The sequence below is a fragment of the Miniopterus schreibersii genome, assembly GCF_964146895.1.
Source record: "Miniopterus schreibersii genome assembly, chromosome: 5".
Classification (NCBI taxonomy): Eukaryota; Metazoa; Chordata; class Mammalia; order Chiroptera; family Miniopteridae; genus Miniopterus; species Miniopterus schreibersii.
In genome coordinates, this window is record NC_138106.1 from 37786631 (window position 1) to 38074988 (window position 288358).

Sequence of the window (288358 nt, forward strand, 5' to 3'; positions counted from 1 at the left end):
ATTAACAAACTTTGTGAACATTGAAAAGTGGCAAGGTCATACTCACAAAGAAAATGACTTCAGAAAATTTGTTCTCTGTCATTTTCTACTAACCGGAAGATACCGGTGCAGTGTGGAAGGGGCAGAAAATGTTAAATTCTACCTACTACTTCTCTGCTAATCCAGCCTTGTACTCTCATTCCTCTGCCCCACTCTGTTCTCCTCACTCACCCTTATCCTAATAGTACCAACAGGAACTGCTCAGTTCAGCTGGTATGTGGTAATTACCAGCAACAGGCATAATTGAGGTGTTGCATCCTGAAGAACAAAACCCTCACTCCTGTCTCTAATGCACTACAATCAGGGTTAACTGGCAATTGTTTCTTCTCCGTGCTCATAGCTGAGCTTCCACCAAAAGAAAATGTGCTAGAGCTGCAGCCCTCGGTGAGAATGGGTCATGCAATCAAGTTCTGGTTGTTAGTTTGGCAGATGTTACCACACTGAGGTATTAGAAGGGACACATGCTTTGGGTGATATAGTCACCAAATGGGAATGAAGATACCTCCCAACAAGGTATCTCATGAGGATTAGTGTAAGGACCTGGCACTCGGCAGTGCTGGCACACAGTAGGCTCTCAGGGGTGCTGCTTCCCCTCCCATCTTTGGTCAGTGTATGTACTGGTTAGAGTATAATTTAGCAATAAATCCACCCATTGGGAATGAAGCCCATGAGAACCAGTACCTCTGGCTGAAGGAAGCCATCTACTGGGAGGCCACACCCTCCGAGTTGGCTTCTTAAGGTATTGGTGAGGTCACTGGGGAAATGTCCAGATCTGGTCGACGTGCTGGATGGCTCTTCAGAAAGAGACTGTCACTAACTAAAGTTAACCTTCTGCCTAGGACCCCACCTATAAAGCAGGAACCAGGATGTGTTAGTGGCAGTGGAAGCCACTAATGAAGGTTGTGGCTCTGCCAAGCGCATTGTTGCCTGGTGCTCTGAAGTGATCATGCAACCTGGCTGCAGGATATAAAAGGGTGATCAGAGAGGAAGAACTTGTCAGTCTTTGTCCAGCCTGGCTCTGGAGACGCTGGAGAGGCATCCCTCCCCAGTGTAAACGAACCACCAAGGCTTCTGGTTTAGACAGCAGTTGCTTGTGCATACGGTCAGTCTGAGTCAGCCCCCAGGCCTGAGTGACCCTGGGTTCTCAGGAAAGCCTGCAAAGCTCAGGCAATCCTTGACATCTCTTCATAAACTGACACTGCTGCCTCCAACCTCCTTCGCGACTGTGAGTATGAGACGTGGGTTTGGAGATCCTACCTGCCTTCCCTTCTTATCTTTTAGATTCTCTTTGGTGAGGTGCTGACAGCAAACCGTGTGCAGGTACTTCTGTGTGATCGCACCTTATCCTCACATCCATCCATCCTATGGATACACTGTGGCCTCAATGTATCAGTGAGGAAGCTGAGATGCAGACTGAGAAGACCTTGTCACACAGCTGATGAGAGGTAGAGCTGGGATTCCAACCCAGGCTTGTTTGAGCCCACAGTCTGTGCTTTAGGCCACAACACCATAGGGATTCTTGGAGAAAATCCCACTTTTGATGTTGTAAGGCCAATTTGTCCCAAGAATATATAATCCTCACTGAGGATATGTTTTTATTGATTTTTATATAGAGAGGAAGTGGGAGAGAGAGACATCCATGTGAGATAGAAACATTGATGGATTGCCTCCTGCACATGCCCTGACTAGGAATCAAACCCACACTTTGGTGTACAGGACAATGCTCCCACCAACTGAGCCACCCAGCTAGGGTGCTCCAAGAATATCTTTGCTACTGAAAAATGAGCTCTAAACGTTCTGAGTTTTTTCATACATTGCCTAAATAGGATTGATAAGACAGGAAGAGAGGTTCCAGATGCAGGGTACTTTAGGAGACAGACTGCCAAAAGGTGGCCTGAAACTACTGAGTGGATTGGCAGTGACCAATACCATCCAGTTTATAGAGGAGACAGTGGAAAGGGTTGAAAGGACAGAAGGTAAACTATGTAATTCACATTTATTGCTTTTATTGTTCCTGCTCGCACTTCCTTGGACACCCTCCTTTTCTTACCCATCAGGCAAACTCCTATTCGTCCTTCAAGCCTCAGACAGAATGTAACCTCCTCTGAGTAGTGACTTCCCCAGCAGAGCTAGTTTCTCCCCCTGTTGCTTTCTTGGCACCCACTCACTGAGGGCAAGAACTATGCTTCTTCTTGAAAGCCATATAGGCTAGACAAAAACCCTGGCTATAAGACTTTGGGCAAGCTACTTCATCTTGCTGGTCCTCAGTTTTTCTCATCTGTAAAATGGGAATAACACTGGCACCTACAGCACAGCCCTGGTTTGGTTGTGGACCTTAAATGAGAGAAGGAACACAAAGTGCTTAGCACAGGGTTGGTCACACACTGAGAACTCATCATTGTTATTTATCACATATTTGTAACACTGGGCCTTTGCAGCGTATGGAGAAGATATTCATTCAGGGTTTGTGGAAGGAAGAAAAGATTAAGGAGAAAGGGAAAGAGAGAAACAAACAAACCAGTTGCAGAGATCACTTCTAACCAGGTCAAAGCCAGCCTGATATTTTGGACCTGTGGCTGCTGCACAACTTTCCTAAATACATAGCCCACCGTCTCAGGTCAAGACATGTTACCTATATTTCTAACTCCCAGAGACCTAATCCCATGCACCACACCTCACCCCGCTCTGTAGAAAACAATGCCTCACCTGCCTGACCTGTGTTCTGAAACCTGTCCTAAATCGCTGCCCTGAATCACACCTGTCAGCAGGAGGGGATCCAGGAGGCCTGGTACCACTCCCTCCTGGATCAAGAAAAATCAAGTCCCTTTTTCTCCTAACCTGGCTCACCTAGTGGTGACTCCATTCAGGTAGACTGGGGAAAAGCGGCCAGGGGAGTCTTGGGATCTGCACTGTGTGAGACAAGGTAAGGACACAAGGAGCAGTCATAGTACTGACAGCAGACGTAGTCCCTAGGTGTTCTGTGTGCCAGGGCTGTGCCAAACACCTGGCATGCATTTTCCCGTAACCAGTCCTTACTGCATCCTCAGGAGAGGGGCTCCTGGTGCCTTCCTCTGACAGGGAGGAGCCTGTGCAGTCTAATCAGGTGGCCACATGTGACTATGGAACACCCTAAATGAGTATGAACTGAGGCATGTGGTAGTGTTAAACAAAGAATGCAAACTACCTCATTCATATTTTTATATTAATTACAGATGGCAATGATAATATTTTTAATATATCGGGTTAAGCAAAATATTAAAATTCATTTCATCTGTTGCTTTTTACTTGTTTAATGTGGCTACTAGAAAATGTAAAATTAAACATATGACTTGCACTATGCTTCTATTGGAAAGCACTGGATTAGAGGATTATCCTAAACCTGAACCCAGACTCAAACCCTGGGTGACCTGTGTCCACGGCCTTGCTCTTCACTCTGCCCTGAAACTTCACTTCTTCACTGGTACTGGAATTGTCCCCACACGTGCTGGGGACCAAGCATAGGTGTTCCTGGAGTGGAGCTCCCAGGAAAAGAGAAAATATGTCCCCTTCTTTCTACAAGTGAGTGCAACTGGCGTGTGTGTGTGTGTGTGTGTGTGTGTGTGTGTGTGTGTGTGTGTGTGTGCTGGGAGTGCTGCTGTTTTATGGACAGAAAACTAAATGTTGTGGTATACCCAGTGTCTCAGACCCCCTACCAAGCAAATGGCAGAGATGAAATTTAAACCAGGCCTGTCTGACCCCAAAGACTGGCCTGTTCCCCCTGCCACCTCACCCAGGGCTCCCATACTTCACAACCTAGAAAGGGGCTGGGCTCAGGTTGTTTGAGACTGGGTTGAAAGCTGATCCTGGGCGGTGGTGAACAAGTTCCATTGTATTCAGGGAGTGATATCTCCTGGAAATGGAATGAAGTCAGGTAAAGAGAAAGGCAGGGATGCCCTCGCATCAGGATCGAAAGGGCTCTCAGCAGTTGTGTGGTTCTACACCTGACTTCACAGGTGAGGAAACTGGGCTTCAAAAAGGCTTACGCCACTTGCCTTTGGTCACACAGTTAAGGGCCGAATCAGGACGTTGGGACAAATCTGATTTATTCTCCCATCAGTGTTTAATCTCCCTTTAAAAAAATTTTTTTTAATTTTTAAATTGAATGTATTGGGGTGACATTGGTTAATAAAATTTTATATGTTTCAGGTGTACAATTCAATGAGACATCATCTGCATATTGCATTGTGTGTTGTGTGTTCACCACACAAAGTCAAGGCCCCTTCCACCCCCATTTATCCCCCCTATACCGTCTTCTGCCTTCCCCCACCCCTTCCCCTCAGCCCACCTTTCATTTCAATTGCAGTAAAGGCCTTCACAGATGCACATTCGATGCACCTCCTTAGGCCTCAGACTGTTTCCTCCTGTTGGGCCCCTCTCCATTCTTGTTTCCCAGTCCTTCCCAACCTCTTTCACCTACATCACTCCAGCCCTGAGAACGTTTGTTCACTCACTGGCTGCAAATCTTTGTTGTACCCCAGAATTTGAATGTCTAGTTTCCATGCCCATTTCTGGTTTTTATACCCATTTTCCTAGTGTTGCTCCTGTTTGAAAACAATGTTTAACATCCATCTCTAAGGAGCTGGGATCATTAAATTTGGGTTTGTAAATCAAGCCTGGAAACTGTTGATTGGCTTGTAGAAATTAGTTAAGAACTGTATCTTATTCATCTAATTACCTTTATTAACCCTTGATTCCAGAGAGCCTGACACAGTTCCTGGCATTGTGGAGGTGCTCAATAAGTGCTTGTGGAATTTTAAGTAACTACCGTAATTATAACAAAGCTGCCACTGTATGCCACATGTGGGTCTAGCCCTCCATGCACATAATCTCCTATGAAGCCGGTGCTATGATGAGCCCATTTTACAGATCTGGCTACTGAGGGTTATAGTAGTTTAGTGGCTTTCAAGGTTTATTCAGTTGATAATTAAAAGGGTTACAGTTAGGCTACTGCTATAATGCTTGGTTTGTTAAAAAGAATTCTAAACTAGAAGCTTTCTGTACTGGTTCTGCCGCTAATTCAGTTATGATTTTGGTTTAGGCACACTCCACCTTCCTACACCTCAGTTTTTTTGCCTGAGATACATGCTGGTTAAATTCACTAAATTCCCATTAAGGGGACTTTTCAGTGATTCTATCTATATACTGCCACCAAATGACCTACAATGCCATAACTTGGTTATCAAATGAGAAGAAACTATTTTCCACTCAACTTTTTAATAAAAATTTAAATTGTATCACAGCAGCTAATTACAGTAATCCTAACTAGCAACACAAATCATTATATTTAAGTTCAGTGTGAAAGTAAATTTTTAGATAAACATAGATAACATTAAATGCCTTGCTTATGTTTAGTTCACTGTTATCAGTCATGGCTTAACACACCTTGAATTTTGGTTTAGGCCAGAGTGAACTTTTTATTTTTAATCCATTTGAAATATCTTTACTTCCAGTCTAAATCTTCATAATGCTGAACAGTTTCTTATCAAAAACCCTCACAGATAGCCATCTTTATCTACTAGTGCAATATATCCCAGACTGTATTTTGTGGGTTAATAAGTATTACGAAGACCTCTCTTCTAGTCAAATAATGTAGGACATTGTGGTATAAATAGGTTTCTTTACCTCAAAGCTTTGGAGAGCTGTTAATATCTAACGTGTGTTGAGAAGGTGTGAGACTGTACACCTATGATAAGTTCCCAAACTTATCTGAGCACAGAACACTGAGGATGGGGTGGGAGGTGGGGGTGAGGCTGGGGAAGGCGTGGAGTGGGGAACACATCTCATAGACTAGGGTTTTATGGAATAACTTCTGTGTTATTCTAATCTAGAAGCTTCCCCCCAGTTTTGGCTCTTTCCTTTTATGACAAACTACCTCTGTGTGTGTGTGTGTGTTTGGTTTTTTGTTGTTTTTTAATCCTCACTGGAGGATACTTTTTCCATTGGGGGGAGGAGAAACATTGATATGAGAAAGACGCATAGATTGGTTGCCTCCTGCATGTGCCCCAACCAGGGCAGGGGATTGAACCTGCAACTTAGATATGTGCCCCTGACCAGGAATCAAACCCGCGACCTTTAGGTGCACAGGACAATGCCGTAACCACTGAGCCACATGGGCCAGGGCTGTGTGGGGTTTTTTTTAATAGCAAGTTTTTAAAGATATTTGTGTTTTGTACAGTTTGAATTAGTAGAAATTTCCTGAACCCCAAGTAGAAGCTGAAAGAGAAAAACAGGAGTCCCAACCTTGTGGGACTTACTGGTATTCCAGCCTACCTGCCAGTCATTATCTATCTCTGAACAATACTATTAGGTTTTAGTTCCCTTATGAGTTTGTTTCCATACAGCTTCATAGAAGAAGAATAGATTTGGTGTATGACGAGTGAACTATTTATATACCATTCTTTTTTTCTTTTTTTTAACTTAAATGAAGTCTTTGTTTTTAAAAAAACCCAAAGGAGACTACATAGACCACTTCCTAGCCAGATCCCAAAGGGCTTTAGGAATCTCACCAGTCTTTCATGTAGGTGATGTGGGTTAGAGCCTTTTTTCCTGATCTAACAAGAATGGTGAATGTGGTAGGTCAGGCAGGAAGTGTGAATTCACTGAGCACCATTGGCCAATGACCCTAGGGTCCAAGCCTGGAATAACTGTTAATGTGGCCAAAGACATCAACTGGAGGGAAGGTGCTAGGGGAAATGGGAGAATGGGACAGTCTGCATATTCTGATTCAGTTGGAGACCTGAAGGAAAACCAGAATCCAGTCATGACCTACTAGGGGCCTTGACCCAAGTGTTTGTTATGATTTCTTAGGAAAAGGTTAAGATACATAAGTTTGCTTACATGTACACGTGAATATGAGATTACTCAGGAGCGTAAGGTTAGAAACATTGGCAAATCCCATCCAAAGCGCTGGCTCAGGGAAATTCACATTTAAAGTTTAACGAGATAAAATGGGACCTTATGTTTTAAATTCTGGTCCAAGGTTCAGATTGTGATTACAGAACTGCTCAAATTGGCCTTACAGAGCCCTATAAGTATCCCATCCTTGTAGCTCCACATATTGAACCATCTGTGTCTTGTTTCCCACAGAATGGGTCTGCTCCTACCCCTGGTGCTCTGCGCCGTGGCCGTGTGCTGCTCTACTAGATCTGTGCCCGTGCAGGTGCCCAGCCGATTCCTTCTCCTCCCCCATGGCTGCAATGACTCAGATGTGCTGGCTATAGCGGAACTTGCCCTGCAGAACATCAACAGCGACCAAAAGAAAGGCTATGTGCTGAGCCTCAACCGAGTGAGCAATGTCCAAGAACACAGACAGGCAAGTGACAGTCCCCTATCTGAGGCAGGTGTCTGCATAAGCTTCAGTGGCTGGCCAGGGGGTGGAAACCCAGAGACACAAGTTGGCAGGTGCTTTCCAAATTGGAAAACTGCTGAGAACTCTGCTCCCCTCTGCTATGTTGTGCTACATGCTCTTACTGTTACTAGGAACAAGTGCTAATAGTATCCTGCTCTGACGTTTGTCCAGTGTCCCACAGTTTATAAGAAATCATCACAAATAAAATAGTCTCTGGTCCTGCCATAAACCAGAAACATTTTTAGCCAATCTTTATGGGGTTCTGCTTCATGTGGACTGTGGTACATTTTTTTTCACCCCTTCCCATAGGATGGTTTGGGATCTCTGTTCTATCTCACACTGGACGTGTTAGAGACTGACTGCCATGTGCTAAGCAAGAAGTCGTGGAAGGACTGTGAACAGAGGCCCCTTCATGAATCGGTAAGTGCTTGAGTCCCGGGAGCTCTAGGGGAGAAACTAGTTGTCCTCTGTCTACAGGGTGAAGATTGTTCAATGTGTGCCATCTTTTAAATGTCCTTCTTTATAATCTCTTGGGCATGGCACCCATGTGGTTATTACAATTCTATTTGACAAAACAGAGTTTAATCAGAGGTATTTCTGAGCATCCCATTGGGTTATGACCCCCAAATTGTTTCCTACTTCCAAGACCCTTTTGTAGGCTCCAAGCCTGTGTTTAAATTGTGAGAAAAAGATCTGAGCTGTAGTGCTCTGGATGTGTGTTTAAGGAAGACTGTGGAAGCAGTAAAGGGCAAGCTCTTTTATTGGTTTTATTTTGCTTTATTTTGTTTTAATGAACACTAATATGAAGTCTGAGGCTGGAGAACGGAAGGGCTTACAGTATAGGAGCTCTCAGAGGTGCTGTGGAAGGATTTTCTGGAATCATAGAACCTAAAGGGCCTGAGAATTGATCCATTGAAGAGGCTTGAAAATAATCAATTTTTATCTGTTAACAATTATCCTGAGTTATTTCCATTAATTGATATGACACTTTTGAGTACATGACAGTGTTTAGAAGTAAACTACTTGATCAAGATATCTTTTCTAATCATTTAACTAAATTTGTCAAACTGTACCTATCTGATTTTGAAGAGGTGTTTCTGAGATTCCCATTTACTCTGTTGTGAATCATATTTGTTAAGGTGACGCTAGTTACTGTAACACATATCCAAAAAAAGTACATACTGATTCCAATATGATAGAAGTTTACTTCTTTCTCATATAAAGTTCCAAATAGAAATTCCTGCTCAAGAGGAGGCTTTCCTCTAGGAGTGACCTGGAGACCTAGGTTCCTTCCACATCGTGGTTCTAGACTCTGCCACCTTCAACTCATGGCTTCTGTGGTCACCATGCTCATCGGCACCAAGCTATAGAAAGAGAAAAGGCAGGGAGGGGAGATCGCACATGGGAGATCTTCATGGGCCAGGCCTGGAAGTGATTACAGCCACTTCTGCTGACCTTCATGTGGTTAGGACTTAGTTATACACAGTGACATCTACTCAGGAGGGAGGCTGGGAAATGTAGTCTAGCTGTGTCCCAGGAGAAGGTTAAATTTTTTGATGATCAGCTGGCAGTTTTTCACACCCAAAGCCACCAAAATTGACCTTAAGTTTTTTGTTATTTAAAAATAAAATGTCCAATTTCATTTTGGGGGGGGGGTATTTGACAAAGTTAGAGTTTGTACCATGATGTCATAAAATGTGTTTGTTGGTTCCAGGTTTATGGTCAATGCAAAGCATTATTTTACGTTAACAAGCCAAGAAGAGTTCTTTATTTACCTGCTTATAACTGTACTCTTCGCCCAGGTAAGAGAGCACTCTGATTTTGGTTATTTTAATGAAAGACGAAAAAAGAGAATTAAGCAGGGCTATTCCCAGAGTGAATAAGGTTCTCCTATTCTTACTTCCTATTCATGCCAAGGCCAGGTTCTTAATATATCCAATACTTGTCTCCCCTGTGAAATTCAATTTGTACTGCTCTTCTTCCCATAATTTGTCTTCCTAAATCACCTGCAATACTTTATTCATGAGTATTGAATTAAATCCTAAATTTTTAATCTGACATAAATGGGATCATCTCTACACTGGTCCCTAGGCTCCCTTTCTAGCTATCTCTGCCACTACTTCCCTAACTATACCAACTCTGTACTTCATTCAACTGAAAACGTCACTATTTTCTGAACACACATTGCACTCTTTGCCCAATTTCTCTCCAATTTCTGCATCTCGCTTGTACCTTTCCCTTTGCTGAGGATGCCCTCCCCTGGTACCCTTGCCCTTGGAACCCATATCTATTCTTTAAAGACCACTTTCAATGCTGCTTCTTCCATAATGTTCTTTATTCAGGAAAGGAACAAGCTCTCCTGTTCTCATTCCTATGAAACTTAATGTAACCACTCATGGAACACAGGCCATGCACTGCCTTGATTTGAAGTCTTCCATCTTATTTAATGCAGAATATTTTATGCCTTCTTTCTCCTGCTAAAACCTTCCTCCAGTTCCTACCGAGTGTAAGGAATCCATAATATTGTTGAATAAATGAGTAAATGAACTAAGAATGAGGCTGGAACTAATGACATTTCAAATATGCACATGCATTCACTCTGGATCCTTCTTTGGAAAGCAAGCATCCAAGACACGGGAAAATCGGATATGGCTGCTTGTCAAACTATTATGTGCATGTGACTCCCCTCGTGGATCTTGTTCAAGTACAGACTCTGATTCCACAGTTCTGTAGTGGGGCCTGGGAGTCTGCATTTCTAACAAGCTCCAGGTCATAACAATGCTGCCGGTTCCTTTGAGGGACATGGCAACAAAGCAAATATTTTATTAGCTGCAGTCTAAGCTTCCTGGTTGTGAAGACAAGACTTACTTAAATTATAGAGCAACAACTAGTAAAACAGATCAGGACTCAGAAGTCACAGGTACCAGAGGTATGGGAGGTCAGAAAGTGACAAGGGGGGTAGAGCCACAAGTGACAAGCTGTGGATGTAACTCCCCCATAGTACATCCAAATACATTCAAATAAACCCACAATTGATTCATTGTTTTGCTCTGTAAAAACAACTTGCAGACAAGTTCCCAGCTTGATTTTCATACTATTTTGTAACTCCCAGCTCCTCCCAGTCAGAATTCTGGCTGTATCATTAGAATGATTATTCTAACCAATCATACAGTGACTTGGCCAATTTTTGTTTTCTGGCTCATTTGCATTTTCTAACCAGAGAAAGTGTGCTTCCACCTTTCACGTGTCACTCATTCATTCATTCATTCAATAAGCATTTACTAAGCACTTAAATTATCTTAGGTGTTGGAGACTAAAAGGTGAATAAGACATACCAATAATGAAATCCCAACCTTTTAAGACACTCAGCTGCTTTAGAGAGGCAATAATGATAGAAGATATGGAACTATTAATAGGGGAGAAAGTTTTTATATCAATATGAACACGTGTTTTTGAACAAAATTTCTAGCATAAATAAATGTGTGTGAGGTGGAAAAATCTTGCTTTGATTTTTAAATAAATTATGAAAGGAATACATGCTCATTGCAGAAAACTCACTGCTGACAGCTAACTTTCATTCCAGATAATGTCTTTTTCACTTCATCCTTGCTGAAATCATCTCTTTTTTCCCCCAGTCTCTGCTTCTGTTGTGGTCATATGGTTTATAGGATTAAAAATCATTAAGGAGTTTTATTTTTAAACTACTCTCTTTGGCATCAACAGTTTCTCGAAGTAAGATTCAGCGTATGTGTCCTGACTGCCCCGGCCCCGTTGACGTGTCAGATCCCAAAGTTCTGGAAGCTGTCACTGAGACTCTTGCAAAATTCAACAAGGAGAGCACCTCAAAGCAATATTCTCTCTTCAAAGTCGTTAGAGCTTCCAGCCAGGTGAGGAGGAAATGCCCAGTTATACCAACAATGTATCTCATGACTGTTGCTATCAATTTCTAAACTGAAAGGAGACTATTAAGTCACTTCTTTTGATTAGAATCCAAAAGCCTTCCTTCACTCCCTACTTTGGTAGACCTGATGCACATTCAGTCATATTTCAGCTTCTACGTTATTCCATGGAATTTCCACAAGAGTTGTGGGATTTGATTTTACCTCTACCTCATTGCCCTTAAGGCACAAGTGGAAATGAACTCATAATCTCCTTGGTTTATTCCACCTAGGTTCACTATTTACTGCTACATTTTCATATCTGATTGACCATAGATCTCATTTAGCAAGTGAACTTCTGCTCCATGTTAAGATCCAGAGTGGATGCTGAGTTTTGTGAGTTAAGGGAAGTGGAGGCTCATATGTATTTGGATTACATTGACATCTACCATATAACAAAAAATTAATCTATAAGTAAATCTACTTGAAGAAAAATAAGCTCACCCAAGGGTAGGTTTTTAGAGTTCATTCAAATTGTTAAGAAGGGAAGAAAGGTATGCTGATTATGTTTTCTAAATAACAAAATCATAATAAATGGTTTGATAATGGTGGGAATTATAGGGACAACAGGAGACCTGTGTTGACAATGACTCTGGGAATGTATGGTTTCTGTAAATATAATGCTGCCAAACTACATGGAGAAGTTTGATTTTTGTTTCTCAACTCTTGTCTCATACCAGTAGGTGTTTGGCCCCTCCTACTTTGTGAAATATTTGATCAAAGAGTCACCGTGCACCAAATCCCAGGCCAGCAGTTGTGCAATTCAGTCTGGTGACCCTGTGGTGAGTATTCTTGATGTTTTCATAATTAAAGATTTGTGTTCCCAGATCATCTATATGTACATATTGAGCATAAATTACATATGAGCTGTAGTGATGCATAAGACACTTTTCTTCCCCTCAAGGAATGACTGACTAGTTAGAGACTGTGGTGGCCCAGATGCAATAATATTTTATTGTAGCTGCAATTTCCATCAGCAATGTTATGCCTTTGCAGAAAATGATCATAGAGGCTGTCAAATATAGAGAAATCTCCTCAATGTTTGGTGGTTGTCCTAGTTACCTGAACAAATCCAGTTACATTTGGAATACAACATGTTTTATTCCTAGGACCACTCTTTAAGAAGGACAAAGTCAAACAGGATGTCTTAGAAAGAATGCATCCAAGATGGAGAGGGTGCCTTGAAACCATCTGACCTACCTGGTGGGAATGCCAGTTGGCACAATGTGCTGTAACACAATTGGGCAAAATGCATCAAAAGTCTTTTCTCCCTTTATTTACTTATAATAACAGCTTTATTAAGACATAATTCACACACCATAAAATTCACCCTTTTATAGTATACAATTTGGTGGCTTTTTTGTCTGTTCTCAGAGTTGTGCCACGCCCATTAGTATCTAATTTTAGAATACTTTCATCAGCCTCCAAAGAAACTCCATACTCATTAGCAATCATTCTCTTTGCCTCATTACCCAAGCCCATGGAAATCACTAATTGATTTGCTATCTCTATGACTTTAACTTTATCTGAACATTTCATATAATGGAATCATACTGTATGTGGCCTTTGGAATCTGTCTTCTTTCACTTAGCATAATGTTTTAAGGTTTATCCATGTTGTAGAATGTACTAGTGCTTCATTTCTTTTAATTATCAAATAATATAAATTAATTGTATGGATATACCATGTATCGTTTATTCATCACTTGATGGATATTTGGGTTTCCTCATTTGAGGAATTATGTTGCTATGAACATTTGTGTACAAGTTTTTATGGATGCATATGTTTTCATTTCTCTTCGGTATATACCTTGGACTGGGATTGCTGGGTCATGTGAGAACTCTCTGCTTAGCCTTTTGACTAACTGAGAAAAGTGGCTGCACCAGTTTAATAAACCCATCAGCAATTTAGGAGGGTTTCAATTTCTCCACACACATGCCAATATTTATTATTATTATCTGTCTTTTTATTATAACCATCTTACTAGGTATGAAGTAATATCTTATTTTGGTTGTTATTTGCATTTTCCTCATGGCTAATGATGTTGAGCATCTTTTAATGTGCTTACTGACCAGCTGTATAAGTTCTTCAGAGAAATCTCTATTTAAATCCTTTGCCCATTTTAAAATTGGCCTATTTATCTTTTTATTGTTGAATTGTAAGAGTTCTGTACATATTCTGGATACAATCCCCCTTATCAGATATATGGTTTTGAAATATTTTTTCCATTGTCTGGATTGCCCATTCATTTTCTTGATGTTCTTTGAAGTACAAAGCTTTTAATTTTTATGAAGTCCTACTTCATATTTTTTCTTTTGTTGAATGTGCTTTTGGTGTCATCTAAAAAACCATTGCCTAATCCAAGGTCACTAAGATTTACTCCTATGTATTCCTCTAAGAGTTTTATAGTTTTAGCTCTTATGTTTAGGTCTATGACCCATTTTGAGTTAATTTTTGTATATGACAAGAGGTAGGAGATTCAACTTTATTCTTCTGCATATGGATATCCAAGTGTTCCAGCACTATTTGTTGAAAAGACCATATCTTCCTTCATTTAATTGCCTTGGCATACTTCTTGAAGATCAATTAACCATAAATTTAAGGGTTTATTTCTATATCCTCAATTTGATTCCACTGATCTATATATCTATTCTTACACCACTACCACTCTATCTTGAATATTATAGCTTTGCGGTAAGTTTTGAAATTGGGAAGTATGAGTCCTCTTTGTTCTCATTCAGGATTGTTTTGGGTATTCTGGATTCCTTGCATTTTCATAATAATTTTAGGATCAGCTTGTCAGTTTCTATTTTTTAAATGGCCACTGGAGCCCTGGCCTGTGTGGCTCAGTTGGTTGGAGCATCATCCCGAGCAGCAAAAAATTGCAGGTTCAATTCCCAGTTAGGTCACATACCTAGGTTGCAGGTTTGATCCCTGGTCAGGGCACATACAAGAGGCAACCGATTGATGTTTTTCTCTCACATCAATGTTTCTCTCTCTCTCCCTTTCTCTCTCTCTCAAATTAATAAAAACATGTCCTTGGGTGAGGATTAAGAAAAAAAAGGTGGTTGGAAATTTGAGAGGGGTTGCATTGAATCTCTAGATCAATGTGGGAGGTATTGTCATCTTAACAATATTAAGTGTTCCAATCCATGAATATGGGATGTCTTTCCATTTGTGTAGAACTTAATTTCTTTCAACAGTGTTTTTTAGTTTTCAGTGTACAAGACTTTCATTTATTTGTACACATAAATATTTTATTCTCTTTGATGCTACCATCATGTATTGGTCTTCTTAATTTTATTTTTGGATTATTCATAGAAAGTTTATAGAAATACAATTGATTTTTATATATTGACCTGTATCTTGTAACCTTGCTGAACTCATTTATTAGTTCTAATAGTTTTCCAGTAGATTTCTTAGTACTTTCTATATACATACAAGATCATGTCATCTGCAAACAGAGATAGTTTATTTCTCCCTTTCCAATCTGCCTAATATTTAAGCAAATTTATTCATTTATTTGCCTAATATTCCTGGCTAGAACTTCCAATGCAATGTTAAATAGAGGTGGGAAGAACCTGTTTTTAGGCAGAAAACATTCAATATTTCATCATTTAATATGATGTTAACTGTAGGGTTGTTGTTGTTTTTTAATATATCTATTGATTTCAGGGAGAGGAAAGGAGGGGGAGAGAGAGAGATAAAAACATCAATGATGAGAGAGTCAGCCCGCAACCCAGGCATGTGCCCTGACCAGGAATCGAACCCTGATCACCTGGATCCTAGGTCGATGCTCAACCGCTGAGCCACGTCCCGCTGGGCAACTGTAGGTTTTTAATAGATGCCCTTTATCAAGTTGAGAAAGTTTTCTTCTATTGTTAGTTTGTTGTATGTTTTTATCAAGAAAGAGTGTTAGAGTTTGTCAAGTGCTTTTTCTGTGTTAATGAGATAATCATGTGATTTTCCCTTCCCTTAATCTATTAGTATTATATATAACAATGATTGATTTTTGTATGTTAAAACAATCTTGCACTTTGCGAATAAATCCCAATTGATCATGGTGTATAATCCTTTTTACATGTTGCTGAATACCATTTGTCAGTATTTTTTAAAAGATTTTTCATCTATATTCATAAGGGGTATTGATCTGTCATTTTCTTGTGTTATCTGTGCCTGATTTTATTTATTTATTTATTTATTTATTTATTTATTTTATTTTATTTTATTTTATTTTTTAAAAATATATCTTTATTGATTTCAGAGAGAGGAAAGGAGAGGGAGAGAGAGACAGAAACATCAATGATGAGAGTCATTGATCAAGCCCACAACCTGGGCGTGTGCCCTGACCGGGAATCGAACCCCGATCTCCTGGATCCCAGGTCGACGCTCAACCGCTGAGCCACGCCCGGCCGAGCTGTGCCTGATTTTAATATGAGTTTAATACCGGCCTCATAGAATGAGTTAAAAAATTTCTCCTCCTCTTCTATTTTATTTTGGAAGAAATTTTTGGTATTCATTCTTCTTTAAATGTTTGGTAGAATTCACCAATAAAGCCATCTGAGCTTGGGCTTTTCTTTGGGAGAAGTTTTTTTGATTAATAATTCAATCTCTTGTAATAAGTCTATTCAGATTTTTGGTAGCTTGTGTCTTCCTAAGAATTTGTTCATTTCATCTAAGTTATCTAATTTGCCAGCATACAGTTGTTCATAGTATTTTCTTTTTATTTCTGAAAGATTAGAAGTAACGTACCCTCTTTAATTCTAATTTTAGTTTTTGAGTAATTTTATTCTTGGTCAGTCTAACTAGAGCTTTGTCAATTTATTGATATTTTCAAGGAATCAACTTTCAGTTTTGTTTATTTTCTTTTTTTTTTATCATCTAGTTTATTTCCTCTCTATTCTTTTTTTTTTTTCCTTTGTGCTTGCTTTAAGCTTAGTTTACTCTTCTTTTTCTAGTTTTCTAAGGTAGAGGTTAGGTTATTAATTTGTAATCTTTTTTCTTTTTTTTTTAAAATATTTTTATCAGTTTTAGAGAGAGTAAGGGAGAGAGAGAAACATCGATTAGCTGCCTCCCATATGTACCCCAACTGGGACTCAAACTCACAACCTGGGTATGTGCTATGGCCTGGAATTGAAGTAGCGACCTTTGGATGGTGGGATGGCACTCACCAACTGAGCCACACTGGCCAGGGCTCTTTTTCTATTTTTAACATAAACGTCTATAAATTTACATCTATAAATTTTTAAAAAATATATCTTTATTGATTTCAGAGAGAGGAAGGGAGAAGGAGAGAGAGAGAGAAACATCAAGGATGAGAGAGAGTCATTGATCGGCTGCCTCCTGCATGCCCCTTACTGGGGATCGAGCCTGCAACCTGGGCATGTGCCCTGACCAGGAATCAAACCGTTACCTCCTGGTTCATAGGTCGACACTCAACCATTGAGCAACACTGGCCAGGCTATAAATTTTTTCCTAAGGAATTCTTTAGCTTTATCTCAGTAAGTTGTGCAGATTGTGTTTTTGTTTCCATCCATCTCAAAGTATTTTCTAATTTTCTTTGCAATAACTTCTTTGACTAATTGGTTATTTAGGAGTATGTTACTTAATTTCCACATATTTATGAAATTCCCAATTTTCTTCTGTTATTTTATTTCTAAAATCATCTCATTGTGGTTAGTGAATGCACTTTGAATGACCTCACTTGTTAAATTTAAGGTATATCCTGGAGAATGTTCCATGTACACTTGAGAAGAATGTGTATTTGCTGTTGTTAGATGCAGCATTCGGTGATTGTCAGGGGTACCTGGTTTATAACGTGGTGTAAGATTTCTGCTTCTTTTTGAATGTTCTGCATAGCTATCCTATCCATTACTGAAAATGAGGTTTCCAACTATTATTGTTGAATTGTCTACATCTCCCTTGAATTCTGTCAGTTTTGACTAAAGCACTTTGGAGCTCTGTTGCGGGTCATATATATGTATAGTTGTCATGTCTTTCTAATAAATTGACCTTTTTATCATTATAAATGTTTTTTCTTCTCTCTAGTAATAATTTTTGTCTTAAAGTCAATTTCACCTAATATTTGTATAGCCATTCCAGCTGTCTTTTTGTTACTGTTTACATTGTAATTTTTCCCCATCTTTTTACTTTCAACCTATATATGTCTTTGAATGTAAAGTGTATCTCTCAAAAGCCCTTTGTAACCAGTCAATTGAATATTCTCAATTTTCTCAAGGCATAACTGAGAAAACATCTTCACCCTATTCTGTGGAATCTCTTTCTTGCTTGTCAATGACATCTTGGGCAGATCCTATAGCTGTCTGGTTATTTTCAGAAAGAGAAACAATTTCACTTAGGTAATTAAGATTCACTTTCAGGTATTGAGTGTTCAGTGAATTCTGAATCAACATTTCTATCTCACATTCAATACAAAGCTTTTCCCTTTCTGTAGCTCAAACCTGACCTAGAGCTTAAGACCTGATATGAAGAAGGGATTAAGTTCTGTTCTTTCATTTTTTCTTCCTCTCTTGCAATCTTTTACTTAATTCTGGATCTTCCAAGTTTTAAGAAGGATGAGAGAGGAGTAGAGAAAAGAGTACAAAGTCTTTTTGCATAACTAAATCTGCAGTTGTAGTGTTCTCTTGGTCTACACTGGCTCTCTGTGAAACAAGCTCCAGTGCTGGTTCTCTCAGGTGGTACTGGTGATAGTTCATCCAGGGGTCTTTTCCTAGTAAGATGATGTATTCTCTAGCTGACTCCTTGGAACCACCTCTTCTCAGATTTAGCCCCCACATATTTTTTACTATTAAATGCCCTGTATCTGGAAGTCCCTCCAGGTGGGCCCATTCAAAAGAATACTACATATGACATTTGCTTGTCCCATGTAAACCTTACATATTTTTATGCCAGACATAAAAATTACTTATGCCAGACAGTGGAAATAGGTTTCCCCTGCTGCCCTTTCTCCTTACCATAGTAGACTGCCTTATCCAAGATCCTGCTCTTAAAATGCTCTGAAAGAGAAGCAGACCCCAATCTCCAAAGCCCGTATGTCCCTCTAGGATTCACATACCAAGCATGCTCTCAAACTCCCTTTTTGTGGTCCACTCTAGTTTCAGCACCAGGTAGGCCTATGAACTATGGTAGCTCAACAAATCCTAGGCTGAGTGGGAGGGGCCAGGCTTTACTTGATTCTGATACCTGCAGTCTCTCCAGAAGGTTCTCTTAGAGCCCTTTCCCTATGTGATTTGGTGATGAAGAGGAGAAGGGAAAGACTGAACCACCATTCCCCAAGAACTTTCTACCTTAGTGGATTTTTGCCACTCTAAAGAATTTCTAATCTTTTCTTCATATAATCTGGAGATGATAGAGTAATATTCAGGCAATCTTTTTAGACATATATTAGTAAATTCAATGTGAATACTGTGTTCTTAAAATTCTTTAGAAATTGAAGCAATGCTTTATTATAACATTCTATTTACACTTGAAAATGTGTATACTTTGTGACTCTAAAATTTCTCTTCCAGTAACTTACCCTAAGGAGTTAACTAGGGATATATGAAAAGATATAGCTTCAATGTTTAAACAAAACAAATGAGATACAATGTGGTGTCTAACAAAAGGGAACTTGTTAAATAACACAGAGGAATATTAGGTAGCCATTATAAAGATCCTAGAAGACTAATTCAATGCCATGAAAGGATTTTCACAATATATTATTAAGTGACAAAAGAGAGTTATAAATAATATATATAGTATAATTCTATTTTCTAGAAAATATATGCATAGAAAAAAGATTACAAAAAAAGAAATCAAATCATTGCAGGAAACAGATACCTTTGCTGCAATTACAGGTCTTTATATTTTCTTTCTGTTAATTCATATTCTAAATAACTACTACATGTGTAATAAGAAAACAAAATTATCTTATTTTTAAAGAAAGAGAAGTTGAAAGAGCTGAGAGTGGTTTTGTCTGAGAAGAGTTAACTCAGGTGGAAAGCACATAAAGGGCTGTTCTATATGAAAGTTGAGAACAACTTCTTTAATTGACCAACGGTAGAAATAAGGCCAAGAGGTACACAGTCTATAGACACAGATTTCCATTCAATTTAAAGAATTTTCTAATAAAGTTCGTTTCTCAATAAGTTTTTAATTTCCTGTCATTGGAGGCAATTTAGCCTTGTTTGGGCAATTTAGCCTTGTTTGGGTAGTTACTTGGAGGGATAATCAAGAGAGAATTGGCTCAGAGCCTGCTTATTGCATTGTAGTAGCATAAATATGCTACTTGGCTGTTTGTCCACACAAGCAGAAAGCAAGTTAATTTCTGTTTATGATCACTGATAATTGTAAAATTCAAATAACATTGTATCTTCTCTCTTTTTTTTAGCCTGTTGCTGTTTGCGAAGGTTCTCTGAGTAAAAGACACACAGAAACGTTTGTCTCCGTGACTTGTAACTTCTTTGAATCACAGGTATGTTCCATTCTAATTGTTTGTCTTCCTGTGAAGAAAAAAGCAGATTATTGATATTTTAGCTGTCCCTACCCCATCCTCTCCTTTTATTTTCCTGAGATCCATGATCACCACTTTATTCAGGCTGCCCTGAGGCCACACCCACAGGATAGCTAATTAAAGACCCGTCACTCTTTGTTTTAGTCAATATACTCCTACAGAATAATTAAGACTCATTCAGAAATAGGGACCTTAGAGCTTGGATGGCTCAGGCCTCTGAGACATTAAATTCAGTGTCCCAAAGACCCTTATGCTGAACTGAAGGGAGAAGTTGTTTCCATGGAAATATTCAGTCCCTTTCCAGAAGTATTTATTGAGCACTTACTATGAGACAGCCTGGTATAGTTGAAAGAGTCGTTGAACATGGGTTCCAGTCCTGCTCTGAAACCTGTGAGCTATGTGACCATGGGCAAATTCTTACCTCTCTGAGTCATAGTTGCCTCATTTTGAATGGGGTTGCAACAACTACCTCATTCAGTTCCCTGTGAAACAAGTGAGAAGACCTAGATAAAGGGTGCTATACTGGGCCTGGCAGAGAATAAATCATTAGTAAAGGTGACCATTGCTGCCACTCCTAGAAGCAAGAAGACAACTCACTGGGGACTTTGATAAGTCATTTAACTTCTCTGGATCATTGTTCCATTCTAGATTTGTGAGTCTTGCAATCAAGCTTCTACTAGTTTTGGTTCCCCCTGGCCCTTAATTGTTTTGCTTTATAACCCTTTAACCAGAGGCCCTTCCCTCTAGCTGGGCTCCCTTTGAAACATTCCACTAGAAAGGCACAGAACCAGCTTAGCCTGGTACCAGGCACAGCAGAGATTTCCTTGGGGAACATTCCCTTATTGAAAGAGTTTTTATTTCAGGAAAATTCTACTACCCAGCAAAACACAGAACCCACCCACTCATCCTCCAGAGCTGTGCCAAGAGGATCTGTCCAGTACCTTCCTGAATTGGATGATGAGAATCCTGGAGAATCCCAGGAAAATGGGCCTGTTGAGGCCTTCCCTGTGCAGCTGGATCTAACCACAAAACCCTGGGGAGAAACCCTCGATGTTTCCTTCCTCTTCCTGGGGCCTAATAGTGAGCAGCTGGTTGTCCTACCTTTCCCCAAGGAAGAACACCGCTCTGCTAAGTGCCCAGGACCAGCCCAGAATGGCAACCCTCTTGTTCTCCCACCATGAGGACCACACAGAGGATTCCAAGGGAACCCTGTGCCCTGCAGGAGACGGGAGGTAGTGGAGAAGGGCGACAGAGGGAGAGGGTTTGAATGTAGAGAGTGGCTAATAAAATGTGTCTTTTGACTCTTCTTGGTCTCATCATTTTGGCTGGAAGTGGAAACCCTCCACTTGTACCACTGAGCTGCATGCCTCCTAAACCATCCAAGATACCATTCCATGGATAGATAGACTCCTCTTATGTCTTCCACCTTTCCCGTAGTAATGATCACTGATTTGTAGCTGAGTGTCTCTGATGTCGGACCTGCCATACTTAGGAGGGAATGCCCTCCTCTATCTGAGCAGGTGCATACTGTGATTCTTTTGATCACAATGAGATAAAAATTGAAGGATACCAAGAGACTGAGATTCATCACAGAGTTTCACGCTCCTTCTACTCCATAATTATTTCAGCACTAAGTATCGGTCAGATATTGTCTGCACAGCCTTCAACCTGAAGGTGGAATTTCTTTTTCTTACTTGTCTGAATAGTCTCCAAGACCAGAACTTGATAAAGTCACTTAGCAATGAGGGTAGATGGAAGAGACAGTTGCCTGCGGCCTGTGGTTAAGCCTGGGGAGAATCAGATATTGTTCCAAGTTTGGGAGTTTTCTGGCTTATTTAATAGTTTTGCTCAGAGAACAAATTGAGAGTCTAGATAACATTCATTCCCAATTTTTCCACCTAAAAAATATACATATGGAAACAGCCCAAGTGCCTATCAGTAGATGAGTGGATCAAAAAGCTGTGGGACATTTACACTATGGAATACTATGCAGCTGTAAAAAAGAAGGATCTCGCACCCTTTGGGACAGTATGGATGGACCTAGAGAATATTATGCTAAGCGAAATAAGCCAGGCAGAGAAAAACAAACATCACGTGATCTCACTTATATGTGGAATTTAAAGAACATAATAAACTGATGAACAAAATAGATTCAGTGACATGGAAGCATAGATCATACTGATGAATCTGAGAGGGAAGGAGAGGGGGGAGGAGAGGTTAACCAAAGAATTTATATGCATATGTGCATAACCCAAGGACACAGAAAATGCTGTGGCAAGGGTGAGGGACTGGGGAGGTGGGTGGGGCAGGGTGGAAGGGGTCAATGGGGAGAAAAAGAGACATCTATAATATCTTGGAAAAAATATATATGTGTATATATAGATATATACAATGTATAATATTATATACATTCATATATATTGTGTTTATATAATGTATACACATAAATATATGTATTACATACAGATACACACACATACATATCTTTTGAAATATGAGAAGTGTCATGGGCTGAATTGTGACTCCTACAATTTATATATTGAAGTCCTAACACCCAGTACCTCAAAATGTGACTATATTTGGATATGAGGTCTTTAAAGAGGTAATTAAGTAAAATGAAGTCGAGAGGGATCTAATCCAATATGACTGGTGACCTTGTAAGAAGAGGTGATTAGGACACAGATATGAGCACAGAAGGAAGACCATGTAGGGACCATACTGGCAAGCTAATTCAATAGTCTTGTCAATAGTCTCAAAATGCTATAATCATTAGTTATTTCAGGCCCTTGTATTCAAATAATAGTGCTTTGCAAATTGCTAATGTTAATCTTCTATGCTGGAACTTCTAGATTTGGGCATTTCTAGTTATGTGGTATCAAGAATTCTCTCTGATGAATCTTTAAAAGTAACTTTTTTAACAATAAGAAAATGAATGACCCAATTTAAAATGAGCAAAATATTTGAACAGCCCTGGCTGGTGTGGTTCAATGGTTAGAGCATCAGCCCATGCGCCGAAGGGTTGTGGGTTTGATTCCCAGTCAAGGGCACATACCTAGGTTACAGGTTCGATCCCCCGCCCCAGTCTGGAAGTGTGCGAGAGGCAGCCAATCGATATATCTCTCTCACATCAATATTTTCCCCTCCCTCCCTCCTTCCCTCCTTCCTTCCCTCTCCCTCTCTCTCTCTTTCTCTTCCCTCTGTGTTTCTCCCCCTTCCTACCCCCTTTCCACTGTTTCTGAAAAGCAATGGAAAAAAATATCCTCAGGTGAAGATTAACAACAACAACAAAAAAGATGTGAACAGACACCTCATCAAAAAGAAAAAAAGATGTGTAATGGCAAATAAGCATATGAACAGATGCTCCATATCATATGTCATTAGAGAGTTGAAAATTAAAACAGTGACGAGATACCATTATTCCTCTATTAGAATGGCCAAAATCCAGAACACTGACAATACCAAATGCTGACAAGAATGTGGAGCAACAAAAACTCTCATTCATTGTTGTTGGGAATGCAAAATGGTACAGCCACTTCGAAAGACAATTTGGCAGTTCTTACAAAACTAAACATATTCTTACCATGCAATCCAGCAATTGTGCTCCTTAATATTTACCCATATGAGTTTAAAACTTCTGTCCACGTACAAAGTTGCACATGGCTGTTTATAGCAGCTCTACTCATAATTGACAAAACTTGGAAACAACCTGAATATCTTTCAGTAGTTGAATGGACAAACTGTGGTACATACAATGGAATATTATTCAGTACTAAAGAGAAACAAGCTATTAAGCCATGAAAAGATATGAAGGAACCTTAAAGCATATCACTAAGTGAAAGAATCAAATCTGAAAAGGTGACAGATTCTATGATTTTAACTACATGATATTCTGGAAAAGGCAAAACTACAGAAACAGTAAAAAGATCAGTGGGTGGGGGGTAAGGAGGGATAAATAGGCAGAGCAGAGAGTAATGTAGGGCAGTGAAACTATTCTGTACAACACTATAATGGTGGATACAGGATATTACACATTTGTATGAACCCATAGAATGTACAACACCAAGAGTAAACCCTAACATGATCTATGAATTTTGGGTGATAGTAATGTTTCAATGTAGGTTTATTGATAATAACAAATGTACCACTCTGGCGAGAATATTGATAGTGAAGGAGGCTGTATGGGGAGAGTGAGCAGGGAGTATATGGATGTCGTTTTTTTTAAAGTGCCTTGTATTACATAAAGCTGGATGTTATACAATGCTGTCAACTGATCCAGTGATCGCCAAAGAAATCAGAAAAAACACAAGGATGTCCATATTAACATTATTTATAAGGACAAGTAATTGGAAACAACACACCTGGCCAAATATAGGGGGATATTGATATATTTTAAACATATATAACATACAATACCACTTGATCTTTGAAAATAATCTTTCTGAATAATATTTAATGATTTGGTAAAGTCCTCCTGGTATAACAAAAATTTGTTAAAAACATTTTCCTTGGGAAAAGTTTTGAAGAATGAGAGACAGGATAAGCCCTGGCTGGATAGCTCAGTTGGTTAGAGCACTGTCCCAGTGCACCAAGGTTGTGGGTTCAATCCCTGGTCAGGGCACAAAGAAGCAACTAGTGAATGCATAAATAAGTGAAACAACAAATTAATGTTTCTCTCTCTCTCTAAAATGAATAAAAAATTTTTTAAAAAATGAATAAGGAATAGGAAAGGAAGATTTAATTTTTATTTTACACATTCTGTAATATTTGGTATTCTTTTAACTTTGTGTAAGGATTATATTTATAACTAAAAATTGTATAATTAAAATAACTCAAATTTCAAAATAAAACCTTATTTTAAAAAAAACACCAAAAAACCCCTAACCTTTAGAAGGCTTATATGGCTTCCAGTACTACCCCTCCAAACTAGAAGCTGTAAGTAAACACTCACTCCAGTGGAGGGAAAAAATACCTGTATGTAAAGAATAATCCCAACTATGTAAAAGCACATATATTACAGATATTCAAATAGAAATAGTCTATGAAGAAATATATAATTGTTCATGATTTTTCTCATTTTAGTAGAATCAGAGGTGAGTTTTTCTTAGAGTTTTTATATTTTCCACATTTATAAAGCTCATATGGCTTCTAGTAGTACCCTTCAAAAACAGAGGTTGTAAGTAAACACTCAACCACACTGGGGCCATTCTCCCCCTCAGGACTGTCAGGAAGCTTGCCCAAAGCCAGTAAGAAGCTTCACCAAAGCTAAATGTCACTTCCTAGATCAGACAGTTCCCCAGGACAGACTCTCTCCTACTCAACCATCATTCTATCTCCTCCTGACCGTTGCCGCCCTAGCACCCCCCATCGGCTCCCTGAGATGTCTCATCTGAAGCTGCCCCAGCAGCTGGAATGGCATCACTAGCATTTTCAATAAAGCAGGAGGGAGAGAAGGCATGGCTCTTGGGAGTACCCCTGGGCCTTAGCCAAACAGAAACGCAGGAAAAGCTTATTCTCATCCTTGGTGACTTTTCCCTTTCTCATCCCTTCCCTTCACCAGCATTTGGTTTGCCCAGGACATGGCCAATATAGCAGTAATTGAAAGGCTTAATTAAGGATCTCAACTCATTGAAACATAAAACAATTTTCATTTTAATCAATGGCATGCCCCCTACCCACCTTTGTGAGAGCCCCTTAATAACACTGTGGCCAGATTTCATAATATTCCTGTCATTCTAAGTTACATTGGAGTTTGGTTATTTAAAAGCTAGTGTTTCCCAGCCAGTGTGGCTCAGTGGTTGAGCATCGACCTAGGATCCAGGAGACTGCAGTTCAATTCCTAGTCAGGGCACATGCCTGGGTTGTAGGCTCGATCCCCAGTGCAGGGCGTGCAGGAGGCAGACAATCAGTGACTCTCTCATCATTGATGTTTCTGTCCCTCTCTCCCTCTCCCTTCCTCTCTCCGAAATCAACAAAGATATATTTTAAAAAATAATAAAATAAAAATAATAAAAATAAAAGCTAGTTTTGTTGCCCCGCCTGCTAAGCTCAGTGGTTAGAGCACTGGCCTGGGCACCGAAGGGTCATGGGTTCCATTCCCAGTCAAGGGCATGTACCTGGGCCTGGTGGGGGCCAGTGCAGGAGGCAACCAATCAATGTGTCTCTCTGACATCTATGTTTCTCTCTCTTTCTCTCCTCCCCTCCCTCCCTCCCTCCTTCCCTCCCTCCTTCCCTCCCTTCCTTCCACTTTCTCTGAAAAAATCAATGGGGAAAAAAATAGCCTTGGGCAAGGATTAACTAACAAAACCCCCCCAAAAGTAAGTGTTGTTAATATTAAAAGTTTAATCTCAAACACAATTCAAAACATTTTTCTTCTACTTTTAGCACTCACTAAAACAATCTGTGACTGGAAAGTGAGGTCTGCTCTTCATATACCTTCACCTTCCCTCTCTCTTCAAACTCCCTCCAGGTTCTGTCTAGAGCCCCAGTGGTTCTCAACCTTGACTGCACATTGGAATCATCTGGGAGTTTTAAAATGACCAATACTTGGGTCCACCCCCAGAGATCCTGGTTTAATTGCTCTGGGAGGAGGCTTGGATATAAGGATTTTCAAAACTCCTCAGGTGATTCTAGTATAAAGCCAAGCCTGAGAACCATTGCTGTGGACACTTAGACACTGGTGGCAGAGAAGAGAGCAGGGAGGGAGATGCTGTTTAAGTGATGTAGTGGGAAGGAAACCTGGGCTGATTCTCTCTGGTCCTTTCTGATGCTACTGGTTCTCCTGGTATGAAGGGTCCATACAAATATATTGGATTCGTTGGAAGAACAGGGCTGAGGGGTCAGCTTAATTCCAGCTCTGTCCCCCAATGCTGAGCCCCCCCCCAATGGTGTATTCCCTCTAAGCCCTTCTCTGGGGTGGGTGGGCAGCAAATGGCTTGACTTCTACCCTCACCAAGGTTCTTTTCCACAGGAACCAATTTTTTTTTGGCATGCTTTAAAGGCCATGGAGAACTGGAATGATAGGTGTTGTCCTCAACTTCTTCTCAGGCACAATAATAATAATAATAATAATAATAACAAAAATAATAATCAATAGCATCACTTATTCAGCACTTAAATTCATGCCAAGAATTATATTGGTTACATTATATGTTTTCTTATTTAATTATCATACAGTCCTGCCACAAGGTGTTAATCCCCATTTTATATATGAGGAAACTAAGACTCAGAGAAGTTTCATAGCTTATTCAGCATCACATAGTAAGAGGGTCACAACACAGACTTGAAATTCAGATCTGACTCCAAAGCAACAGCCTCTTAATCATTCTATTCTACCCGCACTCAGGTCCTTTTATGGTCTTAGCCATTTAACGCCTCCCTTAAATAATATAGCTGCTTTCTACTAAAGACTTCTAGTGCCATAATCCAAAGAGGGGAACCATGGTGGCAATCTCTGGCTGAGACAGGAAAGCAGATGGAGGAAAATTACTTTACTGCTAACCCTACCCCCCACACCAATGAATGAGGCAGTGCCTATGGTCAAAAACACCTTGGACCTAGTACCTACTAGAAATATCCAGATTTGTGCAAATCACAGTTTAACTCCCTCACCAGAGGCATTTCTCAACTTTCTGTCCCCAGGACTCATTAATAATTTACAGCTTGTTGACAGGTATTTTAACTAGGGGTCAAGGTGAACATCTTGGTTACACAACAAAACTGTATAAAAACTGTTTAATCAATAGTGTGTGGGTGTGTATGTGCATGTGTGTGTGTATGCATTTAAAGAGTCCATATAAAGTCCTCTGCTGTGGTATACCATAGCAAGGGATGGTTTCACATTTTAACAAAATGAGGGCATTCACGGCAGCTCTGCTTTCCATCCTTTCAATCACGCTGCAATATTCCTGTGCTGTGAGCCCCATAAACTGCAGTGCTACTGAGCCCCTGGCTGGGAAAACTCTAGACCTGGTCAATAAAGGACGTTCGAATGGCTACCTTTTTCAGTTGCTGCGGGTTGCTGATGCCCACTTGGACAAAGCGGTAAGGAACTGCCAATGGCACACCTGTGTTGGAAAACCATGCACCAGGGGCAAGTGTGACTCTAGCCACTAAGCCTACTGCTTTGCACAATGGAATGGCTTTGGTTAGGGTTTTCTGTTTAGTTTCTGCTGCTGCTCTAGACTGTTCTTATTTTTTTCAAACTAACATTTGTTATTAGTATATCCTTAACTATGAATCAATCTATGAATACTTATAAGCACAGATGCTGAGTCCAATCAATAGCTTAGTACTATTCCTTGCCCTCAAGGAAATAAGAATCAGCTCACACACACACAGGGAGACAAACTGTAAGTTCGGTAGGATATGTTTAAGTGACTGAGTGAGTAGTATAGATGTTGGACAATCTAATGAAAGGAGATCTATTACCATTGAATGGGAGAAGGCTTCATTTGGGTCCCAAAAAAATAAGCATGTTTTAAACAGGAAGATAGCCTGGCTTAAAGGCATTCCAAGGGGATTCCAGGAATACCACCTCTATGTGAGTAAAAAATCAGGAAGGAGAGTATTAGGGAGTAATTAAACATAAGCAGGGTTATCCCAGAAGTTCTATGTGAGACTTGGCACAGCCAGCAGGGTGGGAGAAAGAATGTAGGCTTATCTTGATGCAAAGCAAGCCTACTACCTTCACTTAGAGCAGCAATTTTCAGCCAGTGTGCCGCAGGAATTTTTAAAACATGCAATACATGACTATTCAGTCAGGGGCACTGACCTCTTGGTTCCTTAGATAATCAAATTAGAAAAGGACAACAGCCAGCACAACAATAGCTGTCCCATGTGAATGAATAAAAATTATACCTTTTTTTTGTCAGATTGGCAAAAGAATGTATTTTTTTGGTTTGCCACAAAATTAGTTTATGTGTGCCATGAGATGAAAAAAGATGAAAATCACTCACTTAGATCATATGCTTATTTGCAATAGGTTTCAGGACTTTATAGAGATTATGGAGGGAGGCCTTCCTCCCCAAAACCCCAAAATAACTTACCCTTTGAGGGAACCACTAAAATCAGGGAAGTCAGACAACAGAACACCACAGAGGACAAGAGATAACTTTATGCTTGTTAAAGCACTAGATGTGGAGGCAGTACTGGAGCCAGAGAATGAGTGTAGGGACTGAGTGTAGGTATTTAGGATTCAACCAGCAATTCAATGATGACTAGTCCCATCCCAGGTTCTCTGCCACATTATAGGACACAGGATGAATTGGCCAGTGCTACCTCTGAATGGTAGTGTTAAGGGTGAGGGTGGGAGGCATGGTGTGCTTGGGAGGTGGATGCAGGTGACATGGGCTTGAACTAGAAAGCTATTTTATATGTCCAGGAATGAGGAAATGAAGACCAGACACAGGCAGTGGGATTTGGGGCATTGAGAATGAAGAAAAGATATGAGACATTTCAAAGAAAGACCATTCAAGGCCTGGTAACTGGCTAGCAAAAGCAAAGGAAGAAATCAAAGTTGATGTCACATTTTTTTGTTTGTTTTTTTAAATATGTCTTTATTGATTTCAGAGAGGAAGGGAGAGGAAGAGAGAGAGAGACAGAAACATCAATGACAAAAGAAAGTCATTGATTGGCTGCCTCCTACACGCCCCCTGCTGGGGATCCAGCCAACAACCTGGGCATGTGCCCTGACCAGGAATCGAAACTCAACCTCCTGGATCCTGAAATCTCCTGGATCCTAGGTCAATGCTCAACCACTGAGCCATGCCCGGCCAGGCTGATGTCATGTTTTTTAAGCCAAAGACTAAGGTAAGAAATAATTAATGGTGTCACTGACAAAAGACAAGATAAGTTGAGACAGGTAGCTGGTTTATAAGAGAAGAGAGTGGTTTTAGCTTTGGGCAAGTTGAAATTACGGCAAGAAGTCCAAGTTCAGGAATAGAGCTGAGTGAAGGGACACAATTGCACATACAGATTGGAGCTCGTGATGTGGCTAATCATCACTTATAAATCAAGGTTTACACCTTCAACATCTTCACCCAAACCAATGCCGCCATTTAGTGACTGCTTTATAAGTTCATGTGCAGAAGCAGCATCATGACCAATTTAAAAGGACATTGGAAGTAACTTTTTCAAGCTACTTATTCAAAATAAATAGATCAAATGACACAAAGGTAGACATCTGCAATGATTTGGAAAGGAATAGGAATTCTGTTTAAGAAATCAAGAGATTGCTTCTATTGAAAACATACTGGGCTCCCACATGCTACTCACCTGTTGCTTTCTTGGAATTTCTCAGGGATCCACAGATGTCTATTATTTAGTCTTAGATGTGAAAGAATCTGACTGTCCAGTCCTGTCCAGGAAACACTGGGATGACTGTGAGCCACCTTCTAGACGTCCATCTGAAATAGTAAGTAAACATGGCATCATTCTCCTCTTCTTACCATTCTTGACTTCTGTCTACTCTGCTTATTCAGGGTAGCTGTATTCCTAGGCTAACACAGCAAAAGACTATGAATAGTTTCTGCCTTTTGACTCATGGAGATTATGTTGACCTTGGGTAATATTCTCTTGAGGGCCATACCTGGGAGCCCAGTGGGGCTTGTGGTCCCTCGTTGCCGCATGGCCAGCTATGAGACCTTGTGCAAATCACCAATGTCACTAAACGTCCATCTCCTCAGCTGTAAAATAAGAGGAGTGGTTTGGAATACATAGACTCTAAGATCCTATCTGGCCCTGACAGTCTATGGGTCTAGAACCTATGAATTTGTAATTGTGTCCTATGAAGATTGGTCCCATTAGCAGCAAGGGCCAAAGGGCTTAGTTGCAATTACCATGAAGAAGAGGGTCTTATGCTGCACTTTGCACATGGGCACTCAGATCCCAGGCTCTCTGCCGCAGGAGAAGAACACAAAGATGAAAAAGCACAGATCTAAGATTTGAGTTCCAGAAAATAAGATATTCACATACCTAGAAATTTTAGCATTTTTTTCCTCTTAAAAATGTTTGAGATATGGCCATGATCTGTTTAAACAGTTTCTCTTTGGTTCTCATGAGGATTTTGGATGCCTATAGCATCAAACTCACAGAAACAGATTAAGAAAATACAGGTTTTGAAAGAGGACTTGTTGAGAGAAACCACAAATAAATTTTAAATGGATAATAAGGTATGTTGCATCATGTTTTCATTTCTTCATATTCAACCTGAAGAAAGCAGTACACAATGACAAATTCCTCTTTCTTACAGGTGATTGGACAATGTAAGGTAATAGCTACAACACATTTGAGTGAATTTCAGGATCTTAAAGTGAGTGACTTCAACTGCACCACAAGCTCTGGTATGGTAATCTGTTAAAATACTACCTAATTCTATATTGATATACAATTCAATCATAAAGTGGTATTTAACATATAATATTATGATGCACATATAAAAAATGTCCCCTACCTATGCTCATGGACTTAATTATTACTTACTTTCTTGAGAAGAGAAGCAAGAGGGGTTTCCCCTGTTACTGATGCACTTTTATTTAAAGAAATTCAACATATAAAAATAGAAGTCTACATAAGGCAGTATAGCATCGTTGTAGGGAACAGGGGCTCTGGGGTCAGATTTGCTTGAATTTGAATTCCAACATCATTGTTTACTAGTTGCGTGGTCTAGAGGGCAAGTTACTTAACCTCTTTAAGCATTCCTCATTTGTAAAATAAAACTAGTAATAGTACTAGCTCTCCGGGGCTTTGTGAGAATTAAATAAGATGCTCTGTGTAGTACACTTCCAAAGTACTTAGCATTCGGTAAATATTGACTTCAACATCTAAATGTTATGCCCATGCACCTAAAGGTTGCTGGGTTTGATTCTGGGTTGCAGGTTCAATCCCCAGCCTCTGCTTGGGCACAGGTGGGACACAGCCAATCAGTGTGTCTCTCTTGCATCAATGTCTCTCTCCCCCCATCCCTCCCTTCCACTCTCTCTAAAAATCAATGAAAAAAATATCTTCGGGTGAGAATAACTAAATAAATGAATAAATAAATGTTAATATTAATACTACAGTCTACAAAGCAGTTATACATATGTCATCTCATTTAATCTCACAACAAGACTATGAAGATTATGATACTTTCTATTTTAGAGTTAAAATAACTGAGGTTCAAAGAGGTTCAATGACTTGGCTTCAGGAATACAGCCAAAATGTGGTGAACGTAAGTCCACCCCACCAGTGTTGACTCTAAAGACCATGTTCTTTTTATTTACTTTTTCCAAAAGGATTATCACAGAATTCCTTTAAAAATAGCAAATCTCAACATGATTCAATGTACAAAACTTCAACAGCCAAGCAGCTCCTTCAAGAGGTTTCCTTAAAGAAGATTGAGCTTACCTTCTCTCTCTGGGCAAAACTTCAGGTTAATAATGCTCTCCCTCCTTGGCAGAGATAGGAAGAGCTCCTTAAAATATTAACACTTTATGAATGATGAGGGCGGGACATCATGAAAAGGGTCACAACAGAGACTTGAGCATCAGAAGGATCTGGGTTTAAGTTTAGCTCTGCTGCTGATTGGCTGATTGGCTGGAACAAGTTTCTTAGCTTCTCTACCTCTCAATTTGCCCATCTGTAAGACAGAAGCTACTGTATTGTTATGGTTGCCACCATGCTTATATGTATTAAGTCACAGCATTGACATTGCTGTTTCCAACCCAGTAGCCACAAAGCTGCCATTTTCTTTCTCCAGTTTCTTCTGCACTGGTCAATACTAAAGACAGCCCTGTACTCTTCGATTTCTTTGAGGATACTGTGCCTTACAGAAAAGAAGCAGAGAAAGTCCTTGAGAAGTACAAAAAGGAGAATGATGACTTTGCCTCTTTCAGAGTGGACCGGGTGGAAAGAGTTACGAGAGTGGTGAGTTTCCACTAATGTCCAGCTACAGTCTGAGGGCCTACACTGCAACCTCACAGGAGCAAATTCAGTAGCATTGACCCTCTCCAGTGGCCTTATTGGCCCAGATGCTTTTCATTATTATAATTTTAAAATTTTTTCAATTAGAATTAATATTCAATATTATATTGGTTTCAGCTGTACACAAATTCAAAAAGATATATGCATCCTTATGTTCATTGCAGCATATATATACATATGTATATATATTTATATACATATATATAATGAAATATTACTAAGCCATAAAAAAGAATTAAATCTTACCATTTATGACAACATGGATGTACCTAGAGAGCACTATGCTAAGTGAAATAAACCAGACAGAGAAAGACAAATACCAGTTGCTTTTTAAATTGAGACTCCTGTTGCAGCCTCAAGAGACAGGCAGCAGATACCACAGAAGTGCCCTCCTGCACCTTTTTTTTTTTTTTTGGAGCTGTGGAGAGTGTGATATCTAACAGAGAGGAGGTGAAACCCAAATAAAATGAGCAAAAGACAGAAAAGCATACTAGGATTATGTGAGTCATTAAAATCACCTTATCCTAATCTCCATGTATTATGATGGAAAACTGAGGCACAGAGCAACTACCTCACCGCACCTCGTGGAATGGCTGGAGCTACTCAGTTCTTCCCAGTCCAGGGACCCAAGTGCCTTCCACCCACAGTGGTCTTGTAGAACAGCTAGTTGATGTTGCCTTGTATTTTGAAAACACAGAATGAAATAGATTATAGTGCATACAAGCAATCTAATAAATACAACGCAATTGCTAAAAAAAATGTTTTAGACCTATATGCATTAGAAAGAGTTTAAAGATACATTGCTAAGGAAAAAAAGCAGGTTACAGAACAATACTTAGACTATGACCCCCTTTATATTAAACAATTAGATATGTGTGTATATACACAACATATTTAGGAAAAGGCTAGGAAGAAAGACACATCAAATAGTGGTACCTCTGAGAAGAAGAGGTTGGAGTGCAGGAAGGATGGCTTTTCACACTATGCTTGATTATGTCTGTATTATCTGAACCTTTTTAATGAGATAATATTCACCTTATCACTTGATAACTTTTTAAAAGGCTGAGACAATAAGAAAAATGGCACATATTGGTGATTTTGAATCCTCATAGTGCTTTTACAGAATATTGGATAATAGGTATCTACTGCCTTTTTAAAAAAATGTTCCTGAAACTGCTTTGATCTGATTTGTTCTAGAGAGGAGGGAAAAGAACCAATTACTATGTGGATTTCTCTGTGAGGAACTGCTCCAGTCACCATTTTCACAGGCACCATAATGTGAGTATAAGAGATGACTGTGCAATACTAGTAACATTTAGAGACTACTTACTATGTGCCAGAAACCCTTGTAAGGGCTTTACACATATGTTAACCTATTCCTCCCCCCCCCCCCACACACACACCTTATGAACTAGGTGCTATTTTTATACATGATTTACATACAGGGAAGCTGAGGCATGGAGAATTAAGTGAATCATAAGAATATTGTTTTACAAATATACATCATAGCCCGGCCGGGTGTGGCTCAGCGGTTGAGCGTCGACCTAGGATCCAGGCGATCGGGGTTCGATTCCCAGTCAGGGCACATGCCCGGGTCGTGGGCTCGATCAATGACTATCTCATCATTGATGTTTCTATCTCTCTCTCTCCCTCTCCTTTCCTCTCTCTGAAATCAATAAAGATATATTTTTTTAATAAATAAATACATAAATATACATGATATATACCTAAACTTAGCACTGAGGTGTTCTTTAACTCATTAGAATAAAGACTTAGCTAAAACTAGTAACTAGAATGCATTAAGAACCTACACTCATGGGTGCTTTCATTCACTTCATCTCATTTGCTCCTCGAAGTGACCATATTTGACAAATGGGAAGGTAACGGGCTCAGTGAAGTAAGGGTCTTGCCCAATGTTCACAACCAAGCTGAGATGAAAATTCATTTATATACTTAGTCCAGTGGGATTTTCCCCCTAATCATTTATAAATTGATGCTCATGTGCCTGCAGGAAGATGTTATGAAAGATATGCAGCATTTATATAGTGACTTATAGTTTACAAAACACTTTCACATATGTTATTGCCTTGTTGGAGCCCCGTGACAACCCCATTGAAGGGAAACAAATGTCTGCTTCCATTTCCCTGGGACAGAAGGGCCTAGAAAAGTAAACACTTACCCAAGGGCACTTAGCTAGAAAGTGATAGGATACAGGATTTTAATTTTGATCTTCTGATTTCAAGTCGAGGATTTTTCTGGAGTTTAAGAACTTGTCCTCCAGGCCCTAGCCAGTTTGGCTCAGTGGTTAGAACATTGGCTCAGGGACAGAAGAGTCCTGTGTTCGATTCCAGCCAAGGGCAAGTGCCTCTGTTGCAGGCTCAATCCCTGGCCCCAGTCGGTTCGAGAGCAGGGGGCAACCAATCAATGTGTCTCTCTCACATTGATGTTCCTCTCTCTCTCTCTCTCTCTCTCTCTCTTCCACTCTCTTTGAAAAGCAATGGAAAAAATATCCTTGGGTAAGAGTAAAACAAACAAGAAAAAGAACATGTCTTCCAGGGCAGAATAAAGAAGGCATTCATTAATTCCTTTTCTGGCTGTTCAACTTTTCAACCTGAAGTAGTTCTAGAATCCTGCTTAGTGACCACCAGAAAAGACACCTACCTCCCTTACTCCCATCCCCATCAAACCCTTAATGATCTTGGTGTGGGTAATGCAAACCCAGTGCAGAAACATGGAGGCTGGAGAAGAGGAGCTCAGTGTAAGTGTTTTACAGCATTATCTCATTTAATTAAGCCCTCCCACAATCTGTGGGTAGATATTATTGTACCCATTTTATTAAAAAAGACTAAGTTTCAGAAATTTTATACAACTTACCTAAACTTCACACAACTAGTAAATGATGAAGCCAGGATTAACATAGGTCTGTCTGACTCCAAAACTGTACTCAGAACCTCAATGCTCAACAGTCTCTTCTAAAAAAGAGTTTTCTTCTTAGAACTTTGACAGCTGTGTTTAGAGATCTCTGGGGCAGAGGGGTGCCAGTCAGGTGTAGCCTCTGAACTTAAGGTAGGGCCAGCAGGCAGTCACTTTGACATGGTCTGTGCAAACCCATTTTTATACTGGCTCCCTGCTTTCCAAGACTTTCCTCCAAAGTACCAGTTAAAGTTGTACAAATCTCTCATCTACACCACTCTCCTTTCTTTCTAGGCACAGGCAACTCAGGTCTTCAGTGCAGAAGGGTTGGTCAAGGCATCAGTGACATAACATTCCCTACTACCACCTATGGGGAGGCCCAGACTTTCATGACTAGTGACCAGTCATGGAAAAGAACCATAGCAACTTGTAATGAAAATCTTTGGAACCTGTACTTTTCCCAAAGTGTTGACTAGGAAATAATTGTTCAATAGCTGATTGAGAAATTTGATGATATCGCTTTGATTTTTCTAGAGCTCTCCTTCCTTTCCAGAATGTCTGGAGGTTCACAACTCTAACTGGGCACCTTCACACCACCTGCACACATACACACAAATACACAGACACTAACAGGCTTTTCTCTTATTTATAGGTCTTTGGATTCTGCAGATCAACTTTGTCCTATGATGTAGGAACCTCTGACATGGAAACTCCAAAAGACGTTGACATAGACTGTGAAGTCTTCAACCTTAAGGTGCGTTGCCTAAGCAGCATTTGTCATGAGCAGTGCTAGACTATGTGATATTTTCACACACATAGTGTATTTTGTTCTTATGGCTCTGTGTGTGTGTGTGTGTATGTGTGTGTGTGTGTGTGCGCGCGCGCACGCGTGTATGAACAGAAGGAGGGAGAGATGAGATGTGATTGGAGATGGGGGAGTTGAGAGAAAAACAGATAGAATAGCCCCTGGGGAAAGGAGTGCAATTTCTGGTATGACACCGAAAGTGTGATTTTTTTTTTCAAGAATTGGGAAGGTGTGAGATTTGTCATAAAAGTAAAATCATGACCAATTTAATCAACCTTTAATGAATTTGAAAATGGTCCCTGTAGTTCAGGCTCCAGTGCTGTCTTAGTAATCCTAGTTTTATTATTAGGCACATAATGTAAGGGGGATGAATTAACTTCAAATTTATTATATAAAGATATATAAAATAAGATGCAAAACAATATTTTATGAGAATATCTGTGTATAGAAACCTTTGTTCTACACACAAATATTCTTCACAATATTTTTTTACATCATCAAAAAAACTGAAAATAATTCAAACATCCATGCACCAAATCAAAAAAGGGGGCAGGTTTGTCACCATGAACATGGCTGCACAGACTTTTTAAAAATATTAAAACCTGAATAAGGAGAGTGAAGAGGTGAAGTGCTCACCCTTTAGGAGGAAGAGGTGCTGACACCTTAGAGTCTCAGAACTCTGTTGAGAGCCTAAATTATAAGGCACTAGTTTTCCAAATGTTGATCTACAGATGAGTACCATTCTGTAATATAATTTTACCACTTTATGTTGAAATGAGAAAAATAAAGATAATAAGAAAAGCTTTTTGTGGTATAACATATTTCATTTAAAGAGCCATCCTTTACTCTGAGATTATCATTCTGTTATCAAATATTATTCCTATTGTGAAATGATAGTGGTAGATGATTGGTTTTTGTTTGTATTTTAAATGCCAACTTGGCTAGATAAAAATTTGAGAACTCTTTTTTGGTATGCTACTTTAAAATTTATTTGTGGAATACAAACTATGGAAGCCATTGGTCTAAATCAAGTTAAACACCTAATTTCTCCTTTACATGATGATATTCACTTTTCTGTGTCCTTTACCAGGAACATAGAAACATCAGTAATGTACATCCCCATCTGGGCCATCCCCTCAACTCTGGTGAGCATGGGCATTCCTCTGCTGGCAAGCCTCCATTGAAGCACAGTGGATCCAGAGATTACCACCATCCCCACAAATCACATAAATTTAGATGCCCACCTCCTCTAGAAGACACAAATCGCTCAGACAGACCACCACATCAAGCAGGAGCTCCTTCAAGGTATCATCACCTCTGTTTTGGCACCAATAGAACACACGCACCCTCTCATAATAACAGTTCCAGTGAGCACCATCCTCATGGACACCATCCTCATGAGCATCATCCCCATGGACACCATCCTCATGAGCATCATCCCCATGGACACCATCCCCATGGACATCATCCTCATGGACACCATCCCTATGACCATGATTTTCATGACCATGGACCCTGTGACCCACCACCCCATAGTAAAGGTGTCCAAGATCACCATCACTGGGGCCATGGCCCACAACCTAGGCACTCAGGAGAAAGAGGTCCAGGTAAAGGACAATTTCCCTTCAAATGGAGACAAATTGGATATGTTTACAGACTCCCTCCATTAAAAAAAGGTGAAGTTCTTCCTCTTCCTGAAGCCAATTTTCCCAGCTTCTCATTGCCAGAAATTCAGCCCTTCCCTCAATCAGCCTCTGAATTATGTCCAGGGATGTTCAAGAGTGAGTTTCCACAACTCTCAAACTTTTTTTTGCATATACATTTCCAAAAGAAAACCTGAGTTCCTTGAAAAATGAGTCATGTTCAGAATTAGAACCATAAATAAAGTGTAACCACTAATAAATGCAAAACTACAAGTTATTTTGTCCTTACTTTCATAATTAGGATAGGACATAATGTGGGTAGGGAAGGAGATGACATGAGAAGAGCAAGATAAATGGAGAGGAGAGGAAAAAGCTCCGTGTCACGAGTCAGAAGCCTCACACTGGTTACTACGCCACTCCAGACAAATCTCTGATCCTCAATATTTCTTTATTTCCTGGACTCAACTCCTTTCATTCTAGCATCATTCCCCTATTAGTACTTATGCTGTAGCTGGGCATACCAAGAAAGTGTGTATTGTCATGTAAATGATTATTCCTATAAAAGTGACCCAAATTCTTTCCTACTTCTTATTTCTAGTCCTCTAAATTTCCTTTTGGAAAAATAAGTTCTAAATTTCATTATAAAGCAAACAAAGCTCAGGCTATAATTTGCAAGGACGTTCATAGGCATGAATCATGACCATAAATTCAAGTGCACCAGAACTATCACTTTATTTTCTTTCTTCTTTTTTTTAAAAAAATATGTTTTTACTGATTTCAGATAGAGGAAGGGAGAGAGAGAGAGAGATAAAAACATGAATGATGAGAGAGAGTCATTGACCAGCTGCCTCCTGCACACCCCCTCCTGCATAGCCCGAAAACTGGGCATATGCCCTGACCTGGAATTGATCCATGACCTCCTGGTTTCTGGGTCAACAGTCAACCACAGCCATGCCAGCTGGGCCACTTTATTTTCAAAACACATTAATTTCTATTTCAAGTTGCCATCCTACTGGGATAATAGAAAACTTAACCTCAGTCCTTCTTGGATTTCCCCCCACTCTGGTGCTTCCCACACAAAGTTATACCACAGCTCGAGAATCTTACGTAGTCCAAGGTGTTTGGGGGTGGGCATGAAAGATCTGACTCTTCATCATTGGTCCACCAGGTCCCCCTGCTAAGGGATGCTTACTACCCTGTTCACATCACTCTTTGGGTCTAGTTTATCTGCTACTTCTGTATCAAACTGGGGGCACAGGAGTCTCTGTGAGGTTACTGATGAACATGACTGCCAAGAATACCTTGTGACTCTTCTCTCCCTGGGATCTTGTTGCCTTTCTGGCTACATGTCCAGAAAGCAGGGCAGAGGTGTCCTCTGCTTCCAGAACCCCAAGACTCCTCTGTTCTTCTCATACCTTCTCCCCATGCTAGGGGCTTTTCTAGTCTCAGAAAGTTTTCTTTATTCATTTTTGGTGCCAGGGGACTCTTTTTTTCACATTTGAATTGTCTTTCTTTTTCTTTTTTCCCAAACCAGTCTCAAGCAGTTAGACACAAGCTAATAAGACTTTAGATTCTATCTGTCTTACTGAAGCAGTTTCAGGTGTGTGGTGATGGCAGAAGGTAGATTCTAGTGGGGGAAAGGAGGGGAAAGAAAAAAACTAAGGGTGAAAGAGACTTGGGTAAGTTCTTAGTCTGGGAAGAAGGAGGGGTCCAAAAAGATGGAGAAGTAAAGTGGGAGAGCGAGGGGACAACTGATGGGCATCGTCCAGGAGGAGTTGGAAAGGAGCACCACGCTGATTATGGTGGGTGTTCCAAGTGAAGACTCAGAGAAACACGACTTGGAGGAACAAGAGAACTTTCACCCTGGCCAGTTTTGCTCAGTGGTTAGAGCGTCGGCCTGCGGAGCGAAGGGTCCCAACTTTGATTCTGGTTCAGGGCACATACCTCGGTTGCAGACTCCATCCCCAGCCCCGGTGGAGGCAACCAATCAATGTGTCTCTCTACACTGATGTTTCTATCTGTCTCTCCCCTTCCCTTCCACTCTCTCTAAAGAAATCAATGGGAATTTTTTTTTTAAAAAAAGATGCAAACTTCCAGTTTTAAGAGAAGTAAGGACTAGGAATGTAATTTACAGCATGGTGACTATAGTTAACACTGCTGCATAATATATAAGAAAGATGTTAAGAGAGCAGATCCCAAGAGTTCTCATCACAAGAAGAAAATTTTTCCTTTTATTATATCTATATGAGATAATTAATGTTAACTAAACCTATTTGGTAATCATTTCAAAAGATATGTAAATAGAAGCATCATGCTGAACACCTTAAATTTATACAGTGATGTATGTCCATTATTTCTTAATAAAACTGGAAAGAAAACAGAACTTGGCAGTGGGTTCAGGCAGTATAATAAACAGAAAAAAATTGACTTTGGAGAAGGCCCATGCAGATTCTAACCCCCGTCCTACAATTTACTGACTATAGGATCCTAAGAAAGTTATTAAACCTCTCTGGGCCTCATCTTCCTTCTCTAAAAATGGCGATGGTGGCAGCCCATCTCCTTTTCCTCCTTAGAGTACAGCTAGACTCCATTTCCTGGAGCCACATGACCATACCAAAAATATTTAATAACCAATGTGACACCAGCACTGACCTACAGAGCAGATACAGCCAGTCAGAGACCTTATCAGCAACAACAAAGAAGTCAAACATCTTTTGGGGGAGAAGAGGGAAAGACTTGAAAGCAAACAGCTCCTAAAGGCTGGTCCATATCTTTAACCTACCTTTAGACCTCCTCTCCCTGAATAGTATAACTTTATCGAAAGGTCACTTAGGCTTGGTGAATGAAAGACCCCCATAATGTCCACCAAACAGAAACAAGAAGAATGGACAGGGTAAGCAGGCTTCACTCAACCCTTCTCTCCTTAAGTTTCTCTTCTGTCTCCTCCACCCTGGGGAGCGTTTTCTTCTACAACTAATCCAATTGAGTGGAGAGAGGCTGGCTTGGCCAGAGACCAGATAGGATGCCCATGTTTTATTTTTAGTTGTGCCAATGTCTTGGTGTGAGACTCCCTGCACTCGCTATGTCCCTCTGCATGGGCTTTCCAGGTGTGCAAAGAAATTTTATTGAAAGGTGTCTGCACTTGGTTGCATTGTAGTGACCTTCATAAATGGATTTGGGAAAGGGAATAACAAGTGGTTGATGTTTTTTCTCCTCCTTTATTAGATTGTACCCTGATTTGCTATGCAAAGTTGTGCAATTACCTGGAAATGTGCTCTGTGCTCCCACATGCCTCCCAAATGCAAACAAGCAAGTCAATGACCCCAGTGTTGTAATGTACCAGCCTGAGATCTGCGTGGATAGGCCACCAGAGCCAGTTGTCCTTTTATGATAGGGCAAATAGTGGTTGGCAGCAGGTATTCAAGCAGAGCCCTGAAGTGCTAAGGCAGAGAGAGGAGAGACAGAGAGATAAGAGGCTGAAGAGAGTTAATATCAGCATCCAAGTTAGCTCCCAGTTCTTGGTGAAATTCCCAGAGTGAGACTGTTAAATGATGAAGTTAATTACCATTCTTTTCCTTTGTTCCAAGTTGCTAACAAGTTTAACCCAGGAGTACCAATCACAAGACGTTGACTGCAATGATGAGGATGTATTTAAGGCTGTCGACAAAGCTCTGAAGAACTATAACAGTAAAATCCAAAGTGGCAACCAGTTTGTATTGTACCGCATAACTGAAGTCAACAAGACGGTGAGTAAGCTGTGTTTAACCTTGAGGTCATTTGGGATTTGTGCTATTACTTGAACCCAGGACACACACACCATCAAAATCTGATGATTAAAGGTGGAGGCTTACAGCTCTTAGAAAAGACCAACCCTACTCTCTGGGCTGGGGGTTGTAGGGCAGGGTATGACTAGTCCTCAGACCACCAAGGTTGGCTTCCTGGGTGATCAGAGGAGAGGTACCCTAGGGTGAAATTAGAGAAAGGTAGATGGAGTCATTTGAAAGGGACTGTGCAGAGTGGGAAAACCCAGGAACTCAGGCCACAGCAAGAGGATTTACTGGGTGACCAACCTTAAACTAAAATATAAAGACCTCCAAACCTCAGATGGGGAGGGGGTGCTTACGGGGGTACATCTAACAAATACTGTATAATCTCACATGTAAGTGTAATCTAAACAAGTCAAACTCAACAGAAGCAGAAAGTAGAATGGTGGTTGCCAGGGGCTGTGGGGTGGGGGTAGGGAGGTGTTGGTCAAGGGTACAAACTTTCAGTTATAAGATGAATAGGTCCTGGGGATCTAATGTACAGCATGGTGATTAGAGTTAATAATACTGTATTGTATACTCAAAATTTGCTAAAAGGCTAGACCTTAAGTGTTCTCACCACACACACAAAACAAGTCATTATGTGAGGTTTCAATATGTTATTTAGCTTATTTGTGGTAATCATTTCACAATGTATACATATATCAAATCACTTTATTGTATATCTTAAATATGTACAATTTTTATTTGTCAATTATACCTCAATAAAGCTAGGTTAAACGAGGGGTGGTGTGGTAGTCTAAAAGGAGTAAAAAATAAGATTAACATATTTCTACTATATTATACAAAATATCTATCAAGAAGTCCCTATGGTTGAATGCATCAAAGGTACCAGTAGTGTTCTAGTTGGTTTTGAATATTTTTTTTTTTATCATCTATGGAAACACTCAGGTTGAAGATAAATCCTGATAGGATGTGTGATTCCAAGAAATACAAACTTTCAGACAGGGAAGGGGTGGTCTCTGTGGGGGAGAGACTCAGGTAGGGTGGGAATGCTTGGCAGCTGTCTCTTCAGCCCTCTACCTGGGGCCCCACGGCCAGTCTCTTCCTGCATGGCTTTGGTCTACTCTAGGCCGCCTTCCCTCTGCTGGAGCACAGGTCTGTACAACCCAGTCCTGCCAGTTCCAGCTCCAGCTCCAGCTCCAGCTCCAGCTCCAGCTTCACACAGTCCCAGACTAGGCAACAAGGTCCTTTAAGATTTATAATAAAAGGTCTGCATTCAGATGACAATTTGGACTAATCAGATGAGGCAGAGAATGACAATGACTCCAAAATGGAGAGACCTGTAAATAGAGGAGGCCCCTGAAGTCTCGAGCTACTGGCAGCAACAGTGAAAGCAGTTCTCCTTCTTCCCCCTACATCACGAACCCCTGCCACCCATATTAAAAATCAATAGCAACCGGATTCTTGAAGTGAAAAGCCTAATAAAGCAAAGTAAAGCAGATAAGGATGGTGAGTGTGACAAGGCATACTCAAAGGAACTTGTAGAGCTTCACAGCCGGTGAAGGACGTTAAAGGAAACACATTCTGCAGCAGACCCTGAACCTTATCAAAGAAACTGGACCTTTTCATATGATAAACACAGCATTGGATTTTGACCTTTACTCACTGGACAAAACCACAGTCCATAAACTAGTTACCTGGAACCATCTGGAACATCCTGGGGACACAACAGCTGGATGCATAAAAACTATTGGGTTGTGGTTTTTTGTTTGTGATTTTTTGGTTGTGATTTTTTTGTTGTTTATATGAAAATACTCAGAATTATGCAACTGAAAGGGAAAAAATCAAACAACTGCTAGCTTTTATTTTCCTTTAAATCCAATCATCATCTCTTGATAAAGGAAATATTAAGCAAACCAGGCTCAGTGGACCACTCTTCTCTCCAAGGAGGTCCCTGGGAAGAGTTTGCCTGGGTAGCCTTGAAAACAAACAAATCCAACGCAACACAAGAAAACTTAAAGAATGTGTACGGTGTCCTGCACCTCTCTCTGCAGTGGTTCATTCCATAGGACGAATGCATATTCAACACACTGCCTTATTGCATGACTGACCTATTTATTATTGCATGCAGATATTCTAATGTTGTTGAGGGAGTGACACCATAGGACATAATTAGTATAGTACTTGGTCCTGTGGATGCTCTTTTTTGCAGCGCCCTTGCCATCCCAAGCCCAATGACCTTAATCTTATACTGTGCCACTCTCCACCAAATTTTCCCAACTCCTTTAACTCGTTGCAGTCTGTATTTTTCACCTTTTATTTTTCCAGTTCAAATGATCATCTAGGGGAACTAAATCGTCACCTTGATTTTCTTCTTTGTGGTCTTTTTCCTGAAAGTTGGGGCCCAGTCCTTAGCTGTATCCACATAGTGATCATGGACCATGGTAGAAAAAGTAACAAATAAGATCATATGACTTGCTGTCTATCCTTAGTCAACAAACCTGTAGGACTTTTAAACAAAAGTGCACATGTAAATGTCCTGCATCTGGCATTGTTGAGCTGTCAACATTTTGTGTCTGTTTCACTGTTATAAAATATTATATAAACACGGAAGTAAAGGCATTCTACAGGATCATCATTTTTAAAGAAGGAATTCTGGTTCTGTTTTCTAAAGAAATGTAGAAAGTCTTAATTTGGATCTATTTACAGTAAGAGTTTTAGCTTCTTTGGCTGCCAGTGTGTTATCTACCCTAAAACCTGGAATAAGAGATTTTTGGGAAAATTAAAATGTTTCTTTGGGGGAAATTCTTGATTATTCTGCCATAACAGATTATGTGTTAACTTGTAGATTCAGTTGTTCAATACTTGCTTATGTTCCAGAAGGTTTTCTTGTATTGGTGAAAATAAAGATGGTATGCAGGGGGAATATTTTTGTTCTTGATGTACCCTGTTTTGAAACTAGAAATCTGTCCTGTGGAACACAAAAGAAAGCAAATTATTTGTAAAGAAAAAATAAAACCAAAGTAAACAAAAATACAAACTTTCAATAGTTTGTTCAAATGAATTTCACTATGTCTCTGTGATAGTTTACTTCAGTGGAAGAAAAAAACCAGCCATTTGATATGAGGAGATTAAAGAAAAAGCCCGAAAGTAAAATTGAGCCACTCTGTTTTACAAACTAGTGTAGTCATGTGAGTCCCGGTGCCCTCAGCAACATTTTATTGGCCTTATCTTCATTGGCTGACATCCGTGGCAAATGTGTTTTTTTGTTCTAAAATGTCCATAGAATCGCTTTCTACTTTGCTATGTATACCACTACCACCTACTGCTTTATCAAGATCTGAGGCCTGAAAGAAACCTCAGAGACCACCATGTTTGGCTCCAGCATCTCTCAGATATAAATATTCTGATGTGTGCAGGCTCTGAGAGAGCACTGCCCCTGGGCTCTGGAGACCTGGGGTCTGGGCTGGTAAAAGTAATATATGTTTGCTTTTCCAAGGTTGGAGGCTGCCTAAGCTCAGCCCTACCTACTCAGGCCTCCTTTCTCTCACCTGCAAAGTGAGGGACTGGGCAACATCACCTCTCATATCTCTTGTTGCTCCAACATGCCAGGATTTTGCATCTAAAAGCTCATCTAACTCAGAACCTTTGAGTTTTAAAAGTTATTATTTTTATGACATGCTAGAAAAAATAGAAAATAAAACAAAGCAAATAAAAATGCTAAAATTACCCATAATTTAATCCCACCATCCAGAGATAACTATTAACAATTTTTTCAAAAATGAAAAAGTCCTCTTGTTTTATGGTTTGTTTTCTAATTGTAAAAGTAATATATGTTTGTTTTCCAAAAAATACTCAGACAATTTAGGAATGTTTATTTAAAGAAGAGAGTGAAAGACAACCATATACCCACCACTGAGACACAAACATTTTAACAGCTTTGCTGCATAACTTTCAGACTTTTAAAATCATATCTGTAGCCTGTCGGGGCGTGGCCCAGCAGTTGAGCGTCGACCTAGGATCCAGGAGATCGTGGTTCGATTCCCAGTCAGGGTACATGCCCGGGCTGCGGGCTCGATCTGCAGTCGGGGGCATGCGGGAGGTGGTTGATCAATGACGACTATCTCATCATTGATGTTTCTCTCTCTCTCTCCCTCTGCCTTTCTCTCTCTGAAATCAATAAAGATATATGTGTATATATATATATATATATTTAAAATCATATATGTACATATAAACTGGTCTCTACAAAAATAGGCTAATACTATGAATACTACTTAGTAAATTAAAAATCCATATGTTTACAAATATATTATGAATATTCTTTCAAGTATTTATAACTTTCAGTATTTTTAATAAATGTTTTGCTCCTGTTGAATTAAATCAATATCAAATATTCATAACTGCACCAGATCCCACTCAAATGGTTTGCTGTTGCATCAGCTGAATGAACCTTATGTATCTTTGGTTGCTTTTTTTCAGGAAGACCAGAACATATTTTTTTTGGTCAAGTACGAAATCAAGGAAGGCAACTGTTCTGTTGAAAGTGGCAAAAACTGGCAGGATTGTGACTACAAAGAACCTGAGCAAGCTGTAAGTGTGATGATCTGGAGCCTCCAGGTTTTTTTTATCTTATTTTACTAGTGCTGGGGATGATGCTTATTGTTGAGCCTCTTTGTGAGGGGTGCACATAAACCCTCAAATGTGTAGAAAAGTCAAATGCTTGATGTCTATGTTCTTGCAGAGACAGAAAGGGCATAGAGGCCAACCATGAGATGTGGAGAAAGCCCTACCGTGGAGAGGGGATTCTTATGACCAATTGGGGCATATAGACCATGTCCCAGAGAGTCAACAGATTGAAATTTGGGCTAAGATCGAAGGCTGGTAGAGGAGACCATGGGAGCTTTATTTGTACAGACCTGAGTTCAAATTCTGCTCTGCCTCTAGCTGGTTGATCACTCTTAACCCAGGAGTTCCCTGGTAAAAGGGAAATAAAATTGACCTCATCTGGTTGTTGGAGGATGGAAGGAGGTACATTATGAAAAGACCTTGTTTTAATGACAATGTATCTTAACCAAATGCCTAGCACCTGTGTGTCAGACCACACCTGGTGATTTGGCCTTAACTGAGGGAGATTACAGCTGGTATCTGCCAGGAGCAAGCCACTCTTTCCACAGCCATGGACGTACCTCTTTAATGTCAAAATGTTATCGGTGGAAATGGGGTGTCCACTAGTGGAAGTGGGGGATCTCTTTCCCCACTGAGCGTTGGGGGTCAGATCCTTACGATATCTTGAGAAAAATAATTTTCTAGGACTTGAATGGGAGGATGAGTGATCTTTATTTGGTGTAATTATATCCTTGTGTTTCTAAAGTCCCAGTTCCCTTAAACCAGTCCTGGAAGAGGTGCAGCTGGGGATTCAGCAGAGCTAAAAGCAGAGCCAGTGTCCCAAGTTTTCGTTTCATGGTGGAGCTGGGTCCCACACAGCATCAGGCTAATTCCAGCCCATTAGTCCATCGTGTGGGGTCTACAGGGCTGTGAGCCATGTGGGCGATAGCAGGGAAGCATGCCCCCTGCAACAAGAGAACCAGGAGCCCAGCGCACAAGAGAGCGAGAGGCAAGAGAGGGAACTCCTTTAGGAGTTTAAACATCTGAAATCTCCCAGGCTTACAGTGGCCACGCCTACTATGGCCACTGACCCCTTTCCAGGTGTGACTGACAGACAAGTGCCTTCCCTAAGTCTCCCAGACTTTACTGGGCACGTGTCTATTTGGCCTTCCCTTTGCTCCTTTTCAGCTAATTAATAACTGGGTTTATTATGATGGTATCAAAAACACCACATCCAGTGTGCAGTTGAGTCCTGAAGTTGAACTGTAAGAGGAGAGTTTAGCATGCTGGTTCTAGGGCACTGTGCTCATCTTGGTGAAAAAGAAATATCTCCAGTGCCCCAAACATAAAACTACTTTAAAACCTCACCATCTCAATGTTTCATGAATATCGATGGCTTGTAAATAATGATGATTAGGCTACAGAAACATTCATTCTTGTGTTTCAAAACCCTGTTAGAAAAAAATCTTAAGTTTTAAATAAAAGAAAAGTCATATTTAGTACTAGGTGCTCTTCTCCATCTGAAAGATTAAGATAAATGGTCTCCTTTTTTCTTTCTTTCCTTTTAGGCCACAGGAGAATGCACTGCGAATGTGGGGAAGAGAAACAATGGGAAATTCTCCGTGGCTACCCAGACCTGCCACATTACTCCAGGTAGCTGATATATTCAGCGGCTCTGTCCTGGGGGATATGAACCATTTTCTTGTGAGGCCAGGAACATAACTTAGACAAAGCTCCTTCCTGGAGGGCAGCAGGTGGCTATAGCAATGCCGCTTGCAGCCTTGGTAAGGGTTAGGGTCAGGGGTAGCAGAGTACTGAGGCTGGGGCCAGGTCCTGCCAGTCATCCCCTTAGCACTACCCTGACACTCTCCCTGAAGAGCAGCGCTGTATTAGGTGTGTGCAAGGGCCTTGGGAAAGGGCTAGAAAGCATACCACATACCTTCAGTTGTGAGAGTGTCCTTGGGCCAGAAAAACACAGGCTTTGAGGTCAGACCTGGCCTGGAATCTTTCCAAAACTCTTTACATTTTTGGTTTCCCTTTTCCTTGTCTATGAAAGGGGCCAAAGTAATTCTCACCGCAGAGGATTATTGTAGTCTGAAGCTAGATGAGAGGACTGAAGTTACAGTCATAATAAAGTATTAATAACAATCAGAATAAAAGTAATAATAGCTGGCATTTATTGAGCACTTATTGCCAGCCACAGTTCTAATTGATTTACCTACGTCAACTTATTTAATCCTCACAACAATTTTATGAGGCAAGTGTTAATATTCTCATTTTACAGATGAGGAAACCGAGGCTCACCACAGTTAAGTATCTTGCCCAAGGTCCCACAGCTAACAATTAACAGAGTTAGTATAGTAGACCCTGTAAGTATAGAGCAACTTATGAACAGATATAACCACTATTAGCTCCTTCCCTCTGGTGGCACAGCGGCTGGGTGCAGAAGAGTGGGCATATCTAGGTAATGTCAATCACAAAAGCCAACCCAGAACTGGCTTTCTGCAAGGTAAGGTTTTAGTAGCTGAGGCTCCAGAACAGCATCCACAGCCACACTCTTGAACATCAGTGGAGGGGCCACTGTTCTCTCCTGGCCTTAGTCATCCACATGGAACGCACAAAAACTATACCCCTTGAGTTTCAGCCCTAGCAAGAAGTGGCATTCAAAGAAAAACAGTCCAAAACAGAAAAGAAATCACAAGTAATTTAAAAAAAAATTTTTTGGAGTAGCTTTTTATTGTTCAGTTTAAGAACTTTAGCTCATAAGCAAATTTCACATTATCCAGACTACAGCACTTATATGCCATGAGAGAAAAAGCTCTTTGCCACACCTTCTAGGTCCACAATCACTACTAGGTCCCCAATCCCTTATATGAAACCTTTTTGGCCACATATGTTTCAGAATTCAAAATTTAAAATCATTATTTTAGTTTTTAAAAATCTCCCTAGAAATGTTGGGGCAGGGTGAAAAATCATTCCTTCACCAGGAAAACCTGAATTTGCATCTTTCCCACTCCTCTCACCCTCAAAAGGCTGCTCCATCTCTTCTCTTACCCCAGTCGGAGCTGCCCTTGAGGTCAGCAAAAAGTAGCTGCTGGCCTCTTCTCCATCTCCCCTTTCACCCCCTGTGTTGATCAATCTTTTGTCTTCCCATCAGTAATTCTCTCACCTTTCCCATGTAATTCCCCTCCAATTTTTTAACTTTGTCTACTACCCTGATGCTGCATAACCTCTGCAAGAGGAACAGTGAGGAAAGCTACGAACATTCACCCAGTAAATTTTTTTTCTGACACACATACTTATGGAGTGAAAGCCAAGAAACAGTTGCAAGGGGAGTTGTGTTGACTTGCTAACAACTGAGGGACACTGCTGTAGAACACTGTTGGCCTCCTGATTCTGTCTGGATTTTCCATACTCCGGCAGTGAGAGCCCTGGGGGAAGGGGCCTAGGACTCCTTCATGACTCTCCCCTCTACAGCGTGTGCCTCTACTAACAGCGGGTTAAAACCATCTGTTATAAACATTACTTGGTAACTTAATACAAACTCACTCCTGTTTTAGTATTTTACATTATTTTATCAAAACCCCTTCAGTGGCACCCCATTGTTACCGCAGACTATTCTTAATTCACTTCAGTGGATCTATGAACACCCTGAAATTATGTGGGGAACATTGTGAGTACCCGCATTTTCCTGGAAAGGGCGCCATAGCTTTCATCAGGTCCACCAAGGAGCCCATGACCCTTGGAATATAGTCTGTAACTCCTGGCCTCCAGAGAGTGGCCCAGGCTCAACAGCAGTGGACTCTCTCTACCAACTGTTCAGACCTCAATCACCAGTTCCTGCCTTGTGCTTCAAGTCCTGGTAAAATGAATATACACCACATCCCACACGGCTGCCCCTGACTCCTGCTTTCTTGGGAGCCATTTGTTCTTTCTTAGGCTTCGCACCTTGTGTTGCCCAGTTGATATTGACTGCTTTTCACCCTTCTTAGCTCAGACCTCTTCTCTTCAGGAAAGTCTTTCTTGAGCTCACTCTGGGCTCCTGCCTTTCTAAGCTCTTGCCAAATTATTTTGAAATACCATCTACAGTTCTCTCCCCCACTTGACTTTGCCCAGCTCCTTCACCACAGTGACCATTACTAACACACATTAACTTATCCACATAGTCTAGCTCAGCACCTGACATATTACAGCAGGTGCAAAATATGTACAAGTTTGTTGAATTGAATTGATACAAAACATATTATACCCTGAACCAGGCTTCAAGGAGCTTTAATTAGCACTGAGAAATAAATAATAATATACCTGTAATGTTTTGCTTTAAAAAAATATTTTATTTAATTTTTTAGGGGGGAAAGAAGGAGGGAGAGGGAGAGAGAGAGAGAGAAACATCAATGTGAAAGTGATTGGCTGCCTTCTGCACAACCCCTACAGGGTAGAGCCTGCTACCCATGCATGTGCCATCACCAGGAATCGAACCAGCAACCTTTCGGTGCATGGGGACAATGCCTAACCAACTGAGCCACACCAGCCAGAGAACATTTTAATTTTTTATAAGTGGATAAATCCATGTATTATTTCTATAATTTATTATGATTTTAAAATAATTATGCACAATAGTATGCATGTAAGATGTTCTTAAGTCAATGGTAGGTTTTTTTTCCCTCTGATTGACTAAAAAGCAGTCTTGTGTTCTCTTTTTCTAATACATACTAGAATTTACTAGAAAGTTTGTATACCACGGCCTTTGAAATTATCTTTCTTATTTAGGGCAATGTATCTGAATACGGGTTTTCCTCATTAATGCTGCCCTTTTGCCTACTCTTTCTTTGTCAAGCCAAGGGCCCTGTGATGACATCCACGTATGAATGCGCAGGCTGTGTGCACCCCATATCACCTGCCAGCCCTGACTTGGAACCTGTTCTGAAACATGCCATTCAACATTTTAACAACCACACAAATCATTCCCACCTCTTCACTCTTAAAGAAGTAAAAAAGGCACAGAGGCAGGTTTGTTCTTTAGTTTTCATTTCCCACAGTATTGTTAAAATGTTTTGGATCTTTATGTTTAGGGTTTCATTACCTAAAATAAACCATTGGTCAAAAGAAAATATATGATTCCACGTGCAGAGGGAGCTCTTTTATGTCTTCATGTGACTATCATAGAAGGTAAAGAGCTTTCTCTTTAGTCAAAGTGATTCGGATACTACAACATGTAATGGGCAAGGGAGTTTCTAATCAGACCCCTTGCTCTGAGGTTGGTTTTAATGACTGGGTCACGTTCTTCTTAGAGATGGTGAAATGTAAAGGTCATTCTGGCCTTAAGGTTTGAAGAAAACTACATTATCACCTAGCTATCATGAGTCAAACATGGCTCCAAAATATTAAGTGGTACCCAAAAAGGTGGGCACAGCTTTCTGAATACCCTCTAAATTATAGTTTTCATATCATCAAAAAAAAAGTAAATACTTGTAAATCTGGTCTTTTTATTGACTTGGTTCACTAAGCCTTTACTGAGAGTTGACTGGGTCCCTTGTATTTCAGTGTCTAATTATGAAGGACTCACTTTGGTCAATAACATTCCCTGCTTTTAATAGACTGTCCATCTTGCTTTCATGCAAGATGCATGTTCTACTCAACTACATTCAGATCCAGCTGTCAGGTTGGGACTAGCCCAAGATAAAGCAGAAGAAAACTTACTGCCTGACAGTCTGAGAACCTGAGAATCTATCAGTAATGACCATTCTAGCTCCAAAGTTTTCTTTAACCATCTAAAAGAGCATTACTTCCCCAGCCGGGCGTGGCTCATCGGTTGAGCGTCGACCTAGGATCCAGGTGATTGGGGTTCAATTCCCAGTCAGGGCACATGCCCGGGTTGTGGGCTCGATCAATGATTCTCTCATCATTGATGTTTCTATCTCTCCCTCTCCTTTCTCTCTCTGAAATCAATAAAGATATATTTAAAAGAGCATTACTAATATTTCACAAAATTCAGGAGGACATTATTTTTTTGCTGCCTGGCAGGGGAAATATTGCTAGGTCTTTCTTAAGAAAATACAGTAACTCCACTTACTTTTTATATTTAAATGTGTAGGAGTGTGTGCATGTGTGTGCACGTGTGGATGTGTGTGTGTTGAGGAGTATGAGAGTCATAAAGTGCTCAATATTTATTCAGTCATGACTTTTGCCTAGTAATAATAGTTTCTATTTTTGAGTACTTGCAATATGCCAGGCAGTATTCTCAGCTCCTCATAACACAGTGAATAATGTTTAAACTGCCCTTTAACTATTCAATTCAAAATTGTTTCAGGTGGTAGCTGGATGGAACTATGAAGTTACTTACGTAATTGAGCAAACTAATTGTTTGAAGGAGAATTTTCTATTCTTAACTCCAGACTGCAAGTCCCTTCCAAATGGTGTAAGTAGAAAAAAATCTAATTATGAAGTCACTAGCATTTGGTGTCTGGTATTTACAGGTGTGGGAATACTCAGCTATATAGGAAGACTTGGTGACTGAAATTTTAGGTGACATTCATGAATTCATAGTCACATTCACCATGTCACTAGTGCTGCCTTACCCATCTGGTCAAAAAAAATCTGTACATCTAGCAATAAGCATTTACACATATAACCAGGGCCTGAAATAAAATGATGCCATGTCAAGTTTGTCAGCTCATGTCTTTACACTTTCCTCTCTCCTTTTCTTCCCCATTGTGCTTAACATCCTTCCAGTGTTCCTGAGCTCTAATGCAGGATAGTCCCTAACTTTAAACTTGGCTCTGCTTGTTTTCCTCCCCTCCTTTCCCCTTCCTTTATCTTGAATAAACACATCCTGAGCCTCTATCACTTTCTAGGATTACATCTTGTTATCAGAACCAAATTTATGTTAAAGGAGAGTATCGCTAAGTGGCATTCGTTAATGCATGTTGAGATGACTAAGGCACCATGACCTTCCCAGAATACTGGATTTGCATTTTAGCAGAAGACTGTGCTTTGAGCAAAGGATTATTGCAAGCCCTTTAGTCTATTATTCTATGTCTAAAAGTCTCTGATATGGGAAGAAAATGAGAAATCCAGACAGTAAGATGTTAATTTCAGCATTATTATTACTAGAAAAAAAATGGAAATAACTTATATTTTCAACATTAGGGTATGTTTAAATAAATTATAGCATACCTATGCAGTAGAATATATGCAGCCATAAAATTATACTTACATATTTTTTAATGACTTATTAAAATGGTTATAATATGGTAAGTAAAAATATAGACTATGAAACTATACATACATATTCATTCAAATATATAAAGTAAATGTGAATATTAAAAGTGATGGAGGGGAGCATTTGAGGTCTTGCTCCCTGTCATATGTTGTTAGTTTGCCTCAAATGAACTCTTATAAAAAAATGTTTAAGTGATGAAAAAAATATGCAAAAGTATAAAACATAATTAACTTTCGGTTGGGACTATGGGTGCCTTTTTTTGATTCTTTATACTTTTTGAAACTCTTTAATACTTCCCAATGTTTCTAATCAAGCATATATTTATTTCATAATTGGGAGAAAAGTTAAAAGGATACTATTAAGAGAGTGAAAAGACAACCGACAGAATGGGATAAATTATTTACATTATATATCTGATAAGGATTTAACATGCAAAATTTATAAAGAACCCCTACAATACAACAACAAAAAGACAATCAGCCTAATTTTTAAATGGGCAAAGGACTTTAAAATAAACATTTCTCTAAAGAAGCTATACAAATGGCCATTAAAGCACTGCAAAAAGATGCTCAACATAATTAGCTATCAGTGGAGTGTAAATACCAACCACAATGAGTTGCCATTTCACCCCTAAAAATGGCTATAATTTTTTAAAAATTGGAAAATAGTATTGGGAGGATGTGGAAAAATTGAAACATTTGTTCATTGCTGATGGGAATATAAAATGGTACAGTCACTGTGAAAAACAGTTTGGTAGTTCCTCAAAAAGTTATAAATACAATTATCGCATGACTCAGCAATTGCACTCCTAGATATATACCCAAAAGAATTAAAAACAGGGACTCGAACAGATACTTATGTCAGTTTTCATCACAAAATTATTTACAGTAGCCAAAAAGTGGAAACAACCCAAATGTCCATTAACAGATGAATGGAAAAGCACAATTCACTGTATATATAAAACAATGGGATGTTCTTTTATTTAGAAAGAAATAAAATTCTGACATGAGCTACAACATAGATGAACCTTGAAAACATTATGCTAAGTGAAATAAGCCAGACACAAAAAGATAAATATTGTATGATTCCACTTATATGAAATATATAACATATGCAAATGCATAGAAACAAAAGTAGATGAGAGTCTACCAAGGGCTGGGAGGAGGGAGATGGGAGTTTATTGCTTAATGGGCACAGAATTTGTGTTTGGGGTGATGAAAACTATTGAGAGTAGATAGTGGTGATGGCTGCGTAACACTCTGAATGTAACTAACATCACTGAATTATGCACTTAAAAATGGTTAAAGTGGCAAATTTTATGTTACATATATTTTACCATAATAAAAAATAGTAAAAAAGGAGAGAGAGAAACCCTCTAAAAATGTATGCCTTAGCTACTAGTTAGCTTTGTTATTTTTAGTCAAGTTTGGCCTTTTAACACCTGTTTTTTACATTTTTTAGTTAGTCATTTGAGATTATATAGATGTTATCTAGCTTTAATCTTCCTGCATTTGTTTTAAGGCCTCAAGTTAGTCTTTTCTTTGCAACACAGAAAAATGCAAGGGCTAGTTGGAGTCACAAAGCCAATCAGATTCTTGGTGTAACTCCTCTGAGCTTCCATTTCCTCATTTGTCAAATAGTGATGAGTAATAACACCTATCTCACAGTGTTGTTTCAATAATTAAAGGACTTAAAATATAAAGGAACTATTTTGCCTACAGCTGGTGAGACTGAAGGCCTTGCTATTGAGTTTGATCCCTGAACCAGCAGCATCAGCACCACTAGGGAGCTTGTTAGAAAAGCAGAATCTTGAATTCCACCCCACACCTACTGCATCTGCATGTTAACAAGGTTCTCAGCTGATTCACTTGCACTCTAAGTTTGAGAAAGCACTGAGTTAAGAGGTTTCATAAGTAGTTCTCATGCCATACTGCATATTAGAATCATTTCGCCAGCTTGAAAAATAACTCTTCCTAGGCCATTCCCCCAGACGTCAGATTTCATTGGTCTGGGGGGGGTCCCTGGAGTCAGAATAATCTAAAAGCTTCTAGGTGAATCAAATATGCTGATAGAATTGAGAACCTCAGGGCTACTTCAGGAATCCTTCTCCCCATCCAAAATTAAGGTATTGTAAATGTAGCAATCCTTGTATCTTTAACAACTATAACATTTATTACATAGATGTCTCCTTATTGGAAATAAACATTTGTAGAAAACGTCAAGGCAATGCAGAAACATAGAAAAAAAAAAATTGACCCATATCCCCAAATACCCAAAGTATATTTCCCTCTGATCTTTTTTTTTTGTGGGGGGGGGGAGATATTGACAATTTTGGGTGATTTCTTTGTCTGTTAATCATTGTGATTATTTTACATGCTGCATTTTTTTCACCTTAGAATTTTCCTATGTCATTAAAACTCTTGATAAACTTTTTTTTAAATAACTATAAAATCCTATTTAAGATATGATAGATAGTTTTTCAATTACTTTTCTATTGTTCGACATTTGGGTTGTTTTCATTTTTTATTATAGTTAGTAACTCATCAAACATTATTGAGAATAAAGCTATTTCTGTATTTGGTATATTTTCTTATTTTCATACATTTGTTAGAAATTTATGGGTTGAATTTATGAATTATTTCCTATATCCTTTGTCCATTTCTCTTTGGAATAAATCTTAATGATTTGGAAAAGAGCATTTGTATACTAAAGGTATCAGTGCTTCGTCATATTTTCTTAGTTGTTCATTGTTTAGTTTTCATTATGGTATTTCTGACTTATAAGTAGATTTTGTTTATAGGTGATCAAACCTAATAATATTTTCCGTTAGAATTCTTCCACAATTTGCTCAGCAGTCACCTTTTTCCCCTAGTTTGTCTATAGTCAGTGTTTTTAAATAAAGCTTTTGAACCTGTTTGGAATTAACTTTAATGTATCTTGTGAGGTCTCTGAATTGAGTCTTTTTCAAGAAGATAACCAGATATCTCAACATTCTCCCCTTATACATAAATTTATGACAGCCTTTATTCCATAATAGTTTCTTATGAAAAACCTGTTGTCTATATTTTTGTATCACCATGTTTTAACGGTAGGTTTAAATTTGTGATTTATTATTCCAGTGTTTATATCCTCAAAACCAACTTAGAATAAGTTTGTCAGAAAAACTTATATTGTCGTATAGATTGGAACTGCATTACATTTCTAAATTAATTTAAGGAGAATTGGCATATGTACTATATTTAGTCTTTTCAGTCAATAACTTGGTATATATCTCTACTTAGGCAAGTGTTATTTTAAATTTCTAAAAGTTGTATGATTTTATTTATATATATCCAGAACACTGTTCACTAAAGCTATTTCTATGTAATTTTATTAACCAATATCATCCCAATACATTTTTTTAAAATTTAAGATATTGGTGTTATAATTTAGCAAATGCTTGAAATATATATTGAAATATCATGTTATATATTTCTAATTTAATGTGTTATGTTTTTTTGACAACATTCCTAATAGTAATCTCTAGATTCTTAAACTCTGTTTGCTTAGTGTTAATGATTCTTTAAATATGCATTTGGGTTTTATTTCTAGTTTAAGAACTCTACATCTATATTTAAAGGTGAAAATGGTTTGACAGTTTTCTGGGTATGTTTGTGTGTGCATTCTATTTTTTCAGGTTTTGGTATCCAGATTATAGTTTTGTAGAATGAATTGGGTGTGTGTGACATGCAGTTGAGTCAGCTTTGACTCTGGTGACCCTATGAATGAGTGATGACCATACTGTCTTGACTTCAACAGCTCTGCTGAGTGCCTGTAGACTCATTTCTATGACTTCTTTTATGGAGTCAGTCCAAGTCATATTTGGCCTTCCTCTTTTCCTGCTACTTTCTATTTTTGAGTTAGGTGGTTAGCCACTATTTTTTGAGTTGGGTAGTTTATGACTATTTTCTATATTCAGAAACAGTTTATATAGCATGGAACTATATGTTTCTTTAATTTTAAAAATTATTCATCTATAAAACATCTATGTTGTTTAGAGGAGAGAAATGGAATGGGAGTTGAGAGTAATGATAGCATCCCCTAGTACTTGGGTTATTGGTCCACTCGAGTTTTGTTCTTTGGGTTAAGTTAGTGTTGGTTATTTAGAGTTTTCCAGAAAAGTATCCATTTCTTTGGGATTTAAATTAGCATACACTTGTTCATAATTATCCTCTTATATTTTTATACTTCTCTCTTTCCTTTGCTATGTTGCCTTTTTTTGCATTTTGACTTTTTCCCTTACCCCAAGAACGATCATTTGGATTTATTTATTAACGCTAGTGCTTTCTGTTTCCTAGTTCCTCAGTTCTTGCTTTATTGTTTCCTCCTGTTTTGTTTTGCAGGAGGCTATTTATGATTCTTTTCCTTTCTCTAACTTCTTGAGAGAAACACCTAGATTTGAGGTTGTTTTGTTTGTTTCTTGCCTCTCTCTTTTTAAATTATGAAAGTAGATAAAGCCATGAGTTTAACTCTAAATGCTGCGCTGGCAACATTATGTAAAATTCTCATTTTTCTTGTTTTGCTTTTTCTATTTTTTCTTATCCAAGGAAGACCCTGACTATTTAGGCAAGCTTGTTTAGATTTCCAAGTAGTTAGTTTCTTTTTTATTTGTTTAAACTTATTAATTTTTAGGAATTTTTTTCTTTTTGGTGCTGAGGTCAAAGGACATGGCCTATATTGTTTTGATTTGAAATCAAATCATGGCTCAGCGGTTGAGTGTCGACCTAGGATCCAGGCGATCAGGGCACGTGAGCAGGTTGCAGGCTGCAGCCAATCAATGACTCTCATCATTGATGTTTCTATCTCTCTCTCTCCATCTCCTTTCCTCTCTCTGAAATCAATAAAGATATATATTTTTTAAAATATCTGTATCATACTTTAAAAATATCATTTAAGTCATATGTATCATATGAAAGCACCATCTAAATACATTTTTATTATGTTACTCTTTTTCTATGACCTTATTTATTTTCTATCCCTTTGGTCTGTCTTAGATTTATAGTTGTATATTAAATTTCCCCACCTACCACCATTATTTTAATCTATTTCTATTCATATATCTAATTTCTGCTTTATGTATTTTGACTCCATGCTTCTAGACTATATCTGTTATAAAAATAAAATTATCTTCTTTACTACCATCATGAGTTTTTTGTTACTTGAATTTTACTTTGTCCAATATAAATAGTACTATAGTTCCTTTTTTGTTTACATTTGCCTCATATAGCTTTGCTCATCCGTTATGATTAATCTTCCTTTATCTTTTGTATTACAAGATATTCTTGAAAATATAATACATTAATTTTGTTTTTAACTTCATCTGGAAGTCTTTGTTTGCCTTTCTAAAAGAAATTTTACCCACTCAATTATATAATTATTTTTCCTGCCCTAGGTATTCCTGTCATCTTACTTCGCGTCTTTGCGTTCATGTATGTGCATTTATTGTTGTTGGTGCTAATACCTAACTATTTCTTATTCTCTCTTTTGCAACTGGACTATGTTTTGTTTTGTTTTCTATGTAAAGCTGACATCTTATATTTAATTTTACTAAATGTTTAAAGGTTCTTAAAATGTTTTGAACTTAAATGCACTTATTTACTTTTTAAAAACTAGGAAACCGGCAAGTGTACAGATCATGCGTACATGGATCCTCAGCTAAATATTGCTTCCTTCTCACAGAAGTGTGAGTTTTTACCAGGTATGCGATAATACATGTTTGTTCTCTAATAGTACACGCTGATCCCAGGCAACTGGCTAGGTCTTTTCATAGGAACTTTGCTTTGGGTCCCATGATATGATCGACAGGCCTTACTGAGAACGCTGCACCCCATTTCTGCACAGCTGTGCTGTAGCGGGTGCAGTTGAGACTGCTCTGCCAAGTGGCAGAGGGAACATGTGACAGAAGAAAAGATTTATGTTCTTTGGGCAAAGCTTGCCTCCAGATACAATGTGTCTAAGATGTCCCTACATAAGGTGTTATAAATTGGGGAAGCTGTATCTCATTTTTAATCACTCAGAATAAAATCCTTTTAATTAAAGACTTTTTTCTCCTGCATGATATAATGGGGGGGGGGGGGATAGTGTGAGTTTGTAGTCAAGCCAGTATTTCTTATACCAAGGGCTGGATTTTCTCATACTTGGAAGATATTTGCATACATTCCATGGTGAGGAGCAGCACTGAAGCTGCTTGCTCACCAGAATCACAAGACTTAAAATTTTCCCACTAGAGCATCATTCCTTTAAGTTAAGCATTGCTTTTTACACTTTCTATCAAAAATGCAAATACTTAGGAAAAGTGCAGCATATTGATTGAGTCACTAACACCTTCTGAATGAAGGTTTCCCTAAATACACTTGACTCTGAGGAGAGGAAGAGAGCAGAGGCAGTAAGGTGAAGGTCAGACAGACAGCCTCCACCTACACACCGCTGGGCTTTAGGCTGGCACGTGGCCCTCCGCACGTGGATGCTGGACCATGCGCAGGAGAGGTACTAGGCCAGACTGTTTCCTGAGTGCATATGCTGACTTAAAACCTGATTCTTCCAGGGGACGATTTTGTACTACCACCTCACATGTGTATTGGCTGCCCTGCAGAGTTACCTGTCGACAGCCCAAGGCTGAAGGAGCCTCTGCGTCATGCCATCACAAAGCTAAATGCAGAGAATAATGCAACTTTCTATTTCAAGGTTGACACTGTGCTTAGAGCCACATCACAGGTTTGTAACTTATGCTACAAAAATAGTGATATTATAGTAATTTTGCCACTGATCTTGGCTCTGGGTTGGGAAATAGTATACCTGGTGAAAGGAATTTGAATGTCAAGTCTCAGCCTTACTATGTGCTTGCCATGTGATCTTGGACAAGTCATTTAGGACTTGTTATAGGACATTCTCTTCATTTTGTGTCTGTGAAGGACTCAAGTGAGGACCAAATGAGATAATACACGTCAAGTCCTGGCCGGGTAGCTCATTTGGTTAGAGCATCGTCCTGATACACCAAGGTTATGGGTTTGATTCCTGGTCAGGACACATACAAGAGGCAACCAATGGTCAGGCCGGTGTGGCTCAGTGGTTGAACATCTGACCCATGCACCAGGAGGCCCCTGTTCAATTCTGGCCAGGGTTTCAGGCTCAATCCCCAGCAGGGGGCATGCAGGAGGCAGCCAATTGATCCATGTTTCTCTCTCATTGATGTTTCTGTCTCTCTCCCTCTACTTTCCTCTCTCTCTAAAAATCAATTAAAAAGTAGTTTTTAAAAAATAAAAAGAGTTAAGACCTCAGAAAATTTAAAAAAGAAGCAACCACTGAATGCATAAATAAATGGAACCAAAAAAAAGAGATAATATATGTCAATACATTATCTTTTCAAACTCTAAAGTGTTACATAAATTCTAGCAACTATTATATAATTAATAAAATGTAGGGCTAGGAAAAGCAAGACTTATTCTCTGCCCTTCTAGACTCATTTCTTATTGTAGCATCACTTAGTGCTTTGGTCTCAGCCCCATCACTCAGTGTATCATCACCCAGACTCTCTTCACAATCTCACCTCCATGTCATCCCTGCCCTCGTCCTTCCAGGCCACAAATGTACCCTCTAGGAATTTGTCTCTCCTTCCATGCCCTGTGAATAGATAAGGAGCATCTTAGTCTGGGGGTCAGGAGACCAGTTTCAGCACAGCATCAGCCACTCATGTCCTGGGTGTCATTCAGACTTACTCAGTCATTGTGGCCCCATCTGTAAAATGAGTGGCTGGGTGAAAAGAGCCCAAATTCCCTCCATCTCCAACAGCATATGACTAAACTATTCATGGACAGATTCGTGTTATAAATCTCAAAACTGGGCTCCCTAAATATAAGCTAAAGAAAAGTAATCAAAATAGAACCAAACTGTTATAGCAAACTACCATGATCTTTATCATCTGATGAAAAAAACACACACTTCACTTAAAGCAGTTCATACTTTTGGCTCAGTAACTGAATTTCTAGAAATCTAAAATAGAGTCTTTATAGACAATGATATTCATTGCAGCTTTAACTATAAAAGAAAAAATGGTAAACTGTCAAAAGGATCAGTAATATAGAAATGATCAAATAATATCTGGCATATCCTTAAAACGGAGTATCAAGAAGCAATTTTAAAGCGTCTTTGTGAGGAGTTCTTGATGTGGGAAATGCCTTGTGTTAATATATGCAGTGAAAAAAAAGGAGGCCATAAAATTGAATATACACTCTGTTGTCAGTTGTGATATTTTAAAAGTACAGAAAACAATACCGAAAAGAAACCAATGCCTCCAACTATTCACAGCGGTGGCTTTAGGTGATGGTACGATGGGCTGTCTATTTTCATCTTCTAACTTCCTGTATTAGTTTCACTACTGGGGGAAACAACCAAGCAAATGGTATTAAAATAAGTCAAAGCTGACCCTTTGACTTCTCTCCTATTCAGGCATTATTCCTGCCCCGGACACCACAATCTTTCTTCCTCTTTTCAAGGGCACATGACCCATGTTATGCTTACGCACAGGGTACACCTATCCATGCTACTCTTGTGTTTGTCAGCTTTTCTTCTCACTTCATATGTCTGCTTTCTTGTAAAATTCCCATATTCTTGGTGCAGGAATACTGTACTACTCTGCCGAATATTGCATGTCAGAGGTTTGCTGTCAGGAGAGAACCACATGCATTCTCATACATGACTATCTAGTCCTCTTAGTACTTGTGGGTCTCTGTAGATTAATCAGCATTATAGTGCGGGTCTGTGTGTGTGTGTGTGTGTGTGTGTTTATGCTAAGGATGCCAGGGGAACAACAGGTAATGCTGTGATTGAAGGGAACTGACATTCCTTCACTTGCCAAATCAATCTGAAATATGGTAAGATTCTCAAACTTACTTACAAAAGATGAATTTTACTGATTTTTGTGCTTAGAGAGAACCAATTTGGCTGTTCTGACATGGTCATTTATGAAAGCCCTGGTGGAAGCAGCCAAGTTACTGGAAATCCATTTACAGTATGATGAATTTGCCAAAAACCAATCTCCAAATGACCAATTTGCCAAATTGCTAAAAATTTATTTTACGTATTTGGTCTTGGCATATTTAGTCCTATTTGGATGTATGTCCATTTCAAGTTTGTTTCATATTTCAGACACCAAATATTTCTTAAATCCTCCCTTTGCACATGTGAACGACTGCAGTTTCTGTCACAGGCTGTTTGTTTTGCCTGGCACCGACTGCTGCTGTGCCCACTGTTGTCTAGATTTCTCCCTGTCTTTGCTCAGGTGAATATACTTCAAGGATCTGTGTGTGCACTTTCAGGAATTTTTTCCTTTAACAAAGTACTAGAAATGTCAAGGCATATATATGTGTCTAAGACTTCTGATGCAAATTGCCAAACAATTTACAATTATGCCAATTTACATTCATACCACCTGGGTATAGGACATTGGTCATCTTGATTTGAGCTATATTTCTACCAACAGGGATTGAGGCTTCATGCTTCCCACACGTGGCCAGTGCCAGGTATCAACGCTGTTTTTCATCTTTGCCAACATACAGGTTAAAAATGCTATTGCATTGGTTTTTTAGTGGGCACACCTTTGGTTATTAATAAAAGTAAACATTCTTTTCAGTCTTAATGACCATTTTAACTTCTTTTCTGAAATACCTGTTCATGTCTTTTGTTCATTTTTTAGTGTTGTGCTTTATATGCATAAAAATATTAATCCTATACCGTATTTTTCCCAGGTTGTTTTTTTTTTAAACTTTGCTTGCTGTGATTCTTGAGAATCAGTTTTCATTTTTGTCTGGACAAATTTAGGCAATTTTCCTTCCCTTAGGTTTCCTTCCTCTGCTTTTCACCTAAGAAAGGCCTTCCTTATCCTGAGATCTGATGGATATTTACTTATATCTTTTGAGTTTATTTCTTTAATTTAAATTTTTAATGCACTTGGAATTTATTTTGCTATGTGGTATTCTCTACTTTAAAAACAAAACTTGAGCAGGATGGGTTTGAGCAGGGAAGACTTCTGATTAGAACGACACCTGATAATAATAGCCAAATAGATTGAATTTGAGGCCCTCAAATGGAAGATTTACATCTACTTAATTCCTTCTTCTGGACCCTGAATAGAGCAGAGCCATCAGTTGTGGTTTGTTTTACATATTGTCAAGTTTCTTAGGCAACATTACCTTGATCAGCATTATTGTTAAAAACTGGATTAAGATATATTCTGAAAAGAGCAAGAAAACTTATGATCACCAAAATATAGACCCTAGAGGAAGGTTAGAACCTTCCCCCCCACTTACACATACACCTGGATTTTTAAAGGCTAAGTAGCAAATTTTACTTAAAAATTTAACCATGCTTCCACAGCAGAACAACGCCAGAAAAGGTGGAGAGGGAGTTTAGTCCTTCCTATGACTCCCTTCTCCCACTCTTCTTCCGCCCCCCCACACTTCCTCCAGGCTTTTAAAAAACACAGAGATAGGGAAGACTGTTGTGCTTTACTTTTACAAATGAGATTATTCTGTCAGCCTGTAACTTCATTTTTTTAAATAATGGTCATCTCTCCAGGTCAACAGATATATTGATGTATTCTTTTTGATAGGTATATATAACATTACACACTCGCACACACATTTAAACCCTAGAATTAAGTACTGAATAACTTGGTCTAGAAATTGGGCCATATCAATTAACACTTTAACACATAATTTAAAGTCATTTTTACCAAGTATATTTTTCAAGTGTAAGAGATGTAAGATATGGCATCTTAAAATGACCTTTAAAAAGCTACATTTGCAATTTTACTGATGTCAGAGTATTTTAAAAAGCGTGAGTTTAATTTTTTAAATAAATAAAATGTGCCTCTTCTATATAAAAAAATAAATAAATTGGGCTTCAAAGTGTTCATTGTGCAGACAGTATTATATGATGATTTAAACTGTTGCTAGAGCCCTGGCTGGTGTGGCTCAGTTGGTTGGTTGTCATTCTATGCACCAAAAGGTTGCCAGTTCAGTTCCCGGTCAGGGCATGTGCCCAGGTTGCAGGCCCAATCCTCAGAAGGGGCCGTGCAGAAGGCAACTGATCAATGACTCTCTCTCATCATTGATGTTTCTCTCTTCCTCTCTCTGAAATCAATAAAAACATATTTTTAAAAAATAAAGTAGTTAATTAAAACCTGTTGCTAGAGATTGCAATGGTTTCTTAATATTAAAAATTAAGAGAGGCAAACTAGAAAATCCAAATAATATTCCTAATCACATAATTTAAGTCACATAATTGCTATAGTGGCACTAACTCAGTATTTCTCTGATTCAAGACTTGGCAGGACAATAATGCATACTTAAAGAAAACGTTTAAGTTTTTCCTCCTACTCTTCTTTGATTCTATTACAACTTGAGCACTTGAATGACTAATGAATTTTGCAGCTCTTGAACCATAAAACTCAGAAAAGTATAAAAATAAAAATTATAGCCTGCTTTTCTTTTCCTATGGAGAAAAGGAGACGAGACCAACCAACAGCCAAACATTTTACTAAAAGTTTAGTTGTCAAATATTTGTACTTTTTTGTGTGTAGCTCTCATTTGGTCAGTGTATAATTAAAATTTTAATATTCTCCCCTAAGATCCCTTAGGGTAAAAACTCATGATTTATTATACAATATTAATTAAGCTTCTACTTTGTGCTAATTAATTTTCCAGGTGGTGGCTGGAGCAAAGTTTTTTATTGAGTTCACCGCCAGGGAAACCACATGTTCCAAGGAAAGTAATACAGAGTTGACCGAAAATTGCGAGACCAATAAACTTGGAGTGAGTAGTCATGCAACACTCTACTTATTCCCTGGAAATCTACTTGATGTTTTATACTTGTTTGAGTATTTCATTAATAACACTGTTCTCTCTTTTGCTTTTGTTTTCATGGGTAGAAAATTCTCACCTGCACTGCTGACATTTATGTAATACATTGGGAGGATAAAGTTTTCCCTACTGTCAACTGTCAATCACAAGGACAGGTATGATTCTAATTAGTCAGCTTGGGTAAATTTTGCTCATTCTGAAAAGTCCTATTTGGGGGTTGAAAGCGAACCATTATTTATATGAGTTAGGAGACTATCTTTTTAAAATGGGGAGAACTCTCACATTTCCATGCTAATCTTTCTTTTCTATGTCTAGAAAGGAAAACAACAGTCCCCTTAATCACTTCTCACATTCTGTCAGTGTCCTATCCTTCAGCAGGCTCTTTCTCAGTGAAGTGCAGGCCCTGGTGTGCAGAGCCAACACTAGCTCTGTGGCTTCAGAGTGTCTCTGAGATGCTTCAGTGGCATCCGCTTACATCCAAGGATCTTGGAAGAAATGCAGATCTCAGACCCCACTCCACATCTACTGAATCCAAATCTGCATTTTAACGTGATCCGCAGGGGGTTCATACCCACGCAAGTCTGAGAACATTAGTTTGTATCATTCTTTCTAATGCTTAAGAGAACCTTGGGAGGTAAGTAATACTTTCCTACTGTCAAGGATGAGACACTAGAAATTACAAAGATTCTGAGATCCTGGAGTGATTATTAACATTATCAAGTGCTCCCTGTGTCCCAGGCTGTACTGAGACTTCACACAACCCTATGAGGAAGGTGCTGCTGTTATTCTTACTTTAGAGATGAGAAAAGTGAAACTAATGGTGTGGAGATTCAATCATAGGTCAAATCAGAGCCCTCCATATCCACATGATGCTGACAACTAGGGTCTGGCTTGTTCGATTCCAAAGACCATTCTCTTCCCACCACTGAACACTGCCCCAGCCATCATGTTCTCACAGGTAGTGAAAGTGTAGGTAGAAATAATCCATGTCTTCTATGCAAGTTGCCTCTTCTCCCTTTTTTCTGATTTAGGTTTTTGCCCTGTGTAGGTATGTATGTAGTCTAACACAAACATTATGCAAAGGCTGCGTTTCAAGCTTGTGAATATGTCCTAATGTGTTTCAGGCCAACAAAGTAATCGTGGATATATGTTTCATATACATTCAGTCCATAAAGCCACTGAGGGCCTTTTAGAATGAAAGCAGTAATTGTGCTAATAGAAATAGTATCAATTAATAAATAATGCACCATGGTTTTACATAATCATAGGCTTAGAAGGTACCCTAGAAACTATGTAGTTCAACCTCCCAATTTTTCCAGATGAAGAAAAAACTCTCCAACTTAGAGGAGTATTATTAAGAACAATAATAAACATCCACAAATTACAAAATCAGTCAAAAGAGGAAAAGATAATCATTCTCATCCTTTCTACAATATTAATATAGTATTTAAAATCTGGCAAAGACTTGCTCCATTGTAAACCAAGATAGCATTGCCAGGTCTCAGTCCCTTCTTTCTTCCTTGATAGTGTGGTTTTCACAGTAATGCATTCATCTTAATATTTCCTGTTTAGACCTCATTGATGAAAAGGCCTCCAGGTTTTTCACCTTTCCGATCAGTACTTGTGCCGGAAACAAAAGAAGGAACAACTGTAAGTCCACCCCACACTTCCATGGCACCTGTACAAGATGAAGAGCAGGATTCAGAAAAAGAACAAGGACGCACTCGTGAACATGGCTGGGGCCATGAAAAGCAAATAAAACATGGCCTTGGCCATGGCCATACACATGAGCATGACCAAGGCCATGGGCACCAACAGGGACATGGTCTCGGCCATGGACATCAACGAAAACTTGACTATGATCTTGAACACCAAGGGAGGCATGGACTTGGCCATGGACATCAAAGGGAACATGGCCTAGCCCATAGACATAACCATGAACATAGTCATGGCCATGGAAAACATAAAGATAAAGGAAAAGAGAATGAAAAGCACAATGATTGGAGAACAAAGCATTTGGCAAGTTCTTCTGAAGATAGTACTACATCTGCACAGACACAAGAGAAGACAGAAGGGCCAACATCCCTTCCCTCCCTACCCCACCCAGGTGTAGCATTTACCTTTCCTGACTTTCAGGACTTAGATCTCACTGCAGCTCTGATGACTAATATACCACCAGCTCCCACAGAGAATGATGATGTTTGGATCCCTGAAATCCAGATAGAGCCAAATAGTCTTTCATTTAACCCGATACCTGATTTTCCAGAAACAACCTCCCCCAAATGTCCTGGACGCCCCTGGAAGCCAGTAAATGGAATGAATCCAACCGTGGAAATGAAAGAGTTTTCTGATTTTGATCTCTCTGATGCTTTTTATTAACGTATGCAGCCATGGGTGTTTCTTTAACACTTCATCGTCCCCTTTCCCCACTGTCCAAATATCCTGATATAATGCACCAAAAACCATGAAGCTTCAGAACAGACTAGAGAGAAGCGGGGAGATTCCCAGTGGGGACACCGTCAATTTCTATGGACAACATAAAACTGTGTGCAGAATTCTGAATCCTTTTTGAGTTGCTCACAAGTTTTCTTAACTAGCACAGAAAATGGACAAACAGATGTACCTTGTGACCCTACTGCAGTTTGCTTTTCTAATAACAAATGTGTACCTTAGAATGGATGTCATCGATTTTCATACAAAGATTCTTACCATCTGAATAAACTGTGGCATCTGGTCCCTGAACACATGAAAATAAGGAAAGTCAAGAGACTGAATGCTGAACTTCTTAATGGGGGAAAAATAGTAATAATAACACCAGAGGTGAAAGAGGGACAACAAGAAAGACAGACTAATGGAAGGGAGGATAGAGGAAAGTAAACTAATTGACTTTGTTTCCAAAATGGGCTAGTTATATATCAACTAGTTACTCCCACTTAACAAAGCTATTCTGATTATTCTCTTTATGAGTGAGAGTGTTTCTCACAAGTCAGTAATTTCTGTTTACTCATTAACTACTTTTGCATCAAGGCTTTCAAATAGGAGTTTTCTGTTAATTTGTGGCTGAGGCTAGAATGAGTAATCCTTAGTTTTCTGCAGCTCTGAGTTGAATGAGAACAGTGGAAAGCAGAAGTAGTAATGAAGAGGCAGCCTTGTGAAGGAAATCTTTTTTCATAATTGTTAGAAATTTTATGAGGAAATGCCTCTCTAGCCACACTTTATTATCACGTCATCTTTCTGCTACGGTATTGAAGAGCGCTGATTTTTGCAAAAAAGAACAATATGATTGTCTTCAATTGCTTCTAATGTGAGGAAGGCACACATTTCATAATCCTTGCTGTGTTTTGCCTAGGGAAACAAGATAGGGCTTTAAACAGCTGCAGTGGCCTGTGGATGCCTGTATCACTGCTCCTTCATTATTGGGTGCATTTGAGCCTCTGAGCTTTTATTTCGTTTCAAATATTATCTGTACTTTTCAATGAAAAACCAATGATGTCAGGAAAGTCTCATTTTGTCAACTGGTTGCTTCACTCTTCTCTTCTTAAATGATAACATCAGATTAACAGGATTTTACTATACTTACAGAAGCGACTAAAGCCCTGCAAGTACAAGGGCCGACCTCAGGAGGCAAGGGCAGAACCAACATCTGAGAGTGAGGTCGCATGACCGGTGGGCAGAATCTCCACGCCTAGCACAAAAGCCCCAACAACCTATCTGCAGCCCTGAATGGAAAGACAAGACGATGGGATAGAATGTAGAGAAGAATGCCGTTTTATCACTCTGTTTCTGGGTGAAATAAAGTTTGATCTTGACATTGTCACTCCTGGTTAATTCACAGTAGTCTTCTTTCAGCCACATCCATCCTGCAGCAAAGTCCAATTGATCACAGAGCACTCTGCCAATGGAGACTTGCAATGCAATTCTGGAGCACTCTTGCTACCTGAGGCAGGAATCCCTTAAGTGGGCCTTCCTACCACCAAGACCTCATCACAGGCTCTAAATTAAGGGTTGGCAGTTCATGTTTCCACCAGCAAGCTAAGGAGTCTCTCTACCTTCCCTTCCTCCTCCTTCTCCTGATTCTCAGCTCCAAGTTGAGTGGTTTGTCTTGTTTTATTATTTTTTATGATCTAGGTAATTACCAAAAAAAGAAAACAAAAAAGCCTTCTTTGTTAATATCATATTTACCAACTTTTCATTAGCAAAATATATCTACCCCCAAAAGAAGTTTAGGCATGGGGTGGGGAGTGGGTGGGGGTAGAAGGGACTAATGAGGGGGAAAAGGGACATCTGTAATATTTTCAACAATAAAGATAAATTAAAATTTAAAAAAATAAAAGATACATTAAAAAACACAAACAAAAGTTTAAAGAGAATTTAAAGTCTTTCTGGTTAGAATAAAGGTGAAAATAGAAATCTAATAGAATAAAAAGTGATATGAGATTTTTAATTTTCTGTAATAAAACACATTTACTGAGTGCCTATTATAGACATTTACCATGCTAGACAATTTCTGTTCTGTTTGGTGGGTGACTTAATCTTCATAGCCACTCTGAGGTCCCTGTGGTCACTTCTCTTTTACGATGAGGAAATTGTAGCTCACAGTGCCCTGCTCAGGGTCACAGGGTTAATATGTGACAGAGTTGGTGTTCACACTCATACCTTTTGAACTTCATTACACCACGTTGCCATGAGGCATTATTATCAATGTTGTCATTACAAAAAAAAAGCAACACATTTCTGAACCTCAGATGATCATTACAAAACCCTTATTAATTATCTCATCGTGGCTGAGGCTCTTCTGAGTACTGCTCAGGGTGAACTATAACTGAGTAAAGCACTGGCATCAGCTTTTTGCCATATGCTTAGCACTAGGTGCTGAGGAGAAGAGAAACAAATGTTAAAAGACATAAATCCTTTCCTTCAAGGAACAGTCACATGGGGAAGTCAGGACTAAAGCATGTGGAGCATAGTTAATCGAGCCGTGATCAATGTGGAGCAGTAAGCAGACCTGACAGATGTGCTAGACAGACGTGGAAAGAGAAAATGAAGCCCGTTGAGAGTTTAGCTCTGAAGTAGGCAGTAAGGAGCCTCTTCCAGTCCTTGAGCTAAGATGCCCTGAAGGAGTGTATAAAACACGTTATTCGGAAGATTCTGGAAAGCATTGATTAGAGTGAGAAGAGATTGGACTCAAGGCAGTAGTTCAGGTACTTTAACAGAAGACGGGTATATAAGGCCTATGGTTCTCAGGTTACTCAACAACATGAAGTATTTCCACTTTAGACCTTTGTTAGATAAAATAATCATGGGTTTTCCTTCTCTTCAGGGCAGGAATTTCGTCTTCTTCAGCCCAACCCATTTCCCTCACATTGTCTAGGCCTACCACCTCAAGCAGGATGCCCTTACTGGTTTTTTACCACTTCTTCCATTTCCTGCTAAGCCTCATCCCAGTCTGTCCAGTGCTCACCCCCGCCCCCGCTTCCCCCCAAGACCCTGCTGGTGCTCTGTGGGAGAGGCCAGACCTCCCCAAGCCTCCTATGAGAAGACTTGAAAGAGTCCAGTAGATATAACAACCCAGTCTTCCAGAAGTTGCAGTGTCTCTACCTATAAGTTAGATGCTCAGCAAGGAAAATATTATCTAAACACCTTGCAAAAAATGCTCTTGTTAAATTATTTACCTCTGGCCTTCATTTTACAAGAATCTCCATTTAACCACCACACTCTGTGTTTTGCAAAACTTTGCCTGGAGGTATTGCCCAGTATTCACATTAGAGGCAGTGTAGTAAAATGGTTAAGAACCAGGGTTCTGCAGTTAGCCTGAATCCCCAAACTGGAAATTTATTTAAGTTATCAAGGTCCCAGTTTCCTCATCTAAAATATTAGGTTAATAATATGTTCACATCATAGGTGTGTTGTGAGACTTAAAAGAGAGAATTCCTTTAACTGGCATAATGCTTAGCACACGGCAAGCACTCAGTAAGCGGTACCTATTGTTGCATTACTGAGGCATAAATATATTGTTTTTAGAATTTAACTCTGGGAAAATAATATTTTGTCAGGCAAGATGTGTTTAACACATATTCCTTTTTTCCTTTTCAGCCATACACAGGTTTCAAAGGTTGTAATCAGCTCATATCAAGTGGCTGGTAACATCTACTCCCTCATTTTCAGTTTCACAGTTCTCAACCTTGGCTGCACATTTGAACCACTTAGGGAGCTCTAGACCATATGAATCCAAATCTCTGCAAGTTGTTCTGAGTATCAGTATTTTTCAAAAGTTCCTCATTGATTCTAATGCATCTGAAGGTGAAAACAACTGATTTAGGCCTAATCTATTTCCTTTTCATCTTAGTTATCCAGTTTTACAGTGTTGCACTTTATTTTTATTCTCTTTCAAATCTTTTTGAAAATAGGAGAGTTATGAAATGTATAAGGCATGAATGGATGGATGGATAGATGAAATGATGGACAGATGGACAGACAGATAACTAAGTATTATTTGCACTAGGATTGTTGCAATAAGAATGGAGAGTACAAGAGGGGCATAAGTGGCCTTTCAAAGACTTATAAACAAATTATTTACTGAGTATGAGGAATGAAGGACAGGAATAAGTCACAGATGACAAAAAGTTTTCTAGTCTAGGTGCCCAAGGGAATGGTAATGTCACTGACACAAATAAGGAAACTGGGAGCTGGTCTGTGCTTTCTAGTAACTCGTATAAAATCAGACTGACCCAAAATGCACATAATTTAAGATATTTCAACAGCTGAATAAACATATGAAATCATTGTGCAAATGAGTGTAAAACACTACTATGACCCACCTCAAATTATTTCATTTACTGCGATACCTGTGGCATCTGCCATATTAACAGGGAAGCATCAGCTACTCATGGACTACGCCTGTGGAAAACGTTGGGAAAACTACAATTACAGGACTCCTCATATCAAAAAGAACAGAAAGGAAAGAAATTATTTTCTGAAAGTAATCTTAACTTCTATGTGACTGATGAACTAGAAACCTGAACCTAGCAAAAGATCTTTGTTATGACAGCTTTTCTATCTCCTATCTTCTCTGTATGGCATTTGGAGATGGTACCATTCTGACTGTGTGGAAATGCTGCTATTCTATCATGGCCATTAAAAGTGGACGGAATCATCCCTCTTGATAAAAATAGAAGTATCAGCTATTTACGTACCAGCTGGTGATTTAGTACTGTGTCAACTGGCTCAATGGGAATTGTTTCCAAGAAGCCCCTTTTCCTGTGTGGTTCTAGGTTAGAGTTTTTCAAAGAATTTGGAATGAAGCAGAGCCACTACCCCGGGAAGTCACGGGGTAAGACGCAGTGAGCGCCGATGCCGAGGTGCTGAGGGCTCCAGCCTGGCCTCACCCTCCCTTAGTTTGCGTGCAGCACTCCCCACCGCTGGCCGTGTTGACTGCAGCCCCACGAGGAGCACTAGGCACACTCCTGCAGGTTGCTTCACTAGCTCCCTCCACAGATCCTCTGGCAGCTGGACGTGCTTGCTCAGATTTTCCTAAAATCTCTGACTGGCCCTATAGCACCCATGCCTGGGGAGGCTGACTAGTAACTTTTCTCTGATCCCCCAACTTCTTACTTTCCTAGCTCCTCCCACAACGGTGTAAGGTCTAATTCCTAAGATAAATCCTTTATACCCTAAGACTCAGTGTGGTTCTGCTTCCCTGATTGAACTTGACTGACACTTTTCCCCCTATCATTTTACATCAGGAAAACTCGTTCCATTGCTTTCAAACACAGAACCAGGCCAAGCAATTCAACTGCATTAGAGAATCTCCTAAGAAAATGAGTAAAGGCTGTTTCTGCCCTAAGGAAATCAATTTAGTGGGGGACAGAGACATATAAAAGTATATATAAGGATCACAACGGGAGGTAGAGGTGTGCTTGTGGGGCAGTGAGAGCAAGAAGAAACAGTCAAGTCTGAGAGGCAGTAAGCAAGTTGAGAGGGCAAAGACCTGTCTCCTACAGCACCATGTTCCCAGGGTCCAGGCACGGTGATTTAACAGAAAATTGAATTGAATTGAGGTAAACTGAATTTGCATATGGCACAGTGGTAAGCCCTAGGAATAGGGCACTGAACAAGACAAACAGCTAGTTCACGCCTACACTTAGCTAACAGTCCAGTGCAGTGGTTCGCAAACTTGAGCATGCATTAACATCTCCTGGAAGGCTTGTTAAAACCTGGGTTGCTGGGGCCACTTCCAGAATTTCTCATTCAGTACATCTGTGGTGGGTACCTGGAATTTGAGCTTCTAACAAGTTCCCAGGAGGGGCTGATGCTGCTGGCCCAAGGACCATACTTTAGAACTGCTAGTTTAACAATTCTCAACCTATCTGCTAGAATCACTGGCGCAACTTTAAAAAAATACATTGCTAGGAGCATCACCACAGGCCCATTAAGTCATGTTTTCTAAGTTCTGCAGGTGATTTTAATGTGTAGGTCAGGGTCAAAACCAATGAAGTGATGAATAGTAGCAGTTGCAGGGTGGAGGGGATCATTGGGGAAATTAAAGGGTACATCTGTAACACTTTCAACAATAAAGATACATTTTTAAATAAATTAATTAATTAATTAATTAATTAATTAATTAATAGCCAGGCCGGGCGTGGCTCAGCGGTTGAGCATCGACCTAGGATCCAGGAGATCGGGGTTCGATTCCCAGTCAGGGCATATGCGGGTTTCGGGCTTGATTCCCAGTCGGGGGCGTGCAGGAGGCAGCCGGTCAATGACTCTCTCATCATTGATGTTTCTCTCTCTCTCTCCCTTCCTCTCTCCGAAATCAATAAAGATATATTTTTAAAAAGAAAAAGAGAGAGAGAAAATAAATAAATAAATAAATAAATAAATAAATAAATAAATAAATAAATAAATAAATAAATAAAAATAGCCGGGCCAGCATGGTTCAGCAGTTGAGCATCCATCTATGATCCAGGAGACCACTGTTCGATTCCTGGTCAGGGCACAAGGCTGGGTTGTGGGAGCTTGATCCCCAGTAGGGGGGGTGCAGGAGGCAGCCAATCAATGACTCTCTCACCATTGATATTTCTTTCTCTCCTTTCCTCTCTCTGGAATCCATAAAGACATATTTTAATAAATAAATAAATAAATAAATAAATAAATAAATAAATAATAAAAATTATTGTTACTTGCTGTGTGCTGGATACCATAGGAAGGTCCTTTAACATTATCACAGTGGTGAACCCCATTTTACAGGTAAGAAAACTGAGGCTCAGAGAAATGAGATCAGCTGGCCAAGATCACATAGCAAATATCAGTAGGAGAGGAAGGATGGAACCCAGGTGTCTCTAACCAGAGTTTACACTTATAACCAAAGATGCCTGTGTCACATGGGACTCACAGAAGCAGCACACCTGATTAGATATTGAATGAGTAGAAGTTCTCTAGGCAGACAAAGAGGGGGAAGTTTTTCAGGCAAAAGTACAGGCACAGTGTTTTATTGGACTTGGCTTTATTGCACTTCACGGATGTGTTTTATACAAATTGAACGCAAGACCCTCCACCACCAAAAAGATTGGGGCACTCCCTTTATTGTGGCACTTGCTTCACTGCTGTAGCCTGGAACCAAACCTGCAATGTCTCTGAGGTTCGCCAAAACTGAGCTCCGCGTCTCTGGAGGCGCCGACGTAGAGGCTGGAGTCAGAGGTGTTCTGGGGCGGATTACCTAGCTAGGTGGGTGGGCAGGGCAAGGTGAGAGCTATGGCCCACCCTCTGCCAAGAGTCCAGAATTCTGTAATGAGGCACTCGGGAGAAGGAGCTGGACCAAGAGAAGGAGAAAGATACAGGCAGTGACTTGCTCAGAGTTTCCCACAAGGTTAATGAGACAGATGCCTCTTTCCTGCATTTAGTCTCTCTGTTTTGAACATCTACTAATGCTTGATTCTGAAACCTTGTCCTCCCCAAAACAACTTTATGCTGGTTATATGTGCCAGATAAATATTAGTCAATGAAAGATAGAACACAGGGGAGGCAACCATAGAACTAAGATTGAGGCTGTTCATTTTTAAATATTAATTTAAATGTTGACATTCACTATTAGTTGTTCTTTCTTTTTATATATTCTTTCTGAATACATACTTAAATGTAAAGGGTGGAAAATTTAGAAAATACAAAATAACATAAAGCAGAAATTAAGAAATTAAAAACTATTGAAATCTCACAAGCCAAAGGAAACTACTGTTGAAATTTGGTTATAACTTTTCAGAAATGTTTTTTTCTTTCAAATGTCTGTAGGTACGTGTACTCAAAAAAAGAATTATAAATATAATACATAATCTCTATTTTTTTATGCAACATATACCATGACCACTTTTAATGTCCTTAGATTTAGATTTAACTCCCATAAATCCTTTCATAATTATAATAAATATATGAATACCTTTTAATAATGATATGCTGCTGAAAAACCAGTGGGTAAGAAAAGTCTGTAAGTATAGTATTTGTTGTTGCTGTTACTGTGTCTGATGTTATCAAAGGTGGATCCATAAAATAGGTGGGGACCCGTCTTTGAGTAGCTGACTCAGAGGGCAGCCAACAGTTCTTTCTTTCTAAATATGTTACTATATTTGAGAAATGACTCAGCTTAAATATTTAATCTTATTCATCTGTGTGAGGATTCTTAATGAGATTCCAGCCCCAACGAGAAGCAAGATTTTCCTTAGTGCTAATAAAATGAGAAATACAACGAATGACTGCAAAGAGCCCAAACTCTTTTCCCGAAGGTTATCTCTCCTCCTTTACAGGGAGATGCTGCCCCCTAGGGGTGAAGGTCTTCACAGGTAGCAAGGCTCCTGGGAGAAAGTGATTTCTTAATGAACACATTTCCATCTTTCTTTTTCCTGTTCCAGCTACTGTATAATTTCAGTTTGCCTAAGAGTTTACGAATTCCTTTTGTTATGTAGCTGTGATTTCTTTTCTCTATGTGAAAGCTCATATGCCCAGGAGGATGCAGGATCCCAAAAAGGACTCTAACCTTTCTGAAGCCTTTGACAGTAAAAGCTTTCTGTCCCTGGGGCCTGGTGTAGATATGCCACAAATGACAGAGGACAGGACCCTCCCTTGGAGAGACCTTTGAATTGTATAGGATAACTCACCACCGGAGGAAATTAGAAAATAAAGTCAAACAGAGTATCTCAAATTCAATAGGGCTCCTATAATTGGTTTCAAACGACCACTAAGACTTGATATGAATCTGAGAGAAAGAATCATGAAGAGTCTCAAGACAAATGTGACGTTAAGCCTGAAGAAAAACCCTCCAGGCTGGGAGAGAAGATCAGTGCTCTGCTGTTGCCGTGTCTATAAGGGCCCAGGAGCTAAACTGCAGCATGTTGCTGGGCCGGGTGTGGCTCAGCGGCCGAGCATCCACCTAGAATCCAGGAGATCGCAGTTTGATTCCGGTCAGGGCACGTGCCGGGTTGTGCGCTCCAATCCGGAGCGTGTGGGAGGCAGCTGATCAACGGCAACTCTCTCATCATTGATATTTCGACTCTCTCTCCCTCTCTCTGAAATAAATATTTATTTTTTAAAAAAAATACAAAGAAACCCTGCACTCTGTTGCTTCAAAGAAATGCATCAAGTAGCTTAAAGTTAGTTTTCAGAAGACTGAAATTTAAAAAGGGCTTTTCCTAGGGAAAAGTGAGATATAAATGTAACTAAATTATTAATAACAATTTAAACTGTATGCCTATTGTTTTTAATAGAAACACTCTCAAAAACATTTTATGAGAGAAATAAAAATTTAACTTTTATTGAATGACCAGGTATCCCTCTTAATTATAAAATTAAAAATAGGAGAGGCAAATTGACAGCAAGCCAACAATTAGTAGTTATAAAAAGAGAAAGAAAAGACCAAAAAAAAGACCCCTTTTATTTGTAAAATGATTCATTATAAAGATGCAACTTCCAACTGAAAAGGCTTTAAGAAATCCTGTTAACCAACATTTATAAGGTTCTCATATTACTTTTAAAAGACATGAATAAGAAGTAAAATATAAGCAAAGTTTATTACACAAAAACTCCATATAAACAAAGTTTAATACTACACAAACTCTTGATAAATTATTTTTTATATTCTGGATGTGAAATATAGCTGTATATCTTCTGGTTTTGCCATGTGAGAAATAAAAATGCTAAATTAAAGTTGCAAAATTTGAAGCACTTGCCTTAGAAATTATTATTGCTTGTACTAATATTTTAAAGTATGTAAACACATGTGGGCATATAACTAATTGAGTTTTTATTTTAATGACTGGTGTCATTAGAAACTGGTCTCAAAAACCTCAGACAGTATTATAATTTATGAGAAACTGTAGAGTTCCTCCACCTACTCTTCATATACAAACTTATAAGATGTGATCTCTCTCTGATAAAAGTTTTAAAACAGTATTATATTGAACTTTAATGCCAACTTATTATATTTTTCTAAAATCCCAAATTGTCTTTGTAATTTTGAACTAATAGATTATTGAGATACTTAGTTAATAATCAATATTTACCTGAAGACTTTTAAAAACCTTAAAATTGTGCCAAGAACATTGAAGAATCTAAGATTTTACTCCAGTTTCAAGTAACAAGTTAGTCTTCCACAGTTTCATGGGCACTGGCAGAAGACACAAGACTCCTGAGTCAGAGACAATATTACAGCAAACCCAGCATTTTACAGTTCCCCAAGTCCCAATGCCCACAAGGTGACACAAAGAAAGTCAGATGATATCTGTATTGCACACACAGTGGACTGCAGTACAGGAGAGGAACCCCGAGTTTAAAGAACACAAATACTTTGTAATGAGCAGTAAGACAGCCTGACCCTTGTGCTGGAAGGAGGCATTATTATAATAGACAGTAAGAAAACTGCCCTTTGCTCCGGAGGGAGTCATAGTCTCTATCTCCCAGGGCTGTTCTTTGTACAAACAGCTTTGAAAGATAGTCCAGAACAGAGTTAGTCATTGTCTTTACTCTTAAGACATGCAGAATAATGCGGAAACTAAGGAAGAATTGTCTCCCAATACAGAGAGAAATAAAAAATAAAATACATAGTTCCTACACATCTACGCATGTTTTTATGTATATATCTTTATTTATGCATGAACACTTTTTCCTTCAGAATACTCAAATTAAGATGAAATAAATATAAACATCAAATTATGACATACAGGGTGGGGCAAAAAGTAGACTTACAGTTATTTGTATGGAAACCAATACAATAATTAATAAACAATAATACAAGAATAAACTCTCTTTCACATACTCACAACTGTAAACCTACATTTGCCCCACCCTGTGCTTGATAAAGTTCTTTTAAAGCTTAGCACTTTAAAACTTTCAGTATAGTTATTCAAACTTATAGGACTATATAAGTATATATGTACATATCAAAGCTATATTAAGGGATGTAAATTTTTTTAAATGATATGGAATAGGGGAGAGATGACTCGTAGTTTGAAAAAAGAAAAGTGGTCTCTGGCTATGTCATCTGTTGTCAGCATGTAAAAGTTCTTTGCCTAAATTATGTTCTGACATGGTAGCAGAACTTGCTGTTATGCTTCTGGGTGTTTACACTCACTTTGCACAAGTGCACCATCTCTGTACGTGATGCTTTTGAGTCCCTCATGATTGACCACAAGCGTGAAAACAATGCAGTTTCCAGCTGCTGAGAGAATGACAACTTGCCCTTATGAAATATCCATCTTTATTTTCAGCCACCTTTGTTACTATTTTTATCAACTGTCCAGTCTCTTAGGTCTACTTTTTCATGTTATTCATTTCTACAATTTGACTGCAAATTCAGAAGCTTTGGACACTTACAGGTTGTTATTTTCACTCCAACCGTCTTCTCTGCTTCCCAGAGGGGTGGAGGCTGGCTCCCCCACCTTGTGCAGGTCAGCACTGGCCAACGAGGGGGGAGTCCCGGAGTGAACAGGCATGATCTGTATGCTGTAGTTTTTTCCCCCAGAACTGTTGTACTGTCTCATACAAGCTGCCCTTTCTTGTGAGGCCCTTAACGTTGAAAATAATGTTAAGACTAAGAGGCAGCCCTCCTCCCCTCCTTGGGAGCCTAGTGAGAGGTTGTTCACATGCGCACACTCTCACGGTTGTGAGCACCTGTTTAGAATGGGTGGAAACAGGCCCGTGGAGAAAGGTGGGCACAATGACCACACAGAAGACTTCTAAATGACAGTTTATTCCCAGGTTTGGAATACTCTTGTCTGCTAACAAGAGTTGGGCTACACGTTACAGGATAGATTGTAAAGGAATTTTGTGTGAAGGCCCTGCATATATATCAATGCCTTCATCCGTTCTTTCAGCTTAAATCAATCAGGAGTAATGAAATGTCAAAGTGGAAATTTTAAAGAAGAGAAAGGAGGAGGAGGGGAGGAGAGAAGGAATAAGGCAGGGAGGAGGGAGTTAAGAGGAAGGAAGGAAAAACCCACTGGCCAAGGATTTTTTTAAAATTGGATAAAAGTGGCCAGAAATAGTGCTCACAGCAAAGAAGCAAGTGGAAGTGGTCACCTCTGGGGAGAGGAGCTGGAGGGAAGGGGGTATGAGACAGACTTCTTTTCACCAGCGACTGGGCAGCCCAAATGCCAGGCCAAGAGGGGACTGGCCCGCTTTCCAGTACCACTTCGGGTGACAGGCCTTGCATTTGAACAGAGCGGCCAGTTCCCCCAGCCACTGTCGCATTGGAGGCCCAGCGGCCCAGAGGCAGGCAGGGAGGGCAGGGTGTCCAGCCACATTCACTTTTGACAACCGCGTCTGAGGCTCAGGAAAGGGACGGGTGCTGCTGGACAGAGCTGATGGGATGGAAAAAGGGGGGTGTCTATAATTTCAACAATAAAGAGAAATTTTAAAAACATATCTTCGGGTGAGGATTTAAAAATAATTGTTTTGATGACTAAAGGGAGAGGGGCTGAGGAATGAAGGACTAATAAAGGGAAATTCCCAATAGGACATTCAAACTGCCTGCTTGTTAAGACAAAAATCTTCTTTCAGACTCCTTATTTGTTTCTTAGAAATTAGATTGTACTTTGTTTCTCCTAAGTACAGACTTACTTTTGCATATATCAAAATTCGGCCTTGGCCACCTTTGGCCTTAGTGAATTGGTTCCAAAGACTACGAAATGATTACGGTAGAACTTCTATGTGGCTAACCTCTCGGCTGGAAACCAACCAGGAAATGAGTATAGGCAATCCTGGCTTTGCACAGTTCTGATAGGCCTAAATTTCAGTCTTGTTAAACTAAGACCAGTCTCTCAACAACACCGTGCCAATTTTATTTTATTTATTATTATTATTTTTTAATCTTCACCCATGGACATGCTTAGAGGGAGGAAGGAAGAAAGAGACACAGAGAGAGAGAGAGAGAGAGAGGCTGATATGAGAGAGAAACATTGATCAGTTACCTCCCATACATGCCCCAACCAGGGGTCAAACTCGCAACATTTTGGTGGATGGGATGAAGCTCCAACCAACTGAGCCACTGGCCCGGGCCAACACCGTGCAAATTTTAGTTACCATAGTATATTACCTGTGGGTAATTACATTGTACAAACTTCACTGTCTTCAAAGCACCAGAGAAATAACAGCTGTGTGTCATGGGCAGTGGCCAATCACATGAATTCTGTCAAAGTCTCTGTGCATCTGTTACTCAGTTTCCACAGTCTAGCAAAGTATGTAGTTGCTTCTTTGTCTCCAGTGATAAACTCATATGACATTTTACAAAAACGGATGATTGAAAGAGGGAATTGTCCAATAAAGGTGAAAGTGCAGCAAAGAAAGGTAAAGTGATATTGCTAGGAGTGAAATTGGATGTGATGGGATGTTGATAAAGCTGCAATTCTAGAGGCTCTAGGTACGCAGCCAGAGGAATTTTGTGAAGGTGAACTTAACAACATAAATGAGGAAAATGGTTGTGACACAAAAGGTGAAGCTGTCCTAGGGAAAGTGCTACCTGCAAAAACCTTCACATTAAAGGACCCCTCAGAGATATATCACAACATTAAATCACAAAGGATAAAATCTTGTAAGCAAAAATAAGTTGTCAAATTGTACCCCCCTGGGAGCTGGGGCCTATTAGGCGAGTGGATTGTTACACTTTCAGGAAATTAGGGACTGAAAAATTGTACAATGAGTTTGAAGCATTAGTTAGGAGATTGTAGTTGTGTCTTCTTCTATAAGTTTAATATCGTGCTGGTTGTCATGCTTAGTAAATTACTGGTCTGGTAATAATATTTAAATTATTGTCTTTTCTTTTCTGGAAGATATAAATACTTGTGCATTTTCTTTATTAAGTTAGAAAATGATTTTTGGCTCTTCTCCCAGGTTGATCGTGATTAAAAGGAAGGAAGGGGAGGAGAAAGAGAAGAGCACAGGGGAAAGGAGAAGAGGGGGGATACAAAGAGAAAAGACTGGAGAAGAGGAGGAGCTCTGCTCCCCCCTCCCCTCTTCCCCCTCCAAGTTGTTCTTTGTATAGTGTCCTATTTTTTTCTTAGGAATTCTATTATCTGAATCTCATGGCCACTGAATCCTGCCTCTTGTTTTAAGTACTGACTCTCATGCATGGTGAGTTGTTTCCATGTATGTTTTGGTTATGAGCTCATCTGTAGCAGGGCCCGCTTTTTCCTAAGAGAACCCACTGCGCCCTGTGTGAGAAAGAGTCCTCCTGGTAGATCTCTGCTGACTTCTGCCAAGAGTCTTGGAGTGTCACTTTGCTTGGACACATTTTTATGTGAAGTTCTCAGCTTGGGGTTCAGGGGACTTTATTGTAAAATAAATTCAAACTCCAAACCTGTTGAGGAACTGGACTCTAAGATGTTAACAATGGGGAAACCTGGGGGGGGGGGGGAGGGCGTATACAGGAATTCTGTGTGCTATGCAACTTTTCTGCAAACCTAAAATTATTCCAAAATAAAAAATTGATTTTCAAAAACTGAAGCCCCGCCCGGCCGGGCGTGGCTCAGAGGTTGAGTGTCGACCTAGGATCCAGGCGATCAGGGTTCGATTCCCGGTCAGGGCACATGCCTGGGTTGTGGGCTCGGTCAATGACTCCCTCATCATTGATGTTTCTGTCTCTCTCTCTTCCTCTCTCTGAAATCAATAAAGATATATTATAAAAAAAAAAAAAAAATGAAGCCCCTGCCTGGCTGGGCGTGGCTCAGCAGTTGAGTGTCGACCTAGGATCCAGGAGATCGGGGTTTGATTACTGGGCAGGGCACATGCCCGGGTTGTGAGCTTGATCAATGACTCATCATTGATGTTTCTCTCTCTCTCTCCCTCTTCTTTCCTCTCTCTGAAATCAATAAAAATATATTTAAAATAAAATAAAATAATAAAAAATGAAGCCCCTAGATTACTAAAACCAGTTAAGGCCTTGGGTAGCCATAGAGTCTGCTTGTATGCTTACTGGTCTTATTTTCATTTCCCTCTTCATTTTGGGTATCTGCAATACCCCTTTTAAAAGTTCAGCTATAAATTGAAAATAATTCTTGTTGTGATTTACCCAGCACTCCTGGGAGTTACTACAGGTGGATTTCCAAATCGTATCAGTTCACTACCCGTGGAAACTTAATTCCCCATTTTCTCTTTCATCCACACAAATAAAGCTTTCATCTCTGCCACTGAAACTGCTCCAACCAACCTTACCAATAACATTCATCTCACAAACCCAGTGGTCAGTTCTTGGTAGTCATGTACTCAGTTTTTCATCAGCACTTGAACAGATGAGCACACCTTCCTTGAAACCCTCCATTCTCTTGGTCTGGCACACGCTTCTCTTTCTGCTCAGGCTTCTTCGTGGACTTACTCCTGAACTTACTTTACTGAACTTTAAATGTTAAACACCTCTGGACTCCGTCTGCCACCAAGCTCCTATAATTCTACACATACTCCCTAGGTGATACTATCCAGTTCAACGATTTTCAATGTCTACATATACCAGTGACTCCTAAATTGAGATCTTACTGATTTCTTTGGCCCACCCCCAGGACCACAGACTCATATATACAACTGCCTCCTCAACATCTCTACTTGAATGTCAGACTTAATATGACCCAAACAGAACTCTCCATTTGGTGCCAACAGTAACGGAATAGATTGTCCAGTAGATGCCTGTGGTAGGCCTTTGCCAGGCCTGGTGACGTAGCTGCAACTAGAACAGAAAAGTAAATCATTATGGCACAGCAAAACCCTCTCTCTGGGGTAGTAGGTAGACCTTTGAGTATGAACGTGGCCCTTCCCCAAGTCTAATAGTACCAGACGGCAAAACCTTAGTTCTCTATGTTGACCACCAAATTTTAAGTACAGTTTCATAAGGGGCCTCAGTTCAGAGATCTACTATTTTACTATCTTTGCAGAAAAAAATCTTGAGACTAGCCAGATTGAATGAGGAAACAATGCCTAATACATGGAGAAAGGAATTCCTGAAGCCTGCTTTTTCTTTTTTCTCATTTAATTTCACATTTATTCCCATTACATTGGGAAGGGAAATAAGAGTCATGGGTGTTTAGAATTGTACTTTTACCCTGGCTGGTTTCGCTCAGTGGTTAGAGCATCGACTGTCAGACCGAAGGGTTTGATTCCAGCCAAGGGCACGTGCCTCGGCTGCAGGCTGATCCCAGGAGCGGGAGCCAACCAGTCCGTGTGTCTCTTTCACATTGATGTTTTTCTCTCTCTCTTTCCCTTCCATTCTCTCTCAAAAGCAATGGGGGGGGGGGGAATACCTTCAGGTGAGGATTAAAAAAAAAAGAATTGCAGTATTTTTATTTCTATTGCCTTTCAGACAGATTTGGGATCCAGATTCTAATTTTCTTTAAGTTGAGGATCTGAATCAGAATCAGAGGAGGTCAACTGCTGCTGGAGCTGGAGGCTGCCTGGAGAAAGGCAGGAAACAGGAATGTACTTCACCTTAGAGGGTTCATATTCCAGGGTTCCCATCCAGGTACCTGAGGATTCTCCAGGTAGATTACATATGTGTGTGGCAGGGGGAAGGGCACAGCAGCTTCCCAAAGGGAATGTGATTGGCACAGGCCTGGGACTGGTACTTAGGAGGTGGGGGGTTGGCCACATGTGCAGGGGGAGGACCTGAGAAGATACTGTCCTCTCATCTATATCCGAGGATGCTGTGAAGGGCCTCTCCATAAGGACAGGGCCAGGGTTTGCTCCTTGGCCTCTGGTTGGCCTCTTTAATAGTAGGGTATAAACCCTACAAATTTATATGCATTTGTGACATTGTTGCCACTCTTCTTTATTCCTCTGTGCTTGAGACCCTGGACAATTACTTTTAACCATACACGATTCTGAGACAGATTAGCAAGAAGCTAGGAAAATTCCTTGACAAGTGGAATGGGGAAACTGAGACAGATAGCTTAACAATTTACAGCCAGATGATAAATCACAAGGTCTTACCCTCCCCAACCAAAAACACTTAAGAACAAGTGGTTTACACATTCCAGACCGTGCCAGGGCAGTTTCTGGCACAATAATTTTCAAATAAATAAATAAATGGGTAAAAAAATACATGTGGTATTTAGAACCAAGTAGCCTGTCAAATGTGATATACAATTATAGACAAGAGTCAGTTTTTCCAGTTCTCAGACTTTAGCTTGGTCTTCTGAATTGAGAAAATGTTTTCCTGAGTATTCACGATAACTTGCAGCATGAGAAGGATTGTATTTAAAAGTTAAATGAGCAAATACATTGTATTTTGTTTTTTCCAATGGGCCTCGGTTAAGACTTGTTAACGTAAGAAACATTCAAACCTGTTGTGAGTTTATCTGAGCCAAACTGTCAATACATGCCAGGGAGCAAGAATCTCAATGGATTGAGATAATGCTCTGGAGAATGACAGTTTTGCACCTTATTTTACATATTACAATACAAAGAGGAGAGATAAGTGGGTTACATGAAATACATTGATGATAGATTAGGGAGGCAAGAAAAAGCAAAGTAGGGAAACCTCGGAGGTTGGATAAACAGTAAAATGATTGAAACACTTCTTTTACTTAGGTGGGTGCAGGACAGTTAACAGTCAACAACTAACTCTATAACAATGAGGGGATTTGTGGTCTCTCCAGAGCAGTGCCTGTGCTTTGACGGGGTCTGGAAAGAGGAAAGTTACTTTGACATTCCAACAATATGTTATCGTAGATGCGGAAAGACAATAGACAGACTCAATTAAGGTAAAGATTGACCTTTGTCAGGGAAGATACCGGCCTAGGACATGACTACCCACCATAAACTGCTTTTTAGTTAAAAAGTTTTAATTTCGGACCAGCCTTTGTGGTTACTTTAGGTCTCTGAGTTTGCAAGGCCGCCAGGCAGGCATTGCCTGAGCTAGTCAGGTCAGCATGTGGCCCTTTTTCCTCCACAGACTACAGCTGGAAACCTCTAGAGCTTAAAGAATCACGCAGTTTATTCAAACAGCCAGTGTTGTATTGATCTCAATTTCAATAAATCAACATTAGTATAAGGAATTAAAACTGTCTTTAAAAAAAAAGACCAACATAGACCAGAACCAAAACCTATGGTTCCAAAACAGCATGGAGTTGTATCTGTCAGAAGCATCCATTTAACTCTCCTTCCTTGTAAGGAAAATCACTCCTCCTTTGCTATTTTACATTTACAGAAGTTTACAAGGATTTTACCAGGCGTTCCTCGCGCCTGTGAAAATTATTAGCATTATTGTAAAGAGAGGTAGATTCCAGAGGCAACCAGGGAAGAAGAGAGTTGGCTGCTCCAAAGACATTTGCAAATGTCACCGCACGTTTTCACTCGCCCGGCCCCATGCCCGGCGAGCCGCTTCTCTGGGAAGCACCGGGTGCCCACATTTTCCCCAGCGGGACTTTCACACTTTTAATATCCAAATGGATGTTAAACGCTTGGGCCAAAGACCCGGCGGCTCTTTATTGTCAAAATAAGAGCCTTTTCCCAGCGCTATTTGCTCGGGCGGAATAACCCGAGCCGCGTCCAGCGCAGAACGCGAGGCGCCTGCCCTCCGGCGGCGAGCGCCCCCCGCGAGCGCCCCGCGCAGCCCACTGACCCGGCCGCCCGCGCGCCCGCAGCGCGCCGGGGCTTCCGCCTCCCTGTCCGGCCGGGCTCCTCTGCGTCGGGGACGCGGAAACCCCGTAGGAGCAGGGTGGGAGGGGACCTCTGTGTGGACACCGTTTGCTGCAATATTCTTCCGCCTCCAAGCAAAGAGTCCCATCCTCCCCCCAGGGTCCTGGGATTTCCAGCGACCCTATAGCATCTTCAAATACCCAACCTGGATTTTCCCACCAACTTGCTTAGGCTATTTTCTAAGGTAAGGACCCCAGGACCACAATTTTGTAGCTAACGAAGAGCGACGAGAAAATTCCTCCGCAGAAAACGGGTTCCGGCCGCGAGGCTATAAAAAACGGGTGGCACGGTCCCGCTGTCTTTTCAGTCGGGCGCTGAGTGGTTTTTCGGAACATGTCTGGTGGCTCCGCGGATTATAACAGGTACGGCACTTTTTCCGCGGTGCTCGTTGGTGAAGGTCATGTGGCGCCATTGGAGATTGTAGTACGTGGCGTGGAGGCAGGGAACTCGGGTTCGTAGGCGTTTCCTTGGGGTACGGTACCCCTGTGTCCTTCGAGAAGCTTCCATGATGGGTAGGGCCCCGGGCTGCAGGGAGACCGGCAAGGGTAGGAAGACGGATTGGTGTGGTGTCTTCTCCCGAAGACGCTTTGTCGTCCCGGCCGCTTCCCGTGCCCATACGGAGCTGACATTTGGTTAAAGCCGTGGCGCAGTCCGTATTCGGTCCAGTGTAACCAGCCCTAACCTTTATTTGCGGCCAACGGCGCGAGTTGGAGTGCTAATGTTTAAGTGGGGCGGGGGGAGGGCGACAGCGCCCATTAGACGCGGCCCGAAGGTGCGCCGAGAACGGACCGGCGACGGGGTCCGGGTGAACCGTTGGCATAGCCCTCGCCAGGCCTTTGCCCGCGTCAATCACTCGGCTTGCGCATTGTAAGGGGCGGAGCTGGGCGTGTGGAGCTCTCGCGAGACGGCCCGCCGCCGAGACGGGAGCGCCGGCGTCCACGGAGCTTTTCCGCCGGTTCCCAGTTCTTAATCTTTGGGCTGGCGTGCAGTAAATGAATTGTGTGCTCTGCTCCCGCAGCTTCCTTTGCTCTCTTAGTCGGAAGGGAACACGTGCAGGAGAGGGTAGCCTGACCTGACAGGTTGTAAAGGGCTGTCCCCCTAACGTGCAGTTGGGTGGCTTGGGAAAGGGATGTTGTCTAACTGCGGTCTTTTTTGTCTGCAGAGAACATGGCGGCCCAGAGGGAATGGACCCCGATGGTGTCATCGAGGTAAGAAATGTGTGTGGATTTTGAAACTCTGGAAAGGTGAGTTTGTTCATCCTATTTATTCCCTTTTCGATTTTTATTTTTTTATAGAGCAACTGGAATGAGATTGTTGATAACTTTGACGATATGAATTTAAAGGAGTCTCTTCTTCGGGGCATCTATGCTTATGGTTTTGAGAAGCCTTCAGCTATTCAGCAGAGAGCTATTATTCCTTGCATTAAAGGTAAAAGGACTCATTGGCATTTTTAAAAACGAAATCATTGTTTTACATAGACCTGGACCATAAAAGGGAAAATAACTTCTGGGGGACTAGTACCTACTTGTATTCCTTAAAGTGAAATGATGGCAATCATCTTTCGGGACTGACCTGAAATGAAGAGAATACTCATGCTGATCACTTGATTATTTGGGCGTAATTCATGTTCCAAATGGAATACATAGTGTAAACTAGAAGTGACGGTTTGATGTGGGATCGGTAAATATGTATCCTACTTTTTTTAGGGTATGATGTGATTGCTCAAGCTCAGTCAGGTACTGGCAAGACAGCCACATTTGCTATTTCCATCCTGCAACAGTTGGAGATTGAGTTCAAGGAGACCCAAGCACTAGTATTGGCCCCCACCAGAGAACTGGCACAACAGGTATTGATAGTGTAGTTCAAAAAACTGCTTGCGTGTTGCATAGGTTTCAGGTTTCACAACTGAAGAATTTAAAACTTAGTGTAAATTGGTCCTATCAGAGCCCTCCTTTTAACTGTCCATGCATGCAGGGAGTTTTTATTAAGAATTAAATAGGAACTGGGTGTGCAAATAGTGTTTGCAGGGTTATATAATAGATGGAGAAACTAAAGCTTTCTATTCAGGGTGGACTAGATCTGTTCTCATTTTAAGTTTGAATGCAGTTGTGCAACATGAAAACTGCAGTGACATGTTACTAGTTTGTGATGCATCATCTTTTGCATGATATGTTTTAAAGACTCACTGCTAATGTAGGCTTTGAAGTGTACATTGCTAATAAAACTGTAGGCTTTATTGAGGTCAAGATTATATATGTCACTGCCCTGTGGGAAAAATTAAAGTATCAACAATTTGTCTTAGCTGTATTTGCCGAGCTTGATCCAGTACTTACATCTCTCTACACAACGAAGAATATAAAGGACATGTTTTTAGTTCTTAATTAATCTAGCTGGTACCTGGGGCAGTAGGATCCCAAGTGTGACAAGGCACAAGAGGACATTTCAAGGGAATTTTATCTTGAAGCAGATCAGTCTGCATTCTGAGCTTGGAAGTAGTTAAGTGCTATGCATGCATAAAAGCTGTTTGTAGACCAGATATTTGCCATTATGCTTTGCAAGTTTAGTCAAAGTCTGTAATTCTGTTGGGTAATTGAGGCTTTTGCCTTTTAGATCCAAAAGGTAATTCTGGCACTTGGAGACTACATGGGAGCAACTTGTCATGCCTGCATTGGTGGAACCAATGTTCGCAATGAAATGCAAAAACTGCAGGCTGAAGCACCACATATTGTTGTTGGTACACCAGGGAGAGTGTTTGATATGTTAAACAGAAGATATCTTTGTAAGTATTGCTGTCAATTGTGTGTACTTTTTTTTTTTTTTAACTATAATAGTATCTCTGAGAATCTATAGTATCTCTAGAGATGATAGTATGATTTTTCTTTTTAACAGCTCCAAAATGGATCAAAATGTTTGTTTTGGATGAAGCAGATGAAATGTTGAGCCGGGGATTTAAGGATCAAATCTATGAGATTTTCCAAAAATTAAATACAAGTATTCAGGTGAGCTTTATTTCACCTCCTCCCCCATAGCTGGAGGTTAGGTTTAATGCAGGAACTGTTACAATACAACTGAAGTGTTTTATTGTCGTTCCCCCTGCTTAAAGCAATTGATGCATAACTATCTCTGTCTAGCACAATTCCATAGCTAGACAGAGACGCTTGGTCTCAAACATGGTTTTTTTGAGTACCGTAGAAGTTCTGCTAACTACTTGTGTGACAACATCACTGTCTTTTTTTTAAGGTTGTGTTGCTTTCTGCCACGATGCCAACTGATGTGTTGGAAGTGACTAAAAAATTCATGAGAGATCCAATTCGAATTCTGGTGAAAAAGGAAGAATTGACCCTTGAAGGAATCAAACAGTTTTATATTAACGTTGAAAGAGAGGTAATTTGTCTAATTTATTACACATAAAAAATGTAGCCAGGTTTTTTACCTTCTTGTATAAGCACTGTGCTAAAATTGCAGAAGCTAGGATCACATCTTGGTTTTTGTAATAATGCTAGCAGAGTACACACAAGAAGAACAGTAACAGCACTAGATGATAAAGACTGGGGTGGACCTCTTTCTTAATGTCCAATGTCCTTTGTCTTAAAATTTGGTGCAACATGTGTTCAAACAGCCTAGCCTAACAGTGACTTTCTACTGATTGTAAGTTGAAAACAAAATTGTTTTAATGACTTCTTTCTTTGAAATACTGTAGGAATGGAAGTTGGATACACTTTGTGACTTGTACGAGACATTGACGATTACACAGGCTGTTATTTTTCTCAATACAAGGCGCAAGGTGGACTGGCTCACTGAGAAAATGCATGCCAGGGACTTCACAGTTTCTGCTCTGGTAAGAGGTGTTCTGCTTTAGTAATGGTAATTACAATGTCTTTTCATTAAAGCAGGATTCAGACTACAATATAGCTGCTAAGTGCTGTGTTGTCGTTCCCCCTGCTCAAAATAAAGTTGTTTCTTAACTATACCTGTCTGCTAGACTCCTGTAGCAGCCAGGGACGCTTGGTCTCATACATGTTGTTAAAATTAGATAATTGATTTGACTGGTGATTCTTGAATGAAGGTTTTTTAAATTGCAGCATGGTGACATGGACCAGAAGGAAAGAGATGTTATCATGAGGGAATTCCGATCAGGGTCAAGCCGTGTTCTGATCACTACTGACTTGTTGGTAAGTAAGTCTTACTACTCATTTTAATCTACCAAAAGGTATTTTTGGGGGAAGGTTTTTTAATAACCTTTACCAGCTTGGGCTATTTGGGAGAGTAAAGAAGACCACACTCCACAGTGGGCTATATCACTAAACATTATAGTTCACTACTATTCTGTGGCCTACATTACATAGGTGTCTAGTTTATCAATTAGAATTTGAACATCATACATTATGTTTCAGGCTCGTGGGATTGATGTGCAACAAGTTTCATTGGTTATAAACTATGATCTACCTACCAATCGTGAAAACTATATTCACAGGTGAGTAGATGGCACCTTGACTATTACTGTATTGGTAAAATGAGTTCATGTATTGCTTTCCTTCTGACCGATTTGTGTGAAAGGTAACCTCAAATCAGGGAATTGGCTCAGCCTATAGACACAGTAACTTGGTAAGATGAAATTAAAAATTGTACTTGGGAAGACTGGTCATGCACAGTGGGAAAACAGTTGTAAATGTTGCCCAAATTGTGGGCTTTCATACATAGGGATTAGATTGTTTTAGATCTGTTGGTCTTAGCTTATTTTTGAGCTTTATTTTTAGTGATGCTCTTGTGTGTCCATGTGCTTTCTTGGTGATTACTCTATAGTTGGGATTTTTCTTGGTGTCGTCTGGTAGCAATTTGAGCAGTCCCTGGTTTAGTTATAGTGGCTTTATCCCTAAATAAATTGAATTGTACTTTGTTATATGATGTAAAAAAAGACTTTTTAAAAAATACAGGAGTCGATAGCAGCAGTTGATGACGAGATGGCACTCAGAAACGGCGTTGACGTAATTTAGGACGTGGAATCATAAGCGAAACAGCACACTGTTTGAATAAAGAGCGAGTCGGTATTTATATTTGTTTTTCTTTTGTCATGATTATTTGATATTTTTAAGTTGTTCCAGCCAAGGCATTTTTGTATATTAGCCTATTAGGTGGTTTGTATTGTCTGGTTTCTATCAGGAAGGTAGAAAGTTGTTCTGGAGGTAAACACGTTTGAGTAATTTGAGTTACAACGTGTGAAACTGAGCAAAAAAGCAGTGATGAGTTTGGGTTACCATACCAAATACTTGTTTTCCCACTGGAAAAAGTTGTAAGTTTAGGCAATAGTTAACCTTGCAGCATTTGTATTTACAGTTTACAGTTCCAGAAGTTCGCGGATATGGATTACATAACTGTTCTTTTTTGTTTTATCCCTGGTGTGTTTACATCTGTCCCAGGCTGACTTCTGCTCTTGGCTGGCCCACTTTGGTATGGGCTTTTTAATTTCACTACCCCAAACACAATACTGTCATCTGCTTTAAAAATAATAATGCTCAAGACACCTGATAAAATCTCATTTTGCAGCCAGACAAGACAAGCTTTGAATCCTTTTGGCACTAACTGCAAAGGAAGATTTTTTTTCTCTAGATATTGATTAGCAGATAGTGCTCCAATTAGAAGCACGAACTATAACCTTGATAAGTAAACAGCAGCTGATGGTTAACAAGTGGATCATCATGTTCAGTAGTTCATGCATTCTGTTAGAAGTAACATTCTAATTGCTGGTTTCTTTTCTTACACAGAATTGGCAGAGGGGGTCGATTTGGGAGGAAAGGTGTGGCTATAAACTTTGTTACTGAAGAAGACAAGAGGATTCTTCGGGACATTGAGACTTTCTACAATACTACAGTGGAGGAAATGCCAATGAATGTGGCTGACCTTATTTAATTCCTGGGATGAGATAGTTTTGAATGCAGTGCTCGCTGTTGCTGAATAGGCGATCACAACGTGCATTGTGCTTCTTTCTTTGGGAATATTTGAATCTTGTCTCAATGCTCATAACGGATCAGAAATACAGATTTTGATAGCAAAGCGACTTTAGTCGTGAGCTCTTGTGAGGAAAGTCACTGGCTTTATCCTCTTTAGAGTTAGACTGTTGGGGTTGGGTATAAAAGATGGGGTCTGTAAAATCTTTCTTTCTTAGAAATTTATTTCCTAGTTCTGTAGAAATGGTTGTATTAGATGTTCTCTATCATTTAATAATATACTTGTGGACTAAAAGATATAAGTGCTGTATAAAATCAGCCAATTATGTTAAACTAGCTTATCTGCCTTTATTGTGTTTGTCATTAGCCTGAATAGAAGGCCTTTAAAATTGATTTTTTTTTTTTTAATTTTTATTTTTTTAGAAAGCATTTGAATGCATTTTGTTTGGTATTGTATTTATTCAATAAAGTATTTAATTAGTGCTAAGTGTGAACTGGACCCTGTTGCTAAGCCCCAGCAAGCAATCATATCCTAGGTAGGGTTAAACCCCCAGTAAAATTGCCATATTGCACATGTCTTAATGAAGTTTGAATGTTAAATAAATTGTATATTCACTTTAAAGGTGCTTTGGTTATTTTTTTTATTAAAAGCCCCGATGTGAACTGAATATAGTTTTAACAATTCTGGGTTAACTGCTGCATCACAATAGCACAGAGGCTAATCAATTGTAGATGTTCATCAGCACCATCTGCTAAGCATTTATCTACTTCCTACAAAATAAAGAAAAGGTGTTTAGTAAATTTCTCTTTCAAGTATATTTTGCTGAAATGTACAACAGTGCCTACTTACAGCAAGTTTTTCTGTAATAATGGACTTCTGTTTATCAGAAAGGTCATCATTTTCTACAACAACATCATGAAGTTGATTTACAAGCTGAGTTGCTGCATGACCCTCATTTATTAAGTCCTATAACAAAATGAAATGGTGTCAGCATTTAATTTTCTCTTCCCCAAAATAGTAAAGTAACTTGAACTTTACCTTTACCACAGCTTCTAGTTTGTCAAAAGAGCCACTCTGACATGCAGCAAATACTCCATCAATTGTCTTGGCTGGTATTACCTAAGAGGATATTTTTGTAAAAGCATTTTGTACGTTACTCTGCCAAGCCTAGGCCCACTCCCTTCTGTTCTATGCTTGGTTGGTCCACTGTGTAAAAAGACATTTCCTTACATAGGACATAATCTGCTATCCTGGTACTGTGAATCCAGAGTTGAGAATGCAAGGAACTAGAAAAGGGCCATCTCTAAGCCTTAAGCTGAATTCTGGGCTCCTGAGGTGATCCAGAAAGCTACTGGACTTGAAATAATCCTCTCCAGATAGCTCTGCCAGTACATGAATCCAGTCACTATTATGCAATAAAGGTGATGCATTTTTGGCTTTTAAAATCCTTGAATGGCTCTTGTGAAGTACACAAAATTTCTTTTGCTTCTAAACATTCTCAAGTTTGGGCCCACTGGCTTTAACTGGCCAATATCCTAGAGGCTATGATTCTTCAGAGCAGTGGTTAAAATCAAAGTAATTTTAAGGGAAAGTACCTTTTTTCCTAAGTCAAGATGCCACTGAAGAGATTGATTTAAAAAAATCTCTTAATACCCAGAAAAAGGGGACTAATGCTGTTTCATTATGGTATAAAAATGCAATATGGCCTGAGAGGAGTATTCAAAGATACGTGTGGCCCTTCCATTTTCTATAATAAAAGATTTCTCTAGGTTGAATATGCATGTGCCTAATGACCCTTTATCAGAATAGATTCCATTTGTAAGAAAAGGGGTATCAAGCCTAACTGCCACATTCCTGAAACATTCTGATACTAAGTATACTGTTCCTAGCTCAGTACTTGGCACATGCTCTAGACTAAATGTAACCCCCTCCCCCAATTTTTGTTAAAATATCTAAAGTGATGGCATCTGGACGTGGGCCTTTGGGAGGCGATTCGGTCTTGGGGGTGGAACCCTCATGAATGGGATTAGTGTCATAAAACAGCCCAGAGAGTGCTCTTCTGCCACAGAAGATATAGGCCATCGATCAACTCATGAACTAGAACTGAATCTGTGGGCACCCTGACCTTGGACTTCCCAGCCTCCAGAACTAGTAAATGAATTTGTTGTTTGTAAGCCACTCAACCTATGGTATTTTGTTATAGCAACCTGAATGGACTAAGCACATAAGAAGCTTTCTGTATATACTTGGATGAAAATTTTCGAAAAGCCATGTAATCTAAAAGAATTTCAGAGTAACTAGTGCTCTTACCCCAGCAATGTCTGTGATCACCTTCTCTGTGACCTCCTTCCCACCTGTTAATCGAGTAGCACTTTGAAGAAATGTAATGGCCTTTCTTAAGTCTCCTTCTGATACTTTAACAAGACAAGACAGTCCCTGAAAAGAAAAAGGTTTTGTATGTGTATGAGTGTGCGTTTTTTAATCTATGATGACCAATTAAGGCTTTTTGATTTTAATAAAGTGAAAAGCACTACATTTTAGCCTAGAGTTAGTGGGGGGAAATAAAATCTCTCCGTTTTTGAGGGAATATTATCAGTCCTATAGTGGCAGAATTCATGTAGACAGCCTCAGTCCAATGGGAGGATACAGATCTCTTTCCTTTGAAAGAAATTTGCAGAGATGTTCTATACTTACCCTACTTCCTTGATTAAATAAACCAAAGAAAATTGAAATTATGGTTAAATTCTGTTATAATGAATAAGAGACCTTTATATTCCATCACTACCAGAATTTTATCATACCAAATCTGTTTATTTTTATTTTTTTAATATATCTTTATTGACTTCAGAGAGTAGAAGGCAGAGAATGAGATAGAAAACATCAATGATGAGAGAGTCATTGATCAGCTGCCTCCTGCATGCCTCCTGCATGCCTCCTGCTGGGAGTTGACATGCAACCCAGGCATACGCCCTGACCAAGAATCGAACCTCGATTTCCTGGATCATAGGTCGATGCTCAACTGCTGAGCCACGCTGGCAGGGCCCAAATCAGTTTTTGAAGTGGAGTTATTAGCTAGGAGACTAGAATCTTGTCATTATACAGAGATCTGTTGTTGCAGAATTTGCATTATATGTATGAAATCTGCCCCAGTTTTGGGTCACTAAAATACTGATAATAAACTTATAATAGTAAGAGAAAAATTGAAGTTGTAATTCCTAGACATTTCAATTGTTGTTCATTTAGCTTAACTGCCTGAAGAATTGGCATCAGAAATTGAAGCAACACACATATGACTCCTTTCGGGGCCTCTTCATATGCATTCATCAAAGGAATTAGTAATCAAATAACTAATAATAGTAATTAGTAATTACCTCATTGCTAATTTTGACATCTTCTTTATCAGCAATGTCTAGTAATCGCTGCTGTTGAATTTTATCTGACAGAGGTTTGAAGCGGAATTTAGAACATCTAGAGGTCAGAGGTTCAATTATTCTGTAAAATATTGGAAAAAACAAGTCAGTGTCTAAAGGATTTCTCCCAAAGAACTCATTTTTTATCAAGATTTGATGGAGTTGATATTAATGTAGCCTTGAAATATTTTTTTTCTCTCCCTAACTGGAGGTTATCAAAATAAGGCTGCACAGCATCTATCTTTAGGGCAATATACATACCGACTGACATAGTTACAGATGAGACAGAATCGGGTGGTTTTAGACTCTTTTTCCATGGTACGTCTTAAAGCTGCCTGAGCTGCTGAGGTCATAGAATCTGCTTCATCCAGAATCACAATTTTAAAAGGAGGACATGGCTTCCCACTGATTCAGAAAAACACATAGAAGTGCTAATTTACATATCACCACAATCTAATTTTAGAACATACTCATCATCCCAAGAAGAAACCCCATGCCCATTAGGAATCTCCTCTTCTCTTCCAACTCTCTGAGCCAGAGGCAGTCATCATCTCTACTTTCTGCCTCCAGATTTGTCTATTCTGGACAGTTATATAAATGGAATCATATGACATCCATCTAACACATTGTCTTTTGTGATTGACTTCTTTCACTTAGCATAGTATTTTCAAGGTTCATCCCTGTACTTCATTCCTTTTTAATCCCAAATAATATGGCAAATAGATATACTGCATTTTATTTGTCCATTCATTTGTTGATGGATATTTGGGTTGTTCCCATGTTTTGACCATTATGAATAATGTTATGAACATTTGTGTACATGTTTTGAATAGACATGTTTTCATTTCTTGTGGGTATACTTAGGGCTAGAATTACTGGGTCATGTGGCAACTCTATGTTTAACTTCTTAGCCAAACTTTTCAAAGTGGCTGCATCATTTTACATTACAATCAGCAAGGTATAAGGGTTCCAATTTCTCCACATCCTTGCAAATACTTACTATATTCTGTATTTTTTATTATAGCCATCCTAGTGAGTGTAAAGTGGCATCTCATCATGGTTTTGCATGGCATTTCTCCAATGGCTAATGATGTTGATAAGTATGTTTACATGTGGATCTTCTCTGGAGTAATGTCTATTCTTTGCCCATTTTAAAACTGGGTTGTCTTTTTATTATTGAGTTGTAAGAGATCTTTATATATTCCTGATTTAAGTGCCTTATCAGATATATGATTTATATACATTGTCAGTTCAAGGTAGATATAAAAAATTAGTCATACACTTTCTACAAATTCTTAATGTGTGCTCTGATATAAATTCAAATACCAGATACCAAAAATTTAATCTTGAAACTTTGCCACCTAAGGAGTATTAGCAGTTGACTAAACATCCCGGTTTAACTCAGGGCAGTCCTATTTAATTATTAATAATACCACCTTTCACTCTAAAAGCATCCCAGTTTAGACAAGAACTTATCTGATCACCCTAACTGAAATATACACTGAAGCTTAAGATAGCTTATTTTTTTTTAATAACACAATAGCAAGAGTTAGGATTTTTGTTACATATATACCAGCACACTATCACATTTGATTAATAAATACTCTTCAGACAAAATATCAATGGAAAACCCTTGACAGCTAAACAAAATTAGTTATAATGGAAAGGTCATTTCTCGCTTTAAATAATTTAGATAAAAATATGATCTAACATGAAAAAGGAGTTGTAAATCTGGCAGAAGTCTGTATTTTAAACATATACAATGACATGGTATGGAGAAGGGAATAAGCTTACTTACTCTGAACGACTTCCTGATACAGTTAATTGAGCAAAATTCTTCACTTTCTCTCTAACTACTTGTATTCCACGTTCATCAGATGCATTTAACTCAAGAACTCTTAATCGAAAAAGTTCATGCCTATGTCAAAATGAAGCAAATATGAAACATCATAGAGCATGTAAGTAACAGGATTAACCACATTTTAACATCTGCACATTCTGCGGTAGTTTAAAATCCACCTACTAAACAATAGAAGGTACACAATCGCTTCTGTATTTTCTCTTTTGCAGAGACATGCAGTTAACATTCTGGCTTTCTGCCATGCTTTTTTTAAAAAAATAGGTAAATGGATTTCACATAATGCATAAAATTTTAAAATCAATTTTCTACTTAGTACCGTGTCATAACCATCTTGCCATGTCATCAGAACCTCCAGAAATACCATTTTAATAACTATGTGACATTCCATCCTACGAATGTACCATCATTTACTTAATTTATTTAGCATCCTTCTATTGTTAGACATTTAGATAGTTTTAAGTATGTTACAATTTTAAATAATGCTGCAATATAGTATATTTTGAATTATCCCCATAGGGTAGCTTGTTATAAGGAAAATTACTAGATTAGAACATGAATAGTTTTTTTCAAAGTCAGTCTTTAAGAAAATTATTAAAAGTAGCAAAAATATGAGAAATTAAAAAATAACTAAAACAACTGGCATACCCAAAGCACTATTTTGAAAGCTTCCTTCCAGTCATTTTTCTACATATTTATACATATTTTTAAATTAAAAAAACCCCTAGATTTAGATTTGTTTTATTTTTACTAAATGGCATAATATCCTAAGTATTTTTTCTGTGGGCATAAACATTTATAAAACTGTGCATATGTTTTCTATTTTAAAACCACATATACTATTAAATTTAAAATTTATAATTAAAGTAAGTTCTTTTAGTTCTGTAAGGACAAGCATTCTTTTTAAAAGGATATTTTAAAAGTTATATAATTTATACTGACCTACTCTAGAATAACTAATAATAAATTACTTAATAATTTCATTATGACTACATTGCTAAGGCTGGTTCTAACTGAGGAGTTGTGGAATAATCAAAAACCTTACAATTTCCTTAAGAAACAAAAGTTCCTGTCAAATAAATACAATATTAGGTTCACAGCAGCTTCAACTTTTGTCTTCTCATATTTGGTGGTTGCAGAGGCATCTAATTATTTTCATATGTAGGATTTCAGATGTATCCTTTGGTCATATCCTAATATAAAAATTCTGGATAAATTCAAGATACCGTTGCTATATTGGAGCATGTTGCATGGGTATTAGACCTGGGCTGGTATCTTTTATAGGTAAAGGGCTCCTAGACGATGTTGGCTAAGCCAAGACAGGATCTGGGAAGAGAATTCTTGGAAGGTGGCTCAGAGATTTTCTGCTGTACCTGGAACCATACTGCATCAGCTACTGCACACTCTGCTTACACTCAGGATGCCCAAGGGCAAGGAGCTGGCCTAGCCACTCCAGAGGCAGGGCCTAGGAAAGCCAGAGCAAGAAGGAACTCAAGAAGAGGTGGTGCGGGTCAGTAGTATCATACACAACAGATTTGATTACACAACACAGACGTGAACACAATCATTAAGGGAGTGTGATAAAACTATTGACGTGACTGGAGATAGGTTGGGTTTTCTGGGCCCAAAATCATAATAAAAAAAAAATCACGTCCTGGCCTGGTGGCTCAGTTGGTTAGAGCATCATCCCGTGCACCAAAAGGTTGTGGGTTTGATTCCCACTCACGGCACATACCCAGGTTGTGGGTTCAATCCCTGGTGGAGGTGCATACCAAGAAAATGGATCAATGTTTCTTAATCAATGTTCTCTCTCTCCCTTCCCCACCTCCCCCACCCCCCCTAAAAATCAATGAAAACTTATCCTCAGGTAAGGATTTAAAAAAATCACCAGGTTCCCTGTGTGTAATATATTCAAACATTTGAATAAGGTTCAGAATGAAGGTTACAAAAGATGTAGACAAGCTAATTTACTGGAGAGGAGGAACTGGAAATGGGCCCGCTGGATTAATAAAAAATTCAGAAACAAAAACAAACCCAACAATTTCACAGAAAAACCAAAGGCAAATTTTTAGAGAAAGAAAAGCAGTACTAGAGATTTTCAGTGTCAAGTCTAAAAAAGAGAGCTATTTCAACTTACCCAAAGAGTTCCCTAGCTGCTGCCAAAATAGTGGATGTTTTTCCCGTTCCAGGTGGCCCGTAAAACAGGAGATTAGGGAGCTGTAGAGGTTAAATTTTATTTTTTAAAAATTGTACTCTGGCACAAATAAATGAAGACTGGAAATGTCTGGAACAGTGCAATAATTTTCCCAATAGAGAGGGCACAAGTATCTTAATAAACAGATTTCTTAATATAACTGGTATCATAGCATTCACACTTTCTAAATCCCACTTTTCCACATAATACTATGACTTTTTCCCCAGCATGTCTTTCTAATATTTTAAGCTGAATCATATTTATGATTGCCCTATACCTAATCTACTTAGGTGGAATTTTCAAAGCTGAAATTAGAAACCTTTTATTTCTGAAGGGAATCCCAGGCTTCTGTCAGGTCTCTATCCCACCCCTTTACTTAGCATTGGGCAAGATTTTATATTTTAAAAGATGTCAGTTATTTCAAAGAGGTAATAGAACAAAGGAATAATTGGATTTGGCCAATAATGAGGAAAAAGGAGTGAAAAGACATAGTAGGGCTTTGAATGAGCTGAAGTTGCAAGAAAAGAAACATTAAAAGAGCTAAATATGTATTAAATGCCAGGTAGCACTCCACATCATGATCATGTACCCTGTAGAATGCCTGCATATATCAGGGAGAATTTGTAAGAGAAAGAAAGAGTAAGATTAAATAACTGTTTTCTTCTTTTATACATTATATCTAGCTAGCTTGGCAGCTCAACAAGCAGGCAACTGATCTGTGGTACAGATTAACAAACGTACTAAATTCTAATGACCTCTCTTACAAAACCGTACATTCTTCAGTATGTCCTTTCATGTAGGGAAATAACTGCACACAGGAAACTAAGCAGTAGTTTATTTGCTTCTACTCTTGCCTAACCCCCACATTCCACCCTTTCCCATCCATTCATTCTTCACCCAAATCAAAGTCAATCTTCTTGCTACTTACAACTATTCAGTGGCTTCATACTCCACGTAGGAAAACAAAAGCAGACAAATCAGTTGGCTTACCACAGCCTTCAAAGACATCCATGATCTGCTCACTGCTTCTCTTACCTTCTAGACTCCAATTTACAATGACCTCCAGTAACTAAACACTTTATGGCCTGCACATATGCTGTCCCCTACAAGCTAGGGTCTGACTCCTTTATTCTGCCTGGCCAATTCCTACTGCATTACAAGTCAGAAGCCTTCCCTGACAACCCAATCTAAAATGGGTCTCCTCCGTTAATCTCTCATCAGTCTTTGTTGCACTGGATGCAATTAGCAATTATTTATTATTTATTTAACTATTGGGTTTAATTGTAAAATACCTGTCTACCTTACCAGATAGTAAGCATAAGAAGGTCAAGAATCATTTTTTTCTTTTCACATCTGTACTCTCAGCATCTTGTGAAGTACTCAATATATGCAAAACAAATAAATCAACATATAGATAACCATATCAATTAGAAGACTATTACTGTTACATTGGTAACAAGTAGCTTAAGATACAAACTATGAGATTCACTGAAAAACAAAACCCAAAAAAAACACTCCTAGGCTCCTTTATTTTTAAGATTATCAAAATAAAAGTGCATGAGTAAAGGGATCCACAGTCTGTCTCGCTCAATGGTCTATATATGAGTACTATATAACAATGCCATAGGATAGAATTGGAGATGTTCAACAAATACTTGTTGAACTAATCATTCATTGTACAAATAGTCATCTAGAGCCCACTGTATACACAGCATAGTATTTAAAGGGGTTGGGGGGTCATAAAGGAAGGAAGAGGGTGAATAAATTAAGTCTTAAATCTCCCAATGACATTAAATATCACCTGTTACTACTCACATCAGCTCCTTCTAAAGACTTTTTCAGCACTGCAACCACTTCTTCCTGGAAAGCAACTTCATCCACACATTTTGGGCGACTGTAAAAAAAACACCCCACAGAAAAGTCTCCAAGTGTTCTTTTTGCTAAAATACCGATGATAATTCTCATATATTGGTAATAAAATGAAACTTTCATAATTGGAAGTAGGTGGAAACCCCATTTGTATTTACCTTAAACAAATACATACTAAAGGAGTGAAGTAATTTTTCACTTTCTAGACACATAGTTTGCATCTGTTATGCTTACATAAATTAAGCAAAAGGATTTTATTTTATTACACTACAAATGCCAACTAGTTAAAAATTTAAAGTGAACACTTACACCCTGGCTGGTCTGGCTCAGTGGTTAGAGTGTCAGCCCATGGGCTGAAGGGCCCCGGGTTCAATTCCAGCCAAGGGCATGTACCCCGGTGACACGCTCGATCCCCAGGGAGGCAACGAATCGATGTGTCTCTCTCACATTAATGTTTCTCTTTCTCTTTCTCTCTCTCTTTCCCCTCCTTCCACTCTCTCTGAAAAGCAATGGAAAAAATATCCTCAGGTGAGGATTAAAAAAATTAAAAAAAATAAAGTGATATTATTTATATATATATACTAACCTTCACCCAAGGATATGTTTTTTATTGACTTTTTTAGACAGACAAGAGAGGAGGGAGAGAGAGGAAGAGAAAAAAAAGAGAAACATCAATGTGAGAGAGAAACATTGGTTGCCTCCTGTAGGCACCCTGACTGGGGTTGGAACCCACAACCTAAGTATGTGCCCTGAATGGGAATTGAACCCGCAACCTTTTGGTGCAAGGGAAGATGCTCCAATTAACTAAGCCACCCACCAGGCAGGAATATTATATTTTGACAAGATCATGCACCTAAGCTGAAAAGGGAGAATTATTTAGTAACCTAAGGATAGGCAACTATTTTGGTTAATACAGTTACATAAACATAGTTATTACATTGTTAATTGGTTAATACAAATTTCTTCCATTACTCAACTGCATAAAAAAATGAATATCTATTCACTTCATTGAGGGCTCAAATAAGTTTAACCAATATGAAGTATAACATATAATTTTCACTTTAAATCATTAACTACTGATTTTTAAGAGAAGCTAGAACAGTTACATTCCCAACCCTAAGATTAGGCTTTGTGCTTAGTTTACTAATCAAAAACTCCTTCTCAGTCATATTTTTCTAATGAATCGGGTCAGTGCCAGGCATGAATTTCATGTTAGATAATGTTTTCTAGGAAAACCAGTGTATGTTATAAACTAGTTTTATATTCAAATATTCGCAGAGGCCAAGTAGACAACAAGAGTGAAGAAAGCAGAGTATAAGGCAAGAGAAAATAGGGACTATGGTGTACTGAGGAACATACGATCTTTCCAAAATGAGGAGCAGTATCCAAGTCCATCCAACTGTTGTCAGGTGAGAATTTGCACCTAGTGTTGCCTAATCTCCAGAAAGGCTGAAAACCTAGATATTTTTTCTCCCCTTGTATATTTTTTAATTTAAAAAAATCTAGATTTTTATGTGAAATTTGCCATTTTTAAAAGAATTGTCAGTGCCAAACAAAACATGAGGGTCTTATTTGGCCTATAAGTAATCTGTAAACCCTCAGGTTACAACTACTATTTGTCATAATACCACTTAGCTGATTGAAATTTAAGTGCCACTTCAAAGTATTGTTTTTGCCAAAACGTATAAAAAACAAAAACTCAACAATTTCCACCTATCAGTAATGAAAGAGGAACAGATTATTTGGACTTAAGTAGAACTCCTGATCAAATGCCAGCTTATTAAAAAAATTCTGTTTTCTTCAATGCTATAATCCCAACCCCTAAAACTGTACCTGAGTTATAGAGAAGACTTAGTTCATCCGTAAAATAAGGGAATTAAACTAGATCATTCTAAGGTAACTTTCAGTTCCAAGGTTCTATCAACATAATTGAGTGATTTTTAAGGACAACATCTAAGCCAAGCAAATCATCCCCCCTTAGGTTAAAAAAAAAAAAAAAAGATCAACACTGATTAGAAATGTAATTTATTAGCAATTCCAACAAAAACACAAGAGTTCTTACTATTTTTCCACCCATGGAACAGGTTTGGCTTTCTTGTTTTCTCCACTACTTCCAGCAATGGCAGCTACTCCTCGATCCTTGGTCACTGGTGGTTTAGTACTGATAGATGTGCCTTTTAGAAATGCCTGCATGGTTACTTCACCCTGACCAAGTGCAAGACAGAAAAATAAAGCTCTTTTGAAGCCATTATGAGGAAGTACAGCCTGAAAGCACACTTAAATTTGTGCAAAGATATTCAAATAGTTACTTAATAAAGGACATCACCCCATGAGCTAGCACCCTCTAAATGCATTGTACCAAAGACTGCAGGGACATAAAAAAGGCCAAAGTGCTTAAGGAAATCAAAATGCATTTACAATGAAGGAGTTACAGAATAAAGATAAATCTTATGTCAGAAAAATTTTTTTAACAGTTCCAAACATTTCGATAAATATGATGTCATTAATGGCCAAACTCTACATGGGCCTCTACGGTCTCTTCCATTTTAGTCATGGGCCTAGCTCTAGTTGACTCTGGAACAGACTCGGCAATTAGGAGAGCTAGGACCACAAATGAAAACCTTCACTTTTTTTTTGGGGGGGGGGGCTAGAGCTCCACTCAAGAGCCTGTTTTACTGGAGAGTCCTACCATCTGGGCATCCGCTGTTAAAATGGAAACAGCCGTTTTTGCTCATTTGAAGAAATCAAAACACTGCGGAAAAGCCTGGCTTTTACAAATTCATACAAAATCTCACCCAGAAGATAACCACTATTAACATGCAGGTAAACAGGAGGCTATTTTTAGGCATAAAAAGGCATCATTAGCTTGTCCGAAAATCCCCAGCTTTGGTGGCAATTCTTTATTTTTCACTGCTATATCCCCAAGGCCTAGTGCACTGACTGGTCTAAGACCGATGCTCCATAATATTTGATGACGTAATTATCATTTACGACACACAGGCTGCCCTTCTGTAAAAGGAGCTAAGGCCTATTTCATAATGTAACTGAGCTAAATAAAATAATTGTACAAACACAAAGTTCTGTGCTTGACGTATGGGTATATACTCAATAAACAAAATAAACTGTTAATATCTGTAAACAGCCAAGGTTTTTAACGCGTTGGATTCCTCCGTCTCCGCCACAGGCTGCTAAACAGTAATCCAGCTCCGAGCAGGGCTCCGGGAGATGCCGCATTGTGCCCCCAGGTCGCGAGGGGGCAGGGCGTAGCGGGGCGGGAGCGCGGTCCAGCCCCGCACGCGCCACGACGTGGGCGGAAGACCTGACCGGGGAATCGCGGGCGCAGTAGTGGAGGAAGAGGAAGGCGAAGGCAACCTCCGCAACCTCTCGGGCTGGTCGGTCACCTGATACCCCGGCTCACCGCGCGCGTTCTCGGGCGATGCCTGGGCCTTTCGGACGCTCGTCTCGGGAGCGAGGACGCGGCCGGCTCGTTCCTGGGGCTTCCGGGACGATGAAAGGGCCAAGCGGTATCGAAGCCTTAGCTCCGTTCCCCAATCTGAAACTATGAGGCTCTGGGAGCCCCGAGCAGCCCGACAGGGTGACTGAGTTGCCGCTGTCAGCACAGTCGCCTCGGTTCCCGCCACAGAGCGGCGGACGAAGGGCAGGGCGGGAATACGCAGGTGCATGCGTCACTTCCGGCCCCGCGCTTCCGGCCCGGGTTAAGGGAGCCGCTTTCACGCATTGCGTTTTGTTTCAGAGACGAGAAGACGCACAGGCCTTTAGGGATGCGTGGATTGGAACGAGAATGACTGAGGAAGTGTAACTATGATGCCACCCTATGATTCCTCCCACTGGAGACTGCGGGGCAAGGGCGTTTGACCCGACCGTCTGGGGGAGACCCGGCCCCGCGGACCCGGCCTGCTCAGCGAACGTGGGCGGGGCGGGGTCCTCACGCTCGCCGGCGACGGCGGTGGGGAGGGTGTGCGGGCCTCGAGAATCCCGCCGTTCACCGTAGGTCTCAAGAGGTCCGCCCCTCTTTGGGTTCCAATTTGCATATCCTGTAATGCAATGTGAGCTTCAAGCCAATGGGGCGTCTCGCTGGCATTTCCGAGGCGACACAGTTCGGCTTTCAACCTGCTTCGCCCCAAGGACGGTGCTTAGGGAGGGTGGCGTCGGTCTTTCGCCAGAAGAGGGCACCCTGAGGATCCCTAGTCCCCTCTTTGGCCTACCTTTGGCCTGGTAATCACGGAGTAAACTGAGCGTGTTTTAAGGGCAGAAAAGGTTGAAGAAAATGTCTTTCCTTCCTCCCGCTTTTCGTTTAGTATGTTTTTATTGATTTAGAGAGAGAGAGAGAAAGGGGAGAGAGTGAAACATCCATCGGCTGCCTCCTGCATGCCCCGGGCCAGATGGAGCCTACAACCTGGGTGTGTGTCCTGACAGGGGCTGCAGCAGGCGACCTTTTGGCAACGTCCAACTAACTGAGCCACACCGGCCAGGACTCCTTCCCCTTCTGCGTGCATATGGCTTATACCTCTATTAGTGTCTGCCCACTGGTGAGAGGGAGGACCTTGCCGTCCGGCTATCGTCATTTTCTAATCCCAGAGCCCTGCCCAGAAATCTGATGGTGCAGATACTCAATAAAAGTTAACTAATTGATTAATAATAATGGTTAACCCCACCAGGGTACAAGTGCTGTGGGCTCTAGATTTCTGTTGCATTTGCATCACAGTGTAACAACTATCCAATCCTGCCTCCCTAACCTCTCAGGTGTTGGTTCCTAAAGTACCACCCAATAAAAACCCTGCATGAAAATCTTAGAATCTGTTTCCTAAGAAATTCAACCAATGAGGGTTGGTACAAGAAATGGTCCTGGAAAAAGACTCAAAAATCAAAGTTTGAAGTTGGGTCACCTGCCAGCCTGCTGGTAATGAGAACCCCATCACTGGTGGTAGTGGAGCACTGATAACCCCTGGAATGCTATGCAATTGTTAAACTTTAACCAGTGGCAAACTAGAATGGGATGCCTGTGGAAGGGAGTGCACCAAGAGGTGCAATATCTCAGGACTTTTAGGAAATAGTAATTGTAAGAATTTTGGACTGGAATGGCCATTTGTGGGGGGGAGGGATCATTAATTCAAAATGAAAGAAAAACATTGTTAAAGAAAGATAATGAAAGACTGAGAGTGATTAATTGCCTTTGAGGGTGATTAATTATCAGACCAAGTGTGGAAGCCAGAGGGTCTTTTGGGCAGCATATGAAATGATTCACATATCCTGTAGCCAGAGTGCAAACAAAATCTGTGGGCCAAAAACTAAATTATAGGATTAGCAGAGTTCCAGAAAAGGTTAAATTCTCAACCCCACCAAGTCTGCTACACCAAGGTCAAGGTCTTGATTGGCGGGGTGGGGGTTGGGGGAATGCTGAGACTTAAAATGGGTCATCTGGGTCAATGCATTTGAAATTTGAAATTTCCATATTTCCCTGAACCCTGCTGACTTACAGAAGTAACCCATTCTTTTCTGTTAAAGGCTGATGATGTAGAGGTTTTTGCCTTCCAAGACAATACATATCTCTCCTTATCCCCCACTCTCCGCTCCCAACCACCAGAGTGATAGCCAGGATTAAGTCACAGTGCAGCCCAGCTGGAGAAATGCTGGGCTGGCTAAACGTAGAAAAGGACTACATGCTGAAGCAACTGCAGGACTGGGCAACAGGAACTGGCAAAGCAGGGCAGCATATATGGGACTGTGCTGGATAAGGGGGGCAGAATATAAAACTGGAAAAGGGGAAAATAGACCTATGACAGATTTAATATCTTGGCAAAGGCCCCAGGGGATAGTATTTAGTTGGTCCTTGGAAGCTTGGAAAAAGCCATGGCCCACATTAAGCAAAGTGGAAATGCCAGAACTATCGTGGCTAATACTGGATGAAAAAAATCAAAAGACTCAGAGAAGTGGGATATACCATGTGAGGTCAAAGCCCATTAACCCACTCTGTTTTTAGGATACAGTGTTATTGTCCAAAGTGATAAGGAAGGTGCTGATGAGAGGTCTCCAGCATGGTTAAGAAACCCAGTGTTGGACTGCCCTCTGTAGAACAAGGCTGCTAGTAGGAGATGCTTAGGCAGGGCAGGGCAGATCTCCCAGCAAGTGTCTGGCTCACATGTTTCCATTCGTGTTGGCACAGTGGTACTGTCCAGTGTTCCTATGAAGGAAGAGAAAGCTCCAGGTTCAGACCCTCAGGCAGTAAACAAGAGGCTTCTTTAAGGCAGCTCCAGCTCCCCAGTCAAAATGACCCTATTAATATACTAGTAATTGCCCTAAAATTTGCATATGCAATGTTCAGTTTTCTTTACCATTAGATGAGAGAAGACTATGGAAGGAACCAAAACAAAAATATAGTTTGACCATTTAAAATCTGTGTAGGAAGAGCTGCCTCTGAACTAGCAGGATCTAGAGTGGCTCCATTCCACCATCTAGTGGACAAGAAGGGAAAAGAGACATTTAGAGCAAAATAATTGATCTTAGATTTTGTTGTCAACCTCTAATTTACCAAACAAGTGTTTTCTGACTAGTATAAACTCCCTACTAAGTTCAGCTATTAATAAATTCATTTAACTTTTATAAAGCAAAACAACAACCCAATCTAAGCATTAAGCACTAAAACTAAGTTCCCTAAAACATTTGTATTTACAAACTGAATTTCGAAGATGGTCTGTGGAAGAAAGAGAGAATGTTCTCGAGTTCTTATCACCATGAATTTTCTGGCCCACCTTCCCCATTTATATTATCCATCTTATGTATCACTTTTGCATTTATTTTGCTACATAGACTAGGAGTAGCCTTGAGCCTCTGAGAGTTATGTCTTCCCAAAATACTGGGTAAAATCAGTGGGAGAAAAAATCATTCCATTTATTTTTCAAAAATGAACACCAACTTAAAATGTTGATATAGTCAAGATGAAAATTGGTTAAGGCCTGTGTGAAAATTAGTTTTTTGTTGGTTTATGTATGCATGTCTTTCCATTTTTTACTTATTTTTTAATTTATTTATCTTTATTTTTGAGAGTATTACAGATGTCCCCCATTCCCCCTCTCCATCCAGTTCCCACCTCACCCCAGGCCTTTACCACACTATTGTCTGTGTCCATGGGCTATGCATATTTGCATCTGTTTTTATTTATAAGGTCATTTCTTAACATGTCTATGATGATTTGCATTTTGTCCAGTGGAAGACACTGGCAGCCGAGTCTTCCCCAGAAGGCAGTGACAGCAGCCTGCCTGAAGTGGCCAGTGCTGATCTGTGGTGTGCCAGCACACGTTAGACTAACTCACCCACTACCCTAGATATTGTTCCCTTCACTGTTGTGTGAAAAACTGAGGCTTGTGACCCATCACAAACAAATCCTGACTATGCCCAGGGCCTGACTGAGGCGAACAGTGTCAGTTTGGCTGGCTGGCTGACTGATTCCATTTCCTCCCCTGGGAAATGAAACACTTTCACCAAGGGATGTTCTTTAAGGTTTTCTCTAATTCTAAGAATTCCTCTGCTAGGAGCTGTGGGGTTTATAGAAGTGCAAATGATTTTGTTTCTGTTGCCAAGTAGCCCAGGGTCCAATGGAAAGGACAGTGCTGAGGACACACACAGAGTGGGATGTGGTTATTATAGAGCATATGTTCTTGAAGGGACATCATGGCAAGCTTCTGTGTGACCTCCCACCACATTTCTCCACTGGTCCTCACCTTCTTTCTCTGTTCTTCCTTTCCCATATTCCCCCAGCCCCTCTTCTGATTCTCTTTCTTTTCTTTCTTCCTTCTCTGCCCTGGCCTAGAATGATACTTTTCCAACTGTGGGTTTTAATCCATTAGTAGGTCAGAAAATCAAGTTAGTGGATCTGGACCAGCATTTTAAAAAATGAAATAACACAATGCAAACTATTAAAGGGCATCACCCATAGGGTAATATCATGTAAAACTTGTTTTAATGTGTATCTGCATGTGTGTGTACACTGGGTCAAGATGTGTTTTAAGGCAATAGGATAACCCTGCCCCTCTACCCTTACCTGTGGCACCATGAGATGAGGAGGCCATGTGTGCTGACAGTCCCCAGCAGGGAGATGGCATCTGAGTCTTGGCAGTGCTGGGAGGATGCTTCCTTTTTCCAGGCTTAGGAAAATCATTACCTGGAGGTGGGGAGTGGCTCAGATGACCCTGAAATAATGCAATCAATTGACCAAGTGTGTGAGAACCCCTCTGTCTGGTCCTTTCTGACGTTCTTCAGCTCTTTCTGGCTTTCTCATTGGTCTAGCCATTTCTTCACACATACCCTTGGAGGTGAGTCTCACCTTCCTCCACCTTTTGATTGCTGTCTCTTAAACATCTGTAGGAAAGGAGGGGGGTTGAGGCCAGCCAGCTGTGACATGCAGGTGAGCTCAGCTGCAGAGGAGGCTGAAGAGAGCTGCTGCTGGGTCTCAGGGTGGTTCTGCAGAGCAACTTCGTTAGACATTTGGCATAACCAACCATGACCTCTACCTGCATTCAGCAACCATTGAAGGGTTGAGGAGATGTCTTTCCGAAAGGTGGGGACCTGCTTTAGACCCAACCCAGGCTTGTGAGTCAACAGATTGGGATTTTTAAAGCACACAGATCTCTTTGCTGCATGAACAGCACTGGCCATGTTACCAAGTCAAAAGAGAGTATAATCTGTGGTGGCATATTTTCACACTTCCTATAGTGCACATGCATGCAGGCAGTCTTGATGTAGGTTTCTCAGCAGACTTCTCTGCTTTGGCCTGTCCAATGACCAATCACAATAGATGCATGTCTCAATGAGGACATGTAAGACCAGAGCTGGACAGAAGAACTTTCAGGGTTCTGACTATTAGAATAGTCAAGAAACAATCACTTGGGTCTTCTGAAACACTTTTCCCACTGACTAGCTAGCCACTCATGACAGAAACAGCCCAAAGCTTTCTCAATCCTTTGGACCACAGTCGTTTTCTGAATCTTTGGAAATGGTGCTGGCTAAGTGCAAAGTGCCCAAACCTCCTGGCCTTGCAAGAAGACCCTCTCCACACACCTCCCATCCCAGGTGGGTGACCAGAGGAGCCAGTTCAATACCAGTCATCATGGCTGGTGTTCCGAGATGCCTCCCCCAGGATGGTCCACTCCGACCTTCCATTTGGCCCAGTGAGGCTTGTATTTTTTCAAGGGCCTCGCATACAGTAGCCACTCAGGAAATAGTTGCTGAATGACTTGTGGTTACAGTACATTTTTAAAGCCCTTTGAAAATAAAAAATAAAGATGACTCTTCTGTGGGTAAAAATTTTATCTTTCCATTTGTTTGATGAGAATACAGAACAATGATATCAAAATCTAAAGCTTTTGGAAGAATTATTCACATTCTCTATGGTTTAAAGATATTGCCTGTTGTCCCCTAGAAATAACATGTTCCAGCTGAAGTGGCTGGAGTAAGGCCAGCCTTGATTCTCTAAAATTTGGTGGTGTTTTGAATGAATACTAAACACTAACCATGCATTATGCAATATTTAGAGGAAATCATCTAAATCAGCACGTTCCAGATGTGTCTTTCAGTAAGAGAATACAATAAGTGAGCAATTTTCTTCCTCAAGTTGCAATATGGGAGAAAAGAAAGCACTTATCCTGGCTCAAATAAATTTTATAGGTAGAACACCTGCATCCTGTTACTAACCCCTTCATTTCCCAAACTCTGACTGCAGAACTCTTTCCGTTGTGGAATGCCACATGCCATGTGTATTAGTCAGCTGCTGCAACACCAGACCCAACAATACAATGGCTTAAGTTTATTCCTATCTCATGTACCAGTCCAGGGCAGGTAGGAAGACTGCTCTGATCCACAGTTAGCCAGGATTCCCAGTTCCACCTGGTTTTTCCACCAGCCCTAGTTTTGTCTGTATGGTCAAAACTGGGTCACAGGCCTATAGCTAATAATATGTATTGTATACTTGAAAGTTACTGAGAGTAGATTGTGTTCTCACCACACACACACACACACACACACACACAGAGAGAGTTAACTATGTCAGGTGATGGAGGTGTTATTTATCTTGATCTTGGTAGTTAGTTCACAATATATATGTATATCAAGTCATTGCACTTTATACTTTAAATATATACAATTATATTTGTCAATCATTCCTCAATAAACTTGGAAAAATCATGTAGCTGTACAAAAAACAAAGCAAAACAGAATACCTTACCCCCAAAAAAACTGGGTCACAGGCATATCTGCGTTCAAGTTCACAGTTAGAGAGGGAATTGAAGGACCACATGTGCAGTATTTTAAGACTCTATCTGAAAATTGCATACATCACCTTCTGTCAAATTCTGTTGGTGAAAGCTTTGTCATATGGTAACTTCTAGCTTCAAGGAGGGGTAGAAATTATAGACCCTAATAATGGAGGCTATTTCCCAGCTATCAGTCCATTAATACATATCATAGTCCCTCAACCAGCTTGCAGTAAAGCAGGGGCTAGAATCCAGGTCTTCCAGCTCCTGGTCCCGAGTTCCCATTGCCACACTAGCATTTCTGTACTCAGACATCATATATGGAGTCCTGTATGCCAGGCTCCATATCAGAGTACAAGGATGGAAGACAGTGTTGTAAAACATAGTCTCCTAATTACTATTTACTCTGGTATGAGGTTTTATATGTGGATAAACTTTCAAATATAACTTTAATAGTTGTATCTCATAACTTTGCATCATGCTGCTTTCATTGGTCAAGAGGATGGGTACTCCCAATGAGGAATAAACACCTAAAGCGAACAGAGTTAGACAATTCTGAAATAGACACCAATGCACTTGAAAAGTAAGTATATGAAAAAGACATTTAAAATTGAAACTGAAAGATAAATATGCATGAAAATGGGTATTGGGTTCACTAAGTATGTAGTGAAAAAATAAAGCTGGATTTTATTTCATTTTTTAAAACAAGGAATTACTTATGCGAGACTCCAAAACAAAGAATCAGATTATCTTTCCTTCCTCTTGTTGGAAACCCGGGGCAATTTTTATTAATTTTGTAAATTCTTACACTGCAATAAGCTGAAATATGCTTAAAGGATAGCTATAACACTTTTTTAAATTAACCAGTTTAATGTATTTAGAAGTCCCTAGTACCTATTAAAAGTAATAACTCCAAATGTTCTCTCCCTTCTGTACTCAGCACAAACCACTTACCAGAGAAGGGCTTGGCTCTTGATCAGGGTCATCAATCACATAGAAGCCACATTCTTCTATTGCTTGGTAGAGCGTGATGTATTTGGAAGCCTTCTTGGTCCTCGAGACCACAAATTTCTCTGTGAACTCATCTTTGTCCAGTTGCTCTTTGCCTTCTGTGGTCAGACTGCAGCTAATCAATTGGAGGGTGTAACTATAGCAATTGTGATCTTCTTCATATCTGTGAGGCAGCCAGAACCCCATGGTGGAGAAGTCCTCCGGGTACTTGTCCCACTGATCTATCAGCCTAAACATGCCAGGCTACAATAATGGGATACTTATGTCTGTTCCCAGCCTGCTGCTTCTCGCTGGATGCTGTGCTTGGTGTAATCGTATACGACTCCATCTGTGTTGGTTATTCCAATGTGAAGATCAGACCTCCCGTCATTGTCCCTAAGAAATGTCCCTTGACTTGGTCTGAGGAGGAATGAACATTTTTCTTGATATCCATTGGTTAATGGGTTGGATATGCTAACAGGTGCTTCCTAGAGCCCATGTCCTGCCCTCCGAGGGGGCAGCATTGCAACACACTAAAGCTGCAGATGTTTTCCTACAGTGGTTAAATTTAATCCCAGATTTTCTTTTAGTTGAAACAGGAAAATCCATATGACCTTACCAAGCCAAGAAAGCTGCCACTTAGATACCAGCAGATAGTGGACCAGTCAAAGACTGCCAAATGTACTTGAAAGCCAGTTAGACAGCTTTCCTCACTTTAAAAAAGTCCACCCTACTAGAATTAGAAAATCCCACCCTAAAAGGACACTCACCAGACTGTCATAGGAGTTTCTCTTTCCAGCCTATAAAATTCATTCTCCTTTTAACCCCCTTTCAATCTCTACTGGAATAAAATTGATGGCAGTGACTCCCTTATAATAGTAAGCTTCGAATAAATAGCCTTTGATTAATTCTATAGATAGTCTTTGTCCTTTTGACAAAATAATTACAGGTTGGTCAAATAGTGAATTAAAAGAAAAATAAATCATGAACATTCTAGAAGAAAATATATTTTGAAGAATAACTTTAGAGTGGGAGGGATCTTCCAGGCAAAACACAAAATCCAGAAGCCAAAAAGAAAGTGGTAAAAAATTAGGCTAAACACGAAGCAAAAAAATTTTTGTATAAAACATTTTTAAAGGTAAAAGATGAAATTTCGAAACATATAACAAAGGATTAATTTCCTCAGTGTACAAAAACTTTTAGAAATTAATGAAAATAACTCAAGAAAAATGGACAAAGGAAATAAACACAATTCATTGGAAAATAAATACAAATAACCAATAAATATATGAAAAACTTATCCTCGCACATAATCAAAGAATTACATATTAAAACAAAATACTTTAAAAAATCTATTAGGATGTCAAAATTTTACATGACAGTATGCAGTGTTGGTAAGAATATAAGGGAACAGGTGCTGTCATGCCATGTTGGGAGCAGGATAAATCACTACGGAATTTTTGAAAGTCAATTTACAACAACTACCAAGATTTAAGATGTGCATACTCCTTGATCTTGCAATTCTACTTTTAAGAATCTATTTTATGAGCAAAGAAATATATGAACAGGGATATACAGGTTTTTTATGTGTAGGTTTTGTTTGGGCATAGTTTTCATTTTGGGGGAATAAATGCTCAGGAATGTGATTGCCGTTAACTTGTTTAAGAAACTGCCAAACTATTTTACAGAGTGGCTGTACCATTTTTCATTCCCATTGGCAATTTATCAGTGATCCATTTTGATTGTGTCATTTCCCAAATTTAGTATTCTCAATGGGTTTTTGATCCTAAAAAATATGTGCTATCTCTTTTTCCTACCTTTTAAAAAAATCAGTCTGTAGTTTATGTTAGTGCTCACTCTTAGAGTTGTGCCGTCTATAGGTTCTGGCAAATGTATAATGATATGTATCACCATTATATGTTCCCTATGGTTTTCAATTTTAGCCTTTCCAGGAGATGTGTAGTGATATCTCATTTGGGGTTTTCATTTGCGTTTTCCTAATGGCAGATGATGTTGAACATCTTTTCATGTGCTCATCTGCCCAGGGCCAGCTGGTAGTGTGTGGGTTCTTGACTTCATGCAGGAAGAATTTCACAACACAAGTCCAGATGACTGTGAGGGAACATTTGTTAAAGCTGGGGACAGTAAAACAAGAGAGGGCTTAGCGTAGAAGAAGCAACAGGAGAGCCCAGGCTGGGCTGCCGGAGCTCTCTGGAAAGTCAGGGAAAAGGAGGCCTTGGGGTCAAGTTCAGGGCACTAGCCTGCAATGAGCTGCCTCTGCCCATTGCTACCTACCTGCAAGTCTCCTGGGGTCCCTTAGAGTTTAGGAGATGTGTGCCTGTGCCAGGAGAGGGGAAAGGGAGTGTCAGTGTAAGGGGGGGAGGGGTGCTCCCCAAAGGTCCTTTGTCCTGAGGTCTTCCTTCCTTCCTTCCTTCCTTCCTTCCTTCCTTCCTTCCTTCCTTCCTTCCTTCCTTCCTTCCTTCCTTCCTTCCTTTCTTTCTTTCTTTCTTTTCTTTTTCTTTCTTTCCTGTGTCCCAGGTTTCTTTATTTAAGATCACAGTGATAGGTGATGTGGGGATTAAAATCAAGAGCATCATTGAACTCCACCTTCCCTCCAACCAGTTCCCCAAATTCCTGCCCCCACACCATTTGTGCTCCCAATTCTGTAGAGAAGGAAAAACTTAATCCCAAAGCCCTGGGACAATTCTCGGGTTCTTTCTCTCACTCTCCCTGTCCTGGGAAGGCAGGCAGCTCAGTTTGAGTGCATGGGAGAGCCCAGAGTGGTGGCAGACACAGAGGGAAAGGTTTCACCCTCAGGGAAAGGGACCGAGGAGTACAGCTTAGTGAAGCGAGGGCCCGCACAGCCTGGGGCCCTGGTGCCAGAGGAAAGGATACTGGTCCCCCTGAGGAAGGAGGCCCAGAAACCTCAAAATCCTCTCGTTCGGAACAGTCACTGCTCGATCGTTTGCCCTTCTGGTGACGGTTGCAGAACCATACCCGGCCCATGTCCTTCTCCAGCCCAGGCTGCTGGGCCATGTGGCTGATCTGCTGCAGGCTGGGCTTTGGGCACTGCAGGAGCATGTTCTCCAGGTTGCCCTTCACTCGGTCCTCAAGACTCGTTCCCTTTCCCTTTCGGGCCTGCACAAGGGTCTCTGCTTTGCATCTCTCCTGCAGGTTCTGGCTGTTGTCAGCTTCCTCCAGCCACTTCTGCAGCAGGGCCGCAGCTTACACATGTTCTTCAGGCTGAGGTGCAGAGCCTCGAAGCAGCAGATGGCCGTTTGGCTAAACACCTTCCCCAAGAGAACGCCCAGGGAGAGCCCCCCATCGGCCTAGGCGTATCCCAGGGCCATCCTCTTCTGCTTCAGGAGCTTGGCGAATTGCTCCAGGCCTTTCTGCAGAGCTCTCATGTTCTCCTCCTCGGGGTTCAGCTCCAGCTTCTCCTTGGCCGGCTTCATGGCCCCCAGCAGGGCAGTGCTGGGCTCTGGGGACCCCCCCTGGGAGCTGCTCTCCACCCCAGCTCCCGCCTCGCCCTCTGGCTGAGGGGCCTCCAGGCTGCCTTGGGGTGCCAGCTCCACTCCAGCCTGAGGTCCACAGTTGGCCATCCCCCCGCAGAACTCATAAGGCAGAGGGCATGGGGGAACTCCTCACACCTCAGCCCAGGTCCAAGCCCCTGCCTGACTCCAGACTGGCCGGGAGGGCCCTGGAAGCCCAGCCAGGTCCGAGGGTCAACCCAGCCTGGCTCCTGCCCTCCTGGCCCATCGCCTCCATGCCTGGTGGGGGTGAGAAGGCAAAGTCGGAAGCCAGGTGTCCCACCACGGGAAGGTCAGTGCCCCAAACAGGGGCTTGGTGGAAGGAGGGCTCTTTATTTCTCTCTTGGAGGTGGAAATCTTAAGGAGGTCTCAGGGGAGTGTCTCAATAGAATATGCATCAGCTTTCCAGGTGTGATCTTTCAGGGTTGTGGACTCCACTGATTGATGCCAGGGCAGGGGGTCACTGGTCAATGTAGCTGGTCCTGAGGCAGCCGTGGCACCTCTTGTCTGGTTTCGATGCTTATCTTGACCTGGAGCTGAAATACAACTAAGGCCTAGATGTTATCTTTAGAGAGGAAGCACTTAGGGCGTCTAAAGTGCGTTACCAGCGATATGCTGGGGGAGGATAGGCTCTCCTGGGGACAAGGTTCTTGTTTTTCCATTTCCACCCTTGCTAGGCAGCTGGGGCTTCCTGCCCTGGTGAGTTTCTGTACCTGGCCCACCTAACACAAACCATTTATTCCCAAGGGTCCTTGGTTGAGGGAAGATAGGGTTTGCTAGGTGGCTGCAAGCTGCTGTTTAACAATCTGTTTCCCTATTACACTTGCCCTGGCTTACTGGCCTGTCTCACAAGAAGATGGGCTCTTGTAGATATAAATTTAAGGCTTCTTGTCTGAACTGGCCTTCTTGCCAATAGAAGTGGGTTATTATTACTCTAAAGCATGAGTGACAAAACAGATACTTTGGTATCCAAGGTTGCCTTGAATGGAGTGCAGTTATATCCAAGTCTTTGGAAGAGATAAAAGAATATTTTCCTTTCTTGACATTTCTGCTTACTCTGCCATCTTGCTCCAATCTTCTGTATTATTTTTCAAAATGGTGACTATGCTTAAGATTCAATTAAGATTGTTTTTAAAATCACAATAAGAGAAACTATATGGCAATGTATAACCATACTTAATGTAAACTTGGCCTGCTATTTCAATATCCCAATTCACATGCTGAAGGGGATTGAGCAGTAGCCATGATACCCTGGAGGAAATGATCACCTTGTTTCATTCTAGCAACAGTTCTGTCCTGGGAAAAAGACTAGCTTCCAGGCATTTCCCTCTGAATGCTTTTCAGTTACAGTTTCTAAATCAGTAAGCAGCAGAATTGCTTCTTTCTACATTAATGGCCTTTGTGGTAGATGGCAGGTTTCCCTGAGGCCTCAGAATGGCAGGCTTTCACAATGTCACTGGCTGACAGTCAGACCCAGCACAGTCTTGGTGTGATTTTAGGGCTAAAGTCATTCCAACTTGCATAATAGTTAAAGCCTGCAATAACCAGCTGCAGTCCCTAAGGTTGGTCAAAAATACTTCTTATGCCAACCTCAAAGCTACCCTAAAATACATGCATGAATCCTAGGGTCTCAGAGTCCATCTGGAGTGGTGAAGAACATGAGGTATTACAAAGTGTAAGGATTTTTTTTTTAATTTTTGTTCAAAATATTACACATGTCCCTTTTTCTCCCCATTGACCCATTCCACCCCACTCCACCTCCCTCCCCAGTCCCTCTCCACACCATTGTCCATGTCCTTGGGTTGTGCATTATGCATATAAATTCTTTAGTTAATTTCTCCCCTTCCACCTGCCCTCCCCCCTCCATCCCTCGGAATTCATCAGTCTGATCCATGCTTCCATGTCATTGAATCATTTCTGTTCATCAGTTTATTAAGTTCTTTAGATTCAACATATAAGTGAGATCATGTGATGTTTGACTTTCTCTGCCTGGCTTATTTCGTTTAGCATAATATTCTCCAGGTCCTTCCATACTGTCCCAAATGGTATGAGATCCTTCTTCTTTACAGCTGCATAGTATTCCATGGTGTAAATGTCCCATGGCTTTTTTATCCACTCATCTACTGATGGGCACTTGGGCTGTTTCCAGATCTTAGGTATTGTAAATTGCGCTGCTATGAACATAGGGGAGCATATATTCTTTCTGTTGAGTGTCTCAGGATTCTTAGGATATATTACTAGAAGTGGGATCACTGGGTCAAAAGGCAGCTCCATTTCTAATTTTTTGACGAACCTCCATACTGTTTTCCATAGTGGCTGCACCAGTCTGCATTCCCACCAGCAGTGCACTAGGGTTCCCTTCTCTCCACACCCTCTCCAGCACATGTTGTTTGCTGACTTGTTGATGGCAGCCATTCTGACAGGTGTGAAGTGATACCTCATTGTGGTTTTAATTTGCATCTCTCTGATGATTCAAAGTGTAAGGATTTTGTAGTCCAATGGATCTAGGTTCAAATCTTGGATCTGTGCCTTGGACAAATTACTTAATCTCATTAAACTCCAGATACGTTATTTGTAAGATGGGAAACAATCAGCTATCTCAAAGGGAAGATTATAATCATTCACTGATTCAACATTTATTATTGCTTACCTTGTACCAGATCTTATTCTAGGGCCTAGAGGACACAATATTTAGCAGGCAACTTGCCTGCTTTCATGAAGTTTACATTCTAGTAAGGAGAGAAAGATAGTAACACAGACCAAAAAATAAATAAGAAAATACTACAATAAAAATAAAACAGTGGTGAGACAGAGTTGCTGCAGTTTCTCTGTATTTTCTCCTTGGTTCAACCTTCCTGGTAAACTGTAAAGAAACTCATTTTCATGGGCCCCTTATCTAAGCTAGTGGTCCCTTGAAAAGGATCTCATCACTAATTTTAATGGCTCAATGGTGACAGAAGGAGACTTGACTTTGGGTGGTGAACACATAATACATTATACAGATGATTTATTATAGAACTGCACACTTGAAACCTATATAATTTTATTAACCAATGTCACCTCAATAAATTCAATAAAAATTTAAAAAATTTTAATGGCCTAATGTGACTTCTCTGGAAATATTTGCATACAGCATGTCCTGAAATAACATCATTTCATTCAATGTTTTGTTAAAACATTGATGAGATGCTGTAGGAACTTAACTCTTGTGTATATCAATTAGACTATGGTAAAACTGGTCTTCTTTTATGTCACTTCACTTAAAGTTGCAGAACCTATTGATGGCATTAAGTGAGGACTTAGTGTATTAGCAGAAGCTCAAGGCCTTAGGTCATACTTTTACTTTACTTTGCTTGTGGACTTTTAGGCTCTGTGTGGCTAGTGGAGGTGGTATTTTGGGGCAGGCAGACACTTGTCTAGTCTCTGTCTGAAAACAGTTCTGAATGTCTTGTCGAAGTTGTCGCTGGGATCTTAAGTCCTGCTGGGATCATGATTTAATGCATCAGAATTTGTGGCTTGCAAGAACCAGCTTTGATCCTGCCCTTCAAAAATATCATGGGTTTGCCAAGAAAGAGCCCAAGGTGATGAATGTTGCTATTTCAAGCCCAAGCCTTCTAGGAACACCAATGTGGGTGGCAGCCTCTGGTCCTCCAGGCTGCTCCAGCCCAGAACTGGGTCCCCTAATAGAGGGATTATACACATGCTTAAGGTATTGGTAAAAGAGAACTCACACATATGGAAAATTAGCTTTCAAAGCCTTATTTAGAATTTTGGAACCAGAAAAATCTCGGAAAATGGTATTCTAATACACATTTTATGTAAGTTTTATGTTACATTGAGTGTGAGTTACATAGGGGTGGGGCTACATAATCTTTTGGGATTCCAGGCCTCTATAGGTCATAATCTGGCCCTGCCCACACCATGCAGAAACTCCCTCTCACCTCAGTTCTCAAAATTAACACAAAGTCTCTCACAAAGCTGGGGTCCAGGCCAGAGAATGAAAGATGTGTTCTATTTCTTACTCTGTTGCAGCCCCTCTGACTGTCCCCCCTTCTGTAGTGCCAGGGACTGTACCATACAGTTTCACATGTCATCATGTAAAATGGCCAAGAGTGTGATGATAGTAATTGGTGCCTCTGACTTTTAGGGCAATCTGTAGGGACAGGGGGTCTCCTGGACCACTGGGTGATTCATTTTACATGAGAAAATTTCTCCCTTGATGCAGAAATATATTGTTTTCCTGCTCCTGGTTTTGACCCTTACCCCATCTTCTATTGCTGTTATAGGAAGCAAAAATAAAGGCCAAGGCCTGGGAACATGAGTGTTTGACTGAGTCTCCACTTGGCCTCTCAAGCCTGAGCTGGGTTGCCCCAGTTCCCCAGAGTAGAGACCTGGAGCAGCTGCCAGGGACAAGGTGCCAGCCCATTGGTCTCTGGCCCTCATTGGGTGGGCCAATGGGAAGGGACAACTGTGAGGTGGGGACCGCCTGCCCCCATGAGTACCAGGCTGCTGAGGCTGGACCATCTCCTCACTTCCATCCTGACTGCAGTCTGTGGGTGTGATCCCACACCTGAAGGTAAGAGCGATGTGATTAAAGTCCGAGGCTGGGGTGGGGTGGCTGCCTACAGTGGGGCCTCTGGCTGGGGTGCGCCCACACTCTCCTGTTGCAGCGGGATGGTGATGGATACAGCAGAACTCTGCCAGGGCAGCTTCCTCAATTCTCTCACAGCTCCAAGAGACAGGGGGCTGCTCCTCTGGTCAAAATGCCTGGGACCATCTTGAATTTTGCCCAGTTCATTCAGTGGCAAGATGCCTACCCAGAGAAAAAGTTAGGGTCAGTGAGGGGGAAGGGATAGACCAGTGGTAGAGTCCAGTTAGATGAGGGGAGAAGGGAGATCAAATGCTTCTCACAGAAAGAAGCACAGGAAGGGGCAGCTTGGAAAAGCCCGAGCTCCCACCTCAGACTGAGTTTGAAATCCAGCCCTTCCACGCGATTCTATTCAGTAAATGAGCAGATTCTACCGGCCAGACACTGGGTGGGGTTCACGAGACACAAAAATGAATGAGACATGGCCATTGCCTATAGATTTGGGGGTATCTGTAGATATGGGAATATATACAGAGATGTGGGGATATCTCACAGGGTGATTGAGAGGTTCGAATGAGACAAAGTGAGCAAAGGGCCTGGTATATACTGGGGGCTTATGAAAAATCTTATTTTTAGAAGACATTTTCTGACAAAAACAACTGGGTCTGCCTGGCCTTTGCCAAGCCCAATTCTGCTCGTCCCAGTGAACAGTGTTGGAGGCATCCTGGTGGTTTCCAGCTGTCGACGCAGAGGTCAGAGCGGGAGGCATTTTAGAGGTCAAGCCAGTCCTCATGTGTCAGAGGATGTGGGTCCCTGGTTGGGAGGGTCCTGGTTTTCAGATCAAGCTTTGCACGGGTGTAGCTACCTCACTCCTGGTGACTCTTGTTTAGGGGTAAGGCTGGCTCCTCCTGACGAGGTTGGGGAGCAGGGGAGCCCTTTATGCTGACAGAGGATGCCCAAAGGAGCATGAGGATGCCGACTTCATTCTTGAAGTGGAACAGCGGAAAGCGAGCTCTGTGGCTTAACTGGCAGTCCATGCTGCCACCCTCCCTTAATTCTTGAGGAGTTGTAAAGAGAGACACAGAACTTGATTCTTGACCTTTCTAAGGTGGCTGCAGGGACAGACTTTCCATCTACTTCTTGCCAAACCAGGAGACCAGCAGCCCCAGACACTTGGCTGAGGTCAGGAGGTAGAAGCTCTGGAGACAAGAAGCTTTCAATCAGTAATTTCTCTATGTGGAGAGAGACTGATCTTAAAAAGCTGGTGGAGGGGTGCTCTGCTTTATCAGTTCTTTGAGAACATGAGTGTGTGTGTGTGTGTGTGTGTGTGTGAGAGAGAGAGAGAGAGAGAGAGAGAGAAAGAGAGAGAGAGAGAGAGAAAGAGAGAGAGAGAGAGAGAGATTGAGATTGATTGATTTGGGTATGGGGATGCTGACAGCTCTCCCAGGCTGAGTGAAAGCTAATCCTCGTGGGATCTGAGTTAATTCCTGCTTCTGCCATTTATTATTAGGTTGTACCATGTGAAATTGCCACTATTCTACCACTTCTGACTTTTAAAAATGGCAAGCCCATGTAATTCAAACAGAGTTGTACGATTTCAAGCCAGCATCTTGGCCTCCCCAAGTCTCAGATTCTTCTACACAGTGAAGTCAAAAGCCGGGCTACAGGGAGGGTGAAATGAAATCGGACTTGAAAGTGCCTCGTGCAATTTACACTCCAGGGTACTCTTGCTCATTTCAAAGTGTCCTCAGGTCCCTCTTCGTACATAACCTCATTCAGCCAACTAAGAAGCTGAGTCTGAGACGCCCTTTTAGAGGCTGTGTAATGTGATGGAAAGCGCACTGGTCTGGAAGCCAGATGGGAATCTCACAGGGATCATCTCCTTAATCTCTCAGTTTTCCAATCTCTAAAGTTCAGGTTATTTTCCTTGCTTCATGGAGTTCTTGTAAAGATTAAAATAAATAAATAAAATAATGTGCAAAATCTCCTGGTGTGAGAGCTAGCTCCTAGGAGAAGCTAATGAGTGCATCTCTTTCCTTCCCCGTAGCCCCCCCCCCCCCATTTGTAAAAGCAGGGCAGGGGTGAGATGGTTTCTGGGGCTCCTCTTGTCTCCCAGGGACTTTGTGAACTGTGTTTTACTGACCTTTCTGCCAGAAGAGTTGGCACGAGGCTTGGTGACTTCTTTCTCCCATGCTGCTCTGTTCCCCGCCAGTCCCAAAGGAGACCACATCCTTGTATTTCACAAGATTCTGCTGTTGTGACTGAAATTCCAGCAGGTCAAAGTGGAATTTCTCACACATTTTAACATATGAAAATGAGAGATCATCATATGGCCTTTGAGATCTAAAGAACACCGTGGTCATCCCCTTGTGCAGTTTTAAAAGTGAGCAGGTCCTGTGCACGATGTGCCATGAATGCCAGTGCAGTAGAGGGGAAGCCAGCCTTCAAATTTCAAATGGCACCTCTGCACCCTTCCACTTGTTATCCCGGGACAGGAGTGACCAGACCCCTCTGGTTCTCAGATTCCTCCTGTGGGAATGGAGTCCTACCTTCTGGAATTGTGGGGATGAAATGAAATTAAAGGGGTGGTCCATACAGCTGGTCCAGAAATTGTTTGCTTCCCTTCTCTTCACTTACATGTGTGGGACACTTCATAAATTTATAAAATACTTTTTATACTTTTAGTCAACTGGTTCATACAGTAATAAAGTGAAATAAACTAGACAAGGATTTATATCACTAATAATCACATTTACAGGCAAAGAGCTTGATGTCCAAGAGGTGGGGTGGAGGCAGGTAAGTCAGCAGCGAGTTAATGGTGGAGCCTAGACTAGGAGCCAGGTAACGTGCATCATGATCTGAGGTCTATGTCCCCATCCTACGGAGTGGAATAGTAAAGGGCAGATGTGTGACCCTGATACTGTTCTCCCCTCCTGGCCTATGCCCTTTACTGGACTTCGGAAGGCCAGAGTTTGATTTCCGGCTCCTCTATGGGTAGTTATGGGATCTTGGCCAAGTCACTTAACTTCCTTGAAGCCCACTTTCCTCATCTCTAAAATGGATATAATGAGAGTAAACATTTATTGAACACTGACATGTGCCAGGCACTGTTCTAAGTACATTATATGGATTATGCCAACAATCCTCCTATTAATATATGACTGAAACATGTTTTAGGTAAGAACAAATTCCTTTTACCCAAGCACGGAGACCATGGAGCATGTGCTCCATAGTTCTGCCTCAGACTGTCTCTCAAAGTAGCTGTGAAAATTAAATGAGATATCAAGTGAGGTAAGAACTTTCTACACGACAAAAAATTATAAGTGGAAGTTGGCATTGAACTTCATGATCCATGTAAAAGGTTTCTTTATACTCACAATTGAGTCTTAGATCACATAGGTTCATTTAATACTCTTTTCCCCTATGGAAGTAGAAGTCTTTCAAAATCAAAATGTAGCCCGACCGGCATGATTCAGCAGTTGAACATCAATTTATAATCCAGGAGACTGTGGTTCAGTTCCCCGTCAGGACACATGCCTGGGTTACGGGCTCCATCCATGATCGGGGGCTGGCAGGAGGCAGCCAGTCAATGACTCTCTCTCTCTCTCATTGATGTTTCTATTTCTCTCTCCCTCTCCCTTCCTCTCTTTGAAATCAATAAAGATATATTTTAAAAAGTTTTTTTAAAAAGTAACAATTACTATATCTAAACAGAGAGCACAGCCTGGCTGGTGTGGCTCGGTGGTTGAGCATCAACCCATGAACCAAGAGGTGGCTTCATTCAATTCCTTGCCAGGGCACATGCCTGGGTTTCAGGCTCGATCCCCAGTAGGGGGCGTGCAGGAGGCAGCTGATTGATGATGTTTCTCTCTCATCAATGTTTCTATCTCTCTATCCCTCTCCCTTCCTCTCTCTTTACAAGTCAATACAAAACATATTAAAAATAAACAAAGAGCACAAATAATTTTGGAGTAATTTTTTGAAACTTAGGCACCTCTACACTGCCAATTGTTGTCAATTACTGATTTTTTTCACCCAGAACTAGGTTCGAAGGCAATATTTGTCTTCAATCAGAATCTGTTCTTTGCTTCAGAGACTTTCTAGGATCGTGTACCCATCTTCCCCCTCCTTTCAGTTCCTCCATTCCATGCCACTGTCATGGAACCCTGCTCTCCCTGTTAGTGGAAAAATCTATCCCAGTGAAGTGTTGAGACAGAATGCTGTCCCTTGGGCTGGGAGAATGCACTCCCTTCAACAGTTTTGGAGCAAACCCTCCACTGCCTATTATCTTTGGGGTCCTCTGTAGCTGCTTCCACCAGTTCTCATGTTCTGGATTCTCTCCTCCTGCCCCTCTGCGGAAAAGAAAACAGAACCTCATAGATTCTGCCCTCCTCATTTCTGGAGAAAACAAGCACAGAGCCTCTCAGAGGTCTTCTCAGTTTTAGTGCTAACCCCATAAGAAGAAAGAATGGAGTCGACAAAGAGAAAGTTTAAAGACGTATGAAGTCTTAAAAGTCTCAAAACAAGTATTTTTCCTAAGTACAAAAGGGGCTTGGCTGGTCTCTTCCTTGGCTTCTCATTTAACTTACCTTTTTTATCTTGGGAGACGCTAAGCCTAGGCCGGCTCATTTTATTCCCAGGAGCTACTGAGAACATTCTCCTGAGCTCTCCAGTTCCAGGAGAGGGCGACAGAGGTACACGAAGATGGTAAAAGTGAGCCTTGACTCATGACCACCAAGGGGCAGCATCGATGTCTGTGAGCAGCAGGTCTCAATTGCTCTCTGTCCTCTCCATCCAGCCATCTCATTCTCAATTCTCACTTTACTTATAAGATCACATTTGAACTTGATATTTGAAAAGTGATGCATTAGATCACTAGAGAGAGTTATTTTAATTAAAGATGTTTTTAAACAACTAGTCTTCAAATAGGAAGAAATCATTTGAGTATTTTAGATTACATTTTACACCAAAACAAAATGTCAGAGATGGATTAAAGAGTGAAACAGCCCTATTATTAAACAATAGAAGAAAATAAAAATAGGATATTTACCAAACCCTGGCATGAATAAGGACTGTTTAACAAAAGAAAAATCTGCATACTAAAGAAAGTATTGCTATAAAGAGATCACACAAATTAATTCAAAAAGCACATTGTGTCCCTAATTACCTAAGCGACAAAAACGCTAACAGAGGTGACATGAGTGAGAAAATAAAATTAGAAGAGGAAATTAAATTAGAAAACAGGCCTTTAATAAAATGTACAGCTCACTAATCATCAAAGTAGTGAGGCACCATTTCTTTTGTTCAGTCAGCTAACAACAAAAAAAGTTTTTAATGATAATATCCAGAGCTGGGGAGAGTAGCTAAGATACAGTCTTTTATACACACACTGAGATACTACCGGGTAACAATATAACAAACTGCAATTTGGGAAAATGCATCAAGAGCATTAAAAATACTCATAGTTTTTGGTCCAGTAATTCTACTTCTGAGAATATGTCATATAATAATTTGGGAATAAGCTATATGCCTAAGGATATTTGTTACAGATTTAATAATAATATTTTAAAATGGAAATAAACCAAATGTTCAACAAAATGCAAATTGTTATGTATATTTTGCCTGTATCCATTTGATGGGCCATCACACACACATTTAAATCAATGACTGTAAAAACTAGAAAAAGACGAGGCAAAAATAGGGGAATAAAATTTCTATGTAAAGTATGTTTCCACTACAATTACAAATGAACAGATAAATTCTTGGGATTGAGGATTGTTTTGTTTTCTGTAGTTTCCAAAGTGTTTATATTACTAGTTTTAATGAATACACACACGGGTGTGTGTGTGTGTGTGTGTGTGTGTGTATATGTATATGTGTGTGTGTATGTATATATATGTAAAAGATGACTATATCTATATATATGTATATACACATGGAAGATGGGTATATGTATGTGAAACATGAGGTGGTTTTGTCACATAGAGCCCCAGGTAATGGGGCATAAGAGTGGATTCCAGACATCATGCACATCTTTGGAGGTAAGATTGCCAATCAGGGTCTTTCCTGCACCCCTCACAGAGGAGCTGTTTCCTGAAGCCAAACCCAATTCTGAAGATTTCATGTAATCTATAAGAGATAAGCAAACTGATGAAAGAAGTGCAATGCTGGAGATAAATGAGGGCACCAGGGAACACAGAGGAGGAACAACCAACCCAGTTGGGGGAGGGGGAACTGGGAGGAGTTTCTGAGAAATGACATCTTGAATGTCCTGAAGTCTGCATAGGGATCAGGCATGTGAGGGGGTGCAGCAAAGGGTGGCCCAGGCAAATGGTCAGTGGGTATTCTCTTAGGACAATGTGTCTCTGGTTGTCTGACTAATCCAAGGCAAGGCTGTGTATGTGTGTGTGTGCACATGTATGCATGCATATGTGGGTACATGTGTGTAATATACCAAATGGCCTGACATCACCCAGGAGAAGGGGAGAGGAAGGAAGAGAATGGGAGGAAAGGAAGAGGGACAGACATAGAAAATAAGGGAAATGGAAGTAAAGAAGAAAAGGAAAGGAGCCGAGAGAGAGGAGTTAGTTAGAATTGTATGGAATGATCTGAGTCAACATTCTTGAAAAACTCAAGGGAAAGATTCTTGACATGTTGACTATTGGAGCTTTTCCTGTGCCTGGTCCTGTGCTCAGATATGAGTAATTTGGAGGAGTGTTGTGTCGTCACTGAACTCACAATCCTGTTGAGGAAAGGAGAGTGCACGCAAGGAATATGCTAAAATATTGCCAATGTCAGGGCAGAAAGAGATCAAGGTGGGCTGAAATAGAAAAGTCTTCCTAGAAGAGGTGAGTATTGGGAGAGCAGGTCTCAGAAGCACTCTGCTGAAATGGTGAGTCTTGCTTAGATCCTGAATGGGTGTGTTATGTGGGGTCTGTTCTCTCATGGCTGATCTGATTCCAGGGCTCAGGATGCTGTTGCTACAAGCTGTTCTGCTGTTACTAGTTCTGCCCAGTCGTGGACAGGATACCCCGACCAAAGAGCCTGGAGTCCTGCTTCCCCTGCCTAAGGGCGTCTGCACTGGTTGGATGGCGGGCATCCCAGGGCATCCTGGCCACAATGGGACCCCAGGCCGTGATGGCAGAGATGGCACCCCTGGCCAGAAGGGTGAGAAAGGAGATGCAGGTAAGAACAAGGTTTTTTTTGGCCTTCTTCATCAGACTTCTCCTGGGTAGTGGAGGGCTTCTAGAATTATACTAGGGCATTAGTTATTGACTAAGGCCTAGACAGAGGGAAGAAGCAAAGTGTTTTCATATGACTCATAAGCAACCTAAAGTGGACTTTGGGTTGGTCTGCCGGTGGTGAGAATAGGTGGCACCTGTAAAATCAAGTATCCTTGACTCTGCTCTATCCACATCTTCCCTGTCCCCTTTCCCATCCCCACCCTCATCCATCCCTATTCCCAATCTGCTCATATTCCTATTTCTATTAATTTCCCCTTAATTCCCAGCAGCATTCAAACACACTTAATGTACACCTCTTGCAGGTCACAGTCCTGCTCCTGAAGAGCTCCTAGTCTAGTTAAGAAAATAAGTTTAATGCACAAGACTCTGTGAGAGGTTACTATAAGGAAGCCTACTCCAAATATGCCAAATTGAATGTGGACAACTGCCAAAGTATGGAAGAGAGAAAAAATGCCCTTAGGGCAGACTTAGATTTAACAATGAAGGTTTTCAGGAGGAGGAAGGGCTTAAGCTAGGTCTTGAAAGATGAGTGGACAGAATAAAGAAGGGAGGACATCCTACACAGAGGAATAGAAGAACAGAAGTATGGTTGGTTGAACCAGCACATAAAGAGTTAACAGATGGAGGGTTGATGATGGAGACTTATAAGATATTGGTTGGAGCCCGGCCAGGCGTGGCTCAGCGGTTGAGCGTCGACCTAGGGTCCAGGCTATTGGGGTGCGATTCCCCGTCAGGGCACATGCACAGGTTGTGGGCTCAATCGGTGACTCATCATTGATGTTTCTGTCTCTCTCTCTCCCTCTCCTTTCCTCTCTCTGAAATCAATAAAGATATATTTTAAAAAAAGATATTGGTTGGAAAAAATGTATGGGAGTCTGCTCTGGGGGATGTGGAAATAGGAAGTATAACTCTCCCCTTTGGGAGCTTCCATTGCTCTATAAGTGAAGCAAGTTGTACATAGGGGCTATAGGGACAGTGTTTTAAGTTGGAAACAACTTAAGCAGGAGTTCTGTTTCTTATGGTCACTGAGATCTTCTAATTCTTTAGGTCTTGTTGGTCCTAAGGGTGACACTGGTGAAACTGGAGTGACTGGAGTTGAAGGTCCCCGAGGCTTCCCAGGAGTCCAAGGCAGGAAAGGAGAACCTGGAGAAAGTGCCTATGTATACCGCTCAGCCTTCAGTGTGGGTTTGGAGACCCGGGTCACTGTCCCCAATGTTCCCATTCGCTTTACCAAAATCTTCTATAATCAGCAAAACCACTATGATGGCAGCACTGGCAAATTCCACTGCAACATTCCTGGGCTCTACTACTTCTCCTACCATATTACTGTCTACCTGAAGGATATGAAGGTCAGCCTCTACAAGAAGGACAAGGCTATGCTCTTTACCTTTGACCAATACCAGGACAAAGACGTGGACCAAGCCTCTGGCTCTGTGCTCCTCCATCTGGAAATGGGTGACCAAGTCTGGCTCCAGGTGTATGGGGAAGGGGAGCATAACGGGCTCTATGCAGATAATGACAATGATTCCACCTTCACAGGCTTCCTTCTCTACCATGACACCAACTGATGACCACTTACCCAAAGCCTCTACTGGGCCAAACAACCCAGAAGTCAAAGAACAGCCCATAGGTTCTCAGTGTAGTTAGGAGACCGATGTTATTCTTTAGTTGGAGAGTTCTGAACACTATTCATTGATTTACTTATTCATTCATCAAGTACCTTTTTTAAAAAGTTACAGACTATGCTCTCAGTCCTAAAGAAGATATGTTCCCTGGCCTCAAGGATCTGGTACATAGTGGCAATAAAAGGATAACAGCATTTACTGGGGCGCTTCACATACATGACAAGGTAGCTGACTACGAGAAAGTATTTGACAGTGCGATTCTATGCTTCTTCTTATGTTCATGCCAATCCTGTGAGGTGCGCGGAAAAGATATCATTCTCCTCTTTTTGCATTTGGGGCCCTGAGGCTTAGAGAGTTAAGCGAATGCCTAAGGTCACACAAGTATTAAGTGGTGGAGCAAGAAATCACACTCAGGGCATGGACTCTTTCTATTACACTGTGCCCTTTTCCAGAAGTACTTGTCTTTGGGATAATGATAGGGGGCATCCTTCATTCATCTCATCTGAGGGTCTTAACTCATCATGAGTTAAGTTGTTTTCTCAGTAGAGTTCCCTCAGAGCAGGTGGTTCTATGACCAGGCTCCATTTCAGCTCGACCACTCAGTGGCCCCTGCACTTCTCTTTCCTTATGCTCTTCTCTCTAATCCAGAAAGCTACCTCCATTTCCACATGCTGAAATCTTCCCTGTTCCTCAAAGTCACCTAGTCAGGAAGCTTCTCTGATGTGATACTGTTTCCTGCAAACCTTCCTCATGTACTGCACCCCTGTGTTTCTTCATGTGTTATTGTGGATGAGAGCCCTGGGCATGGGAGACATCTCCTAAGGTTAAGGACAACTTCCCAGAAGGACCATGTTTTCTACACATCTGAGTCCCCTTGCAGATCCTTGATCAATGCTTCATGAAGACCAATCTCTTGAATCTCACATCTACCCAGAACTAACTCCATTTCAGTCTCTCCATATAACTAATCCTTATCTGCAAAAATATTGTTATTTTAGGAACTCCCTGATTTTAAGCACCCAATCCTTGCTCCACTGTATAGTTTGAATAATTTTCACTAAGGTTAGGAATGACTGTGCTTTCCAGAACACTTGAAGAACTTTTCCTCAAGGGGGTAGTTTGAGCCTGTAATGCAAAACCTATGAAGGAATTTGAAAACTATTCTTTCCTTGAGTATCAACTGAGTCTGGGAAGACCTGGGCCTTCTGAATCTATTCTTGTTCTATAAGAATTATTTAAAAAGGGGGGGTGGGTGGAGAAAAAGATAACTACTTGAAGAGATATGATAATTAGCTTGATTGTGGCGATTATTTCACATGTATATCTATATCAAATCATCAAATTGTACACCTTAAATATATACAAATTTTAATTGTAAAATATTCCTCAAAAAGAAAAAAAGAACTACAAGTGGGTGATAGTGGTAAACATCCTCTCAGGCGATAATAGCTTGACTAATGCTCTTCAAATGTTTTAGCAAAAGCAGAGTTAATAGCATTCTGTATAAATATAGAAATGGAAAACATAATGTTTTTGCTTACAGTTTTAAATTCTGAATGATTCCCTTTTACATATGCATTGCTATTAAGTGATTATTTCTACATATAAAACTTTGTCTTTAAAAATGCTTTTATATTATTTTATACAAGTAAATATACTTCTCAGCATTAAAAGTAGAAACACTTGCATCACATGGCTTTTGTTTCATTTTTGGAGAAAGACATGGGTTTAGAGAGAAATGAAGGGGTAAACCTTGTGTCAGTCAGGACTCTATGTTGTGAATGGCAGAAAACTCAATTCTAACAAGCAATAAAAAAATTTTCCTTGCAAAAAAAAAAAATGTTTTCCTTGCATAATGGAAAATACCAGAACTGTTCTGTCAACCAGAGGCTCAAATGATATCATTAAATACCCTTTTCTGTCTGTCCTTCCACTTTGTCTTCAACAGTATAAGCTTCAACCTCAGGCTCTACACAATATAGTTCTAGGCTCTCTCCCATGATATCAAAAAGACAGCAGTCTGCCAGTTGTCATACCTTCTCACCACATCATCTAGCCAAAGGGACATCCTCGTTTCTGGTGGTTCCCAGGAGGAGAGAGGAAGTTTTCTCTCCTCGAAGCCCCAGCAAGCATGCCCTTGATCTCATTGGCTCTGGCTGGGCTGTATGCCCATCTCTGACCAATCACTGGAGACAAGAGGATGACAACCCTTATTGATTTAAGTTGATTATGGTTCAGTCTGGGGAAGGGATGTTTTCCCTGAAGAAAATCTGGATACAGTCACCAGAAGTGGGAGAACAGATGATGAATGTAAAAGCAGCATTTGTTTACAACAAACTGTTAATGTTATGTTTGAGTTTACTCAGGTTTCTCAGAGAGATATTGCTGAAAAACTATTATTGATTTTCTCTAAAATTTCATGAAATAGCTAATGTCTGATCATGCTCACAGTTTTGCATCTGGTTAGGACGGGATCCTCACAGCACTGGACACGATGTCATACTCACTCTAAACTCTCTTGAGGAGGATCAGTTCTTCATAGAAATAGAGAGGGCCAACCTTCATAAGACCTCCTGAGAGAAACTGTGGCCAAGAATTTTGGATTAATGGTCCCATGATGTTCAGGTTTAATTGTGGATTTTTCTGTTTCTCTTCAGTTCTGTCAGGTTTTGCTTCATGTATTTTGAAACTGTCTTGTTAGGTACATGCACATTTAGTCTTACATCTTCTTGTTGAATTTACCCTTTGTCATTATATAATGTCTGCCTTTATCTGTAATTTTCCCTTTTCTGATGTCTACTTTGTGTGAAATTAAAATACGCACTCTAGCTTTATTTTGATTATTGTTTGCATGGAATGTCTTTTTCCATCATGTTACTTTAAATCTATCTATATAATTATATTTAAAATATGTTTCTTATAGACTGCATGTGATTGGGTCTTGTTTTTTATCCAATCTGAAAATCTCTTTCATTTGATTGGTGCTTAGACAACTTATGTTTAATGTAATTGTTGTTATGGTTGGATTTAAACCTATTACTTTATTTGTTTTCTATTTACCCCCTGTGTTTCATTCTTTTTCCTGGCTGCTTTTGGATATTGTGAGTATTTCACAGTATTTCATCTTAATGTATTTCTTGGCTTTTTGGCTGTATGTCTTTGATATATTTTTTAGTAGTTGCTCTAAGGATAATAATGTATATACTCAACTTTTCAGAGTCTACATAGAACTAATATTTTACCAGTTCAAGTAAAACATAGATGCCTATAACCACATAGGTTCTTTATCCTAATTCTTTTATGTTATGATCATCATATATATTATACTTAAATACATTGAAGCATTACAAACAATGTTATAATTTTGGTTTTCAACAGTCATATATATTTTAAAGAATTTAAGAAGACATAAATACTCTGTTTATACAGATAGTCATCATTTTTCTTGTTCTTTCTTCATTCCTTAAGTTTTACATTTCCCTCTGGTATAAATTCCCCTCATCCTGGAAAACTTCCTCTAGCATTTCTTGTTTTAAAAAATTTGCTGATGATACATTCTCTTAGATTCCTAAAGGATATTTTTGCTGGATATAGAATTCTGAGTTGATAGTTCTTTCCTTTCAGTATTTATTTGATTTATTTATTTGATTTATTTATTTATTAATTATTTCCCCACACTTTGAAGATATTGTCTCACTCTCTTATAGGCTCCATGGTTTTTTATAAGAATTCTGCAGTCTTAGCTTCCCTTTTGTGTAATTTATTTTTCTTCCTGCTGCTTTCAAGATGCTTCCTTTATCATTGGTTTTTAGCAATTTGATTATGATGTGTTTGGGTATGATTTTTTTTCTTTTAGCTTAACCTGATTGGGATTTACTGAATGTCTTGAACCTGTAAACATATGTCTTCCACCAAGTTTAGAAAGTTTTCTGACATTATTTCTTCAAATATATTTTCTGAATCCATCTTTTTGTTTTTTTCTCTTGAGAGTCCAATGATATGAATGTTAAATTGACAAGCCCCTAAGGTTGTGTTAATTTTTTTCAATCTTTTTCTTTCTGTTATTTTTATTGTGTAGTTTCTACTGATCTATCTTGAAGTTCTCTTTCATCTGTCATCTCCATTCTGCTATTGAGCTCATCTGGTGTACTGTTAATTTCAGATATTGTATCTTATAGTTTAAAAATTTCCATCTAACTTTTCTTTAAAAATTATCTTCCTCTTCTGAGAATTTGTATCTTTCCATTTATTTCAAGAATGTTCATCTTTACCTCATGGTTATAATAGGTGTTTTATTTTCTGTGTCTGGAAATTCCAGTTGGAGTAATATTGAAGTTGGCATCTGTTGACTTTCTCTTCTCTTGAGTATTAGTCAGACTTTCCTTGTTCTTTGTGCATTAAGTAATTTTGGATGATATCTGGAATATTTTGAACATTATGTTATAAAATTCCTGGTTCCTTTAAAATCCTCTAGAGAATGTTGATTGTGTTTGTTTGTTTGCTTGTGTTAGCAGGTAATTAATTGCCTTAGGTTCAGAGTATAAGCTGTACTCTTCTGTGATTCCAACTCGATTCAGTTTTCAAGCCTGTTATGCTATTTGGGTCTATCTGTCCTAAGTATTACTCAGAGTTCAGTCTGGAACTTTGGTTGTTCAGTTCTTGAAGCCTTTGCTATGCTTTTTTGAGTTTGCTCTGCATGTGTACAATTGGGCATTGAGTCTGGGACTTCATGTAGGGTCCCATTCAGAATTAAAAGATGTCTTTTTCCAGCTCTTTCCACTCTGACATTTCCTATATTCTCCATCCCCCAAGGACCCTCCCTTCCTGGGTCTTATGACCAGGAAGCAAGGGTTCTCTCCAAGTTTTAGTTTCCTACGCTATTCTCTTGTTCTGCGTGACTGGGGTTGCCTTTGGGGATAAAGCAGCAAGATAAAAGAAAGAAAAAATAGTAACAAGGAGTATCTCACATTCTTTGGTCAGCACATCCCCTTTTACATAGAAAGATGGATTTTCTTTGGGAATTTTAGATCCCATGTTGCCTCTGCTACTATGACAGTGCAGCCTAGTGGCTGGGGCTAGTCTCAGGGCAGAGCTGGGAGAAGAAAGAGAAAATAAAGCATGTAAATAGTATCTGTGGTTTCTCTTATGCTCTCTGTCATGCAGGAGTTGCTTTTCCTGGTGTTCTGGTCACCAAGAGGTCATTTCTTTTGGGGTTTTTCCAACAGTGCCTAATGCACAATCCCAGGTCAGATCCATGAGACAAAAAGAAAAGAACTTCGTAAAACTCACTCAAGCTGTGGGGTGTTGTTCAGGTTTTGACTTCAGTCCTCAATCTACCTGCTATTGTTGACTTTCATGTATTTCGGTGTTTTTTTTAGGGTTTTTGTGGGTTTTTTGCACTTTATTCAGTTTTTGGTTATAATAAGTGGAAAATGTAGACTACAGTTGACTTACTTCATCTTGGCTGGTCCTGAACATGCCATGTTCCATAATACTCCTGGGGGGGGGGAAGAGGAGGGATTAAGGAATAGCAGGAGCCATAAGAAGGCATAAAATGTACCCTGAAATTGATGGAAGTCAAAGAAAATAAGTTCAATCATGAGATAAACCATTGTTCCATTGTTGAAGAGACAATCTGGAGGGTACTCAAAAACTCCTTGACCAAGGGAGGCTGGAGTCAAGTATATGGTCTTGCTTGTAACCCCGGCCTCCGATTTTTCCTGTGCCTGGAGGAAATGATAAGAATACATCACATGCCGTGAAAAGACTAAAGCAGTCAGCATGGCCTCACCCACAGGAATCAAAGGAGAAATATTTATCTCCAAATTCAGAGAGAGAGAGAAAGGGCGGGGAGAGAGAGAGAGAACCAGAACTCTGGTTCCCAGAAGCTTTCCACATTTTAGTTCCAATCCTTAACACTCAGCTGTATCGCTCCCCATGGGTCCCAGGTCAGTTTGTAGATTTTTGTACCATTCCCCCTTTCAGTTTAAACTACCTTGATTTTTTTCTGTTACTCACATCCAAAAAATACAAGAGGTCGGGAATTAGTCTGTGACTGTGCCTGGTTACTGAGAATATTTGGTAATGGGGTAATACAATCAAGTCATTAGGCCCCAAGAAATTAAACCTAGAACTCTAGTTTTATTTACATTTACTTTATTGGCAACTAAGTTCTTAGCTAGGAAATTTTTTGTGGGCAGAACTTTCTTTTTCATCTTTGAATTCTTTATAGAGATCGCTCACTCACTCAGTGAGCATTTATTGAGTATCTATTATGTGCCAGGCATATAATAATTAAAAAAAAAATACTAGCAATAATAATAATATAAATCACCATTTTGAAGTACCTGCTCAAAATGTATTATTTTATTTAATCCTTACAACATCCTATAAATTAAATATCATAGACCCTATTTTCAGATAAGAAACTGGTGCTTAGAGAAGCTAAATTATGGCCCAAAGCCACTACTAGTAAACTGTAGAACAAGGATTCAGATGTATATGACTCCAAAGTTCATGCTTGTCTAAAGAAGGAAGCATAATTCCACTGGTCTTTTCTTCTTAGTTTCAAGACGTATGGGGGCTGGGGCATTTACACAACCTGTAACAATTCTGTAAATACTAGTAGTGGGAAAACTTGCCTTTGTAAAATGAGTCATTAAATTTGCTATATGAGGGGAAGTCTGGTTGTTAAAAGGAAATATGATGAAATGTCTCACTCATCATTCATGTGGACAAGTTCTGAGACCGCACTGAGATTCTTTGTGTGATGTAAAAAAAAAAAGGAACTTACAAGGAGGAACTGGCAAAAAGCTTGTTTATGCCAGCTGAAATGGGCAGAGTCAATGTTCAACCACTTGTTATTAAAATATTTTATGAATAGAAATAGAAAAGTTAGCTCTGGCTGGGTAAATCAGTTGGTTAGAATGTCATCCTGCTATGCTTAGATTGCAGGTTCAATCTCCTGTCAGGCCACAAACAAATAGCAACCAATAAATGCACAAAGACGTGGAACAACAAATCTCTCTTTCTCTCTCTCTCAACCCTTCCTCTATCTCTCTAAAATCAATCAATAAGAAAAAACTTTTTTTAAAGATGGGATTATTTCTACAAGAGGGTTCCTATGCTGGGATTAACTTTCCTTTGGACTTTGACAAAAATCATATTTTGAGCATTTCTTTAGGTTTGCTTTTCCTACATGTAATTTCCTTAAATTTCCTCAGCCACTTAGCACAGTTTTCAGTGATGGTATTGTGGACAAGAGAGGAACAAGACAACCAAATAAGATAAGGCTTGTCTTATATTAATCTCTAGTGTTCATAGAGAGGAAACAGAACATTGGGTTCAGAAATGTTTGGCAGGGAAGATGTGGCCTGAGGAAAAGTTTTAGGGCCACTCCACTCACAAGAGGGCCACCTGGAGTGACCTAAGACACAACCTTTGCTTTTCCAATACCTTTTTCTAGAGAAAATACACCATTTAAAAGGGATAAGGGGAATAGGAAACTTGGGTAACACAATATATTTGTTTAAAAATTAAGATCACACTGAACATTCAGTGTTTGCCCTGCCTTTTCAGATAACTTGGGTGTTTTTCTATGTCATACAATACAGTTTTTAAGTGTGATTTTTGTATGAATGCATAATGTTCCATATATAGATGTTTCTCAGTCAGTCTAGGTAGACTAGGTAACAGAAACAATAGAAATTGATTTCTCACAGTTCTGGAGGCTGGGAAATCTAGGATCAGGGTGCCACCATGGTCAAGTCTGGAAGGTTCTTATTCCTGATTTGCAGATGGCTGTCTTCTTGCTGGGTCCTCACATGCTGGAGAGAGAGATGATCTCTCTCGTGTCTCTTCTTATAAGGTCACTAATCTCATTCATGAGGGCTCCAGACTCATGATCTAATTACCTTCCAAAGGCTCCACCTCCAAATACATTACATTGGGCTTCAACATATAAATTTTGGGGGATGCAAACATTCAGCCCATAGCAGGATGTCACAGAGGCTTATTTGGATGATGTTTATATCTAGAAATGACACATGTTGGCAGATGTGTATGTAGTTGGGGCAAAATGCCTGATTATTTTGGAGAGCATCACAGAGCCAAAATAACTTAGAAATCTCCCCTCTGAGCTAGTTGGCTCAGTATTTATTACAGCCAAAATATGGAGATGAAGAAAATGCCTCACAGACACATGGATGTGTTTGAATAATATTGTTAACAAAGCAAAATTTATAAAATCCAGGCTTATGAAAGTTTAACTGTTTTCTATAATTTGAGCTTGTAGAATACTTCTTTAATTTTCCCTAGTGCACACACACAGCTGTTGACTGGCTGAGGTCTGGCAAAGGGCGAGTCAGTGTTCAGTTAAGAATTGAAATAACATCTCTTTTTCAAATTCACACCATCCTTTCGACTTATTGGAAGCAAGATATTATCTGGTTCATAATCTTGCTTACTTGGCAGACACATTTATTTTAGTAAATACAAATACATTAAATCTGAGTCCTAAAGATAAAGATCTTACTATTTTTCTTACTCATGACAGAATTACAGCCACAAAAAAAGAAGCATGAATTCTGGTATTGAAATGAAGAAGTTCTTTTGAGTTGCTTTCCCACCCTGGAAAACTTTCTCTCAGAGAATGATTTCATGATGGTGAGTCTGTGAGGAATCATACAATGCTGTAAATGTCTGCAAGCCAAACGACTCTCACAAGTGAGTGTTTTCTTTGAAAACTGGAAATTGTGACGCAGTCCATGCAATAGCATACCCCCTGTTTCCAGTAATAAACAGAAGGAGAGCTGAGTGGAACTCAGGTTTAATAAAAATTTAAGGTATTTCCAAATAGTAACCTGATCAAATATGAGATAAAATATGCCATGATTTCCCAGATATATCCAAAGAAGCTACCATTACACCCCGTCACTCCTTATGGTAGTGCAGTCTCATAAAAATGAATTTTGAGAGAGAGCTGTCTTTAAAATGTGGAGGGAATTATAACCCCCACAGTAAACATGAGAACTGAGATGTGAATCTGTTGTTTCCTTTGCTGTTCTTTAGCTCTCTTTCTTGGACATGAGCTTCTCACCTGGCTGAGTATTATCCATTATATAAAGATGAATGTTTTTTTATCAAATATAGCTGCTGATGTAAGCCAGCTACTCTGTGCATACCCAAAATTCTTAAGGATAATTCATCAAGGGTGATTTTAATGGATTTGGCTAGGGCCTTAAGTATTGGCACTCACTGATATTTGCATGTTCCTCTATATTTTCTTGCCCTGTAGTCAGGTCTGGTCAATGGAATGTGAATAGTGATGGGTGTCATTTCCAAGCTAAAGTAATTAAGTCTCTGATGTGCCTTTCCACACACTGTGTTCTCCTTCCACAGTGAGAGCAGAGGCTAAATGTTAATAATGGATGCTGGTACAGTCATTGGGTGAAAGGAGCCTGTATCCCCGAGCCAACATTTGGAGGACAGCCTCCCTAGAGAGCTCCCCAAATTACATCAGACTATGATTGAGCAAGAAATAAACCTTTATTTTGGCATGATTTGCTGTGTTATGGAATTTTTGTGGTAATTTATTATTGCTGCTAGCATTTCTTATTCCTTTAGAACCCAACTTCCCAACTCTACTGTGAACTCTCAGGTAAACTCAATACTCCATCCATGTTTCCTCAAACAAAGCACAGCAAGTTCCTGGATACAATCCTGGAAAGAAACATTTAATTGTCAAAGAATACACCTGGTGTCAAGCTTTTTGTTCAAACTATCAGTTTCAACTTTCTCATAAATTTGGTAAGAAGATTTATCCTGTTAAAAAATGATCTTTAAGATATCTTATGTATTATTCTGGGAATATAACATAATAACATTTTTATTTATATAATTAAATAGATATATTAATTTCATTATGTTCTAAAATGAGTGGTGTGACTTTCATGTGCTCCTAGATACATTTGAAAAACCTTGTATTCTTCTTGGGACTAGAGGCATATATAATAACTAGATGGCCTTGAAAGCTAAAATAGTGATATTGTTTCCATCCATCCATCTACCCATTCAATAAAAAAGTATTGGCTAGCTATTATTAGGCAGGATCTGTGCTGAGTACAGAACAGAACTGTGCTGTACAATTTGTTAGACACTAGCTACATGTGGCTTTTAAAATTTAAATTTAAATTAATGTAAATAAAAATTTTAAAATTCGGTCCTTTAGTCACATCAACCACATTTCAAGTGCTCAATAGCAACATGTAAATATCTTATTGGACAACACAGAAAAACATTACCATTATCCAGAAAGTTCTACTGAACTGTACTTCTAGAAGGAAGATAGACATATAAACTCATAATTTCCCTTCACCTTAATCATTGTTTCCATAAAAACTAATAAAATATGCTTAGGAGTTAAGAGGGGCAGATGCTTTAGGTTGCCAGAGAGGTCAGGAAGTCTGTGGACTGGGGATCACATCTGAACTTGGTCTTAAAATGTAAGAAGAGATTTACCTAACTGAGAAGGAGCAAGGGAGGACATTCCCATAAGAGTGTAAAGCAGATACAAAGTTTAAAAAGCATAAATAGACTGATGAGGCAAGGTGAGAAGTTTAATGCGACTGAGAGAAAAACTTTGTAGGATAAAAGACCACAGGTGAGGTTGGGTGTGGCAAGAGCAGGCAAAGAAGAGATTGGTAGGGTAGGGTGTTTGAACTTAATCTTTTAATGATGAAAGGTCAACAAATATCTTTTTAAGCAGGAGTGTGATATAATCAGATGGGCATTGTATTAAGGTCACTTGCTGGCCTTATTGATTTTGAAAAACCAGATTGGAGGGTATTTCTTCTGGGTCCCAGCAAGGGAAGACAAAAGTGGTAGTAATTGAGTTGAAGAAGAAAGACATAATTCTAGAGATATTCTTATATTGGAATTATAAAGTCAGGATGTAATTATAGACTAACTTTTCCTGCTTAATTCAATTAAAGTGTGGTATATGCCAGGTGGAAAAAGAAATGTGAGTGTATATTAAGTGCAGGCAGGTGTCTCAGCCTCTACTCAGAGAATAAACAGACGTAGGGACTGGCACCATCTCTGTCTTATCATCACAGGCAGTGCTATTGAGAAAGTGGTGTGTTTATCAGTTCATCCTGGAAAATCCTCTGTAACCTCTCTAACATTTGGACACTTGAAGTTACAAGAAAGCCAATTCCTCTTAGGAAGTCTGTTTTGTTAAAGGGGCTCTTTAAATGTTACCTCTGTATTGAGAACTATTGCCTTTCTTTTCTTTTTAAAAAATATATATCTTTATTGATTTCATAGAGAGGAAGGGAGAGGGAGAGAGACATAGAAACATCAATGATGAGTCATTGATCGGCTGCCTCCTGCACGCCCCCTACTGGGGGTCGAGCCCACAACCCGGGCATGTGCCTTGACAGGGAATCGAACTGTGTTCTCTTGTATCCTAGGTCAATGCTCGACTGCTGAGCCACGCCAGGCCGGGCGAGAACTATTGCCTTTCAATGCATTTACTTTTTTTTAATATAAGGTAATTCTTTAATAAATGTGAGATATTCAACCTCAAATAAAATAATAATAATAATAATAACAGATTCAACCCCACTGTGTGTACACTTCCAGTGAAGTCTTTTGCATTCCATTCTAAGCTTGTAGCCCTAGATAAACACAGAATCCTGGGTGGAAATATGCCATGTTGAGCACTAGAAGCAGCATCACAGATCATTAGCAGAATAAAGAAAAAATGGTTAGATAAATGAGTATCACAACATAAAATGTATTGATGATGAAACTGTAATAAAGTAATGTAAGTGGGGTTTACAGTTCAATGCACTTATTTTGTCATCTTAAATTTCCACAGTGTACTCTGAGTTATTTGAACACAGGCAGGGCCATCTATATGTTGAGGAATGATGATATGAGTAGCAGGGGGAGAGGTATTTAGAATTTATGTGAGTATGAGACTTTTACAAATGTCTTCTAAGGCTAATGAGTGCCTGTTGGTGTAGAGCTTTCAGGAGCTAATCACTGTTGATAAGATCCTGGTTCCTCCATTATGATGAGATTTTTAATTTGCTTTTCAGTCTATCCAAGTAAATTTTCAAGTCAATTATGGCTTCTCAGAAAGGGGCAGGAAGTGCTTACTGTCAGTTGACCTGATTAACCAGAAGCACAACTTCCCTTTGTCAGTTTAGCGCTGAGCCTGGTTTTCTCCTCTTTTGGGTAAACATCTTTTTCTTGTCCCTGTTTTCTCTGAAACCAGCACTTTCCTCATGGCTTCCTGTTTCTGAGCAAAATCTTCCTGAGATCAAACATGAAACCAAGCAGGAGAAATTAATGAGGCCTGCCCTGGGAGAGAATTTGAAGTCCTGAGATATCTCTGGGTTATGGGAAGTTCAAGAATTAGGAGGAGGCAGAACATTCAGGGCCCTCAGCCTGCTACTCATTCTCTCCACACAGGCTGGTGGCAGTGAGGGCAGGTGCTGAGGGACTGCAGGCGCTCCCTGGGAGTTTCCACTTAGAGCCCTGCAGAAAAACAGCATTTAAGCCCCTTTTCTTAATTGGAAAAGGGGTAAGATTAGAAATAAACACTTCTCATTTAAGATTGTCAGACAGATTTTTTTTTTTAAATCCTCACTGGAGGATATTTTTTCCCATTGCTTTTTCAGAGAGAGTGGAAGGGGGAGAGAGAGAAAAACATCGATGTGAGAGAGACACATTGATTGGTTGCCTCCCGCATGTACCCCGACCGGGGCCGGCCAGGGATGAAGCCTGCAACCAAGGTACATGCCCTTGACCAGATTGAAGGCTAAAAATCGCTTCAAAATGAATACATTTTTGTTGCCTCCTTTATGCCATTTTAATTTTTTCCTGCACTACGAACAATTTTATTAGGGGAAGATCTAAGTGGTTATAAAAAATTTGATAGTTCATTTTCCTGATATGCAGAGCAAGATTTTTTTTGTTTTGTTTTGAATGATTTGTTACATTCTTCATATTATTGTTCTATAACAGTGTCTAATAGGAAAACTATTAGTTTGATGAATTCAAACTGTTTGTTGATATAAAATGTTAAGCAGCAAGTTTACTAATCATTTCTTAAAGCTGCATTGTATTAAAGCCTGTTAAAAGCTCTCCTTGTCATGGGGTTAAGATAAACACTTTATTTGTCTCACCTTAGAGAAGTAGAAACAATAGTGATTCTGGCAGTTTCCCTGAATATTAAACAAATGGAAAACCTTTGCTTTGCTTAAACTTGTTTTGACACCCCCCTCCCCCCAAATCATCCTTTCTTCTATTCATGTTAAACACACAATGACTAAAGTGGTTCTACTTGTTGAGACAGGCCACGCTACACAGGTAATACACAGTCAGGCAGGGGATAAGCAACATAAATGCTGTGTTGCAAGAAACTTCTGTGGGCATTATCTCAAAACCCTTCCCCTTGCCTTTCTTCCTGCCCTGTATCAGTTTTCTGAGTCACTATACCCTTGGTAGGAAATCTTGAAGATGTTTCATTACAAACAACACTATCTGGTAGCAATGCAGAGGTAATGAGCTCCCCAAGATTTTAGGTAGGTTTACCAACTCATTAATTAATCCATCCAGCATTGACTTTTCCCCTGAGATTGTGTTGCTTGATGGAGAACAAAAGATGAGATTAAAAATAAGACATGGTTCATGGACAAGGAAGACTCAGTATTCTAAAGATGTCAATTCTTCCCACATTGAGCTATAGAGTGAATGCTATTCCAATCAAAACCCAGCAGGTTTTCATGGACATTGACAGGCTGATTTGGACATGTATATAGAAGAACAAAGGACTGAGAAGAGCCAAGATTCTGTGATAGAAGAACATGGTTAGAGAATGTATCCTTCCAGAAAATGAGACTTATTATAACACTATGGCAATTAAGACAATGTGGTTTACTTCAGGAACAGATGAAGAAATACATAGAATCATATATGAACCCATGGATATATGAACATTGTATTCATAACGAAGGCTACCTCACAGATCAGTGGACAAATAATAGATAGTTTAATAAATAATGCTGGAATAATTGGTTGCATACATTTAAAAAGCCATGACATTAAGTACTTTCTTTGTACCATACACATAAGTTAATTCCAAGAAAGTTAAAGATTTAAATATGAAAGAGAAAACTTAAAAATTTTAGAAGAAAATATAAGAATAAATTTTATAAGACTTTTAAAAGGATTTTTAAGACTCAAGCCACAAATTGGAAGAAATTATTTGCACCACATATTACTGATGATAAAGAATTAGTATTCAGAAAATATAAAGAACTAAAAATAGTCCTTTAAAAACTGAGTAAGAGTATGAAAAAAATACATAATTAGTTACTAATACATGAAAATATGGTTATTCTTATTAGTAATCTAGGAAGTTAAAACTAAAATCACAACAAGATATTTAAAAAATATAATGTGCAATACTATCAAACTGTTTAAAATATCCATACTGAAAACTATAAAATATGTGGATAAATGGTTAAATCTAGGTAATGCATAGAGGATACAGAAAGAATAATTGTACTATTCTTTCCATTTTTGTCTGTTTTTAAAAATTTTAATTAAATGTTATAATTTTGGAAAAATTTGGGACATGACACAATTCAATCCATAACAGTAAGGTACACACGTACTATTTTTTATGCCTTTAGTAGGCTACACAACCAATGGTGACCATCTTTGCTTCTATGGGGCCCAGGTTGGGGAGGGGAGGACTGTTGGACCAAGAAAGAGGTAAGGAAAAGACATATTTGCATCCTTTTGTACGTTTTGAAGTATCCTATGCAGGTTATACCTACTTAAAAATTTAATTAGGTAAAAATAAGGGGGAAAAATTGGAGTCTCACAATCTTTCTTTTTTTCCTGCATTTTAAACATTCTTTTTTTTTTTTTTCTTTGCAGAAGATGAATGGTTTATGCATAAAATGCCTGAAAGATCTGGATCTACATCCTTTTGCATTTCTCTAACCTAAGAAAGCATTTGTTCTGTGCAATCCCCAGCAACAACCTGCTGAGACTTGTCCCACATAAACTATGTAATCTGTCTATACACAGATTCCTTAACATCGACCATATAGAAGGGTAGTAGAAATTTCTCTTAAGGATCCCCCATCTTAGACAGTATAAGCCCTGTGAAGTCAGATCCTAATCCTATCACTTCTCTGTTCAAAAACCTGTAAAGGTTCCTGTTTCACTCAGCAAAAGCAAAGTCTGGCTACAAAGCCACAAAGCCAATGTGACCTGCCCTTTGTTTAATGTGACACTTCTGTGCTCCCTGACCCTTGCTCTCTGGCCCAGACACCCTGACTCCTGCTGCTTCTGGAAAGACTTCTCCAGAAGACTCCTGCCTGAGGGCTCTGCTGTAGCTGTGGGAATGCTGACACCTAAATGTCCAGCACTCTTTCCTTTTAAGATTTTGCTCCATGTCACTTCCTCAAGGACATGGCCATTACAAACCTTGGTCATTATATTTACATTTGCAACCTGCCTCCCTCCCTTCACCCCACTCACTCCCTCAGTCCTGATCCCCTGTAATGCTCAACTTTTATGTTATTTTTCTGCAGTATTCATCATCTCCTGATCTACTGTATATCTTTATTGTCTATCTTCACTAGAATATAAGCTCCATGAAGGTAAGAATATTTGCCTGTCTTGTTCATATGATATCTGGCACATAGTAGGTACTCAATATATATCTTGAATGAATGAACAAATAAGTGTACTTTTCTTTGTACCTGAGGAAAGAACTGAAACCAGAAAAGTCACTGTTCATGCTGTCTGTCACTACCAGAACCAGTAAGCAGACACAAGGATAGAATCGTTATGGGGGCTTTATTCAGACGGCTGGCGATCTGAGAAGATGGTGGGTTAGGTGCCCTAAAGGCCATCTTACATCTTATCTCAAGCCGACCTTCTTATAAGGAGAAGAAAACTGTAAGTAAAGGGTTTGGAATTCAGGAAAAGGTTAATCAGATTTCAGTTACTGGAACAATAGCTTTCATTAATTACCAAGCCTACTAACTATATAAGTGAAGCTAAGCATTTTTAACTTCTTGAGTTCCTCATCAGAACTTGTGTTCCGTGCTTCATTGCCCCTCCTCTCCCACTCTCCCATTCTGCAGTGAAATACAAGCCCTTATTTATTATGATGAACAACTACTGGAGTAACCTCACCTCAGTCTTCAGGCCTCCCACTAGGCACTTGCCATTTTGTCTCATTAATCCTTATAATGTCTTGTGATGTAGGTATTAAAAATATGTTCATTTTACCAATAAGGCTTATAAGTAATGAGTAGTTAGCTCAGGGTTACCAATTAAGCAAGAGTCCTAGGGCTTTATACAGACTTTCTGTCATAAGTTGAGACTTTCCTGGAAGTTCCTCTGTCCTTCCCTCATCTTCTCTCTCAGTCACTAACTACCTGCCCATCACCTTCCTGAAAATAAAATCTGCTTTACAAGAATTCAATGAGTGAGGGTAGGATGTTTAATTGAGAGCTGTGCTCATCTCAGATAAATTTCATGATAGAATCATATTCTTGCAGAAGTTTTATTCAACAAATGTTTATGGAACTCCTGATGGGCCCTTAGCAACATGCTAGTTTCTGTATTCTTAAGATGATCCTCAAGGAGACTTACAGATAAGCATAAAAGCTACTCCTCAAACCCCACTTCTAGTTTAATGCAAGTTTTCCTGGGCAAGGGCCAACCTGGCCAGTGTTAGCCCCAAGTCTGGGTTAGAAAGAAGATGCCCAAGGCTCAAGGAGGATCCATCTCTTCATGGTCAGTACTCTTAGGTTATTTCAGATGGGGCTGAAAATCAGATACAGATGAGACACAGATATAGACACAGCAGAAAATCCCCAACATATCTCTTACCAGTAATGGTATTATGCAATTTCTTTACAAGTAAATTCACCTTCCTAATTATAGGTGCCTGGAGCACAATTACAGATAAAGAGCATTTACAAATTCTAAAGTTCTTCCTGCTTCCTGGGCTGTCAGATTCTGCAGAGGCGGGTGGGGCAGGCTGGAAGGCCTGACTAGGAAGACCTGGAGCCGGAGGTGAGTGCAGGGCTGCTCCCATGATGTGTTGTCTAGATCCCCTCCAAGGGAGGCTTGCTCCTTAGCTCTGGGACTAGTCAGCAGACAGGCTCCGGTGGTCAGCTCTGTCAGGTTCTGCCTCAGCTGCAGAGTGTCCGCACAGCTGACCACACTCTTTCTGGGACATCCTGTGTCCTGGAAATGAGTGAAGTGGAGGTGGAAAGCCCTGAACCTCCGTGCCTGTTCTGAGACACTGACAGACAGCCCTTACTCCAGAGCTCCCCATCATGTTCATGATTTATCAGGCCTGCATCACAGTTCAAATTGTTCCTGGGCCTGATCCTACGTCCCCCCTCTTCCTTTTATAGATGTTGATCCCTATTAAACACAGTGCACCCCAAACACCATTTCAGTGTCTACTTCTGGGAAATCCAAGCTGAGACAATGGGCCAAGAGATGGGGAGTGGAACCCGCTGAGGGACCCACCTACAAAAAAGGGTCTGCATGGCCAAGGTTAGCCTACAGTTGGCTCTAGGGCTTGAGTATGGGGAGTTCTAAGTTGTGGGCATGTTACAGGAAAGGGGACCTGCCCTGAATGGGTCTGCCTAGGGCAGGCTGATAGTGTGTGGGTTCTTGATTTCATGCAGGAAAGACTTCACAGCATGAATCCAGGTGATTTTTATACCATTGTAATTAACCTAATTATTAATAACAGGAAAGGAGCAAGGGGAGGGCCAAATATTTTGGGCGTGCCATTTGTGCAGCTTTGCCAGAAAGCTGCAGTTTCGCACTCCCCAGGAAGCCACTGGTCTGTCGTGTCCCACCTCCCCCCCCCCCCCCCAGATCGCTGGGGGAAGGGACTGGACTGGGGGAAAATAGACGCATGCCCAGTAAAGCCTGGGTGAAATAGGGAAGGTGCTTGCTTGTCATTCACACCTGGGAACAGGTCATTGGCCAGAGTAGGCATGGCCACTGCAAGCAAAAGAAGATATGGAATATTTAATCCCCTAAACAAAGGAGCTTCCTCTCTTGGCCCCTGGCTGCTCGTGGTTGGTGGTTCGTGCTCTCTTGACTGTCATGCCTCTGCATTCACCTGTGGGCCCTGTGGACGCCCCGCACACAATGGACCAGTGGACTGCGACTAGCCTGATGCTGTGCCGGCTCCAGTTCCAACATGGAGCGGAAACTCTGGCCACCGGCTTTGCTTCTAGCTCTGCTGAGGCCTCAGTTATACTTCTTCCAGGACTGGATTAAGGGAAATGGGACTTCAGAATCCTAGGGATGTAATTTCACGCAAGTAAAAATCACTCATTCGAGTCTCAGAAAATTCTTTTTCTCGAGATATAGTAAGGATACCCCCTCACCCCCAGCACTCAGTGGGGAAAGGAGTACTCCACTTCCACAGATAACAATTTTAGAGGACATTTTTTAAAGCTGGGGACAGTGAAACAAGGAAGGGCCTAGGATAGAAGAAGCAACAGGAGAGGGACTAGGTGGGGAAACGAGCTTAGGCTGGGCTGCTTTGGCTCACTAAGAAGTCAGAGAAAAGGGAGCCTTGGGGAAACAGTCAGGGGTGTGGACTGAAAGGAGCCACATACTAAGCTTGATCAACTCAGCAAAGGCCTGCTTGGCAATCTTACAAACTCAGAGACCTCAAGTAACCACATAGGGTGGTCTGAAATGAAAACATTTTAACTAAAAGCAGTTTGTAGTGGGCAGTCAAGTCCTAGGCTAGAATCTTCCCTGACAAAAGTCAATCTTTTTTTTTAAGCTTTCATCTGAGGATATATATTTTTTCCATTGTTTTTCAGAGAGTGGAAGGGAGAGAGAGACATCGATGTACGTGGAAGATACACACCGATTGGTTGCCTCCCGCTCAAGCCCTGACCAGGGCTGAAGATCCCTTCAATCCGAAGGCTGAGGCTCTAACCGCTGAGCAAATCCGATAAGGCCAAAAGTCGATCTTTACCTTAATTGAGCCTGTCTATTGTCTTTTGCAGCTATATGACAACATACCTTTGGAATGTTAAAGTAACTTCCCTTTTTCTGGACCCCTTCAGGCACAACAGCCACACCAGAGCAGAGACCACAAATCCCCTCATTGTTATTTTTATCATGTTCATTGTTGACTGTTAACTATCTAGTACCCACTTACGTAAAATATGTATATGTCTATCGTTTTACTTTTTATCCAATCCCAGAGGTTTCCCTAGCCCTGCTTTGCTTTCTCCAGCCACCCCCCTCCCCCAATCTATCACCAATGGATTTCATGTTACCCACTTCTGCCTCCTCTTTTTTATTGTATTGTTTAAAATAAGGTGCAAAACTGCCACTCTCAGGAGCATTTTCTCAATTTGTTGAGATTTTGCTTCCAGGTAACTGTCATCAGTTTGGCTCAAATAAACTCACAGAAATCCTCTACAGGTTTGAACATTTCTTATGTTGATAGGGGCTAGCCTGGACAAGTTGACACTGCCCCTTTTTCTCCAGGTGCAAGCCTCCTGGGGTCCCTTAGAGTTTAGGAGATGCATGCCTGGGGAGGAAGAAGAGGGGGAAGGGAAAGGCCCTAGGAGGGAGAGTGAGCTGGGTCCACCTTCCTAAGAGCTTTTAAGGGTGGAGAGCTTAGGGGAGATCTCAATAGAATATTCATCAGCTCCCCCCGCCCCAGGCCGTAATCTCCACTGATTGGTTGGCGCCGGGGGTTCATTAGCCAAGGCTGCTGGTCTGGATGTCAGCCATGGGGTTTGCAGCTTCTCTGGGCCTGGAGCTGAAATACAACTGAGGCCTAGATGTTATCTCTAGGGAGAAAAGCTCAGGGGAGGAAAGGATACCCTGGCGAGATCCTTGTTTTCCCAGTTTTGCCCCTTGCTAGGCACTCTGGGCTTTTCGCCCTGGTGACCTTCTGTACCTGGCTGTAAATTGCTCAGCCAGGTTTTTTTGCAGCTGTCTCAGTTTGCCTATTCCACTTGCCAAGGAATTTTCCTAGCTTCTTACTAACCTGCCTCAAGCAGAGCACAGCTATGGCACACAGATGTGCCAATAGTGTCCTGAGCCCAAGTAGACCTATCCAGAGGCCAACCTGCATCCTTACTCTGGGAGGGCTTCTCACCATCACTCCTGGTGCAGACCCTTATTATCTTCCTGAGTCATTTTCTAGTCTTTTGACCTGCCACCAGACTGATTCTTCTGAAACCCTTATCTGACAGTGTCATTCGCCGTAAAATTCAAGATCGGGCTAAATTATTTCACCTTAATTATCTATCAGTGCCTTGAGATTTGGCCAGGTGTGATTCTCTAAGTTCCTCTTTTTACGTAAGGACACCAGTCATTTTATTTAGGGCCTATCCTAACTCACTATGACCTCCTCTTAACTTGATTACATCTGCAAAGTCCCGATTTCAAAATGAGGTCACATTCATTGGTACCAAGGGTTAAGAATTTAACCTATAGCAACCACCCCCTCAGAGAAATATTTAAGAATTGGGAAGCTGTCACATTCAAAGTGGGGGAAACAAGTTTCCATAATTCAAATTTTTGCCTGAAAAACCAAATTTCATCATCAACAGCAAATACAATTAATAACAAATACTACAACAAAAACAAGGAAGAGTTTTGTTCCTTGAACTGGCAGGTTTACTTTGTTCATTTTAAGAAAATGTGTCTCAAATATACAAGTATGAACAACTTTAGTTTATCAGTCATTTTTTAGGCGAAAATGGTGTTCCATGAAAAAAGTACTTTGGGACAATTGTATGTCTCTGAATAATGGAAGTGCTTTATGTGTCCTTCCTCTTGCATCATATATAGTATGAAAGTGGAGTGTACTCAAAGATCAAGATTTAATAAAAGCAGTAATTTTCATTGCTTCATCAAGAATATTTTAAAGAGAAACTGACATGTTTTTGTGTGAAGTGAATGGTGGCGAAGAAGGCAAAACTATTAGTGGACATTAGTGCTAAAACACCAGCAGTTTTACCCATCATTGCTTTTGTATTATTAGTCCAAGTGTCAACATGGTGAAAAAGCCTTAATATTATTATGAAAGTAGTTTTGATACTGCCTTAATATTATCACCTTAATATTATTATGAAAGTAGTTTTGACTTCATAGCCCCCTTGAAAGGGCTTTAGGGACCCCTAGTGGTTTATGGAACATACTTTGCGAACCACGGTCCTGGAGAGCTCTCCACTGACTCTGCCTCTGCCTTAGGCCCATCAGGTCTTAGGAGGATTATTGCAACAACCATGACCAGTTCTCTGTGTCTAGAGTCATGTCTTCCAACCAGTCCTCCACACCGCAGCCCGTGAGCTCTCAGAAAGGCATCTTTCACTGGGACAGCCCTCTGCTTCATACCCTTCAGTGGCATCCAGTTGAGTTTCTAGACCAAACTCCTTAGCATGCCATGTTATGGCATCGGAGGTAATCTCTGATCTAACAATGACTTCACCTTCTTCATCTCTTCTCCAGCTGCATTTCCACATGCCATTTGCTAGCCACACCAGTTATTTTATTTATTTATTTTTTTTAAAGATTAACACAATTTTTTTTTTTTTTTTAATATATCTTTATTGGTTTCAGAGAGAGGAAAGGAGAGGGAGAGAGAGAGAGATAGAAACATCAATGATGAGAGAGTCATTGATCCAGCCCACAGCCCGGGCATGTGCCCCGACCGGGAATTGAACCCCGATCGCCTGGATCCTAGGTCGACGCTCAACCGCTGAGCCACGCCCGGCCGGGCACACACACCAGTTATTTTAATCCAGCACACCGTTCCCCTGTCTGGAATGCTGTGCTCTTATCACCTCTTAGCTGGCTAAGTTTGACTCTTTAAAAGTCAGCTTCTGTCACCTCTTCCAGGAAGCCTCCCTTGACTACCTTTTTGGATTGGCAGGTTTTTCTTCTCTATGTTTTCGTGCCATTATATACTTTATTCCATCACTGCATTTCTAATAATGTGCTATTTCTAGTAATGTAGCAGTGAATAAAAAGAATTACCATTATTATAACCACAAACATTTATTTACAACTTACTACTTGCTGGACATGGTGTCAAGCATTTAAGTGCACTAAAATTTCTATCATGTACAGGGTATCCCCCAAAATGTATACACACTGTAACAAGTGATAGCTCAATTTTGAAAATGAAATGTATTTTAATAAACACTGCCTTTATAGTTATTCCAAGTGTGTGTATACATTTTGGGGGGACACCCTATATATCTATTACTCACATTAAGACCTCAACTTCTTCAACTCCAGGATGCAGAAGGTAAGGTAACAAATGGTTAAGTGCATGGTTCTTAAGGTCTAGGAGGTATGAGTTTTATATCTCAGCTTCAAGATGTAAACTTAAAGAAGTTTCTCACTTTTTTTTCTCAAAAATTTTGTTTTTTACTAAAGTGATAGATGTTATTTAGAAAAGTACAAGAATTAGAGCAATAAATGACCTTCAGATCTCACCATTCAGAAGTAAAAGTATTTGTGAGCATGATTATAGATTTTTCCAAGTAGATCATATGTTAGAATGATCCATGAAAACATAAAAAATTATAACCACAGAATTATTCTATATCTTATTGTTTAAAAGTAAAAAATAAATAACAACAATTAGAAACTAGTGAAATTCAAGGGATTGCTGAAATTCAGATGTTTCTTCACCACAAGGGATATTGAGATATTAGCAGTTCCTTTAAATCCCTCTAAAGCCTGGGCCCAGCAGGCTGCATATTGACCCACGGAAGTACTCTGCTTGGCTGCACACAGTTTATTTAAAGAAATAGAAGCTGAATGCCTTGGCGGGGGCAGGGGTGCACACACTCTAATTTACAGGATATTTGCCCACCCTTGTTGTCCCCTTCTGGCCATTTCTCATGCTCACTGAGCCATGATAAAAGGGTGGGGGTGAAGTACACGGCTGGGGAGACCAGCTGTTTGGGTTTGAATTCTGATTCCATGACTTGCTGGCTTTGGGGCTTTAGGTAGTTTAAAGTCTCTGTGTTTTATTTCTTCTTTCATAAAATGGGGCTAGTAATAAACTCTACTTTATGGGACTATTGACGGGGTTAAATAAATTCATATGTGGAAAGTGCTTAAAGCAGTGAGCATATGGCAAACGTGCAGTAAATGTTTGCTATCTGTCTCCTGTGTAAGGTTACCGAAAAAAAAAAAGGTGTTATAAAAACCATTAAGAGTTGGAGTTACCATGCTTTCAAAAACATCATATTTTGTTTTTAGATACCACCAAACGATGGCCTACTAGAAAATATGAGACTAGCACTGTTACACTTCTTCCCATCTCCTTCTCCCCTGCTACCATTTTGTTGTTGTTAGTATTATTTCTTTGTAAAGATTATGGTAGTTACAATTCATTCTTCTCCCATCACTTCCCCTGTTATTTAACTTTGCTTTGATATTTACATGGGTTTGAAGCTCACCACTGTTTTTTCTCTCTCACCAGCATTTCTGAGTATTTTATTCTGATTCAACTCTTGATCAGGCAGAGCTTATGCTTTCAAGAAGGGCTCATGCATGCATGCTGCATTTCTTGAGTTCTTGCATTTTTGAGAATGTCTGCCTTTTGTGTTTATACTTGAATGACATGTTAATGGGATGCTATAATTTGGGGACACTTTTTCTTTCCTTTGGAACTTTGTAGACATTGCTCTACTGTCCTCTGCCATTGAAAAGTGCAGTGCAAAATCCGATTTTCTCATCTTCATAGGTGATTGGATTTTTCTTCCTGCGTATCTGAAGAATTCTTTTTTATTTTTTTTATCCTTCAACTTAGGTTAATAAGCGTATGTATAAATATCTCCTTTTTCTACCAATATTATTGAAAAAAACACTATATAATTTTGATTAAAAGGTTGAATTCTTACATTTCGGAGAAATTTTTCTCTATTACATTTCTGCATAGTTCTCTACTTACTGTAGCTCTTCACTTCCAGGACATCAGTAATTCTTGTCAGATTGTTTTTGTCATCTATTCTTTAATTGTTCTAAATTTCAAGTTCTTTCCCTCAATATTCATTAAGATTATTTCAAGTCTTCCCCCCATGAAAATAGATGCAGTTGATGTTCAACTGCATCTATTCTGTTACTTATTTTTCTCAGTTATTTGTCAGCTCTGAAGACAAACTTTGTTAAGCACTTTGTCTCTTTAGCACTTTAACTTCCCCTTTTTTAAATCACGTGCTGTCATTTTATTCTTTTGTCTTTGTGTTCTGATTTATTAAAGTCATACCCTTATTAAATATATATGCCTGCAGAGCGACGCATTCACAGTGAGTATTCTTCTGTTCTTCGATTTGGGCTATTTTTCTCCGAATGGATTGATTTTTTTCTCTATATGGAGTGCTTTCATAGCTTCTGTCCTTTCTTTTTTACTTAGCCTGCGATTACCATGGATTGTTTGGTTTGATACAGGATGTGGTGACTTTCTCTGGAACTCCTTCTGTCTTATCTACAACTTAGTTTCCTTCCCATCACAGCTATAGCGTGAGGGCTGTGAGTTACTTCTGTTTCCTTTTCTATAGTTTCAGGGGATGGACAGGGGATGGGGCTGTATGCAGCCCTTGCTGGCAGACCTGGAAGCTCTGCTTTTCTGAGATCCCTTGAACAGGTCCTGTTCCAGTGCCATGCCTCCCAGCTGGGTGTGTATGCCACTCCTATGGGCTTGCCCCAGCTTAGCACAGTGATCTGGAAACTGTCCATCATGCTCCTGTGGTCGTGTGTAGGTACTTCTGCTCCCAAGTGTTTTCTCCTGACTTTCCTTCAAGCTGCCTTTTTACCCTCCCAGTCACATTCTCTCCAAATTGGAAGGGGGGGCGGGAGGGCTGAAAATTATCAGGGTTTTTCCATCTCATCTATTTTCCTCCATACTACTTCTAGGGAAGGTAAGTTTGAGATCATGATGGGTGTGACACCACATCAGAACTCTCCCCTCTTTTCTCAGACAACTCCTTTGCAACATTCATGGCATAAGATGGAACCTTGTTCCTTTTTTTGTGGATTTTAAAAAACGCCTTTACTTGCCCTGGCTGTTGTGGCTCAGTTGGTTGGGAGTCATCCCGTTCACCAAAATGTTACTTACTGGTCAAGGCACATGCTGGAGGCAGCCAATCGATGTTTCTCTCTCTCTCCTTCTCCCTTCCTCTCTCTCTAAAAATCAATAAAAATATTAAAAAATAAAAACTAAAAATGGCTTTACTTTGCCTTCATTTTGGAAGGATATTTTCAATTAATATAGTATTCTTGGTTGCCAGGTGTTTCCTCCCCCCCTCCCCCCAGCACTTTAAAAATGTTTCACTAACTTCCCATCTCCATAGTTTCTAATCAGAATTCAGCAATGATTTAAATGGCTCTTCCACTATGTGATGTACCATTTTCCCCCCTCTGGCTGCTTTCAAAAACTTCTCCTTATTTAGTTTCCAACAATTTGACTATGATATGCCTGTGTGTGATTTTATTTACACTTATGCTGCTTAGGGTTCACTGAACTTCTTAAATCAATACATTTTTGTCTTTCAACAAGTAGGGAACATTTTTTTAAACCATTATTTCTTCAAATATTTTTTATGGCCTTATTCTCTCCCTCCCCCACTTTTAGAATTCAAATTATATGTATTGTTCTACATGTCCCTGAGACTTTGTTTATATTTTTCAATGTTTTTTTTTTCCTTTATGTTCTTCAGATTGGAAAATTTCTATTCAACTATCTTCAAGTTCTTTGACTTTTTTTTTTTTTTTTGTCATGTCCTTCCAGAGTATTTTTTATTTCAAATATTGTATTTTTCAGTTCTAGAATTTCCATTGGTTGTTTTAAAATTGCCCTTTTTTAATTTTTTTGCAAGCAAATGAACTTAGGTGTATCCAAACTGCGAAACTCTGCCCTTTGGGAAACAGCTCGGCTCCGCTCAGTTCCCCTATCTTTAGCTTTGCTTCTTGAGTCTGCCTTGTGCTTGTGTGGTGCAGGATCTGACAGAAGCTTGATGAGAGTTCATACACAGAATTTGGGCCTCTCTTTCTCTTTGGCTTATTCCTCCCACTATTTCTCCTCCCACCTTACTTCTTAGCACACTCTGTCCTCTTGTTCTTTAGGCCAGAGGATTATGTATTTTTATCAGTTTTATCACATGGTGCTGATTTCAGCCTGTTTCCAAGCTAAAAACAAGAAAAATAGGTAACTCACCCCTGGCTATTACATTCTTCCAAGATTTGAGTCCCTCCAGAGTCTTTCTGCTTCTATTTAGTTTTTGTACCTTCAGGTTGTTGTTTTTGTATTTTGTCCAGAGTTCATAGCAACCTGTGGGAGAGCAGATAAGTGGATAAGCTGGTAGGTGCTTATTTGTTCATACCCAGAGTGAAAATTGCTTAATTTTATTACTGTTTTTACTTTTGCTGTTCAGTGTGTAAAATGTTGGAGGAGAGAGATCCTTTAATCTAGTGTCATTTTGCCACCTTTATCCAGAAGTTCTTTTGCGCAAGTATCTTATCCTTTGAGCCTCAGATTTATAATCTGTAAAACAAGGGAAATAGTCCCTTCTTTGTAGAGCTGTTGTAAGAGTTGAATGAGATAGTGAAGGTAAAGCTTTTGAACACAGTGCTTGGCAGTTAATAAGATTATTATCATTATCTTTAGTGTCAGCATCTCATCCCTAACACATATCTTGGTATATAATAGGAGGTAAATAATGATTGTTGAATAAATGAATTAGATGCATGAAAATGGAGAAGGAAGACAATGGACATTAAAATGATGGAATTACAGGAAAATCAAGGAGGCATGTCAAGGTTGGCATTCCCCCCTTGCACTTGGGCTCATAGCAAAAATGCAGGCCTGTGACCAGGTAGCTCTTCCCTCTAGCTAGGCTTCTGTTACACAAGGTGTTCTCTCTAACTTGTGTGGTAATTCATTATGCAAGCTGCAGAATGAGGCCAAGCTTTCAGAACTAAGTAAAGAGTCCCCACATCCCACTTTTCACACTTTTCGGGAAACACAAGAAAGTTTTTTTTGGATTCTGAAGCCTAAGGGAAACTCCCCTGAATGGTGAGCATTGGAGGAAATGCCTGAAAACTGCATTTGTTTGGAACAGTATCAAAGACCAAATGAAGAGGCCTGGAGATGGCAGAGGCCTCTCATTGTCCAGAAATGACAAGCATGTTAATGCCCTGACTTTAGGGAAGAATTATTCCTTACCCTGGGGGGCCAAAGTGCCAACCCTCAGCAGGCAGGTACATGCTCCAAAGTCATTGTGGTGTTTACTAGGGCAAAGGGCCAGGTGTTCAGGCACTCACAGTGGCCATGCTTCCTTCCACTCACAGTGTCTGTCAGTCACTCTGAGAAGACAACAGTGTGCATAAGGTCCTAAGTCTGGGATTCTTCTTCACCTGGAAAAAATACAAGGAGACTTTAGAAAATATTATTAATTAGACTGTACACCTAAAAATAGTTAAAATGGCAAAAGTTGCCATAATTAAAAATAAAAGTAGTAAAATGATACACGGTCATTGTAGACAATTTGAAAAATTAAGAAAGATTTAAAGAAACAAAATTATCCATATTCCTCCCTTCTAACATTTTTGGAATTTCTTTTCTTTCTTTTTATACACAAATGGATTTTTTACTTAGTTGAGATTATACTGTCTATAATGTGTAAGTAAGGCTTTTTTGTAATTTATTATAATTTGAGCATATTTGCCTTTAAATATTCTTTGGAAATGTCATTTTAATGGATTCAAAGTAATTAATTCATTTTATGAATTAGCCTCAGCTAAACTGCTCTAGGGACTGGAGATGGATCGTTGAACAAACAAGTATACTTCCTGGACCATGGAGCTGACTTAAAGCCTGAGTGCCCCACTTAGCTCTGGATCATACTGACCCCGAGTTTTTCCCTTATGGCTCTATGTGGGTAAGCGCTTGCTTCTCCAACCCGTGAGCTCCTGCAGGGCTTGAGCCCTGTCTCCTTCTGCCTTGCATCCCAAGGAGCACACAGCTAATGCACAAGGGTTATTCAATAATGCCTTTGAACTGATGGGTGGGAGGTAGTAGAAAGAGATCTGAGCATCTGGAGACCAGGTTTTACTTTGGGTTCTATCACTATGCAACACAGGGGAGGTTTCTCTACCAGCCTGGTGTTTGTTTCCTCATAAGAGAAATGAGATAATCTTTGAATTCTATGAGTGTAGTAAGATCTCCCAGTAATACTTCAGGTGTTTCTCACGTGGTAACGAGCAGCCACTATTACAAGACCCTCCTGTGGCCTCTAGCTCTTTGATTGAGTCCAAGGCCTATAATTTCAGGGTTAAATATGGAAAAGTTGTCTCCATGTTGCTTCTTTTTCAGTATGCCCAGATGTGAGTATAAATCTTTTAGAAGCTAAAAAGCAGTATTAATATTCTGATGGACATGTGTCTATTTCATAAACTAGGTGTCTTAGTCAGTTCAGGCTGCTATAACAAAATACCATACACTGGGTGGCTTATCAAGAACAGAAATTTATTCATAACAGTCTGGAGGTTGAGACGTCCACAATCAAGGTACAAGCAGATTCAGTGTCTGCTGAGGGCCTGCTTCCTGGTTCGTAGGTGACCGTCTATCAGCTGTGTCCTTATGAAGGAGCAAGGGAGCTTTCTCAGGCAGCTTTTGTAGGGCACTAATCCTATTCATGAGGGCTCCATCCTCATGACCTAATCACCTCCCAAACACCCTACCTCCTAATACAGTCACCTTGGGCATTAGGCTTGCAACAAATAAATATTGGGGGGACATAAATCTTTATAACAGTGGGTAATCACAGTTACAATATTTATCTTTTTAAATGGATTAAAAGAAGAAAGAGAAAGAGGATAATAAGGAGGCTTCTTACACAATTTCATAAGCATTTGTGTGTTTTTCTGAATGGCCCTGGGGTTAGAAATGTTAGTTGGCCACCAACCTTTAACCAGGTTCACGTCTGATAGTTATCATAGCTACCATCACTTTGAGGTAGGTTAGTAAGAAGCTAGGAAAATGCCCTGACAAGCAGAATTGAAATATTTCCTGCACAGGTCGAGAACCTTCACATCCCAAATCATGTCGAGGAGGACTGGACTTGGTCTTGTCCCTTTCTGGTGACAATTTCAGTACCTGTAGAATGGCTGGTACTGCACATAATAGCATATAGCTGATCTTTACTATGATTCTTCAGGCACTACAGCAACCCCGTTTCATAGGCTCAGAGGTGTTAAAAGCCTTGCTCAAAGCCACCTGGCCAGTAAAAAGCAAGGCAGCTATCAAACTCTGTTTTTCTTTGCCCCAAAGCCCGCTGAAGCACCCCTACCACACAGAGTTAGCGACTGGCTCTAGTTATTTAGGGAATGGAAAGGCCCATCACAGAGGCATAGCCTTTTGTAGTTTCATTAAAGACCTTGGAGGGGATCAGAGAGGAAAATGTCAGCTAATAGGAGTAAGTCTATTTCCACGCCATGGATGAGCCAGGAGGGGCTCACACTTCCCTACCCATGTGATCCTGGGTCCAAATTTGGGGAATGGCCTAGTGAGGAGGAAAGATTCTGAAATGACTCAGTTCACATCTCTGAATCTGTTAAAGGAAGTTTTTGTCCCCATTTGTGGATTTATTTTCATAAAACAAAGGGTGTTTCTATGAAATACTTAATATATTTATTTGAAAGAGCATAAAAACTAAATCTCATTTAGTTATACATTTAATGAATGAAAACAATTAAGGTTCCAGGAAATTCTACAAGTATCTTTAAGATTTTAGGGAAGGAAGGGATCATTTTGTACTCACAGCTTCCTGGAGAAGCTTAGGGTTGAACTTGACCTTAGAGGAGAAGTGAGAGGAAAGGGGGTATTTCAGAAGAATAAAAAAGTAGAAGCATGTCCTAGTGGCAGAAATGATGGGGAGATGAGTCAGGCGATGCTCACATTACTTTGCCTCCAAGGAAAAACTGATGAACATAGTGGTTAAAGAGTAGCTTTGAAGTCATACACTTGTTAGTTCAGTCCCCAGCTCTGCCAGTTACAAGACACCCAGACTTGGCCCAATTATTTGAACTCCTTAAGCCTCAGTTATCTCGTTTCCAAATGCAGTTAATGATGTATGCTGCACAGGGTCTTTGTGAGGATTAACCATGCATAGTTCAGTTTCTGGTTCAGTAATTTGAGGAAGTCGTTATTATCTCTCACATCATTCTGGAATATCCAGATTGTAATTTTAACACACTCTCTTTCACCTCATAATCAATAACTGAGAATTACAATCTCTTCTATCTCATGAGATCTAAGAAGCAGTAAGGCTGCACGCACCTCACCCTCTGTGCCAAAAACACTGGGGAGAAGGAAATGCCTTATCAGAGGTCCAGCTTCACATGCTATCTCAGATGGGTGACTTCCTTCTGCACACCACCAGCAATAGCATTCCACCAGGCTTCTGGTCATTCTCCACAATGTCCCTTTATCACTTTCTATATTTTTCTTAGCCCTTTGAAGAGAGGCTGAAAAGCCAGCCTAATAATCCCCGACCACTATGAAAATGATAAGCAGGTCTGGATTCCTCTTGGGGGCATCATTATGTGAGGCTGGCCCACAGCAGTTTCTGTTTTTTCTCAAGTCTTGGTCTCTATGTTTTCTGACTGCCCTGTGGCGCCTTTATCAGCATTTACAGGTGAGTTGGAAGATGTGGGCCTTAGTCCAAATTCTGTCACTTATTAGCAAGGGTTAGCAGGGCATTTCAGTCCCTAGGCCTCAGTTTATTTATCTATAAAATAGAAATAAATTGAAAGATGTACCTTGGAAGTCTCTTAATGAGTAACATATATTAAAGTGGGTAGATTAAAATCAAGCAGGTACACTGTGACATTTTCTTTTTAACCGAACCATCAGAAGAGTCCCAGACTTTGCAAATACAAATCCTTCCTGTGAAGTTCACTATGAATGTGAACTTACAAAATTTTGCACCTATTTTGGGCAAGGAAATGAGTTTCCTAGTATACACCCCTCTTGTAAGTTTGAAAAGAGTCTCCCAGAAGAACTGGCCAAAGAGATGTGATAGGTGTTATCCCTTTGCTCCCTGGAATTATAGCCCATTTGATGGGACCCCAAGCTGATTTGATGCAACCCTTTTAATACAATGGCATATATTTCACACGAGCACCTGTACGCCCCATCCCCAAACCCTCACAAACACACATCAATCTTCTGCCTCAGTGGGCCTGCCCAGAAGGTGTTTCTACCTTCTGGATGGAGTCATTCTGAGGCCTTCAGGCCATGGCCTTGTAGTATTTGGAGCCCTTTCAGTTAGAGAGGTGCAGGCTGTTGTGACAAACTATCTCTTTGCTAATGGAACTGGACAGTTGAATGCTTTATGATATCACCAAGGAAGGCTATAATAGATAATCTGCATCATTCAGGGACTACACCCTGCACTGAACCTTGCCAAAGCTCCCCAAATGCCTATCTGATTGCCCACATACTTAGACCTTAGCAGAACTGGTGACTGGTTAATTCAAATCACCAGTCTCCTCACCAGCTCCTGGTAGGGGAACTGAGGCTTCTCATGGGACGCTATCAAGCTTTTGTATTGTACTTTATACAAAAAGGGATTGGAAAACTGGAGTAGCTTTCCAGAAGACATTTAAACTTCAGGAACTATTCCAGTGTTGGAGAAAAGTGGCCTTTTCCAAATGTTATTGCCCAGATCCCTGTGGTCAATTAACAATTGGTGATGAAGCTAACAAGAAAGTGGCGGAGGCTGCAGCCGTGTCTCTGCCTACAGCTCATAATCCTTGGGCAAAGGGTCCCTCACTAAGGGCAGTGCCAGGAGAGAAGGCTCCCCTGGTCATGGAGTGCCACATGCTCAGGCATGGATAGTGGCTTTTTACCCTGTGGGGGAACTTCTCTGGTTCAACCTAGAAATAGCCTTAGAAGTAAACTAGTGATTTGCCTACAAATCCTGCTGATCATCAACATTGCCTGGAGAGTGTGTTAACGATTACAGATAGCCAGGGTTGGACCCTAGATCCACAAAGGGTGGGGTGGGGGAATAGAATTTATATTTTATGTAATTTCTGCAGGTGAATCCAAAGGTAAGTCATATTTGGAAACAACTTATTTAGTCCAACTGACTTCATTTCATGAAGTAGTAAAGGGAAACTGCCTTGACTGAGGTCTGCAAGCTGGACTGTGAGAGTTGGGAGCAGAATTCAGGCCTGTTGATTCCCAGATCAGTGCACTCTATGTTGTGTGGCTTCTTTCATGAAACAATCAGCTCTCTTTGGGAAGACATGTGTAAAATACATGCTGATGAAGCACAATAAACTGTGGTATGATTCTTTGAATGTGTAAGTCACCAAAATCTAGCACTAGCCGTTAGCTTAGTGTAATTAATCAAATGCCTTGGTAAAGAATCCAGCTTCACCACTTATTACTTGTATGACCCTGGTTAAGTCACTTACCTCTTAGTTTTCTCATCTATAAAATATGAATAATAAAATTAATAGTGTCTGCCTAATAGGGTCGTAACAAAGGATCAATGACAGAATATTCAAAAGTGCTCAATGTAGTGCCTGGCACGGGACAAATGTTCAGTAATTGCTAGCTATTACTTGTTGAGCACTTACTATGTGCCAGATATTATACTGAGAACATCACAGATGTCATCCCTAATGCTCACAACCCTTCTATGAAGCAGACGTTCTTGAACAAGCCTTCCCGATGAGGAGGAAGGAGGACTGACTGGGCTTGTGCCTTCTGCTGTATTGGTTATTTGAAATTAGGAATTTTGTAACCTCTATCCACATAGGTGATATGTAGAAATATGTCATGGTGAAAATATCTTCCTGGAGGTAATGTTTGTGAAATTTTTGGAAATCTTACTAAGGTTCCTTGAGAGTGAAGCATGTCCTTGTGCATCTTGGCATCTTCTACTCCTCTTGGTGTTACCTGACATAGCCTAGACCCTTTCTTCACCCATAATGTTCTGTTAATGTTTGTCAAATAGAATTAGAGATCATCTCTTCAAGTTGATTGGATGCTTCCTCCCAAGGAACACTTTCCTCCTGGGTCATTCATCCTGAATTTCTTAAGTCAGAATGCTTTATCTTGGCATTTAGAACACTTCACAGTGGATTTTCAATCCACCTTTCCTCTTCTCATGAGTCCAGTGAATGGTTTATTGAAGGACTATTTATACTAGTGGAAAAATGGAAAACAACCTTAATGTGCAGCTGCAGGAGAATGGTTGAATAATTTATGATGCACTCATATATTGCTAATAGCTATCACTTACACCATGCCATGTTTTGTTCTAAGCAGTTTAATGTGATTAACTCATTTAATCTACAGAACCATTTTGTGAGGTACATACTACTATCTTCATTTTGCAGGTAAGAAAAAAGAGCCAGAGAGGTTAATTAATTTGTCCAATGTCACACAGCTAGGAGGTAGCAGAGTCAGGATTCAAAATCAGACAGCTTGACTCCAGAGTCAGTTTTCTCAGCCACTAAACTAAACTGTCTCCCAGAGAGCAAACAAATACTGCAATAAACTACTAGTAACTTGCCTAAGAGTAGTATTACCCTTGCATCTAATAAAGGCTGAAGTGAATTAATACATATACAGAGAAAATGCTTATAATGTACTCTAAATGGGGGAGAAAAGCAAGATATTACATATATACATTATGATCTCAACTATGGAAAGTTCTAGAAAAATACACAGGAAGTGAGAAAAAAATAGGCCAAAAGGTGAATTCTGCTTGTGTCCATTTTTCCACCTTGTTTCTTTATACTTGTCTGACTTTCCTAAATTTCCAAAAGCAGACTTTATCAGTAAAATCAGGGAAAAAAACATTTAAAATAGATTTTAAAAACATGAAACTGTATAGAAGCACATTTAAGACAAATACCAACTGGTATACTAGTGTGTGTGTCCCCCCCCACCCCGGCCCCCAAATTTGTTAATATCAAATAAGTTTCATTGACCAACATCTTCTCTTACACAAAACCTGACCATTACTGCAGGTTATTCAGATGGTCATTCTCAGGTCACGAACACACAGTAGGCAGCTTCCACTTTTGTTCCAATGGATGTCCTTTGAGAGAAAGCAATTTCCTGGATCTTTTTTTTTAAAAAAAATTTTTTTTTTTTTTTATATATCTTAATAGATTTCAGGGAGGGGGCAGCAGAGGAAGAGAGAGATAGAAACACCAATGATGAGAGAGTCATTGGGGATGGAGCCTGCAACCTGGGCATGTGCCCCAACCAGGAATCGAACCCTGATCTCCTGGATCCTAGGTCGATGCTCAACCGCTGAGCCACACCTGGCCGGGCCATCCTGGATCTTTTTGAGAGAATCTATTATAAGCATCTTTGATTCCTCAGAGTCCCTTTGCCACTGTATTTCTTGCCATTCCTGGTGCAACTGGTCTTCTGGGCATAGTTTATGAACCCTGCCCCCAGGCAACAGGGTAGCAGTTTTGGCAACTGAAGACTGTGAGGTGTCACTGACATTTGATGGGCTTGTCCAGCCTTTTGCAGCTCTGGTATTTTAAAAAAAAAAAAGAGGCCTTAATTTCAACACACAGCTCAACTCTCTAATGGACTTTGAGCAACTCACTTTTCCCCTGGGCCTCAGGGTTCTCATCTGTAAATGGGAATGATAAAGAACCTTCCCTACCTCACAGGTTATTGTGAGTCTGAAGAGGACTACTCAAGTGAAATAATGTATATGAAAGCCTTTTGTAAATGTAAAAATTTATATTCATGTAAATTCTCTTCATGTATTTGTAGCTTCCCACTTTCTTTCTTACACCATTTGGAGTCACTGGGAAAGGCTAATTAAAATGCATTGACATTAAATTAATTGGCATTAACATTAGGGAGCTCATCTAGAGGGTAGAACCTTGATGGGAAGGGAGCTGGAAGAGTCCTATGGGAGAGTGAGGGGTGTTGAGGAGGGAGGAGTAGGAATGTGAGAGGGTGGCTGCCAGGAGTAGACTTTGCAGAAAGGGATACTGTGAGTCTTCTCATGATGTTTGGTGCGACACTATTTTGCCTCCTTAAGAAATTTTCGGTAAAGACTTTGCTCACTTTTTCATGTTCTTGGAGTGAGGTTTGTAAGTCATCCCTTTACCCCCATGCATTAATCTCATGCTAAGATTGGCCTTAAAGTAAGAACAGGGAGAACTCAAGATGACTTAAGTGCACTAGGGTTCTAGAACGATACCTCCTCTACCAAGTCAGGATTGAATGAGAACATGCACATAGACTGCCTTGCACACAGTAGATATTGAATACATGGTGATTATTATTATTGTGAACCGGGAGAAATTTTGCTAAAACATAAGTGATTTGATAATGGAAACTTGGTTTTTCCTTGTATTTCCTAGGACAGGGCTGAACACTGAAGCTGATTGGGTGAAGGGCAGTCCAACCACACCTATATCCACACAATAGGTCCATTTCTCTGACCCATCCTGATCACACCATGCTCAAAATTTACTCTGAGGTCTTGGAACCACCAGGCCACTGTTTGCTATAGCAGGGGCTATGTGGCTGCATTTTCCTTGTCTATGGCTGTGGTCCTCCCATGAGGCCTGTGTCTAGCGTTAAGCCTCTGCCTTCTAGTATTCACTCCTGCCCCTACTCCATGCTCCACTGGCCCATCTGTGCAGGGACAGTAGGAGCAGTCCCTGGGTTCCTAAATTAGAGATGCTATTACTTTAGTTTTATTTTGTGACTTAGGTTCTATAGACTTAGCTGTCTCTAGGTTTATCCTTGAAGCTGACAGCACTGAGGCCCAAGGTAGGGGGCGAACACAGACCACAGAACAGTTCCTTTAACCTGGGGCATATCCTCATATTGGACAATAGGTGCTGAAAGCGTGTAGAGGAGAACTGAGAAGGCTATGCAAGGGTTTTGATGAGCATATATAGTGGAGTGAAGAAGAAGGGTTTGAGAGGACACTTTCAACTGCCTGCACCTCCTTTTTCCCCCACACAAGACTTCAATAATACTTCCTCCAATTCAAGAGTGCTATGAAAATATTGTTTGCGAGTAAGTTGTAAATATACATTACAACCATTAGCTAGTAAAGTGCATAAAATGATGATGGAGAAACACAGGACCTAAAATATTCTTCATGGGCAAAGACTGAGGTTACGAGGGGCTGAGATAGTGTCCAGAGGGAAAGTAGGTATCTGTATTTCTTAAGGAAAAAAACTTGTCAATGCAGGGACCATAGACACAATAGGTGTGGAAGCCTCATAAATAGGCTGAGGAGGACAGGACTGCTCCCCAGCTAATGGTTCAGCCTCCTGCCTCTTAAGTATGGGTCAAACAGCTCCAGCTGGCCAGCTGGCCAGATAGCAACCTTGAGGGAGCAGCCCCTAAGTGGAATAGCTCCATCCCAGAAGCTTGCCAGGGGCTCCCCTACTTGCCTGCTCTTATGCCTCAGAGCCCCAAGAACTTCTTGGGCTTATCATGTCATCTGTGGTCATTTCAATCCTGCAAGTCAAGAATCCACAGTGAGACTTTCCCCTTGTTTCCCCCATTTGGTTGTAGTGCTGGTAAAGACAACTGTGGAGTGGGGACTCAATAACATTTATAAAAAAGCTTCTCTTCTGTTTCTTGTTCTTGGTTCCTAAGTAGTGTTGACACAAAAGTGATACCCAAGAAGGAAATGATTAGGGCTTTCAATGAATGTGGAAGAGGGTTCGAATTCTAGCTCTTCCATTTCCGAGGTGACTTTAGTTTCTTCAACTATACAGTGGGCTAAGGCCACCACCTATCTTACAATGAGGAGAAGCAAAATAACTAGCAGAGAGCTTTTGCTCCCCAAATGGTATTATTTGGATGTCCCTTTTTCATTCCCTGTTACTGGCATAGCTCCTATTATATGTCCACTGATGGGACCTTCCAAGTTGGTTTCTGCACTCCATGCTTGCAGACTCTGCTCCTGCCATTCATTTTACAGTAGTCTGCCAGAGAAATTAGTGTAAAACACAAAGATGCATGTCATGACCCTGCACAAAAATCTTCTAATAGCTTCCAGTTTACTCAGAATGAAATCTAAAACCTCCCCAAATAATCTTAGGAGTTTGTCTGCTTCCACTCACTCACACATACATTTTACTGTTATGAGCACCTTCTGTATGCCAGATAGTAAGCTAAGTGCTTCATGGAGATGATTTCACATAATCTTGGAAACAGCACTGTCATTAATATCTCCATGTTACAGAAGGGGGAAGGGAGGCTCAGAGAGGCTCAGAGGAGCTAAGGAACTCACACCAACACACAGCTAGTTGTCACGGAGATTTGAATTCTCTCTGCTTGGCAGCCAGCAGCTGGGAAGGGCCAGCTGAGAAAACTGGAGGGGCCCGGAATCTGGGGAGGGCGAAGGAGTGTTTGGAAGAAGAGTATTGGGGTGAGGTGGGGATGCTGCCTCCCCTTTCCCAGGCTGGCGGTGGGGAGTGGCCACTTCTATTTAGAGAGGGTTCTGAGCTGGGCTTCAAGCGCTCCCAGAGTGGTACCCCACCTCTTGTGCCCCAGGACCTGGACTACCTTCCCTTTTCCAGTCTCTCCTCCCCGGCCACACCCCCTTCCCTCTAAGCTCCGAGCCAGGGGCCGAGGGGGCGCTCTAGAGGCATTTGGGACACGGTTATTGCCGGCGGCGGTCACATCCTTCCAGCCCAGGCCGCGGCTCGAGGCTGCCTTCGGCCCTCCTCCTGTGGGGCGGGTTCTGTCTTCGGGACGCCGTCCCGGCTCTGCGGGGACGGTCATTACGCGGCCGGGGGCGCTTGCTCAACATGCAGTTTCCTCCGGCGGCCCCAGGGACGGGAAGGAGCCTGCTCCCCTCCTTCCGGGCCGCCCTCCCTGAGGCCGCGGCCCACCCGCCTGCAGACAGACACCTTGGGGTGCAAGTCTCGGGGGCGCGGGGACGGCCCGCACTCCTTCCTGTCGTCTGCCGCGGTCTTAGGGCACCAGGCACGTGCGACACTGGATGTTGGGAGGTTCTCGCCTAACCCTGGGAAACAGATTTTGTTGCTTCCTGGTCTACAGAAGAAGCCGAGGCTCAGAGAAGTTCCGCGGCTCGCTCAGTCCCGCAGTCGGCCGGTAGCCCAGCCAGAATGACAGTTCCGCTTATCAGGGTGAAACCCGCAGGGGAGGGCTGGGTTCCACCCCAGGGGCCGCGGGGCAGAGGCAGCATTGGGGATCCAGGCTCCGCTGCTTCGCCCCTCCCCCTCGTTCAGGTCTGCCCGCCTCGGGGGAGGCTGGGTCCCAGCATCACGTGGTACCCCAACCAGGCACCCCTAATCCCGAAGCTTGCTCACTAGCGACCTCCGGAGGGCCAGACCGGTTTGGGGCTCCACGTGGAGGGGGGACCCACTCAGCCTTCCTATTTGCATAACGGAGACCGTTTGCTTCCCCGCCCCTCCGCCCAGCTCCCCTTCCCTTCTCCCCCAGCCCCCCCACCCCTCATCCCATGTCTCCCGCTCCTCCCCAGCAGACCTTCCTCCCTCCGGGGACTCCCAGTCTTGGGGTTCTCCTGCCCGCGCCTTGGCAGAGTCGGGAGGCACCTGGGGGAGGGGAGTCCGGGGTTGGGCCAGCTGGGAAGACGCCTGGGGCACTGCTCGGCGCTAACAAAGGGAGCCAGCTGCCGGCAGGCCGGGTGCTGAGCGCGGAGCCGCCGGCGCGCACAGTGAGTGGGGGAGCCTCGGCCCGCAGCGCAGCCTGGGGGGCCGTCCCGGGGAGGAGCGATGCGAGGGGGATGCGCAGGGGCTCAGGAGCGGAGGGGAGCGGGGCCCCCGGCTCGCCTAGGGCGCGAAGAATCGGTGCCCAGCGCCGCCTCCGCCGCCTTCGCTGCGGCTGGGCCACCTTTTGGCTGGGGGTGCCTGTGTTTTCGTCCTGGCAGAGGGGCTGCCCGGGTTTGTCCCCAGCTCCCTGATCCTGCGGACCCACAACAAACCCACGTGCGCCGGGCCGCCGGGAACCCTGCTTTCTCCACGGCACTGTCAGTAAGGAAGGGCGAGACGCCTCCCAGCAGCAGGGTTCCTCGGATCCCCCTGTGGGTTCAAAGACCAGGAAACCGAGCCTCCCGGCGCGGGGTGGGGACTCGGGCACCACAACAAATGCACGTGCGCCCGGCCCCGCGCCGGGATCCCGGGGCGCAGCCGACGCTCCCGAGCCGCCGGCGGGCCCGGCCATTGTCTCAGCTTCCGGGCGGGGAGCGGCGGGCGCCGGGGCTGCAGGCGGTCGACGCGAACGTGGAAAAGGTACCACCGGGCTTCAGGCCAAACTGCTGGACTTACACCCGGAGAGCGAAACGGGAAAGCAGCTCTGAAAGATGACTGCAGGCTGAGCCTGTCCCCGGGGGTGGTGCATGACCTGATGTGATCGGGGCAACCCCTTACTTCCACCGCACGGAGGTTTTTTAGGGGTGGGGGTTGAATGAACGGTCTGTGGGTCTCCCTCCAAAAAAACCCACCGTGCCTAGTAGGCCATTGTCCCCGCGCTCTGGTGGGAGGTTGCAAGCACCTCGGCAGCCTGCAGGAAGAACAGTCCCATTTAAACAGTGCCCAGTGCGCTCTTGGGCTTCAGTGGCGCTTTGCCTTGTAGGTGCGTGCTTCTAGCCTGCCCGGTGTCATTGGCCCCTTTTGGTTTGTTAGGCATCTTTACGCGTCGGGCCAGCCGAGGCCTCCTGCTCTAGGCGGGGGCGCTCCTATTTTCAGTTCTATTAGAGTTTGAGAGGAATTCGGAGGTCCGGAAAGAGGGCCCTCTGGTTTGTTTTGCTTACTTACATGTGCTCAGCTCAGCCTTGCAGATTTTGGTTAATCAGACCTGTTCAGGCAGCAAGATGTTTGGGAAGATGAATTGGCCTGTTAGGTGTTAGTGTCGGTGCAGAAGTAAATGCTGAAGGTTGTGGGAGCAGGAAGGCAGGTACCAGGGCTTCGGTGTCCTTGATGAGTGATGGGCCTGTGGCTTCACCTTGACTAGCACCGCAGGAGATTAACCTGTCTCTGGGGAGAACTGGGGAGCCTTCCACCCCGCACCACTTCTGTGGCCCCACACTAGGGAGCATCCAGTGAACCCTTTTGTTTTATAAGTGGAAAGCGGAGACCTGTTGAGTTCAGCCACTTGTCCAAGATTCAACTAAAACCATGACAGAGACAGGACTTGAGTCTGGGTCTCCCAACTCCCACGCTGCACATGGCCGGGCCAACAACTAAAGGCAAAACCACGATTCTGTGGCTGGCTTAAAAGGCAGTGGCTTTAGGCAAAACAGAGTTAAACAAAGAAAGTAATTCAGGTTGAAAGCTGCACCCTTCCATTATCCCTTTCAAGAGTTCTTTATTCTTCTGAGAAAAAGATAGATTTAGTAATTCCTTTCTCTTCTTCTGGCCTTTCGTAAGCTTAGTTGTTTTTCTCTCCTGGCTGCCCCCTCCCTGCAAATTGGAATAGGGCCAACTGCGGAGACTTAAATGTTTTGCCTCCCATCCCAGGGCCAGAAGGCCTTTGTTTGGGCATAAGCATGGGCTGTTGACATCAGCCCCTCTGGGAAGAAAGTGTCTCTTGGCGTGCTACTCCTAGGCCACTTGTGGGAGAACAAAGCTTGGTTTTTATTGATTTTATTTCATTAAAAATTTTTATGAGAGTTCCATGTAAGTAGCTGCTTATTTTTGTATTTGGCAGAGGAAAAGTTGGAAAACCGAAAAAAAAAAAAACAAACCCAAAAAAACAAAACCCAACCCCTTGGAGTCTGGGTTTCCCCAAAGTTAACATGCTGTTCTGTCCTGTCCCTGTTATCTCTTGGCCAGATTTGCTTCTTTTCTTAGGGTTTTCAGGGTGTTTCATTTTCATGGTGATTCCACTGGGCATAAGGAACTTCAGAAATCATCTGGTCAGTCCCTTTCATTTTCTAAATAGAAAAATTGAGGCTCAGAGAGGAGAAATTACTTGCCTAAGGATGCTCGGCAAGCTGTCTGCTTTTAGTGCCTCTTTTTTTTTTGAATCCTCATCCAGAGGATATCATTTTGAGAGAGGAAGGGAGACATAGAGAGAGGGGGGAGGGGAGGGAGAGGAAGAAGGGAGAAACATCAATCAGTTGCCCAGGGATTGAACCTGCAACTAGGTATGTGCCCTGACCGGGAATTGAACCTGCAGCTTTTTAGTGCCTGGGACGGTGGTCCAACCAACTGACCCGCTGCACCAGGGCTGGTGCCTCTTTGTGTGTAAAAGGGAATCAAAGGAATTTTTATTAGTATGTTACAGTAAAGTCAAAGTTACGGTGGTTGTTGAATTTCTTATGGATTCAAATAGGTTTTGGTTATTAAACAAAGCCATAGATCCCCGTGGTAGATCTGGTGAGGTTACCATTGGGGATCTGTTTTCTTTAGTGTTTACTAAATGGTTCATTTTTCTCTTGCCCTGCGCTCCTACATACTTTTTTTTTCCCCAGTAGAGAGCTGCTTTAAGTACAATCATAAAACAAAAGGCAGCAAAATCTCAGGAGAGAGGTCCCACTTAACTTTTTGTGATCCTGAACTTCATGGGCTTCAGTGTCCCCCCTTGTACAGTGGGGAGTCCCTTCTGCCCAGTGTCTGCACAGGCTGTTCTAGTGAAGTGGAATATGCTCAGGCCTTAGAGTCAGAGGAGCAGGTTTGGGTCAGCCCTCCTTTCCCCCGTGTTCCTTGAGAACCAGCAGGCTGCATCCACAGTGTATAATGTGAGGGGAAGAACATGCTCTATTAAATCATAGCACCCAGGCTTAGGCCTGTTCAGACCTCTTGGCAGGCTTGGGTGCTCCTCAGCTTTTTAAGTGACAGAGTGATGGGGTGGGGGGATAACCCCGGAGGGTAAGTCCCGTGCTCGAGGAGACCCTACCAAGTTACAAACAGATCAGAATGTTTGCCAAACTGTACAGTGGGCCTTTGGGCGGTTGTGAAGTATGTGCGACTCTAAGGTAAGTAAACTTAGTGAAACATGAATCAAAACCAGAACTTTTAGGCCCAAGTGAGCGAGACTTAAAGTCATTCCATTCATTCATTTCATGTTTACTGACAAGTGGGGTGGGCTGGGGGGGAGGTGTCCTGTGCTTGGCCTGGAGCTATAAGGAACATGACCCATTCTCTGCTCCCCCACCCTTGCTCAGAACACATTTGAATCCTCCCTTAGAAATTTACCTCAGAAAATAGATCTCATTCACCTCAATACTGACCTGGGGTGAGGGTGGTTCCCCTTTTCTTCATGAGCCAAACAAAAGCAGGTGGTAAAATGAGAGAGTCGAGGAGGGAAGGCTTCAAAGAGACTGTGAGGATGCGGTAGCATTAAAAAAAAATGACAGGAAGAAATCATTAATGAAATTCATAGTAATCTTGTGCAACATTAGAGTTCTGAGAATTTGCTCAGACTCGTGCCAGTGATTTGTTCAATAAGGACCGAATTGGGGGAAAACACATTTTTCTTGCTTGTTTGCATGTATGCTACATGTGTTCTGATTCCAGTAGATGTACTTTTCATGGGCTTATATGTAACAGTAACTTAGTTTCACTTTAAATACTGGGGTGATTTTCTAAGTCATTACTAGAAGGGTTAGGTTAGCCTTCAGAATTAATTTGGTGAAAAGAAACAAAAAAAATTCTGTTATTCAAAGGCAATGACTGTTAACATTTGGCAATTTTCCTTCTGGTCTTTCTTTTTATGGATTTGTTTTTCTCTAAGTGGTTGAGAGCACATTGTGTGTCCCGTTATCTATTATCTCTTGCTTTTCTTGCTTAACTTTCTCATATATATGTCAGAGTTTATATCTGCCTTAAAGCTGTGCCTTTTCATTCATCATCCATGTCAGCTGCTCAGCATCTCCAAGGTCACATGGCAGTATTTCATCTTTTCTTTCTGGCTGAGAGTATTCCATAGTATATATGCACCACATCTTTTTCCAATCATCTATTGAAGGACTTTTTGGTTGTTTTCATGTCTTGGCCACCGTGAATAATGCTGCAATGAATATAGGGGTACATATATTTTTGCAAATAAATGTTTTCAAATTTTTCTAGTAGAGATCCAGAAGGGGAGTTGTTGGGTCATATGGTAACTCTATTCTTAATTTTTTGAGGAACCTCCATACTGTTTTCCGTAGCAGTGGTACCCAGTTTACATTCCCACTAGCAGTGAATGAGAGTTCATTTTTCTTTACAACCTCTCCAACACTTGTTATTATTACTTGTCATGTTGATAATAGCCATTCTAAAAGGTGTGAGGTGGTATCTCACTGTAGTTTTGGTTTGCATTTCTCTCATAGCTAGTGAAGTTGAGCATCTTTTCATATATTTGTTGGCCATTTGTATGTCTTCCTGACAGAAGAAGTGTTTGTTCAGGTCCTCTGCCCATTTTAAAATTGGATTATTTGTTTGTTAGGCAAACACCAGCCATTTTTATTTTAGAATCTTAGGTTTAAGGTGGAGGGGGAAGGGCCCTGCATATGGCCTTGGGTTCTAGTCCTGCCCTTGTGATCTCCAACAACTTACTTTAACACCCCAGTTTTCAGTTTCTAGATGTGTTAAATAAGCCGCTCTGGGTCACTTATTGATTCATTCCTCACATATTCAAATGTCCACTCTAAACCAAAGGTGTATAAGGAGAGCCCAGATACTTTGAAGCACATTTGTGGTATCAGCTCAGCCGTAAATATTTCACTTAGTCACATGATGCGTATTTGAGGTACTGTTGTGCTGCTCTTGGATCCTGTCTCTGCTCTCATTGTTATGGGACCGTGTGTGTGTGTGTGTGTGTGTGTGTGTGTGTGTGTGTGTGAGAGAGAGAGAGAGAGAGAGAGAGAGAGAAAGAGAGAGAGAGAGACAGAAAGAGAGAGAGGGAGAGAGACAGAAAGAGAGAGAGGGAGAGAGACAGAGAGAGAGACACACAGAGGCAGAGAGAGACAGAGGCAGAGAGAGACAGGGAGACAGAGAGAGACAGAGACAGGGAGACAGAGAGTACCAGCCTGAGAACTTCTTAAGTTTTACTGCTCAAGTGACTTTTCCTGCCAGGTCCTGTGTCCCAAAGAGACAGGGTAGAGGGAGCACTGAATTTAGTCAGGAGACCTGATTTTGCATAAGGACTCCACTCTTAACCAGTTGTAGGCTTTTGGCAAGTGACTTCTGAACTTCTTTGAGCACATTATAAAAATTTGGTGGGTATGGAATGAGGTAATCCATGTGACAGCCCAGCAGCTCCATATTAGTTGGTCATGAATTAGATTCAAACCCAGCCTCCTCTCCCTGGGAATTAGAATGTCCATATGGAACTAGGGTCACCAACTGATGGCCCTTCTGCAGCAGGGCTCATTCGTGTAGCATTGCCACTTGTCTCTCATCCTGAAGATGTGGTCATGGCTCAGATGAGCACCTAGCATGCAGAGCACCCCATGCTTGCAAATCTCTCTCATCCCGTCTCACTCAGCCCCTTATCTTTGATTTAGGGCTGAGGGCATGGAAGCCCAGAGAAGGTAAGGCCCTGTCACCTGTCTCTGCTTTTCCCCCATGGAAAGAGACAGGCTCCCCTTTCCACTCCAATTTAAAGGAGTCTTGGTCTCTTCTAACACACTGTTGCACTCAAGTAGGAATTTTTGACTCACCTAACAGAAAAATGTTGATTTGATTTAGTAATTAAATCAAAGCCCTCTCCTGAATCAACTGGGACTCCCATTATGTGAGCGTCTGCCGTGTGACTTGTGTTCTACTGTTGCTCACTGGCTGTGTGGCCTTGAGCAGGATGCATGCCACCCTGGGCATGCTCCCTCAGGGACTCAACTCTCAGCTCTTTAGGCCCTTTCAGCTCTGAAATCATCCAATGGCCAAGTGTGAAAGATAGAGGTCAGGGAGCTTCTTTACACAAATAATAAATGAATCTGTTTGCTTTTAGAATTTTCAAATAGGGTAAAAAATCACCCCCTTACTTTTTGCCTCCATTCCCCCCAGTCCCTGAAGTGACTGCTGTTTACAGTTTGTCGTGGATTTTTTCACCCCTTTTGCATGCATTTTGTTGTATTCATAGTCAGGTGCAAACACATTTTAAAAACTTAGTAAATGGATTACATTATGACTGCCACTTTACAAACCTGCCCTTTTCACTTTATTATATGTATTAGAGGTATTTCCATATCAGCGTATACGTTATTTTTTTCACAGCAGCATCACATTCTGTATTATGGTTGTGTTTACTTCACCAGTCTTCTGTTGATGGACATTAATCTATTTCCATAAAAAAGGTATTTCTAAGCGTATTTAGACCTTGGGCATACAGAACCATGGTTGTCAATGTCAGTGGCTATATGAAGCCGGTCTCTCAAACTCTGGAGAGGGTGGCAAGGGAATGGAATGGGTGCATGCACACTGAGGCCCACACCCTGGAGAGCTGGAATAAAGGGCTCCCAGGAAGTTACTAAGAGGCTGAGTGTTTGGATGAATGGCTATTTTTGGAGCCAGCTTGCCTGGTTGGGTGCCCTCGGCTGCCAGGGCAAGAAATTGAGCTGCGTCATCTCTCCCTCCACTTTCCACAGTCTCTGGCACTTCCAAATTTGTTTCTGATCTCAGGGTCACTGGAGACCTAATGGAATGACTGGAACTTGAGTGAGGAAGGAGAGAGAAGCCAAGGAGAGAAGCATTTGATCTCAGGCACAGGAGGAGGGACTGTGCCAGTTCTGCTCTACTCTGTCAGGTGGCTCAGACCCATCTGGAGCATTATGTCTCTCTGGGTCCAATACAGATCATGATAAAAAGAAACACCCCAAAAATGGGCTACTTAGAAGCTGAGGTTTCGGACACTGTATTGGAGGTGGAATAAATGTGAAAACTGGGAGGTTTCTAGCCTGCAGGAGATAAAATAAGAGGCACCTTCTTCAAGTGGAAGAAGGAGTAGAGTCCCATTAGAGTGACTGCTGTTTAGGGGAGAACTAGTCTAGGATGTGGGATAAGTTGCCGGATGGCTGATAAGAAAGTTTGCTCGGTCGAACTGTCCAACCATGGAACAAGACATGTCATGAGGCAGCAGACGTCTTGTCACGGGCGTATCCAAGCAAATGTTGCAAGTGAACTTGTTTGTCACCAGGGGATTCCTGCTTTGCAGAAAGGTTGACCTCAAATGCCCCTTCCAACTTTGAGAGTCTGACTCTCTATGAATATAAGATAAGCAGAAACATGCAAAATCCGACTGAGTGGGTGGGACAAGTTATGCACGATGTAACTGGAACAGCTTTCACCTGCTCGGAAAAGGTGAAACAAAATGGAAACCTCCAAAGGAGGCTTAAACACTGTTTCCCCTGGGTCTTGGCAACCCTCCTCCTGTCTGTCTTTGGCTTCAGCTCTGCTTGACTCTATGTTTATAAATTATTTCCACAGGAATAAATATATCACATATACTTTAGATGACCAGGAAATCTGGCAACCAGAAAAGAACTACATGTCCCAGGAGGATAACTGTTATTTTTTTTTTTCTCATTATAGTCTTTCTAAATTTGCATCCATCTCCTGGTTCCCCTAGCACAGTGCTGGGACATCACTTTAATTTTAGGACTATTCTTCCCTTTGCAGCCTCTGGAAGGGCCTCTGAGCCGGAGTTGACAGCACCCACCATGTTGAATGCTTTTCCCTTTCTTTCCTGGGGATGACGAAGAGTCTCTTGGACTTCAGTCTTAGCCAAGTCTTGGTGAGGGAAGCATGGCAAGTTTACCATCTTCTGGCTTTTGCTGTGAGCCTGGGCCTGAGGAGGCAGCGTGTGTTCTCTCATCCAGCCCTCACAGCAACACTGTGTCCTGATTATCATTAGCTCCATTTTGCAGTTGAGAAAACTAAGTTTCAGAGAGGGGTAGAGACTCACCCAAAGACTCACTGTTGCTAAGTAGTGAGGCTGGTATTGGGTGTAGCTCTTTCCTACATCATGTTATAGGTTTTCTCACTGCTAATAGTACCCAGTCCTCTGAGTCTGAGAAGTGCTTTGTCCTTGTGTTTCATTGGGGACTTGGCTGAATTTCTTCTTACAAGGGCTATGGAAGCTTTCGGTCATTCCCTTAAGAACATATGAATGGAAGGAATGGACAGTGACAGGAATAGCCTGACATTTGGATCCAGCATACATTTGCACATTTCCTTTTTTGGTCAGAGTTAATTGCATCAAGTCTGGTTTATCTTTTTTTTTTTTTTTTTTTTTTTTTTGCTTGCCCTTTAAAACTCTGATATCCACTCGTATTCATTATTTGGTTATGACGGAATAAATACTGGTAGTGAGCATGGCCACAGATTGTTGGCTACCACTGCTCAGACACCTTTCAATGCCTTTAGCTTGCAACTGGAACTGAATATCAACATTGTTAAGGGATTGTCTTGCAGTTGTGCTTCTAGGTTCTTAAACAATTTCTTCTTTTGTAAAGCTTATTTAATATTACTTTGTTCATCAAATATTTATCGAGTGCCTATTATGTGCTAGACATTGGGAATATCTACATAAAACAAACACACACATATTGTAGGTATGCACACACACACTCAGTGTGCCTATCAGGGCCTTGGGAGTTAGTGGCACTCAAAGTTCCTCTATCACTCTCTTCCTCTCTTCTCAGAGTCCTTGCCCTGTTTACTTTTCAACAAGCGTTGAGTGCATGCTGTAGCACAATACTCACTTTTAGAACATAGACTCAGATATTCCCTCACTTCTGTTCCTTCAAGAGCTTAGTTGAAGGCGGACATGCAGATATTAATTATAATGTAATGTGATAAAATTATATTTTGGGTGTACACAGAGACTGGGAAGAAGGTATAGCAAGTTCGAGAAAGCTTCCTGGAAGAGGTGATGCCTAAGTTGGGTCTTAGAGGGCAGTAGCTGTTAGCCTCTGGGAAAAGGGCATTTGGAAGAGAAGGGGGTACAGGAGCAAAGGTGTGGGGTGAAGAATGGCTTGTATGTGTGGGGGAACCACTAGCAGGTTGATGTTCCTGGAGAGAAATAATTTGCAAGGCAGTAAGTGGTGAGGGATGCGGCTGGAACCATTGTATACATTATGTATATAATGTTCATAATCTTCTTATGTGGCACATACTATTATTGTCTCCATTTAATAGATGAGGAAACAAAGGCTGAGGGAGGTTTGGAGGTTTGTTCAGTCAGACAGCAAGTGAGCTGAGGTGCTTGGACTTGAATGTAGGCTTGCACAACCCTCCTGCAGGGCAGGTTGGGAAGGTTCAGTTTGCTTGCTAAGGCACTTATTCCCTCATATTAATCTGTCAAGGGTAATACTCTTGTTGAACCCCCTTTCTTCCACCTGCCTCATAGTGTTTTCCACCTTGTGGTTAAATTGGGATGGGCAGGTCTGGTATTGAAACCTCTTCTGAGTCTTGGTTCTAGCTGTTATACTCCTTTTCATTAGAAAATTAGTAGTCAGAAATCTTTAAAAACACATACACCCCAAAAACCTTTATGTGCCCAGCCATGTGTGACAAAGGAGAGGGAGAAAGGTTCATCCACTTTCTCAAAAGTTCCAGGTTCATTTAGTAGCCCAGGGGTTACCTGGGAATCCTTTAGTTCAGAGAAGCCCTGTAGGGACTGGAGAGGAAGCAATCAGTGTGGGTTGGAAGAGTCTGAAGCAGGTGGGCCTTGAGCTGTCCCTCTGAGGATGAGTAGGATCAGAAAGGTGGAAGGCCTGACAGTGAGTAAAACTTATTCTGTCTCACCCAGTGATAAGTGGGGTACCTGTGACTCATTCTCCCCATCCCCCAGGATAATTTCTGCATTGGAGTTGGTTCTTATGCAGTGGGAGAGGTAGTAGGGGTATTCATTCATTCATTCATTTATTCACTCATTCATTCAAAATAAAGTTCATTGAAAACTAATCAACTGAGAGCACAAAGACAAGATGAAACTACAGAATGAAATAAAAAGGGCAATTACAGAGCTAAGGGAAAAGTTGAAGATACAAACAACCATATTAGAGAAAACGTTAATAAAGGAACAGAGTAGAATCAACTGAAAACGAAATTACTAACAAAGAGGGAAGGCCTGAAGAAAATTACAATATATGCTGAGAAAAAAAAAAATTCATCAGAAAATCAGAGATTTAAAGGTCGTACAAAGATGATCCCTCAGAAGGGTACCTGGGGCATCTGTGGAAAACGCCACTTCTGCTTACGTTCCATTGACCAAAACATAGTCACCTGGACCTACATGGCTGCAAAGGAGGCTGGGAAAACATCTCCAGCTGGGTGGCCTTGTGCCCTCTTAAGATGCAGGGTTTTTCCATTACCAAAAGGGAAATGAGAAAATGGATATTGGGAGCAATTCGTCTCTGCCACAAGGAAAAAGCAGTGGTGACCTCAGACTTGATCTGCAGCAGAAGAAAAACTTGAGAACACGGAGTAGAAATATTTAGAGTTCTGAGGGAAAGGCAGTGTGACTGAAGACTTTTATACTTAATTAAATCACTCTGCAAGGATACGGCAGCCAGCCATTCTCATACATACAGGAACTCAGGGAGAGCAGCACATATGAACCCTTCTTGGGAAAACCTACTTGATGATGAAAAAGGTCAATCAAAAGCAAACTTAGGAAGGCTTACTCTTCATCCCCTCAAACAGAGCAAAGCTAAGCAAAGGTGGGCGGTAAGTTTAAGAAATAGAATGTAACAAAGTAAAAAGAATGTAGCAGAAATGGAGAGCTGGGGAGGAAGTGGGAGAACATGTGCTAACTTTCCCTCTCATACTGACTAAATAGGGTGTTAAAGTCATGATTCGAACCTTTCAATTATTATTATCACTTTTTACTTGGAAGGATCTTTAAGAAAGTAATCTTTTGGTGGAGAAATGTATTAAAAGTTCAGCTTTTCTATTAGTTTTCTTCTCTGTAGAATTAAAATAAAATAAAGTTTAAAAAAAATAGCTATTTTAGCCTTGGCCAGTGTGGCTCAGTTGGTTGGGCATCATCCTGAGCACACTGATGTTTTTTTCTCTCTCTCTCCAAATCAATAAAAAAAATCTTTAAAAAATAGTTATTCTATAAAGCAATTCCATCCATTCTTTTTTCATACATCCTTCCATCATCCATACTTCTATCCATGTGAAAATGTAGAAACATGGGAAGAATGATAGTAATCTATTTTTTGTGGGTCATAGGTGACATTTAGCTCGAGATAATTTTGTGTGTTGACTTATTTTTAAACAGATAATGAGCTGGTCTTATTTGAATAATACCACTAAGCCTATTCTAAAATGCACTTTTACAGTCTAATAGTGTGAAGAGCTGGGTGGAACAGAACAGTGTCTTTTCATGGGGAAGTTGGCAAGTCAATTATGAGAACACCAAAGTGTAGGCAGAACAAAACACTTCGTAAATCAGATGAACAATTGTGTGTTGGGGCCCAGAGGACAATGGGGAAGGTTTCACAAAGGAGATAAAGTTGAACTGGGTGTTGGGGGATGAGGAGAGGGCTGACAGGTTGAGAATGAAGAAAGGACATTTGATCAACACACAGCGCCTGGAGGAGCGAAAGTATGCAGCATGTCTGCGTAATGGGGAGTCATTTGTTATAGTTGGAGCACAAAAGATGCACGAAAGAGTAGCTACTGTTCAGTAAGTGCCCAAGGTACAAGGCATGACACACAGATATCTCTAGGCTGCCTGACAGCTTACAGGATGGGTATAATTAGCCTTATGGTACAGATGAGAAACTGAAATTAAGAAAGAGAGACTTATCTGCCCAAAGTTGCACAGGAGTGAGATTGTGATTTGAACCCTGAGCTTCCTGTGCTCCCAAGCCCATGGTTCTTCTGTGCTATGACTTAGAGTGCACGGGAGACCTGAATTAGCCAACTTTGTGAATGCAGAGTATAAAAATACAAATAAATGTAAAAAAAAAATTTTATAGGTAAATCTGTTTTATATATTTACATATATGTAGACCTATGAAATGTAAATATATTTTACATGCAAGTTTTATAGGTAAATCTTTAGGTAAATATAAAAGATTAAATTGTGGTTTAGACTCTGCTATCCAGCAGCTGTATGACCCCAAGCTACTTAATCCAAACCCTAATTTCCTTTTCCAGAACAGGGGAAAATAATGGTGGGGCTGTCCACCCTCAAATTTGTTTTTATGTTCAAATTAGATCATAGATGTGAAAAGATGAAAAAATATAAAAGCTACACAGAAGAGTTTGTTATTGCTGACACACTTGTTGCTCTTCTGTGAACTTACAGACATCTGTTAAAGTACCCACAGGTGTCTATAAAAAATCCCACAGTCATGGACATGGTCTCCACAGGCTTGCAACAAACAACTTGGTGAACAGGCAAGAAGCTGTGCTCTCCTGACTCAGATAACCAGCTGGAGGCTGCTGTGGGAGGTGCAGGAGAGGGAGGAGGCAAGCTGCGGGCCTGTCCTCAGGGTTGCTGGGAAAGCCTGGGCCAGAGAGTTGAGTTGGGATGGCTGTCAACAGCTTGGTGAGTTATACAGGGCAGAGCAGGGTGTTCCAGACATGCCAGGCTACAGGAAGGAATGTCAGAGCTGTCAGGCCCCTGCTACGGCTGTCTGGTAGAGGCTCATGGTCTAGAAAAGGGATAGGAGGAACAAAGCTGTCAGGGGACCCTGGAGCATGTGTCTTCTCCAGGAGTGCTGATGAGGACAAGGCAGGCCCTGGCCTCAGAGAAACTGGGCTCTGACCCAACCTATCAGGGTGGGCCAGCAGCCAACCTCAGCACTGAGCTAGTGTGGCTTGAGGCAACTTACATTTGCTCCAGGAAGGATCAGGATTGTTGTAGGGTCTGGGATGGGGACTCGCGTGCTGCTGGGGGTCCGAATGCCCCATTGTATGTGTTGTGTGTAGGGGTTATGGGGATGGTGGTTTTTGAGAGAGCCAACTTCTTACGGCTGCAGTGATTAGTTCCTTCTTCATCTCACTGGTCTCTCTACTGTGCCCAGACTAGCCTTTTAGCTCATTCTCAGCCCAGGATAACCCCTCAACTCCATGACATCCAAAGGAAAGAGAAGGCCTTTATCTCCCTTACTGTTCTCACTATGTTACATGAAGGTAGCTATGTTAGACACTGGACTCCTGATCGGCAAGATGCTGACTGGGCTCTCTGCACAGCCCTGGGCCCAGCACAGTGCCCAGCCCTTAGGAGGCCTCATGGAGTGAGCTCAGCTCTCCCGATGCGTGCTGTCTGCCCACTGAGACCAGGATGCACTCAACCACCACTGGGCGTAAGCTGGAGCTCTCTAGGTAATGTGGGGCTGCAGGACCCCATGGTGGGAAACACCGAGGGCTCTGGTGGGTCCTCCTGGCCCACAGGACAGACCTTTTTCTACCTGTTACCTCTGCCTTGAGTGAGAGACAAGCAGCAAGATGCAATAGGGAATGTCCTCTGGGCTGATCATGATGCTCAACCCTGGTGGGGAGTCAGGTTTGGGACTTTGCTCTTGTTTTTCTTTTCCTATTGGGAGCCAGGGTCATGGGAGTGTGTCCAAGGTGAGAGCGGGAGGAAGATAGGGAGCTCTGACAAAGGCAGTTAGGCTGAATCATCATATATCTAAGCAGACCGCAGGGATTATCTTTTGTCAATTGTACAGTGTTGGGAGGAGGCTGGCCCAGGGCCTGAGCTGGGGGTGGCTCATGACAACATAGTATGAAATCCCCAGAAGATGCTTCTTGCTCCAGGGCTAGTGCTGGCTCCTTTTTTGCTCTACACAATAAATAACTTATTCTGGCCTGTAAAATTGGAGGAGAGAAAAGAACAGGTAGGGAGGGAGATGAAAGAAAGGCACACCCCAGGGAAATGCTTCTGCCTTTGGAGAGTTCTGCCCTTGTCTCCCACACCGTTCAGGTGACTCACAGTGCAGGGGCTGGGGGGTAACTCACTGTCTTCCCCATCACCATCTGCAGGGTCACCTTTCTGAGAAAGCCCTTACCATATTGGGGGGGAAAAACCACATGCCTTGTAGCCCATAGACTTTGGTTTAATTCCAAATGTGGCACTTGTCAGCTGTGTGAACTTGGGAACTTCTCTGACCCTCGGTTTTTCATCTGTAGTCTGTATGGATCATTCCTACCCCATAGCATTGTGTGAGTGCTATCTAGTGCTTAACCTAGTGCCCGCATGTGCTTAGTGATCAATAAATGGTAGTAATTTTTAATGTCACAGCACTTGTCACTGGTTATTCTCAGTTTTTGGTCACCTAATGGGCCAGACACTCTGCTGGGCACCATGGATATGAAGAAAGACAGGGCCAGCCTCTCCCTTGAGGGGCCTCCATCTGGGAGAGATGACATGTGTAATCAGGGCATGGGAGCTGCACACATTGCTGCGGGAGCAAGAGGCAGGGCAGGGTAGAGTCAGAGAAGAAGAGGGTAGACCCCCCACAGGAGGGGTTTGCAGGCATTTAGGGTGGGGGCTGAGGAGAACAGCAGGCCCACACAGAAGGAGGTTCACGCAGGGATTTAACATTAGATCCATCCATTGTGGAAGAAGGCAGGAGCTGACAGTAGGGACTCCCCCAGCAGGTGAGCCCACAGGGCTTATGCCCTCTGCTGGCACTGGAGCCCACCCAGTTTGGCTCAGGATAGAGTCTGCAGCCTTTCTCCATCAGTTGGGAGGACATGGACCCACCAGGCTTGACTTGGAGAGAGGGTGTTGAGATGGCACTTATCATTACAGAGCTCTCTACAGGCTCAGGGTTAGGATCAAGGGTGGACCTTCCCAGAGGGAGTAGAACAGATTACTAGACAGGAATTGCAAACATGGAACCCCTAAAATGCAGGTTTCAAGTGGTGTGGACTGGAAGGAGCTTCACAAAAGTTTGGTACAAAACTGTTATTAAATTTGGACACGGGGAGGGGTGAGAAGGAGAGTAACCTGTGAATTTCAGCCACGCTATGTGCAGTGCTCAGTGTCAAACACACACACACACACACACACACACACACACACACACACACACCCAGAGGAGACTCCTTGATATTTAAGGATATACATTTGTGATTTTAGTTATTCACAAATGACTTCAAAACCCTATGATATACACAAATTGGATGACTCATCTGGATGAGATAAAAACAAAATTATACTTGCTACAAGGCTGGTATATGTCACTTAGCTGGTAATAAAAATAAACATAGCAGGTTTTGTTTACTGAACTCTTACTATGTCCAGGCATGTTATATGCTTTACAGGTATTTCATTTAACCCGAGTTAAATCCATCTCTCTCACTGTACCCCATGCCTGCTCCACACAGCTGAATGTGACACAGAAAAGAACACCATCATCCTGGCCTGCCCCACACTAATCCATGACCACGGCCCTTGAGTGGACTTTGGTGTTGTCAGGCCACCTTGCTTTATTTCCAGTGGGTCTCAACTCTGGCTTCTATTATCATTACCTGGGGGAGATCATAAAAAGTACTGCTGCCTGAATTCCACCCAAAATGAATGAAATCAAAGACTTTGATTTCATTCAGGTTGGACCTGGGCATTGGTACATATTTTTAAAGCTCTGCAGTTATTCCAGTGGGCAGCCTTGGTTGAGAACCTCTGCCACTCTCTCTAATCTAGGTGGCTGTCTCAGACCTTTTTCCCTCTCTTCAGACTTTTAACACAGCCTCTCCATCCTTACTCTCAGTTGAGAACATTGTTTCCCGCTCACCTGAGAAAATAATGGCAGAAGAAAACTTTCTCATCTTGCCACTACCAGACCTATGCCCTGTATTCTACTTTCTTCCCGTTACGCTGGATGATGAATTGTTTCTGCTTCTGTGTGAGACCAGCGCCTCCACTTGTACTGCACCCTGTTCCCTTATTTAAGGATATGACCTCAGCAATTCTCCCTTCTCTCTCCACTGTTTTTCTATTGGACCATTCCTTTCTCTCCCTGCTCTCTCTCTCCTCCCCCCAACCCATCTATGGCTGCTGCTTCCCCCCCCCCCCACATATACACAAACATATTCTTGACCTCATCTACCCCTCTAGCTACTGTCTCATTTCTCTGCTTCTTGAGTCATCTGTGCTTGCTCCCTGCAGTTCCTCTTCTCTCATTATTTTAACCCCATCTAGTCACTGTTTTGCCTTTATTACTTCACAGAACTACACCTGTAGGGTTCACCAGTCACCTCCATATTGTCATATCCAATGTCCAAATCTCAGTCTTAATTTTCATTTATCAGCAGCATTTTATATAGTTGATTATCCCACTTCCTCTCAAAAAATATCTTCTCTTGGCTTCTGGAATATCACTCTCTTTGGTTCTCCTTGTCTCTCACTGGCTTTTCCTTCTCACTTTCTTTTGTGGGCTCATCTTCACTTGTTCATTTTGGAATATCCCAGGGGGCAACCCTTGGACTTGGCCTCCTCTCTGTCTCCTCACTCCCTGACTGTCTCCTGCCATCCACATGCTGGCATCCCTCAGTTTATAGCTCCATCCCAGACCTTTTTTCTGAACACCACACTCATGTATTCACTCCTCTACTCAACACATTTCCTTGGGTGTCTAATAGACATCTCAGTGATGCCAAGTCCAAGGCTGAACTGCTGCTTTTTTCTTAAGCAACCCCACATAGTTACAGCATCCCCGTGAAAAGGCCCCAACGTGACAGGAGGTGTAGAAAGCACATAGGAAACGGATACTCAAGTGCAATTTCCTTATCTGCAATGTCCAAATAGAAAAATCTGTGAAAACCAAGTTTAATTTTTAACCCATTTGGTGGCAAAACCTGACCTGGATTCATGTGAGTCTATTTATAAATTTTTATTTAACCTACTTAGCTTAAATATTTATTTGTTTTGTGACATAAATATTAATCCATATAATTATGAAGAGGTGCCCTAACCCTGCTGTGGATGTGATGTAATATAGGATTTAGTCAATATATTACTCTTCTAAAATATGAAGAATCTTGAATTCCAATGCTTATTAGGTCCCAAAGATTCCTGATAAGTAATTATGAACCTGTGTTAAAACTTTTCTAAATGTCCAGCATTTGAAACTACGCCTGTAAAAAAAAAGTTTGTTTTTTTTCCCCTGGTAACTAACATTTCTTTTAAGGAACTTTTCAGGAACAAACTGTATTTTCAGACCTGATTAAGATCAGACTCAGCAAGCCAAGCTGAGATAGGCATGTGTGAGATGCCATTCTAAAAAAGAGGGAGTGAATGAAAGTCTACATACTGAACAGAGAGATCACTACTCCCTAACCTCATTTTTGTGTGGGTTCCCACAGTACTGTCAAGCTAGGGTTATACTCCCTTTTCCCTAGTTATAACATGAGAGGAGTCTCTCTGTAAAACTAAATAGCTCAAGAGAAAAATGCCTAAAGATATTGCTATTTAGGGTTCTTTAAATAAAATGGACAGATTACTCTCAATCCCTTTCTTGTAAGATCTACCAGTCCAGCTATCCTGCCCATGCACACAGAGCTTCTGGTCAGCTTTTTAGTGTGTCACTTTTAAATTTAAAAGGCCACTAAGCATTACCAGATATTTGAGAAAGTTTGAAACATGAAAGACAGAAACCGAGACAATCAAAAAACAACATAAAAAAAACCAAAAAACACCACCTCATGAGAAATAGAGACAATGTAGGAAACAGAAGAAAACTTCACAAAAACTGTAATTACTAGTGTCATAGAGACAAGAGAAAATATCACATTAATTAAATAAAGACTGCAGAGAAAATGACTGCCTCTGTTTTAGAATGTCATCTCACACATGCCCGTCTCAGTTTGGCCTGCTGTGCCTGATCTTTATGTCTGAAAATTGAGTTTGTTCCTGCTGGAAAGATCCTCAAAAGAAATTTTAGTTACCAGGAAAAAAACAAGCTTTTTTTTTTTTTTTTTTTTTTTACAGACATAGCTTCAAATGCTGGATATTTAAAAAAGTATTAACACAGGTTTATAATCACTTACCAAGAATCTTTGGGACCTGATAAGTATTGGAATTCAGAATTTTTCACATTTTAAAAGTACATGCAGAGACTAAGAAAGAACTCCTGCAAATTAAAAGTATGATAGCAGAAATAAACGAATCAGTAGAGGATTTGGAATATGAAGTTGAAGAAGTATTGCAGAAAGTCAAACAAAAAAAGACAATGAAATGAAAAATAAGAATCATTCTAAAAAGTTGAACATCTGAGTGATAGGACTTACAGAAAAAGAGGAATAGAGACAACAGAGGGCAAGAATGATAAGAAATAATACAAGAAAAATTCTGAGAACTGAAGAATATGGGCTTCTAGATTAAAAAACTTACTTGAGTGCCCAGGCCTATGAATGAAAAAAGACATACACCAAAGCATATCATTGTGAAAAAAGTGAGGAAAAGCTTATAGACAGAGGGGAAAAAAACAAACCCCAAACTATTACGTATAAGAATAGAAATCTGATTCTACACTAACATTAGAATCTAGAAGACAATGGAGCCATACCTTTAAAATTCTGAGAGAAAATTATTTCTAACTGAGAATTTATATCTGGATAAATTATTAATCAAATGTAAGGGTGGAATACTGGCATTTTCAGATATGAGGAGTCTCAACTATTTTACCTCCCCTACATCCTTTTTGAGGAAGCTTCTGTAGATACATTCCTCCAATGTTAGGGAGTAAATTAAGACAGAAGAAATGGATGTTCCTTTTAACAGAGAGCCACTAACTAGCTTGCGTTGGAGTAGGTGGACAGAAGGTTCCAGAATGGAGAACATTATGCTGAGTGAAATAAGCCAGTCAGAGAACGATAAATACCATATGATTTCACTCATATGTGGAATTTAATGAACAAACTGAACTAACAAACAAAACAGAGACAGAGAGCAGGCAGACAGCTCTAGGGAGGTGTGTGTGTGTGTGTGTGTGTGTGTGTGTGTGTGTGGCAGGTGGAGGGATTGAGCAAAAAAGAAAAAAGAGAAAGAACTCATGGACACAGACAACAGTGTGAAGGTGGAAGAGGGTATAGCGGGGATAAATGGTGATGGAAAAAAGAAAATAAAGACAAAAATGAATCCTAAAATGAAAAAAAGGAACTGTTGGAAAGTTGAAGGCTATATTAGTGATAGGTATTTACAACTAAGGAATGTACAAGGGAGGAATTATCATAACATACCACATGGCTGAGCTGTGAACAATAATTTATCTGGTATAATAATGTAACTTCTAGTGTTGACTTAATAAAAAAATGTTATTATTGGACAGCCCACTGAGTCAAAGGGGTGGGGCTGTCCCCTCCTTGGCTCTTGCCAATTTTTCAAGACAGATTTCAGCGAGTGACAGCAGTGTTGAAGCAAAGCAAGCAAATTTATTAAGGAAGCAAAGCAAGCAAATTTATTGAAAATACATTTGGCATAAAGCACAAGTGGGCAATTCAGCTAGTCTAAGCACTGCGTCTGGTGGGGGTTCAAGGGATTTTATACCTTTCTCCCTATAGCTTTCAAAGTTCCCCTGCCAGATATCGTGGGTAGCAGACAAGGATTCTGCTACATTGTTGTGGCTTATCTCAGAATGTTTGTACATATATCTGGTCATCTTGTTTGGCAAGTCCTAAGGCAGCTGGCTTCTTTGTTTAATGGGTGAGATAAACTCCTCTTTTTCCTTTCCCCCACCTTTCCTGACCTAACAGTTATCTATTCTACCTTACATTTCCCCCTCAAGTGGTATCTGTCCCTGGGCTTAGCTGGCACAAATGGCATTAATTGGGTCTTTGTTCTCTATTTTCCCAGGCCAAGGTGATTTAAGCTATGTATTCTCTGCTTAGGGAGGAGTATAAACTATTTTCTCTCGAGTGTCCTTGGTTGGGAAACATAAGGTCTTATGATTCGCAAGATGTCTGCATGCTTCCCAGACTGTTTAGCCTTGTTTTATTTTCTTATTTCAGTTTCCTCATTCCTCTTGGCGAGGAATTTCCCTAGCTTCTGAATATCCTGACACTGTATCACTATATTAAGAGGATGTGGTAAATAGAAGAGGTATGTGGGATGGTGGTAAAAGAGCTAAATCCTCATTTTCTGGTTTAGGAAGTTAATGAATAACATTTAAAAAATGAGCCATTTAAGCACACTATTTATGTACACTGAGGCAACTCTAGACATAGATAAGAGTTAACAGTTGTTGCATTTGGGCAACAGAAACTAAGGAGGGGCCTGAACAGGTGGGGTAGGGCTTGAAATCCTGTATGTGTTCTGTTTTGACTAAAAAAGGGGCTCAGTGTTTCTCCATGTAACCCGACAGGCCCCTCTAGTAGGCACAATGAAAGCTGATCGATTGTTTGCTGTAGAATACAAAGAAACAGTCAGAATACAAAGAAACAGCAGGAGGACCTTCCCTCGGGTGTTTTGCATTCAGTAGTGCGCAGAGCACTTCCCTTTTCTAGTTCTCTGAAAATAAATTCCTACACCATTTCTCTTTTTTCAGAACCTGTGTATTGAGTGTTCAACTCATCTTTAATTTCAGCTCCTTTCTTGAAAGAGCTTGGCCTCTATCCTAACACTGGCGGGAAGAAAGGCCTCAGGGAGGAAGGCTAGTGTGTGGGATTCTGGCTTAGTTATTTACCAGTTGTTATAGAAATAGATTTGTGTGTGTATTAGAGTCAGGAATATAAGTTTGATGTGTGTATTAGATTTGAAATAAGTAAATTCATCTTGTGTGACTGAGTGTAATTGTGATGCCTGCGAGCCACGATAAGATTAACACTTTGTAGCCCTGGCTTCCAAGCAGGCCCGCGCTCTGTAGGACCCTGATGAGACACACTGAAGACGCACCACACCTTCAACTCAGCTGTTAAAAGCAGGGGCTTTTCGGCCACATCTTTGGATGCTTGTCTGCCCTCCACAGACTTCATCCCCAGCTCGGGGAAAGCTGACCCTGCCTTGCTCTGCCCCGCACCTCTCTAGGAGAACTTCCAGAGGGCTGCAGTGACCGACGCTGTCGCGGCCGCACCCCCAGACCTTGTGTGTGTCTTTCAGCGGATCCTCCGGGTGGCCTGCTGGTGCCAAGAGCCATTGGGAACTGGTAAATAAACCCTGTGTGATTTGCTTTATGTTTGTCTCTGTCTTCCTTCTTGAAACTTGAATTATTGGCTCGGTCTTATTGAATTAAAGTGTCTCTTGACCCTCACGGTGGTATAGCCACGTATTGGGAGTTAGACCACCTGCGTTTACGTCTCCAGAGAAACTGGGACACCAGTTTTGTGTGTAGACTCTTAAGCCATATTTGCTCACTTAAAAATAGGGAAAACTCTTCTTGCCTCATAGGATTGTGTGAGGAATAAATAAATAATTTGGTACATAGAGTGGCTGGCACATAGTAATTGCCAAAAAAATTTAAATTAAAAAAATATGAAGGAACACTGTGGTTACTTCTTGGTCTAGGACAGGAGCCCCATAATGTTGGGTCTGTGCTCCACAGATGAACCGTTCAGATGGGACAAGAACTCTGGGAAGGGAGGGAAGAAATAATCCAGGAAGTTTTCTGATTTTAGCAGAAGTTCTTACCATGTTTTGGGTACAGTGTCTTCTGATCTGACTGCGGAGCTCAGCAAATTTGCAGAGACCCAAATCCTGGGATGTTTAACGCAAAAGAATCTATAAAAGCTCTTAGCTAATTTAGCTTTCATATCCAAACACAATCAGAACAATTGCTCACCTCCTGGATAGTGTGGAACAATGGATCCAGGCAGAGTTAACAGCTTATCTTTTACTCCAAGGCTTCTGTGTGCCTTGTGGTGATCACCTATTTAAGCCAAGGACCTGAGGCCAGAGCCCTGCCCCTGTACCAGGCTAAACCATTCTCTGATTCAAAACCTAGCCCTTCAGTAATGGTCTGCTGGGAGGATTCCTACATCAGGGGATGCTGGGCCACAAAATCATTAGGATGGATGTTCTTGGCTCATTTTATGAACTTATATGGTTCTTGGAGGTCTTTGTAAATCCTGGTTCTTGTCTGTGGTCAGTGCCTCAATATTGTACACCCGAAGGAAACACGTTCTGAAGGCTCGAGGGAGTTAATGAGGCCAATGCAGCCTCTCACCAGCTCTCTTCCTCTTTAGAATTATCTTGTGATGCTTCTGGGTCTGCCTGAGGGTGGAGGAGAAGGGGGATTAGCTGAGGAGCTGTCAGGGACTGTAAGGCAGGGTTGGAGGTGGGAGTCAGGCAGCAGGGATAAAGTAGAGGACAGGCCCTGAGCATGAGAAAGGAGGAAAGTAAAGCTTGGCTGGCTAGGCCTTGGGAAAATTGTAGTGAAACCAAGTCTAGATGCTAAGCCAGTAACCCCTGTGGAATAGGAGGGAGGTTGGGGAGCAGAAGACACATAGGCTACCGTGGGGTCATGCATTAAACAGACACTGTATTAAAACTGCAAAGAGGCCTAGGAGTATATATAAGTGGCTCAGCAACAAGGGGGCTGCAAGGGCACCCTGTGATTAGCTGAATGTGTAAAGCTGATAGGGTTAGCATCAGCCATTTAATAGAAAAATCTTGTAATAGAAGAATCTATAGTCTCTACAGCTCTGTTATTGTTTATTTCTCATGTTTTCACAAAGCTACACCTGCAATCCGGGACTATCCCTTCCAGTTGTCTCATCTATCAAAAGCCCAGGCACAACCTTTGGAAGGAAGGTTAAAAAAAAAAAAGGCTTTGAGCAGCCACAATGAATGGGCGAAGCCCTACCATAAAGCCATGCACTGGCTCATGGGCAAGTCCCCTGCTCTCACGCACAGCCCTGCTAGGCTTCAGCAAAGCAAGCCAGAGGCAGCTGGGACCCCGGAGCTGGTCTAAACCGAGCTCTTCAGAGGTTTACTGAAGTGATTCAGGGAGTGCTTATGAAAATAAAAAGTAGGAAGTACAGATGAGCCTCGCAGCCACTAGGAAGTCACCAAGCAACTGGTTTCTCTGGGGCTTCATGGTTTCCTGTCTGCCTCACCCCAAGCCTCTGCAATGTTTTCTTTGTAGGCCAACTTCCTTTTCATCTGTAGATCCCCATAGCCCCATCACTTGATCTCGTGCATGGCATTCGCTTCTTGTAGGTCCCCCACTACCTATCCTTTAAGATTTAGGGCCCTCCACCAGCTCACTGTAGTCTTTTTTCATAGGCAGTTTTGAAAGTGTCTGATTGGTCCTGCTCCCTTATTTATTGATAAGTTGCTCTTAAGTGAAAATTCCACCCTTTGACCACCAGGGGAGGCCCAAAGTATGAGGGGGTGGGGTTGTGGGAGGTTGGGCAGGTAAAATGACTTGCCTATTTGAGTAACATTGGAGGCCTTCAAGCCATCTGCGAAAGAATTTAAAAAGCATTAATGGAACCCCATGTTCCCTCAGTCTGTGAATTGCTGTGGCTAGATGCAGGGTACTTGGGGTGGAGTGGTAAGGGAGCTGGTCAGCTAGGAAGGGGCATGAAATTTGCCTGGGTCATAGGGCCACAGAAATCCATTCAGCCTGTTTAGACAGGTTACTTGGTGAATTATCCATCTCTCATTGAAGATTTGGCCTGGAGTAAAAGGAGGGAGGTTGAGAGGCTGTCTAGAGAGGGATGGAAAGTGGGGACCTCTTTCCTGTTAAGGAGCACCTCACTCCTGTTCCCTGGGGAACACTCTTTACTGGCAGGCTCCCAGGTGGCCACCAGCTCAGCTATGTTTGCAAGTAGAGATCTCTTCTTGGCCTGGCTCACTTTCCCAGTAGTGACTCTGGCTCCTGGTGTTTTGTTGGCATTAATTATAGACAGCAGCAAAATGCTCAAATGCTGTAAGCAACACTTTATTTTCCCCTCTTATCCGATGCTTTTGTTATTTGCTCTGATCTGCCCTGAATCTTTGTAAGACCTTGACATTTCCATTCCCTCAAATGGTTCACTTCAGCTTCTGCTTCATCTGACGTCAGTTTGTTCCTACTAGCATCAGTGTGATACTTGTTTCTCTTTGCGTCTCAGGATCTTTTTCCTGGACACTGCCCTGGTGTATTACCACTATTTCTCTGTTCCTCAGTGGATTTCTCACTTTTTTCTTCCTTACCAATTTTTACTCATGCACCCCCTTTCCAACCTTGATTAGAGGAGCTCATTTTATCATCATGGATCTTATCTTAGACTTGGGCTGAGCTGAGTGTGAGCATGAACTAGAAAAACGCAGACTCCTTGAAGCCTACACTCATGTCCACAAGAAATGTTTCACATGAGAAATTTGGAAATTTGATCCAGCAATTTGACTTCTAAGGCTGTGTCTTACGGAAATAACTATGAATTTCTGCCAGGAGACTAAGTTTTACAAAGCACTATTTGTAATTAGCAAAAAAATGTTGGAGATGACTTAAATGTCCAGCCTTTGGGGGTGGGGTAAATTTATGTACAGCCATATAAATTTTCTGGCTTTATTGCGTCTTTGTAAAAAATCTGGAAAATAAAATAAAACCAGGAAGGATGTGTTATTTGTAGTTATCTTGGGTGGATGGAGAAAGAATGGATAATTTTTCTCCTTCTCTTGATTGAATTATATTTTTCTAAAATTTCTGGAATAAACATAAAATTCTTTGGCACTAGAAGAACAATTACTTTAAAAACAAATGCTATTTATAGATCCAAGATGGTGGCGGACTGAGTGGAAGCTACACTGACACTCTCCCGGAACCAATCTGAGATTTACAACTAAAACATAGAAAAACCATCCTGAAAACCAACTGAAGACTACCTGGAGAGAACCTTCATAACCAAGGAAGAAAAGTGGAGACCGCACAGAGACTGGTAGCAAGTGCGGACGTGAGAGGGCTGGCTGGGCTCCCACAGGCAGCAGCTGAGGGTCCAGAGGGATATCTCAGCTGTGGGGGTTCCCACTGAGGACTCTGGGGCCTAAATCCCAAGCTGGGCTTCCCAGCCAAGAGCACCAGAACTGAGAAAGGTGCCCACATAACATCTGGCTGTGAAAAGCAGCTGGGTTTATGTCTCCTAGGGAAAGGCAGCTGGGACTGCAGGCACTCTCTTAAAGAGCCAACGCACAATGTTTCATGTGCAGCCACTCACTTTGGCTCCAGCGGAGGAGGAATGGAGTAGACTGGGGTTGTGGGTTCTGGAGAATGAGATCAGGGGACGCCTGTCTGGATTCCTGTGCGAAGTCATCCCCCCAGACTGTGGAGGACATCTTTCTCAGGCAGCAAATTTTTGGCTTTTCTCTGAGGGGGGAAACAATTGCTCCACCCTGCTGGAAAGCCTCTCGCCCTACTCAGAGGAGTTTCAACAGCCTAAGGCTTATTAGGAGACTGATTACAACCAGCCTCCCCACCCTGTGGAGCTTCTACAGACTGAGGCTCATTAAGAGAATCAGATTAATCAGTCTGCAGCAGAGGCAGACCTCAGGGTGCTTTGAGTCTTTCCCTGATCTGCTTCGAGACCCGGGCCTTAGAAAATCAGACTTTGGTGTGCATCTTGGTCCTGTCCAAATGCACCCAGCCCCAGCAGTGGAGACCTCAAGCCTAGGGTTGTTGATAGCTCCAAACAGGGTACTCAGGGCCAGTTACAAACTGTGCCTGACATTGGCCTATACCGGAGATCCTCCAGAAAGACTGAGAGTCCTAGCAGATCTACCTAACACTTAAAAACAAACCCAAAAATGTAGCCAAAATGGGGAGACCAAAAAACAAGCCCCAAATGAAAGAACAAGAGAAATCTCCAGAAAAAGAGCTAAATGAAATGGAGGTAAGCAATCTATCAGATATAGAGTTCAGAATACTGATTGTAAGGATGCTCAACAGCATGAAAAAGATATGGAAACTATGAAAAATGACCAGTAAGAAATGAAGAATGACATAGCAGAAATAAAGGATACATTGAAAGGAATAAACAACAGATTAGAGGAAGCTGAGGATCGGATCAGTGAATTAGAAGACAGGGTAGAAAAAAATCACTCAATCAGAGACCTCAAAACAAAAAACAATTAAAAAACAGGATGACGGTCTAAAGGAGCTGTGGGACACCATGAAAAGTAACAATGTTCGTATTATAGGAGTACCAGAGGAGGTCGAAAGTAAGCAGGGGTTAGAAAACCTGTTTGGTGAAATAATGGCAGAAACCTTCCCTAACCTGGTCAAGGAAAAAGTCACACAAGTTCAGGAAACACAGAGAGTCCCAAGTAAAAAGAATCCAAAGAGACCCATGCCCAGACATATCATAATTAAAGTGCCATGAATCCAAGACAAAGAAAGAATCTTAAAGGAATCTAGAGAAAAGCAATCTGTTACCTACATAGGAGTCCCCATAAGGCTGTCATCTGACTTCTCATCAGAAACTCTACAAGCTAAAAGGGAATGGCATGAAGTATTTAAGGTAATGAAAAACAAGGATCTGAAACCAAGACTACTCTATCCAGCAAGATTATCAATCAAGATAGATGGTGAAATAAAGAGCTTCCCAGACAAAAAAAAAAAAAAGGCTAAAAGACTTTATCACTACAAAACCAGCATTACAGGAAATGTTAAAGGGACTGCTTTAATTAGAAGTAGAAATAAAGAGAATGAGAATTATAGGCATAAAGAAACAAAATGGCAGTAGATAAGTATCTTTCAATAATAACCTTAAATGTAAATGGATTAAATGCCCCAGTAAAAATATATAGAGTGGCTGAATGGATAAGAAAACATGATCCAAATATATGCTGTCTACAAGAGACCCACCTCAGAACAAAAGACACACAGGATGAGAGTGAAGGGATGAAAAAAAAATTTTTCCATGCAAATGGAAATGAAAAAGCTGGGGTAGCAATACTCATAAGACAAAATAGATTTCAAATGAAGACCATAACAAGAGACAAGAAAGGGATCAATTCAACAAGAGGATATAACCCTGATAAACATATATGCACCCAATATAGGAGCACCTAAATTTATAAAAAAACTTCTAGAGGACTTTAAGGGAGAGATCGACAGCAATACAGTCATACTAGGGGACTTTAACACCCCACTGACTTCACTGGATAGGTCTTCTGGACAAAAAATCAACAAGGAACCAGTGACCCTAAATGACACACTAGATCAGATAGATTTAATTGACATTTACAGAACTTTCTACCCCAAAGCTGCAGAATATGTATTCTTCTCAAGTGCACATGGGGTGTCCTCAAAGACAGACCACATGTTAGGACACAAAACAAATCTCTACAAGTTCAAGAAGATTGAAATATCAAGCCTCTCAGATTACAATGGCATGAAATTAGAAATCAACTACAATAAAAACACCAAAAAACATTTAAACACATGGAGGCTGAAAAGCATGTTTTTAAACATGAATGGGTTACCAAAGAGATCAAGAAAGAAAGAAAAAACTTCCTGGAAACAAATGAAAATGAACACACAACAACTCCAAATCTATGGCACTTAATGAAAGCAGTCCTGAGAGAGCACTACCTCAAAAAACAAGAAAAACTTCTAATAGACTCTCTAATCCTACAACTTAAAAACTTAGAAAGAGAACAACAAGAAAAGTCCAGAGTAAGTAGAAGGAAAGACATTATTAATAAAGATCAGAGCAGAAATAAACAACATAGAGAATAAAAAAACAATACAAAACATCAATGAAGCCAAGAGCTGGTTCTTTGAAAAGATAAACAAGAGTGATGAACCTTTAGCCAGACTCATCAGGAAACAAAGAGAGAGGATCCAAATAAACAAGATCAGAAAGAAAAGAGGCGAAATAACAACTGACCCAACAGAAATAAAAGAATTGTAAGAAAATACTATGAACAACTATATGCCACCAAGCTGGACAACCTGGATGATAAATTCCTAGAAAAATACAACTTTCCAAAACTCAATCAGGAAGAGTCAGAAAGCCTAAATAGGCTGATAACTGCTGATGAAGTTGAAGCAGTAATCAAAGGGCTCCCAGCACACAAAAGCCCTGGTCCAGGTGGCTTCACAGGGGAGTTTTACCAAACATTCAAAGAAGAATTAACACCTATCCTCCTCAAACTATTTCAAAAAATCCAAGAGGAAGGAACATTTCTAAACTCTTTTTATAAGGCCAGCATTAGCCTAATTCCAAAACCAGATAAAGACACTACAAAGAAAGAGAATTACAAGCCAATATCCCTGATGAACATAGATGCTAAAATCCTCAACAAAATATTAGCAAATCGGGTTCAGCAATATATTAAAAAGAACATACACTATGACCAAGTGGCATTTATTCCAGGGATTCAAGGCTGGTACAATATTCACAAATCAATAAATGTGATATATCACATAAACAAATTGAAAGACAAAAATCACATGATCATATCAATAGATGCAGAAAAAGCATTTGATAAAATCTAATACCCATTTTTGATAAAAACTTTCAGCAAAGTGGGAATAGAAGGATCATACCTCAACCTAATAAAGGCCATATATGACAAACCTACAGCCAACATCATACTCAATGGGCAAAAACTAAAACCATTTCCCCTAAGAACAGGAACAAGACAGGGGTGTCCACTTTCACCATTCTTATTCAACATAGTACTGGAAGTCCTAGCCACAGCAATCAGACAAGAAGAAAACATAAAAGGCATCCAAATTGGAAAGAAGGAAACCAAACAGTCATTATTTGCAGATGACATGATATTGTACATAGAGAATTTTAAAGACTCCACCAAAAAACTACTAGATTTAATAAATGAATTCAGCAAGGTAGCAGGGTACAAAATTAACACCCAGAAATCGATGGCATTTTTACACACCAATAATGAACTCTCAGAAGGAGAAACTAAAAATAAATTTTCATTTACCATTGCAACTACAAAAATAAGATACCTAAGAATAAACTTAACCAAAGATGTAAAAGACCTTTACTGGGAAAACTACAGGACACTGAAAAAAGAAATAGAGGGAGATATAAACATATGGAAAAATATACCATGTTCATGGATTGGAAGAATTAACATCATTAAAATGTCTATACTACCCAAAGCAATCTATAAATTCCATGCAATCTCCAATAAAATACCAACAGCATATTTCACAGATCTAGAGCAAACACTTCAAAAATTTATCTGGAACCAAAAAACACCCCAAATAGCCACGGCAATCTTGAGAAAGAAGAACAAAGTTGGTGGGATCACAATACTAGATATCAAGTTATACTACAAAGCCACTGTAACCAAAACAGCCTGGTACTAGCACAAGAACAGACATGTAGATGAGTGGAACAGGACAGACAACCCAGAAATTGGCCCATGCCGTTATGGTCAGTTACTATTTGGCAAAGGAGGCGAGAACATACAATGGAGTAAAGATAGTCTCTTCAATAAACGGTACTGGGAAAATTGGACAGGTACACATACAAAAAAAATGAAACTAGACCACCAACTTACACCTTACACAAAAGTAAATTCAAAATGGATAAAAGACTTAAATGTAAGACATGAAAGCATAAAAATCCTAGAGGAAAACATAGGCAGCAAAATCTCAGACATCTCTCATAGCAATATGTTTGCTGATACATTTCTTAGGGCAAGAGAAACAAAGGAGAAAATGAACAAATGGGACTGCTTCAAAATAAAAAGCTTCTGCACAGCAAAGAAAACCATCAACAAAATGAAAAGGGAGCCCACTATATGGGAGAACTTATTTGCCAATGACACATCTGATAAAGGGTTAATATCCAAAATATATAAGGAACTCATACAACTTAACAAAAGGAAGACAAATAATCCAATTAAAAAATGGGCAAAGGACCTAAACAGACACTTCTCAAAAGAGGACCTACAAATGGCTAAGAGACATATGAAAAAATGCTCAACGTCGCTAATTATCAGAGATGCAAATTGAAACCACAATGAGGTATCACTTCACACCAGTAAGAATGGCTGCCATCAGCAAATCAACAACTGACACGTGCTGGTGAGGGTGTGGAGAAAGGGGAGGCCTGGTACACTGCTGGTGGGAATGCAGACTGGTGCAGCCACTATGGAAAGCAGTGTGGAGTTTCCTCAAAAGATTAAAAATTAACCTGCCATTTGACCCAGTGATCCCACTTCTAGGAATCTATCCTAAGGAACCCGAAACACCAATCAGAACATAGCACCCCTATGTTCATAACAGCACAGTTTACAATAGCTAAGATCTGGAAACAGTCCAAATGCCCATCAGTAGATGAGTGGATAAAAAAGCTGTGGCACATTCACACCATGGAATACTATGCAGCTGTAAAAAAGGAGGGTCTTTTATTCTTTGGCGCAGCATGGAGGGAACTAGAAAGTATTATGCTAAGTGAAATAAGCCAATCAGAGAAAGACAAGTACCACATGATCTCACTTATATGTGGAACATAATAAACAAAATAAACTGATGAACAAAATGGATCCAGAGACATAGAAGCTTGGAACAGACTGAGGGATCTCAGGGGGAAGGTGGGGAGGGGGGAGTGGGTGGGGAGAGATTAATCAAAGAACTTATATGTTTATAAGCATAACCCATGGACACAGACACTGGTATAGGGAAAGCCTGGGGGTGGGATGGATGTGGGGTGGAGGGGATCAATGGGGATAAAAAGGAGACATCTGTAATATTTTCAACAATAAAGATAAAGAAACTTAAAAAAAAAAGAAGAAAAAACCCCACCAGAAAACAATCAGAGTTCTGAAATTCATACACATATAATGAGTATATAAATACCAGATACCTCTGCCTACCTACTTGGTTCTAGCTGTATATTATGTCACACCCACCTTTCCCCCCCTTTTCAAAGCAAGTTCTGAAGTTCATTTTAACCAGATTTCTCTTGTAAAAAAAAAAGGACAGGTATCTATCTCTCAACCTGGGCTCTTGTTCCATGGCAGCCTCCAAGTATTTTTAGTTCCCCGAATTAGAAAAAAAGGCCTATCTTCATGGCCATTATCCTTTCCTGCTTTCTGTCCATTCACCACTGCATAGTAACCCAGCTTTGCACTGCTTTTAACGTAGACAACCGTAAGGGAAGATATAGAATCAACTCAACTCTTGCGAACATTTCTCTTTAAAAATCTATCAGAGCCTGGTCTGGCGTGGCTCAGCGGCTGAGCGTCGACCTAGGATCCAGGCAATCGGGGTTCGATTCCTGGTCAGGGCACATGCTTGGGTTGCGGGCTCGATCAATGACTCTCTCATCATGGATGTTTCTATCTCTCTCTCTCCCTCTCCTTTCCTCTCTCTGAAATCAATAAAAAAGATATATTAAAAAAAAAATCTATCAGAATAGACTAAGGTATGCTCTGATATCTACAAATCACAAAATATCAGCAGCTTAAGACAATTCATGTCCATCCTGAATGGCAGTATGGATCCTACAGGACCCAAACAGACGAAGAAGCCACTGGCAGCTGCACTAGAGAGAAAAAGACAGTTCTGGAGGATTTTACACTAATAGTTAAATGCTCAGTTAGGAAGTGACCCATCGCTTCTGCTTGTAAAGTATTGACCAGCACTAGTCACATGGTCAGACCCAGTACCAGGGAGGCGGAGTACACAAGAAATATTCTGCAGTACGTGGGTAATTGCTTTCACAGGAAGAAACCGTGGATGGCAAAACCACTGAGCACCCCCACTCCCGTTCTGACTTTGAATTAACATGTGCTGCCTTTTTGTGGTTATGCTCAGAAATGTAGATATCTGCTCTAGTAAGCACGTATGATCATTAGACCTTTTTGCTTTTCTTTAATGAATAGTAAAAAAAAAAAAAAAAAGGCAAAAAAAAAAATCGGTTGTCCACAAGACTTATTTAAACACAATACTTGGGGTTTACTCTTATTTTTCTTACCAATGATAGCAAGTAAGTAGCACCAGGATTCAGCGACTGTAGTAGTTTGCTTTGCTTAGTCTACAGTTCACTGAAATTAGTCAGCTCCGGAGGGGGTAGGTGTGGGTGACTGGATGGCCAGTTTCAACCCTGAGAAGGAGGTTGGCTCCTTCAGGTGAGGCTGTTCTGGAAGGGGCTTTCTCATGGTAGGAGTAACCAGGGCTGGGGGGGAGGGGCAAGGGTGCTTCTGCTTCTGCTCCTGCATGTATTAACATAAGGGCCTCTGGTGCTCTGCAGGCAACTTTCTTTGTTTTTTTCTTCTCTGCAGGCAAGGTAGAGGCAACCGTGTAGAGCTCTGCAGCCAGCAGCCCAGAGAGAAGCAGCTATGGAGCCCAGCTGAAGTGAGCCGGTCTCCTTGAACCTGCCCCAGCCCTGGTGCCACGTCTCTGTCCCAGCGCTGAGGTAAGACCCCTTGAGTCCCAGCTTGAGGACAGAGAAAGCAGAATGCCTCTAGCTGGGGTGGTGGTGGTGGTGGTGGTGGTGGTGGTGAGTGTGTGAAAGGCTCCTCTAAGGCTCAAGAAAGAAGGAGCAGTTGTTCCCGGTTAAGTCAAGCATCTGCTTCCACCTCAGCCCACTGGGAGGCAAGGTCATTTGGTGGCCAGAGGCTTTGATTTTTCAGAGCAGGTCTTTTGGAATCTTTATAGGGAGTTGTATTTACCAAATTGCTGGTGAAATTTGAACTCCAAAGGTAGTTAAATTTATTCTCTAGGTAAGACTGCCCCTGATTCAGGTGAATGCTTAACTTAGGTGCACCTGTTTGGTTCTGCAAGGGAAGTCGAGCTCTTAGGAACCTCTTTCTCTCTGTTGGTCTCTCTCTGTCTCTCTCTCCAACCCAAGAGAAATAGAGTAGCAGAAAATGTGTGGGGGAGATTATTGCAAAATATTCCACTAAGATCACTAAAAATGTCTTTAATCACCAAGATCATTCTGATTATAAAGGTAACATGTGCTCATAGGACATTTGGAAAACTACTGATGTGGAAGAAAATAAAACATGCTTGAAATCCTACTGCTGTTAACAATCCTGGTGGTTTTTATTAAGGTTACTCTTTAAGCCTCTATAGCATATTCACTCCTCTTGCATGGAGGTAGAGAAGTGGGGCAGATAGAACACTCAGGAGGCAGGAGAACTGGTTTCTAATCTGGAAGCTCTTGAGAGCAGATTTTTAATATCCAGGAATTTGGCAAACTGGTTGCTAAAGACTGTTCGCAGCTTGAAATTGGCCATGGTGGGAAAATTTACAATGTGGACATTAGCCAGTGCTACAAACCAGAGCTGTTTTATTTTGGAGATTCAGGTTACCAGCACATCTCTGGTTCCAATGCTTGCTCTACCACCAACAGGCTCGGTGTCATGGGCAAGTCACGCCACTGGGGCATCTCTCCACTTCCCCTCCTGTGAACAGGAGGTGCTCTATAAGCCTTTGTTAAATGAATGAATGAGGGTGAGATTTCTGTTCTTATTATCCCATAAGACAGTAGTGAGGGTCCCATAAGATTGTGAAAATGAAATGCTTTGCATGTGGTGAGGCTCCCTGGTGATGGAGGGAGGAGTTTTAGTTTATTGGTAAACCTTTGGTTTACTGATGGAGGGAAGTGGCTGGCATTTCCCCCATTGGTTCTTGCTACTTGGAGGAATCTGTGAATTACTGACATCCTTTCATAAGGGGCAGATGAAAACTCTCCATTTACTGACCAACATCTGGGGCAAATTTCCTTGCTGGTAAAATCAAGAAGTCGGTCAGAGAAGTGTGAGCAGGAAGCTCCAGCGCTCCCAGTTGTGAGAGCCAAGACTGAAGTCAGAGCTTTTGACTCATAAGCTCTAATGGGGGGTTTAGAGGAGGGAGGAGAAGGGGCACTTCCTGCCAAATGTGACATTTAAACAAAGGCCTCTTTCTTCAAGGCCCTTCTGTCAGCAGATTAGAGCTAATGAAATTAGCATAATGGAGCCCCAGTTTCTGCCCTCTCCCTCCACTTTCTGAACATCTTGGTTCCTTCTCCTCACCTCTTTCCTGGATCCTGGAGAGGATGAGAGAAGGTGAGGCATCTGTTAAGCACCAGTTGACTATAGAATTGTAGTTCAGGAAATTATAAGGGTGGAAAGGACTATAGAGGCCATCTGGTCCCACACACTCATTTTAAGAAGCCAGGTCACACAGCTGGTGATTTCATGACTGAGGCGAAGGTCTGTGCTCCTGGAGAGGTGGGGAACCAGGCTGAGGGGATGGGACATTGCTCCACAGGCCACCTGTTTGCTCACTGAGCCCTTGCATACTGCTGGTAAGGAAGTATGGTAGATGGTCTTTGGGTGCCAGCTCTGCCTCTACCCTTCTCAGACCCTCCCCTGCATCTGCTTCCACAGCCTCATTGCACTTCATGAGGTGCCCCTCTGGAGTGCTAGAGACTAAGCCCCCTTTCTTATCAGGGATCTGGTTTTCTAAGCCAGTGAAATCAGCTGAGATCTTAATCTGGGGACCTTTAGGTGTATATAAGGGGAAGGGAAGGGTGTTTGAGCTCATGATAGCTCCAGGCACTGTGCTTTGTGCTCTGGCTGAATGATCTCATTTAATTTTGCAATGACCTAATGAGGCAGGTATTTCTATCACCTTGTGTCAGAAGTTTACCTCTTGCAGAGGTAAAGAGACTTGCCTAAGATTTCACAGCTCATAAGCAACAGAGATGTAAACTAAGCCTGTCTGTAACCTCCACAGCTTCTCGAAGTTAGTGAGTGCTTTTTACAGCAAGTACTCACCTACATGGGTTGGAGTTTCCAAGTCAAGTTTCAATAAGTAGGTTCCCTTTCTTCAAGGAACATCGTTCCATCTTTGAAGCTACCTGAACAGTTGCAGCTCAAAGTTCTTGGAGCTTTACAAAGGGCCACACTGTTCCAGTCAAGCTCAATGGTTCTTCCGTGTACAGTAAGATAGCATCAGAGCTGGGGCCATCCAGAGTCCTCTAGAGTAGTTTCCTTATTCATGTGGTGTCGTCCCAGGAGTGAGGATGCATGCTGGTGGCCTCATGTCCCTCAGCTAGTTAGAATCAGGGGCTTTCTCAGCCTCTGGACTGTCAGCGCTCTGAGGTGGATCATACTCAGGTGGGTCTGTTCGGTTTTCATCTGGGTTTGAGTAAGATTATTCCTTTGGCAAGAGGGATTTAATTCAATTCCATAAATATTTACTGAAAGCCTACTGTGCCCACCCAAATATCCCAGCCTGTATGCAAAAGGAATTCTGGCTCATCGCTGGGTATACAGGTGTGACAATGGGAGGAGCTCCCTACATCAAGATTGTATATTACATATATCATCCTGTAACTACTCAGCTCCAATCTTTTGCAAGAATTCTAAAGGGGGAAATCATGTCTCAAGTTGTTCTGTGTGTCCCAGGGTTCCTAGACTTCTGAAAATAGTTTTAAGTGCTCAACTTGCTAACTGGGGTCACAAAGCAACAAACGGTGGGGGTGGGTTGGGGTCTTTGGAAGACCCTTGCAGAGGGGTGGGGCCAAGGGGAGGAGGCAGCATGGTGGATTAAGTGAATTGGGTAGGCATTGATAAATCAGGTAGGTGTATTTTCCTGTGGAGCTGGGGTGGATGGGGGGAGCTGAATGTACAGTTTTGTAGACAATCAAGAATCCTATCCATCAGTGGCACCTGATCCACTTCAGGAGAAAAATCTCCATTCAGCAGGGCACTCAGAATGCTAATCAGGGTTGAAAGAGTTCTTTGGAAAGCTTGATGGTTGGCCTCCACATCTTACATCTGAGGAAATAAAGGCCCAGACAGGGGGAGGGTCTATGACACAAGTGAAACTGGAGTCTGCTCTTCTGAATGTTTGATCAGGGTCCTTCACACCAATCCTTCCCTCCTGCCCCTCTCGATGTCCTGCCTCCCATGCCCAGGCTATCACTAATCTACTTTCTATTGGTAACTGCATTTTCTAGAACTTTTTGTAAATAGCATAATACAGCATGTGCTCTTCTTATGCTCAGTATAATTCTACTGATATTCATTTATGTTATGTGTATCAATAGTTCATTCCTTTATTGCTGAATAGTATTGCATTGTATGAATATACCACAATTTGTTTATCCATTCACTTGTTGACAGATATTTGCGTTGTTTCCAGTTTTTTGGCTATTAAAGTAAAGCCACTGTAAGTGTTTGTGTAAAAATTTTGTGAGGACATATTCATTCTGTTCTCTTGGGTAAATACCTAGGAGTAGAATGACTGGATCATATGGTAGGGTATGTTTAACTTTTTAAGAAGCTGCCAAACTTTTCTAGAGAGGTTGTACCATTGTACATTCCCACCAGCAGTGCCTGAGCGTTCCAGGTGCTCCACTTCCTTGCCAACACTTAGTATGTTCAGTCTTTTTAATTTTAGCTATTGTAATATGTGTGTGGTGCTATCTTATTGTGGTTTTATTTGCATTTCCCTACAGATTAATTGTTTATCATATTTTCATGTGTTTATTTGCCATCTGTGTATTTCCTTTGGTGAAATGTCTGTTCAGATCTTTTAAATAAAGATCTTTTAAATAAACCCATTAAAAAAAGGGTTATTTGTTATCTTATGATTGAATTATGAGTTCTTTATATATTCCACAGACTAGTGCTTTATTGGAGATGTTTGCAATATATTTTCCAATTCTGTGGCTTGCATGTGGTGGGTTAGGGTTAGGGTTACAATTTAGTTGAATAAGTGCTATGCACAGGAAGTATGAAGGAAAGTCAGTAATCTTAGGTGAAGTCAGGGAAGCTTCTTGGAGGAGAAGGTATGTGAACTGAGCCTTAAAGGAAATTAAAAGTTAGCTAGGTGGGGAAAGGACAGTCTAGGTAGAAGTTTGTATGTGCAAAGGCAAGGAGATATAGAATGTCAGGTGCATGCAAAATTGTAAATATGATTTGAGCACTGAGGTTTTGGAATAGAAGGACGTGGACTAGAATCCCAGCTGCCCCACTTACTGGCTGTGCACTCCCCCCCCCACCCCCCCTTTTTTTAAAGAAAAACCCCAAACACTTTTTTATTTGGAAACAATGATAGATTCACAGAAAGTTGCAAAGATAGTACGGAGGTGCCTGGTGCATCCTTTATTTAGTTTTTCCCAATGACTTCATCTTACATAATTATAGTACAGTATCAAAACCAGGAATATGAGATTGTTACGATATGTGTATGGTTCTGTGTCATTTTCTCTAATGTGTAGATGAGTGGAGCTATCACTGCAATCAAGATACAGAACTGTTCCATCACCATAAACATCTCCCTCATGCCACCCCTTCATTGTCACACTGGTCTGGCCCCCTCCCCTATTTTTCATTTGTATGATTTTGTCATTTTGAGAATGTTCTATAAATAGAATAATACAATATGCAACCTTCTGAGATTAACTTGTTTTCCTTCATAATAGTGCACTTCATTCAGGTACATCCAGGTAGTTGAGAATATCAATAGTTTGCTCTTTTTATTGCTGAGTGGTATTTCATGTATGGATGGACCACCCACCATTTTACTATTGACCCATTGAAGGACATTTTGGTTGTTTTCAATTTTTGACTGTTACCAATAAAGGTGCTATGAACAATCATGTACAGGTTTTTGTGTAGACATATATTTTTCCTTTTTCTGGGGTAAATGCCCAGGAATGCAATCTCTGAGTTGTATGGTAAGTATATTGTTAATTTTTAAAGAAACCGTCAAACTCTTTCTATAGTGGCTGCACCATTTCACATTCCCACCACCGATATAGGAGCAATTCACTTTCTCCACCTCCTTGCCAGCATTTGGTGGTGTCATATTTTAACTTTAGTTGTTCTAATAGGTGGGCAGTGGTATCTCATTATGGTCTTAATTTGCATTTCTCTAATGGCTAGTTGTGTGACTTTTACTCTTCTTGTCACTTAGGTCTGGCTGTGTGACTAGACCTCAGCCTGTACTTTTTATTTTATTTATTTATTTATTTATTTAAAAATATTTTTATTGATTTCAGAGAGAGGAAGGGAGAAGAAGAGAGAGAGATAGAAACATCAATGATGAATGAGAGTCATTGGTCAGCTGCCTCCTGTATGTCTCCGGCTGGGGACTGAGCCTGCAACTCAGGCATGTGCTGTGCCTGGGAATCAAACCATGATCTGGATCGTAGGTTGATGCTCAACCGCTGAGCCATGCTGACCAGGCTCAGGCTGTACTTTTTAAATGTGAGAAGCAAGAGGACCTAGTGCTGACAACCCTCTTCCCACCACTTCTGGAGCTGCCCTGGGAGTCTGATTCCTTTATCCTTTGACCAGGTTAGCCAGTTACAGGAAGTTCTTCCTTCTTCACTGTCCTGGGTGGCTCCAGGAAAGTAGTATTTTATAGAGATGTGTATATTGTTTTTCCCGCAGATGAACAAAAAAACCTGTAAAGTGTTAATTTTTTAATGTGCTGTTGGGTAAGTTTTCTCTACCTGGGCCCTTCCTGGTGCCAGTGTTTCAACATCTCTGCCTGGTAGCTGAAGTGAATAACCCCTGGAGTTGACCCAAGATGATCGTTTTCTCAATGTCAAGGTCTGAAGTTTCAAGGGAAGCTGCCATGGCCTTGGGCCCTTTCTACGCAAAGTGCTTTCTATATACTAACTCATTTAATTCCTCCAAACAATCCTAAGAGTTACGTACTGTTAATATCTCAATTTTGTAAAGGAGAAAACAGGCACAGAGGGTTGTCATAACTCATAGTTACTGAGTAAGTTGGGATTTGAACCCAGATGGCCTGACACTCAAATCTGTCCTTTTATTTCATTATGCTATAATACCTTATGGATATGCACCCCAACTGGGGATTGAACCCCCACCCTTTTGGTGTATGGGACAATGCTCCAACCAGCTGAACCACCTGGCTAGGGCTCATTATACAGGTATTTAAAAACAACTTTATAGTCCATGACATTGACTTGCTTTAAGTGTAAATTCAGGGTTTTTTAGTAAATTTACTGAGTTGTGAACCATTAGCACAACTCAGTTTTAGAACATTTCCATCATCAGTGGGGTCATCCTTACATGGAAAAAGCAAGAAAATTATTTTTCATGAAAATAATTTCATAATTATATTTTCTGGAATTAGTTCTGTGTTCCCAGCAGGAGGATCTCCTTAATTTAATTCACTTAGTATTTACTGAGAGCCTGCTGGAGCCCACAGCTGGGATAGGTGCAAAAGGGAATAAAGGGATAAATGACTGGAGATGGCTACGTCCCTGCAGCTGACAAACGTCCTACTCAAGATACTGTTAAATGCAACCTACTTGTTTGTCTGGGTCTTCTGGCAGCTGCTGCCCAGTTGGTTTTTACCCTGTGGCTCTTAACTGAGGACCAGGCAAGGGCCTTGCTTTTGCAGTACGGGCATACATCGTTTTATTGTGCTTTGCTTTATTGCGCATCACAGATGTTGTGTTTTCTACAAATTGAAACATTTGCTCTACTGTTGTGGTCTGGAACCGAACCTGCAATTCCGCGAGGTATGCCTGAACTGGCATTGCACTGACAATATTGGCTGAGCAGAAAGGGAAATGTACTCTCCAAGATCTGCAAACAGCTCTAGGCTTTGGCAAGCCTGGATGCAGGATTTGGGAAGAGAAGAAAGTGAGTGTGCTGTTTAGGGTACAGAGATTCGACAGGTGGAACTGGGGTGAAGATGCACTGAGGGAAGAAAAGAGCTCGAGCAGAATCAGGGCAGCAGGCCTGGGCAAATTCGGGGAGTAGTGGCACAGGAGGTAGCGTACAGCTGAGTGGCATATTTGCATGTGGTGGGGCATTGCTTGGAGGTTTGGGGGTGAGGAGGGAGTGCAGTCTTATATGCTAGACTGAGGAATTTGGACTTAGTGGGGCAAACCTGGAAGACACCATTTTAAGTCTCCCAGGAAGGGCATGATTATTCAGAGCTGGACTTGGGAGAGTAATTTTGCGGTGCGGAGAGAGAGGGAAGCAGGCATGGGTTAAGAGGCTATCATGAGGGTGCTGATATTAGGTGATGTGGACTTGGTTTGGGCAGAGGTGGTGGGGAAAGGAAGGAAGTGGGTAGGAGAGAAGATTCTGCCAGGTGAGGGGAGAAAATCTCTCTGTCCCAACCGCTCCTACCTGCCTTGCCCACTTGCCTGTTGCACTTCAACCAACCCCTCAAAGTCTGTCGAAAGCCAGACTCAACAGCCCCCCCTTCCATGCTTTCCCCTTGCCTGGCATGCTTTTCTGTCCCCTCCATTTCTCTTTGTCCCACTCCTCTTGCCAGGAGGAAGGAGAGGAGCCAGAAAAAGCCAAAGCCAAACACAACACTGTACGTATCCTTGGAAGGCAGTGCCATGGAGGGCAGTGGTGAGAAATTTTCAGAGAGGGTGGCTGGCAGTGCCAAGTGCTAAAGAGGTGAGTGAGGATGGGCACCGAAGAAGGCCTGGGGACTCAGGCCTGGTACAAGCATGAGGCCAGGTGTAACCTTTAAGGAGGCCCTCACACTTGGGTGCCAACACTATACTTGCACAAAATGAGAGTGAGGGTCTCCTTAATTTTATACTCTAAATACCTCCCTTGACTCACTGTAGCCTTGGACTACATTCCTGGAGGGAACTGGTATTTGGGAGGATGCTGGTGACCTTGGGAAAGAATTAGACTGTAAAGGACCATTTACTGAATGATACCTACCAAGTATTACCTTAGGGACTTTTACATAGATTATTTTAGTTATTTCTTATAAGAACTTTTGAAAGTGTATGCCATTATCACATTTTCCTGATGAGGAGACTGAGGCCCAGAGAAAACAAATGGCTTGCTTAGGCGTGCACCGTCACTAACTGGTGCTGCTGGATCTGAAGCCTGTGTTCTTCCTCCACACCCCATGTTTCTTTAGTCTTTCATGTTGACTGTGTGCCTTGATGCCAGGCACTATTTTCTGTATTTATACTATATTTTATACTATATATTATACTATATTTTCTGATATAGTATAAGCAAAGGAGACAAACCCCACTTGTTCCCCTGTCTGTGTGGGGCGATGGGCTCGCTCCCAGTAAGGCCTCCTGTCACAAGTGTCTGTGGGCTGCCTGTGGTGGCTGCTGTGTTTTTTGGTTGTTGCTGAGATGAAATCCATGGCCCAGTTTATCCCTCAGCCACTAAGTCATATGGACTCCTTCTCTCTGCTGGGCTTTGAGCCATTTCACCAAAATTACCCATAGGCAATATAGTTTATGATGCAGGAAGCATTGTCCCTCACCCCCCTTACCTCCCAAGCAGGTCTTATTCAGTTCCTTGATTTAGCCCTGATAAAGTCAAGTATTTTGGCTTCCTCTGCCCCTAGCCCCAGTGAGAAATTTGGACCCAGTGTTTTCACTTGTCACTTTAGACTGTTTGCCAGAGTTTGCGGAAAAAGGCCTGGATTATTAATGTCCTTGCCAGGAACAGCTGCACCCTGCCAGGTTGTCATGTGATCCCTCTGAAAAGCCCTGAGCTGCAAGGCCCACACACTCTCAGGCTCATTGGCTCAGGTGGGAAATGTGATCCTATCCTACAGAAACTGCACACAGTCCAGGAGGGCAGAAGGCAACTTGGGAGGGACTGATCAGGGACTCACCTAGGAATTTGCAACAGCACAGTGAACGTCCTGGGGGGCCCCACAATTTTTGAAGGTCTTTCTAGTCTGATGGCCCCCTCCCCCATAAGATAATAATAAGGATATTAGTAATCAATTTAGTAATATTTAGAGATGCATTATTCCTTACAGTGGGCGCTATGCTGGACACTTGAAATACATTACAGGCATACCTGAGAGATATTGCGGGTTTGGTTCCAGGCCACCATAATAAAGCGAGAATCCCCATAAAACAAAGCGCAATAAAATGAGGTATGCCTATAGTTTAATTCTCAGAACAAGTCTTTGAGGTGGGGCTTGTCACCTCAATTCAATGGATGAGTAAATAGCCTCTGAGAGATTAAGAGAATTACCCAAGATCATGCAGGTGGGATTTGAACCCAGTTCTGTCTCGTGTTCCTTTCAGGATTTTGTAAACCACCAGACACAGAATCATATTTTCCTTGCTCACTTTCAGGTTATCCCTGCAGCTATCTCAACTCTGTCTCTCATCTTTGTCTCTTCCCATCGCTCTGTAAACCTGTTTTGGAGCCTGGTATTCCAGTGAGGACTTGACTAGAGTTTGAAATCAGCCTGGCCAGGTGGTGAGGTGGATGGTGGTGAGGTGGATGGTGGTGCTGCAGGCCAGACCAGGGATGAGGAAAGATGGTCTCTGGCACCGTCCGTCTATCAACTTAAGTGGCTCCACTTCACCTCTTCATGCTCCATCAAAGCTCCTTTTTAGTGCTCTTGAGTTTTGAGAAAATCATCCAATCATGTCACTGGTTTGCTTAGAAAACCGCCACCAGTCCCAGTTTCTTGCAGGATAAAGTTGGACTAGAAACACTTATGTCTGGAGCAGATATTTCTGCTGAAGCCCATTTCACATAACTGCAGCTCTCTTACCCTCACCCCTCCCAGTTTCTCACCATTTCCTGAGTACAATGCGCCCACTTTCATGACTGAGCCTTTGAACCACTTTCTGTTGGGCCTGCCTTTCTCTGGCTAGAAAATGTCTGTTTATTCTTCAGAACCCAGGATGAACATTTTTTCTGACTTCCTCTAGCGGAGCTGATATAACCCAGCCCTTAGTTCTTAATGCCTTACATGATTTTCCACCCATCAATTTATGAGTCTTTTCTTCTAAGGCAGTGGTGGGGAACTTTTTTCCTGCCAAGGGCTATTTGGATATTTATAACATCATTCACAGGCCATACAAAATTATCAACTTAAAAATTAGCCTGCTATACTTGGTCAAATATTTAATTAAGTCATCCCTAATGTGATGGCTGCAACTGCTTCTCTTTGGTGAGGCCTTGGCAGGGCCAGACCAAATGATTTCGTGGGCTGGATGTTCCCCACCCCTGTTCTAAGGCTTCAGGAGCAGGGATTGCATACTATTTATTTCTGTATCACCTGTACTTGGGCATATTTTTGTGAACAAATGAATGGGGGCCTGCTAATACTGTGTACCAAAGTATGAATCACAGGTGGTCCCGCTTTAACTGAAATGCAATGTCGAGGGACTTTGGTGATAGGCTAGGGCTGTGATGGTATTGATTGTTTGACAGGTGAGACAGACACTGTGTTGAGAGCATTACTGCAAATAAGGTGAGGGGTGAAGGGAGGGGAGAGGGAGAAGCAGACTCAGAGTGAAGTAATAATGCAATGCCTTGAAGCTTGGGAATGAAACATGGCCTGTCCTGTTCTCCAAGCCAGCCTCTCAAACTTTGTCCCTGCCCTACCTCCCAGGAAAGGAGCTCCTTAGTGCAGACCTGGAGAAAGAGTGGGAATTGTGGATGATCCTAAAAGAAAGGAGAGGGGTGGCATGCAGGAGGAGTAGAAGCAGAAGCAGGAGAAAGTCCAAGGCCAACTTTCTTTCCTTACTGTGGTACTGGGGGCATCTTGCCGGCCAGAGCTGCTGCCTGATGGCTACTCCTGAGGATGCAATATGAGCTGGTTCCAAGCTTGAATTTGGAGCCAAGACCTGGATATGTAGGTCATTCTGTCCTACTGGGCCTCCTGCCCACTTAATTCCTTCTTCCCCTGATGCTGGGTGTCGGCACTCAGGTTTTGCAGATGGTCAGATATGAGTTTAAATACTGGTCTCAGGCACTTTAATTGCTAATTGTGTAGCACTGAGCAAAAATAATAGGGATGCTATTTTTCTAGGGTCATTAAGATCAGTGATGACCATATTGACAGGCCTTGTGTTATGGTGGCTTATGGCATCTTATTTATTCCTTTGAGTGCCCTATAGGTAGATGCTGTTATCATTCTGAACTCACAGATGTGTAACTGAGGTTCATAAAAGTTAAATAAGTTGTCCAAGGTCACATAGTGAATAAATGATGGACCCAGGTATGCTACATCTGGTCCACTATGCCACCAGCCTCCAGGTTGCTTGATGCTAAGAGACACCTGAGGCTCTTGTTAAAAGAGCAATTGCCAGGCTCGGTCTCAGGTTCTAATTCAGCTTGGTTGGGGTGGGGCTTGGGGAGCAGAGGGTGTAACAGGTACCTAGACTAATATTAAAACCTGACAAGTTCAGGAAACACTATATTGTGTTCTCATGCCTTTAAGGTGTGGCTCATGGTTGGCCCTCAGTAAATATTAGCTGAGTATTGTGATGTAATTTAATTGAAAGGATATCTTACGCAAGATTTTTATCTTTTAAAAGTACATTAGTCTTAGAACTAGCTCTTAAAGGTAGAAGTCAAGGGAAGTACATTCTGGATCAGTGAATCTACATTCTTAAACTCTAAACTCAGAACTTCCTGCAAATGGAATAAGCTGCCTTCAAAGGTTCCTGTCACTTGTGTTCAAGCAGTCGGTGACACTACGTATGGGGTGTGCTGGTCGAGAAGTCTGTTCTTTAAGGACCCAGTACCTGGTCACTGTCTGCCCCATGCATGCATGAATTGAGGAGGACTTCGGTTTGTTAAGGTTCTAGTAGAAGTGGAGTTGAGCCACTATGGAAAGTCAGGAAGGGACTGATGGTGGGCAGATGCCTTTCTATCTCATATCTGTATTTCTGGGTCTTCTTGCCTTTGTTTTTAAGTTCTCAGTGCCCATCCTGTGAGCATATAACTATAGAACGCAGTCAGGGAATATTGTCCCATCAGAGCTTGGAGTAAGGCTTGACCACTACCTTGGTTCATTGACCTTTTTCCAACCTCAGCCTTAATGACAAAACAGCACAGCTTTCTTATAGACTGAGAGCCATCTATAATATCCTGCTAAGAGCTGAAGGAACCCCTACTGAATGATTGCTTTGGATACTTCCATTCTAAGATCCATGATAATAGCTGCCACTTTGAACACTGATTGTGTGCTGGATGCTTTACATATCTTTTCTCACTTAATTCTCCCAGTAACCCTATGGTATAGGTAACACGGCTCCTGTTTTACAGGTTAATAAACTGAGCCCAGAGAATTCAATTAAGTTGCTCTATGTGACAGAGCTAGTGAACAGTGGAGCTGGATTTCAAACCCAGGTCTATGTGACTCACCAAGTAGAAGTTATTATGCCTGTATCATTTTGCTTCTCTTGATGAAAACAAAACTTAGAGATTGGTTACCCTGCCTGGGGATCGAAAGCTTTGTACACAGTGTATCAAAGGGATGGCAGATCCCCACATTCACATTTGAAGTTATCCTTAACCCTTATTAATGTGGAGAGCCGTGACCTTCCTCAAGTCATCTGTTGATAATTGCAGCAGAGAGAGATTTCTGATTACTAATGACTCTCAGTGAGGCTCCATTAACACCAAGAATGGTGGCTCACTATGTTGGGGAACATGTGTCTGCAAACTGCTGGGGCTCTGCAGCGAGGGTGTCAAGGGCCAGGAATTTGACTGCTCTTGAGGAGTGATGACAACTGGGAAGATGAAGTGAGAGGAAGGGAGTGTGAACTGTGTATCACTTAATCAACCTTGAGCTTGAGACCAAAGGGCGCCTGTGTATATTATCTTGGATAAGGAGACCGTCTGAGTCCCCTCTCTGCCAATACAAGGAGATTTCATTTTTAGTATATAGTTCTGATGTGTTAGACAGACAAAATCCTCCAAGAGTGGCAAAGGAATTTGAGGGCTTCTCCAACTCAAGTTTTATTTTCTGTAACTATGAACCAATCTTATTTTTTTGTTTTACATTCATTCATGTACTCATATTAAGAATGTGGGGGGGGGGGGGTCCTCTGGCCGGTGTGGCTCAGTTGGTTGCCTGTCATCCCGTGTACCGAAAGGTTTCCAGTTTGATTCCTGGTCAGGGCACATGCCCCAGCTGTGGGTTTGATCCCACAGTAGGGGGCATGCAGGAGGGAGCTGATGCATGTTTTGCTCTCACATGGATGTTTCTCTCTCCTTCTCCCTCTCCCTTCCTCTCTCTGTAAAAATCAATAAAAAATCTTAAAAAAAAGATGTGGAGTCCTCTACCACACTCCTCTTTGTGACTGCCTATCTGCCATCTTGTCTTCCAACAGCTCCTTTGGCCTCTACTTCAAGCTGGGTACGCTCACACACTTTTCTCCTCTGTCATCTCTGACCACTGATGAAGCCCCCAGTGGCTTGCCTCACTTCTCCATCTTCTTTACAAAATCCTTGCTTACACCTCTTTTCCTTCTTGAAGGCTTATGGCTGTAGCCAAACATTCTAATAACGGTCCCTGTCTTCATTTTCCTTCCTCCCTCCCTTTCTTCCTTCCTTTCTTTCCAGTTCAATTTACCATATAGAAATCATTTGGGTTTTATATTTTTAAATCCTGAACCTAGATTACAATATTGTAAGTTAAAAAGAAAGATTGTTACATTAATTCAGTACTTCTTTAGCATACCAAACTGAAGTGCGTAAGTTCAGGCTTCAGGTTTATGGCAAACAGTCTTTAAATACAATGCAGACTTTTTAAAGTTCCCATATCCTTCACATGCGATTTTGCAACTCTGAGCTGTTATACAAAGAACAGCTCTCCTATGAATATGACGAAATTGACATGCCGTGATGCTCAAACCAGACTCAACATCGTACCTAATCTTTTAAAAGATTTGACATTTCTGGACCAAAAAGCTCAACATGTAAGTAAAGTTGAGAACACTTTCTCCTTATTATGGTTTTAAAAAGTTGCATGGTAGCTTAGAATTTGGCATAAAATCCTGTATTATTCCTTGGGAAAGTTTGAGCTATAAGATGATCCCTGTCTTCATTTTTAGCTTTAGTCAAGATGGTATCTTGTCCTTTCATTAGACAAGCTCTAATTTACATTTACATAAATGTCATTACATTTATTCAGCTAGTTTGTTTTCTGCCTGAGGTATATTATTGGTTTCTCAAAACTCCTAATGGGCAGGGACAATATTTTGTGTGGAGGTAGGAATAATTGTGTTTTCATTTCAGTGTCTAGAAGGTAATAGGTAGTCAATAAAATTATTTTCTCATTAGTTCAACTGAAGTTTATTGGATACTTACCATGGCCTTGGCACTGGACACAAAAGTGCTATGGATATGGAGCTAATTATTACTTGGTTGAAATGCTTGTAGTTTTAAGGGAAGACAGACATGTAAGCAAATTAAAATTACATTTTAATTTTATTTGAGCTACAGTAAAATTTATTGGGGGCTCAGATGAGAAAATGTGGGAAAAGAGAGATGGAGACAGATTTAACAAATGTCTTGAGTGGAAATAGAACTTCCTACTTAGTTGGATTCAATATGTTTTAAGGGCTGGTTCCAGTGGTGATGAGGTAGAAGATGAAGAAGCGATCCAGGAGCATGCAGGGTGAGGGGTGGGCTGAATATGGCATAAGAAAGAAGGAAAAGTGAAGATACCAAGCTGAGAAAGATGGTAAGAGATGGTGAAGGTAGGGGACAAGGTTCTAATTACTAGCATATATTGGGTGCTTATTACTATGTGCAAGGTAATTAACATGAACTGCTCATTTTTTCCTCATTATAACCCTACGAGGCAGGTACTGTTATTTGTGGTAACAGGTGAGGAAATACACTCCAAGCAGTTGAGTAGCCTATTTAAAATCACACAGCTAAGAAGTAGCATAACTCCAGGGCACTGGAATTTGAATATCTTCTCCTGCAGGATCTCAGGGATCTTCGGGATCTCCTGATGTCCTTCCAGCACTGTTCCAGCCATTCAAATTCTACACATCTGTCTAGGTCTAGGTCCAGCACTATTTCTTCACAGCAAGCCTTCCCTTACCTACTCCTGCCTGTGGGCGTGGTCTTGCCCTTGTGTGCCGTAGGCCTGGGCTCTCCACTAGTTGGATTTGAATCCTGGCTCTATAATAGCTACATGACCTTGGGCAAGGGGCTTAACTCTTCATGGAAAGACATTCATCTTTACCTACAAAATGCAGGTGACTTGCATCTACCTTGCAATGTTGTTATAATAATTCGGTAGAGACAAACTGCCTAGTGCAGCACCTGACACATAGTTCACATTCAGACAGTGGTGTTCATATATGATGATTATTGATAGCATCAGGCTTCACAGCTGTATTCAACCTAACCCAAGGATGGTTACCTGGTATGAAGAAGTCCCTGGCAGGGACCATTGCAAGTGGGGTGAGGTTTATCAGCATCATCTTCTCCAGTCCTTCTCTCTTAAGCCATTGCAGTCCTTTCCTGCAGTCTTTTCTGATTTTCTCTAACATTTTAGTAAATAATATAAACCACATCCTGGCTTTATCCAGATCCAGCTGACTCAGATCCTGGTTCCACTGAGTTCTCCATGATTGCCTATCTTGGTTGTCCGTCCCCCACTTCCTCTACCCCCGCTTCCAGGTCACCTGCAAACAGCTGAGTAGGGTTTTCCAGTTTTGTCATAAATCACCTTGCCAGCCTCCTGCCCTGTGCTCCTGGTGGCAATTAACTGGTTCTTTTTTTTTTTTTCTTATGTGATCAAGACCTTTCCATTGAAGCTTTTAGTTTATAATATGGGAGAAGCAGATAGGACCTAGCCAGTTGCCCTTTCCTAGACTTGTTATGATTTGGTTTTCTACCAGGTCAGGCATTTATTTTCTCTTGGGTGGAGTGGGAGTCTCCTATAGGGATCTCATTCAGGATTCATTAATTCAGGGCATGGAAAAGTCATTGCTTAGTACCTAGCAGTGTGGTTCATTCCCGGGAGGACTAGAATGGTTCCTGTGCTCTGAAAGGTCACACCCTTATAAAGGAGAGAAACATAGAAACTGTGAGAGTTGTGCTAAGATGTGGTCTGCACAGAGTTTTGTGGGAGCACAGCAGAGGACCTCCTAATGCAGACTGGGGGTCAGGGAGACTTTGGCTCCTATTACTGCGTTACCTCATATTGAACACATTCTTTATGCCAGGCCCTTTGGTTCTTTCCACACATTAAGTGAAAGGAGGCTGTAGCTCTTCCCCGGATGGCCTGATATAGACCTTTCACAGTTTCCCCACCCTGGGATTATCTCCTGTGAGGTGTATGCTCTTGTGACCTAGGTTCCTTGGAAGCATGGGCTAGTCGCCTGATGGTCTCATCCCATACTGGGCACCAGTGTGAGCTGCCCCAGTGCCTTCTGTGATGATCTGTATATCTCTTGCTTCTTTTGTCCCCCTAACTCTACTGCTGGATGGAAGAGGGCACATTTAACTTGTGGGCAGAAGTGAGTTCCACTGAGTCACAGAGCTTCACTTTCCCACAGTGACACCACAGCGACCTTCCGTTTCCCAGCCACCTCCCCTCCCTTCTGATGACAGGGGGTGATCTGCTCATAATCCTTTGAAATATCAGTAAATCCTATACTTTAGGAGGCCTTTTGGGTACCGCTCTACCATCTCCCTCGTCTCCAGCTGATCTCCCATATGGCCAATTAGATTTGAAGGACAGGAATTCAGTGCTTCAGATAGCACTTTTGATTTTGTTGTGGCAACTGAGAACAGTTTCAGTATTCAACCACAATATCTTTCAGAATTGTAAACATGGTGCATGACTGTGATCAAAAGCACCCACAACATATAGTTGAGGCCTACGGTTTCAGCCATACAAAGGCAAATTAAATGTGGTCTTTGCCCTTAAGGTGCTCACAGTCCACTATCTACCTAGGTCAGATGGTTCCCTCTGCTGGTCAGCACTTAGGAGGTGAACCTTTTACTAAGCCCTTCCAACATGACCCATCCTCTCTAGTCCTTCTGGTTATGGTAGAAGGATAGTTTCCTGTGACAGAGGATGACTGTTTCCCCACATACCTGCTCCCCACAACGCCTGGAGCTGCCTATGGACTGGGACTCTGACCCGAGTGGCCGTGTCTCCCATGGCACTTAGACTGCCTGGAGTGGGGTTCTCTTTGAAGGCACTTGATAGATACCTTCATGAGAAACTGAAGTAGCTCGTTCATAAAGGCATCTACTCTCAGGTCAAACTCCCTGTGGGGTACCTGCCGTCACTGCTAGGCTGGCCTGTGGGCAGAGTACATCCTTTGTCACCTCACTTTCATGAAGGTTCAGTCTAACTCAATTAAGTTGCCAAAATAAACCAATGGACTTGAGATTTAAAGAAAAAAATTGCCTTACAGGACCTGTTCTTTTTTTTTTTGGTTTGTTTTTTTAATGTTTTAGAAAATAAAGGAATCTTCTTAAATAACTGTGCCTTACATGCCTCATTTGCACCCGGGGTAGCAGCATGCTAGAAAGTGCTAGGCTTAGGGAGTGAGATTTGAATCTTGGTTCTGTCCCTTTCTAGCTGTGTGGCTTTTTTTTTAAAAAAAATCTTTATTGATTTCGGAGAGAGGAAGGGAGAGGGAGAGAGATAGATAGAAATATCAATGATGAGGGAGTCGTTGATTGGCTGCCTCCTGCACTCCCCGCAGTGGGGACTGAGCTTGCAACCCCAGCATGTGCCTTGACTGGGAATCAAACCTCGATCTCCTTTATCTGACAGATTGCTTATCTCCATTTCATTTAGCTCTTTTTCTGGAGACTTTTCTTGTTCTTTCATTTGGGGCTTTTTTTTATCTCCCCATTTTGTCTGCCTGTTTAGGTTTGTTTCTATGTATTAGGTAGGCCTGCTACAACTCTCAGTCTTTTTTGGAGGATCTCTGGTGCAGGCCAATGTCAGACACTGTTTGTGACTGGCCTTGAGTACCCTGTTTGAAGCTATCGACAACCCACGGCTTGAGGCTCCCTCTGTTGGGGCTGGGTGTTTTTGGACAGGACCAAGATGCACACCAAAGTCTGCTTTTCCAAGTCCTGGATCCAGAAGCAGATCAGGCAAAGCCTCAAAGCCCTCTGAGGTCTGCCTCTACCTGCAGGCTGATTAATTTGATTCTCTTAATGAGCCTCAGGTTGTAGAATCTCCACAGGGTAGGGTGAGAGGTTTTCCAGCAGGGTGGGGCAATTGCTTCCCCCTCAGGCAAAAGCTGCTTGGAAGGTAAATGTCTGCCTCTGCATTATGGAGGAATGACTTGGCACAGGAGCCCAGAGGGTTGCCCTCTGAGCTCTATCTCCAGAGCGGACAACGCTAGATTCTCCTCACACAGCTCCAGTCCACTCTGCCCTCCCTCTGCTGGAGCCCAAGGTGAGTGGCTGCACATGAAGAGGGCGCCTGCATTTCCAGTCGTCCCCCTGGCAGACAGAAACCCAGCTGCTTTTCACAGCCAGATGTTATATGGGCACCTTTCTCTGTTCCTATGCTCTTGGTTGGGGAGCCCAGCTTGGGGTTTAGGCCCCAGAGCCCTCAGTGGGAACCCTCCAACAGCTGAGATTTCCCTCTGGACCTTCAGCTGCTGCCTTTGGGAGCCCAGCCAGCCCTCTCGTGCCTCTGCACTTCCTACCAGTCTCTATGCCGTCTCCACTTTTCCTCCTTGTCTTCAATTGCAGTTGATTATTCAGGATGGTTTTTCTATATTTTAGTTTTAATCCCAGTTTGGTCCTGGGAGAGTGTCAGTGTGGCTTCCACTCTGTCCACTTCCATCTTTAATCTCTCCTCAGCACCTTTTTAGAGACATTGAGCAAGAAAGAGAGTAACTAAAATAGTGCTCACAGTTTTGATAGCCACTAAGTTTAATTTAAGGCGTGCAAAGTGCAAGTGGGGAGACATGAATCAGGGATTCTCTCTGTCTCCACAGGGTGAGCGTCTTGGGCTGGATGTGATCCCAGTGTTGAAATACTTGTTTTTTTGTGCTGCATGATACTAAACTCAAGATAATGAATTCTGGTACCCAGAAGAACTCATAATCTCCAGGACTGGAGGATAACCCAGCCATGTTGAATCCACTGAGTGAACTTTTGAATGAGTGTTCAGGATTGTATAAACAGATTATGTATTCTGTATTTTATGAGTGATTTAGGGTAGGAGGCCCTAGTATTCAATTTTCATGTGCACTGCACATGATTATCTATGCAAAATAATATATTAGCTTAGCAGACTTCCAATTTAGCTGTTTATTTTTTTATTTTATCTGTAAATATTTCAGTGTGTATGTTTAAAAGGCACTCTTTAAAAATAAAACTTAACTACAATATGCTATTATACATTTAAATAATGAACAATTTCTTCATATTATTAGATATGGAGTCAATATTAAAATTTTCCCAATTGTTATAGTATATATGTGTATGTGTGAGTGTGTGTGTATGTATATATATGTGTGTGTGTGTATATGTATATATAATTTTAATTTATTTTTTATTATTCTTATTTTAATCCTCACCCAAGGACATGTTCATTGATATTTAGAGAGAGGGGAAGAGGAAGAGAGAGAGAAACATTGTTGTGAGAGAGAAACATCAGTTGGTTGCCTCCCATATGTACCCCTTGACCGGGGATTGAACCTGCAGCCTAGGTATGTGTCCTGATGGGAATCAAACCCGCTACCTTACAAGAGTACGGGATGATGCTTCAACCAACTGAGCAACACTGACCAGGGCTACATATATAATTTAAAAACAGTTTGTTTATTCATATCAGGATTCAAATAAAGTCCCTACACTGCTCTAGGTTGATATAACTTAAAATCTGAAAATGCTTTTAATCAATAGTTTTCCAAGGGAGAAGGACTTTTGGCCCTGACATTGATTTTGTAACTCACCACTGGGTAAGGTGTGGCTCCACTGTCCACATATGCAGAGGTGGCCACGGGCCCATAGCTGCCATCTCTGCATAGGTACTTAGCTACTGCTTTGCTCAGTTCCTCTCTGAAACACTCGTTTTCTGATCTTTTGTCTTTTCATTCTTAAATGAAAATATGACCTTTCAAGATTAGTCTTAAAATATTTGAATACCAATCTGAAGGACAAGCTCAACTGCAGAAATTCAACTTCAGATCCTCACCCGAGAAGCTTTGTGTATTTGCTTCCACCTGGGCAGGTGGAGCATTGTGTTTTTGGTAAAGTAAGAGTTTGCAGTTTAGTTTAACTAGAAATAATCTAGAGCCTACTTAGGAATTAGGAAGAAACACACTATGAGGCAGAGAAGCCCACCCTGCCAACGGCAGGATGGTATAGCTTTGTGTTTTTCATGCTAGTTGGCCTTGAGGGGAGGAAAATAGAGTGTAGATGGTAAGGAGGTAGTTACTGGCTAAAAATAGAAAGAGGATGTTTTGAGACAGGGCTGCTGCTCTCACAAGCCTCTCTGTGGAAATAGCTGAGGTTTATACGGTTGGCACAGGTGGTACTTAAGCTCCTAGGAGCTCAGTGCACACACCCCTGAGTGGATTGTGGGATGAGCCCAGGAAACCTCAAGCAGCAAAAGCAGGAAGGCAATGGTGTTCCACCTGCAGGAAGAACCCCTCAACCAGGGGTCCCTCACGATAAGATTCATAGTGTTAGGGGGCATATTGTACATCATATGCTGATGTTTACTTTGGATTAAATGCTACAGCATTCCATGCTCGTTCATACCTTTTCTCCCTTCTGTTTGGTAAATGCCTCCCAGCGTCCTTCTTGTTGACCATTTCATACATTGCCTCACCACCACCTTACCTGCTTTTCCCAAGTAAGGTGCACCCTCCTCTTTCCCTGGTGCATTTACACTTACTTGATTCCTCCATTACAAGTATATTCCATGTTGTAGCATTGTATTTTTTTTGCAAGGCCGTCTCTACCACTGCACCTGGAGCTTAATGCCTGGTACACAGGGTACACTCGGTCAGGGAGGTGGTTCGAGGAGTCTGCCTGCAGCTCTCTGTTTTGGCTGTGTTGGGCGACATGTGAGAAGGAAGAGATATGTTCTTGGGGAAACTTGATTTTAGAGACAGGAAACCTGGAAAATAGTTAAATAGCAGTACAAAATGGAAGGTAGAGAATAGCAGAGGAGACAGACAGGACTGCCCAACCTCCTCACTGTGCAAATTATACTACTTAATCCTGGCCTGGATGGTCCTTTACAGTTTATTAAGCTTTTCATATGCATTCACTCATGCCACGAACAGGATATTATTATTCCCTGTTTTGTAAATGACAAAACTAGGGCTCAGAGGAGTAAAATGACATGTCAAGGGCTTCCTAATTAGTAATGGTAGAATCAGGAGTAGAGCCCATCTTCTGGTTCTAAATCTAGTTTCCTTTCTATTCTTTTTCATATGTGTCAGGTTAGTAACCAGGGGCCTGGAAAGAGGAAGGGACTCACCTGGTACCTCAGATGCAGTTAAAGACTTTAGATACTGTTGACAATGCTGAGCACTCTAGGTGGCCTGTGAATGGCAAGGGAAAAATAGAGAAAGAACTAACATCGAGCAGTTACTAAGTTCAGTAGAAATAGAAAACAAACCACAAATGTGGTCCACATATGTAATTTAATAATTTTAATACATTAAAAAGTAAAAATAAACAGATGAGATTACTTGTGTTTTATTTAACTCAGTGTATCCAAAATAGTATTTACTTTATCATGTAGTCAATGTAAAAATTATTACTCTAACTTCTTACATTCTTTTTTCCATATGAAATCCTCAAACTCAGTTGTGTATTTTACATGTATAGCACATCTCAGTATGGATTAGCCACATTTCTAAGGCTTGATAGCCACATGTGGCTAGCGGCTACTGTATTGGGCAGGACAGTCTAAGTGTTTTACATTTCACTTAGATCAGCAGTCACATGAAGAATTGTTTATAGCACTGTCTAATGGCTGAGGAAATGAAGCCCAGAGAGGTTAGGTAACTTGCCTGGGGTCACAAAGCTGGAGAGTGACAGAGCTGGATTCTGACCGGGTCTGACCCTGCTCTTCCCACTCTGGTGGACTCCCAGTCCTCCAGGAAGGGAGCAGTGCTTGATACGGACCTGGAAGGATGATTGGATTGAATAGGTGGAAATGAGCAGTGGCCTTCACGTTGTGATATTACTCCTGAGGGTTTTAGCCGCTGCTGGTGTTGACAGTGTTAAATGTGATGGGGAGGGGCAAAGCAGGGGTAGCCAATTTCCAAACCATTGTTATGGTTCCTTCTGGGAGGTAGCTGAGAGATCAGAGTGTAGTAAAGGGAACCATTGTCTTCAAATGCATATGCCAAAGTTCAGGGAGTTCTTTCACTAGGCAGGATCCTCTCATGGAAATTGAGACCATTAATAATGCTTCCCTTTTAGCCCTAGACAGTTTGGCTCCGTGGTTAGAGCCTTGGCCTGTGTACTGAAGGGTCCCAGGTTTGATTCCTGCCAAGGGCATGCACCTTGGTTGCAGGCTCGATCGCTGCCCCTGTCGGGGCAAGTGCGGGAGGCAACCAATCGATGTGTCTCTCTCATATCCATGTTTCTCTCCCTCTCTCTCTCCCTTCCACTCTCAGAAAAGCAATGGGAAAAATATCCTTGGGTGGGGATTAAAATAATAATAAAAAATAATGCTTTCCTTTTAGAAGTTATGTGATGATTTAGGTTGTAACACAGACAGAGAGCTCAGCTAGCCAGCCAGGGCCAGGTTGTGAGGTGCTGAGTAAATGTTTGCTCCACCCTACTAGAAAGCAGGTGATCCTTTGGAGGAGGCCAGTTTTACTCCTTTCCCGGAATACCCTGATAGTGCTCAAATGGAGAGGCAACTGGATTAAGAGGGCCTTGTGCCTGCTCTGAAGGCAACTAAATTGGTTCGATGATTATTTTTCTTATTTTATTCACAAACATTGCAAAAACAATAAAGATACACTTTTAAAATCCTGGCATTCTGACACAATGCTGTTCAGTTTGCAATCATTGTCCATTTATGAAAACAATAGTTTCTGATATAATTTTAGTGTGGATGAAGTTGATGTTGTTTTTCTTCTTATCATGAACACGTTCCCATTTTTATAGTGCATAGAGTATGCTGATAGCTTCAGAGGATATCACTGAATTCTGTATCAGAATTTATTTGTCCCTATGGCTAGATATTTAGGTTGTTTCCAAACTTCTTGACATTATGTTTGATGCTACAGCCTGCAATCACATGATTAATATTTCTTTTCTGTCTTTTATAATTAGGCTCTAAAAATTATAAATTTATAATTAAAATGTTATATTACTTATAAATATAATTATTAATGTAAAACTATTTCTTTGCAGGAAATACCCCAGCCTTTGAATTCTAGGTCAGAAAATCACAAATGTTTTAAATGCATTGGTTGTTCTGGGGTACTCCATTTTCTTGAGGTATCGCTTCCTGTATGTCTTCCAGTTTATTGAGATACATTTGACATACAGCCCTGTATCAGTTTGTGGGCAGCATAAGCTCCCCTTTCCCTAGCAACAAGTGAGAGGTGAGCTCATCAGTTTTGCTGCAAAATCACCAGCAGTGGATATGAAAATATACTTTAAATTTTTGCCAAATTGAACAAGATGATTCAAAGCTACAGGAAAGAGACTGTGCTCCTTCTCTTCCCATTTGCAACCTTTCCACCTTCTATCCTTCCCTTTCCTCTCTTCTCTCTCCATTACTCAGCTCTTACTGAGTGCCCGGCCCTGAGAATGTGGAGATAAATTAAGTGGCACCTGTCCCTGGGAGCTTGTACATCTTACAAGCTTTTTTGACAGCCACCAACAATAACTAATATATTTTACGGTATTGTAGTTACTTTAAAAAAGTTTTAATTTTTTTTAGAAATACAGGCTGAAATATTTATGAATGAAATGACATGCTGTTTGTAATTTGTTTCAAAATAATCTAGGAGGTACAGGAGTGGGTAGTAATAAGATTGGACATAGTCGATGATTATTGAATCTGGGACATGGATCCATAGGAGTTCATTGTCTGTCATCTTTCTGTATCTATCTTTCTAAGTATCCAAGACAAAAGTTTCATGAAACATGATCCACCCTCATTACATGCAATGAATTTTTCTATTTTCTTAATTAGTGTAGCCTATTTTTTAAAGGCTGGTACTGAGCTCTAAATTGATTTCTAGATCCACTACTGTAAATTACTACATATTTTGAAAGACACCAGTGTAGTAAGAGAGGGACCTATAAAATGTGATTACCATCCACCAGAAAGTGCTACTAGGGTGCTTCCAGAGAGTGATGGGACACAGGAAGGGAAGGACTGGGAGAGTCTGGGAGAGCCTCACAGAAGTTCTTGAGCAGTTTGCATGGAAGTCAGGACATTTATATATTTGACAGAGAGAGAAATTTCAGCTCAAGGTTGAGGACGCTGGTACATGTGGGAAATGGTGAAGTGGGAGGGATGAACCTTAGTTCAGTATGGCTGGAATGTGAGGGCTGTGGGGAAGCAGCAGCAGATGAGGGTACAGATAACAGAAGCAGCAGTAAAAATCACAACAGGTCTTAGAGGGTAGCTTAAAGAGTGGATTTGCCTGGCCAGCGTGGCTTAGCAGTTGAACATCAACCCATGATCCAGGAGATAGTGGTTCGATTCCCAGTCAGGGCACATGCCCGGGCTGTGGGCTCAATCCCCAGCCGGGGGCATGCAGGAGGCAGCCAATCAATGACTCTCTCACCACTGGTATTTCTCTTCCTTTCTCTCTTTGAAATCAATAAAGACTTTTTTTTTAAAGAGTTTGGATTTTATTCTGTGTGTATCAGGAAGACACTGGAGGGTAAACTTAAAAATGACCCAATTCCATTTGCCTTTTACAAAGGTCAGCTATGTGCAGGTAAAGATCAGTTTATTCTGGGTAGTCATGATTTAGAACAGAAAACTCAGACCCAAAGGAGATCCAGTCCTGGAAGCCAGATCTCCTCGCCCACCATATGCAGTTATCCTCCCATTCTGCTACATGGCTTCTCAAAGGATCCACTCAGACACACAAATTTGGTTCGTTTAAGTATTTACTGAAACAAAAATGATAGTCACTGGGTTAACCCCATCTTTTCAGCCAGGGGAACCAGGAAAAGGAGCCACTGGAAGCCAGAGAGATAGAAAAGGGACCCACTAAGTCTGTGTATGGACTGATGTAAGTCATGGGCATACTACAAGGTGTGCTTGCGTGCATGGTACAGACCCAAAGAAACACAACAAAGGTTTTGAGAACTTAACTCTGATATGAACACTACCCAAGTCCCAGGTAAACCTATGAGTTGCCTATGTGACAGGAAGACCCAAATGGCCTGTGAAATGCTTTGAAAACCAAATTGAAACCAGAGTTAGCAGTTACAAAAGGTAAGACAGAACTTTCAATTTGAATGTAGGTGAGTTAATTATCTGCTAAACAAACAAAAATATCAACATTTTTTCAGAGGTTTTTAGTAAGATCCAGTCTCACAACATACTATTCAAAAGTCCAGTGTACAACCCAAGTTTACTCAATATTAAAAAACCAGGAAAATCTGAACAATACTCAAAGGAAAAGACAGCATGTTCCAACCCTGAGATGACTCAGATGGTGCAATTATCAGACAGACTTAAAATAACTATTTATAACCATTTTCCACTCTTGAATTAAAAGATAGAAGTTCTCAGCAGAAAATAGAAACTATACAAAATAACCAGATGGGTGTTTTAGAACTGAAAACACAACATCTGAAGTAATAAATTTACTGCATGGACTCAATGACAAAGAAGATGACAGGGGAAAAAAGGCAGTGAACTTGAAGATAGATCAATGGAAATTACATAATATTTGTAAATGTACTTTTTGATGTTTTAACTTAAAAATTTTCAATTACAGTTGGCATTCAATAATTAGTTTTAGGTTGTAAATGTACTTTTTATTGGAAAAAAATGAGGAGTGTCTCAGGATACTGTGGGACAACATTAAAAGTTGAAAAATTCCTGTTATTGAGTGTCATTCCAAAAGGTAAAAAAAAAGATTTTGGTGCAGGAAAAATATTTGAAGTTAGAATGGATGAAAATGTCCCAAATTTGATGAAAGACATAAATTTACAAATTATAGAATCTCAGTGAATCCCAAACAGGGTAAACTCAACAACTACTTAGCCACATCATAGTTAAATTGTTGAAAACCAAAGATTAAAAAAAAATTATTGAGAGCAGCCAGGGAAATATGGCACTTAGGCATTAGGAAAACCTGCTCAAATAACTGCAGACTTCTCTCATCCAAAACCATGTAGGCCAAGGAAAGTAGAACAACATCTTTAAAATCTTCCTCCCACTCTCACTCTGTGTCCAGGCTCAGAGCCCCTAAGTTGGACATGTTCCTGCTACATGCATACACCCATTCCAGATGACTGGGAAGAGCCCAAACAGAGGAGGGGGTTGTGATTCTAAATAACCTGTCTGCTTGAAGACCAAGTGAAAACTCAAAGTATTTTTTCTCTACTGCTTTTGATTGGTGGGGGGAGTAGGGGTTGAGAGGTTGAAGGGAGTGGGTACCCTTTAGTTTATTTGAACACCATCTGGCCCAGGCTCACAGGTGAGGCCAGGAAAGCCCCAATACTCTCTCAGCTCAGAGATTGGGTGCAGCTGACCAGAAGAGAAGCATTTCTCTGGAAATCAAGACTGGGTGCCCAGGCCTCTGCTGTGGGCCTGCCCTGGTCTTGCTCTGGGACCATGTCACTGATTGCCTGTTTTTTCCCTGGGCACATTCCAGTTGCAAGAGACCTAAGGGTGAGGCTGGGAGGCGGAGTGAGTTTGGCCTATTTTCTAAAGTGAGGGAAAATCCAGAGAGAAGACAGCAGGCTTCATTGTGAGGATTTGGGTCTACTGACTCTTCCTATCTAGGGCTGTGAGCTCCGTTCTGTGGAAACGAGAGCCCAACTTCCCGGCATCTTCCCTGGGCTCTCAGGGGTATACAAGTTCTGAGAAGATTGAACAACTTTGTGTTTGCATCTTGATGATCATAGAGAAATGATTCTTTTAACAGTTGTAGTTCTCAATTCATCATTGAATGATACTTCAATAGAAGAAACCTTTAGTGTCTTGAGTGTTTGTCCAACAGTGTTTCTTTTTTCTCTTTCAGATGGGGGTGGGTACTTCATCTACAGCTTTATTTCCTATGGCTTTATCGAGGTGATGAAGGTCAACCACTATCTTGGAGAAATTTAAATTAATTGTTTTAATCTGCATAGCTTAAAAGCCCCTTCTCATTTCTTATTTCCCTTGTGCTTCATCGCAACCCTGTGAAGTAAGGAGTATTAAGCCCCTTGCTTTGGGAGGAAATAGGCTCGGAGAGGAAAAGTGACTCTCAAGTACACAGTGATTAGGCAGGAGAGCTGGGGACCTCACAACTGTGTCCTGGTTTCAGGCTTTTCTAGGAATTCCTCCTTCTTGTAACAGCCCCTTGCCCCTGACTCTCGTGAGGGCCCCAAATTCTGGTTCTTTTTGCTGTGGAGCAGTGTTTGAAATTGTTAGCCCTGAAAGCGCCAGGTACCAGTTTTGTTGAGATGAATATCAAGGTTCTATGTTTAGCCAAAGGCAAATATTGACCCGTGACACTCCCAAAAGTTTATATCTTACTCTCAGAAACGAAGACTTCCTCTACCCACAGTGGCTAAGCCAGGCCACAGCCTTTTGCCCCTCCTTCCCATATGCCACCAGGTTTGCATGTCACCATTTACTAAGCACCTGGCACATGCTGGATAATGCGTGATTGATCCTTCTAACCCTCACAGAGATCCTGTGAGATGGGTGGTTTTGCACACATTTTATAGATGAGAAAACTGAGGCCCCAAGGGCTCATGTCATTTGCCTACAATCACACAGTGATGAATAACCAAACTGTGATCCAAATCTGGATTTGTCTGTCTCCAAAGCTGGGGTCACGTGAAGTTCAGCACCAGTCTTCCAAGCCGGGCCTTGTGTGAGGATCTTCCTCATTTCAGTCTCTGTTCTCATCAGCACAGGGGGCTGAACCAGCTTTCTTGGCCTGTTGGACCTTGAGTCAAGTCTGAGTTAAGATTCTGGCTTTGCCTCTTCACAGTAGGGCAATCCTATAACCTCTCTGTGCCTCAGTTTCCTCACTTGTAAAATAGGTTAGACAATTACCTGTCTTATGGGGTTATTTTGAAGATTAAACAGGTATATGGCATGTGCCAGGCACATAGTAGGTGCCTAAGAAGCACTGGCTATGATTTGTTTATTGGACACTTGCTTTCAGGAAGTGGAGAGGGGGTGCCGTGAGCTGCAGAGTGCCTCCTCTCCTGCTGAACTTGCACAGCCCCCCACCTGCTCGGCAGTTTCCTGCCCTGCTCTGAAGCTTTTTATCGGCTCTTCACTATGTAGCTAATAAACTCCAGGCTCTTCCGCCTGCCACTCACCATGCCACACAGTGAGGCCCGAGTCTCCCTTTCAGCCCCAGCTTTGTATAACTGCTTGGGCTGACTTGAACCTCTCCCTGTGCCCTATGCCCTGCCCTGGTCCACCTCCATGCCATTTCCCTCTTTCTTCCAGGTCTTTCCCATCAGGAAGGCTTCCTTGATCCCAGTGGGGCCCCTCCTTCTGGTCTAAGATTCTTGAGCTTCTTTGCAAAAGAAAACACTCCCTCCTTTGACAGACGAAGCTAAGCCACTGGTACTGATCTTGGCCCTGGGAACACTGAGGTAACTAGATGGTTCAGTTACTCAATGTCTAGTGGGGTGAAACAGACAAAGTAAATAGTGTGTTAGGTATTTGGGTCTTCTTCTGATTTCCTGTGGTTTTTAAGACTGCATCTTGAGGGAAGGGGGAGCGACAGTTACCTCTGGGCCCTCTGTACTGAGCTCACAGTTACCAGCATCTTGGTTGAACTGATTGATCTAATTGGATGTGGTCAAAAGGTAAGCTCGCAGCTCTGCCATTCCTACCCCAGCTCTGATGAGGGTTTGGAAGGACAGTGGGGAGCCCAGGGAAAGCGCCCTCCCTTCTGTAGCCTTCCTTCCCCTACATCCTCTCAAGTCTGCATGTGATTGGGTCTGCATGCAGGATTTGGCATATTTTGGATGCCTTACTGTTGGATTGTAGGGAGGGGTGCATGTTGGCTTTTAGTAGCCAGATATTCTCGGGCAAGTCCTAGGACCTTCTTCAGCTTCAGTTTCCTCTTCTATAGAATGCTGAAACATTCTAGACTTGACACTCATGAAAGAGTTCTCTTGGGATCTTTGAGAATCTTCAACACCCTCTTCATCATTGTGACCAAGATCTCATTTATCGACAACAGGCCTAAGGTGAGGCGTTTGTTCTCTGGACAGACAAGGAGCTCGTGCACATGCCACCAGAGCACATTATTTCCCCTGTGCATGCAGTCATGCATAATCTAACAAGTTAAGTGATTTCTGTCCTTTAGTGATTCTGTGAATACAGGGCTACAGGCATTTATAAATTTTTTAAAAGAAATTTATCACTGAATGTAAACTTGCCGTGACAAGGGCTAGCAGTCTGTTTCTTTGGGAGCTGTAGTTCACAAGCAGTTATTGCCATCACTTCCTGACACATGGAGGTCATAGCCTGGGGATGAGCTCTCTCACGCACTAAAGGGACTGGCTCATGCCAGCTTCCTAGTGCATACGTGTCATTTTCACTCCACAGCCAAATCAGACTGTTTAATGTAAGACTGTTTTATGTATAGGACCTTTGGGGCTGTTCTCAAATAGTCAACATCCCAAATGTTGACTGTAAATTTTAAAGGTCAGCTATAATGACAGCAGACATGCAGGCTACTGAAGGATTCAGTGAGATGATGTGCCAAAGGTCTAGCATTCTAAGTGTGTCCTGGGCTTAGAATTTCAATTCCATTGGTTTCCTTATGAACTGAAGCTGTTTACTTCTGGGCTTAAGTGAACATGGTTGTGGCTGAGAGAGTCACAGGTCCAACAAGATGACTGTTTGAGTACAAGCATTAAGAACACGGTCTCACAGTGTTCTGGATTCAAGTCTTGGCTCTGCCACTTACCAGCAAGAAGACTTTAACCTCTTTAAGATTCAGCTTTCTTATCTGCAAAATGGAAATAACTACACCAACCCCCGAGGATGGTGGTGAGGATCAAATGAACTATTATATGTACAGGTTTAGCACAGCGCCTGACACATAGGAAGCCCCTAAAAGCAGTCATGATGACTTCCCTTTCTTCTTTCTCTATACATGGCTACATGCCCAGTAGGTGCTTCATGTTCATTGATGATTTCAGTACAAGTCTAAATCATTATTTATTTACAAATTAACTACCTCCTACTCTCAACACACATCCAACAAGCCATGGCAGTGGGCGCCAATTTGATATTGAGTGTCACCTGTATAACTTTTGCTTGGCAGTGCTGAAAAGGAAACAGAAGTGGTGTTGATGAACTCTATCCCCCCAGAGCCCTGTCTGATTGGAAGAAGAATATTCTCACTTGGAGCACCTAGAGGAGCATGGGAGAGAGAGCATTTGCTCAGGCCAGGAGTGTGGTGGAAGTCCATATAGGTTGAAGACTCCACACTGGAAAGACTGGAAGCTTCCACCTTGGGTACACTCTTGGATCCCTGAAGTGAAAGGAGGGAGTGGCAAGTAGGGAAGTTTGGAGGTGAGATTAGTGAGTACTGAAATCTGTGTATCTGTCCCCTAATGAAAAATATCCAAAACTTTCATTGGTCAACATGCACCAATGAGCACCAAAATAGGTGCAGATATTAACTGGTCTTTGTATATGTATTGTAGGGAGGGAGAAATCCCAGAGAACCAGCCCTCACTTTCTAGGAGGGAATTACCTCAGGACAAGAGTGGAAGCTGAGTGTGAGCCCTCTTCTGGGATCGATCAGACTACAGAACACTCCTTCTCCAAAGAGATTAATTGCCAGCCACATTGCTGCCTAGGCTACCTGGTGATCAAAGTCAAGATCACAGTCAGGAGTAGAGAAAGGTGAAAGGTGCACCTTGATGCAAGGGCTGTTAGCTCTCTCTCTAATAGTATTGACTACTCTTGGCCTTATCACAGACATTAATTGTTCATGTCTCCCCTTTGGGCAGGAGCTCAGAATTGATGACAATTTGGCCTGAAATTCTCAAAGACCTGGATTGAATTTGAGGGTCGCCAGCTCCTCAATAACTCTGGGCCATCAGGAGGCAGTAAGCTCCCTGGGTTGTGGAAGAGTCTGTGTTAGGTAGGGATTGAATGCCTGAGCCCATGTGTTGACTTATCACCTATGGTAACTGGACTGACATTGTCCCCCCTCCTTCCAGTAAAGTCCTGAACTCCCCTCCCATTCTGGGAGGCTGCTGCTTCCCCCACCCCCTGCCCGCGTGAACTTTTATATTCTTCATGGTCCATATTAATGTTTATTGGTCCATACTAATTAAATCAGAATCTATGGAGGATAATATTTGGCATCTACATTTTTAAAATGCTTTCTAGGTGGTGTTAATGCCCAGGTAAGATAGAGAAGTAGTGTTCTAAGTGGTTTCTTTGACCTACACCGACATTTATGGCTGTGAGACTAGGAGTAGGATGCATCTCTGAAGACATACTTGATCAGACTTTTTCTCTTCTACATTCTTTCCCCTTTTCTCTTTGTATGGTGGCCCATTTCGCCATGGGCTGGTCCTAAAAGAGATTGATTTGCTAAGGTGAGAGAGGTAAACAGTTGTCACCTTGGTGATTTTAAGGAGAGCTTACTTCAATGATTCTGTCAAGAAACTCTGGCCCTGACTTCCTCATGGGAAGGTGGAATAAATAGCCCTGGCATCATTTTCAGCCCAGGAGTTCCTGAAGGAAATTATGTTCAAGACAGCATTAACAGACAGTATTGTTCTCAAGAAAGTCAATTAAACTGGGGTTTGAAGAGAGAGAGCTGCAGGTCATCAGACCCTTGTTATCAATATTTAAGGGAAAATTCTTAATCTTTGGGCTCTCTGTAGAACTCTCCTCCTCCTGTGTTGCTTGCATTTTTTCTCCTTTGCTCTTCAGCATATGAGAACTGTGGGCAGCCTAATTTCCCTACCCAGCTATTACAGCTCTGCTGTTCTGTCCTGAGGGGGTATCTTTCTGATGTAACTGCTGCTGTGCATTCAACTGTTTCCTTGTGTGTTGAGATGATGAGAGGGTAAATTTTTGATTTTACATAGCCGTTCTGATTTTTAAGCACTTGGGAGCCAGATTCTTCCAGGTAAGCTTAAAAATGCCTCAATTCTACCTAGTTGAGGGCAGCTGGAAACAGATTTTTAAGCACCCCTTGGTGTCTAGCCTACCAATAGTACCTGTTATTTAGGAGCCACCTGGGATCAGAAAATTATGATTGTCTTGGGGTAACTTTCAGGCCATACAAACCAGAATTCCTTTGCTTGTCCCAGGTCTCCAGAGACCCACCAGACACTTTTAGTTTTCAAAAACCTAGATGGGGGAAACACATTTATCCCAACAACACAGGCTGAGGAAATCATCAAGTTTCTTTGTATCATGCTGGACTTTTATCAACTGCCTGGGATAACAATGACAATCTTATGCTAGTCGGAAGCTCTTATTGGCAGCAATGTCTTTACTTGATAACAAATAAGAACTCAAATTCTTAATTAAATTTGGCTGACAGCATCTTTCAAAACCTGGGGACCATAGTGGGGGAAACAAACACAAGAGGTACTTGGTGTGGATGAATTTACGAACCAGTGGCTTTGACTAAATTAAGGGAAGCATTTGTTTTTCGACTGTGCTAGTGAAATGTTGGGTGAGCAGAGAACTGTGTGGATGGCAAAAAATCCATACCTGAGAATTCTGCTGATGTTCTTAGACCAGTAGAAACAAATATTTAGGAAATCTCTGCTAAGTAGCAGTATTAATTAGAGTAATTCCAGCTGCTGTAACAAATAGTCTCACTTCTTAATCACCTAAACCCAGAAGTGACATATGCTATTTTTGCTCACGCTTCATTGCTGTTAACTAGTCATATGGTCCACCCAGATGCAAGGTATGTGCTTGTACACTTGCTGGAAAGTGCAATTCCTGGGCGGGTTGCCACTTTCAACCACAACTTTGTATGGCACCTGCCATATAAAAAGTACATTTTTGATGGGGAAGCCAGCCATCCCTGAAATAAGGAAATAGAAAGAGTAGTCATTACAGGATTAAGTGGCAACTCAAGTGGCACGAATTAAGAGTTCATGTTGTTAGAGAAAGGGAGCCCATCATTTTGTAGATTTCTGGAATACAGGACACATGGACCATTTCCTGGAGGCATATTTGAGGTAGCCTCAGGAGGCTATAGGGTGTCAAGGTCTTCAGGGACAGAAAGTTTGGATCCTAAGATACAGATGAGAATGAAGTTTTCACACTGAGAAGTTAAGGAGATGAGAATCAGAGCAAAGTAAAGAGGGTCACCAGAAGGTCCAAGATGGTTCCTGGCAACTGTGGTTGACCTGGTCAAGCAGACAGGCTCTCAGGAGCGTTTCAAAGAGCCCTGAGTAGAGGGACATATGTTGGATAGCACAAGCAGCTTGCAAGTTAAAAAATCTGGCTCCCTCCCTGGTTTGACCATTTACAATGACATCTTAAGCAAATGGCTTAAATTCTTTGTTTCGTCATTTATAAAAGAAGATTGTTAATACCCCACCCCATAGGGTGGTGGTAAGAATTCAATTTGGTAACATATATAAAATGCTAGCACCCAGTAAGAGCTCAGTAAATGGGCTCATGGGCCTTTGTCACTTAGATTGTTGCAATAGCTTTTTGAAAGGTCTTTTTTCCCCCTACCTTCTGCACATCACAGGTTGGTTCTCAGTGCAGCAGCCAGAATGATCTCTATCAAACATAAGTCAGCCAAGTCTTATCAGAGTGAAAGCTAGAATCCTTACACCAGTCCAAGGCCCTACATGATCTTGCTCCAAACACTTCCCTGACCTTACCTCAGACTACCCTTCTCCTCACCCATTCTTCTCCCGGCCTCTGTGCTGTCCTTGAAACAGGCCAGGCATAGCCTATGGGTTTTGCTGTTTCCTCCACCTAGAACCCTATTTCTTCATCTATCTGCATGACCCCTCTTTTATCCCCAATCTTGGCTCAAATGCCTTTTCCGTGACGCTTTCTCTGACTATCCAATTTAAAACTCATCTCCATCCTATCCCCACATATACCCTTCTCTCCTCTCCGTCTTCCCTGCTTTAATTTTCTGCAGAGCAATTATACCACTATATACATATTTATTTTGTTTTACTCTTTAAAAAAAAAAAAATCTTTATTGATTGAAGAGAGAGGAAGGGAGAGGGAGAGAGAGAGAGATGGAAACATCAATGATGAGAGAGTCATCATTGATCGGTTGTCTCCTGCACGCCCCTGACTGGGGATGGAGCCCACAACCCGGGCATGTGCCCTGACTGGGAATCGAACTGTGAACTCCTGCATCCGAGGTTGATACTCAACCACTGAGCCATGCCCGGCTGGGCTGTTCTACTCTTTATTTACCTCCTTACCAGGAGGCAAGTTCTGGCTGCTCTCTGCACTGCTGTATCTCCAGTTTGGATCCCAGTAGACAATAAGCATTTGCTGAATGAATGAACCTCTTTATGAGTATTGGTATTTGTTGTTTTTACAGTGACCCCTGCAAAGTTGAGGAGTTCAGGCCTCGCTGTGCATTTCCCCCACTATGACTCCCTTAGACAACCAAGACTTAGATCCTCTTAGGTATAAAAATATTGCAAGAACCATTGAACCTGAAACCCCTGAATTTTAACAAGCCTTGAAATCTAACACTCAGTTTAGAGGAAACAGCAAACAAGAGTAAGTTAATACCGTGAGGATTTCATCAGCCAGAGTCAGTGCAAATGACTTAGTTTCTTCAACAAATATGTCATGGAAAAAAAAAATTTAGGGAGTGGGGAACTATTATAAATTAAAAGAGAGTTAAGAGTGGCATATCATCCAAAAAAAAATGTGTCCGCCTTGTTTGGATCACCATTCAAGGAATTTAGTGTAAAAGGTATTTTTGATAGAATTGGTAACAATTTGAAAGTGAATTGGTTGAAGGGGGTGTAGGGTGGATAAATGGTGATACATGGAGACTTGACTTGGGGTAGTGAACACACAACACAGTGTACAGATGATGTGTTGTGGCATTGTGTGCCTGAAACCTGTATAATTTTGTTAACCAGTGTCTCCCCAATAAATTCAATAAAGAGAGAGAAAAAAAAGGGAATTGGATACTAAGTGCTAATGGCATTATGGGTGTGGGTGTGTGTGGGTGTTATACTACAGAAAAGTAAGCTCCATAGAACATGATTTGAGAGGCTATATTCTCAGTTTTCCCTAGGATGGTACATAGCTAATACCATCCTACGTGCCAAACAAATGAGGCTGGCATTTGCTTTAAATGACTCCAGGAAAGAAAAGGGGGTGGGGGACAGATAACATAAGATTGGCAAAATATTGATAATCTTTGGAGCTGGGTTATGAACACAGGGAGGTTCATGATGTTATTCTCTATACCTTTTTAAAAATTTTTATTTGTATTTTTTTGTTGAATTCATTGGGGTGACATTGGTTAATAAGATGATCTGTTTCAGGTGTACACTTCGACAATACATCATTTGTATATTGTATTGTGTGTTTACCACCCCAAGTCAAGTCTCCACCAGCATTTACCACCCCCTTTACCCTCTATCTCCCCCAACCCCTCTTCCCCTCTGGCAATCGCCATGCTGTTGTCTGGGTCTATGAGTTTTTTTATTTCTTTAACCCCTTTGCCTTTTTCACCCAGCCCCTAACCCCCCTCCCCTCTGACAGCTGTCAGTCTGTTCTCTATCTGTGAATCTGTCTCTATGTTGTTAATTTATTTTGTTCATTAGATTCCACATATGAGTGAAATCATGGGGTTCTTATCTTTCTCTGACTGGCTTATTTCACTTGACATGATACTCTCCAGGTCCATCCATGCTGTCTCGAAGGGTAAGAGACCTTTCTTTATCGCAGAGTAGTAACCTATCGTGTAAATGTCCCGCAGCCTTTTTACCCACCCCCCTACCTTTTCGTATGTGTAAAATCGTCCATAATACCAACTGAACTCCTTTTTAAAGATTAGGAGGTGAAAGAGTTTCTCTTCCTGAGGAGGAGGGGGGCCTGTTTTCTTCTGTGTACTTCTCTGTTGGTTGTGACCCAGTGCGAAGGAAGGGTGATTGGCTGTGCTGCTGGAGGGTGGGGTGCAGTATTTTCTCAGCCTCCTGTTTGTTCCTTCCTCCTCAGCTTACCCTTGACTAAGAAGTGGAGTGCAGAGTGGTCTCTAGTGTGGTTAGATTGGGCAGGATGCGGGCTGGGGCTGGGGGTGAGCAGCATACAGAAAGGGAGCTGATGGGCTGTGACGGGCCTGCTTTTCCCCAGGCACCTGCCAGATAGGAAGGCAAATATTTCTACAAATATGCGCCAGTGAAGGCACAGGTTGAAGGTAGTAGTAAGTGGCTGGATTTCCCTTTGCCGTGGCTCTCTTAATCCAGAGTTTGGAGCTTTCCTTAGCCATTCAAAGTGGCTGATTCTTGTCAGAAACTGTGGAGCAGCTGCCCTATCCATGGTGGGGACTTAGCAGCTCCCACAAAGTTCTGCTCTCCATGTTTTAGAAAACCTCAGGGAAGTGTACTCAGGCCTGTCTGAGGACTTCATCATCTTCCCCATCAGGACCTGCCCTGCTGGGAAAAGATCTAATCTCTATTAAGAGACCCTTTTTGCCTCCTGGGTGTGGAACATCTGGGACAAGCAGAAATGAAAAGCCCTTTTATCTTCAGGGCTTTGATCTGGGCAGAATTTCCCCCTCCCTACCGTTAGCCAGGCTGCTGGGCTCATCCTCAGGTAAACACTAGCAAATGCAGCTATTCAGGCACTTTGTAAAACTCTCATGTGTTCCTTTCACTTGCTTCTCAGATTTGCCAACTACAAAGCCATGAAGTCTGTCATTAAATTGTCACCACAACCCTGCAGAAGCATATTTTAATGTATTATTCTCCATACTTTACAGATGAAGACACGAGGTTTACAGAAGTTGACGAACATAGAACTGACAGGCAGAAAAGTCAGGATTTGAATCTGGGCTTGGAGATGACAGAGCCTGAACTCATTCACCAAAGCCAAAGTTCTCCAACTATCAGTGGGGAAGAACCAGATTCCCACGCCCCCCCTTCTCACAGATCAATAGAATAATGAAATGATGAAAAAAAAAAGCCCTGTTTTAAAAGTTATTAGATTCAACAGGCATAAATACTCTTTCAAACTACTATAGAAGTTGATTACACTGAATTCCTGTGCTTTCCCCATGCTGGATCTTGGCAAAGCTTCCTCAGACTAGCACGTTGAGTAATAGTATTCTAAGCCACCTGCTTCTCAGAGCATTGCGTGTAGTGCTTGCTACACAGCAGGTCTTGCTAAATGCAGATTTCTGAGCCCTATCTCAGAGGACCTGGATCAGAAGGACTGAAGTGGAGTTCAGGAATCTGCCTTTTAGTAAGTCGGTCTCATCATTTGATGTGCTCTGAGTCTGATCGCTATGGTTTTCTGCGCTGCTCCCTCCCCACTCAGATGACAGATGACAGGGTGAACGGTGGAGTGGGTCGAGGGCTTGATTCTATACCCCCACCCTCATGCTACTGTGGGGTTTTTTTTTAAGGACTTCCTTTCTGTAGAAACTTACTGAGAGAACCTGCTTTCTGAACTCGTTTTAGTGCACCTCTCCAAATGTGTGTTGAGTTCAAACTGCAGGCCGGGTGCTCACAGCCAGCAGAGAGTGAGTACAGACGGAACAAAATACAAAACGCAGGGGCCCCTCTGTGTGTAGAGGCAGGGAGATGAAGAGGAACCAGCGACAGACCGTGAGAAAGAGGGATTGGTAAGATGGAGAAAAACCAGGAGGGGTAGGTTTGGGAAACTAGGAGGAGGAGTGACCGACTGAATAAACACTGCTGATGGGCTGCGTCAGATGAGGGCTGAGCACATACATGGAGGCCATGAGGGCTTTGGCGACGTAGACGAGCAGTTTCCTGGACAAGGGGAGGCCTGAAGGAGTGGGTTCAAGTGAGACTGGGAAGAGGGAAATTGGAAAGAGTGACTAAAGTCAGCTCTTTCGAGGAGTTTTATTTTAAAGGAAAGAGAAAGGGCAGGAGCTGGAACGTTAATCTGAGGTCAGGAGGTTTTGCAGGAGGAACAGGGACATGGACTATATTTAAAACTCATGCAGTGGCTAATTATGTGACTTAAAGTCATGTATCTTTTTCAGTTAATCCCTTCAGGAAAACAGAAACAATGATCTGCCATAACTTTTTTCTTGAAGCTCTTTCAGATTCTCCCCACTCCCAAACAATATTGTCCAAGGACAGTTTACATATTACTCTTGTTCCTACATAGCTTAATGTGAATACATTTGGGGAAAAAGTGATATTACATTTTTCATATTTGCTTTCTGTTTTTTTGGCTGAAGTATTTGAAAGTAGATTTCATCTCTGCCCTGGCTGGTGTGCTCAGTTGTTAGAGCATTGGTTCAAGCACCAAAGGGTCCCATGTTCAATTCCCGGTCAAGGGCACTTACCTGGGTTGCAGACTTGATCCCCAGCCCCATTTGGGGCATGTACGGGAGGCAACCAATTGATGTGTCTTTCTCACATCGATGTCTCTCTCTGTCTCCCCCACCTCACTCCCTCCCTTCCACTCTCTCTAAAGATCAAAGGAAAAAATATCCTCAGGTGAGGACTAACAACAAAGAGAGAGAGAGAGAGAGAGAGAGAGAGAGAGAGAGAGAGAGAGAGAGAGAGAGAAAGAAAGAAAGAAAGAAAGAAAGAAAGAAAGAAAGAAAGAAAGAAAGAAAGAAAGAGAGAGAGAGGGAGAGAAAGGAGAAAGAAAGGTTTCATCTCTAACGACTTCACATGTATAGGATTTTAAAAAACATAACTACATATATAAATAATAATATAATAATACTATTATTATACCCAACAACATTAACAAAATGACTTCTTAATATCATATAATATCAAATCTATATTCAAATATCACATTTGTCCCCGATGGTGTTTTCAAATTGAAATTCAAACAAGGTCTACATATTGCATATGATTGTCGTATCTTTCAAGCCATTTGTTTGTCATGTGCATCAACTTACTGTCCTATAGAATGTCCTGCTTTCACGATTTGTCTGAAAACTCTTTATGGTATCATTTAACTTGCTCTTTTTTTCTCCTTTATTTCCTAAAAACTGGAATTGATTATAAAGGCTTGATCTATACACTTAATCTACATTTTGGTCAAGAATTTTTCATATTAAGTGCTGTGCATTTCCTCTTGCCTTACATCAGAAAACATGTATTGTCTTAGGTTTCCCACTACCAGTGATGCTACAACTGATTTGGGTCAGAGGTGGCTGCCTCAGTGAAAAGAGGTTTTTTTTTGAGATAGGAAAAATAATAGCATGTCTATCTGCTGATGGACATGATCTTTGAGAGAGGGATACCTATATTGATGCAGAACAAAGGGGGACATTTTCTACAAGAATGTCCTTAAGTAGATAATAGTACATAGGATCTAGTGGACAAATGTTGGATATTATAAGTGTTGGATACATCAAATTCATCCCTAGGAAGAAGAGATCATTTGGGCATAAATGTAGGTAGGGAAGGTAGCTGAATACAAAGGCATGTGTGTGAAAGTTCTGTTCTGGTAGCTTTCTTTTTCTCCACGAATAAGGCGAAGGTGAGGATGAGGAGAATTTTCATGGGGGTGGGGGTCAGATAGTCCCCTAGGAGAGTGGCAGATGAATTGACTGGAAAAGTAGCACATAATTTCTGGGAAGCATTAAGTAGCTACTTCCAGTTAGTGACTATGAACTTGAAGTGAAATCAGTAAGCATCACAGTGTGATTTTTCTCTAACATGTTCAGTTACATATTTGCAGGTATGGAGTAGGACAGAGAGTTGGATTTAACCAGAATTGGGCTTTATCCAACCATGTGTGATAGAAAGCGCAATTTAACAATTGACAATGGAATTTAAACTGGGTGGGAAAGGAAGGGGGGATATAAAGGAAGTGAGAGACAGTGGGAAGGCGGTAGGATCAACCGTTTTTGGTTGGAGTTGGGTATGAGTTGGACTCAGCTGCAAAGACAGGAGTGGTGATTACAGAGGGTATGCCTGAAGTCAAGACTATGGAGGGGGTATATTTTTTTGTAAATGACAAGATCAGAGATAGGGCCTTGGGAGTAAGTGGCTGAGGTCACAATCATCGGAGTAGACTGAGGGACCCGGGACTAGAATGATTCTGTAGGTGGATGTTAATATCACCATGGGTTATGAGAGAAATAGTGTTGGAGAGAATGATAGTGATCCAGGAGCTAAAATATTCAAGGTCCTGGCTGGAGAAGAGCTTGGCTAGACCCAGGAGAGCAGAGATAAATTTTAAAGGAGCTCTCAGTCTCGTTGAGGCAAACGTGCAGACAGACAAATGTCATGTAGTCTGATGAGAGCCAGACACAACAGTGGAGTTGTATCAATCTCTGTGGAGCCCAGGTGACACTTGAGCTGGTTTTGGAGGCTGAGTGGGTGTGCTCCCATGTGAACAGGGTAGGAAAGGACATTTTATTCAGAAGGATCTTTATGTGCAGGGCTACCAAGGCATGAAAGAGCATGGGACATGTGGAGTGCTACAATTGAGTTACTCTGGGCGAATTACTCATTTTCCCTGTCTCAGTCTTCCCATTCGTAAAATGGAGGTAACAATGGTATTCAGAGTAGGTGATGGTAAGAAATGATGTGTATAGTACTTGTCTCAGGCCCTATTGTGTAATCCTTTGGGTGTATTTCTTACTTGATTATTTAAAAAAATCCTATGAGATAGGCTCTGTTTTCATTAGTTCTGTTTTGTAGGTAAAGAAGCTGTTAGGGGATTTAATAACTTCCCCAGGTCATGTAACTGGTGAGAGGCAAGAGTTTGGACTCGTGGTCAGATCAGTCTAATTCTAGGGCTCTTACTCGACCCCTAAGCTATAGTCAGTGCTTAGCACTTAGCTAGTACTGAATTAATAGTAGCTATTATTGTTGTGATTTCTAAAGTTTCTCACTCCATGAGTTGATGCTTTTATCACTTGTGCAGCTGGTTGGTCACCCCTATTATCTCATGAGCAGCAGTGACTATTTTTGGAAGGCCCTCATTACCTATAATAGATTTAGATCTACGTTTGCACTACTTTTGTTTCAACTGGTTGATTTTTGAAAACCAAGAGTGGGGAGTGATTTTTATCTTCTTAGAGGGCAAGTTGTCCTGAGCAGGTGCAGTTGATGTGAGAAAGGAAGGTCTGGGTTTGCTGTACTCCTCTTTTGTCTGTGCCCTGAACCCAGACAAATGTCTCATGCCCCAGCAGCTCACACTTTGGGAGGATGGCAGCGAACCAGTATTCACAGGCAACAGGCATCGTCCAAAATGCAGGGTGACTGCCCCGAGTGTTCCCTGGGAGGCTGCTGAGAAAGAACCTTTTCCATTAATGATGCCTGGGGAAACAGAACTTTAAAGAGCTGGGATGCCCTCTCCCTCCCTCCCTCCCTCCCTCCCTCCCTCCCTCCCTCCCTCCCTCCCTCCCTCCCTCCCTCCCTCCCTCCTCTCCCTCCCTTTCTTCCTTTCTTTCTTCCCTCAACAAATTGTTATTAAATGCCTACTATGTGCCAAACACTCATTTGGGCATTGAAGATAGTAGTGAAGAAAGCTGATGAGGTTTCTGCTTATGGAATTTACATTTTTTTTGTAGGAGGAGACAAAGGGAACCAAATAATAATATGAATACATGCATCGTTACAAACTCTCATGCCACAAAGAAAATGTACATGACATGAAAAGAAGGATAGCTACCAGGAATATTTTCTGACTCTACCAGGAGGCTACCAGGAAGTCAGTTCTCTAAATTCATAAACAGAGCCCTGACATTTTTGACAAAGAACAGAATGGCACCTCTAACTTTTGCCCTATGAGTCATATGCAAGGCCTGCCTGCCTGTTTCCCAGTTATGAAAAGCTGAAATTCCCCCAGCTTGAACCCCAGGGTTTCAGGGAAAGATTTCTGCATACATCATGGGATGAAGCCAGTTTGTGGCCACTACTCTTTCCTCTTAGTTCTGTTAATGCTGCATCCACCAGGACAGGCTTCGATATTGTGAATCAGTTTAATATTGTGTATCAAGTTGATATTTAAGCTTGAAATGTATTTTTGATACCGTCCCCAATAGTTTTACTTTAATCACTCAACTAACATAATGAGAATAAAGGAAGCCGGCTCTGGTCCAAGGGTGGGGGGTGCTGTTGGGAGGGTGGGGTGGAGGGATTGGGCAAAAGGGAAAAAGAAAGAGAAAATTCATTCATGTGGACAACAGTGTGGTGACTGGGGGCAGGGGTGGGGGGCAGAGGTGGAAGGGGACATAGAGGAATAAATGGAGATGGAAAAAGTAAAATAAATAAAATTGAAAAAAAAGAATAAAGGAAGCCAGACTGAAAGGTGAGAATTCATCTCTTATCCATTTGCTCATCAACAGTCATCAGGTCTCAAGCATGTACGTTTTTTCTAGGTATTTGGCTGTGCATAACTTTTATTTGCAATGGTGACATTTTCTGGCACTTTTTTTTGTTATAATATTTTAAGCATTTTTTTCTTATTACTACTTAAATCACACACAGTTATACACACACACATTCTATAATGGTGGATGTGCCATTGTTTAATTATTTTAGTATTGCTGGAAGATTAGTTGCTAACCTTAGATTTTTCACCATTATAAATTGAAAACTTTTTTTTTTTTTTTGCATGTGCATATTGCTTTATAAAACTCATTCTTTATTCCATTAATCCTCTGTCAGTCCTCACCACACTGTGTAAGGGAGGAAATCATTTTACATGTGAAGAAACCAAAACGTAAAACCTTTTTCTTCTTTGAATTATTTATTTAGTTTTACTTCCTGGAAGTTTGATAATAGTCAGGAGCTCTTAATTCTATGGCCTGATTACTTTCTAAAAAGGTTAAGTTCATTTCTACAGCATCTTTGAAATATAACAATTTCATTACAGTCTGTCCAGAAATGAGTATTTTCATTTTGAAAATGGCCGGCTAATGTAAATTCTGTTTATCTTATATATCTTAATATTCCAGTTGCCTCTTTTGGGTTAAGATTAATTATAATTTCATATGCTTGTTAATTGTATTTTCCATTTTTGTGATTTGTCTGCCTGCTTATGTTGATTGCCTGCTTGAGAGGCTTTTACTGTATTAACCCTTTGCATACCTTGACTCTTATTTTCCTTTTTATTACAGTATTTTTCATTGCATGAATTTGGGATTTTCATGCAACTGACTCTATCAAAATTTTCCTTGTTATTTTTCTACATTCCATCAGAAACAAGAAAGAGCTGACAAATATAGAATTGTATTTTTAACTTTTAAAAATTATATTTTTATAATATTTTTTCAACTCTAAGAGTAATGATCTACATTTTAGAAATTTGGAATGTATAAAACATTATAAAAAAATGAAACCACATTATTCTACCATCCAGGGTATTTTATTTTTTAGTCCTTTCTTTCTACATGCACATTTAAAAAATTTTTCTGTGTTTGGATAGTATATACTGGTTATGACCTATTTTTTATACTAACATTATATGATTAAACTTTCACATTTCACTAAATATTCTTTGATAATAAATAATTTTAAAAACTCTGTCTAGTTTAGTTTGAAATGAACTTATTCCTCTCTTCCCCAAATTGCCATTTATATATCCCCAAACCAATGACTAACCAATCCTTTCTCCCCAGATTTATCTGTGGTGTCTGCTTTGTCTTTCTAGCATGTTCTCATCCAGTATCAGGCTATTTCTAGGCTGTCTGTGTTGTTCATAGCCCCAGGCCATTGCACCTGAAATAGGCTCTCATCTCTCTTTTTCTGAGTCCTCAGGGCTTTCTGGATTGAGCCATAGCCTAGGCCAGAGCCCACACTGGAGACTAGCAGAAGTGCCATCTCGTTAATTTTTAACCCTGCCCGTTGGAAAACAGCTCTTATTTCTCTTTTTTTTTTTTTGCCTTCGCAGATGTTTATTCATCATCCTGAGAAAAATGAGCCTTGGCCTCTAAACCTAACAAAGCAAATATCCCTCCCATGAAGAATAGTGCTAGATCCTGAGGACCTGGAGAGTCTGCGGCCCTAGGGGGATAAACCAAAGCAGGTAAGAAACACTTGGAGGTGTGGATTTGGTCCTTCATATATATATATATTTAGTTGATTTAATGAGGGGTGGGAATAGGTGGTTTGGCTATTTCTATACTCTATAAATACAAGATTTGAAGTTATTCTGTAAATCAGTCCACATAGCCCCACCATTTGCCAAATCCTGCGCTTGATGCTATGCATACAGTGATGGATAGACTGCGACAGGAGGCAGGATCCTCTGTTTGCTGGGATTGTCTTTCTGTTGGTTCAGTGTTGACTTGTTCTCTGTAGGTGATAATGTGGATTGTTATTGTATTCTTCTAGATGTCTGATGGGGGTTGTAAGGATTCATTGATAGAGCCCCGTTCATTCAATAAGTCTTTATTGAGTGTCCCCTAGGCACTGTGCTGGACACTGGGGTTTCAGAAATGAGCCAGGAGGAGTTTCCTTTTGGCAAAGATCAGTGTGAAAAGCAAGCAGTAGATGGGAGCAGACAGAGCAAGAATAGTGCTAAAAGGGAGGTGGGCTCCACAGGAGATCAGAAGCAGAAAAGTCATGCTGTCTGATCGCCAGACAAATGCACTAAGGGAGAGATTACAGCAGTGTAGAGGCCTGGAAGCTTAAGTAGTCAGATTGGAAAATTCAGAACTTGGTGTATTTTCCCAAAGGATTTGAAAACAAAAAATTTCCTACCTCTTCTCTTCAGCTTTCGCTGCTTAGATTAAATTTCTTCAGTCCCTGTCTCGTTAGAGCAGCTTGAGAGATGAAAAAGGTCTTGAAACTAAAAGTGCCTATGATGAGAAGCTCCAGAGAGCTGGTGGATTTGGGGCCTCAACAGAGGGTGGTGTTCAAGAAGAGTCAGGAGGTGTCAGATGAGTGTCCTGAGGCCATGATGGGGTACAGACCCTGAAGACTGAGGCTGTCTTAAAGCTGCAGGACTGTGTTGTGCCTGGCTCTTTGACTGAGCTCCTGTTCCCTGGGAAACTCAACCTTGGAGAGTAGGTGGTGGCAGGAAGCTGAACACCAGCCCTTTCTGAGACTATAGTCCCCATCATTCATCCACATAAAAGTTAAGTCCCAACTCTACTATTTCCGAATCACTCATGCAACTTTGAAAATTATTTATATTTTAAAAAAAAATCTTGCCTGGCTGTTGTGGCTCAGTGGTCGAGCATTGACCTGTGATCCAGGAGATTGAGGTTCAGTTCCTGGTCAGGGCACATGCCTGGGTTTCGGGCTTGATCCCCAGTGGGGGGGGCGGGGGGTGCAAGAGGCAGCTGATCAATGACTCTCATCATTGATGTTTCTATATCTCTCTGAAATCAATAAAATATATATATATTTTATATATATATATAAATCTGTTTCTTCAGCTATAAATAGTGCTAACAAAATTTTCCCTCCTTATTTCATAAGATTATACTGGGTCTCATGAATATAATTACTGTGAAAGGGTTGCCTGAGTGGTAAATGTGCACCCAGGTGATGGCTGCTATAGTGCTGATGGTAAAGGTGGTTTTTCTGTGATTGTCTGGCAGATTGAGTTGTGTCTCTAGTGACCCTGATTTCTGAGTCCTGTTTGATTAACCCTGACTTTTCACTGTCCTTTATCACAGATGCCTGTCCTTTTGGTGCAAAGACCACAAACTTTTAGAGAGACCTGGGTTGGAATCCTGGTTCTAGTACTGATTAGCTATTGACTTTGGAGAAACCCTGTAACCTTGCTAAGCTTCAGTTTCTTCATTTCCTCAAATAGGACATTTAATATCTACCTCATAGTGTTATAGTAAAAATTCAATGAGAGACTGCAGGTAAAGTGCCTGCCATATATAGTAGGCACTTCTTAGATGCTACTTTCCCTCCTCTAGTTCTTCAGCTGTCATAGTCATTTGATTAGCTGTGTTGGGTATCTGAGGAAATTGAGTTTCTTAGTTTTCTGATGATACAACAAGCCCTCTCTGTCATTTCTTGATTTCAAGTTTGAATTCTCCCTCTTCCTACTTTTCACCACTTTCAAAATGTCAGCAGCCCAAGGCAGGAACCCTTCTCCCCAGAGCTCCTGGTTCCTGAGGTCTGGGGGGGTGGGAAGCGCAGCTTGGATGGTACTGCCAGTTGATTCCGAGAATGATCTGGATGCCGCTGAAATTAAAGTCTCAGATGAAGGACCTGAAGCTCAGGTTGATGAGGCTTGGCCAGTGCTCCACTGTCCCCTGTCGCCTCCACCTGGTCCTCATGTCGAGGGGCTGCTCTCTGGTCTCTGTTTAGAATACCTCCTGTGTCTTTACATTTACCCAGTTCAAAGCCTGACAATACCATACCTGTTTTTTTCTCCCAGCACTCCGTAAATGAGATAGGGAAGAGAGGACTACTCTACAGAAACTTAAGTGCGGAGAGGTTAAGTGATGTATCCGGTCACCAAGAACAGGGATGAGAACCCAGGTTTTCCGAATACCTGGCCTAGTACTCCTGCCACCTTATTTCTTTTTTTTTTCTTTTTAAATATATCTTTATTGATTTCAGAGAGAGGAAAGGAGAGGGAGAGAGAGAGATAGAAACATCAATGATGAGAGGGTCATTGATCGGCTGCCCAGCCCGCAACCCGGGCATGTGCCCCGGCCGGGAACCGAACCCCGATCACCTGGATCCTAGGTCGACGCTCAACCGCTGAGCCACGCCCGGCCGGGCACTGCCACCTTATTTCTGATATCCTTAGGAGCAGGCTGCATGGGAAGGAACTGTAGATCCTAGTGGGTTAGCAAAAGCCCAGGGGGTGATTCCTACACTCATGATGGTAAATTAACCCATTTATTTATGAAAGAGTTTAATGTTTTTCAAAAGATACAGACATTGTTTGAGGTTAAAGTACTTTCACCTTCCATTCAGTTACACAATAAATTCTGGGTAAACAAAGTAGGTCTTTACCTAGATATAAAAGGGACTATTAGGCTCTATTTTCTTAGTAAAGTCCATTTTCCAGAACTTCCAGCAGTTCTGTACAGGATGTTGTAGAAAGGACATGGATTACAGAATCAAGTGCTCTTGGATTTGAACCATAGTGCTACCATTTACTCAGCTCTGTGATCCTAGGCACTTCTCTTAACCTCTCCGAGCCTCAGATGGCTGATCTATAAATGAAGATTAGAATACCACTGCTGGCGGTGGTCAGGGCCTCTGCACAGCTCAGGAGATGCCCTTCATATTAGACTGTCGTAAACATAGTGCTTACTAGAGTTGCATATCACAGTGGCCCTGGTTTATGGTGACATTAAATAAAATAACATCTTGTGTGCTTAATTCATCTTTGTTTTCATGTCCTGAATTGATCATTTGTCTGCTCTCTTACCAAGATTTCCTATCCTTTACCATGAGGTCAGCCAGCTTCCCGACACTTGATAGCACTCACAATGCACTCCATGAAATTGGATGTTTTGTTGTGAAGCTAGCCCTTGCTCTTCTTCTAACTCAGGAGTCCAACACCACTTAGAGAGATGCATCACAAAGCTATGGTGTTGTCCATGGTGAGAGATCTCTTTCTGGCAATTTTAGAAGAATTCTGGGCCCCTTAGGATTTTAGGGAGTTTGGGTTCTTATGATGTAGACCAGTTAGTCTGCTCTTCGTTTTCTTTTAGTTTTTCAAGCATGCACACCTTCATTTAACAGATAGTGTAAGGCCCTAGGAACCAAATGATGTGTGAGATGTGATTCCTGACCTCAGGAAGTTCAGAGTACAGTTGGGGAGCTAGACAAAGACAAGAGGAAAGTAGGATTTAGAGTGTAAAAAGGAAGCATGGAGAACACAGGAAGGGAGTGTCTGAGGACTGTTCTCTACATTCAAAACCAAAACTGAGAGTGATTTTGTGTGTATGTGTGTGTGTGTCAGAGAGAGAGCGAGCGAGAGCGCTGCAGACCTGGTAGAATTCAAATCTTGTCACTTTAAATTCATTGCTCCGCCCATCACCTTGCCTCTTGACAGTCACACTTGTAGATTTTCTTTACATCGTTTTTTGCCTTGTCTTACTTTTTCTAGGCTTGTTTTCCTGCTCAGAACAGAGTGGCTCCCTTGAATGCATCTTTCATTATGATTCCCACCAACTTGAAAAAAAAATTCAGCTGCTGTGTGCTGGCCTTTCTCCTGTTTGCAGTCATCTCTATGTGGAAGGAGAAGAAGAAAGGGAGTTACTATGATCCCCTTAAATTGCAAACCGAGAAATTGCAGGTGCTGAGGGGTCTGAAGAAAATTGCCATGGGGCCTGGTTCCCAGTCTGCACCTTCAAGCAACACCCAGGACACCCACAGGGGCAGCCAGGCCCTCCACAGTCCTAGGGATCAGCCCAAGACCGAGCTAGAAACTTTCCAGATGTGGAGCAAAGACAGCTCTTCCAAAAACCTTATCCTCAGGCTGCAGAAGATCTGGAGGAATTACCTGAGCTTGAACAAGTACAATGTGTCCTACAAGGGGCCAGGGCCTGGTGTCAAGTTCAGTGCAGAGGCCCTGCTCTGCCACCTTCGGGACCAAGTGAATGTATCCATGGTAGAGGCCACAGATTTTCCCTTCAATACATCTGAATGGGAGGGTTACCTGCCCAAGGAGAGCATTAGGATCAAGGCTGGGCCATGGGGCAGGTGTGCTGTCGTCTCTTCAGCGGGATCTCTGAAGTTCTCTCAACTGGGCAAAGAAATAGGTGGGTTCTGTGGTGTTAAGATTGCTATCTGAACATGAGATTGTTACCTTGTTTGGAGTAGCTGGGCATACAGACAAGACTGGAGACTGTGGTGAGTCTCTGTGGACTAGCAGAGCAGGCCCAGGTCAGTGCTTTTCGTTGCCCATGAGCCAGAGGTGCCTCAGGCTTCATGGGCGATTGAAAAGGGTGGAGATCTACTCTCCCAGCATCTTTGTCAGTTAGCTTTATTTTTTACCTGTTTTAAGTATTGGTGTTCTACTGAAAATTTTGTTTGAAAAGAGAGTTCTACTGATACAAAGAAGCAAAATGCTGCTTTTATATTGACATATAAAAATAATTGAAGGACAGATCTCTACTTTATCTTTAGATTCTGAAATTTGTACATTGTCTCTTTTGGCCTGAACTACCTGGGTAATTTTAAGCTTTTCTTTTTGAAAACAATGAATTAGAGCAGGAATTATTTTTTTTCCCTAGTACCCACCTGGCACCATACGTAGTTACTACAATGTTATTGACTATACTCCCTATGCTGTACTTTACATCCCCATGATTATTTTGTGACTACTAATTTTTGCTTCTTAATCCCTTCACCATTTTTACCTAGTTCCACAACCCCCATCCCATCAGGAAACCCTCACTTTGTTCTCTGTATCTGTGAGTCTGCTTCTGTTTTGTTTATTTGTTTATTTTATTCTTTAGGTTTCACATATAACTGAAATCATATGGTATTTGTCTTTCTCTGTCTGACTTATTTCACTTAGCATAATACTTTCTAGGTTGATCCATGTTGTCACAAATGATAAGATTTCATTTTTTTATTGACCGAGGAATATTCAGTTGTATATATGTACCACATCTTCTTTATCCAGTCGTCTATTGATGGGCACTTAGGTTGCTTCCATATTTTGGCTACTGTAAATAATGCTGCAATGAATGTAGGGGTGCGTATATCTTTGTAAATTCGTGTTTTAGATTTCTTCATACAAATAACCAGAAGTAGAATTGCTTGGTCATAAGGTAGTTCTATTTTTAATTTTTTAAGGACTCTCCATAGTGTTTTTCATAGGGGCTGCACCAATTTGATGTCTCATCAACAGTGCGTGAGGGTTCCGTTTTCTGCACATCTTTGCCAACATTTACTGTTTTGTTGATTTATTGATGGCAGCCATTCTGACGGGTATGAGGTGATATCTCATTGTGCTTTTAATTTGCATCTCTCTGATGGTTATTGATGTTGAGCATCTTTTTATGTCTATTGGCCCTCTGTATGTCCTCTTTGGAGAAGTGTCTATTCAGTTCTTCTGCCCATTTTTTAATTGGGCTGTTTTTTTGTTGTTGTTTTTGGCGGTAAGTTGTGTAAGTTCCTCATATGTTTTGGATATTAACCCCTTATTGGATGTAGCATTTACAGATATCTTCTTCCAATCATTAGGTTGTCTTTGTGGGGTTTTTTTTTGATGATTTCCTTTGCTGTGCAAAAATCTTTTAGTTTGATGTAGATACATTTGTTTATTTTTTCTTTTGTTTCTCTTGCCTGAGGAGATATATCAGAAAAAATACTAAGAGCAATGCCAGACAGTTTACTGTGTATGTTTTCTTCTAGTTTTATGGTTTCAGGTCTTACATTTAGGTCTTTAATTCATTTTGAGTTTACTCTCATTTTTGGTATAAGAAAGTGGCCTAGTATTATTTTTTTGCATATATTTGTCCAGTTTTCCCAATACCACTTATTGAATAAACTTTCTTTACCCCATTGTATATTCTTGCCTCCCTTGTCATAGATTAATTGACCATATAGGCATGGGTTCATTTCTGGGCTCTCTATTCTGTTCCATTGATCTCTGTGTCTGCTTTTATGCCAGTATCATGCTGTTTTGATTACTATAGCCTGAAAGTATAATTTGATATCAGGTAGTGTGATATGTCCAACTTTTTTCTTTCTCAAGATGCTATGGCTATTCGGAATCTTTTATGGTTCCATATAAATTTTAGAATGATTTGTTCTAGTTCTGTGAAAAATGCCATTGGTATTTTGATAGGAATTCCATTGAATCTATGGATTGCTTTGTGTAATATGATGAATTAATGATGTTATTTTTTCCTATTCATGAGCATGGCATATGCTTACATTTATTTGTATCTTCTTCAATTTTTTTTCTTCAATGTCTTATAATTTTTGGAATACAAGTTTTTTGTCTCCTTGGTTAAATTTACTCCCAGGTATGTTTTTATTTTTTATTTTCATGCTGTCATTTTCCTAATAGGACTGTTTTCCTAATATCTCTTTTTGATAGTTCATTATTGATGTATAAACATGTAAGCAACTTCTGAATATTTATTTTGTATCCTGCTACTTTACTGAATTCATTTATCAGCTTTAGTAGATTTTTAGTGGAATCTTTAGGGTTCTCTTTATATAGTTCCATGTCATCTGCAAATAATGACAAGGATGTTGAATTTGAGTCCTGTGGCCTACCTTCAGGGCGTTCACGAATCCTTAAAATTGCATGCAAAAATATCCGTGGATAAGGTATGTATGATGTGTGTATATGTGTGTAAGTCGATCTGTACATTTTCTAGAAAGAAAGTCCATAGCTTTCAGTTGATTCTTAGAGGGGTATGTGATCCCAAAAAAGGATCAAAGGCACTGGTCAGAATATATAAATTTCTCTTTCTTGAAATCCTTCATAGTTAGCAAAGATAGAAAGTCTATCCATCCTTGCAAACACGTGCAACACAGAACTACAGCTTTGCTTGAAACTCCGTGATTCGCGTATTTTGAGAGAATGTGTTTTCCATTATTGTGAAATGAATCAGGCTAAAGAAAGCAAAGCACAGGAAGCATTGCTCTCTGTCAGGTTCTGGAAGGTACTGGAGCAGGTGAGGTCATATGTCTCCTTTTTTATTTCTTGCATATGACTGCCAGGAAAAATGGTCTGAAACCAAGCACAGGCACTCAGAAGAAGAAAAGTAGACCCAAATTGGATTCTCTAGAGCAGAAAGAAGTGATGAGATCACATTTTGTACCTCTCCAAATAGGCAGTACTTACTAATAAAAGCTGCCAAGCCAACCAGCCTCACCTCTGCTTTTACTTTTTCAGTTTCTTTTGGGCTGCATTCTCGAGAAATTACAGCCGATTGGTTTTTGTTCACACATTATGGCACACAATTTCTTTCTTTCTTCCCCATTTTTGCTCTATCACAGTAATGTTTAGAAAATTCCATGTATTAGCTGATCCTCTTCTTTATGGCAAGTTATCAGTGTCTGCCTGGCTGAGATTGTGTTGAAGTTTAAGGCAGAGTCTGATACTTTTATGAATTGGAACTTTGCTATTTATTTTTATGCACTCCGTGAAAGTTTGGAGTGATTTAACTAACATTAATTAAAATAATCTCTTTCTATAAAATGTAGTTATAATTTTAAATATGTATTCCATGGAAGGACTTTGATCCTGAGACAAAAAATTGCACGTTAGTCTTCAAATGTTCTGTCTTTTAAAGGATATATCCTCTGGGCATTTGGTTTAACACATGTTTTAAGGAATTCATTCATTTGTCCTTTTATTCATTCATGGATTTATCAACAATACTAAATAGGAACATAGAATACAAAGAGAAAAGGGAAAGGAAAGGCCCTTTGTTGAAGGCCTGTGAGTACCAGGCAGCATGCCAGGCCCATAGCCTTTCCACTGTACCTGAGGTTTGTCTAGCCTGTTCCCAACTACTGGACATATCAGATGGTTTAAAATGATTTGCTCTTACAAATAGTACTGCTGACACAGTTTTGGGGTAGATAAGTGACTACTCTTGCCCTCCCAAGGGGAAACATCCTCAGAAATGAGACCAAAGTAAGGTAAGTTTTATGGCTCTTTATTTTGTCCATTGCAAAATTATCAAAGGGATTATAATAACATATTGTGCCTCCAGCAGTCCCATAAATCAGCCAATGGGGGCTCAGTCATTTTCAATCATTTTTGATAGGTATACATATAAAGTATCTTAGATTTGTTTGGATTTTCATTTCAAACAATAGCGTATATTTTAAATGCTATAACCAAGAGGAGTGATGCTTATTGTGCACCTACTGTGCACCTAACATGCCTTGCTTGTTCTTTTCACCTTCCCCGCAACCCTGGGAGGTCAGTAAGATTATTGTGCCCATTCTACTGATGCGCTAAGCTTTGAGACCCAAAGAGGTTATACAGCTGGTGAACAGCCGACCAGGACTTGAAACCCAGTCACTGTTGCAAAGGCCCTCATACTTAGCCTTTCTGCTCTTGTGTCTCATTGTATCTGTAGCTTTACAATAAACATTGGTATGAGGTGTCTGTCAGGTTAAGAAAAATCCCTTGATGTTCTTGCTTACTTGCTCCCCTAGAGGAAAGAAGAAGAGCACTCAAGCTGAGGCAAAAGCAAGAGAAACAAAAGCTGCAGGGGGAAAAATATAGAGTGCATTTGGGCATCACAGATAATCCTGTGTGGCTGGGATGTGGGCTATAAAAGGCTGAGGAATGAGGCGAGGAAGGTGGCCAGGGCTCAGTTCTGTGGATTGTCACATTAAGGACTTTGGATTTCATTTCTTAAGTCACAGAGAGACCTAGAAGGCTTTTGAGCAAGTGAGGGATGGCATCGTGTGTGTTTGGAGAGATTTCTCCTTCTCTGAGTCCCCCTCTCAGTGGGGACTGCTATATCATCTCTTCCTTATCAGGGACTATTGCCACATCCAAGTGAGATGGCCAAGCTTGTCTGAGCAGTCGTAGTGATAGTGAAAAGAGCAGGGCTGATTTGAGAGACATCATGAGGTAGAAGACATAGAACTTGGTCTCTAACTAGAAATGACCTTGATTGAGAGGCAGAAGCTGGAGTTTCTGGCCTGGGAGCTGGCTATAACATATTACAGGGGAGCATGCTTCTGGAAATCACAGGTTCTATCTTGGATGTCCTGAGTCTGTAGTGTTTGTGGATTTCCCTGGGTAGACATCTATGCAATTGTTTTGTTTTATTTTATTTTTTAAAAATATGTCTTTATTGATTTCAGAGAGAGGAAGGGAGAGGGAGAGAGAGAGATAGAAACATCAATGATGAGAGAGTCATTGATCCGCTAGCCTGCAACCCAGGCATGTGCCCTGACCGGGAATCGAACCCCGATCGCCTGGATCCTAGGTCGATACTCAACCGCTGAGCCACGCCCGGCCGGGCTATGCAATTGGATATACGCTTTTGGAGAAGAGTCAGGGTGGGAGATCAGATTTAGGAGTCATTTGTATCGAGGTGATAGTTGTAGTACAGGAAGAAAGAGGACTGATGAGAAAACGTAGAAAATAGTTTACATTTAAAGGACAGGGAAAGGACAGGACCAAGCCAAAAAAAAATCAGAAAGGCCAGTGAGAAGCGCTGGAGGAAAACCAGGAGGGGACCATGCAATGGAAGGCAAAGAGGTATGGAGTTTGGGCAGATGGAGTTCTTTGGCAGAGCCAGGACTGAGAAGACACCCTTAGACTGAGGAACTCAGAGCATGATTGTTTATGTTAGAACTCAGCAAACATTTTCTGTAAATGACCAGAGAGTAAATATATTTGGTTTTGAAACCATACAGTTATCTTTCACAACTTCTCAACTCTGCTTTGCAATGCATAAGTAGCCATAGGCAATAGTAAATAAAGGGGCTTGTCTGCATTCAGTAAAACTTGACAGAATCAGAGGACTGGTCAGATTTGGCCTACAGAACATAGCTTGTCAACCCTGACCTACATGTCTAATTTCCCCAACCAGAGTCAGAATGTAGTCTTCCACAGATAGTTATATTATTCATTAAGCTAATTTGAAAATATAAAAAAATGTTTGGTTCAGTTGTGATAAAATTTCTTAGAGTTACTACACCTGGAGGCAGTGAATTTTGATGTATTTATGAATTTACTGAGGAGCTGATTCTGCTGAATCTTCTAGGCATGCAGTTATGTCCTGTGCATATAATGGTGCATTGCTTCTTTTCTAATTTGCATTTTTCTGCTCTCTAATGCTAAGTTAAAGGGAAGTGGTAACATCTGTATTCTACAGCCTTCCTCCTTGCAAGGTTTGTTTGCTGGCATCCCGGTATCTATGGGTTTCTCTGGGTGATTTCCTGGAGTCCTGTTTGAGTTTTGTTGTTGTTGTTTTTAAATGAATTTATTGGGGTGACATTGGTTAATAAAATTATATTGGTTTCTGATATACAACTCTACAATACCTCATCTGTATATTGTATAGTGTGTTCACCACCCCAAGTCACACCTCCTTCTATCACCATCCCTCCCTGCTTTACCTTCTACCTCCCCTCACCCTCCTTCCCGCTGGCAGTCAACATCCTGTTGTCTGTGTCCTTCAGTCTTTCCTTTTTTTCTTTGCTTAATCCCTTCACCTTTCTCACCAAGCCCTCAACCCCCCTCCCCCCGGACAGCCGTCAATCTGTTTTCTGTATCCATGAGTCTGTCTCCATTTCGTTAGTTTATTTTGTTCATTAGATTCCACATATAAGTGAAATCATATGGTACTTGTCTTTCTCTGACTGGCTTATTTCAGTTAACACAATACTTTCCAAGTCCATCCATGCTGTCACAATAGGTAAGATTTCCTTCTTCCTATTCCTGAATAGTATTACTTTGTGTCAATGTACCACAGCTTTTTTATCCACTCATTTACTGATGGGCAGACCTGCTTCCAAATCTTGGCTGTTGTAAATAATGCATTGAACATAGGGGCGCTTATATTCTTTTGAATTGGTGTTTCAGGTTTCTTTGGATATATTCCCGGAAGTGGAATCGATTGGTCATAAGGCAGTTCCATTTTTAATTTTTTGAGGAAACTCCATATATTTTTCCACAGTGTCTGCACCAATCTGCATTGTCAACAGCAGTGCATGAGGGTTCCCTTTTCTCCACATCTTCACCAGCACTTGTTGTTTGTTGACTTATTGATGGCAGCCATTCTGACAGGTGTGAGGTGATATCTCATTGTGCTTTTAATTTGCGTCTCTCTGATGATTAGTGATGTTGAACAACCTTTCATAGGTCTATTGGCCATCTGTATATACTCTTTGGAGAAGGGTTAATTAAGATCCTTTGTCCATTTCTTAATTGGATTGTTTGTTTTATTTTAAATTTTTAATTTTTGTTTAAAATATTACAGATGTCCCTTTTTCTCCCCTTTAACCCATTCTACCCAGTCCCACCCCCCTCCCTAGTCCCTCTCCACACCATTGTCCATGTCCTTGGGTTGTGCATATATGCATATAAATTCTTTGGCTAATCTCCCCCCCCCCCCCGCCCTCCTCCATCCCTCTGAGATTCATCAGTCTGATCCATGCTTCCATGTCATTGAATCATTTCTGTTCATCACTTTATTAAGTTCTTTAGATTCCACATATAAGCGAGATCATATGATGTTTGTCTTTCTCTGCCTGGCTTATTTCGCTTAGCATAATATTCTCCAGGTCCTTCTATACTGTCCCAAAGAGTACGAGATCCTTCTTCTTATAACTGCGTAGTATTCCACGGTGTAAATGTCCCACAGTTTTTTTATCCACTCATCTACTGATGGGCACTTGGGCTGTTTCCAGATCTCAGGTATTGTAAATTGTGCTGCTATGAACATAGGGGTGCATATATTCTTTCTGATCAGTGTTTCAGGATTCTTAGGATATATTCCTAGAAATGGGATCACTGGGTCAAAAGGCAGCTCCATTTTTCATATTTGAGGAACCTCCATACTGTTTTCCATAGTGGCTGCACCAGTCCGCATTCCCACCAGCACTGTATTAGAGTTCCCTTGTCCACATCCTCGCCAGCACAGGTTGTTTGTTGATTTGTTGATGGTGCCATTCTGACAGGTGTGAAGCAATACCTCATTGTGGTTTTAATTTGCATCTCTCTGATGATTATCGACGTTGAGCATTTTCTCATATGTCTCTTGGCCATCTGTATGCCCTCTTTAGAGAAGTGTCTATTCAGGCCCTTTGCCTATTTTTAAATTGGATTGTTTGTCTTCCTTTTGCTGAGTACTATGAGTTCTTTGTACACTTTGGAAATTAGCCCCTTATCAGGTACATCCTTGGCAAATATGTTTCCCCAGACCGTGGGGTTCCTTTGCATTTTGAGGCTGTTTTCTTTTGCTGTGCAGAAGCTTTTTAGTTTGATGTAGTCCCATATGTTTAGTTTTTCTTTTGTTTCTCTTGCCCTAGGAGCTGTATCAGTGAAAATTCCACTATGTGGGATGTCTGTGACTTTACTGCCTATGTTTTCTTCCAGGATTTTTATAGTTTCGCAACTTATGTTTAAGTCTTTTATCCATTTTGAGTTTATTTTTGTGTATGGTGAAAGTTGGTGGTCTAGTTTCATTTTTTTGCATGTAACTGTTCAATTTTCCCAGCATCATGTATTGAAGAGACTGTCTTTACTCCATTGTATGCTCTTGCCTCCTTTGTCAAATATTAACTGACCATAAGGGCGTGGGTCTATTTCTGGGGTCTCTGTTCTGTTCCATTGATCTATATGCCTGTTGTTGTACCAATACCAGGCTGTTTTGATTACAATGGCTTTGTAGTACAGTTTGATGTCTGGTAAAGTGATCTGTCCCGCTCTGTTCTTTTTTCTCAAGATAGCTGCAGCTATTCGGGGTCTTTTTTGGTTCCATATACATTTTCAAAATGTTTGTTCTAGATCTGTGAAATATGCTGTTGGTATTTTAATAGGAATTGCATTGAATTTATAAATTACTTTGGGTAGTATGGACATTTTAATGATATTAATTCTTCCAATCCATGAGCATGGTATATTCTTCCATTTGTTTATATCTTCCTCTATTTCTTTTCTCAGTGTCCCGTAGTTTTCTGAGTACAAGTCTTTTACATCCTTGGTTAAGTTTATTCCTAGGTATCTAGTTTTTCTATTTGCAATGGTAAATGGTATTGTTTTTTTAGTTTCTCTCTCTAGAAGTTCATTGTTGGTGTATAAAAATACAACTGATTTCTGGATATTTATTTTGCTTTCTGTTACTTTACTGAATTTATTTATCAATTCTAGCCATTTTTTGGTAGAATCTTTAAGGTTCCCTCTGTTTGGGTTTTAAAGCTCTTAAGCCTTCATAGCAAAGGGCAGTTTGACAAACAAAGATCCTGTCCTCTTTCCTTATCAGCCCAATTTAGTGGCCTGTTTTAAAGTTGTCTATGATTGATTTTTTTTCTTCTTAGAATAAAATCCAAACTTTATACCTGGCCTCCACAGCCTGTGTGATCTGGTTCCTGCCTACCTCTTTAACTACATCTTTTATTCTTCTGCCTCTCACTCATTGGTCTCCAGCCAAGTCCTTACTCTCTTTGGGTCTTCACACTGTTGTGTCCTCTGGTTGAAATGTACTTAGTTGGGCCCTTCCCAGGCCCAACCACTGTTTGGGTCTCAGCTAGAGGCATTCCCTGAAACATCACCCTATCTGAAGGAGATTTCGCAGGGTCTCTGTTACATAGCTCAGTTTATTTGTGTCATAGTATTAATTACAATCGGTAATTATCTTGAGTATAGGTTGTTGTGCTTCTTTACTGTTTCACTCCTTTCAGTAGATTATGAGATCTCTGTGAGCAGGGATCTTGTCTTGCTCACACCCATTGTTTTCAGCACCCAAAACTATTCTTATCAGAGAGCAGGTGCTTAATTAGTATTTGTTGAATGAACAAAACATTCTCCTTTGTTATGGTGGACACCAAGGACCTAGTCTCAGCCTGCTGTGCTGGGTGTTCTCCTTTTGCCCTTCTAAATCCACTCTACTTTTTTCTATCTGACTATGTGACCTGGGAAATTAAAATTTGGTACTGTGTCCACTAGGCTTCCTCGCCCTCTGGCTTTTATTTGGTGTTGAATAATAAAGGTGCTGGTATGAAACTGTGAAGAAGGGGAGTGAGGTCAGGCTATCTGTCCCCCAGGGTCTGTCCTGGCAGAGAAACCATAGGCTGCTTCTTTCTCTTGACTGAAAGTCTCAGCCCTTTTCAAACAGCCCTCACGGCCTCTGAATCCTGTTCTTCCCCTTTCCCCCTTCAGGGCCTAGAAATCAGCAGGAAGAAGGAAAGAGAGGTTGGGGTATTGATTCCTCTCTTGCTGGCAGGACATTAGCAGTAGCTGTATTCTTGAGTCCACAGTTCCCGACAGGTGGCCTTCTGCTCCTCTTGCCACATTCGCTGTAGAGGTAGTAATGGTTCCCTGCTGTTGCCAACCCTGGGGCATTGCTTCATTCCTTGCTGATTTCCTTAATCTCTATCTACAATTTGTAAATAGTCCTTTTTTTCAACTCTCGATTAGTACTCCTTTTGAGCTTGTCATTCTTTCCTGTTGGGAGCCTCAGATGAATCATTTATCACCTGTGAGAAAAGAAAGTTGACTAAGTGAAATTTCTGATGGATCTTCATTTCTAGCATGATTATTATTAGTCACCTGTGAAACCAGAGATTGATTCTGACCAAAAGTAGTGCAATCTGAATTGTGTAAAGATGTACCTTCTGCTATATTTGTAGTACAGCGTGCTTGCCCTGTAAACTTATCAGGTTTGGACTATGCACAGGTCATGCAATTTTCAAGTGCTTTTGATAAGATTTTGTCCAAGGATGGAAGATTGGGTTGTTGTGAAAGAGAGGTCTAGATTCCTCAGGTTTCGTAAGTATGTTAGAACTGAAGTAAAGAAGTAGGCTTTCATCCTTTAATTCTGAGGGTATTCTCTTTTCAGATCATCTTGTTTTGAGTTATATGCCCACCCCCCAACCCCTTTCTCCTGATGCCACCTTTGTGGATAAAGAACCACCCAAAATAAACTTACGTGAAGAGAAATAGAACCACGGAAGATTGACCTGACCTCCAAATCTGTGCAGATTTCAGTGGTGAACCCAAACTTGCTTGATCAAGTAAGGCTGGGATGAACTCTCATAAGATTACAGAGGTTTAGGATTGGGATGAATCATAAAAGTCAACAGTTACCTCCCCCATTGAATTGGTCAATGCCAGTCAATTTCTCCAAGTCTTCCAAGCTCTGCTTAAGCAGCTACATGAACTAGAACCAGGGAGAGAGCAGATTTTTTAAGATGGTCTGTTTGATCTTGGCTGGGTTTAGGACATTGTTTCTGATAAATAACTTAAAAAAAAGAAAAGAAAAAAAAAATGGGGTTTAGTTTAGCTCTATGACCTTCTCTCCCTTCTCTGCCACCACCAGGTTGTGACTCTTTCTAGGCTTCAGATTCTTAAATGGAACACTTGGGGTGTGGTTCTTGGATGCCATAGTGAATCCCTCCCATTTGTTGGGCACTGCAAGCTTTTAAGAGTGTAATGGGGTGCTTTGCACTTATAGGTTAGACCGAGCTTATGGTAGTGTCTTCGTATTTCTCACAGTGATAGAAGTGTAACCTCCTGGTAATACCAAGAGAGTATTTGGTTTTGCTCCTTTGGTAACTGGAATAATGATCCCAATGGCCCCAGTCACTTTTCCACTGTCCCTAAACATACTGGTATTATTATTATTATTTAAATATATTTTTATTGATTTCAGAGAGAGGAAGGGAAAGGAAGAGAGAGAAATAGAAACATCAATGATGAGAGAGTCATTGATCGGCTGCCTCCTGCACGTCTCCCACTGGGGATCAAGCTTGCAACCCAGGCATGTGCCCTGACCAGGAATCGAACCTCTATCTCCTGGATCCTAGGTCGATGCTCAACAGCTGAGCCATGCCCAGCAGGGCCATACTGGTATTATTGAATGGATTTCAGGAATGCCATGATATGGACCTCTTTAGCCCTTGCAGTGGCCAAGCAGACAGGTGGTCATCTCTGTCTATGAACTTTATCCAATGCACCATACAAATATGATAATTTCTTCCTGTGTATCATGATGTGATAAAGATTGGGAAGTGTTATATTCTTCCCTCCCCTCCTGCCCTCTATTTCTCCACAACTTATCTCTTTCTCCGTATTTCTGGTACTCATCACTTCTTGTTTCCTTGTGGTTTATAGATGATCATGATGCAGTCCTGAGGCTTAATGGGGCTCCTACAGCCAACTTCCAACAGGATGTGGGCATGAAAACCACCATTCGCCTAATGAACTCTCAGGTAAAATTTCTTCTGTGCAGATAGGGTTGTTTTGAGGAATAAGTGAGAAAATCCATGCAAAGCACTAAGTACCTGGCACATATGTTGGTAAAATTAGGTACTCTGGTATTTATGTGTGTAGACATTGAGATGGATGTGGGGGATACAGTGATGAGCAAAACAGACTTGCCCCTGTTCTCATGTTACTAACAGATACAATCAAATAGTCATACAAAGAAATTTAAAGTTGCTATAGAGAACTAAAGAAGAGGGTCAGGATGCTTACAGAGCCCATAAGAGGGAAATTTTCCCTTATCAAAGAAGTCAGGAAAAGTGAGGAGGTGTTACATAGCTGTGTAGGAAGAGAGGGGGAAGGCAAGAAGGGTAGGGGCAAGAGCTTTTCAAGAAGAGGCAATGGCGTAGGCAAGGCCTTGTGGAGGGGAGCAGGGGCAAGAGGACCTAGGAAGAGATGAATGTATGTGGGGCGGGGTAGTGTGGGGGGGTGTGTGGTGAGAGATGAGGCTGAAGGCAAGAAGGTACCAAGCTATGGGGCTGCATTTAAGTATTTTTAATTTTATTAAATTTATTGGGGTGACATTGGTTAATAAAATTATATAGGTTTCAAGTGTATAATTCTACATCATCTGTATATTGCACTGTGTGTTCACCACCCAAAGTCATATTTTCTTCCATTACCATATATTTGACCTCCTTTACCCTTTTCTACCCCCTTTAGCTCTGGTACCACCCATTCTGTTGTCTGTGTCTCTGAGTTTTTGTTTGTTTGTTGCTTTCAGTTTTATATCCCACATATGAATGAAATCAAATCATGTTGTTCTTGATTTTTTTGCATCTGATTTATTTCACTTAGCACAATATTCTCAATATCCATCCATGTTTTCAGACTTACATTTTGTAAACATCCCTGGCTTCCATGTGATCAAAAGCCCTACAGTGGATGGAGAAACACAGTTTGGAGGCTTTTGGAGCACCCTGGAATAGAAATGCTGGTAATTGCACCAGAATAGAAATTAAGGTGAATGTGAGAAAAGACTGGATTTGAGAGCTATTTGGTATGTGCAGTCAACAGGCTTTAGTGTTGGATAGGCTGTGAGAGGTGAAGGAAGAGGGACCACAGGTATAATGGGTTTCTGGCTTGTGTAACTGGCTGGCTAAAAGTCACTGAGATTGAAAGTACTTGAAGATATTTTGGGTTGTGAGGGCTAGGATCAGAGGGATTGGGTAGAGATAAAATCTTGGTTTTCGAATATGGTTGATCTGAGCTGCTTTTTAAATGTTTATGAGGAGGTGTTAAGTAGGCAGTTGTACAAATGGGACTGGAGTTCAGTGGAAAGGTCTAGGCTGGAGATAAGAGTTTGTGAATCATCTCTATCTATGTGGCAATGAACTAGTGTGACTGAATGAGAGGACTAGAGAGTGTGTAGAGAAGGGAGAGGAGAAGTCTTAAGCAGGGGCTTTGGGGAATGAAAACAGAGCACTGTCCAATGCTGCTGAGAGACCAGTTGATGAAGATGGAAAAGCATTGTTCTCTCTCTCTCTTTTTTTAAAAAAAAATAAATATTTTTTTATTTCAGAGAAAGGAAGGGAGAGGGAGAGAGAGAGATAGAAACATCCATGATGAGAGAGAGTCATTGATTGGCTGCCTCCTGCATGCCCCCTGCTGGGGATTGAGCTCGAAACCCGGGCATCTGCCCTGACTGGTAATTGAACCTTGATCTCCTGGATCCTAGGTTGATGCTCAGTCTCTGAGCCATGCCTGCCCAGCCATTGTTCTCTCTTTAGAAAAATGGAAACCACTGGTGACCTTAGCAACAGTTCTTTAGGAGAGTGCTGAAGCCAGCCAGAAGCCAGATTGGAGTGTATGGAGGACCGAGTGGCAGGAGTGAATGAAAAAAAAAGTGGATAGTTCTTTCAAGAAGTCTGGTTCTGAAGGGCAGGAGAGAAATAGGGCAATTGCTCTTGAGAGTTAAGGGACCTAGGGCCAGATTTTGTTATTTTTATTTTTTAGATGGGAGAGAATTGAGTATGTTTAAGAGTCAATGGGAAGACAGTCACAAAAGGGCAAATATTGTATGATTCCACTTATATGAAGTACCTAGAGTGGTCAATTCATAGAGACAAAAAGTAGGATAGTGGTTTCCAGGGCTTTGGAGGAGGGAGGAATTATTGTCTAATGGGCACAAGGTTTCAGTTTGGGAAGATGAAAAATTTCTGGAGATGGATGGCAGTGCTGGTTGTACTACAGTGTGACTGTACTTAATGCTACTGAGCCATATTCTTAAAAATAGTGAAAATGGCACATTTTATGTATATTTTACCACAATAAAAAAATTAACTCAGTGAGGGGAAATCAGTCAATAAAGGGAGAAATTGAATATGCTAAAAAGAGAAGTAAATGAAGCAGTAGAGGGGGTAGATCCAAAGCCCAGCAGGAGGGAGTCGGAAGGAAAAAGGAAGAGGGGTGTAGCTGGGGGAGTTAGTAATGGAAGCATGAAAGGGCTTCTGTTTCTCTGCAAAGTAGAATGCAAGGCCCTGTCAGAGGGAGGCTGAGGAGGGGAAGAAGGAGAGCTTTTAGTAGAGGAGATGTGTAAGCCAAGAAGGTTTGAAATTGTTTGGGGAGAGTAGAGGAAGGAGTAGACCAGTAGAATGGGGTAAAACTTCCAGGCCATGCTGGCCATATTGAGGCTGGAGAGCATGAATTCAGAGAGAAATCAAGCTCTGTTTGATCAAGGTTGGTATGGTCAGTAGGTAACAGCAATAAAGAGAGGGAGCTTGGAGGAGCTCTGCAAACTCAGATTGGGGAGGCTGCCTGCTTCTTGGGCATCTCTCCAGGTGTTTAGTGAGGAACTAAATCTCCATCCCACAAAGATTCTGGAATTTTATTTAAAGCCAAGGTAAGATTGCCTGGGAATTAAGAGACAGACTTTGATCAAATTCCCTCCTCAGTACTTCCTAGGTGAGTGACTGGAGCAAGTTGCTTTATCTTTCTGAGTCTCAGTTCCCTTATTTGTAAAGGAAAATAAGAAGTGTTACCATGCGTGGTCTTTGTAGGAGCAGATGAGGTTACTAAGCATGGAACTTTTCACTTGGAGGCTGGTATGCAGCTCCAAGTGCTCTGCAAGTGCTCTGTAAGAGGCGGTGAAGCTCGCCTGTGTCTGTTGGGACATCACTGTGCCTTCCCAGATCCCAGACAAATGGGCCTCTTGTCTCCTGGCAGGGATGGTCAACTGGCTGGGGGCCTCTTGGGAGGCGCCCAGCACAAGGTGAGGTAAGACTTCTACAAAAGGATAATTTTTAGAAAAAAAGTAAGATCATGACCTTCATATAGATATAAAAATCAACTTGGGTTAAGCAGTCTATGTTATTCATATGAGAGAACCAGGCAGATGTTCTAACCAGTTCAGGGGAAAAGTCAAAAGAGCACAAATTCTGAGTAAAAGAGTGAAACTTTTTATCTGTGAGGTGGAAAGGAGGAGGGGGGAAGTCAGTTGAAACTACCGGGCAAGATAGGGTAAACATGTCTATAGTTAACTACAGTTTACAGAGTTGTAAAACAGCTGCCATAGTACTGGAATCTGATGAAGAGAAAGGGGGTGCCGAGGACAGTGCATCGTTTCTCACTGAGAATGGCATTTTTCCCTCTACCTCCAGATCGCTGTGTTCCCTCCGCCAGGGCCGAGAGGTGGGTGACCACACTGTCCACTCTCAGGAAAGCCTTTCCCAGTCCCCCTCACGCACACCGACCCTCCTCCCTCTCCTTCCATACATGGCACTATGCCTCTGGGCTGTTCCTTTAACACTTTTTTTCCAGGCCGCTCCATGACAGTGCTTCCTGTGATACTGACCTGTGACCGACACCTTCCTATCACTGTCCTTCCTCACTGTCTGTCTTCTCTATCTTTTGTCTTGGTTATCCCAGCTATTTTGTGTCAGTTTCTGTGAAGGAGCAAAGTGAGTGCCACCACTGCACACTGAGAGCAGCTGGCACCAAGGCACTGGGAGAGGAGCTGTCGCTTTAGTAAATTCTACCTGGGAGCAGCTCCTTCTCTCCCCACAGGGAGAGCTCTTCCTGATGGCAGCTGTCTCTGATGGCAGCTGGGCCCGGGTTTGTTCAGCTCTCCACCTCCCTTGGGTGGCACCTTTTGTGCATCTGGGCAGAGACAAATCAACGGAAAACAAAAGGTGGTTTTCTTACTGAGAAGGTAGCTTTTTATAGCGAATGGTCTCATACTGTGAAGTTTCAGCAAACCTATTCAGGCGTGTATGTGCCAGGCGGTGTTGGGAGAGTCAACAGGAAAATCATATATAGCAAAACGTGTGTGAGTCTTTAAATAAATTCAGTTTTGACTTTTAGTGTAAGAAGGTTGAAACTCAGCTTCAGCCCCTGCTGCGCCCAGTGGCCCCGAGGGAGGGGACAATGGGGCACGAAGGCCTAGTGGCTTCCTAAGAAGCTCTCATATAGGTTGGGGAGAGAAAACCTAGGTGCTGTGGGTAGCCCTAGTGTGTGCTGACTGGACTTTAACCAGACAGCCTCAGATCACTCAAAGGGACTTTCCTGAGTAAGTAGCTATTGCTACTTAGTAAATACTTTCGTTGTCTAAGGCCCATGCATATCTTATTTTTTTGATACTCATGTGAGGTGTGATTACCAACCATTATCTTTTTTTTTTTTTAAATATATCTTTATTGATTTCAGAGAGAGGAAAGGAGAGGGAGGGGGAGAGAGAGAGAAACATCAATGATGAGAGTCATTGATCAGCTGCAGCCCGCAACCCGGGCATGTGCCCTGACCGGGAATCGAACCCCGATCGTCTGGATCCTAGGCCGACGCTCAACCACTGAGCCACGCCCGGCCGGGTGCCAACCATTATCTTAAATGAGGCCACTGAAGCTCAAAGTTTATGTATGCTCAACACCTCTACTTCCCTCACCTTGTGCTCTTTGACCCCTCTTTGACAGATGTTGTATTGTATGATTGTACATCTGAAATTTATATAATGTTATTACTCAATGTTACCCCAGTAAATTTAATAATAAAAGAAGAATTTATGTGAGTTGTTCTGGGTAGTGCAGAGAGTACGTGATCACCATAGATTTGGGTCTAGCTTTGTTTGCCAGCAGCACTTTAAATCCCCTAAACTTTCTTTTAAGCTCCAAATTTTCCTTCTCAAAATGCCGACCGTCTGGATAGGTGGTGGTGGTGGGGTGGTTTCTATCAATAGCAGATCTCAAGACTGCTAGGGTGAGCTGGTAATTTTGATGGACACCCCCAGCCTCCCTTGATATAGTACTTTAACATCATGATTTGTGAGCTGAAATTTAGACACAATGGATTTGGGCCAGCAGACACAATCTAGGTGGCTGATATTCTTCAGAACCAGAGAAGGAGGTGTAATTTGATGTGAGATTCAGCTCATTTCTAAGCTTTGAGTCACAAGTGGTTTTGAACATGTCAGACTGCTCTCAGTCTTTCCTTGTGTGACCTTTCCATCAGGTGTGCAGCCAGCTGCCCGGATTCCATTCAGTCAAGCAAATAAGCTCCCACCGGACCCTGCTTGGTATGGGGGGAGAGCGAGAGAAGGCAAAGGGCTTCCATTTAGTTGAAGAGAAAAGACCTCCCTCTTCTTCCCCCACCTACACACACAAAGGCCGTAAAGGTGCAGGGCAAAAGCTGTGCATATTCTTTTTCTATGAGTCTGACTATTTTAGATACCTCACATAAGTGGAATAATGCAGTATTTGTCCTGTGTTTCTCTTATTTCATTTAGCATACTGTCTTCCAGGTTCATCTGTGTTGTTGTATATGGTAGAATTTCCTTCTTTTTTGAGGCTGAGTAACAGTCTATAGGAACAGATTGTTGAGTGGTGGTTGCTAGGGGCTGAGGTGAGGGGGACATGGGTAGTTGTTGGTCGATGGGTATAAAGATTCAGTTATGCAAGATGAGTAAGTTCTAGAGACCTGCTGTGCAACATTGTGCCTACAGTTCCTATAACAATGATGTATCGTACAATTAAAAATTTGTTAAGATGGGAGATCTCATGGTATGTGTTCTTACCACAATAAAAACTTAAAAAAACAGTGTGTACCTCAGGGCGGGACTTCTCAGCCTCCAAAAATGTGAGAAATATATGTCTGTTGTTTAAGCCACCCAGTCTATGGTATTTCCTTATACTAGCTATATAGTATGACTAAGATAATACTTTAGTCTGTATTCCTAATGATACTGTTTTATGCAACCAAAGCATAGTTGTCAACTTTATACATTTATAGTGATATCATGCTCTTATCTAATCTCTCTGCATCCCAGTTTTGTTAACTGACTTGCTCATGACTTTTATGGCATGTGTTTTCCTTTCTGGTCCAAGATATGGTTCAGGGTCAAGTATTGCATTTAATCTCCTTTAATCTAGAAAATTTCTATAAACTTTCTTTGCCTTTTAAGACATTGACATTTTTGAAGAATAAAATCCTTTAAAAAAAATTAAGAAAATATTTGGGTTTGTCTGATATGAGATTCTGTTTATTTTTATATTAAATTCAGTTTATGCATTCCTGGCTGGAAAATTACATAAATACTGCTGTGTCTTCCTAAGAGCACATACCAGGAGGCATCTGCCCCTCAGCTAGAAAAAGTTTCATCATCACCTGGATAAGGTGGTGTCTGATTTCTTCACTTTTCCTTTTCGGTCCACGTGTGAACCCTGTAATACTATGCCACTATTCTGCTCCTCATCAAAATTTCCTTCTATGTTTAACATGCTTTGATCACTTTTGCCTGAACTAACCTTTAATATGATGATTGAAAAATGGTAGCCTTGTAACCCCAGCTTTCCCTCCTCCACATCATCTGCTTAGCACTCAGGATTCTACTATAAGCGAGAGCCCTCCCTTCCTCGCCTCCATTTATTCCTTCCCTCCCTGTCTCCTTCCCTCCCTTCCAACTTTCTTTCCTTTCTGTCTCTATTTACTATTGGTAAGAATTCATGGGTTTCTAATTTTTTAGTGGTTTGTAATTCATTACTGTTCTAATTACTTTGGTGCTCCAGTCATCCCAGATTTGGCCAGTGGGAATTCCCTCAAGCTGGCAGCTCTTGTTTCTCTGTGGTGTGCATGCCCTCATCATTTTTTTTTTAAACTCTTCTATATTTTCTGGCATAACAAGATGTTCCAGTTCATTTTGTGCCTATCTGTTGGGTTTTTAATATTTTATCTTTGTTAATTTTATCCTAAATGTACACACAAAATATTCTGGATCAGAGACAGGTTTCTTAAATATTTACAATAAATAATTAAGTCATTATCCCTCTTTGTCCAAGTTCTTACTCATAAGGCAAAGCAACAAAAGCCAGGTCAGTTATCCTCCATGAGTAGCCAGATACCTTGTGCACAGGGACAACAATTAAGTGATTTTCCCCCTGTTTATAAAAGGACAGGAGGTAACTACCCTCTTCTCCTGAAAGGGTCCCCCTCTTACCCCAGCCCTTGGTATATAAGCTCACCTAGAGATGTTTCTCAGCTCCTGGGCCTCTCCTCCTGCTCCAGCTCTCCTGGCCTCTTGGACTATTTCTATATTAACCTATAGATATAGTCTGGGCTACAACCATTTGGCTTCTTGGGGAGATAAGAAAAGTTTTATTATGTTTTTTTTTAATCCTCACCAGAGGACATGCACGTTGATTTTAGAGAAAGGGCAAGGGAGAGAGAAAGAGAGACATTGATGTGAGAAACATTGATTGGCTGCCTTCCTATACATGCCCTGACCAGGGACTGAACCCACAACCTAGGTATGTGCCCTGACCGGGAATGGAACCCTCAACTTTTTGATGCACGGGGCGATGTTCCATCCAACTGAGCTACACTGGCCAGGGCTTATGTTTTGAATCAGAGCAAAGCAATTAGCTAGACAAATAGCTACAGTTTTATTCTCATGGTAAATGAAGAGTCTCAGGAGTCTAGGGCTCTTTTTTTAGGAGCACTGAGAGATCCAGGGAAGTTTTATTTCTCCATACTATTCTATCCTAGCTCTGGGATTTATCATTGTTTTCCAAGGAGCCCTGGTTCCTTTAAGTAAAAACTGGTATTAGAAATCAATATCTGGGCAGTAGGTGGGTGTGTTCATGCCTACTGAGGTGTCTGTTTTTTGATCCCTTTAAACAGGTAGAGCTAGGAATTATATGTATACATACACACAAGTATACCTGTACATATATAATATCTGCATGTATTCATTCACTTACCTATATATGTACATATACCTGTGTGTATATATACACATCTTTATAGACACAGGCATGTACATGCAAATATGCCTATTTTAGAAATGATAGACTAAAGTTGATACCTTCAAGTTCAGTCCATCCACATAAAGGTATTTCTTGCCTTCTCCATTCTGTATTTGTATTCCTCCTTCTTTCACAGTGAGAATCCTGCTTCTAACAACCTCAGCACATTTATCTATTTGTTCAAATTCATAATACATCTAAAATTCTTTGCACATTGCTTTGCATATCTCTACATAAAGCAACCCTGCTAAAGAGAGTTCCAGATGTGTTTGGAGTTCTCCTCACACTCCGCCCAAGACTCACTTTACAGAGTCAAATTATATGCACCTAAGTTACCTGGATTAGTCCTCCTGGTTCTCTTCACCAAAATTACTGAATTCATTTGAAATTCAATTGTACTCATTGTGTTTCAGTTTTAGATTTTTCTTTTCATTCCTCTTTTTAAAATATGCAGATTATTAACATGCTTCCAAAATTCAAACTATCCAAAAAGGTATACTCAGGGAAGGGTCATTCCCTCCCAAATTCCTTCCACCCTGTACCACCACCACTTCTGTAGGTATCCAACTTTATTGTTTTCTGATTTATCCTTTTGTTTCCATCAATAAAGACAAATCGATGTATATACATTTTGTCATTCCTCTCGTTTCTTACACAAAATATAGTGGACTCTATTCTTTACACTCGGCTTTTTTCCACTATCTTCTGGAAATCGTATCAGTTCATAGAAATCTTTCTCATTGTTTATTATAGCTGAATGGTACTCCTTTGTGGATAAGTTTCATAGCTTATTCTACCAATTTCTTTTGCGTCCATTAAGTACTTTTCAACATTAACTTCATCCAATATTTTATAGTTGCTTTTGATGACTTCCTGTGTTGCTGGGTAGAATTACAGGCCCCTCTGATTTGGAGTTTGTGGGGGGGTTCAATTTGTGGAGCCCTTCTCTCTTTTAGAGCACGTCCTGTTCAGGTCAGGCCTTCCCTGAAGGCTCAGAGCCTCCATATGATTTTTAATATCTACTCAAAACACTGACCACCCTTTTGTATGTCTTCCTATAGCACTGACTCTCTTTGCAACTATGGCAAATTTGCAGATCTGTCAACCAGAACACACACTTCGTTTTCTTATAACTTAACATTTTTGAATTAAGGTTGCCTGGTATAGTGGGACAAGATCCCACAGACCTTGCTTTGTATCTCAGCTCTATCCCTACCTAGCTGTGTGATCTTGAGCAGTTACATAACCTCGGAAAGCTTCCTTTTCATGCCTGTTTGGAGCTTGGAAATATTGTGAGGAATAAATAAGAAGGCATTGACCTGGATTGTTGTGTGAGTTTAACAAAACCACTACATGTAGATGCTATAGTTAAGATATATCAATGTCTAACACACACACACACACACACACACACACACACACACACACACACACACACTATAGATGGGGTGGCTTAAACAACAAAGATTTATTTTTTCACAGTTCTAAGGGCCAGAAGTACAAGATTGAGGTACTATCAAAGTGGAGATCTTTTTCTGCCTGGTGGATGGCTGCCTTCTCTCTGTGTCTCCCCACTGCCTTTCCTCTGTGTGCATAGGGAGAGAGAGAGCTCTTTGGTGCCTCTTCCTTTTCTTATAAGTACATCAGTCTTAACAGTTTAGGGCCTCATCCTTATGACCTCATTTAACCTTAATTACCTCCCTGAAGACCTTATCTCCAATATAGTCACATGTGGGGTTAGGGCTTCAGCATAAGAATTTGGGGAGCAGGGGACACAATTTAGTCAATAACAGGGAAAAACTAACACAGTCACAGTGGTAATATCTGAAGAATGCAATTATGGGTGGTTATCATTTTCTTCTTTCTATAGATATAAATGTGTGTGTATATTCTTGTATTTTCTAACTTTTTGCAGGGAGCATTTCTTACTTTATGACTGGGAAGGTTGTTTTAAACAGGTTGCTAAAACAGCAACACTCCATCTCCCTTGTGTAGCCTTTTCCTGGCAGGTGCTCCTTGGGGATCTGTTGCTTTGGCAATGACTTACTCTCCTCATCTAGAGTCCCCAAGGATCCCTGAACTCAGGCCAGACTCTGCTTGTGGGTGAGTATAGGTGCAGTTGAGAGGAGCTTTATTCTCTCCCAAGTCCCTTCTGCTGCATTTGGAAAAAAAATGACAGACTGAGATGTGCCCTGAGCATAGCTGGTCACCTAGGCAGGACCCTACAGGATGGTCATGTCCTATAAATAAAGAACCTGAGGCCTGGAGAGGTGAAGGGACCCACTTAAGACCACAGAGTGAGTTAGACTCAAAGCAGTCTCCCAATTCCCTGAGCAGTTTTGAGGCTTTTTTGTTTTTTTGAGGGACTCTTTGATGTCAGAATTAATGTGTTAAGTTCAGAGCCATATCTATTTAAGATTGAGGGGTGCTTGCTGGCTTCTCCCCTTTCTGTCCACCAGATCCCAGCCCCAGCCACTTTCTGCTGCTTCTTTCTGGATGAAACTAGCATTTATCTCCCCTTCTTAGTAGTTTCATGAATTACTTTTTTGTTTGCCTCAACTAGCTCAAGTGAATGATCATTCCCTCTTTGGGTACTGTGAGAACTGAGGATGGCCTAGATCCTGATAGTGCACTGGCTTGTTTTAATATTTTGTGGTTTATGAATGTAGCCCTGTGGGAGCAGAAAGAACACTTTGGTAGGAGCTGACCTCTGGTTCTGACTGCCTTAAACTCACCTTGAAGCCTCAGACAGTCTCTCTTCTCTCTGGACCTCAGCTTTCCCATCTGAAAATGATGGATTTGGATCTAGTCCCTCAAGGATCTTCCAGCTGTGACACATGAGAACTCAGACAAAAAGCAAAATTCTCATGACACTTCCATACCCCTCACCACATGCTTGCTTTCTGATTTCCTTGCAAGAGCCAAGGGTGTCCTATCCTAGCGTCCTTGCATGAGGCAGTGCACTGTGCAGATTAGAAGTGTGGACTCTGGTGTCAGTCAAAAGGGTTCTAATTCAGACTCCTCGGCTTACTTGCTAACTTGGCTTGGGCAAGTTACTTAGCATCTCTATTTCCTTGTTTATAAAAATGGGCAGATTAATAATTGCCTCCTAGGGCTATCGTGAAAATGAATTGAGACAATATGTGAAAGTATCTGACTTGGAATAATTATCATTAAACAGCATCTCTTGTTATCATTACTGTTACCCTTTACTGTAAAGGAGAAAACTTTGTGCATCTCTCTTGAGATTTCTGAGCACAGTGGAGCCCCAGATCCTAGGAAGGTCTCAGGGTACCAGAAGTGGCTGCCACTCGCCTCCAGTTTTGTATACTAAGAAAACTGTTGGAGAGGGGCTGTGGCAGGAGGAGACATTTATAAAAATCCCAGTTATCACTAATCCTCATGAGCACTGTAAATCACCTGTTGTCAGCACTCTGCATAGAAAGAAGCAGAGCTCAGGAAAAAACTTATGCTTCTAATATTTTATTTTTACTTTCTCTGTTCTTTTTATTTATTTATTTTAAATTTAAAAGTGTTTTTGAACTACAGCTTACATTCAGTATTATTTTGTAGTCTTTATTTTAGTTAGCTTGTTTTGAGGTAAACATCAGGAATGTTTGTTACCCAGAAGAAAGAGAGAATGGCTACTGGGGGACACCGAGCAGACTCTGCCACGTACTCTCTTTGTAGTTTCGTGAAGATTCGCACATGCTGTTTCTTCTGTCTGAGGAGCCTCCCTCTTGCCGTCACACTCCCCTGACTTTGCCTATTCTTATTTATTCCTTAACACTCACTGGCCTCATGGCCACCCTCACCCTGGCACCCTGTATAACTGCACAATCCCTGGCCAAGGCGGGCCCACCACCCATATTTCTTGTCTCAAAGATATACTGAAGAAACAGGATTATATTTTTCAGATTTCCAGCGCCTTTCTACATCTGGGGAAGGTGTGGAGACGAGGTAGCCAAATGACCTAAGAGGCTTGTGGCAAATTGCTGTTCTTCGGGTTGTACACAGACTGTGTGCCCTCCCCTAGTTGTTCTGAAGCCACTGCAGTGGCATTGATTAGTCTCCACCTTCTCTGTGGCGAGTGACCGAGGTGGGGTGGGTTATTGTTATTGTTGTGATTCTTCCTTTCATTTTCAGTCAGTTCTTGATTTGATTTCTGTCACATGTCCCTCTCATTTTCTACCTGGGCAACGTCATCTCCCACCTGCTTTTTAAGGTCTGACAGCTGATTTCATGTCTCGGTTTTGGAGTTCTTAAGAGAGGCCCTGGCTTCTTTCACTGTCAATGTTTGGGGCCCCGTTTCTGTCTTCCTCATTCGCTCCTGTAGCCAATCTGATGAGTATGAAGGCCTAAGGAGATCACCCCACTTGCTCATGGTCACCAGATAAGTTAGTGACAAAGCCAAGAATTGAGCTCAGGTCTTTCTGTATCCAATTCTAGCATCTTTCACCTGATGCCACCATACTTTTTTTTTATGTTGGTAAGTAATTTAATTAACATTTCTGTGCATAATTTTCTCCCTGAGTTTACATTCTCTTAGGATAGATACTGAAAAGTGACATTACTGAGTCAAAGGGCATACATACTATTTTTTTAAGGATGTTAATACATTTTGCAAAATTGACCCAGCACAGCTGGCCTGGGAGTCTTATGCTAGTCACATTTTGCCCAGCTGAGTTGAACCAGCGCATGGAGGCCAGAATGGGAATGTGGGGGAGGAGAGGAGCTGCGACTGGTCTCCAGTAGGTTACTTGTAATCATCTCATCAGCCTGGTGAGATTCTTGTGTTTAGAGATACATGTTTTTGCATATACCCTGGCCCCTACATACAAACTGATGACTTTATTTGATGCTCAACCACAGACACAGCTGCAGAAATCATTGGCTGTATTGGACTCATGAGAGATAATATATCTTTCTCCATCACAATGTGTAAATACTGTGTACTGGACTTTATAGGCGATTAAAAGGATTTCCAGATATTATTTTGAAATTCTGACCTTAAACTTCACCCCTTTGGCCCTCTTTTGAAGTATAACTGCAGGGGACTATCTATAAGCCATTTTTACTGTGCCCTCGCCCCAGTAATATCAAAGTCTGAGTGCAACTCTTTCTACTCTGTGGCTGATCAATTATAACAAAATTGATCATAATTGATTTTGAGGGCCACACATTTCCAGCATCTTTGCCTTCTCCTCACTGAAATTAAGTGCTGCATGAAAACTTAGAAGCCTCATGGGGCTCTGAGGTCTCAGGTGGTCCTTGCGATGTGGTCCACACCAAACATGTATATGTAAATGCCCACGTGACAGCTTGTCTGTTTCTTCCTACAGTTGGTCACCACAGAAAAGAACTTCCTCAAAGACAGTTTATACAATGAAGGAATCCTAATTGTATGGGACCCATCTATTTACCATTCGGATATCTCCAAGGTAAGTGGGTATCTTTCGGAAACAGGAATTGAGTTTCTTATTTATCAATAGTTTTTCCTGAGCTCCTGGATTTTAAAGTCACAGCTGGGCCATCCACGAGGACTGGCTGTTTCACTCTATTTCATCTGGACTGGCAGGCAGTTCAGAAGTATTCCTGTCCTATACCAGTGCTCGCTGTGCTCTGGTCCACACTGCCATCTGTTGGTCTCCTGATGATGGTTTGTATCAGGAGGAATAGGGGTTCTGCTCACCATCTGGCATGGAGCATCAGCAGGAATGGACAGTGGTTGCTATTAGTCCTGTAAATCACATCATCACACTTGCCCCACACTTTCAGTTTCCAGAATTCTCCTCATTTCACTCTTAAAACAACATGAGGAAGTAGGTAGAAGTGTGGTTGTTCCCATTTTGCAGATGAGGAAACTAGAATGTGGAGAGGGAAAGTTACCTGTTCCGGGACTTGATTTCCTAAGCAAAGGACCAGATGCGTAACCGCTCATTCAGGGAAGAAGAGAGAGTGTCAGGCCTGTTGGCCTCTTGGCCTCTCCGAACAGCCCTCTCTCTGTCATGTGTGGCAATTGGCCTGTCCCTGATGTGGGCTGCAGTGGCCATAGGAGAATGGCTTTAGAAAGGACAGAGTGCACTATTCTCAGGACACTGAATTTTCAAGTTGGACATAGCAATAGCTGACAGGCTCTGGTGATCCTTTGCACCCTCACTACCTCAGTTTCTACAGTTTTAATTGATCTAGCTTAAAACTGAAATTTGCTAGGGTCAGGACAAAAACTCTCGACCCATAGATGTGACAAACTGTGTCCCAGTTTTCACCCCTTTAAAAATAAAAATGACAGTGGGGTTAGATGGTGCCAAGGGCCCCTTTCAGCACTGATAGTGTTCCCAGATTCTATGATCTTAAGTCTGAAGCTGCTCCAAGGTCACCAACCTCAAAATTCCCTGTGAGCACAAGCTACGTGTTGCTCCCTACTGCTATCAAGTGAGAGCTGTGATGTGGAGGGATGTCTGGAAGCTGCCCAAGGAAGGAGCCATGCCTCAGGCTCTGCTTTGCTCCTTCGCTGCCTTCCCCCAGGGTCCCCCCAAGTGCTGAGGATGCTTCTCTCCTTGAGACCATTTCCTTATTTTTCAGTGGTATCAGAAACCCGACTACAGGTTCTTTGATAAGTACAAGAGCTACCGTAGGCTCCATCCCGATCAGCCCTTTTACATCCTCAGACCCCAGATGCCTTGGGAGCTGTGGGACATCATTCAAGAAATCTCCTCAGAGAAGATTCAGCCAAACCCCCCGTCCTCTGGGATGCTTGGTGAGTCCATGTCTGGGGAAAGACCTCGCGTGTTTGTTTCTAGAAGAGATTAGCTGTCTTCTGTTGTCTCATTCATTCATTCGTTCACCAAACAATTGCTAGGTTTTTGCTGGGTTTGTACACTGTTCCAGTTCTAGCTAAGATACAGAGATTAATAAGATAGGCTCCTTCTTCTTTAGGGTGTTCAGTGGGAGAGTTCAGTCAGGTGTCTGAGGAAACATTTATTTTGTGCCAGGAGGGAGCAACCACCCTAGTGCCACAGGAGAAAGGACCCCCTCTAGGTGGACAGTCCAAGAGCTTCGTGGAGGAGTAGCTTTGGATCAGGCCTTTGAGAGGAGCAGATTTGGCAAGTGGAGATGGAATAGAGAAAAGCACAGATAGGGGAGGCGGGAGCACTGGAGGAGTGGGGCTGGGACTCAGTTGAGAAGAGTGAGGCACTGGCACCAGGCACACAATTTAAACAGGTGCCAAATTCAGTAACAATTCAGTATCTTAATACATTATCTTTTAAAAATCACAATTAATGCAAAATTTTATGATGCATGAAATATCAATATTTTAAATAAAGACAGGATCAGTAATGATATTATGCTGAGCTATATTAAAATCAGAAGATAAAGGAAAAATCAATAATACTTTAATCAAAATTCTAAAAATTGTTCAGCTAGATGTGGTCCTGAGAGAATGAGCAGAGAAGCCTGACTGGGTTTAGGAGCCATAAATGGAGCTGTGGGAGCTGACATGGGGTGGGCTGGGGTTCAGAGTGCAGAGGGCCCTGAATGCTGGCCACAGACTTTCTCCCTGGACTTTCTGCAGTCCTCTTGGCCCTCATGACCTCTCTGTCCTTTCACTTTAAGTTTGGCTGAACCATGGACGATATCCAAGGTTCGAGCCTTCGTATGTGCACGGGAAGGGAAGCTCCCTCCCCTGGGCTCCTGCAGTGGACCACTTTCCACCAATGGCCCCAGCCACTCATCATTGTGTAATTTACTTGTCCCCATATTAGACTAAAAACTCCTTCAGGGTGGGGACCATGACCTCCCCTGTTAGACTGAAAACTCCCTCAAGGGTGGGGACTGTGACCTTCTCTGTTAGACTGAAAACTTCCTCAAGGGTGGGGACTCTGACCTCCCGTTAGACTGAAAACTCCCTCAGGGTGGGGACTGTGGTTGACTCATCCTTTGTGGATCTGGCCCAGGACAGGCCTGTGCTAAATGCTCTCTGAGTAAATGAACAAATAAGTGTTTAATTTCAGAGATATTCTTTACAGAAAGAGGCAGGGTCTCTTCTTGTTTCACATCTTCATATCTTTCTCTTCAACTTTTGAATGGGTGCATTTGGGGCTTATCCTGGAGCCCTTTTGAGCAGGAAGAGTTGGGGAAGCATCATGGGGAACATATTTTCTTATTGCTCTACTGCCCTGCCTTTGCCCATCCTCTCCCCCCCCCACCACCAGTCCTCCCCCCTTGCCCATCCCTCATGGCGATGGCCCCTGCCAGGCCCCACACCAGTGCTCCAGGAGTTTTACTTGAGCCCTCTCTCACAGGAAGCACTCTTTCCCATAATTTCTAGAAGCACTCTTGCTGGGCATACACCCCTTAGTTGCAGAGGTATTTTTTCTCCCCCATTGGACCAGGGGCAGCCAGAGGGCAGAGGGGGGCTTTCGCCATGTCTGATTCTTCTGGAACTAAGTTGCTGCTAGCAGTTTAGAGTTTTGCTATTAGTGGGAACCGCTCCATATAAAGATTCTTTATATTTATGGTTGACAAAAGGGGTCTTAGAGCCATGATCTTATCGCCTCCTAACAATAATAGCCTGTGTGGTAGGAGGTGGGTATATCACCCTGTTGGGGCAGATGAAGAACCTGAGGCCCAGAGAAGGGTGTGTCCTGTACGAGATGACTGGTGGGGACAAGCGTGGGTGGTAGCAGCAGTCTCCTGCCTCCTGTTGGGTTTGCATCTCAGTATCTGTACCGCCTCCCCAAGAGCACCAACCTAGCCCCACCCCTTGGTTCCAATCTCCTGCCTGAATGAGCAGAGCTCATCAATACAGACCATGGTGTGCTCCTGTTCTAAATGTCCTTCCTCCCAGAGGAGGGAGAACTGTTCCCTAAAAGTACCATAAGAAATACCTTCTCCCAAATAGCACCATCTAAGAGGCTCCTCTGGGATAAAAAATGCTAGAAAGTATTATGTACATGTGATAGTACTATCTTCTCATTCGCTGTGTCCTCTCTCTTCATATAGCTTATTTACATTGATAAATTCATTGAGGGTAGATGGAATCCTTCAATCCACTAATATTTAGGGAGGACCTAACATGACCAGGTCCTGGCCTACATGCTGGGGATACAAAGGTGCATCGGGCTCAGTGACCCTCGAGGAACAGCTTGCCACATTGACTTACCAGAAGGACTCAGATTGAGAACCATAGTAATAACTAGAAACTCCAGATAGATATCTCCCCAAATTTGGGATCATGAGCTGTAGACTCATTGGGCAGAGCTCCGAGGTGTGGGATGGGTTGTCTGGCAGGACTTACCTCTGCTCCCTTCTCCAGGGATCATCATCATGATGACACTGTGTGACCAGGTGGATATTTACGAGTTCCTCCCATCCAAGCGCAAGACAGACTTGTGCCACTACTACCAGAAGTTCTTCGACAGCGCCTGCACCATGGGCGCCTACCACCCACTCATCTTTGAGAAGAATATGGTGAAGTACCTCAACCAGGGCAAAGACAAGGACATTTACCTGCTTGGAAAAGCCACACTGCCTGGTTTCCGGAGCATTCACTGCTGAGTGTGTGCTCCCTAGACAGGTGCCCTCACCCTTCTCCATTGGGGATTTTACAGCCCTTCTCTTGGCCACCCTGGGCCTGGGAAGACCACGCTCCCGAACAATCCCCTTCTGCTCCTTGAACTCTAGGCCTTCTGTCTGCAAGAGCCTTGGGGCTTTAGGACCCTGAGGGTGAAGAACCAGGTCCAGCCTGCCCTATTCCTATAGAGGTGTGAGCGCAAAGCCCCCTGCCACACACATGCACACACACCTAGCACTCTATGCAGACAGCGCCCTCCCTTCCTTCCACACGGGTAAATGCAAGATCCACCTTTCCTCCCAGAACTGCCAAAACTGGGTTGTTTTCTCCATCTGAATAATATTATTCTCACAAACCAGCACTCCAAATTGCTTGAAATCTGCACCTAGATGTTGATTTCATGTTTTAAAGAAATTCTCCCAAATTATGACTGTGTCTGGTAACGGGTGGCCCTAGGGAAGGAGGCGGGGCAAATAAGTGGTACAGGGTGAAGGAAACATGCTCGGTTCCTCCAGAACAAAGTTGCTCCTAAGGTCCCTGCCCCTGGGAGAGGCAGTGTTCCTGTCATTCAGGCTGATTTGGCAGGTGCTTAGCCTGGGTGCTTATGTGTAAAGGGTCTTGAGAACCCTACATTCCTTTCCATATGGAGATGGAGGTACAGAAACATACAGTCTACATCCTCAAGCTGCTTACAGTTTAGTGGGAGCAACAGACAGGTAGATGCAGTCAGTGCAGTGCCCTGGGGGCCTGTAGAGAGGTGGGCTTGCTGTGCTTGAGCTGTCTGTCTATGTACCCAGAGAGGAGGGCACACACTTATTGTGTCTGTGGGTCATAGAGGGCTTCAGAGAGCTGGGCCGTGGAATGGATTTTAGAGGAAAAAGAGAAACATGCCCAACAGATTTTGTCTGAGTCATTTGAGTTGTGTTTCCCTTTCTGCCTTTATTACTCGTATTTATTCTCTAAAGTCTACTTGAACTTACAGGCTCAAATTATTTTTTGAGGGAAACCCCAATCCATGTGTGAGGCAGCAAGTGCAGCCCCATGGCAGATACCGGACAAAAATGTTGCCAAAAACCTGATTTCTCCAGGCTCAGCTTGGCCTGCCCTGACCCTGTCCTACTAGCTGGGCTTATAACTGGATCCACCACTTCATTTTTCATGCCCAACCCAAACCTCCCTCTAACTGCCATCCTTTTTTTCCCCCCTTAAAGTGGTCTTCCCCCTCCTAGATTACTTCTAAGCATTTTTTCCTTTAAAAGTATCCTGAACTGATGTTTTTGACCTTCATGGGCCTTCTGTGAAAGGTCTCTCAGGGAGTGTGTGGGGGTATGGTTCCTGAGAACTTAAAGTTGCTCTCAGAGGTCAGAGACCATAACTGATTTTCACAAGGTGGATGATAGCCTTGTCCTCTGCCTCTCTAGCAAGGGGTCAGGGACAGAATCTCCCAGCAGAAGCTCCCCCACTGTGGTCTGTAAACATACATTCTAGATAGTTTGCTCACCACCGCTCCCTGGTAGAGAACCACCCTGGACTGGTCCTGGTGTGGAGAAAGTACAGGACTTACTCAAGGTTACTAAATAATGCTGTAGAGCCAGGCCTCCTATCTCCAGACCTCTGGACTTCTGGAGCAGGACCCTCGTGCTCAAGGGCCTCTAATGTTTGAGCTCCAGGCCGGCCACCTGGGAGCTATAGTACTCATCTGCTGCCAGTTGCTCAGCTTCGATAGGCAGTGGAAAGAGCCTGGAGTGAGAAGCCCTGGGTTTTCAGTCTGAGGTTCCCCTTTTTACTAGCTATGCCACCATGGGCAAATTCTCCTGTCTGAACCTCTGTTGCCACATCTGTAAATTGAGGGTGATGAGCCTATTTCACAGGGCTGTTGTGAGGGTCACATGAAACACCTACCCTGGCTCTGTTCCTGGCACCTAACAGGTGCTCAGTACATGGCAGTTTCCTTCCTTCCCTTACTAAGGACCTGCTCTCTGCTCACACCTGGGCAGCACCCTTCTTTGAAGGAGGCTAGAGATGGGGTCCTGTTCTTAGGAAATTAACTGTCCTGTTGGGAAACAACTACCCTGTTTGGAACAACCAGGAAACCATCTGAGGCAATAGAGGGGGTAGAACATGCCTCCTCCCCGTCTGCAGCCCAGCCCGGGCCTGATACCACTTGGGATGGGTGGAGGAGCTCTTGGGCCGCTAACTGCTGTGTGGAAATAGTCTTACCTGCCTCCCAGGGCCCATACATTCCTGGCTTGCTTTTTGCTCTTATTTGATTCTCTCATTGCGATCCGTGAATCATGAACACTGAGTGCAGAGGAATGTGTCATTCCATCCTCAGGAGATAGATGTTGGTGTGGACACTGAGACTACACTGGGTAGATGCTAGTTTTAGTTATTATTAATATAAGGGATCAAATGAATTCAAGTGTGATTCTATGCTCTACATAGATACTCTGGTAAAATTCACATACTGTTGGTCTGGCAAGATGTTTCATATTTGTTACAGATAATTTAAAATTAGGAAAGCCCCTGTCTCTAAGGGGTTCTGTCTCCCTCAGTAGTCATCTCTTCATCCTTTGTCATGAGGTCTCTAATCATTTTATCACTCAAATAGCTGTTGGCATGGTTTGGAATTGAGACATCTTCTAAAAAAATGCCTAAGCTAATTCTGAATTACCCAAAGATTATGTAAAATTTTAAAATAAATGTGTTTTTTAAAAGTGTGTTCCTCTCTTCTTATTTGAATGACTGCTGATTGTCAACTCTCATCTCCAAAGAGGCCGTGGCTGGAATCCTGAATCACCAAATCCTCCCCCACTAGCTCCTCTTCAGTACTCCAGGAAAAGGAATGCTCACTTATGTGTCAGGATAGCTTCTGTGAGATATTGACTGATTTATTGATTTTTCTTCCTTTTGCTTGCATTCACACGACTAAGCTGCTGTTTGTGCAACACCTAGGGGAGAAAGCAAAATGAAAGGAAAATACTTGCCTTGGTTTCCAAAAGCCCAAAACTCTTAAAGGAATGATGTCCTAAGGGAATAGCCAACATGTTTGGATAAAAATCCTGAGGAGAAGCAGGAATAAGGGGAGAAAGAATTCCATTACCCAATGACCTGCCCACCTTTTGTTATGGCCTGAGTATGCCCCTAAACTCCTATGTTGAAGTCCTAATCTCCTTTACCCCAGAATGTGAACTTATTTGGAAATAGGATTATTGCAGAGGTAATTAGTTAAAATCAAGTCATACTGGAGTATGGTGAGCCCCTAATCTAATGTCACTGGTGTCCCTATAGAAATTTGGGGATAGACATGCACACTGGGAGAACACCATGTGGAGACAAAGACAGAGATCACATCAGAGATGCTTCTACAAGCCAAAGATTGCCAGCAAATCACCAGAAGTTAGGGAAGAGAGGCGTGGAAGATTCTCCCTCAGAGCCTTCAGAAGGAACCAACCCTGATGACACCTTGATCTCAGACTTCCAGCCTCCAGAACAATGAGAAAATAAATTTCTGTGGTTGAAGCCACCCAGTTTGTGGTATTTGGTTACAGCAGCCCTAGCAAGCACTCCTGTTTGTAAGTCCTCACCTACAATAGAGTCCCCTGGGTCTGGAAAGGACAATGAAAGGAGTGTGGCTGTCTGAGGGTCTAGAGAGAGGGTCCTGTGCCCTGCTCCCCAGCCAATGCTCTGGGAAGGACCTGCAAGTCCTTGGAGGATATGGCTTCACAGGGATGCATGTTCATGCAGATGGGACCTTAGGCAGCCTTGAAGAGATCCCATGCCTGCAGAGGTAGAAACAGCTGAGTGAATCCCCTTCTTGATGAATGAGGGACACCTGAGCAGTGCTGAGTGACCAGATAACACCAAAGACTGTCCTGCCGACCCCTGCACCTTAGTGTAAGTTCCCCAGAACTCAGATGTAACACCATCTTGACTGAGATTGGCTTTCTGCCTGGATCCCAGTAAAATGGGAGCTCAAAATAGAAATGACAGAAAAACAGATTTCAGTGTATTTGGGAACTGAGATTAATGCTTGCCAAATTACAGTGGCTCTAAGTCTGTGGTGATGAAGTCTGTGTTTGTCTCTAGTGACAACATCTCTGCTCTGGGGCAGCCTACAGGTCGGCCGGTCCAGCTGAGTAAACAGGGCCAGAACTGAAGGCTCAGGTGCTGGCATCACCCAAAGCTCTCACTGTGCTTCTTCAGATGTTTGTTTTAATCTCTTGCCAAAGAAAGATCGAAGGAGCTTTAAAGTGAGCGAGAAAATGTTACATAAAGTTCTTTATCGGGACACTCCGAAACCCACTTGCCAAAGGTCTATCTGAAGGCATGATTGGATGAATAGAAAAGGAACACACACAGGAACAGGCATGAAAATGGCTAAGAGTCTGTTAAACTCTTCAGCTCAGGTTGAGACAAAGGCTGTGAGCCTTCAGAAATCTCTGTGGAAGGAGATCAAAAGGGAAATACCTGCTTTATTCTTACATGAGCACTTCTTTTCCAAAGGAGAAACAAACCATTCTTGGAACATATTGCACAGGGAAAGTGTGGCCCTGGGCACCACTGAGTAATAAAGTATTCAACAGAGAGTCCTAGATGGAAGTGAAAACAGAGAAACTGTGGGCAGCCACTTTTACAGTCAAGTAATCCAACCGTAGAAGATTATAATGCTCCGGGCTGTGCTTACCAAGAGGAGGGAGTTGGTGGTTTGGCCTGCGGTGATCATGCTGATCTCACTGTCTGTTTTACTTGGCCAGCAGTTAGTAATCTCAGCTTTTAGTCCCTTCAGTTTCACGCATGTGAGTTATTTCTCATCAGACCATGGTAAATTCCATCAGAAGCCACATAGCAGTATTTCATGTTTACCAGCTGGAAGGATACCGATACTGCCAGGCCACTATTCAAGAGTGGTAACATTTTTTAAAATTATCCTTACATTGAAGTTTCTGCTCTTGCCTAACTAAGCAGCCTTTACTTAGGACAGACTCTTTAATCCATACCTGAAGTTCATTGTATACTCTTGGAATCTAGTGCCCACTAATCCTGCCAGTTATATCTTTGCATTCTCTTCTTTTAGAACTTTAAAAAATATATTAAATGTATTCTTCATCAATCTACTCATCTACCCAACCACTGTTATCCAACTGATAAATATTGGTGTACACACATTGTGCCCAGTCCTAATGTCACTTGATGGAGTTACCAAAATAATAACAACAATAATGACAAGGAGAGTGACATCACCAAGAGGACAACATAGAAGACCTCAGCCTCTGTACCCACACAAAGATCAATAATTAGACAGCTGGCCATGTTTGGATCTTGTCTCTCTTTAGAGACTCCTGTATTTCAAGTTAGGATAACCAGTTATCCAGTAACCTCAGCTATCTAACAAGTTTTTAAAAAGTTGTGATTATATAGATTGTCCTCTGGCTTCTTTTAAGATTTTTCTTTATGTTTGATTTTTCTGTAATTTGAAAATGATATGCTTAGGTGTAGTATTTTTTGAATTTATCCTAGTTGATGTTGCCTAGACTTCCTGGATCTGTGGTTTGCTGCCTGACATTTATTTGGGGGAAATTCTCAGTCATTGTTTCATATATTTCTTCTGTTCCTTTCTTGTTTTCTTCTTCTGACATTCCATTGCATGTATGTTACAACTTTTTAAAAAATGTTTTTATTTATTTTAGAGAGAGAAGAAGGGGGAGGATGAGAGAGAGAAAGGTGAATGTAAGAGAAAAATATCAATTGGTTGCCTCCTGCATGCACCCCAAATGGGGTTGCAACCCACAACCATGGGAAAGTGCCTCAACCGAGAATTGAACCAGTGGCATTTTGGTGTACAGGGCAACACTCAACCAACTGAACTACACCAGCCAGGGCAATTAATGTAGTTTTGTTAGATACTATTAAATTTTTCTCCACAATAATTTTATTGGTTTGTATGTTAAACCACAATATATGAGTAGCTGTTTCCTCATAACCATGTGTTCAAATGTTATCATACTATACAATTTTCCCTAATCTAAAAGGTGAAAAATGGTATTTCATTGTAATTTTAACTTGCATTTCTGTGTTTGAGTAAGGTTGGATATCATTTCATATGTTTAAGGACCATTTTTATATCCTCTGTGTGTGTGTGCGCGCGCATGTGTGTGTGCGTGCTCGTGCAATCTACTCATGTATTTTGCCCATTTTTCTATAATATGTGTGCTCTGGGCATCAGAGCAGTCCATGAAAATGAGAAACTTTATCTGGGGCTTCATGAAATAGGGAAAGCTATCATTTATGAGAAGCAAAATTATTTTTGCTGTGGAGTCAAGAAAACCTTCCCATAGGTCTTCATAAAGACATTGAGATATATTCACATATATATTGAATACAAATGTATATAATATATAAATATGAATATATTTTCATGTATAGTATATATATTTATATATACATACATATTCATATATATTTATTTTAGCCTTTCTTTAATAACAGTTGTAGGTAAGATTTCTTTTACTTCTCTATCATCTCACTTGTTTCTTCCTTATCGTTTCCCTTTTTGTTCCCTACTGGGTAATATTTGGCTTTACATTCAAGGCTCTTTTTGTAGTTTTGGTCCAATTTGGGCCTAGTGAGGGTGAATGCCCACATGGACAGTAGCTTCATTTGCTGTCTCCCACTGCACTTGTTCAGTGTGTGTGACAGGTCTTCCTGTCACCTGGACCACCTTGCCAATTTACTGACATTTGTAGTGTCCTCTCACAAACTGAACTTCAACATCCTTTTGGATGGGTATGGGTCAGACATTTGTCTCAGCAACTTTGTGAAGGGGAAAGGCAATCTTCCTATGAATATGGGAAGGTGCATTGAAATGCCTTTTAGGGTTCTTGCTCTAACAGAGGAATGAACTGCTCTTGCTTCAGTAATGACCACAAGAGGAAAAAGGACTGATATAGATGTTTATATTATATTTGCCACTGTTTTCTATGATCCTCACTAGCTCAAAATATCTGTCAGAGAAAGAGGGCAAGCAAGGAATTGAGCCTGAGGAGCAGGCCAGCCAGGACAGCAGACCAGTCTTGTGCAGGCTGTGATGCCCAACAAACCAGCAGCCAACGAGAAGGGAGCTCTTGAGTGCATCTGTTATGGTTGTTGCTAGTGCCTGAGAGTTACCTCAATTTTATGGGCCCCATCAAAAGAAGAAAATATCCTCTCTAATCGACCACAGATTTCATTAGAAGACAGATGTCCTTGCCTGGCTGAGCGTGGCTCAACAGTTGAGCATTGACCTAGGATCCAAGAGATCGTTGGGGGCGTGCAGGAGGCAGCCAATCAATGACTCTCTCTCATCACTGATGTTTCAACTCTCTCTCTTTTCCTCTCTCTGGAAAAAACAAAATAAAAGACAGGTTCTCTGGTCAAAACAACCTGACTC

At 41.4% G+C, this 288358-nt stretch overlaps 7 protein-coding genes and 3 pseudogenes across 20 annotated transcripts; 7 read left to right on the forward strand and 3 right to left on the reverse strand.

Moving 5' to 3' along the window:
- Window positions 1-7058: 7058 nt before the first annotated feature.
- On the forward strand, window positions 7059-21182 carry FETUB (fetuin B). Its single transcript, XM_081137980.1, has 7 exons — window positions 7059-7390; window positions 7736-7846; window positions 9141-9228; window positions 11150-11313; window positions 12048-12146; window positions 19754-19837; window positions 20740-21182. The coding sequence occupies exons 1-7, from the start codon at window positions 7166-7168 to the stop codon at window positions 21055-21057; spliced, it is 1089 nt and encodes a 362-aa protein (XP_080994106.1). The 5' UTR covers window positions 7059-7165; the 3' UTR covers window positions 21058-21182.
- A 6443-nt stretch (window positions 21183-27625) lies between these two features.
- On the forward strand, window positions 27626-38447 carry HRG (histidine rich glycoprotein). The gene is given in 8 exon segments (XM_081138322.1): window positions 27626-27916; window positions 30174-30287; window positions 31125-31215; window positions 32610-32776; window positions 34031-34111; window positions 36399-36500; window positions 37642-38355; window positions 38358-38447. Coding segments are annotated over 8 exon segments (1557 nt in total). The 5' UTR covers window positions 27626-27703; the 3' UTR covers window positions 38433-38447.
- Window positions 38448-41482: 3035 nt separating this feature from the next.
- KNG1 (kininogen 1) lies at window positions 41483-69505 on the forward strand. Of its 2 annotated transcripts, XM_081138255.1 has the most exons (11): window positions 41520-41940; window positions 46444-46554; window positions 48138-48222; window positions 51407-51579; window positions 52880-52987; window positions 59444-59528; window positions 60375-60544; window positions 65533-65640; window positions 65757-65843; window positions 67261-67338; window positions 69271-69505. In XM_081138255.1, exons 1-11 carry the CDS (start codon window positions 41743-41745, stop codon window positions 69349-69351), a joined length of 1284 nt encoding a protein of 427 aa, XP_080994381.1. In that variant the 5' UTR covers window positions 41520-41742; the 3' UTR covers window positions 69352-69505. The 2 variants fall into 2 exon arrangements, with proteins under 2 accessions (XP_080994382.1, XP_080994381.1); XM_081138256.1 differs by lacking the exon at window positions 67261-67338 and having other exon boundaries at window positions 41483-41940.
- On the forward strand, window positions 67345-68948 carry LOC308557623 (kininogen-1 pseudogene; annotated as a pseudogene). Its single transcript has one exon. The product of its transcript is annotated as a kininogen-1 pseudogene (transcript).
- Window positions 69506-86863: 17358 nt separating the features above from the next.
- Window positions 86864-93414, forward strand: EIF4A2 (eukaryotic translation initiation factor 4A2). Of its 4 annotated transcripts, none has more exons than XR_013998924.1 (12): window positions 87103-87209; window positions 88010-88055; window positions 88143-88275; window positions 88554-88693; window positions 89458-89626; window positions 89737-89846; window positions 90088-90231; window positions 90548-90685; window positions 90930-91019; window positions 91242-91321; window positions 91782-91892; window positions 92610-93414. XR_013998924.1 is itself a non-coding variant. In XM_081138999.1 (11 exons), exons 1-11 carry the CDS (start codon window positions 87181-87183, stop codon window positions 92752-92754), a joined length of 1224 nt encoding a protein of 407 aa, XP_080995125.1. In that variant the 5' UTR covers window positions 86864-87180; the 3' UTR covers window positions 92755-93414. The 4 variants fall into 4 exon arrangements, 2 of the variants coding, with proteins under 2 accessions (XP_080995125.1, XP_080995126.1); XR_013998925.1 differs by having other exon boundaries at window positions 91782-91888; XM_081138999.1 differs by lacking the exon at window positions 91782-91892 and having other exon boundaries at window positions 86864-87209.
- RFC4 (replication factor C subunit 4) lies at window positions 93149-105784 on the reverse strand. 2 transcript variants are annotated; one of them, XM_081139002.1, is made up of 11 exons: window positions 105543-105784; window positions 104187-104329; window positions 102071-102149; window positions 100199-100278; window positions 98002-98121; window positions 96465-96608; window positions 96165-96285; window positions 95104-95229; window positions 93832-93912; window positions 93643-93759; window positions 93149-93563 (listed from the first exon to the last, which is right to left on the reverse strand). In XM_081139002.1, the coding sequence occupies exons 2-11, from the start codon at window positions 104315-104317 to the stop codon at window positions 93468-93470; spliced, it is 1095 nt and encodes a 364-aa protein (XP_080995128.1). In that variant the 5' UTR covers window positions 104318-104329; window positions 105543-105784; the 3' UTR covers window positions 93149-93467. The 2 variants fall into 2 exon arrangements, with proteins under 2 accessions (XP_080995128.1, XP_080995127.1); XM_081139001.1 differs by having other exon boundaries at window positions 93402-93563; window positions 105526-105778.
- A 90-nt stretch (window positions 105785-105874) lies between these two features.
- Window positions 105875-113988, reverse strand: LOC308557457 (MKRN2 opposite strand protein pseudogene; annotated as a pseudogene). The gene is made up of 3 exons: window positions 113344-113988; window positions 110184-110331; window positions 105875-106179 (listed from the first exon to the last, which is right to left on the reverse strand). The product of its transcript is annotated as an MKRN2 opposite strand protein pseudogene (transcript).
- Window positions 113989-116131: 2143 nt separating this feature from the next.
- LOC308557318 (POU domain, class 5, transcription factor 1 pseudogene) lies at window positions 116132-116786 on the reverse strand (annotated as a pseudogene). The gene has a single exon. The product of its transcript is annotated as a POU domain, class 5, transcription factor 1 pseudogene (transcript).
- Window positions 116787-121403: 4617 nt separating this feature from the next.
- On the forward strand, window positions 121404-132194 carry ADIPOQ (adiponectin, C1Q and collagen domain containing; the record flags this gene model as incomplete). The annotated part of the gene is made up of 3 exons (XM_081138311.1): window positions 121404-121485; window positions 128461-128682; window positions 129789-132194. 3 exons carry the CDS (start codon window positions 121404-121406, stop codon window positions 130307-130309), a joined length of 825 nt encoding a protein of 274 aa, XP_080994437.1. The 3' UTR covers window positions 130310-132194.
- A 36619-nt stretch (window positions 132195-168813) lies between these two features.
- ST6GAL1 (ST6 beta-galactoside alpha-2,6-sialyltransferase 1) lies at window positions 168814-283649 on the forward strand. 6 transcript variants are annotated; one of them, XM_081137625.1, is made up of 9 exons: window positions 168814-169167; window positions 190368-190485; window positions 201531-201664; window positions 246154-246288; window positions 250300-250954; window positions 262972-263069; window positions 276695-276793; window positions 277938-278112; window positions 280672-283649. In XM_081137625.1, exons 5-9 carry the CDS (start codon window positions 250351-250353, stop codon window positions 280911-280913), a joined length of 1218 nt encoding a protein of 405 aa, XP_080993751.1. In that variant the 5' UTR covers window positions 168814-169167; window positions 190368-190485; window positions 201531-201664; window positions 246154-246288; window positions 250300-250350; the 3' UTR covers window positions 280914-283649. The 6 variants fall into 6 exon arrangements, with proteins under 6 accessions (XP_080993751.1, XP_080993753.1, XP_080993756.1 ...); XM_081137626.1 differs by lacking the exon at window positions 168814-169167 and adding an exon at window positions 169377-169741; XM_081137627.1 differs by lacking the exon at window positions 190368-190485 and having other exon boundaries at window positions 168819-169167.
- The last annotated feature ends 4709 nt before the right edge of the window (window positions 283650-288358 follow it).

Excerpts from the sequence above, each read along its gene's own strand:
- FETUB (XM_081137980.1), top strand. The coding sequence starts at position 7,166 with ATGGGTCTGCTCCTACCCCTGGTGCTCTGCGCCGTGGCCGTGTGCTGC. Across the intron at positions 11,314-12,047 it reads TCGTTAGAGCTTCCAGCCAG|GTGTTTGGCCCCTCCTACTT; the intron begins GTGAGGAGGAAA and ends TCATACCAGTAG. Across the intron at positions 12,147-19,753 it reads TTCAGTCTGGTGACCCTGTG|CCTGTTGCTGTTTGCGAAGG; the intron begins GTGAGTATTCTT and ends TCTTTTTTTTAG.
- KNG1 (XM_081138255.1), top strand. The coding sequence starts at position 41,743 with ATGATGAAGTTAATTACCATTCTTTTCCTTTGTTCCAAGTTGCTAACA. Across the intron at positions 46,555-48,137 it reads ACAAAGAACCTGAGCAAGCT|GCCACAGGAGAATGCACTGC; the intron begins GTAAGTGTGATG and ends CTTTCCTTTTAG. Across the intron at positions 65,641-65,756 it reads GCGAGACCAATAAACTTGGA|AAAATTCTCACCTGCACTGC; the intron begins GTGAGTAGTCAT and ends TTTCATGGGTAG.
- EIF4A2 (XM_081138999.1), top strand. The coding sequence starts at position 87,181 with ATGTCTGGTGGCTCCGCGGATTATAACAG. Across the intron at positions 87,210-88,009 it reads GGCTCCGCGGATTATAACAG|AGAACATGGCGGCCCAGAGG; the intron begins GTACGGCACTTT and ends TTTTGTCTGCAG. Across the intron at positions 89,847-90,087 it reads AATTAAATACAAGTATTCAG|GTTGTGTTGCTTTCTGCCAC; the intron begins GTGAGCTTTATT and ends CTTTTTTTTAAG.
- RFC4 (XM_081139002.1), bottom strand. The coding sequence starts at position 104,317 with ATGCAGGCATTTCTAAAAGGCACATCTATCAGTACTAAACCACCAGTG. Across the intron at positions 100,279-102,070 it reads AGTCTTTAGAAGGAGCTGAT|CTCCCTAATCTCCTGTTTTA; the intron begins GTGAGTAGTAAC and ends TAACCTCTACAG. Across the intron at positions 95,230-96,164 it reads ATGTCAAAATTAGCAATGAG|GGACTGTCTTGTCTTGTTAA; the intron begins GTAATTACTAAT and ends TTTTCTTTTCAG.
- ST6GAL1 (XM_081137625.1), top strand. The coding sequence starts at position 250,351 with ATGATTCCCACCAACTTGAAAAAAAAATTCAGCTGCTGTGTGCTGGCC. Across the intron at positions 250,955-262,971 it reads TCAACTGGGCAAAGAAATAG|ATGATCATGATGCAGTCCTG; the intron begins GTGGGTTCTGTG and ends TGTGGTTTATAG. Across the intron at positions 278,113-280,671 it reads CCCGTCCTCTGGGATGCTTG|GGATCATCATCATGATGACA; the intron begins GTGAGTCCATGT and ends TCCCTTCTCCAG.